Source organism: Vidua macroura, chromosome 3, assembly GCF_024509145.1.
Source record: "Vidua macroura isolate BioBank_ID:100142 chromosome 3, ASM2450914v1, whole genome shotgun sequence".
Lineage (NCBI taxonomy): Eukaryota > Metazoa > Chordata > Aves > Passeriformes > Viduidae > Vidua > Vidua macroura.
Window position 1 is genome coordinate 31,536,625 of NC_071573.1, and position 288,358 is coordinate 31,824,982.

Here is a 288,358-nt window from a genome sequence, read left to right on the forward strand (position 1 = left end):
GACAACCACACACACACTCTCTCTCACAAAAAAAAAAAAAAAAAAAACAAACAAACAAAAAAAAACAACAAAAAAACAAACAAAAAAACCAACACCAAAACAAAAAAAAACACCAAAACAAAACAAAACAAAACACAAAAAAAAAAAAACAAAAAAAACAAAAAAAAAAAAAAAAACACCAACAAAAAAAGCACCAGTCCAGTTTGGCCAACTTCCAGGTCTTCCTTCAAAGGGTTTCCCCACTCTCACGGTGGGACACAAAGTGTTTCTCGTGACATGTGGTAATGCTGTTATTGCTGATATTCGTACATACATAAAGGTAGAGAAGATGTTTGAAAAATATTTGTTAAAAGTTTGCTGGTTTTCTTTTTTAAATATAAAGAGTGAAAGCTTCATCAAAGTATTTCCTTCTAATTTAAGGGAACTTCCCCAGCAGAAAGGAGTTCTGTACAGACAGTGCAATATGTTCTCCATCCACACACAGGAAAGGTTTTCCACCCACTCCCCCAAACTGCTCTCATTCCCAAGAGGCAAGAACTGTGCTTCTGGTAAGGTTTTCATGAGCTCTGGTAAGTGTAATTTAAGCAAACATTTTTATTACCTATGTGTAAATATCCTTCTGTAAGCAAAACTGCCATTCCTGTTCCTGTATCATATTTCCACTACAGCCTTGTAGGTCAAACTTACATTTATTTCCTGTGCAGTAACACTTTATGGATACAGCCTAATTTGGATTGGTTTTGACTTCTAATAGAGGCTGTGGGGGAAAATACAATATCCTACAGGCAAATTCAGTGTTAATTCTATATTTTTACAGCTGAAATTAAGTTTATTTTTAGAGTAGCAGAAGAGAAGAAAAAATGCCCAGGCAGACTAAAAGAAGCACCACACATGAGCTTGTAACACAGCCCACAAACACAGGTACAAGAGGAACTTCAGCAAACTCACACCTGTACTAAATAAGGACAATCAATGTAATTTTTATCAGACATTCCCATGAAATGGAAAAAAAAATGCAATACTTAGTTTTAAGCAAAACCTTTATTTTAGCTCATGGGCTTGTTTGTATTAAAAACAGTTACTTCAAAATCAAATTCACATAAAATTGAGCATGTAAATGAAGTTGCCATTGGTCAGGATCAGATTCTGAAAGACAAGGGCTCTGAATGACATTTGAACAACCTTGGGTGGCAACAGATAAAACTGGGAACAGCAGCAGGAGCAGCTCCTGCTTCACAGACTGAGGAATCAAAGTGCCCCCTTCCTTCAGCAGATTTTAAAACACCAGCTGCACACCAGGGCCGTTTAATGATTTCTCCATTTCCCATAAATTCACTCAGCAAGGATTGAAACCAACAATATCCCAGTTTAATCTGCTGCTTCACAGGAGTGAATTCTCTCGAGTCTTGTTAGAGGCACTGCTATTTTCTGCCAGCAATCAAAGTACTTGTCTTAAAACAATTTCCTTACAACACCAACAATCAAGCTACATTATATACACTTCAATTGTACAATTATCTTTAAAAAATGCCCGTGTACAAAATAGGTTATTTAAAAAAAAAAAATCACATGCTAGATTTCAATTACATCAACATTTTAAAATAACTGAAAAAATTGATAAATAACATTCCAATTTATTAGGAACACTCCTGCAAGCAAGTGCAGAAGTATCTGTACTTTATTTAATATTCTAATAAGCTTTTTAGGGCAATTTGTGCTATAAACCTCATGTACAAAGTGTGCGAAAAGCTCTTACTTGTGACAACAGAATAAAAGCTAATTAATTAAGCAAGAGTATTTCAGTAAAATTATTCTACTTATGAAGTAAATAGCACATGGGCATATCATTTACAGCCAGTTAGACCAAGAACACAGCTAGTGACCAGAGCACATTAGTGAAAAAGTCAAATATATACAAAAATATATTAGAAAGTGGTTGAGTTTAACCACAGGCTCATGTAAAAAAATGTTGTTTTAAATAGCAATAGCAAAAAAATAGCTATTTCTCTATCTGCAACAGTACAAAAGGCAACACCTACATATGAGGTAGCAATGCCAAATTAAAAACAAAAAGAAACCAAAAAAACAACTTTGGATTGAGGAGCATTTCCTATATTTTCATAGCATATCTGTCAATACAAATATTTAAATGAACACGTCAATTGTTTCAAGAATTAACTACATTAATTTACAAAACCCTTTAATCAATTAACTTTTTAAAAATTACTGGAAATTGGTTTAGTTATTGATTTCTCCTGTTTATAAAAAAGCTGTTGCATTTTTCAAACCCAAACACTGTACAGCAAAAACGTGGAGGCTTTATTATACACACTTGGTAAACACTATAGTACATTAAGACTTAATTTACAAAGATCAGAAGGAGCCAACTGTGGTCATTTTATCCTTTTGTGCCTAACAGGCAGACACTACACACTTTTTACCCCATGTTCAATTCTAGAGGCAAGCTGAGGGTTCACTACTCCCTTCCACAGCCACAGAAAGTGTTTGAAGTGTTTCATCTCCCTCCAGGAGTGTGAGCCACAAGCATGGCTTCCATCTCCAGGGCCAGGGGCACTGCCAGGCAGCGGCTCAGAGCTGCCCCTGGGCATTCCTGGAACTGCCTCAACAATGTGGGGTGGGAGAAGGGAACAGCCGTGCCCCTTCTCCCAGTTCCACGTCTTTATCCTCCTGTAGGTGCAGGGCAGGAGGGGCCAGCTGAGCCTCTCTGACCAAAAAAAATGCCATCAATGAAAAGCCAGGAGGGGAACAACCATGCAGAGCTGTGCCAGCTCTGGCTGTGGGGCTGCAGGCCCCTCATATGGGTCATATTCTCTGCTTCCAGCTCTACTGACTAAAAAGACCCTGCTGCTCTTCCAATTCAGGCAACTAAATTGGACATCTGAAGTTAGATGGTATGAGTAACACCAAAAAATGAACTGGATGGAATTTCAGCATTTATTGTATTAAGAAAATAATATACTTTACATCACAGTGCTTAATTAAATGCAATAAAAAATGTAAACTCAGAATTCTAGATAATTTAGCTTGAAAAATTAGGGCTCGAAGAGTTTTAAAAATTCACAATTTTTTTAAAAATTGAAGTCACAGACAGTCAGTTCACATAACTCACATCTTGAAGTCTACTTGTAACACCTTTGTCGCACTCCAACGTTTGGTCGGGTTTTGTTTGTTTTGTTTTCTTTAAAAGCCTAAATAACAAATGACCAAGTGCAAAGGTAAGAGGTATCTTTTTCTCTGCAAGGAATCTATCTGTAGTAGTAATTTGCCCATCAGGCCTCTGGAGTGCTCTAGTAGATGTAGGGGAATATGCGGTATGGGACGCGCTGGCAATACCTCTCCCAGGCCAAGCCATACTTCTGCTTACAGTGGTGTTCATCACGAGCCTCTCGATGGACAAGCAAGCAGATGAAATAGATGACGTAGAAATAGGGTAAAATATGGTTAAAACCTGCAAAGGGAGAAAGTTCACTTAGATACAGGATAAAAATCTAGAGGTGGTAGCTATTAATATGTTCAAAGCTGGTGACACACACTTGTTCAAGGCTGAAGCATTTCATACTAAAGCATTGAATATGCGACAGTGCAACACATGCAAATAGCAAAAGCACACCACTTGACTTGTGCATGAAAAGAACTGGAAAGGACACAGAAATGTGAGACTGCAGCCCAAAAAGCAAACTGTATTCTGGGCTGCATCAGGAGGACTGTGGCAGGAGGTTCTGATTCTAACCCACTACTCTACTCTGCTCTCCTGAGACCCCACCTGAGTGTTGTGTCCACCTCTGGGGTCCCAGTACAAGGAACACAAACTAACAAACACTTTGAAAGATAATTTCATTGTGTCTGATGACCTTTCTTTTAAATATCTTTCACTTCAAGTTATCCCTGTTTGTGGTGGCCCTTGTCTCCAAGCAAACTCACACTTTTGGGGAACTTCAGCTGCAAACACACTCACTACCCTAAAAAAATTAAAGAACAGCTAATTAGCAAGTAAGTCCCATCATTATTGAATGTCAAAGTGTCAGAAAGATGAGTAAAATCTTTAGTATATATCAAATCTGCAGCAAGTTAGAAAGGGTAACATGGAAGTAAAAATGTGTTGCATTATGACATAGAAATCTGCCATTCAATAGGGTTTACTATCTCAAATAATTACCACTTGGCATTTCAAACCCAGACAGATGCAAAACAAAAGCATTTTTGCTAAAATCCACTTTAGTCTCAGAAACTCACCACAGGGTAGGGACCATGCCAGAGCCATGATGATGTCACCGAGGTAATTCGGGTGACGAACAAAACCCCACCAACCCGTGACAAGAAGCCCTTTTCCAGTTGCAGTGGGTATAAATTTCAGATCTGGGAACAGAGTATTGTGGTCAGTGCAGTGACTGAAATATGTACTTAAATACTATAAAGAGACATTGAATAAAATCCTAGCCAATGGAATAAAAAATGTACTCACTGGCCAATTTGGGATCTGCTGGATTCCGCCGGAAATTGTTCTTCTGAGAATTTGCACTACGGAATATGTAATATCCAATACCTAAAAATAAACATGATGTACTTTGCACCTTCAGTATTTTCCAGTATTCTCAGCTTCAACAAAAGGACTCACATGCACTTTGCCACACTTATTGCATCAAAGTCTATTCCCCAGAGATTCAACTGGTAGTTTCTGGTTCTCAGAGTTCTAACAAGACAGAAATGCCACTGGAAATCTGCATTCCATATGCTCCTTCTTGTTACTGAGTAACTTTGAAGAGATTCTGAAGAACCTTTATTTTCACATCTACTTTTACATCTCTGAGTTTTTTTAATGTAAGACTGAGTTTGAAATTCACATACGGTGATGTGCTGCACTTTGTATGATTACAGCTCTATTTTGCAGCCTAGCACTTTGTTACAGCACCTACTCCATGAACTGACAACTCATTTACAAGATCATGATAATAAAAGAACCAGGCAATGAATTACCTGGGTTTGAAATTCATATCCCCCATAATTTTCACACAGCAGCTTAAACTTGCTTTTCCCAAAGTTGCATTGAAAAAAGATGATCACGACATACTTTGAATAAAGATATGATTTTTAAAAAATAGAAACCCAAGAAAAAACATTAGGTGAAGATGAAAAAATTATTTCGTTTTTCAGTATTGCACATATTAAGTTGCATGTCTTCTCATTTTTCCAATTCTTTGTCATGTCTACAAAATACAAGTGGGTTTTTCTGGGTTTCCTAGTCAGATAACAGGGACAACCAGGCTATGTTGGTGCAAATTTAAGGTTGCCTAAAGATGAGATCTTTTCTCAAAGCACTGAGCTTTGATGAAAAAAGGTGTTTTCTACTGACATGAGTTTGCAACTATGGTCATCAGGGAAGGAGATGCAAATAGTTACTTTTTCCTGAGGTTCAGTAGAGTGTAGCCAACAAGGTACTGACTTTTTTTTTTTTTTAATGAGTTGCTCAAATTGACTTAAAAAGTCATCTATTAAATTCAAAATATGTTAGGTCACTTTTTCAACTCCAGACAGCACCTACCTAGAACTGCCTCTCAACGGAACAATCAGGGGTTCAGAGCCTCACCTATCCTTCATTTGCTAAAATAAGATTTTATTATATTCTTTGTATTTCACAGTAGCCAGACAATGACTGCTGCATCTGAGCTAAAGCTTCACCTCCCATCTCTTAAGAAACATAATCAGAACTACGTTGTAACCAAGAGGAACATTTACATTTGCTGTAACTTACAGTTCAGAACAGTAATTGCAGCAGCAACAGGCCAAGTAATTGTGGTGGGATGACCCACTAAGTAGAAGGCCTGCAGGCTGTAGACAAATGGAACCCACACCAGATCTCCAAACGCCAGCATGAATCCAAATCCATCATGGGTAATATCCATTGTAGTCAAAACAGCTTCCTAGAAACAAGGAGGAAGGAATTTTAGCATTTCCAAAGCCTCCTTCTCTTAACAGTGTAATTAGAAATGGAAACACTTGAAGGGGATTGGCACTGACCTCATTCCAAAGAGCATCCACCACATAGAGAAGCTGGAAGCTGTTCACAAGAATCATGGACAGGGATGGCACACTGAGATTGTGGATCTTCATCTCAGCCAAGAGCATTGCCAAGTTTATAACAACCTAGGTTAGAAACAATTCTCTTTAAAAATTTACTTCTAAAATAAAGTGCTATTTTCTATTACATTACAGGACATTTTAACATAGGTATTTTTGACTAACATTTAAGTTAAAAAAAAATAAACTATTTCACAAGTCAGTTTGCAACTAACAACATTTTTGAAGCTGTATAACCTCAACATATGAATACTTTAAAATAGGTTTTCATTTGCCACAAAACAAAGAAACAAGAAATTTCCTTCAAGTGAATAAAAATGGTCATTTAAAAACTAGCAATGTGGAATTGTTCTTCAGTACAATATTTATAACTATTTATACAGTATTTATAAATATATATCCTTAATATCAATTATAGGTGTGTGTGTGTAAAAAAAAAAACTTCTATGTAATATTTAAGCAAATAAAATAACTCAGATTACTGACTCACCCAGCCAATTAATCCTGGACGCAACTCACAGAAGTATTTGAGGTCAAAACTACCAATACGAGGATTTAATTCATGTCCAGTAAAAAAATCATAAATAAAATACCCTGCAGATAAGACACAACCTCTGTTAGCAATACTCTTGCTTTTATCTGCCACTACACTCCTCCCCATAAACAAAATCCCACTTTCCACTAATGTTCTCTCATTACAAATTTTTAAAAGCCTTCAGACTGGCAAAAAAAAAAAGTGCAAAATACAAAACAAAATCTACATAATTTGTATTTTAAGATGCCCTAATATTTTATTGATTAGGAGGATTAACCACTTTAGAAGTTCTCCCTGACACTTGTTCTTTATTTTCAGCCATATCTTGAAGCTCACATCACAGTATCTATGAACATAATCCTATCGTGATCATATGGCATTAATTAATTTTACATTTTCTCCTATTTAATTGCTTTTGTCTGGGAAAAATAATTCCCTTTGGCTGTGACAATTACCCATAAATCAAAAATGTGCACAAGAAAGAAAATACCATGCCGACTTCATGATATCTGCGACCGTTTGCCAAAAAAAAAAACAAAAAAAACCCAAAAAACCACAACACCTTCGCAGAGCAAAAAGTCACAGTATTATAATAACCAGCCCCAAATCTAGCCTTTAATTATAGCAAACAACTGGAAAGAAATTATCCAGAATGTTCTAACTCACCAGAATTTCCACCTGGTGCTAGCTCTTCCTCAGGTGCTTTCAGGGATCGAATGTACAGATAAATGCTCAGTGCCAAAGAAAAAGCTGCAGCTGACACTGCAAACTGCATGAGGTGATCATACAAATAATGAAGCTCAAATTGAAAGTACAATAAAACTCCAATAACTGCAGCAGTCAAAATAAAAGCATAAAACCCTAAAGGATGTAGAAGAAAGACATATTAGTCAAAATTAAGAAAACCCCAATTTATCATTTTAGTAGGACCTACCTAATCCAATCTTTCTGCACTTTTACTTCTTCCAATACTCGTCCATATCCAGTAACATCTTGGACATCCCATGGTTCAAACCTCTGGGGCACAGCAATATAACTAAGAGACTCTAAGCCCTGAAACTGCGCTCACCAAAAGGACAGGAGGCAGGAACACTGAATACTTCACAATTTTTTTATGCCATAGCATCCAATTTCAGATTTTGGTGGAAAAATGGACACTGACACTACTAATAGATAATGAGATTAGGTCACAAAGTCTTATCTGTGGGACAGCTGAGACAACCATCTTCTCATCTTTGAATTATCTTTATATATACCTTGATACAGACAGCAGTAAATAAAGTATTAAAATTACTTATAAAGTCAAAACTTGAACACAAGAACTTTTGCATACATTGAGAGTATAATTTCATGCAGAATGGATTGATGCCTGCCACCGTGCCTACTCTTGAAGCTCCCTGGGTTTGCCTGCCCAGCAGAGGCACGGTCAGCTGCAGGGGACACTCCCCTGTTTCCCGAGAACATTCGGGGAGCAGCTAAGACAGAGCGCTGCGCTGTCTACCTTGTATGGAGGAGAGGCAGCGTCCGAGGAGGTAATGAGGGAGTCGACGCAAGGCCTCAAGGCCAGGGAAAAAGTCTCAGATCTAATCCGAGTTCCGAATGCCACTGTATGCCCCCGAGGCTTTCGCAACAGCTCAAAATAGGGGTGGGGCGGTAACCAGGGGGAAGGGACGCTCACCACCCAATGGAGGGATTCGGGGGAGTGGAAGGCAGAAGGACAGACAGACACATAAACCAATGGGGGAAGTTTAAGGGAGGGACCCCTGGTCCTCATCCACTCACTCAATGCCCAAGGTGGAAGATTCTGGGAGAGTGGGATGAGGAGTGATGGACAGGGTACCAGGGAGGGGACAGGGGAATGACTGAGCACTTTCAGGGAGATTGGCATTGAGGGAAAAACCGGAACGCTCGGGGTGGAACCACTGGGAGAAAATGGGGGGTGAAGGGGCAAACCATTACAGAACTGTTACAGAGATATAAAAACACAATACAACAGATGCCCAAACAGGAGCAGGCAGGTCACTGCTGCCCTCAGCTAAGGACTTTCTATGGATCCCTTCACAGGGTCACAGGGGGTGAGGTCAGAAGGAACCTCCAGAGATCATCTGGTCTAGTTCAGATGGAACCTCCTGTACTTCACTTTGTGCCCAGTGCCTCCTTGTGCTTACCTTTCCTCAGGAAGGCTTTTAAATTTGGTTTTAAAATTAGCCTTCGAAGCACCAAGACAATGCCTTTTTTTTTTTGATAATCCAAATTATGTAGCTTATTTCCTCCCTTTATCAGAATGCAGAAAGAATTGTAGCACTATGGAATGACTATAGACAAAAGTCCAAAACCAAGACAGGCATGAGACAGCCTCAACGAGACTCACTTTTGCAGGATGTAATTTCCCTTGTTTGTTACTTACAGCCCTATTCCAGCTTTAAAATGGTGTATCTTACCAGACTATGACAAAATTCAGCTTTTTAATGTAGTCTTTGGATTCCACTACCACCCCTATACAGTGTCACGTCTTGCTCCTGGGCCACTTAGCTCCTGGTGACTGCTAACCACCTTTCTCCAATAAAAGGCTCATCCTATTTTATCCAAGATTTACAACAGATACGCACTCTGGTCAAATCACATCTTTCAACATTTGTATTTTATGGTGCTAAGCATGCAAATCACACAATGGAACCAGTTTAGGAATAACTGCAACATGCTTACCATTTATCCGGTACTGCAGTTTCCTGCCACTGGAAAGAGGCAGGCCTTCTACAACCTAAGAAGAATAAAATATAAATGCTCAACAAAGTATTTTCTGTGCGCCCTTCAAGGGAGGAAAACCAAGCTCAACTCTGTCAGAAAGACATTCAGTCAAAGCAACCAGCTGGACACACTCAAACCTGAAGCTCATGCATTGTTCTGAAAAACACACTCTGGATAGCAAATGAAAAATATTAGCAGTTTTAAATAAAAACATTTTTAAAAATAAACCTCTTCCTAACCAGCTTCAAGAAAGCAGAACTTCTCCAATCACTGTGAACATGTACAGCAATAAAATATGACTGATCTACTTCAGAGTGTCCTTTCAGAATCTGACACTAACCTTCAAGTCACAAGAGAGGAAAGGAGAGCCTCTTTGCCTGATATACATACATATGGCTAGATTCCTGTAAATGAGGATTGCATTCCAAAGTGCTGGATATCCATAAGAAACTGAGTATCGAAATAGTTTGTGAAATTAGAAGTCAGATATCTAAAATTCTTCTAGAATTCTATCAAGGAAAGTTTATCCGCACTTTGATCTGAATGCCTATAAAAGGTCTTCAGCCCTCTCTACTGAAAGGCTCTGAAATGCAAAAATTCTTAACCAACTGTGCTGTTTTAAGCTTACAGAAATATGCAGCAGCTATATTCCAGTTTATTATGAAAAACTCATTAAACTGCTTTCAAACTCACTACATTTAGAACATACCCCACCTTTCAGCCTAATACAATTTAGCTGCCCACAGAGACCCAATTGCTCCCAACAGCCTACCTTTCCAATTGGCAGGAAGTAAAACGCAGCTTGAAGGAAAAACCACAGAAGAAAGACACCAAACACCCTCCCATCCCAAAGACTCTCAAGTGCTGGCAGAGGAGGGAAGTTCAGAAGACTCGGATCATCTTGTTTGCACGTCAACAGCAAGTAGAATACAGTAGCAGGCAGGAGAAATATCAGCATGAAGGTCCCTGTAAACAGACATCATGGCATGTTAGAAGGTAAGTACAGAAAATAAAAAAAAACACTTTCAATCTCACTAAAAAAGGTCAGTATTAAGTAACAAAGAAGAGGATCTCATTATTTTCTCCCGAACAAGACAGCAATTTCGTAGTCATGTAACAGGACACTGAGACATTCTTCTCACTCCCATACAAGGTCATCTACCATGGGATCACACTCATTGCATCATGTCAAAAATAACCCAAAAACTGTCTAAAAAATACTTTACTGTCAAGTTTCAAGCACCTAAGTTTTGAAAAGATAAAAGCTTTGCTGGTTATTCTCATTTAATCTAGAAATATTTAAATCTCACTGTGGCAAGGGATGGCACAAGATCTTTGCTGTATTGCACATATGAACCAAATGCAGTAACAGTTCTTTGGCACCAAATCAAGCGAAACGCAACAATTTTACTCTGAATTCTGCAGCCAAGGCCCAAAAAGCAGTTCTTGACACAAGAGTATGGTGAATAAGTAAAAACCCACAAAATAGTACTAATTCTCAACTATTAAGACAATTTGCACACACATACCAATTCTTCCCCCAAACTCCAGCTCCTTTGTTTTTGTTGGTACTTTCTCAATTGGTTTTACAGCCACAAAAGTCTTTTTCTCTGAATAGATATCTTCTTTTTTCTTCTCATCTTTCCTCGAACGCAAACTGTACTGCTCAAGCACATGCTTGATTTCCAGGTCTGGTTTTAACTTTTGCTGTGAATGAATAAAAATAACTTACTAAAAAGTCTCCCAGTGATTTTACTTTATTTTAGTCCAATATTTTGTATTTCAGAGGACATTACTCACTGTAAAACACCAATATACAATTATTTATTCATATAAAGAGACTGCTAAAACCAGGCACTGTAACCTATTAGGCCATGATTACAGATCAGCAGCACTTCCAGTACAGATCATCCATTGCCACCCTCCCCCTTTCCCTTCTGCCATATGCCTGGGCACTAGATACCAATCAGGACTAAAGCAAAAAAAATCGCTTTCTCTGTAGCAAACTTAACCTCTAAGTTTTATGTTGCCTTCTATTTCTGCTTGATTATTGTATTGCCCTATTCTAGGAATCTCTGAGAGAGCCAAGCTAGGAATGTGACAAAAAGCTAAGAGCAAATCCTGTGTTCCTACCTCCAAGATGATGCAGGATGTGGCATTTTTTTCTGTACTTTCAGGTTCACCATTGTACCTTTTGGTGTTATTCTCACTCGGTTTCTGGTCAAAACAAGAAACACAGTTTAAGCTTTCAGTGTCCTATATATGGCACTGTTCTGCAGAACTGAAAGTTTGGTTTTCCATAAAATACCTTTGAAGAAATAAATTCTCCCATAAAAATTCTTCTTGTGAGTCTAGCTTACACAGCTCTGGGAAGACATGACTCATATGTTTTAGTTCAACTAAGTTTTGTTGAAGAGAACCCGGTCTTTCCAGTCTTACAAGAGGCAACAGATCAATCCTACTCCTCAGACAGAAGCCAGGACAAAACCACCAAAGACTTTTTAACCTTTTATCCTAAAAGGTTAAAAGTACAAAAAGTAAACAGTATCTGCTGGCTAAAAAACTACTTAAAACCAGATTGTGATCCACGGGCACTGGATGACACAGCTCAAAGGAGCTCACTGCAAAACAAACCCTACAACTGTTTCAGTGCCTAAGAGGAGCAATTTACTAAACCTATCCAGCTAGTTTATATTAATCTTGTTTAGTTTAGCTGAAACCTAACTGAACCCTGTTTGTTTTCAACAGATCAGCAGAATGCATTTCCAGTTCCAGGGACTGTGTCGTAGGCAAGTGAGAAGCCATCTCAAGGGCACAAGAGGCAGAAGAAGTGCTGTTTGTCTTTTCATAGAGAAACATCACCTCTACTCCTCTTCACTTAAAGATCACCAGAACCATTTTTAGCACTCAATCTTCACAAAAATGCTAAGAACAAACCTAATAAATTTCAGCTGGCCACCAGATATTGGTAAACTTAGAAATCCATACAGGTTAGTTTTTAAGATAAAACCAGTTTTTCAATATTATCCATCAGCAAGGCCATACTTAAATATTCCATACTGCGTGTTTTCCACTACTATTGCCAACAACTGTATATGCTAACAGAACTCATTTTATTTCAAATCCTTATACCTACGGGCTACGTACAAATGAACATATATAAAAGTAAGGTAACTTCCTTTGCTCCATTTCACAAGTGGAAGCACGTGGCTAACAATGACTTTAATATTAAATATTAAAAAAATTGTGTTTGTTTGGATTCTGAGAAGTTCGCAGTATCACCAAATTAAAGCAGAACTTTATAACCTTCGTTTACCTCTCAAGAATTTCCTCAAACTTTGCAAGCTAGAAACCCAATTTCTAAAGAAAAAAAAGGCAGCTCTGAGATGTACTTTTGCTGGTAATTATGCTGTCCAAGGGAACAGGAACTGCAGCTGATTTTTACAACGATAAACCCAGTCTGCATAAAACCAATCTTTCACAAATAGCAAGAGTTTCTTTTAATAAAAATCCAACAAATCCACACACAAAACACCAACAAACCAAACTAATACCGGTAGAGCTAAGCTGGTCTCCTGAATGGTTTTCTTTTTGTCGTCTTTGTGCTCCCTGCTTTGGGAAGCAGAACGACGTCTGCCCTTTGCTGGCCGGCCAGGAGACCGAGAGCGAGAGCGAGATCTGCTGCTACTTCTTCTGGAGGGAGAACTGGAAGAAGACTGGCTCTTCCTGTGCTTGAACGATGACTGCGACTAAAAGAAAAATGGAAAGAAAGCAAAATCTTAGCTATGTCCCAGAGAACAATTTTAGGAACATGGGGGGGGGGGTTGTGATGAGGACTCTGGTATACACTTCTATAGATCTGTCTCATATTTCCTCTACTGATGCTCTACAGAGGCTGTTAAGAAAGAGCAACTGCAGAATATTCATTTTGCTGGCAATTTCCAAACAAGCCTGTTCCAAGTTCAACTGCTGCTGGCAATTCCTGTTGAAGCTACAGAAATCAGGCTATGGATGTAAGCCACCAAAATGAGCACCATGCTGTAAGCTATTAATGCATTTCACATGGCAAGGTTCATCTTCTGTGTGAGGCAACACAAAGCAAATCAACACTAAAAAAGCCCAAGTCAGCCTAATAATTTCATTGTATCTGCTAAGTAATTTCATAAACAGTTTACTCCGCGAAAGCACTGTTTGATTTCTCTGAAGTCTACGATGCTGATTTCCCTATGTAAAATTTCCACAATGCAACTTTTCTAATGCATAAATGTTTCATGACAAAGAAAGACATTTTCCCAGCTTGAGTCTGCTAACCTGCATACAGAAGTAAAAAGTCAGAAAGTTGTGCAACACTGAAAACAGTTGCCTACCTCAAGGCAGAAACATTTTGGTCCCAAAAGAGAAGGCCAGTTACTGGGCATGGACACTGCCACCAACAAGTGACACTATAGTTCACATAAAGACATACAAGCTGGCTTTGAACCTATGCAGCTTTCAGAACAGGCCATAGAAATGAACTACAGTGAACATTCAGACAGGGTTTTCTCCTCCTGCATTATTCATTTTCAACTGAAACTTCTATGAAGTTTTAAAGGCCTTTATTAGTAACAAAAAATAAAATAATAATGATATGTAAAGAGGAAGGAATGTGCTTATATGACATGAACCTTTCTCAAGGGCTTGTAATTGTCACAAATACAGCAAAATACCTCATGAAGCCTTTAAGGACCTGAACTAATAAAAGCCATTTGCAGATTTTTAAGTAGGTGCTTGAAGGGCGTGCACTGCTTATATTTACAGTGACATTTAAATGCATCTTCCCATTTTTTATCAAACTTTCTTATTTAGAGATGGAAAACCATCAAATTAGTATCAACCCATTGATTACTACCTTTGTAAGGCAGCCAAACCAGTTTTTTTAAGAAAAATCATGCGACAGAATTCCTGAAGGATCAGACTTGGTTTTCCTCAAAAATATTACATTTTTTTACATAAATAAAACAACCGTGATGCTTCAAAGATGAGGTCATTCTGAGCTTCTGCTTGAGGTGTCACACAGGAAGAAACTTTTACTTAGCACCAATTCCTTGAAGACACAGTTAACAAAAACTTGCAAAATAACTACCCAGTCATAAGCTGAAGTACTGATAATTAAATGCATGCGTACTCACCCTTATATCACTTTCCTTCAGTGCAAGTTCAGTTCCATCTTTGTACTTGACAGTATAAAGATGAGCAACATCATCATAACGGGTCACTTGTACTTCGTAGTACAGGACGCTTCCCGGCCAACGGCCCATCACCACCTCGCCATCAGCAAACTTCCGGCTTGGCATTTTCCAAACAGAATCCTTAGAAAATAAATCAAGTCAGCCCACATGACAGCTAAGCATTAGGCTTCATTTTCCCCTATTCTCCTTCTGTATCATGGAACTGAAAAGGGGACATTTACAACAAGTCCCCACTTTAAATAGGGAAAAGGCTGGGTGAAAAGAAAGCAGTGATCTCTTTTCCAAATCAACAGCTGATCGAATAAATAGTCTTAAAATAGAGAGAAGATTGAAGTTGCACATTCTGGAAAAGCATTTAGATGTATTAGTCTAGTACTGAACTATGATATACAATCTCCATCATCAAGCAAAGCACGTCTTTGACCAAAATTACATAATGAAGCTCATCTTATCTAGAGGGAAATGCAAATTACATGGTACTGAAGCGTCCTCTAACCCTTGTTTCCTGTGGTTCTACAGAAATTACAGAAGTGATGATTTCTAAACATTAAACATCACCAATCTCTTCAAACCTTACAGCCACATTACAGTCTTCAATTTATTATTCCAAACACTCAACAGTTAGGAAACTTCAGAATTTAAGCTCCTGTCTGGGTTCAATATTTTTCTTTTCCACCTTTTCAGCACAAGGGCATAATGCTTTTTCCAGGGCATTATGCCTTTTCCAGTTAATGCCCTGGAAACATCAGAGCAATCACACAGCAACCTGAAAAACTAAATTCTATCCCTCATCTGCATCACCAGGATTTTATTTGATATTACCAAAATGTGGTGTAAGTGACTACTACCCTTGGTTCACTCCACCACATACTGGGAACAACCACAACTACAACTTAGAGGAAGTTGTTTTTAAGTGTAAAGTCCTCTTGAACTGTTTGTATAGTGCTTTGTGTTATGTCACTGTCTTTTGAAAACAGATATCCCAAGCAGAATATACTTTTAATCTCAATGTATCAAGTGAGACTACTTTAAAAGTCTAAGGTACAATATACACTAACATAACTAAGGTACAATATACACTAACATTTGTAGTACAACCAACACAGGAACTCAGAGGGGATGGCAGGGACAGGGAAAAGACACAAACGACAAAAAGTTGGTGTCAAAGCATTTCATTTTAACTTGTTTGCTTTATAAATTTGATAAGTGAAACCACACAAACCAAGGTAAATACAAGTCTTTAACTAGTTAATCATTACATAGTAACTAAACTGCAGTGAAAAGATCCTTGGGGGGAAAACTACTGTTAATATTAAATCACAGACCTTCATCACACATTGGAGGATGGTGCTCAGTGTGGTTTTACAATCAACATTCATTCTAGCATTTTCTGATATTGCTGCTGCTGTTAGATTTCATACTTGTGTAGCTGTCCACGTCAAAAAAAAAAAAAACAGCAGAATTCCCTCATATGGATTTTATTACTAATACTCCAAACTGCTTCAGACCAGAAACATCTGGCCATCTCCTTTGCTGCATATTTGAAGGAGAAAAAGAAAGTTTTATAATTTGGTTTCACTGACACTTGCCAGTCAGAAAAATTATGAATTCTAGTCTGTGCTTGTTAGGCACGTGCTATTCCAGCTCTTCTGCCTTCTAACTCATGTTTCTTGTCCCAGGTTCTTGCTTCTGTCCAATTCTTTCTGAACTCTCACTCCTCCAACTGTCTTTTATCCCAGTCAGCTTAAGCCCTTCAAATTCACAGCCCTGTTTCTTATGACTTATATATTTTCATTTCAAATTTTCCATTCTCTCCTGACCCTCCATCTTGGAGTCTTTGTGGATTTTCTGCCTTTTCTACCCTTGCTTACCAAACCAGTCCCGGTTCCTCTTCGCCACCTCTGCCTAAATCGGATCTCAATCCCCATTTCTGTCTCCTTGCCCAGTTTCTCACCCACAAGGCAGTTCTTTAGGAGATCCAGGTCTACTACTGCTCTTTGCCAGCCTCTTGCAGCCACAGCTTCTTCCCGCTCTTCCTTAAATAGTCAGAACACGGAGCTCCCGAGTGCACTCAGAGCTGTCCCCAGATGTCATACCCTGATCCATGACTTCACTTCCCCTCTGCTTGCTGCACTTCCTACACCCCAGCCAACTCTTTCTGCTCCTGACCTGCAGCATCTCAGGCATCAGCTGCAAACCTGGAGCCTGAACAGGATAAGGCTGGCCCATCCTCACACAAAGTTGTAAAAAGCAGGATTTTGGAGGGTAAATCCTTTCCAAAAAGGGTAACATTTTTTCATGAAGTTGTTACTGAGGACACGTACACTGTTTTTTCCAATTTATAGCAACCACTTCAGAATTTAGATACAATTTCATAGGGATAATAAAGTGCAATTCTCTGCCAGATTTCAAAATCCATCAGTTTTGTATGCAAACACAAAGTCCAAAGAAAAAGTAATGTGATTATTTAATTCTTGTGAAAGGCAGAAGGACCTTCCCTTCATCCAATCTTGTTCTCAAAAGCTGAAGTTACTTTTAAAAAATTGAAAGATGTGGTTGAAAGACCTGTAGCTAAATCCATGTCGTGTAATTCAACCTCAGGTAGATACCAATATGAGATTTCAAAATAACAAATAAACAAGTGGAAATATCTTCTGACTCAAAAGTAATGAACAATCTTATTAATGAGAAAATTTATGTATTTTTCCATTCTTTTCCTTAAATATTACAGTTTAATAATAAGCTCAAACATTAAACATTAAAATAAGTAAATGTACCTTCTTACCCTATCAAAAATCATCAACTTGTTCTGCACCCCAGTGCCTCCTGTGAGGGAGGTTTGCAACCCTCATTCCTTATATCCCACTTCAAAAAGCTGCACCTTTTAAAGGCAGCCTTCATCTGCTCAGATAACAAACACAATTACCAGCATCGAGAAAAGACAGGAAGTCTTTCCAAAAAAATTCTGTTTAGAGATTATATTTTTAATTTACTGCTCTTTCAAGCTCTACACACCCCTGATAATTTTGATGGTATCAGCTGGCATCAGCCTAATAGTCCCAGTAGCTCTGCAGAAACGTTTGAATTCCCAGGGCTTCAAGACATAAATCCAAAGAAAATTATCTCATACAATGAACCCTGCACTGTACAGACACCTGACTGCAAGTTTAGTCACTTACTCAGGAGATTAAATTTGTGTTTTCTGAAACATTACTATTTTTCTTTAGGAATCTAGAGTCGAAGAGAAAGGCTCAAAAGGACTTTGTATCCTGTACCAAGCCAAGCCAATTAATGCCAATCTCCCTGGAGCTTGAAAGTTGGTAAAGAATAAAAGTTTCTGCTGACTCAGACATGAATGAAATAATTAAAAAGAAACTTGGTTGAGAAACGTATTGCCCCATGCATGCATTTCTGGTCTTCCTAATGACTCACTAGATATGTGGGAAGATATTTCAGTGTGGAGAAATTGATGACAGTTACCTTGTAGCCACAGAGATCACACCCCATCAGTAGAAGTTGGGTACACAGTTTTAAGAATAAATAAACACTCAACAATCTTTCCCTCTTGGAAGAGCAAAGCTCCCACACACTCAGTGATTCCATTTACTAATTCTGACATGTCACCACTGTTAGATAACGTTCTGGATGTCTGATGAGAGAGCCATTTGAATGCAAAAAGAAATGCAGGAAAATAAAGAAAACGCTGACAGTCAAGGCTAACAATACACGGAAAGTTACTACTGAATTCACCAAAGAGAGCTGTGGAAGACCTTTTCAGCAACACCACTATTCTCTCCACATTTCTAGCTGTGCACATTCAGAACAGTGGAAGCACCTATTCCTATCCAAGCCAACTTAACTTCACCACTAAAAAAACAAGCACCAAGAAGCCTCGAGGCAAAAACAACAACCCATCAACCTTCGGGCTGGGAGTAGAGGATCTTCCCTTCTAAGACGCTTTCTACCGGAAACCCCGCGAAAGGAGGGGACGCGGCAGGAACCAGATCTCCGCAGGGGGGGCCCGAGAGCGGCGGGGCGGTGTTGACAGGAAGGGCCCCACGTGCCGGCGGAGGCCCGGCCCCTCGGGCCCGCCCCGCCCGCGGCCCGGGCCTGGCGCGGGGCCTCCGCCGCGGGGGAAGGGAGGGGCCGCACCGCCCCTCGGCGGCCTACTCCCGCTCGGAGCCCGGCGCGGCGGAGCCGAACAAAGCGGGGGCGGCTCGGCCCCGCCACCTCCGGTGCCCCGAGAGAAGGGCCCGCGCCGCCCGTCCGCCGGGAGCGAGGCCCGAGCGCGGCCGCAGCGATCGGCCGGAGCGCTTCCCGCCCGGAAAGCCGCCAAGGAAAAGCTAGGGGGTGGGGGGAGGGGAGGTGGCAGTACCCGGGCCCGTACGCGCCGCCATTCCCGTTACCTGGAGCCCGCCCGCGCCGGGCCGGGCCGGGCCGGAGGCGGTTCCGCGGAGCGGCGGGAGCGGGGCCCGAGCGCGCGCCGCTCTCCGCTGAGGGGAACAACCGCCCCGCCGAGCGACGGTTACGGCCGCGCGCACGGCCCCGCCCCCTCTCCCGCCCGCCAAGCGCGCCCATTGGCCGGGACGCGCCGTTTGAATCGTGGGGTGGCCGCGCGCCATTGGCTGCACGGCAGATGGCGCGGTCCGCCCTCCCCGCCCCGGGGCGCGCGCCCCGCCCCGCCCCCGCGTGAGGGGATGGGGGGAAAGGGGCGCGCTTGCCCCCCCCCCCCCCCCTCCCCGCTCCTCACGGGGAATGATGGCGGGAGGGGAGGGAGAGCGGGGCGGAAAGGTCGCTGTCGTGGTGATGGGGGCAGGCTCAGACCGCCTGCGCCACCCAGGCCCCGCCGCCCGCGTAAACAAAACGGAGGGTTTTGTTTACGGAGCACTCGCGGCGCCGGAGGCGGCGAGATCGCGAGTACTCCTACCCTGTCCGAACAACAGCCTGTGTTCCTTCCAAGCCTGCACCTCCAGCACTCAACAATGACAAAATGTGGTAGAAAATGCAGAAAACAACATCCCCTCTCTCTCAAAAAAGAAAAATTTAAAAGGCCTTAAAGGCGGAGGTGGCGAGGCAGCGACTGCTCCTACACTGACGGAGCAACCGGCTGTGCTCCCTCCAGCCCTGCACCTCAAGCACGCGACAAAGCCAAAATATGGTAAAAATACGGTAATAAAAGTGCGGTAAAAAAAACACCCACTCTCTCCAAAAGGAAAATAAAAAAGGGGCTACAAAACAGCAGTGTGCAATGTAGTTCGAGGTGGTTTTGGGGCAACTTTTCCAGAAAGGCCATTCGAGTTCCTGGTCAGATTTTGAAATCAGGAAGTCTAAGCAATACTTGAGCAGGCAGAAACAAAATGTGTTGTGAAAAAGTTAACAAATCGTCCTTAACATTGCGGTTTAGTGTTCAAATTAGTTGTTTCCAGTGCTGGGATCTTAAAAGTGGTGAAGTGTTAAGAGTGAAATACCGAGTGTTTGTGTCCACACAACTTTTATGGACCTCCCAAATTTTCTAAATTTGGCTAACAAGTGATGCTCTGTCCTAATAAATCTTCCTAAATGAAGGGAAATTCCCTAAAGACAAGACCACCATTGTCCTGTACAGAAAACTGCCAGTGCCGTGCAGACACAGCAAAATCTTAGATAAAAAAAAGAACCCTGAAACAACAGCAACATCATGAAATAAAAAATGGGAAGAAATCCCAGACCAAAAAAACATAGCCAAAAAGAACTGACATAAACAGGCCCCACAGTACTCATGAGCTTAACTTGTCTGAGACACAATTGTTATATTTGGGGGGTTGTTTTTGCTGTTGCTGGTTTGTTTGTTTATTTCTATTGGGGTTTAAGTTTCTAGCTATGATTTTTGAATTAAGAGTATGTCAAGCTTTTTTGCTCTAAGTGATTGCAGGAAATGGGAATTCCTGAGTGAATTATAAAAAATGGATATATTTTACTATTCATGCTGCTTATCTTATCCTTGATTTTTTTTAATTTTCTCAAGCAATTCTTTTTAAATTCCGTTTGTATCTCCCCTATTTTTGTACCACAGAGGTCCAGTTTAGTTTGTCAAGCATTCATTGCATTTTTCACTACATGATGCAGTAAAAGATGTTTACAGGAGTTTAAAAGTTACTCAGTCAAACCAGAGCCACATGTAAGCATAAATTGTAATAAATGCAGTCAGAATAAATTTGGTTTTTAGTTGTGTTAAGGCATTCAACTTTACCTAAGAGACATTTGATAATATACTACAGAAAAGAGTGCAAGTGAAGCTTGATTTCTGGCTTCAGATAATGAATATTTTGGTTTTAGGTAACATTTCTACTTTATTTACTATTACAGAGTTCACAACTGTAATGTTAAGAACTGTTTTCAGCAGTTCAGTCTAAATTACAGCAGATATTACTTGGAATGAGCCTGCTTCATTTTTGTTGGCAGGAGAGGCCTACAATTAATATGTTTAAATATGAAGGGTTTCAGTTGAAGTCTCCTTTAGAGAATAAACTTGCCTTCAGAGAAATGGTTTGGGTTTGGGATTGTATACTCAACTTGGATGAGAAAGCTCTTGGGCCACTACAGACTGTTTATTTCAATTCTGCCAGTGATAATTGCGATACACTTGAGAGATTATTTCAGAAATATTTATGGGACAACCATAGAATGGGACAAATGTGAAATCCAATCAGCATCACCACCACCAAAATGATCTGCTGCAAGTCAGGTCTGAAATTTGCCAAGATCTAATAAAGCATCCTAATCCCACAATGTAAAACTAAGAAAATAATTTCCTAGGCTTTCATTTTAATGAAAATCCCAGAATCATCAAGGTTGGAAGAGATCTTCAATGTCCCTTAGTCCGGCCATCACTCCAGCACCACCATAATCACCTGTAACCCCTAAAAAGTTGCAAAAACCTAAAGCTGCCAACACGAGAAGGTTGAGAAACATTCTGATAAATGGCTTTAGCAGAGGCTACTGGGGTGGGTGGGGTAATAAGCTTCTGTTTCCTGATTAGGCCTTTGCTAAGAAAACACCCATAAGACTCAATAGCGTGGTGGGTTTTATAGTCTGTTAAACAACCCGTGTATTCATATATATTGATCTATGTATATATATGTGTGTGTGTATGTTCTATGTGTATATGCCATATATACAAATTCATATGTATATATATATATATATATATATATATATATATATGTATCATTTCTCCTTCTGTCTAGTATCATATTGAAAATATATCTACTTTTTGCAAGAGTGGAGGAAAATTCCTGGCTGGCAGCTGTGTTCCTGATATGAAGCCAAGCACTTACCTGCTGCAGCCAAGCTGGTGATGAAGATCACATGCACTGTGTCACATCACAAAACATAACTGGAAGGGAAGGCAGACTGAATTCTGCAAGTGGACAAAACCCATCTCCTCTCTGCTTCTCAAATGCTGAAAAGCTGATGATCCACTTCTTAAAGGTATTGTGAGGGTGCTCAGGCATTTTGGGGATTTCCATTAGTATATGTAATTTCCTTCCTATTTTTTTCAGTGGTAGAATGCTTCTTATTTAAGGAGCAGGAGATCTGGGATTAGCCTCTGAATGTTACCTAACTAAATCAATAAAGGTTTTGTTTGCACAGACCTCAATAAGGCAGGGATTCCACCCTTGACCATGGAAAAAGTTTCTCATTATATATTCATTTATGATGTAGTGAATTGGAACTACAACCCACCTATAAAGGAGCAGCCTGCTAACAAACACTGCTGCTCTGGGCAAATTAAGTTGAACACTTGCATTCTGGGAAGTTGTGAAAAATGTTTATCTTTACAAACAGCTTTAAAAAAATACTCAAGGCTATCAACCATGCTGGGCTAAGCAATAAGAAGAGGGACACAGATACATGCAAACTGACTCCAGTTCTCTAAACAGGAGAAGGAGAAAAAAAGCACATTGAAACGCTGATCTCCACAACAGTGCAACAAATTTCCTTTCTGTATTGTATGTGAATTTATAAAGAAGACTCATTATTGACTGAGGGAAGTTGATGCAATTCTCCAAGAAATGGGTCTTGAGATAAGAGTTTTGGGTACTGTGTCTTCTACTGGGCTGCTTACCTTGCCATTTTTGCAGCACGGCTGTTAAATTACTCCAGCAGAAAGCCCTCGGGACAGTCAAGTTTCTGAAGGCTTATGGAAAACACAGACTACAGGATTTCCAAGCACTGGTAATACAGACCCATTTCTACGTAGCAAAGTTATGTCCTTGAAAGAGTTGTAAATGTTTAAACAGAAAGTGGCTTTCATTCTAGAGAAAGAGAGAAAACTTAAAGTTTAAATGGCTTATTCTGAATAAAAGTAAAGCCATGTTCATCCCCTGGGTACTCGCTGCCTCAGAAGCGGTTTCCCAGAAGTCTTCTGGCTTTTAAACCTGTATTCTTAGTCTTCAGAAAGAGGTTACAGAGCAGAGTGACTTCTGCAGGGATCTCCACAGGATGGGAGGGACAGAACTTACCTTTTCCTGGTTCCCGTGTGACAACCTGCCCTGCATGAAGGGAGAAACTTGGCCTCAATCCCCACTTCTGGCACATTAGCTATGTTACATCCCTAAACATGAAGGCACTCTGGTACCTGAGGAAAAAGAAACAAATGAAACATGTGGCAAATGCAAAACAGACAGAGCCCAAAGGCTTTGAAATGTCAACACAAACAAGTACACATGTATATATGTGCATGTGTATGTGTATATAATACACATTAATATATATGATATAGATAAAGAATGAAAACAACATCGACTTTCCAGCCTTATTTTTGCAAGCAATGCATGATTTTTATGCTCATGGCTGTCACTGTACGCAATTTCCTCCAGTAAGAGGAAACTAACATTTCTAATTTATTTATTTGCAAGACAGGCTGAAGAGGCTGCTGGTCCAGGGTGGACAGGCATTGGAGCCATGGGACACAGCCAGGCAGGGATCAGCAGTGAGGCTGCTGACTGGGCCAGTGGCAAATGAGACCCTGCATCAAGGCACAGTATTGCACCCACCTCCAGTTTTCTAAATTGTGTTAAAAATTCACTGCAATATGGGGGAATACTTAAGGAAAATAACTAGGGTAAATTTGGACACATATTTGTAACAAATATGTATAACACTGGGATATGTAAAATAGATGATAATTCTTACCAGGGTACAGACACCAAAGATATGATTTTATTTAACATGGCATTCATATTCTGTTTCTTGTATTTGGTGCTACTGCTACCCTCCCACCTCTCATCTTATTCTAGAAAAAAAAAAAATCTAATTACTCCAAACATGCAGGCCTAAACCAGAAGTGATAAATGAAGTAATCAGCTCGATGCATCTAGAAAAAACTATGAGCTCACATATTTTGTTTTAGGAGCTGGTATCACTGCATATCTACTCTCAATAAAATTTACTTCTTCTCTGATTAAACCTGCTCAACTAGTCCTGTTTATAATTTTTAAAACACAGTAATTTAAATATTAATTAACTCTTTGAACTTAAACATCTATATTTCTAATAACATGTTAAGAAATATATTCATGTACTTAATGTATTCACTGCGGTTTATGAAGATGCAGGGTTTAAACTGATTCAGATGTGGTGTTTACTTTTTAGAAGAGATTTCTAAAAACCAAACTAGCATACGTGCATCAAGTTCAGCATTTCCAGAAGTATTGGTAATAAGTGTTAGAGAAGGGCTTCAATATATGTGTGATCTTTGTTCATTGTTTAACATTTAAAATCCTTGTTTCAAAAAATGTTCACATAGATTTAGTTCTGGTAGAAGCAATTTCAGTAAATCAATCAAGATGCTTCAGGGCAGAATTTACATCTACAAGCCTACACCTCCCTCATCTCCACAAATCTCTCTTATGTTCCTACATTTTACAGTCTGTATGCTCTGGCCATGGCTTTGTATGTGGACCATTTATAGCACAACGACAAATTTGTGTCCAGGTTCTTGGTGAAGCACTGAGCATCCAACAGCTGGAACAGAATTGCTGAAAGACGCTGTCAATGTGAAAAGTTCCTGTGAGCCAGGACCTGGAGACAGATAAGCAGCAAAGACAGATACTTCGGAGTCTTCTCTTTTTCTCTCTCCCCCATTTCTCTCCAGTGTTCCCATTTACCCAGGACAAGCTCAGCCCAAAACATGAGTTATGGCAAGCAGAGCCTAATGGCAGACCTCTCATTTAATTAAAGGAGAAAGGATAGTTAGGAAGATTCCTAACCTAAACTATACTAAAAACCAAATTCATAATGAATTCTGGTACTAGGCAGACTGCCAGTTTTCAGACACTTCTATGCTTAATTTTAACTGCAGAGCCATCCCTGATATTATTGCAATAGTTGTCTGTTCCCACCATGAATACCTCTGAATACCTCTTTTTGAGTTTCACAAACCAGTCACAGGCCTTCCCAAGGGTCAGTGTTCTGGAAAAAAAAAAAGTGACTTGGATATAAAAAAAAAAAAAAAAAATTAAAAAATTCTGTTAGGACCCATTCCCACACAATGTTTGTTTGTTCAGCACACAAAAGGAAACTGCACTTTGTTCTCCAAGAAAGCTGGCTGTGTGCAGACATCGTTACACTGACTGAGAGTCCCAGTAGGGCAATTCAGATGGCTCACAGGATATTTTTCCCAATCTGTGCAAAGCTGACCAGTCCACCAGTCCCAGAAAGCTTTGATGAGGTTTTGAGGCCAAAATGAGACCACTGTGCACATACCTCATCTGGCATTTTCACGAGCAGTAGGTGGCAGGATGCTGGTTTAAGATTCAGTGTTGTTAAATACAGTGTTAAAAGCAAAAAGCAAAACCTTAGGTACCTGATACTGAACTGTATGAAATTGTTTCCCCCTGTGAGGTAGGATGGTCACACTGCTGGAGCAAGCCCTTATTTTGCTAGCCAGAAATGCACCTCAGTGATAACCTGACCTAAGCACACTCCCCTGCACAAAAACAAAGACACTTCCTGTTTGCATTTATGCCAACAGGCAACGTGACTCACTCCCTTCACTTTTAAATTGTGCTTTCCCTTCAAAATGGCTCTGGCTGACCTGGTGTGGATGGATCCCTCCTGCTGCAACAGCCACGCCCATGGTGGTGCCCAAGTCCACCTGCTGGAACACCCGTGGATCTTAACTGTGCATAACATTGTGCTGCACCGGAGTTATTTACCCTTTTTCTCACTTGTTTCATGAAGAAAAATCCACTGTTGTGTGGCTCAGAGGTTATTGCTGTAAAGCACTGGCGTTTACTTGTCTTACACGGCCCTGGTGAAGGCACATGGCAGGAGGGCCTCGTGGTGCAAAGGCGATTGGGCAAGCAGGGCTGAAAACCGCACTGCAATTGAAAAGTCACCTGGCTCACTTAGTTACTTCTCTGCTCCCTTCCTCTCTGCTATATATAATGACATTTCTCAGAGCACATTTCCCCCAGTTACAACCTCTGCCGGCATTGCACCAGCCATGGGTGAAGCTGTGGTGGCTGCAAAGCTGTTTCCTGGACTGCCTGAGTTCAGGCTCTGTGGAGGTGCAGCAGCCACTCCATCTTCACCTGCCACTTTGGCACTGAGACACTACATGAGCTTTCACCTGACGGAGGGAGAAAAAGATACAATCCAGGCAGAATTATGGAGCAGCTCCTGATGGCCAAAAAAGCCAGGGCTGCTAAAGAGAAATCAGGAGATCATCACTGCATCCTCAAGCTTTGCTTCAAAGCTGGGGTTTTACAGCATTTTCGAGTCTGAAGGAGTTGGGGGGAGGGGGGCGGGGGCATGTTCTGTGTCACTTGGATTGAAAATACGTTTTTCAGAAGCACCATAATATTCAGACCACTAAAACCAGTTTGTAGATAGCTACTGATCCAGCATCTCTTACAGTTCCCCCTTTCCCCTGCAGCACTCACTTCAAAATGGTCTATTTCATAGATTAACAAAATCTGGGGAGGCTTCTCCCATTCCTTCAAAGGAAAACCTCAGGGAGAGTCCTTTCTGTAAATCCTTTCTTGCCTACATATTTACATTTCAGTGAAGGAACTGTGCAGGTCACCCAAACTGCAAATTTGGCCTGTGATGCTGCTGCTCTGCTGTTCACTTGAATCCCAGTTTTGCTTTCAAGTTCAAAATTAAATGATTTTCTCTTCCTGCACACAGCAGCCAAACGCTCCGTGAGCCTTCTGAGACGCTGCACGTTTCCTTCGCTGGGAGAGGGGAATTTCCTCTTTTCAAAGCATCAAATCCCTCTCCACACCACAGTCTATATCTGGTTACTGTATACGACCTCCCAGAAAACTGAAAAAAATGTGAAATACGACTTGTTTGGCCACTTTGTATGTATTCAGTTGCTTTGCCCATTAATTGTACTAGTCTAAACTTTCCTTTCCTTGCAGAGGTGGGGATAAGGACTTAAAATCACCACTTTTAAGACCAAATGGAGCCCAGTTTCTGCTTTGCTTCATGCTTCCCAGGTGTCCATAAGTCAGCACCAAAAATTTCCACTGACTTCCCTTTGCAAAATGAGAGCTCTGCTAGTCTTTAGTGACTTATGCCTACTCATCCTCTTTCTTCTGCCTTATTTTTATTAGCATGGTAGAGCTGTTATGGCTTTGCCATAGCTTTTCATGTGCAGTGTCACAGCTCCCAAGGGGCAAGGGAGAAATGGAGTCATTCACTGGAGAGAAGTTGTCTGTAACTCAATAGTTTAAACAAATCAGAGCTTACAGGCTTATGAACATGCAAGAAACTGATTATAAATGCATAAGAAATCTGTAACTGCACATTTATCTCATTATATAGACTATATATTGTAAATAATCCACAATATATTACTGCTGTAGAATTCATAACTACACCGTTATACAGAATTACATGATTTATAATATAAAACTCCCATGTGTTATGTATATATGTGGGTGTGTGCAATACAAACACTTTATAAATTTTATAATACAAAATTTATATGGTAAAGATAGCTTATGAGCCTTCTCTGAAATTCCTGAAAGTACTTTCTACTTGAAAACTGCTCAGCCCTCTTAACATCTAGTTTATAGTTTCAGCACATTCAATGTGTAAGAAGTTGCCTGTAAGTGTTTCCAGAAGCCATGTGTTTGAGCCTTATTGTTTTCTTTCTCAGACAGGAAAAGTATTGTATCCCTGGCATCCTGAGCAGCTGCTCCAGGGAGGGGTGGATACAGTCAAGATACAGTCTTTAGCCATGCTGCCCTGTCACAGCAATTTCTTCTAAGCTCCTGCAAATTATTCCATTTGAGAACATGGCACAGTGCAAATGTGAAACAAAACATGAAAAGAAAGGAGGTAAAAAAAAGAAAAAAAAATGAGAAAGGAAAAAAGAAAGAAAAAAGTAAGAAAAGAGAATGGAAAAAAAAGCACTTCAAGCTTCTCATTTTAATCTATTCGGTTTCTTTCATTACTTGTTTGCATATTTCTTCCCACCTCTCATTTTCCCATTACAAAGCAGCCAAACTTGCTGAACATATCCACTAGCAGCACAGGAGCAGAGCTGAGCTTTGATGTTGTGCTCTGGATATGTATAGCTTCATGTGAGGAGCAAAACAAACCCTCAGCCATTCCTGCTCCCTAAATTTCATGCTCAGGGTGTGAGTGCTGGGCTGCATGGCACAGCAGGGGCACAGGGAGGGAAGAAGGAGCACTGTGCCCTTCCCAGAGCAGCATTATTGCAGTGACACCACAACCATACAGACCAGTTTCCAACCTGAAGCATTAAGGGCCTTAGATTTGGGACCATTCTCACAAATTAGAGATTTTAATTTTTTTTTTTTTCAAATGCAGGCTGTTACCTCTCAGTAGAAATAGCTTTTAGAGACGTTGTCAAAGAAACCACAGACACCAAAATCATGATGAGTTGCCTCTGGTCTTCACCTTGTGGTCTCAAGGGGTGGTTTCCTGCAAGACCATACAGATGGGGGGAAAATTGGACAAGGCAGAGTGGAGAAACTCTATAATGAATTAGACATCTTTTGCACAAAACACAGCTACTTTATTTACAGCTGTGGTACCCTTGCAGTCTAGTCTATGCAGTCTAATCTAGGCTGCATTTGCTCTCTGATACACAGAACAAAATAATTTTAAAATAGCAGGGGTAAAATTAACAAATACACAGATCAATTAGGAAGAATCTGGTTTTGGTGAAAGAATAAGATCTCCACCTAAATTGGTGGAAGCTGGAGTACTGTGCTGGTAAGAAACATGGGAGCATTATCCATATCTGACAAGCCATTGAGGCTGTGGGCTACCCCATGCCTCACTGGTATTACTATAATTCCATGTTCCTTTGGAATACATATTTCAGCTGCTGTAGTTTGTGTGTGATTGTCACTGGGCAGATCCCAACAGCCCCCTCACCTGCCTACTTTATGTGCCTACACTGAGGGCCTGCCTTGGTGACTTGGTGACATTGGCTGCTGCAGGCTGGCAGCTTGTTTTAGGGATGAACTGCCCATGCAATGCTCACAGCATGGAAGGAAAAGGCACACACAAGTTATTCTGGTTTCTTCCCTCTCCTTCATTCAAAGTCGCGCCTCTCAGCTGTCCCCTGCAGGACCAGGTTGTTACAGGGTTTTTGGCTCTGAGCTGGCACTCACTGGGGTTTACAGGAGGATCCATCTTCCTGCTGCCACAGCCAGCTCTTCCTCTCCTGTGCTTTCTGAGGCCCCTTGGAAAAGCTTTCACTGAGACAGAAGAAAGAAGTGCAGCTCTTATACCACAGTTTACTTGTCCTGATAGCTGGACAGCCCCAGGAATTGTTGGGACCTAAAAAAAAAAAAAAAAAAAAAAAAAAAAAAAAAAAAAAAAAAAAAGTTTTGTTTCACTAGCTTGATAAATTAGTTTTTTCCAGGAAACAAAGTTTCCTCTACATTTTATCTACTGAAATTGTAGCAGCAAATTCCATCTGGAACAGCTTAGGTGGCTGTTGCAACTCTCCCTTCTAAGAGCTTTCATTATTACTAAAGCTTGTAGGGGATATTTATCACTGAATAAAACCACCCACTTCAGTGATTGCAGAACCAGAATTGGGTGACTTTATGACGTGATTTCTGAACCTGCATCTACTTCTCTCTCAATATATGTATTTCTTTTATCTCTTCTTTGAGGAAGCCATCTGAAAGCCACCTAAATTGCAACTTGAGGCAGACAAAGGTAAACCTATTTTCCCACATTCTACCTGAAAAATAGGATTTATTTGTTGTGTACATCTAACAAGCTGATGACACAGCACTGGTATGAGTTGAGAAATGTTGCCCTGTGCCAGTGCTATTAATATATTATTAACTGAAGGACACCTCTCAGTATTAAAATGGCCACACAGTTTGCTCTTTTCAAGTGCCCACCTGGGGAATAGAGATATTCTCCAAGTGCTTTTGTGTCCAACACCAACACTCTGCAACAGCCTCCAGGCCCCACAAAGCAGCAGGTTGGCCAAGGCTGTGCAAGTGAGTTCCCTTCACTCTTGGATTTACTCCCCTCATTAAAAATCCATCTGAATCAGCAGTTCACATGTGTGTGCATGAAGCCAGCCTGTAAAGATCAGGGCTGTGGGCAGCCCTCTCTGATGGAGGACCACACAGTACCGAGAGAGCTCAAAGTAAATTACACTTTTCTCAGCAGAGCCCACGTCCACAGCAACCTCACACACAAAACCAGAGAGAATAACACTCTCAGAGCATGAGAGACCATTTACCAGACCTTGCCTTGCATGTTGGAGCACGAAGCATGAACATGTGGTTTCTGGCTTGACAGACTGCAATTAGACCAGGGGAAAGTCAAGCAATCAGTGCAGGCTGCAACCTCTCACACTTGGTGTGTGTTAAACACATCGCAATTATCGTGCTAATTATCTGTGAGGAAAACTGCTGCAAGGCGTCCAGCCCTGCCTTCTCCTGGGAAGGGGAGAAAGTACTTGCTAGATACAAGGTATTCTCACAGAGTTCAACTTTTTTTCCTGTTTTCAGTGGAAGTCACTGCTTCGTAGAGGTAGGACGGAACAAAAGGCTTGAATTTCTTCATTTTCCTCTGTTTTCCTCAATCACTGGCAGATCACCGAGGGCTCATTGGCTGAGAATGGCAGCACTTCCTTGCAAAGCAGTTTGACCTGGCTGCCACCAAGGCATGGCCTGGGGTACACTCCCTACAGTGGTTCCAATACACCCCTGGGCTCGAGTCCAAAGCCAGGAGCCTGTGAGAGAATGTGTGTGTGTGTGGTGTGTTTGGGAGCCAGGGCTTGTGCTGTCTTCCCCAGCACACAGCTGTGACCTCGTCCTGGCCTGCTTTAGATGTTGTTCTTGGGCTTATGCCCCGCTTAGCCAAGCAAAACCGAGTCCGATTTATGAGGTGTTGGTCTTTAACAGGCTTTGAAAAAAAAAATACCAAGGCTGAGACACTTCTCATCCCTACTCCTTCTCCCTTCCCACCCTTGTTTGTGGGAAATAACTTATAGTATAAAATCTTGCCCTGATGCTTCTTCCATGGTCTGTTCCTTCCCCACCTGTACTTGATGCTGCTTAGAGGCCTCCAAGAGCAAAGCCTGCATTTGCTGTGCCACAACACTGCTGTGTTATTTACTATATTGTAAACATGGTTTTAATGACCTGGAACGCAGGAATATTTCTCTACCACCTTACAAGAGTCATTTCAGTCTGTGGAGATAAAAGGTACCAGTTTTTATCTGGGATTTCAGCATTGTGAGGTTCACAGTTTGCTCATAGGCTAATGCACACGTGAAGATGCTGAGCAGCACAAAAAGAATTGGTCTTGTGCTTCCTGGATCCACCCTCAGTTTCCACATAGTGCCGAAAGCAGGGAAGGCTGCTTTGGCTGACAAATTGGAGAAACTTAGTGAGCACGCTCTTTGATCAGGAAACAGCATCCAGGTCAGAACAGCATGCTTTGAACAAGCAGATGAATTTTTATCTGGAAAGAGTGCATGAAAACACTTTGATGACCCAGAGGGAACAGATCTCAGCAGAAGCTGTGGGTGCCACACAAATCAAAAGGTACAGCATAAACACACAAGAACCTGCTCCTTTTGAAAGCCCAGGAGACTCCAAGGGAATCAGTTGTTGTGAACCCGATGCAAAGCCCCGCCGGCACCATCGCTGCCCCCACAAGGAGCTCCCGACACCGCTGTGACCTACATTGCTCTTCCCAGCCGTGCTCCAGCTCCCAGCGCGTTCTGCTGGGTGAGCGCGCAGCACCGACAGCCAACACAGCATCATTAGTGGCTCTGGCAGCCCACGGAGCAATAATTGCAGGCATTATGAGGCAGCCACAGCGATGACAGGCTCAGAGGACAGTGCCATAATCAAGGGAATGTATAGATAAGAACAATAATAGCATACAGGAACTCGGAGGAGCATAACAAGAGGGTTATTGAAATGTGCTTCGAGGAGTAGAAAGATCAACTCAGATAGGAGGGAATCAAACTGGCATTTATTTTAATTTGAGTTCAATCTCAGCTATAAGCTGTACATTCAGGGCTAGCTCCAATTCAGACTACCAACAGACACACACCTCACTGCTTCACGTATGGAATTGAGCTAGATCACTTCATACCTCAGCTGCACTAGAAATATTTTAAAATGTGGATTTATACAAAGTTCTGAAAATATTCAAGAGTAAATTTTTCTCTAGAAGGTTTTTGTGTTGCTAGGCAAAAATGCAGGAATCATTCTGATTAAACCTTAGACTCAGGGGAGAGAATCATGATTTAAATTTTGATTATTGAAATGTATATTTTGTAAGAGATTTTTAAAGCATTGACAGTATTCAGAAAATCAAAAGTTTTAACATACAGGAAGCTACACATGCAAAAGCAGTAACATCCCTTTAATATTATACCTGTGGCCTCATCAGCTGCACTTGGTAGCAACTTGTGCATATTTTGATTTTAGGGTGAGATACAGCATTTTACGCTAAGCCCCAAAGCTTGCCAGGTTTTATTGTATCCCATTTACAGTGGGATACTTCTAGACAAACATGCAGCAGAGCAGCATCACTTCTAGAAGAACCTGCCTTAGAAAAAAGGAACAGAGACTAGTTCCTGTGATTTTCTGGATGCAGGTACACCTCTAGTATGGTCATTTACTGCTTACTTTCCTCCCCTTCCCCAAAATAAACAGCACGCACGTCAATGTCACGTATTCAAATTTATATAATTCGAATAACCAGGGCAGGACCTTCCCAGAAACAGTACCCAAAGCACAGCTAACCTGAGGTACTGGCACCAGCTGTACCTCCAGGACTCCCCATCCATTTCTCCCCCTGGGTTGCCGGGCTGCGGGAATTCTGAGCCTCTTCCCCAGCACTCGGATTAGTAAGGAGGGCTTTACTACTGAAAAGCCAAAGAGACGGCGAGTATGGAAACCGCGGCAGAGGTTCAGCGAGAGTTCAGGGCGGAAGTTTGCAGGAGGGGCCGGGCAGAAGCGGCTCAGCCCCGCTCGGCGGGAAATGAGCTCGGGGCCGCTGTGCCGAGCGGCCGCGCACGCCCGGCCCCGCGGCGGAGCTTCCAACTCCATTCGGCCCTTGCTGGCCCCCGGGACAAGCTGGTGGCACCTGAGAGGTGTGGAGCAAGCGGCCAGGGGCTTTGCTCGGGTTTTTATTGGATTGTTTTGGTGCTGTGGCCGATGACAGCGCCGGTCCCTGCGCCTCCGATGGTTTCCTGTGCGCTGCCGCAGCCCGCTGCTTTCGCTCTGGTCGTGCTCACCCTGCAGCGAGGGGCTTTCCAAACAAAAGCACGTTTCAGTAATCTGTCGGGAATCAGCCTCCCAGATGGCAGGGCAAGAGTTTTTAAAAACGAATATATTGGATTATTTAGGTCAGCGTTAAGCTGCTTTATGCCTTTTGTTCTTCTGTTCCCGAACAGATCCTGTTGTAGTGTTCCCAAAGTGTAATATACTGTATCAGAGCATCGGTCCTGTTGAGTTGCCTTAATGAAAACCTCAGACATTGCTCAGACAAAAATTGCTCTCTATTAAAATAATCGGAGTTGTGCTGGGTTTATGCTGTTGCACCTCTGAAACATAACACCAAAAACAATTTGGTTTGCAGAGCACAGTAGGCTTCATAAAGGTCCAGCAGTGCTTTGCTGTGTCATTTCTCTCTTGTTTCTTGCTATAGAGGATAAGTTACATGTACAAATGACTCTTGAAACTCTGCAGAAAAAAAGGTAAATGGTATTGTTATGCAGTACAGCAGTAGGTTCATCTAGCTAATTTTGTGTTTCGCTATATAATTATAAAACATAGGTAGATATCTTCTATAGAGATCTGAAACGCTGAACCCAAAGAGCATTTGTGCAGGTCTACTATGCCAAGTGAAATTTTTCCCAGGGGAAAAATGTATTATTTCAGATTATTGCTTCCCTTCCCCCCCACCTATTTTTGTAATTATGTATATACTACTATAATAATTACTCATTATTTAAAGTACATTTAATGCCGTTTTAGATAAAATATGCAGCTTGAAACCAAACATATAATTTGGGTCTTCAAAGACAGCAGTACCAGACTGCTACTTTGAATTATACAGTAAAATGAGCTACAATGATTTTTAAGTTTTTATTACAATTGTTTCTCATTTACCGGTGATTTTGCACGTGAAGAGGTGTGTTAACCAAACTGAATGCAGCAAATGCATCTTTTTACATCATCTGGAGAACAGTGAGTCCCTTCTGCTTTAAAAGCAGTCGGTGTGCTCTTTCACATGACGTGTGAGATTCAGTTGACTCCATATCTTTTCTAGTGGGGAGCCTTGGGGGTGAATAAAGCAATAATAACTTCTTTAGTTCAAATCACTGAATATTTGTCTCTGAAGTGACTTCTTTCAGCACTTAAAACAAGGTCTGTCCCTAGTGGTGAAGGACAACTCCCTAAGCTTGCACGGTGTTTGATGGGTTTTCACAGCAATCTCAATTCGAGTGTGATTTGCATGGCATCCGTTCTCTCTTCCACGCATCTGCGTCAGCGACTCAAGGTGACCTCAGAGGGGCTGCACACATCTGGATGGATGCCAGGGAAACACTCACACAGCTGCAGACGTGCTCAGGACCCTTCAGTCCCTTCTCTTGCTCACATTGCTCTTGTCCTGGGACATATTCCCTCCTTGGACAGTATCCCAGTGAGAAACATTGAAATTAACCAGCCTGACTAGGGAAACACATCTGCCATTTTTCATTTATGACAGACATCAAGGAAAAGTGACTTCGGCTGGGCTGAGATGTTCTAGGATTGACATTGATTCAAGGAAAGCAAATCCGTAAAGTAAATAAGAATCAGTGGGTTTTGTTCCATGGTATTTAAAGCAAAGAATCAAACTCGTAAAGTGGATTGCAGGGAAATTCCAGCTGGAACAAACCCAGGCCTCATCTAACTTTCCTCTCAAAACAAGGTCAGCTGTAGGGTCAGGCCTGCTCCCTCAGAGCTTTAACTGTCCTTGATATAGCATTTTAAATAGGTCAGCAGAACATTCCTTAGTGCCTGTACTAACACCCAGCAGTCCCACCCTGCATCACATCACTGCAAACGCTGCAGTTGTTAACCTTGCCAGCAGATGCCACTGCAGGAAATCTGTTATGAAATAGACAAAACAGTCAAGATTAGGACTTCTTGTTACTTGGTACATCACGGTACCTACCCCACAGCTTTCCACAATTGCTTACATCCAAAGCTGGCGATTGGAAAAAAAACACCTGTATCACTGTCCCCCCTCTTGGGGAACTGAGTTCTCTTGGGGTTGGTGCAGAAACCACAGCATGGCAAAGAGTGAAGGTACAGCAGAAAGACTGGACATGACAGATGCTGGTCACTGCATTCAACCCCCTCTGGCAGATGCCAGGTGGACAATGAGGGACACGACAGAAACCTCGAGAAACAGCCACACTTGGAGCATCCTGCCTACAGTTTGTGCTGCCCGAATCCTCGGAGACCTGCTGGTGCTCAGGCAGCCTGAAGTATCACAGAACCATGGAATAAGCTGAGCTGGAAGGCATCCATCAGGATCACTGAGTCCAGGTCCTGGTCCAGCCCAGGACATCCCAAGAATCCCACCCTGTCTCTCAGCTCCTTCCATAAGGAAGGGGCTAGGAAAGGGCTTGGGTTTTTTGTTAGTTTCTTTCTGAAGTTTCACTGTGAACTGTTGGTTCTTGATACAAGAAACCTGGCCAGGCACATGTATGGAAATCTAGCAATCAGCAGGCACCAGCAGCCACTTCTGGGGAAGATCAGGCTCCACCTCTGCTGGAGCATTTTCCTGCTGAAGCTCTGTCTTTGGCCATCCTGACACTGCTCAGAGCAGGAAAGAGCAGTGCTGTTGCCAGTAAACTGTCCAGACAATGCACATCTGTCCCTGAAGAGGTTGTGGGAAAGTGGTGGAAGAACCCATCTGCTTTTCTTGGCCTACATTCGCTGGAGACAGACACTCAGTGACAGGAGCAGCCCAGCTGCTGGAACACTCCTGCCTGCTGCCAGCTCAGCAGCCTGAGAAGCCTTGATAAGGCTTAAAACACCATGTGGGGCTTGGCAGTGGTGGCCTGTGACTTATCCAGGCAGCAGCTCACTCCAGCAGCCAGGCAGGAATCACCACACCCCAGCCTCCCCCAGCTGCAGCAGCACCTTGGCTTTGTTTTTAAATGTAACTCGTGGGTGCAGAGGCAGTGGGGGGAGATCAGGTGTGGTGGGTCATGTGCTGTAATAAAGGCTGGTTGACATGGAGGTGGACCTGCAAATTGCAGAGCAATGACTGAGGGATCACTGCTTCTGAGGAGAGAGGTGGTGAGCACAGGAAGATGAGAAAACCCACCTTAAAATGGGGAATAGGAACAAGACAGACCCTTAAACAACGAGGTGTCCACAGAGTTCCTGGACATCCTCTGGACTGAGGGAGCCTACCAGCTTCTGAAAGCTGTGGAGAAGGACGTGGGAGAGAAGCACTCACTTCCCAGCAGAAGATTCTACCCCAGGCTCCTGGATTTTTCAGAAGGGAATTTCTTTGCAGGTGCATCCACAGGAGTCCACTCCTTGTGTAATGAGCCTCTTCTCCTTCATAATCTCACTGATCTCAAGTTAAATTATTAAAACCTCCTTACAATAGCACCCAGACCACCCACTGCCAGCACAGCAGTCAGGGAACTGGAACAAATCCCTTGACATCAAAAAAGAGTCCAAAGGCTCTTCTTGAGCAAATAAGGTCCCTTATTGTCAAGCTACAGTCTGAGAGGGATGGAGCCTTCATCCTCTGGAGATGCTGTTTCTCCCCAGTGCTTTGTCTAGGCTGGGCAGTTTAGAGTTGGAGACCTAACCAAGCAAGGAAAGCTCTGAGATGGTGCAAGTCCCTCCTGGAGCTGTAGGTTTCCTTTAGGGCTACCAGCATGGCCCTAGGCATCTATAGCTCGTGACTTCTTCATGTTCCCAAGATGCTTTCTTCCAGTCACAGGAAAAGAGGATGGCCCCTCTCCCTCAGCACCACTCCTGAGTTACTCCTCCATCTCTCCATGGTCAGAGCAGACTTTTAGGCAGATGAAGATGGCATCTGTCCTGCAGCAAGGTGTAACCCCCCAGCACACCCCACTGCATAGCAGCACCAACATTCACCCAACGAATAATATTTCCTGTCAGCAACAACTCTCACTTTACCAACTCCCCAAAGCCTTTTTGCCCTACCAGCTCAAACTCCGCTTGCCATGGGATGGTACCACCTGTACATCTCTATTCTGAATACATGGGTAGGGTTAGGAGCTCACAAAACAATTTTCTGCTAACTTTTAATTAACTGTGTGTTTGTGGCACACAAAGATGTTGCCTCGTGGCAGGAAATAACTCAAACCACAGAAACATTTCCTTTTCTTTCTTTTTCTCTTGAAATTTTAGCAGCAGGTTTTGGGGTCAGCCCCTCAGAAATGTAGAAGTATCACTCTCAGGTTTGTGCTAGAAGGTAAAATGCATATTTTTTACTGGGTGATTTGAAAGATGGTTATTTTTGCTCTTCAGAAAATTCTACCTGCATGTAACAGCAACAGCTGAGGTCAAGAGCCACTCAGTCACTGGAGTAAAACAAAAGAAACAGAGGAATCACTTAATAAAGTCCCTTAGAAGAATGAATGCACTTGAGCAAAACCATCACTAAAGTGCATCAACTGTGTATTTGGCAGAACTGAGGCAGCAGATGCAGCTTTTTCTTTCCCCCCCCCCAACAACTATTGGTGTTTGATGGTGTTCTACCATCGTTCTTTTGGAACATGACACAGTATCTGTGCATGCTCAGTATAAATTTTGGTCCACAGGCAAAGCAGACTAAACACACAGAGTACATCTGGCTGCCCACAGACACAGAGTACTCTCATTTGCATCTTTTTTTTTTTGCACTTGAAAGAAGTGGAAATTGTGGAAATTGTGGGCTTAAGTAAGAGTTCAGATTTATGGATGAAAATACTATCAAGAATTAAATTGCTTTGCTAGACTAAGAAAATAACAGATGCTGATGCAAGGAGTGTAAATACTACAAGTTTCTTGTGATATTCCCTATGTGGTTTGCTGGGAATATTTAACCTGAGTATGGAAAATTCCTTTTAAATTGTAGTCCTCACACAAGCAAAGCTTTGGTTTTGAGTGAGAACAAAAGAATCAGATTATCTAATCAAAATCTCTCTATTGCCACAATCTACTTTCTGTTCTTGCATGGATTTTCTTTGGACAAATGTTTCTGTGGAGAAATGTGGATATGGATGGATCATGCAGGGAAACTCCACTCATTTCCACTCTTTTCTATGAAAAGCACACCATAAGACAGAGAGGCTGGGAAGCTACAGTGATATTAATAATTTCTTGTAAGAAAAAGAAAAAAAAAGAATGACATTTTCCTTATTCCTGTCTTGGTCCAATACTGTCAGTGATCCTTTTGTCTCTGTATCCCACACAGACTGCCATCTCATCAATCCCATTATATCCTGAGATCTTGGAAAGATCTTTATCAGTTTTTCATTTTAAACAGAATCTTGTGTGTTTGGGAACAGGGATCATGCACAGAACATTTTCTCCTAATGGGCCCATTGTATTTTTCCTGAAGCTGGTAGAGTGTAATCACACACACATTACAATTTATTCCTTGGTTCCCACAGACCTTATTTTTCTTCTTCATCAGCTCCAGCTATTTTACACCTTTCCCATGACACAGCACAATACTGGGCATTGCATCTAGAGGGGAACCACCCTGCCATTTACTGCTGCCTTTGCTGGGGGATTTCCCAGCAACAATTAACTTCTCAATACACAATCGTCTGAACAACACTCCAGCCTGAGCATTCCTGAGGAGTATTCTGTAGGATTTTATTTTTAAATTGTATCTTTGGTACTGAAGTACTTGGGTGTTTGTGCTGCTGTGCCCTGAGGTTTGCCAGGTATTTTTCCTGCTTGTCCAATGGCAAAGAACATTATGCCAAGCAGCACAGTCCACATCACCTGCCCCCTCCCCTCCATAGCTCCAGACAGATTATTTTGCTATTCATTCCGGCATCATTGTTTTTGGAAAACAACTGAAGAAGATCCCGTTGTGGTGGGAAGAGAATGAGCACACCACTAACACAGGATTGCTTGTAAAGCCCCAGTAAACTCTCAGGGAGGAACAGGTCTTCTGGAGCCTAAACCTAATTACTCATGGCCAATAACCCAAATCACCTTGGCCAAGTGTCATGGTTTAACCTCAGCAGTCAACCAAGAACACACAGCTGCTTCCTCATTCATCCCCTTGTGGGATGAGGAGGAGAATCAGGAAAAAAAATGTAAAAACCCCAAACTCACGGGCTGATATAAGAAAAATTTAATAATTGACAGTACTACTACTACTAATGGGGAGAGAAATAAACCCCAAGGGAAACAAGGGAGGCACAACACAGCTCAGCCTCTGCCATGAGCTGACAAAAACCTTCTCAACAGGAAAGTGAGAGGATGATGAGGGAGAAGATTTAGGAAGCCTGGAGGAAAAACATGGATCTATATCCATGTGTCTACCTTTAAAGATGAATTTAAGGTTTAAAAAGACCATGAACAGTCTGAACAGTCACCCCCTGCCTCTTCTGAAGCTGTTTTAAGACTAAAATCACCTTGGAGATTGTTTTCCAGATTTGGAAGGAAACAGTTCCATTAACAGTTCAGTGATGCTTCAGCTGCTCCAAAGGGTATTTTCAAGAGGAAGAACTGAAATTAACTGGAACATGAAACCTATATGAAGTTCACAAAATAGAAAAAGACTGTTTCTAAGTCACAGTTTGCAATACAGAATCTCAGTCTGGCTGTGATGCATCTGTGCAGCACTTCAGTGAAATTATCCTCTGGGAGCATTAGCCTTGGCAAACGACACTAAAAATCCCCTTTGAGAAAAGTTTGTAATAGGAGCATTTTTATTTTCATTCCCTTGAAAGCAGACCTGTAGCCTTTATAAAAAATTCTAGTGAGGACCCTCTCCCTAAAATGGAGTCTCCCTCACCTGTTGTAAATTCAGTGCTACTGAATTCAGTGGCAGAGCTCCAAATTCCCTCAAGGCCTGCAACAGCTGCATCCCCCTGCAATGCCAGCTCCAAACTGCCCTAGCTGGAGATGCCATCCAGCTCCTTGCTCAAAATGGAGCCCTGACTTGTCAGTAATTGCTGTTTATTTATCCAGTATCTCTACCTCAGCTATTCCAGCTATTCAGCAGATTACCAGTAAAAATTAAAAAAAAAAAAGGTGACATTTCCTGCAATTCACGTTATATTTTATTTGCTTAAAATATTTTTCATAGATGCATAAAAATGCTGGGCAGTATTTACTAGATTGTAGTAACAACAAGACAATTACATCTGATGGCTGGGAACATTTCAGACTAAAAAAGGCCAAACTAGTATTGACTTCAGAGAAGCTGAGAATACTCAGGGCTTGAACATGTGCGAAGTTTTTCTTCCTGATAGCTGAGAGTTACACAGGGAAACTTCATGATTTGGAACCAGCAAACCAAGCACAAACCCTTTTGCCTTTAGAGTAACATAGAAAGTAAATTTGGTCTTTTTATTGACTTATTTGTTCTAAAGATTGCAGGCTGACACTGAGGAAGAGCAATGACTTCATGGCCATGAAGGTGTCCTTCAGCAGATACATAAAATGTAATTATTGCACAGTGAAAAAGCCCAGATTTCCTGGTGGTGCTCAGGGCTTCAGGGCCAGGCTGTGCTGGATCCTGCAGTGCTCAGCCCCCAAGCTATGCCCCTGCCAGGCTCTGCCTCCAGCCCTGAACTCATCTCCCTTTATGCTAGTCAAGTATGTAAAAGGCATCACTATGGTTATGTAGTTCACCTCTAATGAAAAAATAAAGGCATAAAAGTGAAAAGTTAATGCAGTGAGAAATTGCAGTAATTTTGAAGTGCTCGTTCCCCTTCTCTTATTCCCCTCTGGCTTTCCTCACACACAATGCTTGGGAACACACAAAACTCAGATGCCCAAATCAACATTAATTGTTTTGACCATGCTAAGTGGGCCGCCATATTTGAAGCCTGTTGCAACTCTATTCCTTCATTTTCAAGGAAGGAATTTGTATTTTTGGCTGTCAGAACCCCTCTCTTCTGGAGTCCTCTCATTTGCCTACCACTGCTGTGGACTTGTGACTTCTCTGCCTATTTACCCTGAGGGTGCAGTACCCCAATTCCATCCCTAAGATAACCAATAAATTGCAGAACTGCCACGTTTTCAGCTTGCAAGTTCTTTTGTAAAAGTCCTCAAAGAGTGCTTTTATTTTATTTTATTTTATTTTTTTAAAGTGATTTATTTAAAGAGTATGTGAAAGCTGTCACTGGTATGCAGTGTGCTCCTCTTCCTTGTACTTTGAGATCTGTGTGGCCTTGTGAGGATTTGGTGTAAGTTTGCCACCACAGCTTCACAAAAGTTCTCCTGACTCCAGAGTATCTGAGAAGAGCTTTTAAATCTCTGAAGGATTTTGTTTCCCCCCATGGAACAGAACCCAAGCAAAATTTAAGGCCTCACTCAGCAATGCTGCCTCCAAAAATGTCTCGAGCACACACTGAGCTGCCAGGTGAGGGAGATACCCCAATCTCTAGCTTTGGTATCACTTCCTCAACACAGTAGTAACAGGCTTTAGGGTGAAAACAAAAGAAAAAAGGTGACAAGCAGTGGATTTCCTTTCTCTGCTGGCCTCCTGATCACAGACAAAACCTGAACCTGTGCATCCACGGCTGACCGCACTCTCCCTCTGGGGACACAGCACGCATTAGGCACTGCCCCTCCCACGTCCCTGAACTTCCAGTGACCAACAGGACTGAACTCCTCAGCTTCCCACTGCTCCTGGGTATGGTGGTCACCTCCTCCTCACTTCATAGTCACAGAACAGCCAATCTCAGTTTTCTGTGTGCCAAACTCCTACTTCAGGTCACTTTTGTGAGGTGGAACACATAAACTGGCTCTGTGACTGAGACATTCACTCCCACAACAAGAAGGAAAGTAAAAGTAGGCTATAAAAAGGTTCTCACCTCTGAGAATCCAAACACTGGCTGCATTTCTGTCTTCACTCACCTCTGAACACAGGCAAGGATTTTTCACTTACCCCATAAACTCCTTGATGAACCAACTCCATCAGCACTGGACTCCTTGGCCCCCTCTCAGCTTCCTACGCAGCAGTGGGAACCTGTGGGATTGAGAGCCAAGCAGAGCTTTTCTCATTAGTGGAGCAAAGATTACTGAGCTCATTTTTGATGCTCACCTTTGAAGCAGAATTGGCCTGGCACTGGCAGAAAGAAAAATTTCAGCCTAAAAGCCATGGAAAATTCTGTTTCTCAACTTCTCCAACCACAAGGCTTCCTGGCAGTGACAGACACCCCTAAATCCAGTCAGGAGCATTTATGAGTGTCTGCAGCCCCCTTTTCCTCAGGGGGGCTTTTTGGGCTGGTTCTGCAGCATCACAGGGCTTACTGAGCTATGTGGGGTCTAACGGGTTTCACAATAACAGGACTGGGGAAAAAAAGGTCAAGTAGCAGAAAGTTTACCTTCAGCACAGAGGGTTTTTTTTTTTTAACTTCCTAGCCCTAGTGATGGGCAAGCAGCCTTCAGACTGCCCAGAAAGCCACCCCTCCTGACTATCTCAATTTGTGGATTCCATCAGCATCCAGAGTAGGTTTAAAAGCAGTTTGTGTTTTCAAGCCTCCTGCAGCCCCGTTCATGCCAGCAGCATCCTTCCCTGCAGGCAGCCTGAACACTTCCAGAATCCCCTACACTTTCTCTTTCTGTACCCACTTCCTCACTACTTTTTTTTTTTCCCTCTGCCTGTGTCAGCAGGACAATTCCCAGAGACTCTGCAAGGAAAAGCAGTTCAACACACTTACAGCACATTAGCACAGACAACTTTATTGCTGAGTTGATGTTGTTCAGGGAATAGCTGGGGACTTAAGTGGTTCCAGCTGGCTGGTGATAAAAAGTTACATTAAAGATGGTAAACATCAGATGATGATGGGAGATCCCTTCCAACCCTACTGTGCTCGAGCAGCTGAGGAAGAGACCTGCAGTCACAAAGAGAAGTGAAAATGCCACACAGGTGACAGCTCTAAAACAGGCTGAGAAAGGAGAAGGTGGTGCCCATCACTGCAATGATGGCAAAATTATGCATCTCAGAGAAGATGTCAGCTTGCAGCTGCCACAGCCAGAGCAGCAGCACAGCTCAGCTGCAGCAGCTGCTCAACATCATCTCCGTGGAACAGTTTATCAGTGGGACATGAGAGTAATACCCACTAAGATCCAGGACACTGAGCTGTACAACATATATGTCAGAAAACACAGTTCTATAATGACAGAGTTCAACTGGGATCCAGTTATAAAAGGGAGGCAATTTCCAAAGATCCTTGACTTTCAGCATCACCGTGACAATCAACTACCCAAGGAAGGCCCTGCGCAATGAAGATGCTGATTACCAGGTATCCTGCAGACTGTAAGGTTTGCCTGAGTTTTTCCAACATCCAGAACCACCCCTCCTCTGCCATATCTCAGAAAATTACATCAACTTTCATTGCACGTTTTTAATTAAGATTATAAACCTAGACTGACTTGAATGTATCTCCTGACATATCAATTTCAACATTCTCAGGTGACCATTTCCACAGTGTTCAAATAAATATTAACTCCTGGTAGGCCCTCAAAGAGGCGGACTTAAAAACATGTTCTTCTGAATGTGCAAATACATGTTGTGACAGTATTGATTTAATATACTACTCCTCTCTCCCTTAAGACTCCTAGGTAGTATGTAAAAGAAGTCTCATTTCCCAAAACCATCCCTTAAGACAAACAATTTAAGTGATCTTTAGCGTATTCTTCAAGAACTTTGAAGTGGCCCCAGTTCCTCCAAAACCACCGACTTCTCCCTTTTTACCTACTCTCCATCACCTCCTGCCCAGCAACAGCCTACAGAATCAAGAAAATTTTACAGCTTCAAAAGGAATTGTTAAGTCTTTGGTAAAAAGCCCATTTGGGGAAAATTCTTCTTGCTTCCCATCTTGTGGACCTACTGAAAACTGAGGGAATCTTCTTGATTTTGCATTTTCTTTGTATGACTAGATGTAAAAGACGTTGGCAAGTAATATTCAGTATTGGAACGGAGCCCAGTTAAACATTTTAAGAAGAGCCCATGACAATCCCCACTTTGATCAACCACAGACCATCTCCCTACCTTTTAATACAGACCTATAAAAAGTAGATACCTTCCATCTTTTGACACTGATGGACTGAGTTGGCGACACTTTTAGGATATTTAAATCAGAAATGTTTACATTTGGTGCCTAAGCACTGCCCCAAGAACAGCAAACCATTTCAGAATCTAGTGATAATTTTATTAAAAAAACTCCAAACCTTTATAACTCATTAAGGTTGGTGCCAAACTTATGACTGGGACCAAGGTTTGCCAAACAACAGCAGCAGCAAAGTACAGCTTCAGGATGTCAAGTAAAGGACATTTGAACAGCTCTGCTCAGTATTCTGCTGTAAGATAAATTGAGGAAACTGTCCTTAATGCACAGAAACCTCTAATGATCTGCCATGGTAGGTTTGCTTTATTACCAGTATTGAAAATAAGTCATGAACATAAAGAGAGAAAGTCAGACTGCATTATTTCCCCCCCCACCAAGTCTTTCCTTCTCCCTCCATGTTCTCTATGGATACAGAGACCAAAGTGTGTATATACCATGTGAGAATGTAAATCACATCATACATTTGAAATTAATTTTAATTTATGTACAGCAGTCACCATTCATGAATGTACACAGTCCCTGCAGTTACATTCTTTATAAGGTTAAGTCTTCACTGTTCTCTACTGGATCTTCTGAAGGAGAAACAGAAAGGAGAAGTGGAATCAAGGAGCAAGGAATGATCACAGTCATTAAAAATCTGGGGACTTTGAGTAGTAAATCTCAGAGAGTCTTCTATGAGGTTCCAGAAATAAATGGTGGCAACGTGTATATATTGCAATTTTATTTCATTCGCTCAAACAAAACGTTAGCATGTAAGAAATTTAAAATGACACAATATGATAAAAATAGCAGAGAATGAACTGAGAAACTAAAAAGAAGGTAAACCTAAATGCATGAAAAGTCAACATTCATTAGTGAACAGCTTCAGTCTTTGATTGACACTTGGTAACTTTAAAACGAACTGGAAATCATTATGACTGTCTGAAGAGATTTCAGCACCAGCACTAAGGGTTTTACATTCAGTTGGTTTGCGGTTGACTCGGTAGCCACTTGTCTATAGTGCAGGTTTATCACAGGTCAGATCACAGTGTTGAGGAAAGCAACGCCCTCCTGGCATTAGGAAGGATCCCTTAAACTGCCCTCAGCTTAAGACATCCATTGTACAAAAGCACAGAACCACCACAATATGGTTTTTAAAGAACTTAGTCACCAGTAAGCAAAATAATTGTAGCTTCTGCAGTTCATTTTCAATACTGAAATCTCTGGAAATGGTGCAACTGTCAGTAGGTCAGGAAATGTCTACAGTAATCTTTAATTCAATCTGATTTCCTGGAAAGAACCAGTTCTGCAGGTTGGGATTACAGAAAGTATGTATGTAGAAGCAGCACAAAAAGACAACATCTGTTCCTTTTTCTTTTAAACAGAAATCATGTTAATTGTAGACCAAGGCACAAAACGTTTAGTGCATAAGCCAGTTCCTTGCACAATCTAGAAGTTCAGCCTTTAATTTTGGACCACTTATAGCCATCCATGCTATTCCACTATGTAACTCCTGAACCCTCCTAGAAACGAATCAAACGTGATTTCTGACAAGGGTAAACATCCTTACTGCTCAAAAAGTCTGTGTAAAACAAAAAGCTACATCAACAAAGACGAAAATGCCTCCTCTTGTTTTGAGAAAAACAGTACTTGACAAGCTTATTATGGATTTTTTCTTTTTAATGCCTTCAATAAATGCATGCAGAAAGGTGATGTTGTTTCTCCTCTTTATTAAAAAAAAATTAATAAATCGAGTTAGGAAATTATTTCCACTGTCGTCTTCCCTTAGAATCTGAACCTATAAGATCAGGCAACATTTGAATGGGAAAAAGATTTCCTACTGAAGCCTTTCTGAAGCTGTCAAGCGCTGTTTTGCTTTGGTGTTCAGCACTCCAGACAGTCTGCTATTGAAAGCATCTGTGCCACGAATGGAGCTGCCTGTACTTGTAAGCAAATTTCTCCACGAGCTGTAAGTAAACTTTTCCTCTGGATCAGCACAGATTCCAAAGCAAACATGGCTTAGAAAAATGGACAGTGCAAAGGAAAAGGGAAGATTTTGATGCATATTCTTTTTCCAAAGCACTACAAAGCCAATTTGTAGAATTTCTATTCCACTGAACTTTACCACATTAAAACACAAAATTAAAACAAATAAAAAATTTACACTCATAAGATTGAAAACCCTGGGAAAGAGAGAGATATCACCTCCCCTAAAACTCTTTCTGAAATTGTTGAGCAAAACCAATAGCATATCATTACTATTTTTCAGGGTTTGTCTCATGTGGAGCTGTGGGGGTTATCTGTTGGTTTTGAGTTCTTTTGGAAAGGAGGGTGGCAGATAAATTAGGAGGAGAAGGGGCCATTTACTGTGACCTGATCGTTCTCAGGTAACTACTGCTGTTCTGTTTCATTAAACAATAAAAAAAAAAAAGGAGTCTCAGAAAAGAGTGAAGCAGAGGGTCATGGTGAAAAGGTGAAGGACAACGCACTTACACAGGGGCATCCTCAGCAAATCAGATGCCTACAACATTTTTTCTCTCACTGAGAAACGAGTTCGGTTCACCTGGGAGTTTCAGAACCATTACTGGAAGTTATTACTGAATTTCAAATAGAAAACTGAAAAAAGATACAAAAGGATCAAGTACCTGGTTCCATTAACATGGTTACTGATAAAAGTCATGTTTTCCTCATTATTACACATGCATGTAAGATGAAGAAAAAGTGTAGAAAGTAATAAAAATGTGTTACCTTCCCCCTCCCTCTTCCCACATCTTCCTGGGCATAAATTAAGCCTTACAAATGAAAAGGCTACTCTGTGACATGCAATTTTTCTTTTAATTAAAAAGCTGGCTGTGTTGTGTTACATTACAAAATGTCCACATGCATAAATCTAAAAAAAGCCCCAAAATCTACTGTAAATCTACAACATACTAATGATTTACATTTGACTGCTGATTCGCTTTATGTCGAAGTCTTAGATTTGGTAAAGCATCGTAACAATGTAGGAAGGCATCTACATCTTTAAACTCTGGACTGTATTTGCTTTTTTTTTTTTAAATTTTCCTAGAAAATTGCATGAAGGCTAACTAGAGAGGCTTCCTATCATAAAATTCCAAAATCTTGATATGTCATCACCGTCTAGGTCACCCTTACTTACAAATATTGCCCTTTAAAAGCACGCGTCTCTAATTGTTCCTTGTCTTGTGAACTGAACTTCTACACATCTGATCTTTTAAATTACTCATGGAAATACCAGATATGATAGGAAGACAAACCTGAGATACATTTGAAGTACAACAGTGTAACTTGCTAACTCCTTCATTAAATAAAGAAAACCTCTCTGAAAAGCCTTCCCAAGCTTTTCCCTGTTTTTTTTTTTGTCTTAACAACAAATTCTGAAACATGTGCAATTTTATCTCGACATGAGTAGACTTCAAAGCACTGTGATCTTGTCTGATAGATGTAGGAATTTCTGCATAATCATTACAGTAACTTTAAGAGTCTTTTCCACCCTGCTGTAAAGGTCAGAAAAAAGCTGCAAAGTAGGAGGGGAATAGCATTATCACCAGAGTGATGTGTCTGAAGCTTTTCAGAATAGGTTGTTTCTCCCTCCTTCCAAGTGTCTGTCTGTCTGTCTCCGTTTTCTTCTAACAGCTCACAAAACGTAGTCAGTTTTATATCAAGTTAAAGAGTCACATCGGCTTAGTACGAGTCTTTCTATGCAGTATTGGACTTGCTGAGTTCCTGCCTGATAGCTGCAGAGAGACAGAGACAGAGTTAGCAAATCAAATAAAGTATTCTTTACTGGGCAGGAAGCTGGAGCACACAACTGACCCCCCAGAGCAGGCTCACCCTGCTCTCACAACATGAAGAACCAACACCTAAGGCAGCCCCATGTGGCTTCAGACAAGTGGCATTATCAACCAGGCACTACACTTTTTCTTCCTGTAAAATTTATGTTCAAATCTTAATTTTTAGTTCCCACCTCCAGCAAGGCTGTGGGAATCACCACCATTGGAATTTTCAAGGAGTGTTAAGTATGGGCTCATTTATTTTAATTTTTTTTATTTAAGAGCAGCCTCAGGGCCCTGTTTAAAGGTCTAAAAGGCCGTGGTACAACACAGCACAAACAAAATATAGGGAAAAGCACTACATTCTCCTTAGCCCCAAACCAGCCAGTTCTTTCTACAACATCAGTTGATGACATTCAATATTTTATTAGCAGTTGTATTAGATTAATATGACTTTTTTCCTCCCCACACTTTGTTTTGGTACATTCCACAAAGCCAAAAAGAATAAAAGGCCCACCAAGGTAGTAAATCATACACAGTTTTGCATAATTCCTGGCAAAGGCAAACCTTCAGGATTATGTTTTCTCAATTATTTCCCTGAAGTACAGAATATTACATAGGAAAATAGCTTCCGTTAAAATAAAAATGAAAACTGTGAGACTTCTTTTCTTTGACTCTTATGTTACAGATCAAAGAGGTAACTGAAAGCTGGAAGCACATTTCTCTTCTGAATATTACTAGCTTTGAAATACATACCTCAGCAGCTTTGGATTATTTAAAAATAACCCACCTACCACCACATGATACTAAGGATAACTTCAAATCACTCAAATACAGCATCACTTCAACCACTCTTAAAAGACACATTGGTGTCAATGTTCTACTAAAACAAAACCCCCAGGAGAGAAATCCCTGAAGCACATCAATTGGAACAGGTCTGGCACCAGTGGTTTGCCACTAGACAAAGAACAAAGCTACTTGTACCAATAAATCACTCTCAGTCTACCAATACACTGTATTTACATTTTAAAGCACCTGCAGCTACTCTAAAACTAAGCAGCAGCAGTGAACAGAGCAATACTTACCATCAATGAGCTCTTCCTTTAATTTTGTTAACTCCTTCCTCATTTCATCTAAAATGTCCTAAAATGTGGCAGAGCATAAATAACAGATTAGCAAACAGATTTGTTTTGCCACCTGTAAATTTCTGTGGAAAGAAATCCAGAATTCTCTCCCACTACAATCCTTCCCATTAATCCTTAACTCTGTGAGAAGCATAACCCACCCCTCAGCTTCCAAGTTAATCCTCAAAACCTAAGGCATCCCTAGAAGATTACTAGTGCAGTTATAATGCAGAAAAAACAGTCCCTGGAAGTGCCACAAGTGGACCTCTGTAGAATTTATGAGGAGAAGGGATAAGAATGAGAAAGCTTTGCTACAAGTGAAATGGGATGTGGAATGCAAAGAAAGGAGCTCACTAAACACCACAAGCCAAGGAAGTATTCCAAGGGGAAAAAAAACAAAATTTAATTAAGGTATCAAGGTCCCAGTGGAATATGATGGAATGAAGATAACAGAGTGAAGTGCTGTCCCTGCTTGCTGTTTTTTCCATCCTTTCCTCCAAGCTCCTCCAGAACCACTCACCAGGCCAGAAGCCACTCTAGAACTACCTGTTGAGCCAGGACCCAATCCAGAACCAACCAAAACTGATCCATAACCCAACCTAAAGCCAACCACTATGTGGGGACATGGTCTAGAAGCAACTAAAAGTTGCTACCAAAGTTAAAGTGGCTCTAGAATTACCCACCAAGCTTCAGCCTGCACCAGAATCTCCCTCCCCACTTGGGGATGGAGCCATTGACTCAAACACCACTTGGAGATCCTTCACCTTCAACTCCACAACTCCCACAGGATTCCTCTGCCCTTGAACTGGAGAGCTGCACAAAAGACAGCATCCCTGGATGCTCTTCCCCACTGAACTTGTGTCCACAGGTCCTCACATCTGATATTAAAATTTGTTCTGCTAGAGCTGCCCCAAGTTGCTTGTTTGGATGCCGAGAAGAGAAGGAAAGGTTTTCCAGGCAAACTGATTTCCCAGTTCCGTCTATAATGTCAACACCATCCTGTGTGTGCTGCCTAGTGCAAAAGCAGGAACTTTGTGAGAAGTTAATGGGGTTGTCTAAGCCTCCATCCTACAGCTGCAGCTCCTAAGAATACTGACACGTGCCTGGGCAAAAATAAAGACTAGTAATTGCTAAATCATTAACTTTGCAACTGGCTAACAAACCAGTTAAAAATTGGTGTTGGACAGCTGCAAGTCCTTATATCCAAGTTCCACAGCAATCTTTTTTAAGCATGCTTTTTTAAAGCATTATCCACATACCTGCTTCAATCTGTCATAATCTAGACCTTCTGACTGTACTCCGTTGGCACTGGGCTGTCCCGTTGGTGTAGATTTTGGTCTGCAGCACAAAAACACATCCATGAATTACTGGTTGCTCATTATTACAGGATACATAGGACTCGCCCATCAAAATTGCTGACATTTGTCTAACAAAAATAGAGTAAAAAATCAGAATGAAAACCAAAAAATGCTGGGAGTGGGAGGATGGGAAAAATCAAGCAGACCCAAAATACCACACAGAATAGAAAGCAACACCCAAGAATGTTTTCCACACACTGGAAATATTATTTACCATAAGAGTTATTAGTTCAAAACTAGAACTTTCAAAGCAACAGACAGATTTCACTGTCAGTGGTTTCTGATTTCTTCATAATGGGCACGAAAAGCTGAATGCCTTCAAATGTCAAGTACTTTCCTTTTTAAACTGCTTGCTCATTCAAAAGAGGGTCTCCCAAGGAAGCACTCCCACTGACTAATGACTGCATGTTGATGCTGACTGTATGAATGCTGAGCCATCACCCTGGGGGATTTTCAAAGGTTGACAGACCCAAGCAATGTTATCCAACCTCAATTATCCCATCAGTTGCTTTTTAAAGCTACTGAGAGCAAACACTTTAACAGCAGCAAGATTTATCAGGAGATACTTGAGAGGAAGTTCTAATGTTTTGGACTACGTCATGTTTGATATTTGCTTATGAAATACTCTCTTAGATGTCAAAAATTTGCTTACCCAGATGACCTTGCATTTTTAACACAGATTCCAAAAGAAGGGGGTTTCCTGCCTTTCCACTTCTCTTTCCTGATCCCCTCTTTCATTCAAGGGGTAATTCAGGTTCATGGACTTACTAGAGCTGTGAGCAGAGACAGAGCCTGGATGTCCACAGTAGGAATACCAAAAGAGTTCTCCCAAGAGGGAGGAATGTTCTGCTGTTCTTAAATACATTTTACATCTTGGCTAGCATTCTCCCTCCCTTACCTCTAAAACTTCAAGCCAGAAAGAAGCTGTTGATAAAATTCCTGACAATTCATCTTAAGGGGTTTCCCTGATGTTTAGAATTATCACAGTATGCTAATTTTAAGGAAGGGCAGAGTATACAGTAGACTAAGCTGGGTCCTATTTCACTGCCCTTGTATGTGGCATCTCTGGACAAAGTAGCATGGCCTACACTCAGTGTGTCTCTTCAAAATTCCTACATAGGAGAAATTCATTTAGCACTGCATTTTTCTGCATTTGTTACATGAGGGTGCAGACTGATTTACTGCAACGCAGGTGGACAGGAATGAAAAAAAGACTTTATTTCTTCGTTTGTTTTACAAAACCACTACCTTGAGCTTTCATGCATCTTCCCTTACAAGACAGGAATTCATCCCTAAGGAAATTATCCTATTCTGCTGGTTTTGTTCAATACGAGCTGAATGAACCTCACACTAGATTGTCTTGTTGTCTTTTACAACCTGACAGGACTATGTTCTGACTTGCTAACTGAAGAAGAACAAAGTGTGACTCTGACAGAAAAGGGTGCACACATCAAAATTCTGGTCTGATACTTCTTCTTCCCTTGGGATCACAAACCTCAATTGTCACAGCTGTAAAGGCTTAAGTCCACACGGTTTAAGTGTAAGTTCCCAGAGAGAAATTGCTGATTACTATTCTTGAAACACACCAAAATTAAACACACAACCCACCAAGTAAGGCAGAAGATGGAATATTAAATAATGTGACAGTGAAAGAAGCTGGAAAATAGAATTCACCTTGCAACCACCAGAGAACCTACTGTGTGCACTAATGCTATGAAGGCAAACCACAGTTTAGGATCTTTTAGAGAACTCTTTACATGTTACAGTGCTTAGTTCAGTATGGAAGAACTCCTTGCTCAAAAGCATCCATCAGCTGAGATCTTTGGCCATCACTGTTTCATCTGGCACGTGGTATTTAAAGAGTTACTTGCAGTTTACACCTGAAATTGTGAGCCCTGACCTACTCCAGGCAAAACAGCTGAGTTTTTCAGATAGTTCATATATAGTTTCTGATAATTTCCATTGACTATAGTTTTGTTCCCATACACTATGGCATGACAGCATTTATCCAACATAACTGAAAAAAATTCTCTTAAATGCAGCTCCTGGAAATTGCTAACAGGCACCTAGTGCCTGCCTTAATGGAAGAACCCAACCAATAGTACATTTTAGTATTTTTTTTAATTACTTATGAGTTTAATGTATTAATAAGATGACTTCAAAGGAAACCTCTACACAAAGTGACTGTTTCTTTTTCTTCATATCTTTAGAACAAAAAGTCAGTTTTACCCACCACAACTATCTACTGCTTCTATCTGTTAAAAATCTCTACAGGAAAGCTTCTTTATGAACGCTGCCCATCAATCTTGACAATGTGCTCCCTTTTTGCTTTCCAAAATGCAAGACATTCTTATTTCAAACACTGAAATGCCACAATTAGCAAAATAGATAATTTCTAATCTCAGGAAAATCTAGCTGTGTTCCTCCCCAAAGTATGCTTTTTTTTTTTTTTCCTTTTTCAGCCTGAATGCAGTTGAAATTTAGGAAAGCATTAGCTACTGAAATTTAGTGAATAAAAACGTCCCAGCCATTTGATCCCAACGTGGCTCAAGAGCTCTCCCGTGTGGTTCTTCATAGCATTGCCTAACAGGACAGTGAGGCAAGCCTGACAGTCCCTAACACACCTTCAATCAAGCATGCAAAGGAAAGATCTTATTCATGCCAACATGCACAATACACCACCGAAGATAAGTAGCTAAAAGGGGAACTTTTCATACAAAAAGATTAAGTAATCACCACAACGAGTGCCTTCATGAAAAGCAAAGCTGGAATTTGACTCAGTAATTCTGAGGGGCTCTGGAAGACATTTACCTCTGGAAAGCTCTTCAAGCCTAAAGAGTTTCAGTGTCAGTACTTTATGACCACTAGAGAGTGAAACTTAAATTTCCAGCAGAAAATATACATCATATTAACTAACTTGTAAATATATTCCAAGAAACATTAATTTATGTTTAAAAAGTCTTTAATCAAAAAGCAGATGTGAAAACACACCTAGAAAATGAATTCCTGTTCCTTTGTATCTCAACTTACAGTTTTGAAAACCTGCTTATTAAAACAGTGCAAATGGTCCACTAAATCCTGGCATATTCAAGAGGAATTTGTACCTTTGCAGGTGGAGACTGACAGAAAACCAGTATTTTTATGAATTTTTTTATGAATTCATACCTGGTTCTTAAACCATCTCAATTTGCCTTTGACACCATCTGCTTTTAACCAGTGCAAAAGTGGGCTCAACTGGACAAACAAAATGTGGAGGAGGAACGTGGAGGTGCATGTGGTGATTACCAACCCGTGTAGAAAAAGTTCAACCCTGAACTGGTCAAAGGGGTTATTAGGAAGTCTCAAACCCCAACAGGATGATACCTGTTTAGTGAATCATAGAACCTGTTTTCAGAAGCAAGCAGATTTTTCCATGGAGATTCCCGTCTATTAGGGGGAGAAACACTACCTTTAAAAGCTATAATAGGTCTTAATTTTGTTCAGTTTTAGCACCTTAAACACCATGGGTTTTCAGTAGATTCAGGAGTTCTACTTGCATGTTTCAGGAAATATTAAAAGTCCACAGCTTAAGTCTTTTCTGTTTGCTCCAAGAAGAAAAGGCCTGATTTTAGACAGGACACTAATTTGCTTTAAAATACTTATAACATTCACTCTGAATAACAACAATTTCATCCTCTACCTCTGTGGAAGCTCTGAAGAGAAAATTTTGCTGACTTGCCAGTTTCTTAAGTGTGCTTTGCTTAATCCCTGTAAGTGACTCATATCCTCCCTGCAGAGGTCAGGAGTAGCTCTCCAGCCCTTCCAGGTGAAAGAAATTCCCTTCTGACAGACACAGGGTTAGTGTTTCAAACTGCAGCTCCCCTTCACTAAACAAAGCTACTTTAGCAAGCTGCTTGCTGAGAGAGACTTGGCAAGTTGGCAAATGTAGACACTTAAGAAAAATACAAGGATATTCAAGAGACTTCTAACAGCTTCTCTTTCTATGAAATTTTCCTCTTCCTAGCAGAGCAAGCCGTCAACACTGACTAGAAAACTGCATCAGTAGGCCTAAAGTATGTGCTATGGCACCTTCCAGCAGGTTATGACAGCACTGGAAAAGAATATTGACATTAAATAAACACAAAATTCTTATTTTGGAAGTACTTTTAGAGTATATGCCCAGGGAAGCTCACATCAAGTTAAATTCTATCCGCATTTTCCACTGGATGAATGAAGACAAAAGCTTGATGGAGTGCCCCAATAAATCTAAGAGAAATCTCAAAAATTCTCTGTACTCCTCTAGGTCAGAAAATATTTTTAAACAGACCTCAGCAACCTCTGAATTTCACCAGCTGGAAAAAGATCAGAGAAACTGGAAGCATGAAACAGTTTATGAAAACCTACTGCTGTAGGGGCAGGTAGAATCAAGACTTCAGAACATTCCAGACTCCCCAAAAGTCACATATTGAGAGTTGCCCTACTTATAAATCCCTTTACCCCATGGATAAGCAATTTGAGCAAAGTATCTACAGCCAAAGGGCCGGGTCAGCAACTGTCTTCCACAATATGAACTCTAAAATGCTCTTTAGGATTTCTTACAGCAATTATTTCTGTGACAAGTTCCCCCTCAACGCCACGTTTTGAAGCAGATCAAGGTATCAGCACCAGAGACCTTGGTCAAAGCAGGTCAGACCTACTGATGAGGAGGGGGAAGAGGGCAGGGCAAAGCCAAGGCCAAAGGTGATGCACTATTTTGTTACACTGACAGTGTAGCAGAGAGAATGTCACCACCAATGGCACCTGCTTCCTGACAAAAAAAAAAAAAAAAAAAAATGCAAGCAGAACCAAGGCTGCAGACACCTCAAACTCCTGGATTTATTCTAAAAGAGACAAAGATACTGAGAGTGTTTAGTGTTGCATTTTAGAACTGAGGACCTCAAGGGCAACTTCAACTACCAGTGAGGCCTCTCAGAGAACAATTGTTTTTAATACTTTGATCACCCAGTCTTCTACAGCTATTTCCAACAGCCAAATTTTAACGGGAATTCAGGAAATTTCAAACACAGCATTCCCAAGCTGAACATATTCTATTGTTTTCTCTCAAGAAATTCAGGTGACTTCCTCAGATTATCAGGGGTCAGAACCCTTTAACTTTTGTGTACACAATACACAGGAATTCTAAATGAACCACAAGCCTTCTGCTTAAAGTAAATGACAATTAAATATATCTCAAAAAAATTGCTAAAGCAGCCATTTCACTTACTGAAAACGCCTACCAAAACACTCCCTGCCTACCAAAGTTCCAGCTGACAAGTTACCGAAGATTGGTTGATGCACTGAGGGATGTAAAACACTTCTACACTTCTTTAGGATGGACTTTCTTAGATTGGTATGAGAGCTACTGAAAATTGTCACAGAATCAAATCTTATCAAGGTGGCTTAAATATCCACAAAGGCATTCTGTGAGTAGCAAAGAAATAGAAAGAACACCTATTCTCTAAATTTACTACTGAATACGTGAACTGCAGCACTGAATTTGGTTTCACCTTATAGGAAATTTCACACTTCAAATAAAGAACTAAACATTGCTGTAGGCAAATATACACCTTATTAATTCAGGTTATACACCAGCAATTGTTAAAAGGAACTTTTTTGGGTACAACTTTTGTTTTTACTGTCAATAATTTCTTTTATTAGCATTCGCCAAAAGTAACTCTTCATTCCTACTTAAAACTGCTAAAAGCAGTTTCACAGCAGCAATTTTAAACCCATAAAGATGACCTTTACTATTCTAGTCCAGTATCTTCAGCAGCATGTGCAACAAGAACAAATGGAAGGAAAAGACAACTGGAACAAAAGGGGAGTACCTGGAAATAACAGGTGACTTGCTTCCATTCACTGTATTTGTCCTTTCCCAAGGCTTTCTTGTTAGTTCTGGAAAACAGAGTGAGGAGATTAAAAACTGTCTTTTTCTATCCACTGTGTAATTTGTGTGAGGAAACTTCAAGCACCTAGCAACTCAAGTCAGCTGCTTGGTATTTTGCTCTTTTTACTCCATTGCTTTAGCTCTTTCACATTAAGCTACATCTTGCATTCATCTGTGAATGCATCAAGTGAGAGCATCTTAAAATCTCACTGGTCTCCCAGACACTGTAAATGCCATTTGAGTCTTAATCCAGCTGGGAGAAGGTCTGCCTATACTTTATAGGCATTGGATTTATTTATAAGTATTTATAGGTACTGGATTGCTTCAGTTGTGAAACATGGAATTCTGTAACCAGTCAGCTGCAAATACTTGAGGAATAGATTTCTAAGCTAAAGGAGTTTTCCTAAACCCTTAATGATAGAAAATTAATTCAGTGTCAGTTTCAGTGACGTGCCAGCAGATACAACCTGACACAACCAGAATATCTTGCAGCAATGAGAAAGAAGGTGGTTCATTCCTTACAATCTGCACAAGTTAAAACTGCCTTTCTATAGTGTGGATTGTTATTACTTGCTATGATTACTTACTCAGGACTTCAGTGTGCCAGTGATCTTATCAGTCTTCAGATTTGGAGTTTGTCTGCTCTGCTCCCTTTCTTTCATATTGCTTAGCTCTGCTAAACTACGTAAGCAGAGAGGCAGAAAGGCCCTTTCAGAATCTCTTATTGACCACAAAATTCCCTGGGATGCAGCTAGATACTGAGAATATCTAAATTGCAGAAGTCTGCCAGCATAGTCTGTAACACAGCCAAGTACAGGCTACTTATGCTAGTAATAAGCCTTAAACTTAATTTTATACACCAGTCTTCAGGACTTGTCCTGCCATAGGAGTTATTTTAGCTATAGCTGCAAAATTGAGAAACTTCTGCTACGGCTGCAGTTTGCTCAAGGATGCCAAACATTCCTCTTAAAACACTTTAAAGACCTGTTCCAGTGATGAGGCTCAGCAGTACCAGAGCATCTCACAGCAAGAAACAAAGAAAATTTCTCAGCCAGAAGGGAATGGTCAATTTCTGAATGCATTTGACATTTTTAACAGATTAGGTGAGGCTTCTTATCACCATCAATTAAAGGAACCACTTCCACTGGTTTTAATTTCCTTCTTTTTGGGCCTATATTATCAGAAGTGTTCCAAAAGCAGTCATTTTCCCAAGGCTAATGTCCTTTCTGTCTAACAGAATGAAGCAGACTCTCTTAAAAGAAGAGGGAAAAAAGGGTGTGTGTGTGTGAAAACCTTGATTTGTGTGATGCCATTTGTTTCCTTACAGTCTGACTTCTCTAGATGAGTGCCTGTATCTCAGTACTAAGTTTGCCAGTTGTTTCCATCTGGACACACAACTCCTAGCACTCCTTTTTATTCCCCAGCCAGGTGTCACCTGGGTTTTGTTCACAATACAGCAGTGGTTTTCAATATTAAGGCCTGCACATCATCAAGTGGTTGAATCATTTAGAGAAGTGTACACATGGGCAAGCAATCAGCAGAGGAAGCTGGAGCAGACTGAATACTGGTGTATTCACGATCCAGTTACTTCCTTTCTGCTTCCACTGTCTTTTGGGATGACAGACTGCAGTGTTATATGGCACGGCCTCCCTCTTCTGCAGGTATGTACTGAGAGGTGGCCAGGGAAACTGAGGGTGCAACATGTTACTACTCAAGGTCAGGAAAAGAAACTCTTGAGTGTCTCTTGAGAGACAATAATTTACAGTATGAATACATATGCATGCTGGCAATACCTCTTGGCCGACTGCAGAATGTGTAAGTCTCCCTTACTCACTGCAGCAGAGGTGTTGGCTATGCAGCTCCAAACAATGCCTCTTCAGCAGAGGGATCACAGATAAAGAATTTCAACACTCTGCATTTATATTCTTTATTCACTTATGTTCTATTTATCCATCATCTTCCAAACCAGGACCCATTCTACAGCAAAACCCCAGGCTGCAATCATGGGAGGAGAGGCAGGCCCCAAAATTCAGCAGAGCTGACCAAGATTTCTCACTAGATTTTAGCATTACAGAGTCCCAGAGTTCACTAACCTGAGCTACTTACCAGGTGTGCTTGTTGAAGAAACCTTGGAAGATGAAGACTCTGATTCTTCCTGATTAAAAGGGAGAAGAGAAGGAATAGGGGAAGAGGAGAGAGGGAGAAAAAAAACCTCTTTATAATCTGTTAGATTCACAAGAGGCAATCTCATCTGTTTAAATAATTCAGTTTTTATATATATATCTTAAATTGTTCTGCTCAAGTGTATATAGAAAATGGGCAAGCACTTCACAGAGTAGTGGTTGTACATGTGTATATTTATATAGTAAAGTATAAATAATCTCTTGTACACCACTGGAATCTTTCTGATAATCCTTGTATTGAGTAATGTGAATTAGATAAAATTTCTCAACTCACAGCTTTATCTTCTTTCTGCTCTGGTTCTGTTGATCCCTTTTCAGCAATTCTTCTCCTGTAAGCAGAGACAAAAGTTACCAAGCTCATCATGGCTTTAAGATGGAAGAATGTTGATTACTGCAATTAAAGACTTATACAGCCTCATGAAAATTAGTGTTTTAAGAAGTGCTTTCAAAACACCTTCAAAGGCAAAGCCCTCCTGCCAAAGCAACTGTGCAATTTGAAGACTGTATGCTCTCCCCTACGGCTGCACAAAGGCTTACACAGAAGTACTGGATTACACTCAAATAAAAACGGCTATTCATGAAACATGATCAGCTTCCCAAAGCAACCATGAGCTGCTGTCTATCTGATCCTGAGCCAGCTGCAAGCAGGCACCCCAAATCCCACCTGTGTGATGACTAAGCAGCTGGAGCAGAGCAGGAACAGCTCCTCACCTCCTGGCCAGCAGGGCGCTCATTTCTTCCATCAACCCACTGCCTCCCAAAGGAAGGGGTCCATTTCCACGGCCACCGTCTGTTTTGGATGAAGCAGAGCCTCCTCCTCCTCCACTCGAACTGGAGGAGTCTTCACCCTTCAGAGCACACAAAAAGACAGCAGATGTGCCAACAGAATGAGAGCTGACTTCATGAAACCAGCAAAGTTCACATGCAAGAAAGACACAACTGCGTAAAGAACGGCATGGGCTGGCGGCACATCCCGTAATGCTTTTTTCTTAATGAATTAAGCCTACCCCAAATGCCTCGATACTGCTGTTAACCTTGAACAGAGGTTAGAAGCGGGGACAGGAATTGGAAAAAGAAACCAGGGTTGTATTTACCCGTGAGACTTTCCTAAGTTTGGCTCCAGCAAGTGCAGCTGCTAGTCCAGTTAGAGGGCGATTATCTTCGGACACGAATCCTGCTGAAAATCCAGAGGCTGGGAGGGGGGGAGCAGGAGGTGGCAGGGGAACGGGAGGGACTTGGCTGGGCAGCGGAGGAGGCGGTGGTGGCGGTGGTGGCGGCCCCGAAGGTGGGAGTGGAGGAGGTGGTGGAGGGCCAGGAGGAGGTGGGGCTGCTACTGAAGACTGAGCTGGGCCAGGGGGCAGGGGAGGTGGAGGAGGTGGTGCAGGTGGTCCTTGGACAACACCTAGGGTCAGAGAGAAAACAAACAGACGACATTAAGGATTTAGAAAACAAAGGTCTTACTTCCATTGAAATGGTGGCTCTTTTGCTCAGTGTATGAGACATTAAAACGGTAAGATACTGGGCAAGAAAACACTGAATTTCATCAGGAGAGAAGCATTCTTTTCCAATGTACTAAAAATATTACACAGTATGCTGTGAGAGATCAGACAGCTCCAGAGACATTTACATGAAACCCCTCCAGTCAGGTTCTGTGCTGCAACCAAGAACAACTTTACACCAGGAAACAGGCAGAGAGTCAAGTCAGGCACGAGCATCGTAGCAGGAGGAACAATGGGGTGTGCTCACATGGTGCTAAACAATATCTCACTGCATTAACAAGCACTAACACATCACCCAAACATGTGAAACCTTGAACTGTTTGAGTGCCAATGCTAATTTCTAAGCTGTATGTAGATCTTTCCTTTAAAATAACTCCAGCAATCAACTTTTATTATTTAATACAAACACTAATTAGTGGGTTAGAAGAATGATGTATTTCAAGCTGATGGGAAGAAGCTCTTCTATTTTTTATCTATCATTCTTTTACTTCTTTAAATTCACATTGTTATCCAAATAGAATGTGTACTTTGAAGAAAGAATATTCTCTGCACCTCTACAGATCCTACCTCTGTCTCACCAAAACCGCCATAAGGCAGGAAAAATACTGCACAACTACCTTAATCTCTAAAGGCAGGAATTTCACATACGAGTCTTCCTGGTTTCCTACTCTGCTAACCACTGCAGAAATTCAAACACCTGTTAAACCCTCTTGGCATCACTCACTGTCCAAGTGCACACTTTTATTCCTTACTAGAAGTGAGGCCATTCATTCTTTTTCCACTCCATCCCAAAGCAGCTCAGACCTTCATTTCAGTCAGGAGGATATAAACAGGGCTGCTTAACCCCCAGAAGCCCCTCTGCCCACACCTTTAGAGTACTGCAGAGTTCTGTACAAAGACCTACATCTATTAAAGCAACCCAAATCTGTTAAATCAATATAAAAGCAGGATTCAGGTTAACAAAGACATGTATTACCATGTAAAATGCATTTCTATCATATTGGTGGTGTGTTCATTAAGGCTATCACCTGTTTAATCAAACTTTTTGTCCAAAGTCTTCTTAGCTACACTGGCAAAATACTGCAGAAAGACCTGTCTCTCTCTATCTAAATACACACATATAGATGTATGTGCCCACAGCAATGTATCAAAATACAACCGCTGTCCAGAAAGAAATGCTGCAGGTGTCACATATTACTTTCTAAATTTGAATTATTCCTCACTGAAGGTCATTTACATGTCCAAAGCCACACATATGCTCTTCTATGCTGGCTGCCATTAGGAAACTAATGATCCTGCCTGGTAACATCACTTCCCAAATAAACCAACAATGAAGGGTTTACCAAGCAAGAATTCGACCAACTTTGTTCTCAACAGGTGAGTTCTTAAGAAATTAGAATTTTCCTCATGACAGGCCACAGAACATGGGCTCCTAGGCACAGGGCTCTTCCATTTCCCTTACCCCAGCTGTGTTTGGCTGTGGCATTAGGATCACTGCAGGTTCGGAAGCACTGTGTTAATGCCTGGGGGCAGTCAGGGGCTCTGACACCCGCGGGCTCCGCCCTGCTTAGCGCATTAGTAGCAATAACAGAAAGCCTTACCCTGCTGGGTCGGAGCTTCAACCGGCTGAGAGGCTGCCTGCAAGACTGGCTCAGAAGCAGAGGAGTCTCCCAGCACAGAGTTTAGAGAGTTCTCAACAGAGGCAGGGGTAGCTGCAGAGGGAGAAGGGAGAACACTAGGCTTGGATGAGGGAGTCGAGGCATTCGGGGAGTTGGGAGAAGGAGAAGCTTGAGCTCCAGAGAGTGACAGAGGCGGAAAGGAAGGCAGTGGGGGGGGAGGAGGTGGCGGAGGCGGCGTTGGACCTGAGGTAGAAGGTGAAGGAACCGGATAAGCCAGGTTTTCAGGAAGCCCGTTAGGAGCCGTGGGAGACGTGGACATTTGGGTCACCGGGTTGGAAGCCGACACCGGGAGGACGGGTCTCGGGCCAGCGGCTTTGCCTGGTGGGCTGCTTATCATTACTGGAGGAGACGGGGGCAGGGGGGCGAAACTGGGCGCGGCCCAGGCCGCGGGCTTGGTGCTGGGAGGCAAAGTCGCCGCGGCACTGACGGGAGAGGGGGGCCGAGAACTTTTGTTCAGCGGACGAGGAACCGTAGCGTAATGGGGGAGAACGGGGTGGAAAGCTGAGCCTAAGGATGTAGCAAAACGTGATGCAGAGTGCCTTAGAGGCGGTGTAGGGGGAGTGGAAGTCGGTGGTGCAGAAGTCACTACAGCGTACTCCGGTGTGGCCTCTGCCATTGGCGCTGAGACTGCTTTTGCATATGATGGAGGCGGTGCTGAAGGAGGCTGGCAACTGGAGTATTCAGGAAGTGGAGTGCTATACGGGGAGTTGTCGAAAGATGGAGCTGGACAGAAGATGGAAAGCAGCAGCAAAGGCAGGATAAAAAAAGGAGAAAGAGAAAAAGGGAGCTAATGAAGCAACAAAACCAGCATTCAAACAAAATGTAAAAATGTAGACTACAGTTAGTACCAGAGGATTAGGCACAAGTGAAAATACTGTTAGGAAAGTTTTACATATTATCAACAGCTGCTCTTAAATTTTACCAACTCTTTTTGTGCCAACATTTGAATTTACAAGTACATTCTAGAGAAAGTTTTCTCAAATCCCATCTGTGAGATGGGTTAGATATAGGGTTGAGCAATCAGTCTTTTACCAGCTTTTATCTTCTTGTTTGGTTGCAAACTGCAAGCAAATGTAGTGATCTTAACATTTGTTTCAACTCCACTAATAAAACCCTTACCATAGGCAGCAAGTGTCATCTCTCTATTCCCCAGAAAAAGCTCCATAGTGAATATTGAAAGTACTGGGAATAAAACTACCAATAAATTCCTCTGCTCTAAAATGACTGACATAGTATTCCTTGACTTTCACCATAAGCTGACTTAAGTAAATTGAGTTTGAGACTGAAGAACAACCAAGCACTTGACTGATGTTCCATTATATTACCAAAATGAGAAAGCTTTCAGTTATCACTGGATACATTTCCACAGGCAGTGCATTATCTTATCTACAAATACATACAACACATTTCACTGAAAGGTTACTACAATGATAGATTAAGCAAGACTTCAGACTGAAAAGCATTTCTCACACTATTACTTTGCCTTATATAGGAACATACCTTCTATGTTAACACACTCAACCTTTTACCTTTTAGGGTTTTTTTCCCAACTTATGTAATGACAGTACATTTGTTGAATAGAGCAAACCATGATAAGGTATTTAGAAAGTTTAACTCATCACACTTTAAGCAGTGTTGGAGGTGCCCAAAATGATTCAAGTTCTTCCACACAACCAGAGAGTATGGGCAACGGAGTGAGCAAATAATGCAAAAAAAAATTATTTCAGAATTAATGGAAAATTATGACAGGAAAGTCAAATATCTTGGACTTCTTGCCATAAAAAAGGGAAGGAATTCCAGCAAAACAAAGCCTGAAATACTGACTGTTGCTACACAGCTGTACTCACTGCCATTTGCTGGTTCTCTCACACTCCATCACCCAAACACATAAAGACTAGTCTGGTGGTAGAACACGCTCGGGTTTTGAAATTCTTACCAGCATTTGAAATTCTTCTCTCTCTTTCCCATTCCAACTGTTCCCTTTCCAACTGTTCTTGCCGTTCTCTTTCTTGCCTCTCCCGTTCAAGTCGTTCCAGTCTCTCCCGGTCCTGCCTCTCCTTCTCTTGTCTCTCCCTTTCCAGGCGCTCTTGCCGTTCCCTTTCTTGCCGTTCTCTCTCCAGCTGCTCCTGCTCTAGGCGCTCTCTTTCCAGTCTTTCCCTTTCTAGCCTCTCTCTCTCCAGCCTCTCCCGTTCCATTCGTTCACGATCCAGCCTCTCCCGTTCCAGCTCCTTCTGCCTCTGTTGCTCTTGCAACTGTCTACAATGGTGAGAAAAGGAAAAAGACTAAGCTGCAAAGTGAAAACCAAAAACATCAAGCAACTGTTAAAAGGACAAGGAGATAAACTATTCAACAATCCTGGCAGGAGCGAGAACAAAAGCACAGCATTTGTACCTATGTGGAAGTCTTAATCCTTACGTGCCACTTTTCTGAGCTGGATAATAGTTTTATTATATTTACAGTAAAAAGAATCACATATCCGATTTCCTCTTAACTAATTGAACATTCTGAGAGACAGACTTCAAGAAGTAAGAATAGAAAGCTGATGCTGCTAATTTACTAACTGATACAATCTTCCCAGTTTGGGATATGGAGTTACATTTGTTCTTTGCATGGTATTTTATACTCAAAGCAGTGAATAGAAGTACAGTGAAATAGCAGTACACAAATACTCATTAAAAAAGAAACACCACCAAATAAATTATGGGTTTTGGATCAACTAGTCAGGTAGAATTTATCCATATTTTACAGAAGCATCAAAATGCCCACATGTCCATCCACACTTGCATCTTAACACACACACACAGCTGAACTGGCAACAACACAAGAACACCCTGAAGGCACAGGAAAAATGGACATGGTCAAAAAAATCCAGGGTGCAGCAGCCAAGGAAACACTGCAGGGAACTGGCAGCGTTTCCAGCTCATGGGAGGCTTTGCAAAGCAAAGCAGAGAGGGGGAAGACATGAAGAGGAGGAAAACAAGTAAAAGCCAGGCAGTGGAAATATCCTAGGGGTAAGAAGAAACCTTGCAGAATTTCTTGCCAAAGCTACTGGGTTGGCCAAAAGAACTTTCTGAAAAAAAAAAATGCAGTGGGAATACCACCTTTCTGATCCTTTCATCTCAACTTGTTCTATATTTTCTCTAGGGTCTTTTAGGGGTTTTTAAAATATGTATCTTCCTAGTTTGTTAAAATACAGCTTCTTGGTTTTCAAAGCTTTTTCATCTCTTGGGGATAACTCAGGGATGAAACAAAAATTAGGTGGTTCCTCCTCCCAGCTGTGGCCAGTATGTTCCTGTCAGTACATAACACTGAAAATGTTGCTAGTTGTTTTTCTCTATTTGAATTCTTGTTTCCAAACAAACAAACAAACAAAAATCATAACAGTTAGAAAAAAAATCTTGTCTACAAAGCACAGAGCCATTTTTTCTCCCATGCTTCAGATGCAAACTGATGACAGCTTCTCAACAAACACAAAGCACAGCCAGCGCTTAACTATAAAGCAGAGAGGAAACCTGAATTCTGACACCTCAAGCTACCAGATGTGTGTTTTCTACACTATGCCACTGGGCAATTTAATTTGGACAGTCATTGGCAATATTATGCTGTATATGCAGAGTCATAAGGACTGAATTCTGAAAAGGAAGGGAACTTCAGCTGTTTCAGTCCTTTTCATGCCCAGAAAAAAACAGCATAACTGCAAACTCCAGCCCATGAACTACTGTTATTGAAGTCCATCTGGTTTTCAGACCAATGTTTTTCCTTTACAAACAAATAAAAAAAATTGAAATTTCATAATTTCTATAACCAAATAAGTTCCAGTTATGCACAACAAAAGGACTTTTTTCACTACTTAATTCACTACTCATCAGAAGCAAAATCCAGTTCTGCTCTTTTACCACTTCTTCCCTCAGCCATAAAACAAAGCTGTAAGAGCAATCACTATGAAACCAGAGCTGCAACCCAGCTTGTTAAATGACTGATTTTTAGCCTCTGAAGTCCACTAAAATGTCAGGTGATTGACCCATACATATTTGGAACCAGTACAGGAGTTCTATAAATGTTAAGAGAATATAATACAAACCACAGAAATTTAAGCTCCAAGAGGTATTAAAAATATTTTTAACATTATATTTTTGCTTTTCTGTACAAAACTAATTTTACTATGTGCTCTTTTTTCCCCTCACACAAAACCTATTATTAGAGGAAAACAGGGTTTTCGTCAAGGCTAACTTCCACTTGGTCATGTTAAAATTCTTTTTTTTTTTTTTCATAAAGGAGAGGTGGATGCACATGTTTCTATCTAAAAGACTGTTCAGAGCAGAAGACAACACTGACAGACTCCAAAGCAGCTTTGTTTATTTTCGTCATTCTTTTGCATTTGTTTGCCAGAAATGAGCATATTCTACCTAGAAATGTACACTCTGTTCATCCTAAACTGAAATGTAGATATGGCATTTGAGATCATAAACATTTCACATTATATTTAGTTTATAATACTGGAAGGTATCAATTTCCTGGGTTTAACAACACATCAAGCAACTGCCAGAAAATTTCTTTTGCTGAAGTTCTTAATTTCTTTACAGAAATAGAAACTCAATATAGGTCACTCCTCACACAAGGGCAGCATTGCCAAGGCTGTTTTGCAACAAGCCATACCAAGAGCTCTGCCATTTCATATTTCCATGAGCAACCTGGAAAGGAAACAGTGAGGGGCTCATCATAAAAGCTCCTTAATAATATTTAGTTATTTAGGGTAGCAAGGATGATGGCTGATTATGAAGAATTACTGATGTATCTTCTAATTCCAACTAACCTGGGAATAAAATTGGCAAATAAAACTCAACTGAAGTGAAGCAGGGCAGAGAGAGGGAAATACTTGCTAAATTAATTTACAAAGTGCTGGACTTTGGATTGCCTATGCACCCAGGAGTGAGATATTAGGGTTACAACAGGCAGTTCTACAACAACATCCATTCATTGATGTATCCTGTTCAAAAACCTCAACCAGATGCTACACATGAAGAAAGGATTATGGAGCAGTACAGAAATAGCACCATCCTGCCTCACAATCCCTGCATCCCTGCTCCCACCTCAAAACAGAGAGAAGAGCAGAACTGAAAAGACTCAAAGAGCAGCAGAAAACTGTTATCAAATGTACCCAACACCTTCCATTTAATAATAATTTAGAAAGCTGCAATTCTGAGAAAGACAACTGGAGCTGTATGAAATCCTGAGTGATGTGGACACCCCTTCACAACAGCTGGGAGGAAACAGTTGATACAAATAATGAGAGCAAAGCTCAAAAGAAAAGAGCACCCCGGCACATCAGGCAGATGAGCAATGGAACTCCTTGCCAGAATGATTCAAAAAAAGAGCAGGAAAAAGCCCATGGGAAAAAAAACCCAAACCAACAACCATGGGAAATAATTTAGATAACAGAAATTCCATCATGCAGAAGCTGTTGAACCAAGGGATGCCCAGAGGATGGGAGAGCAGCAGAGGGAAGCATTCCAGGTGTTCAGCCTGGCCCAGAAGGGTTTGTGTCATAACAAAATGCATCTAAGTGTTTAAACTTAGTCTGAAGCAAAAATTATTTCAATCAGCAATGAACACTATCAAATTATATTGGCTAAATAAGATGCAGATGAAAGACAGTGAAATAAACACTTTTATCCACACAGGACCTGAATAACAAAATACTCATTATTTAGTAAATATTGAGTAAGGTAGTATTTAACTTGGTTTTTGTTTTTTGTAAAAGAATCCCCATTTTCCATTTCTTCAGAAAATAAAAGGAATGAACTCAGATTTTCTTTTTGCCAGGAACATTTAAGCACTTTGCTTTCAATGCAAATACTCTACCAAGAGAGGGCAGCAAAATACCTTGCAAGCATATCTTATGCATATGAGATATATACACCATTGCTGAGAATAATTTCTCATTATATGTCACTGGATTATATATCCCTTTGTCAACAAAGAAAAAAAAAAGCCAAAACAACAAGCAAACAAAAAAAAATCCCCAACCAAAAAAACCCATACCCACACAACTCACTAATTTTCTACTGTCATTTTAACAATTTTAATAAAACTTTTGAAAAGCAAACCAAAAGGTGCACAGGTCAGAAGATCAGTATGCCAGTAATGTAATCAAGTTGCTTTAACACAACTTAATAAGCAAGGAATAATTCCATAAACTACACACTAGATCTTAGCAAGTGTTACAGTTGTAGCTAAAAAAGACTAAAAGTCCATTTGATTATTAAAAAAAAAAAATTTGCATTAAATCCCTCTGGTTTTGTTTAGCTACCATTCGATAGTATAATTTTATTTTTAAATTTTGTCAGAGAGCAAAATTCTATTAGACAAAAGCATTAGTAGATTAAGGAGAGTCATCACACATCAGTTAAAGTACATCTGAATGTCAAGACTGGTAGTCCAAGAACCCTGTGAAAGCAATACCTGAAAATCCTTCCGTCTTAGAAAGCACATTTGGCCACCAGGACAACTTTTGAAGACGCTAAAGAGATACTCAAAATGCCCCAGAAAGCTGTCTTGTAATGAAATGCTTGTTATGCAAAGACAACATGATAATTCTATTTCAGAAGTGTGACTTATTAAATCTAAGAGCTAGTTTACATGAAATAGCTGAGCCTGCTGTAAAACTGTACATGTCAGTCACACACAGGTACTGTTACTCATGTTTAGATTCAGAGTCAACTTCAGAATCTCAGAATAGCTGCTAGCTTTATCACAGTGATTATTCATGACACTTTCTTTGTAGATTTTAATTAGCTTCATGTCAAAAGCATTTTGGGCAATTTCACTTTGGGGTGTTTTGGGGGAGGCTCTTGGTTATTTTTTTGGTGGTGTTGTTTTTAAATTAGTTTACTTTAACATTGCACCAGTTTTTAAAATTATGTCCCCTCTTGCCCTTATACTTTTGTTCAGTTAAGGAGATATTGGGAGATACTGTGTGAGGATAAAGAAAGAATCATATTTACAGTACTAACTTGTGACTTAATATGAGCATTGATCCTGCAGTTCTTTGGGCAACCAAGCAGCAGGAGCATGACTACATTCTTGAAATAACACATGGAGAAAAAAAAAATGCAATGAGCAGAATTAAGCACACACTGTTGCATCCCTGCTGAAAAAAATCTCCCCACATTCTGTGATGGTGACAGTGTTTAGAATGTCTTCTACACAACAACTGCAGAACAGAATTGCAGTTAATTTATTTACCCAGGTACACACAAAGCCTTCCTGGCTTGCTCTTGATCATAAAAAGGAATAACAATTAAGCAGTCCTGCTGTCTCAGCTCCTGTTATTGTATGAAATGAGCCAAGACCACATGCACACTGAGATCACTTTCCATTTAGCAAGTAGCACCATTTCATTCAAAACCCAGTGTGTGTGATGGGTAACTAGGAAGCTGTCTCAGATTAATACTATCCATTATTTTTTGATCTGTATTGGGGAGGGGGAAGGGAACAGGTGGGTTTTTTAACTTCTGTTCCTGAAGGTGAATGAGTGCGAGATCCTCTGGGCCTTCTGCTGAAGACCTCAACATAGTAAATCAAAAGAATGGAGCCCTCATTGCTTAAAATATGGCCATTACCATACAGGTTGAAGAAAAGACAAAGATCTCACCTAGATTAAGAAACTTCAGTGTTTACTGGTAAAGCAATATTCTATTTCAGAGCAGACTTAATAGCCAGAGAGAATCTGTCCTTTCCTGGGACACTTTTCACATCTAAGCCTCCATATCTTTGTCACCTGCAGCAGAGTTACTGTATTTGTGGAAAGACTCCTTCCACCAGAGCAAGGATGCTTTGAAACATGAAGAAACTCCAATTGTGTCAAAACCCAGAGCTTCTGTCACAAGGCCACCAAGAGAAAAAAAACCTATGAGTAACAAATCCAGAGGTGAAACAGTTTGCAAAAGCAAAGACCTGCCTGCTCTGGCAGGTCACCTTGTTTCCTCAAGTGGAAGCTGTGCTGTACATTCACATAAATCTTCAGGATTCTAACACTAGCTTGCTTTGCTCTTGGCTGTAAGATCAAGCCATTACATTTTTTCCTAAAAAGATGATAGGAAACTGCACTGAGGAGCCCATATATCAACCTGAATAACAGAGTTCAGCCACGAACCTGGAAGGCTTCTTGTCACAAAGCCAGATACATTAAAAACAGAGGTATTTCCATGAACAGTACAAAGGCATCTTTGTATCACATCCAAATTCAGGAGGCACTGAGCTGACATTCCAAGATGAACAGAAACTTGTTTGAAGTATTTAATTTTAAAACTCACTGTAGAAAACAAAGATCCAAGACAAAGCCTGCAGAAAACAAAATATCTTGAGGAACAGACCTGACTGAAGTAATTGCTGCATTGAATGAAGAGGTCAGCTGCAGGCAGATAATTCACAATATTTGACAGCTGTTAGTTGTCATTTATGAACACAGCAATTTCATATTTCATTCTTTCTTGGCAGAAAAACCGTGTGCCAAAGCAGGGCATCAAATCACTCAAAGATCAATATGAATGCTATCCCTGTTTTGTCTGCCTAAAGATACAAAAACAAGGCAAATGAGGGAGAAAGAATAAATTCAATATGTGTATTCAAAGAAGACATCAAAAACCATCACTTGAGTTATTAAAAAACAACATGGAGTTAAAAACATACAATTGAGGGGAGATTTTCTGTGTTGCACATGGTGGTTTTTGTGCTTTTTTTGAAAAATAGTTTCTTGCTTGTGCTGTTACTTTTTCTAAAATGGCAAAGTGTGTCAGAAGAGAGACATAAGGATGACACCCAGAAGGCAGCATGAAGGTTGCCAGACTATTGCTGGCTTCAAATATTGCAGTAATATTCTGCACTTATTGTTTAGAAAGTTATCATTAAGACATTCAGCATAAGAAACCAAATGTGGTTCTAAGAAAGTACTCAACAGTGTATGCATCTTTCTTTCTGTGCTTGACTAGGGTTTTTTTTTTTTTTTAAGTTTTAAAAACAAGAAAACTAGGAATAACTACTATGCTAAAGTTCTAAAAGTAAATGTATCGCATCAGCTACGATTAAAGCTGGGCTCATCAATCCAAACCAACTGAGTTGTTCAACGTGGAGCCTCAGTGCACCCAAGCTTTTGGGGATGTCCTGAGCTCTTCTAACCCTGCCGCCAACTGCAGAGCAACAAACAAGACAGCAATGTTTTGAGTTTTATTCTCAAATGCTGTTAGCCCCAGCATGTGGGCACAGATAGCATTATCTAATCCAACAGTCACTACTTACTAGAATACATCTCACATGATGGTTCTCCTCCTCCCACCACTGAGTCACCGCAGCAAACAGAGCAGCTGGCTGCAGACAGGCTACACAATGTCTGCCTGAGCCACAGGCAGCAGCACCAGATGCAGGCTGACCTCAGCTCCATCTGAAGCATGATGTCCTCTACCTTGTGCTCACCAGGAACTGCATGTGCTCTCCGGACATCCACAGAAGTGGATACAGGCACAGCCAACCTACTTTATCCCTGTTCAAACTATTAATATTAAAAAAAAGTTCTTTGACATGTGATTTTGAACTTAGCTCCTAGACTTTTAATAGTTTAATCCTCTGATCATCTTCTGCACAAATTCAAGAAAGTGTGTCTGTTATGGCCCTTCAAATTTGCAAGAATTTATCTGAGTAATCAAAATGAAGTACCAGCATTAAACTTGCTCTTCCATCTTTAATATTAAATATTTATTCACCACTCCAAAATTCAGCATTTACCACAGAGCTCACTCTCCTCTATGGTCATGCAAACCTACTGAATATTTACAGTATCTCAGTGCCTACACATTATGTACCATGGAATGAACACACACCACCCCCCAAATTTCATAATTCATGTACAAAGAGAAAAATACATCCACGTCTTGGAAATCTGCAATCTGTATTGACATCAAACACAGGCAGCCTCCGCAGAGACTGAGAATCTTCATAAATAAAAAGTACAGGATGCACCAATAACAGCAGCTCAGCAGAAGTGATCAATATTTAACCTTTTTGCATCTTCCTAAGCAAGCTCAGCTGCAAAAACTTCACTTTGCATTATCTAAACTAAACTCCTGCTCTAAAACTCTTAGCAAGTCAGCTTTATTTTCTGCCAAGTGCTTGACAGTCAGGACAGTTTCTACCTGAGCATAATGCACATGGTGTCAGAGAAACCCAGAGAAGACTTAGTCAGCTGGGTACAATGAGCAAGACACAGGGACTCAGAAGATCTGCCAAGTCCGACTATTAAAGGCCAGAGGTTTGTGAGGTGAGTTTATGTATATGCTCTGGAATCAACAACTTCTGCCACTCTGAACTGTGCTCTGGACCTTTGGTTCTTTCAGCAGCACTGAGAGGTGAGACTGGTTCAAATTATAGCTTATATCAAACACTTTACACAAGGTGAAATTATGAAGGCATGTAATTAACTACATGTATCATGATTTTGAAACACTGCACAAATCTAGGTCCTTACAGCTATTTCCAGTGTTCAGGCAGCTTTCTCTTGATCAGTCACCATTGCATGTAACACTTCCAACGTCTGTTTCATTTTCCCTGTACACTAATGTGGTCTACAGGTTGGTCGTTTTCCCCTCTAAAAACAGGACACCTACTATGAACTCTCATTCTATTCTGATCATCAAAATCTGCAATATCATCCAACTCCTCCTGTTCTCCTTCATTCTCACGTATCTCAACTCACATCAGCAACAAGGACTTGCTTTGTTCAGCAAAACACCAAAATACATTTGATTGCTACAGGTCCCATTGGTGCACTGATGCCTGTTATTGTGCTCCTCACACTTCCACAGCAATCCTCCTCTCTTCCACATTAACTGAAAATTCCCTCTTGGTATCTGTCAAACGCTTTACCAAAGCCCAGGAACAGCCTTTCTGCTTTTGCAAAGAAAATACTGTCTGAGTCCAGTTTACTGTCCAATGTTTTATCTGTTACCAAAGTCAAACTAACAGGCTTTAACTTCCTTGATCAAAAGGGATTTAATGTTTAAGAAGAAGCTTTTATGTTATAAGCTAAAAATGTATTAGCTGGAAGTAATGAGAAGTAGGTTTTATCAGTCAAGCAAAAATTAGTAGCCAGCCACTATGATAAAGACATAAAGAGACAACTAGAAACTTGAGGAATTCTAACAGACTAAGGGATCAAATGATACTCTTGGATCAAACCTCATTAAGCCTAATTTTCCTCATCTCCATCTTTTCAATATATTATCTCAAACTAACAGAACATGAGCTTTCCTGGCAGAAGCTAGATCACAGAAAGACACCTGTACTCATGGAATTAAAAAAAAAAAAATCTCAGCAGTAGAAGAGCTTACTTTCATTGGCAACTCCCTCTCAGTAGTGTATTCCAGTGAGTACAACTGGAACACAATTTCATAAAAGGGAACCACAATAACCAAAAATCTGGAAAAATGTAGAAAAACTTTCAACTCCAATTTCATGCTCTGCATTAAACAGAAAAAAAGCTCACAGAACTGAAAGATTTCAAAGCAATTCTACTGATGTCATCAGAATACTTCTTAATGGAAGAGTGGTCTTCTCAGTCTTCTGAATAGATCAGTATTAGCAGCACCTACAATTATGCTGTAACCACACAGCACCCATTACACCTACCCATAAAGCCAGGTAAGTCTCTGAAAACTTTACTACAAATGGAAAGAAAATGAGACAGGCTAAAAAAGAATTTAAAAAAAAGGGGGGAAAGTCCCTTTTGATTCCATCTAAACCATGTCTATGCACAGCTACAAACCATACAATCATATGAGTGGATTCTACTGACCTCTCAAACCCTAAAGCAAAAAGCCATCAACTCCATCATATTCATGTATATCTCAGATTAGAGCTGTGTGCTCAGTTATAATCTAATCAATCCATAAGCCTTTTAAAGAAATCCTACTTCCTTGAAAGAAGCTGGTGGATAAATGGCACGATTTCAGAAGCAAAGTAAAGCTGGAAGCTGTACATCTGGCCACTAACTAGGGAAAAGTTACAGGCTGTGGGAAATCAGTAGAAACAAGGTTACTAGGGACACACAGCCATGGGCAAACTTTTATTCCTTTAAACTACAATAGCTACATTGATACTGAATTGCAGGATTTTTTCTCTTAGCATTTCTACATATGTCTTTAAAACAGCTCAGGAGTATGTAATAATTACTAATTTACAAGGGGGAAAATATTTTACCGTAGTTAAAAAATAAGATTAGCCAAATTCAGAAAAAAATTGTTTTAATCTATAAAATAAAAATCTTGCCTTCGAGTCTCTTAATAAATAAGAAACTTCAGTAAATAAGAAACATTTGAAAGTCTCTGAACTTGCACTACAACTAAGAATCCTTCCACAAGACGTTACAAAAATCACACCATATCAATACTAAATTCTAGCACAGGCACACACCCTGTGTTTTCATTAACAGAATCATCACAAACCAAACTAAACCTACATACACATAAAGTATTTAATAATTACAATCCCTCCTAATATTCTGCTGTTGCATTTTACCAACTTGTAATGTTTTCGAGTACTTACGAAAGAATTCGGTCAAGTTTTGGTCCATGCCGTCCCTGAAGGACAGTAGGGGGCTTGTACACCCTCATCATTCCTTACTATCTGTACAGTTCCTCTGTTCCTGGAACTCCTGGTCTCTTTATTTATGAAGCAGTGACCATTTTGAAGTTATTTATAAACATTAACTCATTAAATTCCCAAGTGTCATATTAGATACCAACTCAGTGACTCATATTCCTGACAATGTATTTACCACGGCTGGGAGAGAAGGTAAATTTACATGCACGAGTAGCACACACAGGCACGCCATGAACTAATCTTGTATTTTAAAATAGTCTTTGGCATTAGGTAACTCTACAGTTATTAACAAATATGCATGTCAACTGAAGCTGGCTCATTATCAATCAGTGGAATTTATAAACACTGCCTGGCCACCATTCTAACAAAATGAAAAACAACCCCCTGAATAAAATATCCCTTCAGTTTTGAGGATCAAAAATGGAAGCTGGAGTGTTTTAAAGCTTGCTATTACTGTACTGAAGTGAGTGCAAATTAAGGCAAACTACAGCTAGCTTCAAGTACTCCCTGAGAAGGAAAGCATCCGCCATGTGTGAAGGTTTCTTAAAAGACAGTAACAAAGTTACCAATTCACCAGAAAAAATTACTTCATTACACCTCATGTGTAATCTTGGCCTCATAAAAACCTCAGCATTTCAGATAGCACCTCTGGCCCTAGCAGCCTTAGAAACTGTATCACTGCCCAGTAAGCAATACAAATATTCAAGTACAAAGCTCTGCAGCAAAATAAACAAAGTAGTTTTGCCCAAAATGTAAGGGCATCTAAAACCTTTCTAAAATAGAGAAAAATCTCTGAGCCAAAATAATGTACTTCTGCTGGCAATGAACTAATTTCACTCTTCAATTCCCAATTTTCCCAAGATTCCTGAACAGTGGTTATGAAAGCAAAGGAAAACATCAGATCCGTTGAAGAGCTCTCTTTGTTATGCCAATCTTCACTGGTCAGTCCTTTGGCAAAATACTTCTGAAGAAATGTTTCTATTTCTGCCTAGGAAAACCCTGAAGCTCCAAGCCACATAATTTAACTTTGAAATTAGTCCTTCTCTGAGCAGAGGGTTAGACTAGACCTCCACAGGGTCCCTTTAATTTTCATGCAAGCAGATATTTTTCTCCAGCTTAGAATAATTTAAAAAACATTTTCCTGCACTTAACACAGGAGTCAGTTACACACTACTAAATCTAGGCACACCTAAGAGGAGGGATAGGAGTGCAGAACTCAAAGACAACTATTATCAAGCCACACTTTAAAGAAAACCCCCACCCAACAGACACACATTCCACAAGCCATAGACTTGGCAAAGCCTTTCTCCTGATCCATCACAAACCCCATGTTCCTTCCCACGCAGTAACATTTATTCCCATTTCTTGCATTCCCTGTAGTCTTGCTGCTCCCCACAGGATTCAAGTCTGCCCACACTGCTTTTACCCTTTATTGAGATTGGAAATGTCACTTGGAGATATGTTAAAAGTAATATATACTTAAACCTGTTCTCAACTATTTACTACTCTCTACATTATGGTAGTAACTCTTGTTCTTAGAGTCTGAAAGCTGCAAGATAGTTACTACAGAAGAGAAGTTCTAGCTTAGAGTTAATTGAACTTTATTATAGCCACATAGTTACAGGAGTAATGAGACTGAAGAAGCATTTGTGAAATGTTTTAACAAAATTACATGTTCTTCTTAAGCTTAATGACACAACAGCAATAGTCCTTCCACAGACAATCTGTCTAGCAGCATGAGTAAACACTCATTCCAGTTCTCCATCCTTGTTTCAGGGAAAAACAAAACAAACCCAGAACCAGACTTCAAAGAGGACACTGCATTAAATGGAAACAAGTCGAGCACACTGATCAAAAAAGCCAAGCCATAAGAATGTCATCTGATAGGATGTCCTTCACATACCAAAAATTTCAAGAGACTTTCAGAGGTCTTAATATAGGGCAGCACTTTTTTCTGAGGAGATGCCACTCTATAATGCTTCTCTCAAAAGTATTTCAGCATTATAAATTTCAGATAATGCAGCTTTATAAAGGAACATACAGCAAATAGAAATACTAAAAGCCACTAATGTAGGACAGAAAAAAAATTCAAAAGAAAAAAGGCTTTTAAAAAGTCTGTCAAAAGAAGTGACATAAAAGACTTTTATCATGACAGCAAACTTGCACATAAACACCTCAAACAGACAAATTTGTAATGAGCTTCTTGCTATTTGTTTTTAAACAAGGTAACTGTCAGATAAAGTGATTCCTGCTCAGATTTAGGAAGACACAGAAGAAAAGAGACAGACAAGTATGATGCCAATTTTGATGCCAACCCTTTGTTCATCATATATAGCTTGTTTATCAAATGAATTATTCCTAAATTGGCAATCTGGTTCTGCTCACCTTTTCATAAACATACTAAATGCTGAATAGCAAAATAGAAAAAACTTCCGTGCTAATTAGACCCAACATGTTTAAGCATTCTTCCAGTTACCACAAAAAGCTATTAGGTGCATTTACACCATCAGTCTGGACCACCTCCCATTTATTCAAGGCTCCCGTTCCCTGTATCTGTCCTGCATGTGACCAAAATCACTCCCAGCATCCCTTCAGGAAGGGAACAGCTAATCTCCTGGGAGTATTTCGATGGTAAAATAATCCAGGATTGCAGCACAGGCAGTGTGCTTGGGACAGCCCAAGGTCTTACTGTTTTCACTTAGCCCAGTGTGACAGCACTGTCCTACAAGCCTTTGCCATGTCATACACCCATAACCCAGACACTCACCCCACAGCACCACCCCATATTGCCACGAAACAGAAGTAGGAATATGGCAACCACAGGGTTTGTAGAAATTGGGCATTTCATTAATACACAATGATTATTATATGGAATGGGGAAAAACTCCGTATGTTCAAAATGCTTGGGTCTGAAAAAATATCCCACGGGGATAGAAATTGAATGGAACAGCTTGGCTTGGAGGAAGCACCACCTGGCCAGGGGAACACAGACCAGTCAAAAAGGACAGTACAGGTATAACCAGCACTGATCCAGCTGAAAATTAAACTGTTAAAGGCTCAATCAATTTATACACTAAAAGCAGAAAATTAGGGTGTTTTTTCTAAAGAATACATCGTAAAGGCAAACAAGATTTCCAATAGAATGTTCTGATCCAGTACATCCACATTCAGGACAAAAACCCTGTCATTCATGATGACTCAGTTCTCTGCTTCTAAAACTTCCTTCCTCACTTGCTGCTTTTTTTCAGTGTCAAAAACTGAACACACAACAGTCACTGGAAAAATTAATTAGCCTGGCTGAAAATGACAACAGTGAAATCTCCCAAAGCTTCTCCTCTGATCTTCAACTCTTTCCTGGCATGCCAATTCCAATTGCATTGTTTGAATGGGTGGAGAGCACGAACAAGGGATACAGCAACAAAGTTTTTATAGAGTAGCACTAATGAAAACTGTGCACATACAAATGCTGCCCTCATGGAGGAGAGCAATTCAAAGTCCTTGACATTTATTTTCTCCTCATTAGGAGTTATCACTTCCTTGAGCTGAACAGCTGTCCACTTTTAATACCATACCTTCTCTGGATTTCCATTTCTTCTTGTGATGGACCATTTTGTACTTGAGAGGGAAGCTGTGAATTCTGTCGAGGCAATGTAGGACCTAAGAACAAAGATCACAAATTAATGGTTTGAATTTTTACTATGCAAAAAAAACCACAAAAAAAGGCCAGCCATCACACAACACTTTAAGAACTGCTCACTTCTGCTTTTTAAGCCAAACAAGCTTAACAACATAATGCAGCAAATAAAAACTGCAACCTCACGCGTGTACAATGCTACCTCACACATTTGCAGAATGAGTTCATTTCACATGGATGGAAAGGTCTCACAGAAATGCAAAACAAACTTTCTATATGATGGAATTTGCCAAAAGCTTTGAAAAGCACTCCAAGTCTGATTTTTTCTTAAAACAATGAACAAATACTCTTGGAGGAGCAGGAAAGGCTCAAAGATTAAAACACTCACCTAAATAGAACACTGGAAAAGGGGGAGAAAACAGAAAAAGGAAAAAAAAACAAAAGAACAGGAGAAAAACCATCAGAACCATACCACCACATTGAGAGAAGGAAGATAAAGCATGTTTCTACAGGTCACACCAAAATTTTCTCAGATTTCAGGTCATCAACTTGGATCAAAGACCTTTTTTGCATAGATAAGTATTGTGTCCAAAGGAATGGGGGCATGTAACAGATGTCCAAACTGTGAATTCTGCTAAGCACAAGAGATGCAAAATGAAAGGTCATGCAAAATCATCTTCAGTCTTTACTGATGGGAAATTTTGAACCATACAGCTTCCAAGTAATTGTCTATGTGAGATCTGTATTCTAGAAACAAAAAGAGCTTTACCATTTTAATCACAAATGTATTTACAGGACAAAACTGTGTAAAAAGAAGTGAAGAACAACAAAATGTAGAATGGAATACAGGAGACCATGAATGCATTGCTGCTGTCAGGCAGTAATACAGGATATTATTTAGACTACAGCTATGCTCAAGATTATGGAATTTATAAGAAACAAGAATTAAAATCAATTAAAATGTCAAGTTTTGAAAATGTCCAAAAGCAAAGCAGTGATTTCCAACTGATATTCCACCAAACTAGTTAGTTATGGAGTTGTAATGAGATCTTCCCCATCTCAAATATCAAAATGCAAATTTTTTTCCTATCTGAATTTGTCAAAGTCAACCAAACCCATAAAAAGACCATGTGTGATACACAGACACATCAAGGACAGGCAATTTGCTTGAGACACAGCAAACAAGTGCCTTGCTTAAAAGCCCTACAAAAATGTTCATTTCCTCAGAATGCCACAGTACTGTGTCCACTGTGATATTTAATCATGAAAATTATAAAAGTGTACACTATCTATGTACTCTACAATTACAAAAAGCAATGGTACTTAATTGTAGAGGATGAAAGCAGGCAGTGTACAACAGAGGTGGTGTCTTCCTTAGTTATTCTTTCAGCAAGCATTAGGCCCTTACACCTAATGGCTTGATGTTGCTTGGGATGCACTATTCTTGCTTGAACTCTCTCCAAGAGACACCTCCAGGTATCAAACCTATTGTTTTTTAAATGCAAAAAATTTAATTATTAATTTATCATTGCAGTCAAATGATCATTAAGTAGAAACATCTGCAAACATGGCTCATCTGGAAAACTTTTCTGCTTTAGAACTTCCCTAAGACACACGTCCTCCTCCTCTCCTCTCCTCTCCCCTGTGCGACAGGTGGAAAGCTTTAATGCCCATTAAGCCATGACTGCAGCTCCCAGGCAGCTGGGCTATTTGCTGCCTGCACCAGGCTGCAGCCTTTCATGGCCTCTCACAAGCAGACACAATCCAGCAGCAGTTAAAGGCGCTATAAACACCAGCACTGCTGTTTGCCATGCTCAACAGGACACTTGCAGTAAGTCAAGGCTCACAGCTTGAGCTGCAAACTGCAAGCAACACTTTAAGTATCAGATATGTGATGAAATTCCCATCCTTTTCCTCAGAATGAAACACACCGACCTGAAAATTAATAACAAATAACAGAAATAAAAAGAAATGGTCACGATGTGTCCATATACCAACCAGAACTGTTTTGTACTGAAAATGCAGTAGAAATGAAAATTTCAAGCTTCCACCAATTTAATCTTTAAAAGTATTTAACAGGTTTTTGTTTGAAGAAGGTATTATCATGCTGCAGTAGCTGGATGCAGATCACCACTCTCCAACCTTTCTACCTTAGTCCTTCCTTAGCCAACACCTCCAGAAAGTAAACACCAAGCTTCATCTGCACTGGCTATTCCAACACACCTAGCTATGAGGAAACCTGTTCTTGTAGCCTCAAACTCTGTTCCAGAGCACTGTCCTTCAGAAAACCACATTATCCATCAATCCTGCACAGGGCAAACATGAGTGAGCCAACCCAGCTTTAGTTTGGGCAGCCTACTCCAGTGATGGGCTTGTTCCATAGACATGCACACAGGAGACAGAACAAAATCATCTGCTGGCAATGAACCTGGTGGTTCCAGTACTTCTTACACATTTTTGTCTTAAGGAAATGCAACCTGAGGATACCAAAGGCTTTCAAGAAAGGAAAGTTCAGCTCCCAAGTGATCCCTCCTGTTTTCTCATGAAATTTCCCTCTGCAGCCACCCTGCTAATGAACACTAGAAAGTTAAAGGTACATGCCAGGTGGAAAAGCATATTTTATCCTAGAAGGTTTATTACAGCAAGCCAAGACTACCACTTTATTGCTAAAATACAACTGCCTGGGTAGCAGGACAGGTGGTATATTAAATAAACAGGAACTAGCTAATAAAAACCTCTCTTAGAGGTTTTTGAACACTTTAAGATACCTCAGAAACATCAACCCCCACGAGAAATATTCAGATACTGCCTAGAAAAGAACTCTGATCCTCCTACAGGATCACTTTATCTTCAGAAGCCAATATAAGCCAAGAGAGAGATGAGACTGAATGGTCTATTCATTCTGAGTTTTAAAGAAAACCTAACATCTCTCTTTTTCTAAAAAAGCACAGATGGTGCACTCTGCAGCACATTCTGACAGACAGAGGATATAACTTCATACTAATTCATTCAGCAGCCATTCCAGTTTCAGTGCTTTCTGTTTTTCAGCTTATTCTCACCTTTGCATCACCCTTCCTCTATGACAGTTCAGGCAACTGAGTGGTGAGAGATGGACTGGCAATCTAAAGCCTGCATTAAGCATTTCCACCAGCTAGATGACAGCCAGACCTGGTTCTTCATGCAGTCACACAGACAGTTATGGTAGCATCAACATCAGACATCAGAACATCAACATCAGACTGCTGAGGACTGCTTGAACCAAATCTAGCATCCCCAACATCACCCTTTTAAACCACAACCAGAGTTAGTTTTTCAAACTCCTTATTTTTTTTTAGCTTTAATCAACTGGTTACCTTGTATTTCTATTCAAAAGCCAAACCAATTTGAGTTGCACAACCCTATGAAAGCCTAACTGGCAAGCTGGGGAAGGAAACACATGGTTTGTCCTCTCTCAATGCCTTTTGCTCCTCTGTTGCTTCACTCTTTCAGTTACCTCGTCTGTTCTGGAGTGTCACACCACACCCTATCCCACTTCTTTTAATGCCAGCTGCATTGTATGTTATCAGTGTTGACACTGGCTGATATTGAAAATATCACATTCCTAGAGCCCTAAAAAACCCCAAGCATCAGCTGTTCAAGATTGGCACAACACATGTCCTGCAAGTTATACAGTCAGCTACAGTGTGTATTTTCATTTGGCTGGACAGGCTTACTTGGGAGCTGATAGCACAAGGATGGATGAAATGGGGTTTGGAGGGACTAGTGGCAGCCAGATCTGTGAAATCTTCCTCAGAACCTCACATGCCCTAATTCAAGAAGGCGAAAACACACAGAAAACTTCACTCCTGCAGTTACTGTACTTCAGAGTACAACAGTAAAAGATAAGCCCTAATTTTTGAATATAGCTATTAAAGCTGGTCAACTATCACATGTAAGAATTTTAGTTTGAGGTAAAAATCTCCATTTTCTCCCCAGAAAAAAAGTTTATATAAACAACTCAGTAACTAAGAAATTCCACTCCTTCACTTCTCAGTTTGTTAGTGCCAAAAATAAGCAGTGTTCCAATTATACAGTCTGATATCCAAATCAAAGTGTGACTTGTCTTTTAGAAGTCTTTTCAAAGGCTGAAAGTGGACAGCAGATTTATTTATACATATATATGATATAAACATAAGTGAACTAGCTAATTATAATCTTTAGAAAATATTTTCTTTAAGGACAGTTTGAATACTCCTACTAGGCAAAGCCCACACCCCAGGCAAGCGTTCAAAGCTACAGCCAAAAAGATGTATTTTTATTAGGGTATAGAAGAACTTATTTAAAAAAAAAAAAAAGTGTGTTTTACTAAATGGTTAAAGGTTTTCTGAAGGAATGGAAAACAGGCTTTTCAGAGATGTGTGCAGGAAGCAATAAGAACAACAGCTATGGTATCCCTCTTTGATGTGTCTCCAGCTCCTTCCCCCATTCAGAGCCTGTCCTGCTCTAGGCCATGCCAGAACAAAGTCTGGGTTGATTTGCTAACCAGCCTTGAGCAGGAAAAAAACCCCACGTCACTCCTTGAGCCCTGGACGTGTGTTATGGGTTTATATGCAAGACCATGATGTCCAAAAATGAGGGCATTAAACTAGTGGCAAAATTTTCTCTAGTACTTCTGTTTGGATTAATAATCTCCCAGCCAAGGCTTCCCTTCCCGTCAAACACCTACTTCCTCACTCACAGCTACCTTCAGCTGAGTTAATTCACTCATCACTCCAAATTTGAAACTAAACACTTTCCACTTCAATCCACAAGCTCTTTTAACTTGATCAAGGCAATAAAAGGCAACAAGAACAACAAAAGTATTCATTAAAACACACATGAATTTAAGTAGAGGTAAGCATCCTATCAGTGCCAGCAGAACCCCTATCAGTGCCAGCAGTGCCTTGGAAACCAGGCACTGATAACCTGGGAGCCAGGCTTGGCTCAGCACCACTGCGCTGGGGGACCTCAGCAGCTCCCAGTGTCCCTCTGCCATCCTTTCATGCTTGAGGACACAGCTTCACCAGCAGGGAGCTACAGCATCACAAACTGAAAGGAGCGAGTACTGAAGTTAAATATATCAATACCATCTACTGTGGGATTTTTATAGCTCCCCCTCCACCCTTAGCTGTGTCAAAATTTGTTTAAATAGCAATGGTACAGGTGATGACTGTCACTACTGGTGTATAATACTACAGAAATGAGCCTAAGCAAGATATATTTCACAACTATCTTCATGACTTTTATGAAAACACCCGGCTCCCAAAAGGCAGATTTAATCTATCTACAACTTCTACTGATAATATTTTTAAAGACAACACTATAAACCTTCAACTGTAAAATATGCTGACATTGCTCTATGTTTATTAAACGAAACTTTATCCATAAATTAATGTACTTCTATTTTTATTTGCCATGCATTTTAGACCAGCTACCAGATTTTAATTAAATTCCTCAGATTGTTCACCTATAATTTAATGCTTTCACATGATACACCACTAATTCTGAAGAACCAAAAAAAAAAAAATTTAGAAACACCATATGGGCAGCCCTTAAAAGTTTGTGTAACTCTGAAAAGTTAACAGCCCTCCCTTCACTTCCAAACACCACAATTAAAACTGATGATGCTTTCAATAATCTTATGTGCAATTACCACAAAGAGGTAGAACTTCCTGTAGGGTCAACATTTTGGCACATATATCAGGATTACCTAATCAGTATTAGTTATTATACAAAACTAATAACAAGGTAAAAAATTATTTAATCAATCCCACATTTAAAAGTAAGGGAAAAATCTTGCTAGCAAGACCAGAGATATTATCCAACTTTTGACAACACAGGTAATAAAAATACCACCATGTTACTCCTGTTCTGACAGGGAGTGCTGACAGCCTGTTCCAGAGGCTTGCTAAGAGTACAGGTATAGCATCATTACTTCACTGCTGTAGAATTTTTATTCTCCCAAAACAAGTTTTAGCATGACATGAGCCAAAACAGTACAAAGAAAAGCACCCCCCAAGCTCCACATACACTTTTCTCATTTCAGTCTTCTGTAGTCTCTCTATATATTCCAATTAGGCAACCCCAATTTTTGTTTCAGTTTGCATTTCCCAAAGATATTAAATTATTCAATCCATTATTTGAATGCATTCCCCTATCAGCAAGGATCTAATTATCTATCTCTGCTGGAAGAGAAAGGACTGCACATTAATGTACAGCTGTGAATAAAGATTTGCTTATTTAATAACTGGACAACCTAACTTCTAGAGTTACTCATTCAAGAGGAATTCAAAAAACTTGAACCACAGGGGCTTTTTCCCCTCCAAGACCAGAAGAATAAAATAATGAGACCTTGGAAAGAAAAAAACCCTTCTGTTTCTTTTTCTTCCTCCCCATTTTCCTAATTTAAACTGTGATCTAAGGCAATACTAGAACAGATGCAATGAAGCCCTTTATGACCTTGCCTTTATATCCGGAACATTCCAAAATCTTTTCAAGAACCAATATATAACTGCTACAGATTAGCACAAAAAGGATCACAAATCTTACATCTATGTAATGTTATCAGAAATAATTAAAACAGATTTATTTACTGTTGTGACATCCTTCCTTCAGTTCTTCTGCCGCTTTCATCTTCTGCAACAAACAACTCCGAGGACCCTTCCCAGATGCAGATTACACATCTACAAAGCCCACACTTAGTTTCCTATTCTCTTAGCAAGGCTTTCCTGAGGTTGAAGACAGATGCCACACAAAGCAACACCGATTCCAGCTGAACTGGAAGGTGCTTTTTGCAGCAAAACTGAGATTCCTTTGTTCCTCCCAACACAAGCTTCCCTTACGTGACCTTATTCCTTCAAAGAAATAATCTATTGTCTCACACATCAGAGAATTCTCAGCTGTCTGATTTCCCTTCATTGAAGCTTTTCTCTCATTCCAGAGCCATACGATTGCAACAATGAGCCTACTTAATGCAGATATGAAAATTTCCTTTGTAATGCAATGCAAAACCTTTGCAGCGAGCTGTCATCTGCAGACAAGACAATTACTGAATATCTGAACATGCTGCACACAGCCTTAGAGCCAGAAATCCTCTTCATTTGACCTCTTAAACTTGATGATATGCACTTGTCATTTGATAAAGGTGTCACTTTTGACCACATGAAACAGTTCTTTAATGTAACCAATAGTAAGTCTGTCAAAATTTTCCAAAATGAGGGCCAGAAAAAAACCTTGGTTCACTTTTAATGTATTTCTGAAACAGTGTAGGGCAGGAATCTGCAGTATTTAATTCTTTAAAATTCTGGGACAAAATGCAGTCCTGTGCTGTCCTACTCTTCTGGATTTGCAGGTTGCCTACTAGCTGCCCAACTAGCCAGCAGGAAAACAGGGTTTGCTAATGCAATCATTCAAACCAGAACGGAGCTAAAACACTTTGACATTTATTAAAATAAACAGAGTTCAACCATTTGAGAAGTTAGCACGTTCATTTGATCAGTCCTATAACACAGGGGGAGGATAAAATCCTAAATCTGCAGAGCATTTGCAGCAGTTTCACTGGTAAGGCAGCCATTGCTTCCGAGTCCTTTGAGACAAACCTGCACTGTTTGTTTAGCAGAAAGCTGCCACTTGCAGTAAAGCTTTTACTCTTAACCTCAGAGATTTTCACTCTGCATTCTGAAATCATCAGAAGGACAAAAAGCCCATCCCTGTGAGCTCAGCAGTGCCTTGACTCCAGCAGATCCACTAGAGGGAGATCCTAAATTAAACAACCTCCAATTCTGCCAGCAGAACAGCTGAGGATGCCAACTAAAAGATAAATGACATTTTTCAAATATATGCAAGAGAAGGAGACCATGATTAAATTTTATTTTAAAAAGAGCGAGAGAGCCATACCCAACAGCTGACTTGCAAACCAAAAGGATGTACACAACTTAATCTTTAATATCCCTCAGAAGTCATTAGATTTCTGTGAACCCTTGCATAAAATTTAAAATTCATCTACAGCTTTATGAATTTCTGAATAGTATGCTCAGCTAACATTAAAATTGCTTTCCTTTTATGAATAAAATACAACATAAAATAAGCAAGCTAATAAAAGAAATTGCCAAAATGAGAAAGCACAGCAGAAAATAAGGATACTGCAAGAATCTAACCTTAACTAGAATAAAAGGGAAGCTATCCATGTAGGGTTTCTTTATTTTTATTTGAGTTGGAGGTTCTATATACCATTTTGGATACACTAGGAAACACAGCAAGTTGTCAACTCCAAGTACAGATTTTTGGTGCAGTATCATCAAAATACCAATGAGGACAGCGTGGGTTAGAAATTTTTAAAACTCAAGCAGATACATTGAAAGAAACAAAATTAACCATATATAATGTATTGATCATCATATATCAGTGTAAGTTTATTTTATGACACATACCCTCCCAACACCTTTTCAGAAAAAGTTATTTGTTTATAAAAGACAGGCAGTTGCAATCAATTTCCTACAATGAAGAGTTAATATTAGAGCCTCAGAGCCAGTGACCTGTCTAAGTAAATATTCACTTATTTCAGAGATGCTGGGGGGCAACCCAACACGAAGGATGCATTTCTAACTGCACTTTTAGGAAATTATACCAACTACAGAGAAACAAAATTCACTGAAATTTGAGCAAGGAGCACAATTAGTTTGTTTCTAGCCACTTAGCAGCCTATTTCCATTATTGAAGCAGCATGTTCAGAAAGATACTTGATCTTTTTTACTTCTTACACTGAAACAGGTCAGAAAAATTAAGTAATAACTAGATCAGACAGTGACAAACTTTCCAGTTGATAAAACTTAGGAACACTTGTTGACAGTACTCTTAACACAGAAACATTATGAACATTTATCTTTAAACATTGTCTGGAAGTGATATGAGGCTGAGAGAGCAATTCTGTGTGCCTTATTAGGAATTTTTTTTAAAAGCAGCAGTGCAAAACTGCTCATCAGCTAAAACAATGCTGACAATGTTATGGTTTGGTTTTATTTCATCTTGATGGAAGCTAGAGCACCTATCTGTCTGTGACACAGGTGACAGCTAATCTTAAACCACCATAGCCGTCGGCTGACAGGAGCCAGGGAAAAACAATTATCTCCAGTGCTCACCATTAGCTTGTGATGCAGCTAATTAATGCATTTTGACTTGTGCCTGCTGCCACCAAATTAAATTCACAAGAAGGAGAAACAAAGTGACAATGGTGTAATTCACAAAAACTTAAAGGTTAAATGCAGTCACTTTCAAACATAGTTACAAACCTTAATTCGTGTCCGTCTCAGAATTGTTGAGAACAAACCAGAGGACAACAGCACTGTAGTCAGCAACCAGGCTGTGGTAAGTCATATACAGTTATGAAATTTTACAGTAATAAAATTTTAGTTTTATCCAAGTCTTTACCAACTGAAGTGGCATCTCTATTTATTAATAAAGTTTCTACTACTGGACAATAGAACAGTGCAGCAGCCCACAAACACCTTGCATAAAGTAGCAAGAGAACAAATCATTAGACAAATTACAAGCCACAAAATCAAAAAAGGACACACTGTCTAACAAAAAAAAAAAGAGCAATGCTATGCCTGCCTATGTAATTTCAGCCTCTCTAGCAGCTCAGGCTTAGTGTTATGAGGAGTTAAACTGAACTATGAAGATATGTATATGCATATATACACACTGAAACACATAACAAATTCTTCAAGTACAGGTAATGGGAAAGAACTTGAACTCCTCAAATCTGTGGTAATAACCATCAATCAGGCCTTTTCATCAAAAGAGTACAAATCAACACTTCATGTGTTCCCAAATGTTGGTTGGGAGACAGGTGATGAACAGTCAGAATGCATGAAAAGTTTACACCCGAGTAACCCTCAGGGAAAGCAGAACTGAGGGATTGAGAAAACACCCAGCTGAGAGGTAGGAGACTGGGAATCACAACTGGGTTATTTTAGCAGGCAAAAAAATCTCCTAACTCTAGCTACCATTTCTATTTTGGCCTCCTATGTTGTGTAACAATGTAAGCACTGCAGAATGTATCATCCACAGCCAAGACAAATTAGTTTCAAAAGGTAAGTCTGGAAAGGACTACCAGGAAAAAAAAAAAAAAAAAAACCAACAACTTGATTAAACCACCTTTTTTGCTGTAGTTGAGACAGCCCTAGTATAGTTATCTACAGCCTCTCTTCTACACAAGAGAAAGAAAACTGGCACACAAGTATTATCTCTTGTTACACAGGCAATCTTTAAAGTTTAATGAGGACAAAAGAATTCTATTTGGTTACAAGAACACAAAAGACTCTTAGTCTTTTAAAAGAAACTCCCTCTGTGTGTGTCACAGTGTTTTACTGATCAATTTGCTGTAGAGCCTACCTAGAATATGTTACAGATATCAGCAGAAGATTGAAAGCCAGGAATTTTTCCACAACTGTTTTAAAGCCTATGTCACCCTGATCTTCAAACAAATGGAATTCCAGACCTGGTGTCTAAATCATATGTGCTCATCTGAATGTTAACCCTGGATTCAAGGTCTCTGAGCTAGAAAAGTCTGATGGTAAAAACTGCCAGAGAAGATTACCTGAATTCCAAAGTTTAGAGGAAAAAAACCTGCACAAATTTATAATAAATCTGTAACCAGTGAGAAGCAAAAATACTAACACACAATAGGAACCTGGATGTCTCTAGAAATCCTGAAAAGTATCCTCCTTACAAGGTACATGCTTCTTGGGTAGGTCTTTTTGTTTTGCTTCCTTAAAAAAAGGCAAAGCCAGCAGTTTCTGTATCTAATATACAAACATGAAAATTGATTTACTTGCTAGGAAGTGCAATTACAGAGATGTCAGTTGAGTTGAGCAGCACTGTTAAGAAGCAGTAATTAGTCAGACAAAACATCCAAATAATTAAAGCACCTAGAGGCTTATTTATGATTAGAAACAAGACTTATAGACCTTATGCATAAACATTTGAATTTTTCTGTATTTGAACAATCTTAGGGGAAAAAAATAGTGAAGAGACACTTACCAGCTTCCTGTGAATTTAATACTTCTAAGGCATGCATCATGGCACTTGCGAAGACGTTGGCATCTTCTTTGCTGCCAAAATTCAGACCATACACCTGTCTAGCATCACGCCACTGGTGGAAGGTCTGTGTAGCCTGATTGTACTTCAGCCCTTTTGGAATGGCACAATTTATTACCACCTATAATCATTAAAAAAAAATTACTTGTGTTTAAAATTGCTGTTCCATCAGAAGTTTCAGCTTTGTGTAGATTTCATTCCTCCACCACACAAGTTAATTCATGACCCATAATCTGTGAAACACAATGCTGAAAGCACATAACCATTTCAATTTTCATTCCAACACTGTCTGCAATCAGTGATGGGAATACACAAGGAGACTAATGAGATATTTTGTATCAACTTTTGTAGTTTAAGTGTTTTCACTTCAAAAGATGCAGCCATGTTTCATAACAGCAATGTAGTAACATCAACAGCTCTGACTTCCAGCAGCAGACTACTTAATGTGAAATATGCATCTGAAATTCAGAAACTCATTTTCCCATGAATTTCACAGGGTGTTTGTTAGGATTCTTTTTTAACCAAGTTATCACCTTCTCCCTGTGGCTGCTGCACCCCTTGGCTTGCAGGGCTTTCAGCAGCAGTTTACTGGATTTGTACTGTGCATCACAGAGTATCATTTTGCAAGATTGTTGTGGCTCACACAAAAGATGAAAATTTGAGCTATTAGGGCAACCATTTACTACAAGCCTTCCACTAAGAGGATCCCATTGCACCTGGATAACTATATCCTCTCACCTTTTTCTGCTGAATAATGGGACAAAAAAAACCCAGATTTGCTCTCAGATGAATGCACAGAGACCGTTTATTACCTGGAGTAAATATTTAGTAACAAATCACACAGGAGATTACCAGTTTAGGCTTCTGGTGTGTAATAAATGACCAAGAACAAACCAAAAGAATTCTATGAAATGCTGGGAGGGAGGAAAACAAATATAAGAAGCTATCCTCAAACAAAAGATTAGGTTTTAACCCCATCCCAAATATCACATGACAGAGCACATTTACAGACAGAGTGCTAATTTGCCATTTAATCATGATCCACTAATTTCATCAAGGAAATTAAGATCCTTGATGCTCCCTTCTCACTCTTTTAAAGTGGTACATGATCAGCATTACCAAATATCAGAAGTTTTTTTTTGAGCAAAATGACCTGGGGAAATGAGACATCACTTATCCAAGATTTCATGAGGTAGGAAGAGCTAAAAGAGCCGCTGGTGTCTACACAGGCTGCAGCTCACAGTGTAGAGTGGGGGAGAGAAGCTTTCAGGTTGCCACTTTGCCTTAAAAAGAACCAGATGACTTCTGTGTACACCACTAGCTTGTATAAATAGATATCTGTAGGAAGGAATGGCAAAAGGACTATTGCCTTGGGGGTATGCAAAGTGCTTAGTTCACAGGGAAAAAGCAATAAAAGTTCTGCTACTTCAGTTAAAAAATGCGATTTACTTTTCATTCGTCCTGTAACTTTGCTGAAGACTTCATATTCTGAATTTTCAGAGATTTCCTCACCTGATGATCCTGAATCTTCCTGCCCACTACTCTGAATGTGTTGTTGCCTGTGTGATGATATATGTGAACTCTGCTGAATCCAGTTGATCCACCAGCTGGTACCCATTTCTTATTGGCATCGTCGTAGACCATTACAGCAGCTCGTGCTTGGCAGATACTCTGTTCACTGTTAATATACAAAGTGGAGGAGAAAATAAAAAATAAAATTACTTGTGGCAAAGCATCATCTTTCTGGTTAAGTTCTTTTTTTTTTTTTTTTTTTTTTTTTTTTTTTTTTTTTTTTTTTTTTTAATTTAAAATGGTAAAGCAATAGTCCTGGTAACTTGCTGAAACTCCACCTTTCTGAATACAAAACCACCAGGACTTTGATATTTTGCTTATATGCATTCATTCTGAAAAGCTGTGGTCCAGACAGACAGGCCTAACAATTAATAAAAGATATAAGAAGGTATTCATGTCTTCTTTTTGCACTTTTTCCCCTTACAATTTTGTCCCCCCTCCTTTTCCTCACCACCAGCCATGAATTTTCATTAAATGCCATAACCATATACAAAGCTTTCTGCAAAGACCAAAGAATCTGGAGTTGCACTAGCTTCTACTACAATCTACACTTCCCAGTGGAAATTACTTCCACGAGAAATGAGGATTGGAAGGCCCTTGCACCTTTTAACATATAGAGAAGAAAACAAACACAGAGAATGAAGTCCAGCACAAAAATTTCACCAGCTCATAAATTAAGCACATTTTGATTTTGACGCATTTTACAATTGACACCCAGACGTAACATTTTCTCCCTATGAAATGGTTCTACTGATCACCAAAAAATGCAAATTCATCAGGAGATTGCTATCAGTAGCTAATCCTGATTATGCCAGTCATCTGGAAACGGAGCTACAGCCTGAAGTTAAAAAGGAGCCTATCATGAATGTCATCATATAAGAAACACATGAAATCAGATCATACCAGAAACAGACTTATTTATTAGGAGAGGAAAGGGTGATGCCATGCAGATTGTCTTTGGGAATAATGTCCAGATGCAGACAGAAAACAAAAATAGAAAGGAATGATTTCTTATCAGTAAGTCAGATTCTGTGAACATAGCACTCCAGCACACCCAACATTATAGAAAGCACATGATGCCTGGCTTGCAAGGAATGTGGCCTGCCATTTGGAAAACTGAGAAGGCTGAAGAGACATGCATCCTTCATAGGAAAGTAAAGGAGCATTTCTTCATATTTGATGAAAGAGGGAAAGGATGCCTCCCCCACCCATCTGTCTTGTGGGTTTTTTGTGATTTTTATTGGCTGGTTGGTTTGGGAAGGGGTGTGTGTGTTTGTTGTTTTTGGTTTTTTTCCAAAGACCATGTTGAATTTTCCAGTATCGTATTCACATCTCCCAATACAAGGACATTCTGAAGTACATCCAGCTGTTTTGTTAACTTTCAACAATGACATTTTTGAGAAAACAGAATCAATTCCTCTCACACTTTCCATGGCATTCTAACAATTATAGAAGTGCTCAATACTGGGATGCTCTTTAGGGCTCATGGAGAAGAGAGAATACTGAGATCATGTCTCTCATGCACATGGGAGATTCATGATCAAATGAGGAAATAGGTTCTTAATTTTAAAAATGCACATGTTCTAACCCCATCACCTATTCAACAATTAGATCAGAATGGGATTACAACCTCTAATTAGACCACCCTTTTTCTAGTTCAATTTAGGGATATTAAAGTAATAAGATATATATAACTAAAGTGCTTCTTTTCTAAGCATAGTTTATAGTTTAGACTGGAAGGACCACATCTGAACCAGGAAGATTAAATGCAAAGAAAATAAATTTTGGTACAGCTTTTAAACATTTCACAGACCCATTAAATATATACCACAGATGAAATATGGTTCACTCACTTAAGAGGACATTGCAAGAACCTACTGGATTTCTTTATTTTTAGATATTTTTGGCACACATTTTAAAGTTCAAACCTAGAAACATTCTGTACCTTTCACAAAGCACATGACAAACAGTAGTGTTTTTTCTAAAATGCCTGACACTAAACTTGGGAAACTTCTGAACCCGTAATAAATTTTTGCTATATTTCAATTTGGATCAATCGCAGGCATGATAAACCATAGGTGACAGGCCTAGATACTGATTTGGAAGTAGAGCCATGTGGTTCACAGAGTTCTTGCCAAAAATTAACTTCTACTCAGTCATGTGCCAGACAGATGAAAAAAAAAGATTCTATTAAAAATTGAGACTATGATTCTAAGCTAATATGTTCCAATTACAACAAAGGTAGAACCAGAGAGTGACTGAGTAATGGTACAGTGAGCAGGAGACTTAACAGGATAGACCATCAAGTATGAGGTGCTCTTATTCAGCCTACGTTTATAAAACTTTTTACATTATTTTATTTAACATACAAAAAGAAAATAGAAGAAAAACTTATTCATTTTAGAACTATTCAGTATTCAAGTGGCACTCTTCACAAGTGCAAATAAGATGACCTTGAATTGAATTTCTAGCTTTTCTTTAACAACTGCTAAACTATTTTTAGTTCCACTTCTCAGGCCATGTCTTATAACTGGAAGTATTAACCAAGTCTAGGTCTCAACTACTTCATGTTCCATTTAAAATAAAACAATTTTCATAACAGGGAATTAGTCTTATTCATATAAAAATTGAGATGATTCACAAACTTTTAAAAATGACAAATACAAACAATTTCCAGCTGACCTTTTCAATCACTACATAATAAACCTTCTGCCTTCATTTCATACAAATCCTGTAACTAAAATTTCAGTGTTCCAAGTGTGTAATTTTCATATCCAGGTATCAATTTGAAGGTGACATACTCCCCTTCTGCCAACAGTTCCCCCCACACAGCACTTTGTTTATGAGACTGCAAGAGTAAGATGGAAAAATTAAAGAAAGAAAAGATCCCTATCAGAAAGAAATTAAACCATCACAGGATGCTAGCCTATTTCCAGGGTTCAATAAATATCAGGTGAAAGGGTGATTTATTCAATTACTCTCTCTTAGTAATAAGTTCTCTAAAATGAAGAAAAAAAGAGACATGGAGGCATGAGCTTTAGTGAAAAGAATCCTTAGTTCTGCTCTTCAATGGCCATTTGATATTTTAGCATCTGAATACAGTATATTGTATATTATAATTAGACACCATAAAGCATTTTAAAATGAAAAAAAAAGCATACTAGAAATCCATTAACTTTAATGGGCTACACTAAATCAAAAATCCACACTGTGAGCTCATGGCTATCTTTGACAGGTCTAATGAAAAATACAGTTTAGGTTTTTTTCTGAAGATCCACCTTTTTCTAGGAAAATTCTGACTTTAGCATACACGCTGTTACTAGGACCTGAACCAGTCTCTTGTATTCTACAAATACATATGAACTTCAGTGCAAAAGAACAAGAGCCAAGTGAATCAGAATGGTATCATTTATTGTATTTCTTGCTTTTCACGCTTACGACACTTCCCTGCTGTACTTGTATTAGGATACAGTTCTTCACCCATCTCAGTATATACACATGAGCTCTTCACAGTCCCCAGGGTTTGCTGTAACATGTGTGTCCCTTACGTGACCTGTGCTAGCATGGCTTCCTTCATTCACTGCACCAGAATCACTTTGGTCTGATCACAAATGCAGATTTTTTACATACTACCTTACACTGGTAGCAAATAAATAAATTGTCGGCAGTTACGTTGCAAGAGAAAAGAAAAAGGGTCTTCATCTCTTTGCCATGTCATTAGGCCTTCAAAAGCATCCTACTGGGTTTACTTGCCTATCTACAAATTTTCCTCTTCCTGGTGGGGTGTAATGGTTCCAGAAACCATTAGACTTGGATTAGCCTGCACCTTTTCAATATGTGAGTTGATGAGGGGATGTGGGAGATTGAGCATCTCCAGCTTCACATGCTACTGCCAAAATGCACAGCTGCTCCAGGAACTGATTACTAGATTATTAGGGCAGTGCATTGGGGAACTACAGTGAAATATTAACAAAGAAAAACTGAGAAATCATATGTTCCCAAGTAAACTTACTAAACTAAGTATACGAAATTATTTGCAGAAAACAGAAAATTCATATGAGGGAACATTCATGCAAAAAAGTGCTTACCAAACCTTAGGAGACAAAGTGTACAAAGCTCTCTTCCCAAAATGTAAAGCTTGACAAATAGCTGGATAAATATATGTTAGGAGGAGTTATTCTCCAGACAAAGATGTAAGGCTCTGATTGTTAAAGCCAGCCATTATTCTGGGTAAGTCCACCTACAGCAATACCATATAAAGCCAATGACAGGGTGGCTGGTTTTTATTTGGGGTGGAAGAGTGGGGGGAGGTCTGGCACTCAAAAGGCTCACACAAAAAACCACAGTAGTAATGAATCATAAGTATAAGATTATTCTTTTGGGAGAATATACTTTCCTCCTCCAGTGATGAGATCATACAAAAAGCTCAAAAACCATAGCAAAGTGAACCCTAGCAGACATCATTCTTTTGCCCAGATGGAATGTGTTCATTCTTTCACATCCCAAGTTCTTAAGCTCAATGCACAGTGACACCAATCCAGTCTGCTGACCTAAGCCTTATTTTTTTTTCCCCTCTCCACAAGAAGTGGATGCTTGGTTTTCCTTTCTCAAGAACTAAAAAGGATAAACATACTTCAAGGATCAAACTCATATGAAACACAGCACAATTGCAGCCACAGAAAAGATCATTTAAACATACTAACAAAGCAAGGAAAAGCTGTGATAGCTCTGATGCTCAAGCTTTGGTATTTTTGTCAGTAATGTAACAATGAGGGTTTTGAAAAATTATATCCCATTACCACTGCTTCTGGTGATTCAGGTTGGATTTTTTTCCTGCTATGTTCTCAATTTACAGAGACATAACAACATGTTCTTAAAATGTGCAGTCTTTGCGGGGCAGAAGGAATGGAAAGAGACACTGATTCATCAAACGCCTGTTTAGGATTTTCAAACCATGTGGCACAAAGCTAGAAAGAAACTCCAAACATTTCCAATTCTAACATCTTAAAAATACACATTTTTGAAAAGCAGCTAAATGCTGGTCTAGATATAAAGTTCTATATCTTAGTGGTGGTGTATTGCAAAGTAATTTTTCCTGCTTGTTCCTAAACGCCAACTGGCACATGACAGTGAAAATGTGTGCTCTCTATTTTGCTGTTAGAAAGTTAAAACCAACCACCCAAAACCAAAGCAAATCCCACATATACTGCACCAATACTTTCTATTAACTAAATCAGACACTGTAGACGAAGTTGCCATGTATTCTAAGTTGCTCATCTGGCTTAACAGTTAAGCTACTTTTTAGCATCTTGAAGTTAACACAGAAATATTTCCTATGCCCTCAAATATGCTCCAGACTGAACTCAATTACATAGCTTAATATTTATTTTTTGGGAGTAGGGGAAAGGGCTTGGCTTTGTTGACAGGGGTGATGTGAGTGAGGAGAGGGGAAGAACTTTGGGTTACTTTAGGTTTTAACTCATAATCAGCTTACTTTAATTTTATTCATTTCTTGAACTTTAGCACTTCAGCTAGAAGGACATCTCAGAGGAGGCTGAGTATAAAAATTACCACCTCCTCCCACCAACAAAGATCCACACCATCAACAGGACATCATGGAAAAATATAAACCTTTAGGGCTCTGCAGAGGTAAACACAGCAGTTCAATAAGTTAAGTTTCTCTAACTCATCCTCAGCTGAAAAGGAAGAATCTCAACTTTCCCTGCATTACTAAAAGCCAGTTAAACATGCTGCTGGCAAGGGAACATCACATGCTTGGTACAGCAGAAGGAACTAAGTTGTGCTGTGCACTTGTACCCAACTTCAAATGATGCAGCTTGCCCACTCCAACACTTCATCCAGGACAGAATTTACTTGCTATTTAGGTTTTAAAATAAGACTCATTTAGGAGCAGCTGATTCATCTGACCTGTTTCCATGCAGATTCTTCTTCAGACACTACAACCCCCCTACAGGACAAGAGTCCTTGTTGATTCCTTCCAGCAGATCCAATTCAAACAAGAGTGCCTGTTGGAACAGGTGGTGAGTGCAGAGGGAGAAATCCCAGACTGCTTCACTAACAGCTCTCCTGTACTTGCCTGTGCCTAGAAAACTTTTGATTGATAACTGAGAGATTCATTCATCTCTCCCACTTTTCCGTCTCTGATAACCGAGAGATTCATTCATCTCTCCCACTTTTTCTTCTCATGAATTACTCAGAATACAGATTAGCTGCAACATCAGAAACCAGCAGAAAATCCTGCATGGAAAGTCCCAACAAGAAATAAAACTAGTACTGCTGAGAAGCAAGCAGGGGAAACTGAATCATTGGGATTAATAGTTGGCAAAGGAAAGGTGCTTTGCTTTTGGCACAGGGTTCTGCAACACTCCAGAGTTTCAGTTGGTACACAGTTTGCTGAGGACAAACTTTCCTTGTTCAATGAGCACCTTCCACTGAAATAAAATTGGTTTTCATCTTGTGCATAAAAGCATTTAACATATAATTTAGGAGAAGTCTGCTCTCGGAGCCAGAAAATTCTCATAAATTTCTCTTGTTGCTATAAATCTGTTCCTTGATGATTCAGGCAGAAAAAGAAATATTATTTAGAACAGCAGGTTGATGTCAAGTGAAAGCCTACTTTTTACAAAGAATTCCCAAATTAAAACACAAAGAAATTTTCTTTACCCAAACGTTTCACATATTCATGTATTTCATGTTTCATGCAACGGACAAAGCAATTTTGTGTTGGCAATTCAATATTGTCTCCAGGTTTGTCATATGTTGGTTCACATAAAAATTCACCTATTCCCTCAAAGGAAAGCAGAAATATCTAGGAGAGAATACAACAAGTCAAACCAATAAACACTCACTCTACAGAGACAAACCTTAAAAACCCCAGAAGTATTAATAGGAATTAAGAACAACAGACTGAAAAACATGGATTTTTGAATAGCATGAAACTAGTATTAACAATGGCTAACTGTATACGCAATAATGTAATGTAGTATTAATAAAATATAAAGATGTGACTCATTTTATCTACCCTTAAATTCACAAATACTCTCTGCAGTCCATCCAAAGATGATATTAAGATACTTCACTTCTCAACTCTCAAATCAAATAGACTGTGTAGTTACCCAAAACCAGATACCAGTTTTTTTAGGGAAACAGACACTAAAATCCTTTCATACACAAACACTGGGGTGTTTTTTAGGGATGCTTTTTCAGCAGATAGAAGGAATGACCATTTGCTGTCTTGTTCCTTTAAAAAGTATAGAATTCTGAACTTTCATCATCCATCATTCTAAGCTTAAGACAGAAGAACATGGATATGCTAGAATTTTATTCACAGATTTGGTCTTTGCCTTGTATGCAAACTTAGTGGTAACCTCATGGAAATACGTTATTAGAAGCCTTCATTATTTTAGCTTGGAGGTAAGATTTTCAGTGAAACAACCTGCAAGATACAAGAGCAACATTTTCCCACTGTCTTCCACTATCTTCTAGATCTTTTCATCCCACAGAGAATCATGAAGGTTTTTTTTTTTCCAATAAATGTTTCCAACAGATGTTTTGAAAAAAAATCAGGACTACAGAGAGGCCAACGATTTCATTATAACATATTTACACTGACAGGGGAAATCTTTCTAGCCATTATTTTTATACTGGTAAAATAAAGTCCTGCATTTAGACTCCACAGAACCATGAAATAAGATAATTCAGTTTATGCTTGCTCCACACACTCATCCATATCCTTGTTTTCTTTTATCCTCTTACACCGAGGGGTTCCCTTAGACATGGCATTTTTGGTAATTTATCCTGATTTCTTCCTGAAAATATTACATTGTTATAATCAAATCCATTTTTCCACTGATTTTTCAAACATATTTCTTCAGGGCATTTACCATTTTGCTTACACTACAAGGCTGTTCAGAATCCATGCAGTAAGTGAAGCAGATTCAACACTGTGGCATCACAAGCCAAAGGTTTTGCCACAGTAAAGGCTAATTCTGTCTGGGTAGTGATTTTACTCAACAGTACAACAGAAGCAGAAGCCTCCTACCATGATCTTTCACCTATCTCAAGACAGATTTTTATTAAAAATCAATATCTTGGTTTGTCTCTGTTGTCAAAGCTAATGGAAAAAAATCTCTAGAGCAAAATCTGGGAATGAAGCAATCTGCAAGCACCAAGGTACCCTGCAATTGAACAAAGCTACCAACCATAAAATCAGTATCTTTACTGAATAGGAACAATCATGATGGATTGAAAAGTTCAAAGCTTTTAACCTGAAGGCTTTAAAAAGCCAGGACCAAAAGCTAGCCAGACATATTAGTTCTTCCCTACAAACAGTCTATTTTTCAAGAGTTTGTTGCCTTCTTTGCTGCAGTTCCATGAATCTGAGCCCAACATACTGTGGAAAGCCTTTTTAAGCAGGCATGAAAAACAACATCTCCAACAACTAGACTGACAGCTGATGACTTCCTGTGAAAAACCACTTAACATACATACGTTTCCTATGTTCTATACATATTTTAACAAAAAGTGACCTCCTTCTGTGTTATTTCCTAAGCTTTCGACACGTGGTACAAATCACAGCTTTCAGAGCCCAGATTCCCCAGGCAAGCTGAGTTCCCGAACGTGCTGCAACAGAATCCATCATTACATTACCAGCACCACAGATAATGTAACTCATTTTACTGTCAGATAACCAATGGCCAGCTCCTCCTGGAACAGCAAGAGAGCAGTGTTTTTACATCACCTATTTAATACAAGGGCAGCCTCTGATGTAGAGAGCTGTGTAAAGGGAAGGTGGCTAATCTTTGAGTGACACATTCTAGCCCCAGTGTTAACATATGAACATGCAATTCGTGGTTCATTACAAGAAAGATTCATTACAAGAAGGAATTGTCTTCTTAAAGCTTTCAGCCAGAAAAAAAAAAAACAAAACAAAAAAAAAAAAAAAAAAAAAAAAAAAAAAAAAAACCACCACAACACCACCGTATTTTCTTAATTTAGCACTTGTTTTTAAACAGCAGGTTAACATTGACATGAATGTAGGGCAGGTTGGATGGGGCTCTGAGCAATCTGATCTAGTGGGAAGTGTCTGTGTCTGGCACAGGGGTGATCTTTAATGTCCCTTCCAACCCAAGCCTTCTATGGTTTTACAGATTAAGCATGAAAATGTCAGCAGCAAAGTACCAGAAAAGGCTACATATAAATGCCTTGTTCTCAAAACCAAGTTTCATACCAACTATGGTATGAAACCATAGTTTCCAGGTCTGCTTGAGTATTGCATTAGAGGGAAATAAAGTTAGGGGCTCCAGTTTGATGAAGTGGAGAGTCCATCCAACTGAACAGCATGCACCCAACACAGGTGAAGGTACCTTGTGGTGATATGACCATGAGGCCACTCTGACAGCTCTACAGGGTGATCAAGAGAAGTCCCTGACAGCCTGAAAAAGACGAATGCCATGACCATCCTCCATCAGAACAAGAACCAAGGTTTGGGGAGCCAGAGGCTCAGAGGGTTGCAGGGAGCAGTTTGACCTGGTAAGCTGTTACTAGAGCATTTACTAGAGCATTTCTCAGGGGGATCAATACCACTACGATGCTGTTTAATGCACTTGTTGATCACCAGGAAAATGGGATGTAATGAAACTTCAGCAAGTCTGTGGATGCATTTCTGTAAATTGGGATAGACTGGTATGCTGGACAGCAGAGCTGCTGTTCAGAGGTGTCTCAGCAGACTGGAGAAATCAGGTAACAGAAACCTCAAGAAATCTGGAGGCAAGGGCTAAAATTTGCACCTAGGACAAAATAACCTCAATGATGCAAAAAGTGATTGTTCCCTTCTATTCAGACTACATCTGGCACATTGTGCCCAATTTTGGGCTCCCCAGTGGAAGGAACAACTTTGACAAATTGGAGCTAATCAAAGAGAAAACCATTAACGGGCCTAGAGGAAAAGATGCACCGGGAGTGGCTTCACAGCTGTGCTTGTTCAGTCTCCAGCTAAGGCAGGAACATAATGGCCACTCTCAACTACTCAACAGGGTACAAGAGTCACAATCTTCTCAGAAGTGCACTACAGAAAGGTGGGAAATCATCAAAAAGTGCAGAAAAGGAGCTTTTAACCAGGCAAGGAGAAGTTGCACCAAGAAATCAGTGAAATACTGGGAGAGGATGCCCAGGAGCTGAGGAATCTCCATCCTTTGAGATTTCAAAATTCATCCCAGCCAAGGTGATGAGAGCAGATGAAGCCCAAGAACTCCCACCTTAACTAAGACAGTCTGTGGCTCTAGAAGAAATAAAATTCTTTGAGAACACCCCACTGAACTGCAGATATATAAGTACCTTATTTATGACAATTTCTGCCTTAGCACCTCATTTTATTGGAATGCTTTTCCCAAAAATAACAACATGCATTTCACACTCGAAGTTTCAAGCAGCCTCTCCTTCTGTAGCCTTTAAATGAAGATCTTAGAGACTGCTGGTAGTTCTAATATTCGAAGTGTAAGAGTCAGAGGTTTAAATAAACAACATAGTATTTATATCACTGATGTGTACTACCAAATAAATGTCTGAATATTTAATAATAAGCAATAAGCCTCATTGCTTTCACACTCTCCTCCCAACAAAACACATAAGATTGATTCATGAATTTTTGACATCTCTTAGCAAGTCTGTACGACAAAATACTTCAACTATAAACACAGCTCTTGACAACCATGTCCTCATTTCCGAGGGCACAAGGATAAAGCAAAGTTCTGGGCCTTATTCAAGCAGCTTGAAACAAGGGAATCCTTAAGCAACCCAAGACCTGTCACAGTGTAGTAAGCAAACACCGATGTGTAAAAATTACCCCAGTTACAACAGCTTCCTTCTACAAGAAAATCTAATGAGCATTCTTATATTGTGCATTCAGTAGACATTCATGATAATGTGTAAAATAAAGGAATACTAAATTTCCACTTAAACGCCTCTCTACAGTAGAGCTCTGCTCTCCTCTTTGAGCACAGGTTTCCACATACAAATTTCACAAATCAAGGAGGGCTTATCATCATCAAGTTGACACAATCTGGAAGCATTCTGCTTTCACTTCTGTTATGGGTTATTTGCATTTGCCATTGAATGCAGTCTAAGTTATCACCTATATCGAAATATGAATTCAATTTTCATGCCAAACTACTGCATTTACTCATGGAACAACACATTTTTCTTGTAGTCTCCTCTTCTTTGATCCAAATTACTTTTTGGCAAGGCTAAGTCAGTCTTATTCAAATAACTCTGATTTCTTTCCCACATCATTTTATCTCTCAATATCACTTTTTAAACAACTATTTTTTCACTCCTCCTATACTCTACATATTAGTAATATCCTTCCTGAAGTGGCTGCTCACACAGCTACTTCAGCTCTTCTTCCAAGTCTGATTGCAAGTCAGTCAAGATTTTAACTTGAAGAAATTCCTAATTCCAACTCATACATCACCCCCCAACTTCCTCCCTTCTTCCAGCAATACTTGCTAATACACTTCCCTCAAGGTGCTAAGGTTTGTCATTAAAACCTAGTCCCTCGGGTATAATCTTAATTGCATATACTCTTTTATTAAATGCAGCTTAAATTAACCTATAATCATTCAGACCTGTGATCAGTTTTTCCTCTGAATATCCTTCATACAGTGCTATTTCACAACTAACAGTAAAAAATTCTGCACTTCCTAAAGTCTGAATCTTGATTTCATCAGTTAATGACTTTGATAACAAGGTGGTAAAGGTAATATGATTTTAAAATTCTACCACTATTTATACATTTATTTATAAATTAAATCCTTTTTCTGGAGCTGGCAGAGGGATTCAGAGGAATCTGTCCTGTCAGGTATGTGCTGCTGTAATTCTAACAGAAGGGACAGGTCACACTAATTGTTAATTGTACAAGCAAAAGGCTTGAAGTGCTCTACTCTTCCTCTCCAGACTAGCAGGCAAAGAACAGCACAAGAAGAAATAGGAAAATCAATGTTAGAATTCATTGCAAAAGTATTTTGAGACTCAGTGACCCACTTTTAACTTTGAACACCAACAGACGACTGCAGTAACTAATTCAATCTAGTTAATAATTAACATTTACATTTGTGCATTCATTACATCTAACGTTCTGTCCTAGAAAATCGGATGATCTAGATGCACCATGAAACACTGAGTAGAAGCTGTTTGATTTTCCCACAATGTCAGCTATTTCAAGCATCTCTTGCAATAAAAATTAAGCAGAGGGAGTGCAGTGGCAGTAAGCACACAGCCCTTGAACAGAAGTGTATCAACACAGATGTGTGCTTGAAACACTTGTTTGGAGGGGTTTAACCCACACAGAGCAGCCAGCACAAATGGACATTTGCACCATCATTTCAATGAGTAAAAACAAAAACTATTTTTCAACATCTCTCACCTCTCTCAAATAGGTCTGTATGAAAATTCTAGCAAAATGGCTACACAGTGAAAAAGAAGAAAGAGCAGTCTCACTCCAGAGCAGACAACAGCCGCATAGAAAAAAATACTAAATCATTATGCAAGGTCATAAAAATTACTATATTGATCAACATCTTTATCATGAGTTACACACTGGTTTTTCTTCTAGAGAGCAGCTCTTTCAGTATTTCAAACCTCTTGGCAAAGTAATTATTGTTTCAGACTGCAATACTTTGTTTCCCCCATTTTTGGATACTTTGCTTGTTAGCTTCTTAAATGTTGTCACTGAGATCTGCCTTCACACCAGAAAAACAGTTACCAAGTTAAACAGTGAGAAACTGTGTTTGCCTTGCTTTCCTGGTCCCAATTCCTAAGCAGTTCAGCTGTCTCTCCAGTTGTTCCCTTTGCTTTGCAAATGCTCGTGTTTAGAGACAAAACCTCAATTTTAAGACTCGAAAGGCAACTCTCTTTCACATTTACTTTAATCTTAAATGTGTGTCCCAGCTGGAAACAGGACAATATGCTAATCTATGCTAAACAGTAGGACCTATAGTAACAGGCACATATCCATGTTCTGTTCCATTAAAATACCACCTACCTCTGCCCCCAAGTTTTAGAACAAATTGCATCACATCTACTGGTGACAGCAAAAGGAGATTTTATTTCCCAAGGGGCCTTTCATTTTAAACTTTCCCAGACATGACAAATCACACTTTCAAGTATATCTGCATGAACAAATACAAATAATTATTCAACAAATCCAAAACTTCTGCACGTGAATTTCTATCTGTACTTGGCCACAAGACTTGACTCCAGAACAGCCAAAATTTGATTAAAACATCACTCAGAAGAAAAGTCTACAGATTTTTATGTTTTCGTATATTATGTTGTACACATAATACATTATTTTACAAAAAATTCCACTGTGCAAGTCCTTTATACCCAATGGTATTACCAGGTCGGGAAGTCCCTTAAAGTTCTGATTTTTTTTTTTTTTCTTTAGGGCAAGGACAAAAGTGGTTACTGGCTTCCTTTACTAGAAAAACAGGAAAATGAAGTTTTCAAAATAGCAATTAGATCCAAAAAAACCCTGATCTAGCAAGAGTACATTTATTACATTACTATCAAAACTGGAAGATATGTTTAGACATTTTCTTCTAATATTAGTTAGAATTGGATGTCAGCTATTCTATTTCCTCCTTTTCAGGGAGCATAACTGACTACACCTTATCTCACCCTGAGAGCCCAGTATTCAAACTGAAAAGACTATTACTTTGTACTTAATTTTACTGCTTATCTTTTCTTACCCAAGTTTATTCAGTGAATCATTACATACAAGGAAGTAATTCTCATTAAACTGAAATTAGCAGTTCAATCTAGAAAGTAGGAATACAAACAGCCCCAACAGAACAGCAGCTCTAGCCAGTTAAGGCTTTTACTCTGTAGTTTTAAGTGTTGAAAATACATCAGAGGACTAAAACGGTAGAGGTCTATACTAACCCCTATACATTCCAAATAAATTTTAAAAATAAAAAATAAAATAAAAAAAAGACTTGCAAACTCCAACTGGGAAAAGAGTATTTAAAAGCAAAGTTATATATTCACTGATTATTTGCACCAATAAATAATTTAGAGGAGAAACTACAATGCAAAGGTGAGCTGAAGAACAATTTTGCTCACACTAGAAAATCAAGACTCCTTATCAGCATATCCATTGTTTAGGTTTGTGCTAGCTGCAAGTGCCAGAAAGCTTTATCTGAGCAGGGATTTTCACTGGTTCAGCTAATCCAGCAGTAATTATCGGAAAATGCTCTTTTAACGCATAAAGGCAGCACAATCCAGCTGGCATCCCAGGGGCCTCTCCCATTGTACAAGATGGCTGTTGCTGGGCTCCAAATGGAACGTGCCTTTCATTACTCTAGATCAACACTCCAACAATTGTGTTATCTTCCCTCTCCAGCTACAGCTTCGTTTTGGAAACCACCTTCTGCAGGCAGCCTTGCCTCGTTTTAACCAGTATTTTAGGATGTTACTGTCTCTCATACTCATTTCAGTGCTAAGATAACTTAAGATTTATGTCAGAGAACATTTGACTGCTATTTACAGTCCTTACTCCTAGGCTGGGTTTTTCCAGTGTCACGCACTCTTTCAACAGCTACACTCGGAGGTTTAATCTTTAAACCACACAGGGAGTGTTCTGCAGCTTCCCTCTTCACAGAAGCTCTGGGAATCCTACTCTTTAACCAGGGCCTTCAGGTCTGCTTGCAAACAAGGACTTTTGAGGCAGTTTGGGTGGGGCTTTTCTGGTTTGGATTTGCTTGTTTTGGGTTTTTCTAGTGTGTTGATGGGCGGATTTTTGTTCTTTAACTCTAGAATATTTCCATGCTGTAGCATACACATCAGTTTGATAACACCAGCTACCCACTTAACAAGATTTAGCTCTCTTCAGTTGTTACCTGCCTCACAAAAGCCCTCTTTTAGGGAAATGATACACAAGACAAGGGGATTAACACCAAGCAGCATTTTCAGACTAGGTATGCATTCACATTCCAGAATACATTATGTGATCAGCTGCTAACCTGAGGTAAGCAAACAGACTGTGCTACCAACCCTAAATAGGTATTTTGCAGGGAGACAGAGAGAAAAGAAAAGTTTTATTAGCAGCTTTATGCCATATGTGGTCGTGTGTTAAAAACACAGCACAATTAGCTGGTCCCTGATATAGTCTAATCCAGTTTTCATTTCCGCATATCCAATTGTCCAAATTCATTTCTTAAAAAGCAGTTAATGAAATGTAATGATAAAATTTGGTTAATGTAATGTGACACAAAGTCAACAGAACTCAGTTTACACATCTCCCTGCATAAAATGAACAGGTAATGTTCCAGAAAACACTAACAACCTTTACATAGGCTGCAAAAAATTACATACTTTCAACTTTTTTTCCACTGTGACCTTTTTCCTCCCCTACCTCAGCATATTAGTTGTGGGGGTTGTTTTGTTTATAGAGTTTATCTTTATAAACAAAAAGGTAAACTGCTTGTTCTCCCTCCTCCCATGCACAAAGAACAGCATTCACTGCCTCTATGAAGGACCTAAGGGCTGTGAGTCATTTGTTTTGGAAAAAAGCTCCCAAAGGCTATCAAGCAAGACTGTTGAGATAAAGCCTTTCAAGACTTACATCAGGGTTTCCCAGACACTACGTGTACCAGTAAGTGCAGACTAATCACATTTTGTCAGACTGCACACTGCTTCTGAACCCATCTACCAGCACAGCAGCGAGGCCAATGCAACCATGAACTATTAGAAGCACATGCTACCCCATGTAAGAGCTCTTCTGCTTCTGCATCCTCATGCAAGTTGCTTCAGAAGCAAAAGCTTCGGGGCTTTTTACAAAACTGAGACAAATAGGAAGCAAAACCAAGCAGGGGGGACTCGAGTTCCTATTGCCAGCAAGAGTGAACAAAGCAGAAAGCTGCAGAAAGGCTGCTCCAGGCCGAAGGAGGAAAGAAGCCCCTGCAAACTGGTCAGCCACCCCACCAGCACAATGCTCTGAATTAGCCAAATTCTGGTTTGGTTTAGAAACTTTTATTCCAGGCATCTAAGGCTGCCAGCAACCTAGGCAGTCTAATCAAATCCAGGCCTTGTTAGAAGCAGTAGTTTGGATGTCAGTAGCTGTTTCCCTTATGGTTCTGTGTCAGACCTACAGCAGCATTTGCACTCAAAGCAGGACAGAGGTTATTTAAATCTAGCTATGGCAACACATCTCCTTCCACCAGCTGGGACATCAGGCAGTGTTTTTTAACAGCTAATATCTGTTAAATTAAGTGGATACACACAGATGTCCACAGGAGCAAGACTTCTCAAAAAAATTACCCAAAACCAACACAAAAGCAGGCATTTAGAAGAAAATATTCAAATGAAAAAATACAATAACAAGCACCAGCATGCAGTCTTACCTCTTCCTGCCTAACAATGGTCAGAAAAGTAGCCAACACATTACAAGGGAGCATTCAAAGCAAATTGGAAAGTCTGGGAACAGACCAAATACTAGCCACAATTCCTCAAAAAACACAGCATACAGTGGGACCCACCATGAGCACCTGTGTTTCCTTCACCTCAACAGCTAAAGAAACAATTAGAAAAGCCTTCAAAGAGGTAAAGCAGTACGCTGAAACACCTAAAAATACTGCTGCATCACATAAAGACATTCAGTTTATGGAACAGCCTCATGAAAAAACATGCATGTCTTTTATAGTGCAGTGTAAGCCCATAGGGAACACTTTTAAACAATTTTTTTAAGATAAATAATTATACTAAGTACAGATGTATCAAACAATTTCTTCACCTTCATTGAGTAACCAATATTCACACTGCAAGATCTAGTGCTGTTAAAAAAAGGCTTGGCCAAAACAATCCAAATAGTATTATTACTGCCAAGAGCAGAGACTTCCTGTTGAGAGGCAAATCCACCTCCAAGTATAAAAACATACTCATAAAAACTAAGATTCCCAGTTACCTGTGAATGTAAGATTTACCACTGTATAACCTTTTCTGTGACAAATCCATTGATGAGTAGCTTGTCATGAAATGGTGTATGTGGAGCGAAAATAAAAGCTATAACTATTAGTGGTCATTTGGGAACTGCTTGTAACAATGTGGCTCAGGTAATGTGGGCACATACAAGACTACAGGGAAAGTACCACCTTCCTACCAGGAAGGACAAAAGATCACACAGAAGTGACAGGCACTGCCTTTCATCATTAGCCAACTTATTTAGGGCAGGGGGGAAGCACTGCATGCTAAGTATATGGTATTGACATCTAGCCATGTAATGTAAAATCTAAAGCATAAGGAAAAAATAACTTCAATTTGCTTTCTACAAACATGAACACAAAGTAGCACACTTTGGACTACAGCAGACATACAATTTGGGAAACACTTGGCAAGGCAGAAGTGCATCCAAAAAAGACACAGGAGTTACAAGGTTACAAAATAAGAGAGTAAAGCATTCCACACAGAGGAAAAAAACCTGAGGATGTACTACTAACATCCTCTATAAACAAGAATAACAGGAAAATTCCTCTACCAGTAACAGCAGTGAAATACTAGAACAGACTATGAAGAAATACCGTGAAATCTCACGGAAGAGTCTGAAGAAGTTATACATGTCAAGATAGGTTTATTGGATTCTTTCTTTTCAAGCTGCTATTTTTGGAGCGTCCCTGTGCACAGGCAGCCCTTGACCTCGCAGCCAGCAGAGCACACCTGCAGGCAGAAGGTGCCAGCACCCCTTTCAGACACCGCTGCAGGGAGGGATTGACCCCATCACATGAAACCCCCCAGGCAGTGATGCAATTCCACAGGTATCCATCGCGGGTGAACTCTGGCACAGGAGAGACCAGCACTGGCAGAACAAGGTCAGGATCAGCAGCAGAGTTACAAAATGTATTGCAGCACTTAGGTGCTGGTTTTATCGCTCCCAGGGCAGCAGGAGGCTGTCTCAGAAGGCACAGAGTAAAAATCAATCAGCCAAATGTATCCGGCTCAGATGTTCCCAGACCTGGAGCATGGCTCTGCTCCTATGTCTGAGAAACACCCAAGAAGCATGCATAACTTTATTAGGATCCAAAGCTACAGCTCAACTAATTTGCAATTATGGCACCAGCTGGTGGCCCAAAGCACCGTGCTGTGTCATTTGAGCCTCTCAATATCTATGGCAGTAAAAAAACCCCGATGCCTATAGTATCCCAACTTCCTTTAACATTCCAGAGACAAAGTTACATGCGGGAAATAACTGAGCAAGGATCTAAACACTCACTTATCATAGTTTAGGAAATGAGAAGTATTCCCTGAATTGAGACGATCTCATCAACATAAGCAAGACACAGCTCAGCAGTGTTCTTACTGTTTTTTCTAACACTTCTCCAAGTGATTTTTATTTTGACTTATCTGCCCAGGATAAACAGTCCCTCAAATGCAGCACTGTCTAGAAACGATCCTGGTAAATTATGAGCAGGCATCTGATTAATTCAGAGTCCCAGGATAACAGATTACAGAATAAGCTCTTCATGGCTACAGCAGAACGTTCTGCCTCCTTACACGTGCAACTTCACAACATACAAAGACTTTCAGGTTGCTGACAAAGGAACAAACAACCCCTTTCCACCAAAAAAAGAGAGCAGTGCTTGCATAATGATGATTCTAACTCAGTGTTTCCCACACACTGGCAGAGACACTGAGACACTAAATTGCCTGTTTTCAAGCTCAAAAAGCAGCATTTATCCTAAATATTTCAGACAAGGTACAAGAGACACATATTCCAAGTTTCAAATATTACACATGGCAGCACATGCAGAGAGAATTTTTTGGGCAGGGAGGAAGAAACAAAACAGAAGTTCTTCCTTTACCATAGGAGGCATTTACTATTCTGAGAACCAGAAACCTGGTCCTCATAAATGATGAGGGACTGTGAAAAGTAAGGCTGTACCATCAACATCAAGTGTTACCTGTTTTTATCATTTCTGGAACCCATTAACCTTTAGCAATAATATTCCTTAAAATGAAACCAATAAATCCCTAAATAAAACCAAATTAATCCCTAAACAGACTAGAAACAGACTCCTGGTTACAGTTCCCAACAATTTTTAATATAGTAAAATCATAATTTTGTTTTTAGTGTATTTAGTATTTAAGTTTCAGTGGTTTCAATTATTAAGGTGCCTGGAGCAACTCATTCCACGTGGTTACTCAAACGGTATTTGTTCCAGCTGATAAGAATATGCAAATTTTTTGGTCAAAGAGTCTGGATCTTTATCTGCTTCTTTTAAAAATTCTGGATTACAGATGGTTTTAACAAAGTCCTGAGCATGTACAGCTTCTCTTCATGTATTGTGCTCTGTCAGCTTTGCTGTCTGGAGCTTCTCCCCTCTGAGGAAAGGCTGAGGGAGCTGGGCCTCTTCAGCCCTGAGAAGAGACAATGCAGAGGGGACCTCATCAATGTCTCTCAGTACGTGAGGGAGGGTGCCAGGAGGAAGGATCCAGGCTCCTCTCAGTGATGCCAGGCAATAGGTCAAGAGGGAATGGGCAGAAACCAATGCACAGGAAGTTTCACCTGAATATGAGAAAAGACTTTTCACAAAAACTGTGCAGTGCCCAAGCACTGGAACAGGTTGTCCAGAGAGGTTGTGACATCTCCCTCACTGGGGACATACAAGAACCATCTGGACACAATCCTGTGCCCTGTGCTCTGGGATGACCCTGCTTGACCAGGGAGGTTGGACCAGACGACCCAGTGCAGTCCCTTCCAACCTGACCCATGCTGTGAAAACATTCTGTGGCACCAAGGCTATTCTAGAAACCCAAGGATGTTAGGCACCACAAACATCTGCAAGTGCCTGATAATTCCAGCTATGGCAATTTGTGTCCGTTCACCACCTCCAGACATGCATTAGCTTCTCAGATGCTGCAGTCCACGTTTAAGCCTAATTTAACTTCCATTATCAACCACTTCAGATGTTTATCCTCCAGCTGCCACTACTTCTGCCAGAGCATTAAGTGACAACAAATGGCCAAGCAGTCAATCTTACCAATGTCCCTGAGAAACTTGGTATCAGTTGTCCTGTGTAATTCTAGCATCTGGATAAATTCTAACATCTTGGGACAACTCTGATAATTAGATTCAAACAACTGACCACTGAAGGCTGAACAGCTATTAAAACACTCTTCCCAAAAAGACGGCTTGAGAATTTTGGGCTTGTGGTATTTGGTGTTGGTTCTGAAATCAGCTTTTGCTCTCCAAGGGTCCAGCCCCTATGAGTGGTCTTTCATGCCAGGTGCATAAATACATATAAAGGATGAAGAGGAGATGTTGAACCTTCTCTCTTACTTTTTGTAACAGATTGGTCTGAATCTGTCTGCAAAAAAAAAAAAAAAAAAAAAACAGAGAAGAAAATGGTGTAGGAAAGTTTGCACAAATGTTCTCTGTGCTAGAATTAGGTCGGTGCTATCCATGCTCCCCTCTCATATACAGTGACATTTTTAGAAATACTGGCTAACGGAAGCTTAGAATTAAAACTTGCACGTATCAGCAAATTTGTATTTTTCAAAGTCTTGGCTTCAGCATATATGGAGAGGTTATATATTTAACAAGCTGAATTAAAAAAAAAACCTGTCAGACAGTACACAAGATCTGTTTGCAGAATGACTGCACAAATTCCTGCTCTGTGCATGCCATTTGACTCAAAGTGCAATCCCAAAGACAACAGGTCTCTGTTTTTCACATACCAATTGTTGGCTTGAATCAGTGAATTCATTGTCTGAGTCTGCATGACCACAGCCATAATGTAATTTAAATAAAGTTCTCATTCCCCAAACTTTTGCAAGTATTTTGAATACTTTTTGGTATCATAACATCACTTATTATTTTAAAGCAGTCTCCAGACTTGAAAATTATATAACTTAGTGAGGAAACAAAAAACACCCTACAAAGCCTGTTTAAAAGAGCTTTCCATCAAGTCCTATACCTTAAAAGACTTGCACTTAGTTTCTGACGGTTCTTTAGGACCAGAAGGCAAAGCATTGACTTCTCCCACATTTCAGGTGGTGCCTGCTGAAACAGTGGCTCATTGCAGAACCTGCCAGGGCCTCTCCTGGCAGCCAGGTAAGCACCAGGGTGTGGCACAGCAGCCAGGACAAAAAGCTCCCTCCAGATCCTTCTCCAGCTGATAACAAGCCTGCTGGATGCTTACAAAGGAGAACTGCAATACACCAGCCCTTTCTCTGAAGAGAAAGCCACAGCATTGAAATCATACATCCTGTAGTATTAAGTACTGTATTCTAAGCTTAATTTACTTGATGCAGCCTAGATTTAACTCACCCAAAACCTCTATGCTTACATTTAACTAACAATCCCATGCCATCATTTTGATTTTCATTGGAAAAAATCTTTATTCCTGCTTAACACTCTTTGTTCAGTTCCTTTGTTGCACACACGGTATAGAATCTCAACAGCCACAAATGCTGTTCTTTGCAAAATTTATGCTGCAACGACAGGCAGAATCAAGCCTACCCTTCATCAACATTCAGTTCTGGGTCCTCCAGTGATAAAACTTAAACCAAGTTATAATAGCAAATACCTCTAGACAACATTTCATTATCAATTTGCTGTCACTACAATTTGAGTAGGAATCCAAATTTATTGCAGTGTTTTTGGATTTTAATCTAGGTTATGGTATTATCCACCTATAAAAACAATTAGCAGGAAACAAAAATCATTTATTAAAAGGCCCCAAACAAATAGTGAACACCTTTTCAGTCAAGAGTTCCATTTCCCAGGACAAAAAATGGAAGCATGTGAAAAAAAGTTATGTTTAAAACACCTAAGTACACTCTGATTTTTGCAGCTAGCCATCAGCAACAATACTGCAGAGAAACAAAACAGCCAAATACAAAGTTGGGCCTCTTAATTGGATCAGAGAAGTAATGAATTAAGTTCACAACTTCTTTTAAAGGAAACACAAGGCAGAGGTTTTCTGTATCAAAAAGAGTTATCCACCTTAAAATGGGAGCTCAGTGGAAGTTATTTGTAAAGGCAACTCACTGTGGTCAGCAAATCTCCTCACTAGGTGTTACCCTACTGTAATTCTAAGAGACAGGACAAGTAAGGCCTTTCCTGCATCATTCACTGTTCCATTTTACAACCCAAAAGAACCTAATTTGGCCTAAATTTAAATTACATAACCTCCGTTTCTTTCAATGGGAGCTTTACAACCGTAAATAAAGACAGTTTTTGGTCCTGACATGGAAACATAATTGAATTTTGAATTAAGTAGAACACGAGCACATTTTCTTATACACAGCTACATTCTCTCTTTACAGCCAGCATCTAACAGGCAAAAAAATAAGAATTCTGCTGTAACTACCTGCACCTTCTGAGTGTACACTACCTGGGAAGGTTTTAAACAACATTTCAGATTCCCCAGAACAAATCAGGAACTCATCAGTTTCTTGCTGGTACTTCAACACTAGATTGTTAACCTCTTCAATATCTAAAGCCCACAAAATGTCCACCTTCCATCTATAAGGAATTACTCCTACTCCTGTTTATGACAACCCAGGATATAAGAGAAATCAAGCCCAAAACCTTCATTAGTGTCAGATTAAGATTTAAAACATCCAGAAATGGTATGAGAAGATTCCTGGAGTAATCCTAACACTCACAATACACAAACTATGCCAATCCACAAATATAAGCAGTATGAATGCAATGGCCAGCATACAACTTAAAAGAGGAGTAAATGCAAGCATTTCACTAGACTTTAACCATATCACAGATGCTGGGGTTTTCCCAGTCAATATATTCCTTACACTGAGAAACTCAAGTGTCAAGCAAAACCCTTCTATCAAAGTCACAGTATATAGAGTGATGCCACCATAACTATCTTCTGAGCTCACCATGCTTCAGTTTTACAACTCTCATATCAAGGAGATAAAGGGAAGGCAGGTTAAAGAACCAACCGATACTACTACACCATAAAAATCTACTGACTTTTCTCCTGGCATACAAGGGTCCTGTGAATTTAAAGTTTAAGGTCTTGGAACTCACATTTTTTAGAACATTACAGGTTCTAAGCTTAAAAATTTAATATTCCTATGTGTCACAGGATTTCTATTCAGTTTTCTGTGCTTTGCTCTAAACACAGCTACCTAGGGACAGCTAAAAAAAGAAATAGGGGGGGGAAGGAAAAAGAAAAACAAGCAAAACTGACCTGTAATCTGAGTAATAAACCAGGTACAGCAGCAGGACAGTGACCCGATGCCAAGAGATGCAAGGAAAGCCCTGTTCTTGCTCAGTGTAAATCAGACTCAGGAGCTCTGCAAGTTTCAGGCTCTTCCCTCCAGCCATAAAAATTACGCAACATGCACTGCCTCTGTGCTAGACACACAAAGAACACTTTTATAGAAACGGTGCCATAAAAATATTACAGACTGCTAGAGCAATCACCGAAGTAACCTGTCAAAAAATTGTCAAAATGTTTAGAAAGATCTTCCCTTACTAGTGCAGACCTTTATTTGCTATAGCAATAAATTGGAAGGTGCTGTTTGGATTCTTTGAACTTCTTCATCTGCATATCCACTTAATCCACACTGAGGAAAATTAACAATGCCCTTTTGGTCTAAGGGTAGCACAAGCAACACGATTGCTCCTCCTTTTCATTTTACTTGCAAAGAAATATATTCACTGCACTGTACTGCATACCATAAACCAGGCTGCTTAAAAGAAGCAGAACTCACAATGACAGGGCAAAGGGAAGTAGCTGCAAATCTGGACTTCTGATTTGACTTCACCTAAATAAATCCCTACCACCCCAAAGGTTAAGAAGTTACATACAAAGGTAATGAATTTCTGGACTTTGTTGCTACAGGAAGTTATGGAGAGAGATAAGATCAGCAAGCTACAAAGGAATTTAGAGGAATTCATGGGTAACAGGTTCTTAAAAAAAAAAATAAAAGGAATCCATAGGCATGTTCCAAAACACCTCAAAACAGACAATGGATTCTAGGGTGCTGGCAGAGGGAAAGGAAAAGAGATCCCTACGGGGCTGCTGGCAATTTCTTCCAAACAGCTTCTCTTATTGCTCCTCTCCAGGACAGTGTATGGGACTACAATGAGCAGCGGTCTGCCCCAGCAGGGCACTTCCCCAATTTCAATGCTACTTTAATATCAAAATCTCTGTATTTCACACAAAACCTAAGTCCTTCCATAGGCAGGAATCATGGAACGCTGGTATCTGTCTTGTTTAAATTACACATCCTGTTTTCTTTGTCTTGTTATCAAGGCAGTTAAATCTAAGATAGGAAGCAAAGTCTTTTAGATAAAAAGTCATTTTCTATTGTTTTAGGTAGTCAGAAGGAAGTCCCAGTTTAAATAAACAGCCGCTCTGCCCAGGGATCACCACTGGGGAAATGCTGGCAAGTTTTCTTTTTTAATCTGACATTAATTTTAGATGTAACAGCTTTCAAACCTATTTGCATTATTTCATAAGTAATCTACTGCTACACTACTTTTGATATATTTTTATCTAATATTTCATAACGAACCAATCAACCTAAATCCAGTCCCTACAAGCCCTGTTTTCTGGTTATCAGGTAACTCCAGAAAAGCATTGCTCCATGCCCCTCTAAGAGCAGTCTGTCAGATAGAAGGAATTCAGAAAGCACAATGCAGAGTAAGACTGAATTTGAGACAACTAACAGATCTGTGAGCTCTGTGAAGAAACTGTGAGGAATTCAACATCCAAATTTTATGCTGAAGTGAATATAAAAGAAAAAAGAGATGATGATCTCAGCTGCAAAGGAGCATGTGTATGTGTGCTAGTGAGGCTGGTGTGTTTACAGGCAAGATGCGACAATGTTGCCCTCATTACTATCACACACACAGTGTTTAATCTCTGTGGTAAGGAATTATCCAGGAAAAGCGCTTAGACTTCCAAGAGACACTAAACCCAACAGGAAAGCTGAACACAGTGAACTTTACAGGCTTGCAGAGAGACACTGCCTGCAGTCCTCTGAAGAATTTTAAAGCAATCCCAGCTACCTAAGTTATGATCTCCCACATCTCAGCTCCCCCACGGCTACTAAAAGGATGGGAAGTTTGCCAATCCTATCACCTTTAACTACTCAAGACTGATACAGCAGTGTCTGGCCAGACCTGCTGCAGTGTCAAAAGAGAAAAACAACTCCAGCTCTTGCTTCAGCTGGAGAGCTAACAATAGATGCAGTGCATTCCACTGATCAAACAGAGCTGCAAATAATCCCAGCATTTTTTGCCATGGTCACACGGAGTACACAGGCTGTCACTGAAGTTCTCCCCAAACTGGGAAAATACTGGGGGAAGTCTTGGAGCTTCTGTAGCCCGCAGCCACTTTTTTAAATGGCTTTTTATGCTATTGTCTCTGAAGATGAACAAATGGATTCAGAAGTGGTTTGAGCTGACCAAGCCTTGCCTAAACCATAAAGATATTCTAAAGCTAGGAAACAAAAATTCTCACTTTTAGACAATAACCTGTTTTGCAAACAAGGCATATAAAAGATTTTTTAAAATGCAAACTAAATTTAGGATTGATATTTCAGTTGTAGTTTGTCCAGTTAGTCCAAATCAGAGAAAAAAAAAAAAAAAAAAACCCTAGAGATCACTAGAGGAATAAAATGTTTTTAAAATTGTTTTAATTAACATTAGAAAAATTGTTCCACTAACTTCAAAGTTTTGAGGAAAATAATAGCAAAAAAGCAAATAACAGTATCAGATGAAAATTCTGCTTCTAATTTCTACAAAGCTTGCAATGAAATATAATTTTAGCAAGTGCTAGACATCACTCATCAGCGCTTAGTGAAGCTTAGACAAAGCAGTGATCGGGTAAGCCTTCATAACAACATTTATTTTGACCAAGCATAATTAAATTCCAAATCCTTGAGCTAAGTTATTGGAAAAACACAGAAAACAAGGAGGATGGCTACATGCATTACACAAGCTTGTAAAACACCACTACCAATCAAGTCCTCTTCATCCTATTACATTTTTTGGTATTAGCTCCACAATTGTTGGGCTACAGAGATGGCCCTGTGGATGTTCTCCTGCTCATCCCATCAACAGGTATCTGTAACCCTACAGTAATCACCTGGAAAGCATCCTTGGCAGAAAGCTGACAGAAAGACACTCACTGCCAAGTGAACATTTGTTTCTTTAAGAATGCCACTGAGAGAGGATTAAAATGCAAGCATCTGTTCCAAGTTTTCACTTGTGCCTTTGCTGGCCCCTTTGGTTAGGATTGGATGTGCAGCCGGGAGCAAAAGGCAGCACTTGTTTTTGAAAGGCACGTGATGCTCCTGAGAGGAAAAATGGCCACTTATCTCACACCTCTGGATTTTACTTAGAACAGTAAGTTAAGCTCTCTCTGCACATGGAATTTGCTGGATAAAAAGCTTGGGCACTCTCCCCACTCCTCTGCTGATGTCTTTTTCCACACTGTCTATGAAGCTTTTCAAACCTAACATCCAATAGGGGGACAATCAGCATGAAGTTACTCACTTAAGCCTAAAGATACTCAGCAGTGTACAGCAGAGGAAAGGGATTCCATGGAAAGACCATGACTACAAATAGTAGCCTGTTGCAACACAAAAGGAAAGCAAAATGCAAAGGTTCTCACGTTTTCAAGCTGTTTTGCAGACATAAGTAGTTATACTGTCACGTTCTAATAAAAATTCAAATAGTTTCAAATAGAAGTAAATAATCCATGATTACCAGTTTAAAAGCTTATCCCCTAAGTGTACCAAGTAGCTACACAGAAAATTAGTATTTGATAACCCAGTCTGGCAGTATTTCCAACACTTTCAGACAATTATGAAACATAAATAAGCTGTGCATAAAGGAGACAAACCACCTGTCTCTTCAACTAGTATTTTTGCTAGGTGCAGAAGCCAGGAGCACTGCTAATTGCATCTCACCAAAACTATCTCTCATGGTACAAAGCTTCTTCAAACAGAGATTTATTTGCAAGTAAAACATTTTGTTTTAAAAAGTAATTATACTTATAAGCTTTATACTGTAGAAGATCAAATCACCCTCTAATGCATTAGACTTCCTTAAAGGTTTCTAAACTATGTAGATTTCTTTTATGACAATATACCTCATTCTCATACCTCATGGAATTTCTGCTGGAAGTCAGAGCAAATTTAAGATTCTGCTAAAATCTACTGCAGCAAACAACAGCCTGGGCCAGACTGAAAGGATTTTAATCAGGTGCCTGCAACACACTGGTACCACGGTAAGGGAACAAAATCTGAATGAAGCACAGTGCAGTTGTGTAACTACAGCAAGAAGAATTTATGGTAAAAAGAGGGTTATTCCTGCAAAACCAACCTCCTCCCCTCTTTCAGGCTATCATCAGTAGGTTGTAGCCAAACATTTTACCCCAAAAACTGGTCCACCCTGCTTGGATCCCAGGAGGGTAATCCTTCACAAAGCGATCCCACTCTCATTTTTTACACTTTAGTCTTTTCTCTGCAGTACTATCAGTGATACCAACAACAGATTGCTCCACGCTGCTTTTTACAAAGCTCATGTTCTCAACTGTGCAAAAATTTGCAAGCTTCAACCACAGCTGATGACTTTTTTTGTATATTCTGTGTCTGCATTTACTATGAACCTTCTCCCCATGAGAAAAACCTGAATGTCATAGCTACAAACCTCAGTTTTCACGAGACTGCAGTTGTTTGCCTTACCCTGAACAGATACAATTCCAAGCTGTGAAACTCAGCAACATTTTCCACAAAACTACTATATTTCAGCTGGTGTTCACAACCTCAGCCCATGGAGGGATGTCAGTCAGGTTTGCAGAAGCCCGTGGCCCAGTGTTACACCCAGAGCAGATGTGAGGCTTTGAATGGGGAAGGAAGCAGGCTGTCACGTCTATAAAGAGCCTATGCTTACCTTCAATCACAAGAAAAACACCAGCACAAACTACTAGTAAAAACTGCTAAAAGATAACAATTGCATCTTCAATGACACTTATGAACTAATGATGCCAAATAAGTCTAATTTCCTCCAGGTCTTCTGGAGTCCTACACTCATTACCACAGAGGGCAGATGCTGTCAAATGACTTTGTTCTTCACAGCATTCACAGGGCATTTTTGTAAGAGATGTATACACAAAATTACTGTAAGGAGAGCAGAAAGGAGATTTGAAAACCTTATTCAGACACCAGATGCTACACTCAGAAAATATATCAAGTGCAGCAGAACCATAAAGAGATGGAAGAATATTCTTGCTATCAGAGAGGACAGGAGCCCAGAAGAAGATGCAAGCAGGGTAAGACTTCTGACTACTATTGGCATATTGGAAGAGTGACAGAAAAAAAACAAGTTCAGGTCTACGTTTAGACACATTCCAGTGAACAGATGCAAATCAGGACATGACAGACTGGACAATGATCAGCCTTAGCTTCCAAAGGAGGTGGACCAAGTGGAGAGAAACAACTGGCAGGAGGTCTTAAAAACAGACCACAATGAGAGATTAATGAAATTGGTGAGTTCAATCTTCAAAAGACTCAAGAGAAACACAAAGCCTCACATACACTAGAGTAGCTTCAGAGAGAATAAGCTGGTCTGTACTATCCATGGTTAGTGAGTATGGAAGCATTAATACACAGAAGGAAGATTTAAATAATGTAGTGAGACAAAACCTCCAAGGAGAATTCAGAATGGGAAAAAGTTTCACAATAGAGGTGATACCATCTCAGATTAAAGATACATTTAAATGACGTGCCCAAACTGCAACCTACAGACCAGAGCCCACAAGAAAAATCTGTCTGCCCGGATGGTCTCTGGCATCATTTTTCTCTGCAGCCTCCAAAAATTTAGGCAGAGAACGTGTACAGTTATTCCGAAAAGCTGTTCCTTGCTGCTGAGGGTACCACAACACCTCCTTCCTTAATAACTAGGCCTACACCTGCCATGTAGCCAAAACTCACAAAAGTGACCCATCTCATAATTTATTGTAGACCATTATTTACTGTAGACCATTTATTGCACTTCCAATTATCTAAAAAGAGTCACTGAAGTGGACTGTCCCAGTCAGGTGAACATTATCCATCTTTTATCTGTATGGTAAAGGGGAGATCAACTCAGTCCAATCTGAAGCACTTTCAGAGAAAGCCACCAGGTCTAACCTACACAAAGCACTAGGACAATGAAAAAAGTGTTCCACTCCTGTCCTAAAAGTTGATGGATAACTATTGAAGGATGTTAGCTTGGCTGAAGTTAGCAATTCTGATGAAGTACAGTACAAGGAGACCACAGATCCCTGGAGTTTGGGTTGCTGGCAAGCACACCTTTTTGTGATCATGGTTTGTTTCCTCCATGTGCATGCTCTACTAACAGGACAAGAACTACCAAGAGTTACGGTGATTTTAGGGAGCACATGCAGTGACAATCTAGCTGTTCCAAATCTATGTGCCTTTCAAATATCATGGCACATTATATTTGGCCTATTATTTCAATTTTTAAAGAACATGAAAAATTACACTGTATTCTGGTTTAAAAATGAACTCCAAAGTTAATAAAAGTACATGAGTTAAGAGCACCGCAAAGTTCTGATTGCTTATATATGAAGGAAGGAGTGACTTGGAGTTGTAAAACCATTAAAAAGTCTTAGTTACATACTTACTCCTCTCACCCCTCCCACCTTTTTTCTCAGACTGCCTCTGACTTTGGATAGATGAACTGAGGAGTAAACGAACAGCTAGTAGGTTTCTTCATTATTCAATGTGTAGTGACGTTTTTTGCACATTAATCAAAACTTGTTCTGAATACCAAATTCAGAAGTTATTCACAGTTTAAGCACAGTGTCATAAAATATAGCATTTGAGAGCTTCAAACTTGAGCACAGCTTCCTTTTAAGAAATTAGCAAAAATTGGAAAGTAAAGGAGAAACAGAGGGGACGTTGTTTCCTCCACGGGAGAGCTGAAGCACAACAACTGGTACACCCAGTTTTCTGATGTTGCTCATTTAATCAAATATTATCTAGGAGCCTTTGTCTTCAGTGGCCATCTAAGATTCTCTCTGCTTTGAAGGACTAAGGTAGATGCTGAATAATTTAATGTTTTGACAGATCAGGCCCAAAGTCTTAAGTTAGTCAGTAAGAAAACAGGCTGGGACACAGCTAATGAACACCCCTGACAACTCTCAAACAGCACCAAAGGACAGAAATTCTTTGAAAAATAAGAAGCAGTCAATGCTTGCAGAAAACACTGAGCTGAGTCCATGAAATCATCTTACCTTCAAGCAATTCCCTATCTCATTCATTAGAGACTTTCCAACCTCTGCAACAGAGAAAGACAAACTAAACAAAGACAAAACAAAGCAGGCTTCAAACCACCATCTATTTCTATATGCAAACAAGAGTCCAGGCTCTATTGTAGGGGAGGAAAAAATAGCATAAAATCATTCACATGCTCCAACATCCTTTTTGAGATAATTCTGCATCTGGTGTATAGATACAGGTATTAATTAATGACCAAGGACTAGCAGGGTAGTGTCACTGCTCACATATATCAAAGACTGTATTGATTTCTTTTCAACAGCCAAACAGAACCTTGGACTACTGGTATCAAACCTAAAAGATATGCCCCCAACTTAATTTCAGTTTGAGGAGAAAGATGATGGATATGAAAAGCTGACTGCTTTGTTGTAGCCCTTTTTATAGCAGCATAGCACCTGAACCTAAATTTTAAATGCTCTTTGTTCTACAATCAGAGTTATTCCCACAAGAGTGTTTCCAGAACATCCACTTTCTACTCTGAGTTCCTTTAAGATTTACCTAAGTAGCCTACCAGCACACTACTTAAAACTTACAGCTCAAATTTCCCACTTTCCTGGGTATATTCTAGAACTTCTCCATCTACACACTAAAATAAATTCATTTCATTATAGTTACAGATGAAAATGTTATCTTCACAATTAAATTTCATTCTGCCTCCTTTCTCAAGTGGAGACATTTTTACAAATTCCTACTGTTTCCTGTGCCAAAAGATAGAACTAAAACAAGCCACCATAGCACTGAGAGTCACAAGCAGTTTTCTCTTTCTCATCAAACAGTTGTGCAACAGAAGCAGAGATCCCTCTTCCCAAAACAGAAAGCAAAAAGGCCCCAAGCATCCCTGTCCATGTATTTAAATCATTTCTGTGACAGAGCTCAGGTTTGATCTCACCAAATGCCATAAGAATTTTTTAGGTTGCATCAGGTTCTCTTTGTGTACACAAAGGTTTTTTATTGGGCCTGCTTGAGAACAGGCACACAACTCCCTGACACTGAGGTCTGAATTAAGCATCAGACTACGAGAAAGGCATTTGTGTTACCAAAGGCTGCTTGCTCAATGATGCTTTATAGATTAGAGACACCCCCTTGGCAAAACAAGCAAGAGAACAGTACTGAGAGGTGTTTTGAATCTTTTCCTAGCTTTACTTCAACTCTTTCTTTTGGTTTCTGCTTTATGAAGAAGCCACACAAATACATTTACTATAGTATTTTTTAAAATAAAAAGCTGCTTTCAAATCTGCTTCAGATATAAAGAGATGTTAGACAGTTCTAAGAGCAAGAAAGTGACAGTATTTGACCTGATAATTTAAATACCTATCTTAATTTCAGCTTAGATTTTGTAAATTGTCTTTCAAATCCCACATGAAAATTCAGAAAACTGACTAAAATAAGATGATTACATAGCATAAACATCACACCACCTGAGACACAATGCATACATTACAAAACCTCAGTACTACAAATCCTCAGCTTTTAGGTTTCTGTATTTCAGACATGTATATTGCTTGACAGACTTTGAAGCAAAGATCAAATTAACATCCTCCTAGATTTCCAATATTTCTTTTGCCTTGTTTTTCACCACAGAAGACTAACTAGATTATAAAATAATGCCTTACCAGATGTTGTCATTTGTCCATTACTTAATTACTGGTTCCAGAGCCATAGAGGGTAATTTTCCCAAACACGCTCTAAACATTTATTCCAGAATCCATTGAGAGCAAATGTACAGAATTCAGATGCTGAGACTGGTTGGGTTTAGCACTGGGGGGAATGGGGAGGTAGGCAGAGAAGGTATGAACATATTCAAATATTAACATTAAATCTAATAATTAAAATTTAAGCAGATATTTTGGTTTAAAGATTCACATAGTGCCATCTGCATCACATATAAAGACTATCAAAATTCACAGCCCAATATTTTTCCCATATAACAAATTTCTCCCTTTTGAAGTGTTAACACGTTGCTTGGCAATGCCATCCCACCATGGGGAAGATAACAGATAACCACCACCCCTTTTTGTCTGCTTGGAAGCCTGATTATGTTGCACAGGTGTCCCATCCATCCGAAAACAAAGAGAGGCTCTGCAAGTGCACTGACGTCAGGCAGCTCCAGCAACCCCAGAATAGCAGCTCAAATACATACTTCATACTCCAGTGCTACAGGAAGCCAGAACCATACCCTCCTGCTAAAGTATAAAACGAACGGGCAGAGATATGTGCTGGGAATACCAATTTAATATATCCTGTACTAAGTGACATTCTGTTTGTTGCATAGCAACAGGAATCTACTGCAGAAAAACAATATGGAACTTTTTTTTTTTTTACTTGCCAAGCTACAATTAACCCCAGTGTTCCTGAGAAACAGAACATCCACAGAATAAACATTACCTTTGTCACCAGTCCACCAAAGATGCTATCTCCAGCATTTACTCAATGCGACATTAAAACGATTCTGTGCATTTAAGTGGCTGGAGGGTACGGTGCTGCTAAGAGAAAATTCCATGCTGCAGTGCATATGGCCAACAACATTTTAATTCTTTAGTAATGACCAATAAAAAGTCCTTAGATGCACAAAACTTCCATTCTTAAGCATGAAATGCTTTCCTTGTTTTACAATATTTCTGTCATACTATGTAAAAAAAAATTAAGGCACTCAAATTTTGAAAGAAAAGTCTATGGTTTTATTTCTAAATGGTTTTGCTTTGTTTTGTTTGGGGGATTGGTTTTGTCCTACAAAACAATAAAAATGAGCACCTACCCAAACTACTTTGAATTTAAAATGAGTTTATCTTCAGATTTCATAACAATGTATGTACATTTAAACTCTGTGCCTCTTCATGGGAAAGTTTTTTGTAAGACAGTATGAATTGCACAAGATTTCCCCATGTTCCCAAAAGAACAAGAAAATTACAATCACTCAAGTGACTGGGAAATCAATACATCATAAATTATATAAAAATATGTACCAGCAAATTGGAGAGAATCCTTTCTCAGCTTTTTGTTTCTTTGCTAGTTCTTTCTTAAACACCCTCCCCATTCCAAGACAAGACCAGGCTAAACTCCCTGAGAGTTACAACCAAAATACCTGATGAGTGGGTTTTGGGGTGAGTCTAAGCACAAGACATACTCAAGGACCAGGAGGTTAGTTCAGTTCAGGAGGGAAAAAAGTGAGATTTCAAATACATGGTTTCAAAATCTGGTGAATGCTGAGACTGGTACTACACAATCCACCAAACCTGCAAGCATTCCTCACAGTTACATGAACAGTCTTCATATCAAGGTTTTCTTTTTATTGTTGGAGCAGGGAGCACTGCAAGAGGAGAGGTCACTTGCTTTGCATCCAGAAGGAAGAAAAGAAGGCATGGAAATTCAAGGCAAGATATCCAGTGTACTCAGAATTGGCTTAACTGTACACTCCTCTATCCTGTGGTAACTGGGGATTTCAACAGGGAAAAAATAAAATCCTACTATTAAGTATTATTAAGCATTAGTCATGTCTAAAGATGCAAGCCTTGCAATGCAATCTACTATTTGCATCTTACAGATTTACAACACAAAAGTCACACTAGCGACCAAGTTCATGTCTTCACAAAAATAACATGAGACGGGCTCCTTAAAAAAGGCATTCCAAGCATCCTTTTCCCCCCAGTGATTTCCAGTAGTCAGATGCTTCAAAGGAAAATATATCTTTATGCTCTACATGGAAACAGTGACATTTGAAAAGTATTTTCACATGTTTACTTTCTGACATTGCTCTCTGCAATGCAATCTCCACTTCCTTTATTCAGACATCATCTTTGTAGAGTAACACAAAAACAAATAGCAATTTAAATAGATCCTACAGCTGCTAATGTGTTTTCAAGCACCCAATTCCTTAATCTCTGAAATAAGAATTACACCAAATATTGCTACGAGGCCACACATCAAAACTAAGCTGCCTATGAAAAAATAAACCACACAGTAACATTTACCTGTATCTGCAATGTGCCTGCAACAATCCGCACAGTACAAAATCTCCACATGGTGTCTCCAAATAATTGAGCAACCTTCTGAGGAACTCAGCCCTTGGATTTGTACAATTGCCCATGTCCTGTTCCCCACCACTGCAGCAGGTGATCTAATAAAAGATATTGCCTCTCCTTATAAAACCTTTGTCATGTTTATAAGCTTAGCGCAACACAGCTACAGCAACAGCATTCATAACCTGCAAGACAACCTTTGTGTTTGTCATATTGCCATCCATTTGTGGATTTAGCTATTGTTGGAAGCTATGTTCCTGTGACAATTACAGGAGCACAGACCTGTTCTATCAATGACTAAGAAAGGTACACAAAATAGAAGGAATACCCTTTGGTTTTAAAGCCACCTTTTTATTATGCCAAGGAAGAATCCTGAAGCCACCCTATTCCCCCAAACTTTATAAACAGACTAGTCAAAGATACTGCCAGAATACAAAATCAAGTCACTGAGTGCAGCAGTCCAGATTTCTTTACCTCACAACTTAGAAGCAAGGTCAGAAGTAAAGTGCAGCAGTAATCATTCTGAGGATAATTCATACATGATGCAGTTAACACAGCTGATCACCAAACCAAAGGCTGCTGGACTCATCACAGCACTGTGGAAACTAGAACAATGGTTCCACCACAATCCTTCAGATTGCAGCATGAGACCCTTAAGATGCAAAATCTATTTGACTGACTTCTTTTATGTGTTTAGTGCTTTGGTATTCTTCCTCAATCTGAAAGTAAAAATTTTCATCCAAAAGCCACTACTGCATTTCCACTCAGTAGCTAAAAACCCAAGGAAACCATTGAAATGGTACCAAACCTCATTCTCAATTACTCTCCAAAACACCTAACACTGAAGAAGTAGCTGAAGTACAGCTGAACAACTTGTGCTTAAGTTCAAACACTTACTACTCCAGTGCTCTAATCATTCATCTCCTCATCCTCCTACTCATGATTAGACACAGGTTCCCTGATTTTCCAAATGGACCTCTCACCTCAGCCTTCTCTTGGTCAGAACACCATTGAACTGGAAAGGTCTTTCATGTCCTCCCTCAGACCTCAAAGAGCAGGCTCTAACCAAGGGGGAAAAAGCAGTGACTACTAGAGACAGAACTACTGTCTCCAGGCTCAGCTTCCAACCTGATGGTTCATATGAGACAAGGAAAGAAGTCCTGTGTTCCAAACTTGTTTGTTTCATATACATACATCAGACACTTCCTGCACCATCCTCCTGTTCTACTCACACTAATGCGATTCAACTAAGTAGATCGGCGTATAACAATAAATTGAAATATAATATAATCTGACTATATTCAGAGATTTCTACCAAAGCAGAAGTATTCTGAAGTAGGAAAAAAAGTACCTCTAAACATAATAAAAAAAAAAAAAAAATCAGCATTTCTGCTAGAATAGTACATAATGAAAACCAAACCATATCTGCTCTTAAGTAGCACATTCAGTGAATGAACTTACATATACAATGGTAAACTTCAATACTGATCATTTTCCTAGCGCTGTCATTCACTATTTTGATTCATTATCTCTGCCAAAAATAGGCTCATTTGGATTAGGTTTCACTATCTGGTCAGTCTGGCCACACCATCTATTTCAGACAATAGGTAACCATGTTTATTCTGAAGTTGTAAAGTCCATTTACCTTCATCCACAGTAGCCAATTGCAGATTTCTAAAAACAGGCTTTGCAAATGCATTCAAGAACACAATACAAGTTTTCTAGGAAAACTTCAGTGTGTACAGTTTTAAATACAAATCAAACAGGTTTTTTAAAAAAAAAAAAAAGATCAGTTTTATTAAACTTAGGCAGGGCACTCTTAAAAAAGAGCCAGCATTGTTTAATGAACTAGGCTTGCCAAACGGATCATACATTTTCCTCAAATACCAACAAGAGTTCAACACAGGAGATATAATAAAAGGTGTACACATCACAGTGCACTGTTTATAGAAGACTCTTTTATAGAAGCTTTTAAAAGAAAGCAAAGGGCAATGAGATTTCTATAGAACAGGAAAATACAGGGAGAAAACAAGTTTTCAAAATGAGTAGCAGTGTATGGTGTTCATTGTAATGCATTATTGACATGAAAAACATACACTAGCTAGAAAAGGAAAATTCTTGCTCATCTGGAGCTGGAAGCTTAGAGACTGAAAAACACCACATATTCAACATAAGTTATCTGAAGAACTAGTGAATTTAGGCAGCAATACTACCAGGTTCAATGCCCAAATTTACTTAGAGCATATGCTTAAGTCACATTTGCAAAGCCAACCAGAAAGCTGAAAGGAACCTTAAACTACCAACCACCTCTTTCTACCAATGCCAGTAAAAATATGACAAATGCAGCAGTATTGAAAGTTTTGTTGGAAATACATGAACTACAACAGAGTCTTAAATCATCTTTCCATTTAGTACTTCCATTTTCAATCCCATATGATAGGAAAAAAATGCAACTTAATGGAAATCTCCACAAAATATAAACTTCTAGCAGAAATGACCACTTATGAAGACATAGTGGTCTATACAGGAATATATTGGAATAGATATACTGGATATATCTATTATATATGCAGTATATAATAGATATATCCAGTATATAATATATCTATTATATACTGGATTTATAATAGATATATCCAGGTATATCCAGTATATACTGGATGTACTGGAATAGAAAAGTGTTCACCACTAGCCAAATGAGACCACAATAAAACTCCACCTTAACTACATGGCCTTCAAAGCATTTCAGTTTAAAAGCTACTTTCACTGTATGGTAACCAGAAATAAACTGACAGCAGTCAGTTAAACTACATTTTAGGAAACTGCTTTAAGGACATACATAGAAATTTATTTCCTCTAAAAAAAATGTAAATATTTCTTTTCTTGCTATAAAACTGCAACTAATACATAATATAGGTCTTAGCTATACCAATGATTACTCTTGCTCTTTGACCATTCTGCTTAATTCCAGGTTGTAAAAGTTCTCCTGTTTTTAACTAGGTGGCAAGTACAGCGAACAACAACCTCGCCTTACCTTCTGTATGGAATTTGCAGCAAGTATAGATTGCTTTGTAATCCAGTTCAGGAAACAGAAATTTCAAATTTGTGAAGAAAAGACAATGAAAAGAACAATTTCAAACAAATCCCTTCCAATTTGTTTGTGCTGCAAACCAAAAATTTAGTTATTTCTGTCAGCACACCAGTCCAGCAAAATGGCATTTTTATATCACCCTCTGGAGTGCCATCAGTTTCCACTTCTTTCACCCATACTTCACCTGGTGTCAGCACCTTTCTTTACCACAATTTAAAAAAACAAAAAAGAAAAAAGACACAACACCAACTCACACACTTAGCAAAGAAGCAGACCAGTTTTGGACTAAACTGAAATTGTTTTTACTATTTTTCTTTTACATAAAACAGCTTTGCCTGGAGAATTTTCAATATGTAAAACTAAGAGCAGATTTTTTTTTTTTGGCCTGAATATTGTGTTTTCTTTTAATGAGCCTTGCCTAAAGATTATGCATAGAGACAAGAGAGTTGTACTTCAATTCCTCACATTAACTTATGCACTGATTCCCAAAACATGTGCTTGTTACAAGCAGTTCAGCTGGAAAGACTAATCCGAAGCGGATTGACATATCATCTCACATCCCACTGAGCAGTCCTGTTTTCTCCACCAGGCTGTCACCAGCATTTGGGCAGGAGACCCAGAAAGATGTCACATCACTTCCCCAGCAGCAGTTCCATAAGCCTCCCATAAGTGCCCACAGAACCATAACATTAGGAGCAGCACACACCACCAGAGGCTGGTAAGCACAACACTCACATTCTCCTCTGGAACACTTTTAACATTAGTCATGGAACAGCTACAGTGAAGGAGACTTGTCATACATGATAGCAGGGGAGAGGTTTGGCAATTAGGAGAACAATTCATTAGGAGTATTTGAAGTAAAATTCAACATTTTCCTCTTTAACCAGTATTGCTACGGAGCATTTGCAAATCAGACTCAATTACTTAGATATACATTTTCGTATCTCATGCTAGAAAATTTGAAAGGCAAAATAAGGCGGTGCAGCTATTTCTAAAATGGGAAAAAGTTCCTGTATGTTATTCAAACAAAAAAAAGCTCCATACAAACTATGCTCTTCTCCAGGTTTGCGAGAATCCATGGCAAGTTAGGACAGGAGAGCACAGCAGGGACACAACAGTGGCTCCTCACCTGGCAGGTTTAAATACAGGCAGGTAAAAAGCAGCTTCACTCCCACATTAATCCCAAGGGAGATTCTAACAGCCCAAGAACACAAAATAGTTGTATTGAATTTCCAAGTACTGGGAGGGCAAGGGTGGGGTGAAAGAGCGAGGAAGGCACCAACAAACATCACAGCTGACAGTTCAGCAAGGCTGATGTGACTTCAGTCTCTGCTACATTTAATTTGAGCTATGACTAAAAGTCAAGTTTTTTTGAATCTAACACAAAAAGCACTTATCTTCTGCTCTCTCTCACCACTACAGCACTCTTAAAACCTAAACATGCCTGGATGTTTAAAGAGCTGGCACGTGGATTTCTCCACTGCTGAGTGGAAGCAGGCATGAACTGTCAAAAGCAATTCTAGATGAAAGGTCAAAGTAAAGAAGGGAATAATATCTGTTTCACAAAATACATTTGCTCTCTCCAGTAATGAAAGCAAATGATTCTATCCAGTGGTTCAATAACCTACTTCTAGAATAGTTCCACATGAGCTGCCCTGGCATGGCAAGAAGCAGCCCTCATTACAAAGTATTTCCAATCACATGCCTAAGGCAGCGCCGAGAGACGTCACTTAGGGCAAAGCATCCACTGAAACAGGTGCTGGGAGAAAAATGTTTCTGCTTTTTATGGAAGTGGAGAAAAAAGGCTTTTAGGCTAGAGTGGCCCGAAGGAGGATGCCAACTAACTCGCTCTTGTTTTCTGACCTCCAACAGCAAACATGAAACCCTGAACCAGAGTCAAGAAAAAACTTGTACGTGCCCTTCCAGAGAGCATTCCTGAATTATACACACTCCCAGACTGTTTCTAATTTTTAGAGGCTGACAACATAATTGCTAAGATGGTCATAAATAGCTTTGTCTAAAAAAAATCAGATTCTCATTCCTGCACTCTCCATTCACGGGGCAAATTTTTAAAGATTTATACTTTTACTATCAAAATAATTCACTAAACTATCCAGAGGCCTTGCGGGCAAAACAGCTGTCAGATCCCGTATCAGGTGGGCAGAAACAGCCTGTCCAAAAATTACTTGCAACTGTCACAAATAAAGTACAAGCTAAAGACCACACTTCTATCAGACAGATGACTCAGTCCATCTGTTAGTATACTTAAGAACAAGGAAAGTAACCTGAATTCTTGTATCCACCTGAAAAAAAAAAACCTGCCCACACCACCAATTTTTCTCTTGAGATACAAGCAATTTTAGGAACTGTATTGCTTGCAGTTATGCATATCCAGTCTAATTTAACTGCCTGCTTGCACTTCCAACATTTTGTCAAATATTTCTCAACTAAATTAAGCTTCCTATTTCAAATACACCATTCGGGCAAGTATTAAAACTAAAGGCACAATTCCAAAGAGTTACCTTACGTATCCAAGAATAACTTAATGTCACCATCAAATTGATGGCCTTACTGCTGTGCTATTTCACCACCTTAAATAACTGCAGTTATTGCAGCAGACTGAATTGTACTATTGTCACTAATAATGCTCTTGTATACCCACTTTGGTGGAAACCCCAGGAAATGCGTGTGGGTTCCTTCAAGCATTCCTAGTCCTAATGAAGGTTCATGTTTTGTTACTTGTGCTGTGGGCTTTCACTCAGCAAACAGTGAGTATGGTACTCATTTTCTTAGCACAACACTTAAAATATAATGAAGGCTTACCAACCCAGGCATAAAATATGCTGACTTTTAAATAATAATGTGAAGTGCATTCTGTAGCAACATATTTGAGCAGAAAAGCTGCTGATTTTAAGTAAATAGAAATTTCACTGTGGTTAGAGAACACAAATTTAGTTACCTTTTTAGCTTGAAAACACAAGCGAGAATACAACATGACTTTTCAGAAAAGGCAAAATCTATAGTAATTTAGCTGTCTGTCCTATCTAAACATGGAATGAAATTCACATATATATGATATCCATAGTAGCCCATCATAAACACAAATTATTATACTGGGCTCTGGAAATACTTGAATTTAAAATTTCTTAAAAATACTGTTTCTTTCCCACTTCTTGGGAACTTGGGTAATGAAACCCGACTAAGCAGTCTGCTTTCTGACCAGCACACTAATGAAAAACAATTCTTTCCCACACAAAGAAATGGATGTAGCAATACCAAGAGAAGGCTGTACAGTTTGATTTTTAAAAAGTCGATATCTTGTAAAGCTCATTTATTTTTATTGGGGTTAACACTCAAAATGAGCCTGATATAAAAAAAATTAAAAATGAAGGTAATTCAGTTAACCTTCACTGTGGAACCCCAGCTCTAGCAGCACAGTTGTGTTTGTCAGCTTCCGTAATACAGACTTCAACATATGCTACAATAAAAGTCTGTTCACAGACGTTCTTCCCATCAAATACCTTCTTCCCGTACAAATACGATGGGAAGTCATGCTGTTACTAGAACAGGGGCACCAAACTCTGCTGTTATCTGCATCTTCCCCCCACCACGTTCCAGTCAGCTGGTGAATGGAAACTTCACTGAAGATGTCCATTCCTGGATACCTATTATATTATAAGTGCTTTCAGGAAACTGGATTAGGGGCAGCACTTCTGTCAGCTAACCAGAGTACAAAGAGAGCAACAGGTGTCCGTGGGAATCAGCTGTTTACCTAGGGCAGGAGACACAGATACACACAGCCCTATTCAAGCTGGCTCCTGAACCAAGTAACTTCATCCTTAGGCTAGACCATTTAACTGGGATATTTAATATTCAGAGTTTCTCCGCAACCTAAAACCCCTAACAGATGTTATTCAAATAGCATATCATTTCAATTTGAATACAAAGCAGACTACTGCAAGAATTAATTCTTGTGTAGTGTCAGTGTTTGTGTCTTACAGAACTGCTGATTATTTTAACATTCAAAGATGCTCTTCACAAGGATGCTTAGCATTGTCTGACAGAAGGAAAACCAGTTTGGTCTTTGGTAACTGACCAGCTAATCACCCAGACAAGACACAAGATCTTAAAACAAAATCATCAGTATTAGTTCAGGCTCATGATGGCTGAAGAATAGTCAAACCACAGGAGAGAAAGTGAGGATGCTTCTCCCCCCCACCCTGCCCCAGTTCATCTATTTATTTTTTTTTTATTCTTTGGAGCAACAACTGCATACTTACCTGCCCAATAGCAGCGACAGAATGCAGTTTACTCATTCCACGAGACCATCAATATTGTGCCAAAAGTATATTTTTAGTATGAACTGCTAAGATTTAACAGCACCTGCAAACATAGGAGCTGTATATGAAATGCTGGTTGCTTGTCCCATCTACCCTGTCACTCCTCACCCATCAGACCTTGCCTTGACCAGCAAATGCACATTAAAAGTCATTGCCTGAACAAAATACAGCATGAAGATATTGTTTAAACATGTTTCAGAAATATACCATCAACCATAGTCTAAACAAGTCCAAAGAGAGAGCACGCAGTGAAAGCTTGCCATTGTACTGGAGTCGGACCAATTAAACAAAACTGAGTGAATTTAATAGTGCCTCTATAGAGAGAAAATACTTCTTTAACCACATCATTTTTTTAGCCTGTATAGTTTAATTGGTACAGCTTGTTTTTTTTTTTTTTCCAGAGGGCTGGAACCAAGGGTTCTGGAAGTCAGTTTCCTTTGAAACACCCCATGACTACTCAGCAGAGCAACCCTCCAAATCACAACTGCATCTCCCCTTGCCAGCTTGATGCTCTACAGGCACGAGCGGGTAGAAAGCTTCAAGGCCAGTAATATATTCATTTACCTACATTTACTCGCTGCTGCAAGTCAACTATTCAAACACCTAAATAAGCAACCTAAGGGTAGGTTCATCCTAGACACTTTCCTGTTGTGCTGGTTAAGAGAAATACTTGTGCTCCCTCCAAGCTGGCAGAGGTCCTAGCACACATACAGTTACACCAGTGAACAGTGAGCAGTCTTGCTGCTATAGCTCACTTCACTCAGCATCACCCCCACAATCCAAACACTATTTGCCAGTACAAAACCCAAATTTACATGGGGCTTCCCAAGGTATTTATGCCAAGCCTTGCTCGATTAGCAGCATTCATTGTGCTAAAGGCTGTCAAGATAATTAAAAAGAACACCTCTGCTTAGGTGTAGGTTTTCCAAGCTGTAACTTTTCATTTGCAGGGTATCTGACTTCTACATGAGCAACATGAATAACTGAAAATAAATTATCACAAGACAAAACAAAGCTTAAAATAACATAGGACATAAATACCTACAGTTAACAAAGAAAACTAGAGGGAAATACAGGAACACAATTCTAAACAAAACAGCAGAGAGATTGTTCCCATGCTTCCCGCTGCTACGCTAACCTTTCCATTGAAGGTGCACTGAAAGAGGGAATCCTCACAGTACAAAAAATTTTATTAGGATTTTCCTGCAATTGACAAGGAATTCTAATCGCTCATCAGTTTTATGCAACAGAGGAATTTGCCGACTTTGCTCACGCAAATCTTGCCGGACCTCTACTCCAAAGGACCTCACGACTTACAGTCTTGTCTTTAAGACAAAGAAGGTTCATATCCAACTGCAAGGGAGACAATAACTTCCAGGCGAAAAAAAAAAAAAAAAGGAAGGCATGAGTAACTCGTTTCCCCAGCTGTCTGAGTGAGGGGCAGGCCTGCAGGGAGCACGGCGTCCCCGGGCAGCCAGACCAGCGCTCGGCCACCGAGCCGCATTTCTCACCGGGTCCTGCACCAATCCAGAAAGGAGATTATGGAAGCAGAACAGGCGCTAAAGGAGAGCTGGGGGGAGGATGGCGGGGGGAAGGGGGGGACGGGCCGGGGAGGCAGAAAATCGCCTCCAAATGAATGAGCCGGCAGGGAGCGGGAGTTCCCGGCGGGAAGGCGGCAGGCACCCACCTCCCTCCCTGCCGCCCCCAGCCGCGGCCACCTCTGTGTTTACATCCCAAACCTCCAAACGCGACACTTTCCCGGCTGCCGAGAGGGGGATCCCCCCTCCCTCCTTCCCCCCCGGCGCCTCTTTATTGATTACCGAGGGAAAAGCCCAGCTGCTGCTGCAATGCAACACGCGCCGGGTAAGGCGGAGGGAAAGGGGGGGAAAAAAATCACCACCGGCAGAGAAAGAAAGGAGACGGACTCCCGGGGCTCACGCCGTGCCCGGCCCGGGGGAGGCGCCGGAGCGGAGCCGCCCCCCGCCCCGGACTCGGGCCCCGCCGCCGCCCCCCGACCGCAACTTCGCCGCCGCCGCGGGGGGACGGGGACGGCGGGCCGCCCTTCCCCCGTCGCCACTAACAATGGGCCCTTCCCCCACCGCGGGGCTCCCCTCGGCCCGGCCCCCTCCCCCGCCGCCGGCCGATCCCCCCGGCTCCCATTCCCGTTCCCGTTCCCGGCTGTCCCCGTCCGAACCGGGGGGCGCGGAGCATCGCCCCCCACTCCGCGCCCGCCGCCCGCTCCGGAGCCGGCCGCTCACCTCATGGTGCTGCCCGCGGTCGGGGAGCCGCTCCCGCTGCCTCGCTCGCTGCGCTGTCTCCCCCGCCCCGCCCCGCTGCTCGCCGCGTCCCCGCAGAGCGAGACCCCCGGAGAGCGAGACCCCCGCCCGGCAGCGCCGCCCGCCCGCCCGCTCCGCCGCTCCCTCCGCCGCCGGGCCGGGCCAGACCACCGCGGGGAGCCGGGGGTGGGAGGGGACGAGAGAGGTGGGGGAAAGGGGCGGGGAGGAGCGAACCACCGCGCGGGAAGGGCGGGGGGAAAGGAGAAAGAGGAGAACGAGAACGGGCGGGCGGGGGGAGCGCGGGGGCGGCCGGAGACACCGGCGGGGCCGCGGGAGCGGCGACGGCCGGGGGTGCGGGAGCGGCGGGCGGGAGGAGAGAGAGAGGGAGGGAGGAAGGGGCGGGCGGCGGAGGAGGAGGCCGCGCCCACCGCCGCGCTGTGCCCGGGCGGCTCGCTGGGGCTCGGCGGCCCCGGCGCGGGGTGGTGGGGGTGGAGGGACGGGGCGGCCGCAGGTGAAGCGGCGGCTCCTCGGGAGAATCGTCCGCCTGCGGCAGCGTCTTCCCCGGGCCTCGGGAGTCGCCCCGGAGCGGAGGGGCGGGATGGGCTCCCCCGGAGAGCCGCGTCCTGGCCGGCGGAGCCCGGCGCCTCCCGGCGTGTGAATACCTCCGCCCGTCCGCTGACCCTTCCCCACTCGGCCCCACGCTGCTTGCACCGGGCTCTGTCCGGCCGGGAGTCCTCGCCCGGTGCGGCGGTGCCGGGGCGGGAGGGAACACGGAGCCCCCGAGCCCCCCTGCCCGAGTTGGGCAGGTACCGACAGGCGACAGCACTGCGGGCAGTGGCCCCTCGGTGCCCCGGGAAGCCAGTGGCCTGAGCCTTTTGCAGGAATACAGGAATGTTATTTCTGCATCTTTCGGTAGCCCCGCGCCTGTCCTAAATGCAGATTTGCGTTCTGCTTTCGGTACCTGCAGCGGACCCAGCACACTCTACAAGTAACTTTAACCCAGCTCGTGTTCGGCTCCTTTCTGTCAGCTAGCGAGTGAATACCCGTTCTCTTCCGTCTCGGTTAAAAGAAGCAATGAGCAAGTGTCTTCGCAATTCCCAATGCTGTTAAGCCATCTTGGTGCTTTTGCACCTCCAATTTCATTTTTCCCTAATGAATACCAGTGCTCGCTAGGGTCTAGTAGTAAAAATATACATGAGAAACAAATGTGTAAACATCTTCTTTATAAGTGTCTAGACACCTACATATAAAAAATTAAGAATTTTTAAAATATATATGTATTTCTGATGTAGGTTCCACACATGTAAGGGGATTTTACCATGAATCTCAGCTATTTGACACCACTTCTTCCTTGATCAGTGAGGCAGAGTCACTCTCTGTCAATTAATAGTGTCAGTAGCACTAATCAATGAAAAAAAAAATGGCCAGTTATTAGAAAACACTAACTTGGAAACAAGGACAGGCTCTGAAACTGAAGCTAATGAAGAATAGTTTAGTAAGAAAACATGTTTTTACTGGCATGGGGATGATGTCAATGAAAATGTTGCAGTAAAGGTGAATCACAAAATGCAGATGAGTAATCAGAAGAAAAGCGACATCATGATCTTAAAAATTGCGTACCTTTGTTAACAATGTAAAGACAGTCTGAAAAGGGACACAATTGAATCTGGTAAATAAAATTACCTTAATTGCTTTCAGCAAATGCTGAGGACTCTAATGACTGGCAGTGGACCTCAGTTCTTAAGGCATAATGAATTTTCTAAGATCTGGGCTTCCTATCATCAGAACATCCTCCAAATAAAAGGTTTGGAAAGAAAGCCACTCTGGCAGTGAAAAGGCTCTTGAAGGCAGCCAAGCAGAAATGTTAAAATCTGTATCTATATAGATACATCTAAGATGTATGTTTAATGGGCTTCAGCAGGTACATCAGTAGAAGGAATGGCAGAGACAGAAGAAGAAGGATTTTGTTCAAAGACACAAGTTATTCTATAACAGAAAAAATCAGGATCATAATGTGACTGTCCTGATGCAACTGTCTGGTCTTATTAGTCAAACCTAAAAGAATTTTGACTGTGACAGGTATATAAAAACCACTGAAAGTATGCCTGGGCTCCAGGTCTGCGTGAGAGGGAATGAAAATAGCCAGGAGCTTTTACTCCTGCAAAATAACTATTATCGCTATTTGTGTTATATTACAAGGTGTTCTTCAGCCAAATCAGATACGGTCATAGCTGGATTTCTCAAGACCTACTCAGTGGTACAATAGAATTTGTAAAAATGCCAGAAGAATCATTTTGCATGCTGGCATCGCAGATGTCACCAAGTGCAAAGTCATTTTGGATGCTAGCTTAGTCAAAAATCCCATTGAATTAATCTGTAACAAAATACTAAATGTGCAGTAACTCATATTAGCAGCTACATGAGAAGGAGAGGAGCCAAAATCATATAGGGCAGAAATCAAATTATAAACGTTGAACGCCTCTTTCTTTCCAGGTCAATTTAGTGAGATTATTGTCAAGAAATTAAAGTAGTCTAGCAGAAGAAGGAGTTAGTGTTGTGTACATGTTTATGGTACTGAATAATGCATTGAGAAATCTGCCTGCTCTCGTAGCAGACCGTGTGCTCCCAAGCCGTAATAGCTTGGTGTGTCCTGTGTCCAAGTTGCTCGGTGTGACTCTACTGTCACATTTCTCACTGACAGGATCCTCCAGCAGCACAGCATGGGTGTCAATGCCCTCTGCATCCTCTCCCACTGCTCTCCCTTCTTCTGGCAATGACAAAACTGAAGTGGCAGAAAGCCTTCTTAGCTGGTGGTGTCACACTAATAACCTGTGGCCTGTGACAACCTACAAGGCAGAGCCACGTAATGGTTCTTTTAATCAGTGTCCAAGGATTGTTTTCATGCCCTTCCTCCTCTGGATCCAAGCAGCTCAGAATACCCCAAAACGACTTTGCATTCTTCCCTCCTGCATTTTCTGCTGCTCAGCTGCAAGTGAGGACTGGAATTCAGGTGCTTCTAAAAGCTAAGCCAGCTCAGGTTGAGCAGTACAGTGTGCCTGCTCTCCCAACAAACTGAGTAGTGAAGGCTTTCTGAATGCTACAGAAATGGCTCACCCATGCATAAACCAGAAGAGGATGTGTTCCTGTTTCATATCAGCCAAATGCAAGAGGCTTGGCAGGCGATTCCCAAGTAAACCTAGCGGATCCCATCGCATCTCATCAGTCTGGATCACCCTTAATACACGGTCAGGAGGAGGATGCATGATGTTCTAATGTTCTGGAGACATTCAGGGAATTCAAAAGCTTCAAAAAGCAGAGTAATTCTTTCTCTCACAGTGAGATTTCCCCTGTCTTCTCTGAAATAATTTCCCACTTTCCAGTCTTTGTTTCTTTAGAAAAGAGAAAATAGCTAAAATCTTCATATGTCTTACAAAAGTCAGTGTCCTAGTACAGCAGCTCATATGCAATATTACTTTGGCCTTCTTCAATGACTGTAAATAACAGAATGCAGGATACAGTGAAAGAAGTTTCTAGAACGGGAAAGTGTGGGGTTTTTTTCTGGTGGTTTTGGCTTTTTGAGGGTTATTGTTCTTTTCACTTAATACATCCAGAGTTTGGTTTTTGAATATATAAGAAAAGATACTTTATTTCACTTGTTTGGATTATTTTCTATAGAACTAGTATAGAAAGAAAGCACAATTTGCTATATAATAGAAGTTGAGAGAGTTGCAACAACAAAGCATGAGCTTTCTCTCTAGAGATAGTGAAGGGCTTTCCAAAAATGGTGGACTAAAAGAAAATAGCTCTGACAGTGTGCTTCTGGTAGCATTGAAGATTATCAAAACAGAAGTGAATTAAGTAATTGAATGTATTATTCTCATCAGTGATTAAGTTAATCTAATTTATAAATATATCTTTTGCTCTGGACCAGACACAGAGCTGATGCCTGAACCAATTCTGTGAGGTCATGGTTAGTTGAACAAAATGAAGATCCAACTATTACATAGATAGTTAAAGTATACTGGCTAGTATAATTCTTCCTGTCCTCTTCTTGCTTTCCCTCAACCCCAAGTCATTTTCAATTTCAGGTTGCCATGAGTCAGCTGACTGCTGAACTGTTGCATAGCAGACCATTAAAGGAAATGCTTTCAACTTAAAAGCTCCTTAGTTTTGTTTTATTTATGAAATTACACAGTTTTTCCTAACTGCCTTCTGTGGAAGGGGGAGTAAACTATCTCTAAAATTCTCTAGGAATGCTAAAATAAACAATTATTGGCATGACTCAGCAAATAACAACAACGATAGCCAAGAAGGTCTTTTCTTAAAGGAATAATATTTTTATTCTGTTGTAAAAAAGGCAAAACAACATCGCCAGCAAAGGAAGCAAATCTTTTGCTATCAAACACAGCCCTTTGACTCCCAGAGGTGAAACTTGGTATTCCTACCAGCATACCCTGCTCCTTGTTGTACAAGTAAACAACTCCTAGATCTTCCATCAGGCACCTCCAAAGAGGACTGAAAACAGCAGCTGAAGCTTTCCACTGTGCTTCTTTCCACCAAGGTTCCACCAAGGTTCCTAAAAGTGCCCCCCACACTGTCAAACAGCATCAGCACATCAAACCACAAGCCTCTGTAGATGTGAGTGGGGAGTATGTGTCTTGCAGGCTGTTCCCAGTAGACTCAAATACTTAAGTGAAAATTCCTTGTATAAAAAGGGATTGTTTTTCCCCCCCAGGTTTACCATGAAAAGAATTTGTATTGTGCTGCAGGCTATTCAGTGAGGGTTGAAGTCTTTTTTTGTGTAAGTACTGTCTACCAAGTGTAAATCGATGTGTTGTATACTTAGTGTAAAAATGCTTTTCTGACACTCAGATAAATTATGATTGTTGTTTTGACTCTAGTCTTTCATTTGCCTCCACTCAGCTGCTGACTTTTGTGGTTTCTGAGATGAAATGTTGATTTAGGACCGGTGGAATTGACCAATCTCATCTCTTCCTTTACATCTAATTTTATACTCTTATCCCATAATAGTCTTATTTGCCACCACTCTGCATTCTTCTTATGCATTACCAATAAAATGTATTCATTATGTCCTTCTCTCTCCCTTGCTAATGTCTTAGAACAAATTGTACTCTGCTGCTTTATCTTTTGCTGGAGCAAAGTCAAGGCACAAAGCTGGCCCAGGATTTGGTTAAGATTGTTTTGAGCCATCTTTTCTTACAACTCTAGATGAGTTATTCTCTGAGGTACTCAATCACAGCCAAGGATTCGGGCCATTATTAATTAGTTATTATTAATAATTGTTAAGTGCCTACAGTGCTCTTGTAACATAAAAAAGGGCAGGCTTCTTGCCCAGAAGAGCTATGTATGGGATGTCTACACTGCAGTCTCCCATGTCTATGCCAGCTTTAAAATACTCTGGTATTACTTATCTTACTTACTCTACCTCAAAATGCACTGAGCTCTGCAAGCAGCTTCTATAACCCCAGCTGAGGTTTGACTTCACCAGAGCACATTCACTGCACTGTACCCCTTCATCCTGTTTGAGATTAGGGAGGCAGATGCCAAAGGAAATGGTGTAGCCTTTCAGTTGGAAGCCTGTACTGAATTTCACCTGAAATTTTACTCAGGTTATTTTACTCAGACTCTGTTGCAGACACGTTCTGCATTTTGTCCATCTTTCTCCTTCCTTCTATTTTAGATGAATGACAACATACTTACTATTGCTGGTAAGTTTTCATTCACTACAAAGTTGGAATAACTTACGCTGGAAGTACTGTCCCAGTTATAGATGAATGATAACGCTTTTACTATAGCTGGTTAGTTTCCATTGACTGCAAAGTCGGAATAACTTGCAGTAAAAATAATGTCCTGATTATAGATGAATTACAACACTTTTGCTATTGTGAGTGAGCACCTGTGGATTGCAAAGCTGTTAGTAACCTACAATACAAATACTGTTCCAAAAAAGGTTGCAGCTTAGTCAGATGATAACCTTTTTAGTCCTTTTCCAGCACTGCAGATTCTGCTTTCTGGCAATAGCTATAGCCAGTTCCATAATTTGGATTTCAAATTTAGTAAGTGATAAATCATGCATGAGACCCAAAATATACAAAGCAGCAGTTGCAAAAAATATTCTTCCTCAGTATTTTAGACAGAACATCACAATTTTTTTTTGCCAAAAGAATTAATGTTTCTATAAAAAGACATGTGAAGAAATGAGCTCTTAAGAGATTACAACGCTAACACATGCCATTATTATTACTATAACTAGCTAGAAACTATTTCAGAATGTAGATATAGTCTATAAAATCAATGAGAAGGAATTTCTTGCAACTGGCCCTAAGTCACACTTCCAGGACTAGGGATCTGTATCTTAGCCATAATCACTCTCTCTGCTGAGTATTTATTTATTCTCCACTTCCTCTGTTAGTTCAGCTCCCATGTGTCACAAATACAACCACATAAACAGTGATGGATTTTCTCCAGCTCTTTCCACCCTCAGACAGCACAGAACCACCTCATACCCTATTTCCTGTGTCACAGGTTTATTTCTAAACAACTCATCCTGAGTGTTTGACACTGACTGGTGTGCTGCAGTCAGGAATTCAGCTACTACGGTCAACTGACTGCCACTCATTAAAGAATACCACTCATTAAAATGTACTGCTGGAGACTCTGCATTCAAATCCTTGCTGAATGCTGGGCTTTCTTACTGGTTAATAAGAAAGGATTCATCTTCTGGAGCATGTAAATAACTAGAGGTAGGAAAAGACCAATAAAAATTCCCCACCAGGCTTTTTTCAGAGTTTTCAAAAAACAACCTACTATCTGGAATACATTTTACTGTCAGAAGTTCTTCTTTGTAAAACTTCCCTTGTTTCTCTTAGGCTTACTGTGTCTAGATAAATTCTATCTTCCCTGTTTTTTCTCTTCTAAATAGCTGTAAATTTTATCACAGACTTCTTCAGACATCAACTATCCCAAAAATATCAACTGCTCTCTGTCACTAAACAAAATTTTTCATTGTTCCCATCATTCAGTTTTTCAAAAGCTTCCACTTACATTTTGTGGTTTTGTTCTAAGCTTCCTCCCATGTCTCTAGTCCTGGAAACAAAGCTAATATCTTTATTCAAGGTACGAACAACTACTCTTTGCTTCTGAACATGGGAACAGAAATCATATTTCAAGAGACTGTTTCCATTAGAGTTGTTGTCAGTCTTAAAGATTCTGTGGCTTTATAATAAAGGACAGGTAGCACCAACTGGAGACAGAATGATTTGTAACCCTAAGAGATGCTCAGACAATCATTTTATTTAATTGTCATGACTGGTTGAACATTTCTAACCTTACAATTGTGAATAGAGGTTGCTTTGTGCAGGGAAATGACTCTTCTAACAATGATCCATTCATTCTGCTGTGACTACACCAGTGGGTGAAGGGGAAATGCAATGTTTTAAATTATTATTATTATTAAAACAACTGTACTAGGGTATTGGCACAACTGCAAAGAAATAAAACCCTTCCATTGCTTACCTGTTCATGGTTTAGAATCATCCTAAACTGGTAGCAGCCATAACCATTAGCATCTGATAGGGTTGGTATATCATAAAATCACCAGTAAAACCCTCCAAGAGCTCCAGAACAAAATCAAATAGAAAAAGGAAGCCTACAGAGGGTGGAAGCAGGAACAGGGAGCCTGGGAGGAATATAGACAGAATTGTAGCCAGGGGTCAGATTATGAAAGCCAAAACCCTGATGGAATTAAACCTGGCCAGGGACATCAAAGAGAACAAAAAAGGTTTATATAGGTACATTGATGATAAAAGAAAAACCAAGGAAAATGTGGACCATCTTCTGAAGGAAATGGAAGACCTGGTTACCCCGTGGGACATGGAGAAGGGTGAGGTCTCAATGACATTTTGCCTCCATTTTCACCAGCAGGGGCTCCAGCCACACCAGCCAAGTCACAGAAGGCAAAGGCGGTGACTGGGGGAATGAAGAACCACACAGTGTAAGGGAAGAACAGGTACCAGAGCATCTAAGGAATGTGAGGTGTACAAATCCATGGAACCTGATGAGATGCATCCATGTGTCCTGAGGGCACCAGTGGATGAAGTGGCTAAGCCACTATCCATTGTATTTGAGAAATTGTGGCAGTCTGGTGAAGTTGGCAGTTGGTGGATAAGGAATTGGCTGGATGGTCACTCTGCAAGAGCTGTGGTCAGCAGCTCAATGTCCAAGTGGAAACCAGTGATGAGTGGTGCTCCTCAGGGGATTGATGCTGTCTAACACCTCCATCAGTGACAGGGACCGTGGATAGAGTGCACCCTCAGCACGTTTGCTGGGGACACGAGCTGAGTGGTGCTGTCAACATGCTGGAGGGAAGGGACGCCACAGGGACCTTGACAGGATTGGGCCAGCCCATGTGAACCTTATGAAACTCAACAAGGCCAAGTGTACGGTCCTGCACCTGGATCTTGGCATCCATCCCTGGAAGTGTTCAAGGACAGTTTAGGTGGGCCTTTGAACGACCTGCTGTAGTGGAAGGTGCCCCTGCCTAAGGCACAGGGTTGGAACTAGATGGTATTTAAGGTCTCTTCCAACCCAAACCATCCTAGGATTCTGTGATTCTACAAATATGAGCTAATGTGTTGGTAAAAACATGTTCAGATAAAAATGCTAGGAAGATAAGATGCCCATCTCTTTCCACAAGAAGTGATGGATAAGGTGAAAAATGCACAACTTTTCAAGGTTGCCAGCCTGTCCCTAAAACCCAGCAGCAAGGGCAATCCTTGTGTGCTCCTTTGGAGCAATGACTGAGAAAAAGAGCAGGAAGTGAAATGGGGCTTCAGCAAGAAGGTGGTGAGGTTACAGTGCTAAAAAATTTATAAAACCCTGTATGAATTCATCAGTATTTGTCCTGGGAAAAGAACACATCATTGATCTACAAAGGCAAAGAATGAATTTTTTAAAAGGAATTACCATATAATCATGTTTCATAGACATTACTCTAAACATAACAACATTACTCTAAACCGAATCCAGAGAAAATATAATACCAAAGTCAGTCTGCCATTGTAGAGGTGGGCTTTGCATTTATCAGTTTAATTTTGGCTTTAAAACCAAAGGAGGACAGTTACTTACTCTGATAAAGCTGCTATGCATTGCCCTTCCATCTCTTAACCTCATCAGAAAAACTCAAAAGGAGTTTTAAAACAGACACATTACAAGATTCATTTGACAAAAACCATCATCAACTTCACATTCTTCTCCATAACATGGAACAGTTGGAGTGTCCCGAGGACAGCTGAAAGCAGATATGTGCCTCCTGTCCCACCAAAGCACAGGGATTCCTGCCTCATAACGGTCCTGTGGGGTTGACCACGCTTGTGGTAACTCAGAGCAGGCTGGAAGGTACTCCTCTCCTTTCCCAGGCTTTGCTTGGAAAGGGAGAGGAGTTAGGTAAAGCTCAGAAGATGAACTAGCCCAGGGAATTACAGGGGGATTTCATGCATGAATCAGATCATGTTAGGTCAAAGCACACCACAAGAAGCAATGCCTTTGAACCTGAACAAAATGGGACTAAAAGCATTGCTTTGGAATCCTGGTCTGTGACTTGTACAGAAATGTAGGAAATTTCACCCCAGTAAACAAATTCTGGTTGCATTCATATGTTAACTAAGAAAGAGGTGCTCTTGCCTCCACTTACATTCAAATCACTGAGAAAGCCCAAAGCTGTTGATTTTTTTGGGAAGATCACCCTGGTATAGGCTGCAGGAAGGTCTTGGACAGAGGAGTCCCTGTTGAGCACAGCTAAATCCATGAGCTTTCTCTACAAAGCTCTTCATTTGTAGCATTTTCAGGCAATTTTTGGAATGGATCTTCTAAGTCACAGAAATAATCAAGTTACCCTCATTATCACTGCATAACAGACTCACCCAGGACAGCAATGCTGGTTCATGTGCTACACAAGTACCTGAGCATGTTCTCTCTTTGTGAGTTAACCTTTAACATAAATCAGCTGAGACTCCGACCCACATAAACTGTGACCTTACAACAGGGCATTTCTTCTTCCCTTCAGTTTCAAACACAGCAGCTCATCTTTTCATTTACATGAAGATCGTTTACATCAATTACATCTAAATTTTACGCTATAATTAAGATCCCTTTGCACCAAAAAAAGTGGTTCGAAATGCATTAATTAATAACATTAAATAAGAACACAAGAGACTGCCTTGAATTTTTTGTTCCTCATCTAAGAATTCTGTGAAGCCAGCTGCAATTCACAAAATTGCTCAGCTTCAGAAGTATTTCTCCCTCAAATTCTTAGACCTTTTGGACATCTTACTGGTTTCTATGAGGGCTCTCAAGCAGCTAAAAATGTGTTTCTCTTCCTATATCCTGCTATGTGTACCTTTGCCTAGTCCTTCACAACAGGTTTTCCTCAAAAGCTGAGAATTTTCCATAGCTGATGTTTTACCTGCAAAGTTCTGCAGACAGACTCCTGAGATGCTGACCTCACTTGTTTAATGATTTCTCTTCAGCTATTGTATTCTTACAGCAACAGTACCAAGGAGTTCTGGCTGGTTGTAAGAACCAGGAAAAGGCTTGTCCAAGTGTATTCAGGGGACTTAAATGTAACAGCAGAGACAATCATGTTAATCCACAAAGCAATTTTAAAAATTCACCCTAAGCATCCAAGATTTTATCTTCATTGTCTCTTCTCCTTTATTCTCTAAAGAAAAATTTTGTTTAATGTTAAATTCATTATTATGGCTGTGACAGATGGGTATAGAAACTCTGGAGTAATTGCAGAAGGGGGGTCATTAGTAGGGAAACACAGAAATGTTTAGTTGGAAACAGTGATCTTCCATAATCCATCAAAATGCCAAGATTGCTGAATATGCACTTCAAAAGGCAGATTCTTTGCTGCTATTTCACTTTACAATGGGTTTGTCCAAATGGGAGTATTGTGCAGAATTCTGTTTTGCTGGTTTCTGGTGTCTTTAGCACAGTGGAAATAAATTATGAAGAATCCCCATGCATTTGCAAAGCTTACTGGGAATCTTTGTGCAAGAAAAGGGAAAGGTTGGAAGCTATGACCACGTGAAACACAAATCATAGTCCATGTTCAGAATACCTGGCTGGCAACACCCAAAAGGATGGAGAGATGGATCTGCTAATGCCATATATCATGCTCCCTCTGCACTGCCTGTTTAGCTCCTCTGGGATGGAAGAAAAGATAATGGCAGCCTTTGGCTTCATGCCTGTCATTGCCATGACACTTCCATACGTTCCCTTCAGCACTGTGTACGTCTCCCTTTACCTCTCAGCAGCAGCAGCATCAGTTACTCAACAGGAAACGTCTCGAAGTAAGCCTTTCATTTGAGGAGTCTGCCAAAATGAAAACACTTTTAGAAAGAGAAAACTGATCTGCTAAACAGAAATAAATCTGAAATTAACTGAAATCAATATCACATGTTTCCCCCCCTATGTCCCCACCCAAGTCTCTGGATGTTGGGAACCTTAAGCTCCATTCTAAAACTAGACTCACAGTCTTAAAACTGACCTCAGACTCAAACTTTGGTGGAGTGGCTTGAGATTATATGTTCTCTACTTAGATATAAATGCACAGCTTTAGATCTCCTGTACTGACAAGCTCTTTCCTAGAAACAAAATCTTATGATTTTCCATTCAATTAGATTGTGTATTTTAATTAATTCTCTAGTCTTTCTCTGGAAGCAAATCATCAAATAGAAGAGATATCTGTACTGTTCTAATTGACTTAAATAGAAATAATGAATGTACAACCTTTGGGTTGATTGGACACCTGAATTATTTCTCACTGAGAAAAATAATACATCTATCCACAAGCAAATTTTCGGAAGAGAAGGTGTGATAATTTCATCAAAAAAGCATTAAGGTAAAAAAGTGGGCTAGAATTACACACATTTACTGAGTGGAGCCTCTACTCCATCCATTGTTAGGGCTTCACTTTGAAGACTGAAGTGAAACAGCAACAGTTTATTTCTCTCTGAGATTTCCATAATAGAGGAGAAAGGAAGATCTGCTCCATGTATTTAGCTATAGACTATCTAGGAATTCTTCTGAGTAAAATACACCAGGATTTGCAGTTGCCACCTTTATTCCCTCTGACAGAAATAATTCCATTGAAATATTTTTTCCAGACGTATTGGGTTTGCATTTTATTAAAAAGGATAAAGCTGTTGTTATAGCTAGAAAGAAAGAAGCCTTTCCAAAAAAGAGTACCTTGAACCAATTTTTACAGAATACAGTCTATTTATCTCACAAAATTAAACTCTTGTACTTGGAATTTCATATACAAAACACAAACCTCAGGAACAATTCCCATAAGGATCCATTTAACAGGCTTCATTATGTGGAAAGGGTATAAAGCAACCAAAAACCTAAAATGGCTGCTCGGCATTATATTGTTCTGTGGCTGCAAGCATGATTTACAACTATGCATTTTCTGCCCTTGTTTCTTTAGCTTAGTGCTGAATTATAAATTAACAACTGGATCCTGGCATTCTTCTAGTTCAAAAAGAAAATTCACCTGTTTGAGGGACACTTTTTTAACATATTCAGTCAATGAATTCTTTACAAGGAAATGCTTTATTTGAAGAAAAAAGACCCCAACCCCTTTCTGTTTTGCTCTTAAACAAAGAGTAAAGACAGCTATATGTAAAACCAGGCCAAACAGCTCCATGTCAGCTTGTTTGATGCAGTTCAAGTAACTGTGGATAACCAATTCACAGAAAAAGTGAACTGGTTTGCCCTGGCTTGATTTGAATTTAGATGTGCAATAAATTTGTCCACTGATATAGGTATTTGACAACACATGTAGTCTGCAAAATCCCTTTCAGTCTGCCTGACAACATGAATCTTTTTGTCTGCTCAACACTTGTGATCCATATCTGTTATTAAATAATGTACACAAATACTGCAACAAACGAATCATAAATAATTACTGAGCGTTTTTTTTAATAGATGATGCAAGTCCCCGCCTCAGGGGCTTGCTGTCTACCTCAAAAATGGGCTAAAAAGATGGAAAATTATACACAACACCAGAAATTAGGAGGGGTCTGGCACTGCTTGGAACTAAAGGCTTGACAGAAGACATTGGAGGAAGAGAAGACAGAAGTGTGAAGTTCAAAGCCAAGAGCACAGTAACACCAAAAAGCCATCCAAGTTTTACTTTCATACTGGGTGTGATCTCAAGACCTGCTGGAGGGAGAATCACCAGGTAGCCAGTCCTTGCTGTATTTCGAGCTCTGTCCCAGCTAGACCTGAATGTTTGTCATTAAACAGATGCATATCTAGGAAGGTGTGACCAATCTAAGGGATGCAGTTGTGCTTAGTGTTTGCAGGCCCCCAGCTGGGCCCTTGTGCCTTTCCAAAAGCCTCAGCATGGGGCTGTGAGCGGCTCTGTGGGGCATTCCCAGGGGTTTCGGCAGACTGGTGGAGACGACTGTCCGGGCACTTTGCATCCTCTGACCACAGCCACTAAAATAGCTCTTGAGCTGTCAACCACAGCCCTGGGGAACAGGGAAGGTTCTTCAGCTCTCTGCTTGTATTACAGGCCTGGATTAGGCTGATTTAGCCTTTTTTTTTTTTTTTTTTTTTTTTGTAAATAACGCATCAGGATCTGCCAACAATATTCCTCCCATTTTATCTGATCTCATAAGAATTAGTTTTAGTAAGAACTGGTTTTCCCTGAAAGAAAGCTATTCTCTAAAAAAAGCTTTGTACACTTAAGACATATGGGACAGAAGGAAGTCTGCATCTTGCATTACTTTTTTCTTTCAGTCACCAGAAAAATCCTGAAATTGTCCTTTTTAGCAAAGAGAAAAGATAAATGGGTTCATTCTGAATCAAAAATAATAGATATGTCTTGTGCCATTCTTGACAACCTTTTCTGAAGTCTCATTAGCTCACAGAACATGTGCACAACTCCCACCTCTGAGAAATTTACACAGGTGTAATTCCACCAAAATAACAGTTGAATAGCTGTAGTAGAATGAGAGCTATTTTTGTCACTTCTCTCACAAAAATTAATTGAAATAGATACTTTACAGAGGTAGCAGCAGCCAGTCCGCCTTTCTGACAAGCTTACATGCACTGGAGACATTGCTTGGGGTCTCTGTATTTTGGTGCACAGACTTAGTGAATGGCATGCATGTTATGCTTACTAAGCTACTTTGGATAAACATGGAAAAAATCTAGTGGTGTAGTTGTCACAGACCAAAATGTGCTATGTGATTTGAAGGGAGATTCCTTTGCTGTGTGTCATTTACCTTTTATACATTGCTGCTGAGCAGTATTTCATAACCATTCATTCTTTGGATGCCCACACTGACATTGTTATATACATACAGGCAGAAGAAAATGGGAACTGTGCACTCTTCCTCTACGTCACATTATAGTCCACAAACAGCTTTATTGCTCTTTACCATGTTTGGGAACAAAGGCAAAGGGATGACGTATGTGTATGTCTCACAGTAGAGCAATTTCCTTCTCACACTTGGAAAACAGAGCTCCTCTCTTTTACATATGGTTTCTGTACACATGCATAGCCTTGGGACATCAGGATCAGAGGAGAAAAACCTCTCATGTTTCATATGTAAATCAGTGACAGCCCTGGTCATGTGCTAAATGATAAATAAGCTGGCATGGTGGAGTCAGCAAAAAACTTTAATACTTTAATTTTTAACATCATTTCTCAAGCCATGATCCTGCAAGTCATACGGATTTTTGAGTAGGTTGGGCCCTGTCATGAATTAACTGTTGGCATAACTGATACAACAGCAAACAGCTTCCTAGATAATGAACTTCTTTGGGAAAAGAACTGCTTGTGTCTCTCTGCACAAGACCACCTCGCTGATTCCTGCCTTTCCTGGCACACCTGGAGTGCACTCACTGTGCTTCAGTCACTGTGAATTCCTTGAATCCACTGACACTGTGGGGAGAGAATTATGATATTTAGGATACCACAGGAATTGAAGTTAATATGGGATCTGTTTTTCCCTCCTGTCCCCCGTGGCACTCTGAAACCACCCTGTGATGCCTCTGTGTCTCAATTTCTGCCTTCATGGTGATAATTTTCCCATCCCAGGAAGTCTGAGAGCCTGTAAATGTGTTTAATGTGAACTGAGGTCGTCGGTTGCAGTTTTCAAAGCAGATGTAGCTATTTTGTAAAGGAGGTTGTGACATTATGGATAATAAAGATAAGGCTTCCCATAGCTGAGGTTTTTACACTCTCAATTTAATTCACTGTTTTCTTGCTGAATTGCAATATTCCAACATTAGCAAGTACTAATGATGACAGCTGAAAATTACACTGTGGGGTATCCAACTCATCTCAATACTTTGGAATAAAACTAGCCCAACTAACCCAAGCAAGAATGAAGGATACTGTGTTGCCTTACAAACATTCACATACTTTCCTGTAGTAATCCTAGGCCATCCTTACCCTGAAGGAGGGACAGATCACAAATGCTGATATCAAGGAGGCAACTTTTGCTGATCCTATCATAAGCCTCTCAGTTAGCCCAAATCTCTGCCAATTGCTTTCCAGTCATTCAGTAAAGAACGGGCAGGCTTGGATTAAACTTGTGCGCTGTGACAGAGAGCAGGGTGGAAATGCAGGGGGAGCAGCCCTGTGACAAGATATTTGGGTTACCTGGAGTACCACAGAGCTTAGAAGCAAGGGAGCCTAGGATGAGGTCTAGAAGAAGGAGCTCCTGGCAGCTAGAATATCGCCATGGTGGGGACTAAAACCTGAAGCTGAAAGGAGACTGAGAAACAGGGATGGAGACAATGAGATGTAAGGCTAAAAGGGCTAAGTTGGAAATGTAAGAAGGAAAAGCTAGAGTAACTAGGAGTTGAACACTTCAGAGTTGTTTTAAGAGATGTGCCCAGATGGGTTCGTCCCAGAATGTGGAATAGAACCCAAAATTTCTGACTTGCATATTTTTGTATTTTTCCTACTGAGATCTACTAAATAAAAATGGATGCCTTTTCTCCTTGCAGCCTGCACAGGGATGATACATTTCTGCACAGTGAGAGTTGTCCATGAGCCTCTGCTTCAATCTGTGGATCTGGAATTCCTTTCAATGAAACAAATAGAACTGAATGTAGTAATATGTGAAAGGAAATCAACTTTCCTTCCTTAAAAAGCTAAGAAATTCTTCGATAGGCATGTGTTTGTGTATATATATGCACACACACATAGTGTGAAGGGAACTTGTAATGTCACTGCCTTCAGAAAGCAGGAAGTACAAGAATACAACAATTGGAGCTCAACCATTGCTCATCTGCTCTGAGCACTTCCATTTTTATCCAGCCTATTTCTTACACCTCGTGCAGAGGTTCCTCCAAGTCCTCCAGTGCTCCACAGTTACTTCAGCCTTTTATTCTTGGGAAGTGTTTGGGTTGTGGTAGTCCCTAAGTCAGAGATCCAGTCTGTTCATGGACTACTTCACAATCTAAAGAATCTGGACTGTAATTCCATAGCTGGAACTTTTCACTGCAGTGCTCAAATAGAATTCAACCAACCCCCAGCTTATCTCGCTGTTCTTCCTACTCTTCTTCCTTTTATTTGTTCTTTGCTTCTTGGGCTTTTTATTTTTTTTCACACTTTTTTCAACAAAAAATGAAAGCATTCTATATTTCTTCATCACTCTTTTCCTTTCCACCTCTTCTGTTTCTGTGCTTCTTTTCCACAATTAGCTCTTTTTTTCCCCCTTCATTTTTATTTCCCTCTCCTGTCACAAGGAATGAAGCTTGAGCCTGGATCTTGCATTATCTTAATAATTATTTGAACCTGTATTACATCTTTAGACCACCACTGTAGTCACAAGAGTTAAAACATCTATTTTTTTTAAATTTTTTTTTCCTATAAAAACTGATCCTAGGCAGCCTTCCAATTATGATATCAGTCTTGTAACGTTTGCCTGAATTTGCTGACATCCTGAAGGAATGATCTCAAGAGGTGTATTCTCCTGGCTGAAAGGGCCAGCAATGACACATCAGTCAGTCGTTGGCCTGCCCACAGCTGATTATTTCGGGGGTTGGAATGGTGCAGGTGGAGAGAATGGAGCCCCCCAAGAGGAAAGATCTGGAAACAGCTGGAATAAAGATGTGCAGGAAGGATGAGGGGTTAGGAAAAGAAAATCTAAGGAGAAAAAGGAGGAGCTTAAGAGCCCAGAGGTAGAAGCAGCAGTAGCCTAGAGCAGAGATTTCCTGAGTGTGATGGAGAACAGGAGAATAAGAACTGATTAACTTCCAGTTGTAACATAATTTTAATCCATGAAAAAGCCTCCTGGTGGTATCAGTATGAGAGCCAGTGATAACTGGGGAGATTATAATGAAACACCATAGCCTGCTTTCTTTTCTCTTCAGCTCTGCTCTATCATCTTCCTTATCCATCCATATTTTCTCTGCCTAGACCTGTCCAGCTCCTACAGGAGTTAACAAGAGCTTTGCCATCAACTCCAGGAGGAGCACAGTTGTGAATTATTGTAAATTGAGGCCAGCCATGGCAACAGACTCACAGAAGGGCCAGTTCCACATCAGGAAACAGAGGATGTTTCACTGACAGTGCTAATGCACTGTCAAGCAATAAAACTTCTGGTTTCTGGCATATTTTGGAGCAATATGACAAAAAATTGCAGAATCCACAATAATATCCTACCCGCAGTTTTCTACTGACCCTAATTACAGTTCTGTTGCTCAAGCTATATAATTTGATTTTCAACAGCACACCAAAAAGGCAGGAGCTCAGCGGTTCCCAGAGCGATTGCACAGTTTGCTGGACAAATGTGTTTTGCTTCTGGTCAGGACTTAGGTGAATAATTAATTAGGAAGTTAGATGTCCAAACATGTCTGCAGTAGGTCTACAGAGCAAGAACAGTTAGTTAGGGCTGGCATGCCTGGATGCCACTCCAAATGTTGAAAGTTGCTGGTAGCTCTTTTCTCTAATGGCAGGTGGTAGATCCAGTGGAGGCCACAGTGTTCTTGCACTTTCATTCCAAGTGTAATTTTCATGTTTTCAGAGATAACCAAAGGACTAAGAACCACTGGTGCGGTGGCACTTAGCTCTCATGTATATGACACCAAAAATATCTGCTGGAAAAGGAAGATATCATTTTACTCACCATGTGTATCTTGTTTGGACCTTAAAGCATTTTGCCTTTCTCTTATTTCCATACAGGTACATTTTTGTTTATTTTGCCATTGAAACCCCTAATCTTTTTTTTTGTCTGTTGTTGTTGTACACCACAAGCTGACTCTACCAGATGAGCATTGCTGTGGTTCAGTCAAGAGCTGCCACCCTCAGCTAACCTGTCCTTCTGAAGAAGGCTTCCACTTGATGCAGCAGGAAGTCTTTGCTTCCACCCCTGCAGAGACATCAGTGCAAACCCAGTCAAAAATCCAGCAAAGGTGAATATAAGTACACAATCAGGTTTTCCATGAGCAAACTGAGGTGTGACAGCTCATTACACCCAAGGTTACCTGGGTGGCAATGACCTCCAGCCAAGCAGCAGGTGGGAAGCCAAGGCAGCCTCTTCTGTAGCGCTGCAGCAAAATTCACCAGAGCTCATCTCTCAACATGGAGTAATGTTCTTGGCATCAGTGGGAATCAGGCTTCCTCTGACTGAAGTGAAAAGTAGTAAGGGACATGATTTTAGATTGTTACTGATTCTGTTTCACTTTCAAAGGCAGCAAGATTAAAATTTGACTTCCAATAATGTGTATATTACAGCTAACTAATTCCCATCAGTGCTTTCCCTAAGATCAGAAGCAAAGTTGTCACTAAAATACATTTTTTCAATTCCAAGCCAGTCATATAAGTACACTGACTAAGATGAATCAGTTCCATGGTGCTCTCATTCTGTGTTTAATAATAAAATAAAACCAAAAATTACTAATGAAATCCCAAATCCTGCAGGATATTGGAAATTGCAGACTATTGTCTGAGCGTGCACTCTGACCCCAGCTTATGTTTGTCTGCTGAAACACAGTAAGCACATATGATATTACAGAGCAAATAAAACACACAATTAAGCCAACACATTCAGGCAGATAAAACTAATGAAAGGTTAACTCTTCTCAAAAAGAATGTGCTCAGTAGAAGACAATCTCTTGAAGCATGTGGAATGTCTTAATATAATACATTTCCATGCTTAGATTTTCAAAACTGCAAAATACAGACATTTATAGATACGTGTCTCAAATGTAAAATAATCTTTTGGGAAGGAGTAGACAGTATCTGTTTCTGAGACACTGAAGTGGAATAGTGTTCATTGTATATGCATTTGCTCAAGCAGTGGAATTTTGCATGGCTAAACTTCACTTCATCAGAAGTATATCAGTTTAAATTAGCTCAAAATCCAACTCAACATTCATTTTTGGATCACAGTCTTCAGAGGAACTAATTTATCAGGATGCCTAAATCCAGATGCACTACAAATAAGCTAGGAAAGACAAATAAGCCTCTTGGCATAAAACAAATGAGCCAGGGGGAAAAAGAAATACGAAAAAAGCAACAGCTTAGGGAAAGTAAGAAAAAACCTGTCAGTGGGAAGAATGCACAGTTTCAGATTCCAGACGCTACTCCACTTGGATTTCCTCACGTTCTACCTTCTCTCCAGCTCTTCCGTTTTTATTTTTATTCTTTTTCCTTTTTTTACCATTGCCTTCTAGACCCCCTTCCCTGCTCACACCCATCAGCTCTTCAGTTTTGCATTTGCATTCATTTTTAAACATACCTTATTTGGCACTCCATTTGGAGTGCCTGAATGAGAACAGTTTGGAAGGACCAAAATGCTTTGGGCATGGTCTGAGCAATGTTAGCTGCCTGGGTATGCTTTGAGCTCCCAACAAATACAAAAGAAATCACCCCAAGAATAGGATCTCAAAATGAAAGGCAGTTAATAGCAGACCCTTGTCACTCTTCTGCCAGGTGTATTGGTTTGCTGACAGTGGAGCTGTGAAGACTTTGTAGAAGAAGAAAGTTTATATAAGAGGAAAAAGTGAAGGAAAATTGAAATGTTTGTATGATATCAGTCCTGTCAAGAAACAGTGGCCAAGTGTTAGAATAACTACCCTTTGAGAAATTGGGGATTAAACTGGCCAGAGACCAGGCCTCCTTAGCTGGGGAGCAGCCCAACAGAGAGAAATCCTTAATCCTGCATAAACTTTCCGCTGATGGTGGCTAATTAACCTGGTACTTGGTTAAAAATTTAACATATTTATCAGGTCTGACTCAGTTCTTATTCATCACATTTAAGAACACAAGAGTGTCTCATTTCCATCCATGTTCATGTAGTCTGTCTTGTACAGAGAGGTAAATGAACTTAGAGGAGTCAGATCTCAGATCATGCAGAAGAAAGCGTTTTATCAGGTAGCCCTGAGTGTAAGACAGTCAGTGTCACATATATTACCATTATACACTGTATTTAATTTTGCTCCTTTTGTTTCCCATCAGACTCTCTAGAGGCCTTCGCTTGTATTCATTCACTCTCTCAAACGTCTTCCCAGATGCTCAAATCCCACTTCTGTTATTGCAGTTTCTTTTAAATTTGTCTGGATGCCTTGTGCAGAGTCAGGACTTTACTGTTCCTTAGCTCAGCATTCTCCTGGCTAGACTCCAGGTCAGGTAATTATATCCAGAGCTCTCTCAGACTTCCCTCTCTAACTGCCTTTGGAGAAGTTATTCTTCCTTTTCTTTTGCAAGCTGCTTTATAACATTGCAGATCCTGGGAACTGATGTGATGTGCATTTTGGAGAGGCTGCGCATTATGCATTAGGGGTGAACCAACACCTTCCGCAGCGGGACTGAAAGTACTGACACAGCTTCCTTTCTTTTTCATTTCAATGCTATTTTAAGTGGGCAGTTGTCACACCAAGCAGAAGCTGAAGGACAAAAATTTGGTCCAGATGAATCTGTTGTTGCTATTTGGATGTGGAGACTTCACCCTCTAATTTCCTATTCTGAATCTAGCCTGGATTTGTTCAATAGCTGCTCAGTGGCTTATGTCACTTGAGCTGGTTGTCACAAGATGCTCACAAAAATAGATTCCTCACTTATTGGGAGAAATATCAATACAGAGGCTAAAGAGAGAGCAAGTACTGCTAGACGTAATGCTGCTAGATCAACCAGGAGGCAATTTACAAAGCAGAAGCAGTAGAAAACTTAATCTTGCAATGCCTCTGTTCAATACAGCAGTTCTCTCTTTCTTATACTTATCCAGTGCTAGGCCAAAGACAGTTCAGGGTACCCTTTCCAATGAAAAGGATTCATATAGAATCACCAGGAGTCTAAAACATTAAGAGAGAAAAAATATTTTCCTTCTTAACTAAGAAGCGTGAACCATCTGGTTAGGCAAATTTCAGAAAGGAAAAGAGATACATAGTAAAAAAAAAAACAAAATAAAGAATTTTAATTGATCTCCTTACTAGACACTGCTCATTTCCTGCAGGATATGGGTATGAGAACTGGCTGCAAGTACTTATGCAAGCTCATGTAACTCCTCTATGCAGTGCAGTTCTTCCAAGGCAAAGAAAAGGATCTTCACACATCAAAGACGTAAACTCTGATCAATTCCACTCCCTCACCTTGGAGGAATTTGAGTTGTTGCTATCAGCAGAATTTTAAGCTGTTCCCTAGTCTGGGCAGAACTGCTGCACTCAGAAAAATCTTGGGAAGACAAATGATTCAGGAGAGGTCAATCTGTGCTCAGGAGAAGCTTAAGAAATGCTTTCCTAATCTAAACTTGAAGGTTTTACTTTCACCATGGGCCATCTCTCAGGGGAGGATCATCAGAGAGCAGCCTCATCTAAGTGGCCTCACTTGGAATGGAGAGTGGCCCAAATTAGCTCCAGAGGACCCTCCATGCCCGCTCTGCACCCACAGGGAAATCCTTCACACCATAGAAATTCCTACCAAGGAAAAATAATAAAAGAAGCATCCATCAGATGAAAAAGTAATATAGACTATATTCAATATATTTTTGTTTTATTTTCCTCCCAAATCTACAAGTTTTAAAAGCTGCCAGGTCCAGCTCAGCTTTCATGTTAAAAAATACAATTTATACCCAGTGAGGCCATGACTGAACTTGGATCACTTGCTGAATTGGGTTCTCCAGAGAAGTCACAACCATCACAGCCTTCACGTGACGATGTCCAGCCAGCTGAGATGGTTTCTGCACTTGTCCCAGAAGTGAATAGAGGGGAAGAGAAGGAGCAGGGTCTGTAGGAGTGTACATCTGGAAGTTTAACTTGACCCTGCTGCAGAGTTAAGTTAGCACAGTCTCTGTGCAGTTTTGATGGCAGGACTTGGCCAGTGCAAAAACAGCTGGCACCAGGTTCACCTTCCTCCCCCTCTGCTAAACAGCCCTTTCATGCAAAAAGAAATTGACCCCACTGTACTCAGTAACATTTTTTTTCCTCCCTCCCCTGCAGTTCAGGAGGTAAGTGAGCAGTCATAAAACCATATTTAAAGTGCTGTTGACTGCTTTAGAACTTGGGCAGTAAAGGAAATAAAGTAAGCACATAAGCATGTAGCCCTTGCACTGTTAAACATGGCATCTAGTGCTGGGGATAACTAAAAGCATGGTTGACTAAGGAACTAAATAAAACTGGAAGGCACTACTGTATGATTTATATCACATGGGTTTTTCTGTAATTTTTGTAAATGGAAACCAGGATTAGGTGCAGGACATGTTTGCACAAGACAACAGGAACAAACATCTTTTAGGATTCTTACTGCAATCAAAGCACTGGGGACAAGGAAAGAGTGAAAGTATACAAACATACTTGAGCATTGGAATTTTTATGAAGGAGAAATATTCACTCTATAATGGTATCCATGTAGAATGGATGCTGTTGGCTTACATTGTACCAGATGATTGATGATGGTGAAACATAAATAGCTAATGAGCAATGTAATCTGTATTATTTCATGCTTCTTTATTTTCAAGAGGTGATACAAGAATAAACCAAATTCTACAGCTTCATAAACTTCAGCATCTGTTTCTTTTTTCTGTTTGAAAACCTCAACATCAAGCAGGTTTTCGGACCTTCAAGCAGGCAAGTAAAAATTGCTTCCTCATGTCCAACCCAGGATTTTCTTATTAGTCATTATGAGGAAAGATGTCTAATGTAAGAATAGCAACAGTTTAATCTTCCACAGAACCCAAATATTTCAAATACATTGCTAATATTACCAGGTGAATTTGCATTGAACAGTGATATGGATTTTATCAAAGAGAAGAAAAGCACTGCTTCTCTTTATGGAAGCTATGCATCAAATTTTCAAGAGTGCTGCCTGTTTTATTAGCTGCAGGGTCTTTACACACAGGGCAAGCTCACCATGGTATAATCCTCACCTTATTTTAGTCCTTTAGTAAAAGAGCCTCAGACTGCTCCTGCACGTTTCTACAAATGCAGTTACAATCTCCTGCTCCCAAAATTCATTAGGGCAGCTATGTATTTTCCTAAAGAAAATGTTGTCAGAGAAACTAAAGGAATGCTTGAACTACTACTTTACCAGAAGGTCCTTTCTGGTTGTATGATTGCAAATGTTTGTAGATTAGTGAAACTGTTTTGAGTCTTAAAAAAGAATGTGGAAATAACCATTAGCAAGCCAGAGGTGTCTGTGAAGATCATAGAGGATATATTGAGGGATATTAAGAGAGTGCTGCGATTCAGCTGGGAAAGATCAAAGAGAGCCAGATAACAGCCAGGGGACATCAGAGTACCATGAAAGTTGCTGAGGAGGTAGGAAAAGCCTGTGTAGTGCTATGGGACATAAGGGAAGCTGAATAAGATATGTATGTCAAGAAACATCCCAGGGTGATAGAGAAAACCAGAGGACACATCCTCATGGCAGAGTTGTCTGAGAAGGCCTTGCAGTGGTGCGAGATGCAAGCCTCAGGATGATGAGGAAAACCAGAGAAGGTTGAGAATTGCTGGGGACACAAGTCAGCTACCAGGAAGGAATGTTACTGAATGCAATCACATCTAGAAGGGCTACAACTGCTGGGTAGAGCAGTTTGTTTGAAATAACAAATTCAGAATGTCCCTATTTTAAGGTGAATAACACATGATACTGGACATCAGAGACCAATAAAATCAAATGAAGAACAATTAGAAATAAGCCAAGGAAAACACATCATATCACAAAATAGAAAAAAAAAATCATTGCTAGAGAGCATAAGGGAGAATCTGGAAAATGCTTTCAGCAAAAAGCTCCTCAGCCTTAGGAATCTTCTTGGAGCAGCTGCTAAGCCTGAAGAAGGCTATAGCATGTTAGGGAATGAGAGAGCAACCGTAAGGTGCCAGAAACAGTGAAGCAGATTGTGAGCTGAATGACAAATGTGTAAGTTGCTGGTTGCTATAAGGGGCCGCAGTGTCAGGAAATGTTGGAGCCTGCTGTACTGCTTCTGGAGGCATCCAGGAAGGATGCAAGTTGAAAGAACACTATATAGGTTAAATAGCATCAAGAAACGCCAGAGAAGACCATGAACACCTTTAAGCCTGTTCAGCAGAGGGATCCAGACTAAGGATGTGAATTATTGGAGTGGCCACATAGAAACCAAGGCAATGCTGTGGTCTCTCAAGGGCCCAATATACCAGGAAAAATCTTGAGAAAGAATGCAGATTGCCAGGGGGACTGAAGAATCCTGCATATAAACTAGGGACAACTGAAAGCTGTGAGATGGCCAGGAAGCACAGGGTAAGGTCACAGACTTAACTCAGATGTCTGGTTTCACCGTTTGACTAACAGAAGAAAGATGTGACCCAAGATAATCCTGCATGCTTCTCTTTCAGAGCAGAACAGAAACCCTTTCAGTACTGTCTTAAAGCAATGAATGTTTCCTGCTGAACAACCATACAAGGCCATGTATGGAAAATAGCTATCTATCCTATGTCATTGTATGTGTTTAAACTGGGCCTTGGAAACCACACGAGACCAGGAGAGGAAAATAATCTCTTTGGGACAAGGGAAAATCTTAAAGGACTAAGTTGTGTTAGGTCTGTGTGCTGGTGCAAGGAGCCCTTCTGCCCTCCTCAGCACAGGTACAAGCAGGTAAATATCCCCAGTTTTTATCATGAGTTTATAAAATACTGAGAGAGAGAAAAGCAGCATGGAAAATATGTTTTATTCATGCATTCATCTAACTCCAGAGCACTGGTCCTAAATAGAGTAACATGGCCAATGTATTTATAATTCACGGTGCCAACTGGCTCTGGAGCAATGCCTTGCTGGAGCCTGGGCAGAGCGAGGCCCTCAGCCCCCATCTGGCAACCCAGTTTTACAGAGGAGACACTCTGTTTGAAACCTACTCCTTGCTGCACATCTTCCCTAGGGAATGCCAGGCACCGGGACTTGAGCAGCACAGCTCCTCCCTCCCTCTAGCACAGCTCAGCCCCAGGAGAGCCACTCTGCAGCCTGAGTTTGGATGGGGAGGTGCAAGGAGAAAGAAGACAAAGAGTTATTTTTTGTCAGATCTGCTGTGGAAGGCTGAAAACAGCCAGGTTTCCAGCCTTTTTCCTTTGTTTGCTTTAGGTCTCTCAGTTTCTATATCAGGCTCTGGTTCAGCTTCCATTAGCACTTCCTCATCAACATCGCTAACAATGCTTTCCTCACTGAGGGTATCACTAGGATTATACTTATTGCCAGAATCCTCTGGCACAAAATCACTGTCTGAGTCAGAGCAGAGAAATAATTAACCCTCATGATACTTCTCTGAAGAATGAACAGAATACCTAATAAGATTTATGGGACATCAAACTGATGCTGCTCCTAGGAAGAAAAGCATCTGCTTGCTGAAGTTGTCATCACCACCGAGGAGTGAGAAGGTTCCTGAGTGGACACAGGAAACATTCTCACCTCACCTTAAGGCAACCTGCATTCCCTTAATTGAGTTAGTTACCTTACATGTCCAAACAGCAAACCACCTGTTTACTGCTCTGGCCCTGGATTAGATCATGGGCTCATTTCCTTAAAAAAAATCTATCAGAGTCAATGGATTCTCAGCTTCTGTGAAACGGGCCAGGCTTGAGGAAAGCAGGGCAAGACTATCTTACCTGAAATTACCAGCATTTGATTTGCAAATGGCCTTCAAATACTCCTGATCATATTCTTGTTATGTAAGATTAGATTTACCATTTAACCTACAATTCCAGAACTGAAATAGAACAGTTGAAAAATTTCCCCCACATATGGAGAAGAGTGTTGCTCCACAAAAGAGAAATAAGCACCAAAATATATACAAATTTGCAGGCTTTTGCTGTTTTCAACTCTAGAGGCAAGAGTCTTCATTCCCTCCAAAAAGTAATCAGTCACTTCAGTGGCAGACATTTGCAAGTAAAACTAATTAACTTTCTAGGTCCAGAAGGACCCCCTCCCAAAAGCTGGTAATGTGTCTCAGTGGGGTAGAAAAAGGATAGTACAGTCCTAGCTGGCTAGGAGGGATCTCTAGAGAAGTACATATGATACAGATTTCTGTCTGAAAAAAAAACAGTAGTCTGCTAAGATCTGGAAGCCTCAAAATCCTTTCACTTCTGCTGGGAATTAAGTTCAAAGCAGCTGCATGTAAATGTTGCATAGCAAATGCTACACTGGCAAATCTTTCTCATGATTCTTGTTTTTAAATCAACAAAAATAAACTATATGGAAGAGGAACTTGCTTTAGGGCAGCCAGTTTTACCCTGTTTTACACTAAAAGTGAAAACAACCTTAAGAAAAAAAAGGAAAATATTTGAAATATGTATGAGCAACTGCACTGCCCTGCCTCATCTCTTTGTGCTGCATAAAGGGGACACAAATTGACTGAATCTTTTATACAGAGAGATCTGGCCAGAGATTCATCAGAAAGCATGCAGCTACCATTCCCAGTTCCTGCCCCTCTCAGCCAGGAGTGGGTAAGAGGCAGGGAGACAAAGCAGGAGGATCAGTAGCAGACTGGGAATTGCCTGAAGGCTCGTCATCTTTCTCCAGGCCCTAGAACAGTGAGAGCAGTGAGTATTTCCTCCTCATTCACATCCCTTGCGTAAGTGTTTCTGGTATCTGTGCGACCTCTATACTTCTGCCTCATCTAAAAGAAAGGGGAACTTTGTCAGTAATTCCTGAAGGAGGAATCACTTCAACCTTTGACTTACTTACTACTCATTTAAAAAAATGAGATCAGTAAAAGTTGCTAATGGAGAGAGAAAAACATCTCAGCACAAATGCAACGGTTAGGGCACATTGTAAATCTTGTTAGGAGCTATCCCTTCAACACGAAATTACAGCCATGGCATGGAATTCATGCAGATATTCTCCCTGCCCCCACTCCTAAACACCACCTAAGTCTCCTTTCATATTTTTAATCTAATCCAAATCTTTTGAAAACACTAACCTTAGAGATTTGAGGTTAAAATTCCTCTGAAGACCCAAGCCAACTAAAGAGCCAGGTAAATCCTTGCAGCCTCCATGACAAGGGTCTTAACAGCAGCAGTAAGTTGGATGTAAGGAAGCCCTTCCCGGCAGCACTGATCCCAGCTCTTGTGTATGCTTTATGTAGGTCTGTGAGCCCAGTACTACACAAGCTCTGGATCAGACACCTCTTAGAAGAAGCTGCCATACTGCAGACATCCAAGGAATGTGTGTGCTTGCAGTTGTTCCAGGAACTGGCAACACAAATGTCAAGTATCCATTTTGATGCTAATTTGACCACAATTTGGACCTCCACCCTTACCAGCTTGACCAAGGACAAAGACTTGAACAGGGGATCTTGAGGAGCTTGCGGGGTCTTTACTCTGCTGTGCATTCTTGGCCACAGTTGCTCGGCACAAAGTTCTGCTGCTGTATATCTGGGAAGGGATAAATGGGGGAACAGCTCCTCTGCTGCAGCTTCCCAGGCTGTGCTAGCCAGGCTGCCCAGCAGGTCCATGTGCTGGAGTCCTCCTCTGCCTGCAGCCCAGGGGATGGGAGAAGCTGCTGATTCAGATCCACTCCCCCTGCTCAGCCCATCCTACTTCTTGTGCAAATTACCACCTCTTGAGATCTGCCTGCAGAGTAGACTCGTGTGGACACCCCCTCAGCTACTTTGGTCAACTTGGGCCAGACTTAAATGGATTAAGTAGGAGGTTTTTGCTAGCCCAGTTTGATTGAAGTGGGTTATGGGGTACTTACACATGCATTTCAGCAAACGCATCCTGAGAGGGCATTAATTCCTGGGAAAAGGCAATGAACAAGTAGCAGAGATTACCAGCTCTTGTACTCGCACAGCTAAATCAAGAGTCCACTCAAATGAGGCTGTGCGGATTCAGGGACAGGCATGAATTTTCTTTGCAAACAAAGTAAGTAACAATAGTAGTGAAAGCTACTATTTCCCACCAGCTGCAGGTTGCTGCTCTCACAACAGCACAGGGGGAAGGGGAAGCCTTTTACTCTCACTTGAGCAAGAACTTGGCAGGGTTCACCTGCCAGGAAAGTTCAGGCCTTAGCATTACAGCTGCTCCCTTTCTGTAGGCTGAACTGAGGAGGAGGCAATTTCCATCTGATCCAGGCTCAGACATGTAGCTCAGAATCAGAAGTCAACTTAAGTTACAAAATTCTGAAAGCCCTTCCACCCCAGCTGCAGTTACACAGCTCCAGAGGATTTGGGAAGGTATCACTGTAAGCATCTAATCTCTCTTGCCTCTTCTGGTGCTTTGTACCGAATTACGTCAGCCACAGCAGCATGAACAGCACAGGTAAACCAGCCTTAAGTCATGCCTATCAAATAAAATGCTTTGCTGCTTAAAGATTAATGTAAGAAATCAATGTGCTTGCAGCGTGTGCCAGCAGATGATCTAAGCCCATCTTAAGCAGGCTCAGAAACTTCACGTAATGGTGATACAAAATCTATGAGCAGTTAATGCTAAGAGTGTCTGTCTGCTTCCAGAGTGCTTCAAATGCTGGTTCATGAGCTGGCTACCAGATGTGCTGCTCTTTTCCCTGAAGGCCATCACGAGGACTGCTATTTCATTCTCAAATCTCAACAGCCAGTGTGGTGACAGCAGAGAGGCTGCTGTCTGACATATGTCTCCTGCATGACAGCACATCCATTTGAATACGTTGTCATGCTGAAGGAACTGAAGTGACCACTTAACAGGAAGGGATGAATCTCTCCAGCTATCAAAACTGAGCAGCTTAACAAGAACACTGTCAGAACAGTGTCCAAAAATGAAAGGGCAGTTTCTGTTCAGGATAGCATATGGCCATAGGCAGGGGTGACTCTCTTGCCAGAGTAATGGGTGTTGCCATCCCCACACATACGCTCCCTAACAAAGTGAGATTAGACCATATTAAATGACATTGTCTTTTCTGATGTTAAAGCAAATTAGGAAACAATGCTGCCTTGGGCAAGGTCATTGCTCAAGTGTCTGGCAAGTGTAGATCACGGTGTGTCCTGATCAGGTCTATGTTTGGAGTGTGCTCCTTTCACAGGAGCAGGGGCACTGGGGAAAAGGCATAGTGACAGGCATCCAGGTTTTACACTGCCCTGAAGCTGTGACTTGGCTGTGACAGGCACCAGGACAGGGCCTGGAATGCTGCTGCCCACATACAGCCTCAACTGCCATGAACTGTCTTTTAACCACAAAGTGTCATCAATATTTAATTATCCTGTTAGGACAATATGAGCCTGAATCACTCTAAGGTGCTTGTGTCCAAAAGAATAGAAAACTGGCATTCATGTAATTAACTGCGTATGGCTCAACCTGGCAAAACCTTCAGCCAAGCTGCGTAAAACATAAAACCCCTAAAAAGGAGCCGCGTGCTTTGTGCTCCTTCAGGAACTGTGGAGTGAAACCTGTGGCTCAGACTGGCGTGTTATAACCCATCCAGGAGCACAAACTGCTTCTCACTACAGGCTCGGTTCTCATGGGCAGAGAGACTCAGAAGCCAGTGAGAAGTCAAGACCTCGGATCTCAGTGTATTCAAGATTTATCTGCATCCCTATGCACATAAATGCCCTTTCAAAGGAAAAAATAGCCCCGTGTGATTAAAGTCTGCATCAGTACAAATCCCAGGCTGGTTTAGACCATACACACACAAGAATGGAATGTATAATCACAATGCTTGGGATTCTCCTTAACTTTGCTAAGGGCTGGGTTGAAGCTATTTTGAAAGAAGCAACTATATCTCCTTTAAGCATTCTTGGCAGTAATAATTGCCTTGTAACTAACTCCTCATTAGCACTCTCTCAGACCTGAATTACTGCGCTGACTTTATGTTGCTCCCGGTCCAAGAACAGGATTATCATCCCGGCACCAAAGTCTGCTCTTTATTATACTGTTACAGATACAAAAAAAAAAAAAAAAAAAAAAATCCAATGAAATAAATGGAATGACTCTGGATTTAGAGCAGCATAACTGAGATCAGTTTGTCCCATTGTTTCCCATATAATCCACAATTCAGCATGATAAAGCACGGTGTTCTATACAAAGCTTCTTTTAGCTGGGAAGACCAGCTTGTTTTACCCACCAGTAGTACGTCATGGTGACAGGTAACTATTTTCATGAATTTAATACTCTTATCTGAATTCCTTATCCAGGAGAGAAAAATAGTTTTGCAAAAAAAAAAAAAAAAAAAAAAAAAGGCACTTGCTTTAGATAAGCATTAATGTGAAGAACAGGAAACCAAATGTCTGACCCTGAGTGATGCTAAGCAGCTGCAACTTCAACTTCCATGAACTTTGCAGGAGTTGTAAGATCTCCATGGACGATATTTTAAGATCTAATGCAATGCTTTCTCTACTATTTTATTTCAGTTTGTCATTAATGTAAAGGAAGACACTAGATAAAACACCAGAAGAAATCACCAAGTACAATCCAGATGCCTGAACAGAACTTTACGAAGCAGAACTTGCAGTGGCAACGCATGTAGGAGCTTGATCAAAGAGAGATAATTAATCATGTACATACAGGTTGGATGAGGGGAAAAGGCCTGAGGAAAACCCACATGAAAAGTCTTCATCACACAAGTACTTACATTATTGCTTCATAGCTTTTTATGGCCTTAAATCCAAGCAAAAAAAGACATTATCTAAGGTGGTCTAGGGAATACAGCAAGGATATACAGAGACAGACTGAGAAAAGGGTAAATGAGGTTTTACAGCATTCCAGATTTCATTTGCAAGTGATGGAATGGGCCGTTAAGACCGTTGGAATGATTTCTTGCATGGCAGAAAGCAGAAACTCAAGAAAAGAAAGCAAGATAAGTATGTATGTTTTAGCAGAATTCTTACTAACTACTAAATTATTATTGGCTGCATACCAAACACTCCACACAGTGATAAACAACTGTTCATTTTATTTCACTAAACAAAAAGCCCATTGAAGGATTTCTACTATTACTGCACTCACTGGAACTCACTTGAAAAATACAGTTTTGGACATACATCAAATACAACTTACAGCTGAATAGCTGCAGTGGCCTGACTTACTTTCCAAACATGTCAAGAAAATGTTCTGTTCTCCAGGCAAAAGGAGAACAACAGAGCGCAGCAGTGCACTAACTACAGGTATCAGACATTCCCTGGGGCTCAGAAATACCTTCTCTTCTTAATTGTGGAGAGTTCAGCCACTGGCCCTGCTTTCGGGGGAACTGGGGGCAGGGGTGGTTTCATATACAGCCCCTCATTTATGGTGGCAATCCAGCAAAAGCAGTAGGAATTCCCATATTCTGTCTTGCCACCAAAGACGGTACATTTTCAACAGCTGTGGCAGCACAACAGTACATAAGGCCACACATTAAACTAGAAAACCAAATTCATCTCAGTAAAAAAAGTGTTACTAAAAACGGTGCTGCTTTTAATCCCAGCATTGGTTCGATCTCCAGTGCAGAGTCACAAACAGCTGTGGCAGCACAGCGTGGGGCCATAGGTGGTGGTGGCAGGGGTGACAAAATCCTTAATATCTGCAGTCAGGAACAGGCTACGCAGAGTTGTGTACCAGGCTGTACAGAACTGTCATTGTGACACATCCCATTTCCCTCAGAGGCAAGGCCAGTTATGAAATCCCTCTCTCTGTTCTTTGCCCTGGCTGCTGCAGTTTGTCACTTCCAAAATTGTGCCTACAGAACAGTTTTAGAAGCTGCATCCTAAAATGGATCGTGGAAATCATCTAGGTTATGGAAAAACAAATACTACAATGGGTTTGTTTTCTGATCTTGCTCTGTTGCATTAGCTCAACTGCAGGGCTAACGACTGGGCATTGGCAAGCTCCTGAACCACTTCAGTGTCAAAGAAGACACAAAATATCCTGAACATTTGAGTCAAAACTAAAATCCTCTCTAAAAGGCTATGACTGGACAGCCCAAAACTGAGGCTCTTTCAGAAGGTGCACCCGTGTCCCACATGAAAACCTGAACCCAAATTTGGTGAACAATGGTTCTACAAAATGTGTGTTACAGGGTTTGTGCTCCCCACACTGTCCCTCTCCACATGTTTACATCCCCTACATGTCTGTACAACACTACCAAATGCAATTCCTACTCTGCTGTTATAACTAACTACCCAAACCCAAGGAGAGTAGAGAAGCATTCTGTCCAGGTTAGGTTCTGTGTTTGGGACGATTGCTTTAGGCTATGTCCATATATCTATCACCTGATAATCTGTTGATTCTCAGCATCTCTGAAAGACAACTCTTGTAGATCTGAAGCTGGGTTCTTGGACACATCAACACCTAAATCCTGTGAGCAGTTCTGGAAAGAAAGAAAGAAAAAATCCTTAAATCTTTCCACCTTCCATAGCCCCCACTCATTGGTGCAAAGCCCTCTACCAGAATTGTTTAGACCACATAACACCCACAAGTCACAATTTATGAAGTTTGTCAGTCTAATCATTGTAGACTTTTTCAGAGTAGATCCCCACAGTAACAATTATTTTCTGCTTTACTGACTCAGGGAATTTCATTCTAGTTTTTCTCCCCTTACTTCCTACCCTTTAATTTCTATGCCACATTTCTTCATTCTCTCTTGCACATATTGTGCCTTTTCTGGCCAAAAAAAGCCTGCAGCTATAGTATTTCCCCATGTAGCTAGTGGAGACTGCAACAGCCTGCATAATTTGTCCCCTCAAATGCAGATCTGCCCTAAACCTTCCAGTTCATTTGTTTGGCCATGCTGGTGAGTTTCGAGTTGTTCAGTAAAACTTGGAGCTGTGAATCATCATCAGGAGCTTTCGGGTTTTCGGTGAATCCCTGTGAAACAAAGAATAGAGACTGCACATTACGTGCTTATTGTCACTGCAGCAGTTGCACAAGCTGTGTGACATGAGCAGAGCTCAGTTCTGTGTCTGGCTACAAGCTTTGTTCTATAAAGGCATAAAAATAATTGCAGGCAATGGGACTTTAAAACATAACAGGAGAAATTGCAGATCTTTTTTTTCCTCCCTCATTTCCTTTTTGAAGGGAATTTTAAGTCAGCTTTATGTAAAAGATTTACACACACACACGACTGAAAAGCAGAGCTCTCCAACATTTCATAATTTTATTCTCTGCCATTCAGCCTCTTCCCCAGAGAGCAGCTTTAGTTTAGCAATGCCTCAGCACCCCTCAGCAAGGCAGACCAGAGGAGGCAGCGAGGGGCTCCCACACATCCTTTTTGTTCCACACGAAGCCAAACACCAGCTTCACGCTTTCCAGCCTGGGAAAACCTGGGAATTGCTCCAGCTGGGAGGGCCGGCCGAGCAAACAGAACACCTCAGGTGCAGGGCCTGGGCCCTGCCCTCACCTCCCGCCGGACCCCCAAGCTCCCCGCTGGCCCACTCGCCTTCCCAGCGTCCCTCGTGGCCTCAGGGCGTGAAGTTATCGCGGAGACAGCCCGTACCTGGCCTGCCAGAGCCCCGCAGGTGCCGGCCCTGGGCGGCTGGGCGCTCCGCCGGTGGCGGGGCTCGAACCCGTTACCCGCCGGCCCCCCCGCCCGGGCCGCCGCCGGGCGCCTCTCCCTGCGCGGCGGGCGGGGAGCGCCTGCCGCCATCCCGCCGCGCCTCCAGGGGTCGCTGTAGTGGGAGCGCGGGCCCGCGGCCCCGGGAGCCCGGAGTTACGCGCCCCGCGATTGGGCGGCGCTGTCCCGCGGGCCAATGGCAGGCGCCGTCTCAGCCGCACGCAGGCCCGCCCCCCTCCGGCGCCATCTTGCCGCGGCCGCGGGGAGCCGAGCGGGCCCGGCCATGCCGCACTTCCAGGCCTGGGAGGAGTTCACCCGCGCCGCCGAGAAGCTCTACCTCGCCGACCCCATGAAGGTGGGACAGCCAGGGCCGGGAGGGGAGGATGCGCGGCCCGGCTGCGGGAGCGGCGATCTGGAGGCGGCTCCAGCTGCGCGCAGCTCGGCGGGGGCGGCGGGCGGTGTCGGGCTGGGGGGAGTTCGCTGGTGACTGCATGGGGGAGGCAAGAATCGCAGAATCGATCAGGTTGGAAAAGACCTCCGAGATCGTCGAGTTCAATCTATGACGGAATCAGCCATATTAAGTAGACCATAGATAGTCCTAAGTGCCACGTCTGCTTATTTTTTGAACACTTCCAGGGATGGTGACTCCACCACCTCCCTGGGCAACCCTTTCCAATGTCTAATCACCTTTTCTATGAAAAAAATTTCTTCTAATGTCCAGAATCTCCCCTAGCAGAGCTTAGGCCTGTGTGGAGGTTGCATGGGAAAAGAGGCCAACCCCTACCCGGCTAGACCTTCCTGTCAGGGTGTTGTAGAGAGCCATAAGGTCACTCCCGAGCCTCCTCCAGGCTGACCACCCCCAGCTCCACTGCCCTGCTCTGCACTCTCTCCAGCACCTCCGTGCGCTTCTTGAAGTGACAGGCCCAGAACTGGACGCAGCACTTGGAAGTGTGCTCTCGCCAGTGTCGAGTACAGGGGAAAAGAACCTGCGAGGAAGGGGATTACTCGTTGGTGTTGCAGCTGACCATCCTCTTCTATGGAACGGGAGGAAGCTCTCATTTGTAACCCCAGCAGCATCCCTAGGGAACAGTGTTTCAGGTGGTGTTATTGGCAGCTGGGATGAACCTCAAGAACTGAACTTCAAAGACATTGAGCTCATTCACGATATACCTGTGTGTTGGAAACCGAAGTTAAGAGTTCTGCTGGAGTATCAATAATTAGTTTATTTTATGAGTTTATAGTATTTAAGACCGGTATTATTTGAATTTGTCCTTTCATTAGCTCTTACGTTGCATTGTTGCTTGCAGTGAAGTTTCAGACTGAAAGGTGTTTGCATCCTAAAGAACAATTCCTCAAGGACTTAACTTCTCAGTTTATGACTGTTTCTTGTTTCTGGTCACTTTTTTTGGGAATGTGGTTTATGCAAATATTAAAATTAACCTGTCTTCAGAAAAAGCATTATAGTTTGCCTAAAAAGCAGCACAGAAATTGATGTGAAACTTACACCTGAGAAAACTTCACTAAAAAAGGCCTAGTGTTCTTCACCAAAAATAGGGGAACTGGAGAAACCTTCAGAAGATTAAATTAATATCTGATTATTTAAAGCAGATTAGCTTTGCCTTTTAATTAGCACAGAGACACCATACGTAGTTGCTGCTGATAATAAAATTGCCCAGTTTTGCCTTCCTAGGCTCTGTGACATTCAATTAAATGAAGGAAGGGATGTCACTGCAGCAGGGAGTTGCTCTTCCCCTTTCCTTGAAGGGCCTCCAAAGGCAATCTCTTCCCATCCATGGCAGTAAATTTGTCTAGTTAGAGAGGGGTTTATATAGGCCCTGTTGTCATAACACAAGTACCCTCCTGTAAATTTGGCAGAGAATTAGCCCCAGCAATTTCATAATTGGGCTTGCTGGGAAGCTGAAGGAAGAACAAGAGCTGTGGGAGATGGGTGTGTGTTCTCCAGCCAGGTACTGAGTGGTCTTGCCTTTTGCAGGAGCACGTTATTGATACACTGAGTGTGTACCTGCTGCCTGTGGCAGCCTCTCTTGTGCTTTTGGGGCTGCTCAGCAGGGAGATGTGCTGTCACACTGCTGCTGTGGTCAGAAGGTGGCAGTTTGTTAAACAAAAAGGGTCAATCTGTGATGAGATCCACTCTGGAACAGGAGTTTCAAGATGTATTTGTAGCGAAGGAGGTTGTTGACCATTAGCACAAATCACTGTACAATAAAAACTCTTTGCAGTGTGAGTTCAGAATGCTCTCAAAGGCCACCTTGCTTTGTTTCTAGTTACTGACTTTAGCTGAGGCTGCAAACTGCTCAGGAGGAATCATTTAATGCTCAGCCACCGAGGACGTGGATTTTTATCAGTGTGGCTTTGAGAACTTTGGTGATATGAGGGTCCAGAGGGACTGGATGGGTTAGAGCTCAGGGCAGGTGACTGCAGGAGTAGCTGTGATAACAGTTCAGGTGCCATAGAAGAAAAAGTGGTGATGTTGAGCCTTCCCCACTGAGCTGATCCCTTTCAAGCCTTCATGTAGAGCTACCCTTTTTTGAAGTGTTTCAAGCCTACAAACACAGGCTTCCAGTTGGTTTTTCTGGGGTGTGATACACAGCGAGGGGGTGTCTCGTCTCGACATGACTCTCATGGTTTGTCCTGCCTGTCTCCAAGGTCTTTGCAACTGTTGTTGCTGTATTTGCAGGGTTTTTGAACATGCCCAGTGTTGACCTTGCTGATGCTGCTAGGAAACCAGACTGCAGTGTAAGGCAGGGAAATGTGGTGGGTCAACTTCACACCACCTTGGCTGTGGGATTACAGCTCCCACAGAGCTGAGGACTGCCACAGAGGTGCTGAAAACATGGTGCAGCACATAATTATGATTAAGGGTAGTCTGAATGTGGGCAGATTCCCTTCAATATATTCTGAGAATTGTTAGCTGTAAGTGCTAATTCGTAAAATGTTTGTCATTTCAGGTGCGTGTTGTCCTCAAATACCGACATTGTGATGGGAACCTCTGTATCAAAGTAACAGATGATGTGGCTGTAAGTACAGAGCACGTTCCCCTTTCAGAGCTTCTTGTACCACTCACAGATTTGTGTTTTGCTGTCAGTCAGCTTGGGAGTTCTTGGACACTGCCTTGAGAGTGCCTGACAGTTTTCTAAAAACTTGTACTCAGCCTTCCCTGTTGCTGTGTCTGTGATTGGCCAGGGGCATTTTCAAACAGGTGTTTACTAGTGTGAGTGTGGTCCTTTTTACCTGCTCAGAGTGGTGAAAACTTCCAGCCATGGGTGAAGTTCCTTCTTTGTGCTTATGAGACTGAGTGACAGCGACGTTACAGCTAAGGAGTTTGTTTTTCTGCAGTCAAGGGTATTCTGGTATTCTCCAGTCCAGACACAATATTCTACCCTACTCTTGTCTTCGCACTTGGAAAAGAGTCAAATTTCTTCTTTCCAGGAAAAGTAGTCTGGCATTGGAATTTCAAGTGCCTGGAATGGATGTGAAACTCCAGTAAAGGCACTTCTTGAAGGGGCAATAGGGCTTAACATGGGTGAGGCGTTGATTGTAGGGCAGTGATAAAGGGGAATTTAAGGGTAATTTTGTTGAAATCTCCCATAGGGGAAGTTGGAATCAGGTGATTCACAAACGTGAACTCTTCCAGTGTATAGGCTGCTGTACCTGCTTTCAGTCACAGAAAGATGTTACACCACGTGGGAGAAAATGGGGACTGGTTTCAGGGTTTTGGTTGGATTCTTTTAGTGTTTGGGGCATTTTGTTTTGTTTGTTTGGGTGTATGCTGTGTTCCCTGTTTAGGACTGTCTTAGAAAAACAGGTTTTACTTGGCGTAGGGGATCCCCTTCAATGGGAATTGAATTTTAAGAATTTTGTGTCCCTGGCAGTGTAACATTAAGGACTGTGAAAGGCAAAATAAACTTGCTTTCAGAATATAAAGAATTGGAAAGTAACTTCAGGTTTAAAATCTGTTTCTATCTTTAGACAACACAAAAAAAGGACAGCTTTAAAACCCAAGTTTTAACAGCTTTTTGGAGCTAGAAGAAGCTAGGATAAATTATGAGTTTTCCTGTTTTCAATATGGGAGGCATGAGCATTAAGGAGAAGCGTAAAAGCAAACACAGATATGTCTGTGCTTTGAACCAGGGTAGATGTGTTGGTACTGCCTCCTGGTAACTAATGAACATTTCAGTGCTTTCCATGTTCTGTGTGTTCCAAGCACAAATGCATAGCAGCTACAAACAAGATAAAACCAGTTGAAGTGAAATCTGATATCAGGAACTTTGCCTTGCAGTGTTTGCTGTACAGAACAGACCAGGCACAAGATGTGAAGAAGATCGAGAAATTCCACAGTCAGCTCATGCGACTCATGGTGGCCAAGGAATCCCGCAGTGCTGCCATGGAAACAGACTGAAGGGCTGCGAATCAAACCAGTGCTCCGGTCGTATTTCACTGCAAGGAGATCTTTTGGATTTGAACAAAAAACTGGGGCAGGAGATGCTTTTACGTACTGAAGTGGACTGATGGCAAGTCTGAAGCATTTTCACCCCTCAGACTCCACTTTGGAAATCTAGGAAAATAAGTGCTTTCAATTGAAAGCTTATATTTATTTTTGGGTATTAAGCAACTATTCTTACATGTAGGTATGCTAAGAAGACAAGTAAATATTTTAAGTCTACAATATGTTAATGCAAATTTGAGGCCACAGGCATACTTCTGGAAAGTTACTGTAAAATTTCATACAGATTTCATTGTGTTCATACCTTATGCTGGTGTATTCTCAAAATGAGAGGGTTTATTAATCTAATACTGTAGCATGGTGACTGGGTCTAATAAATACTTACATACATTATATACATCTGTTGGGTTTAGAATAACAGATGTTTTCTGAACTGAAATGTTAAAATTGCCAATTTGTATTACCACTGTCACTGGCAGCACTCTAGCTTTTGGTATTGCTCTCAGTCGTAAGATGTGCAACATTATCCATAATGCAGTTTGTAGAACTCTTACATTGGCTAAGTGATTAAACTTCTGTATTTTAAAAATTAAAATAGAACTTAATTTGAATATTCCTAGAGATCTGTGAGAAACTGGGAGGGTTTTTTTCTGCTTGTGCAAATACTATTACTAAAAAACAGTCAGTGGCTTTTTTACATACTTGAACTATTTTGTACTAGCAGGGGTTTGTTTTCCATCCTTGGTTAAGGCATAGTTGAAGTATATCAGCAAGACAAATTCTAGAAGCTCTTGCCTATTATGTTAATAGAAAATATCCAACTGAACACTATCCAGATTCTTTATTCTAGCAGCTTGTTAACTGCATTTTCAAATGTTACATGTGGCAGGTGGATGTCAGCCAAGTGAATAAATGGATGAAAACAGTTTAATAAATACTTAAATACCACTGTCACAAATAGACCAGTGCTCCTGTAGCTTAGATGTGATTCTCAGCGTAACCTCTGGTAGGCTGATGGAAGCTTTAATTGTGTCTTGTAAAAAAGCTTTTTGTTTGAAAACCCAGTAGCTAAAATTGATACTTTCTTTGACTAGGTCTTGCATACTTGAACACAGATGAACATTTTAATGTAATTAGGCTATTGGTATAACTAGGTGCTTACAGAACTGATTTTTTTAGGTTAAACCAAGCCACAGAAGTAAACAGGACCATACTTGTAGTGGCATTTATATATAACAAAACAATCTGTTTAGGTAGCTACCTGCTGTCAGTTACGTAAAAATAATGGAGCTACTGGGAAGCAGTGGACTTCCCACATTTGCCAAAAGCTTGGAAAAAAACCCCACCAGGCTTGAATATTGCATTAGAGTACCTTTTCAGTTGAACACAGAATGTTGCACGTTGTCGGAAAATACTACAGCACTAAATTCCTGGTGACTGCTCGAAATTCTAGTCTGCAACAGTGACTGGTATGTGTGTAACAGTTTTGTATTGGCTTTTGAAATATAAATAAAACCAGAGAGAAGGCTGGACTCAGTTCATTGTTGAACTTTCATGAGATACTGTAATACTGAAATTTTTCTTTGGTGCTCAAAATAACTTTCCTAATATTTGCAATATAGTAGTAGAGAGACTGGGTGTACCAAGTGGCTGAAAGGCTTCAGCTTTATACTCAGTAGGTTTTAGAGGAGGAGCAATTACAGCACTGTATATTAGAGGAGCAGTTTCCAGGCAAAACAGGCAAGGTAATACATTTCTACTTTTCTAAATTCAGAAATTATTTCCCTAAGACCCTGGGGAAATACTATTGCTACCTTTATAAGAGTTATATGTTGTTAAGCTTGTTCTCCATATACTCAGAAAAAAAAAATAGAGTGGCTCTGTGCAGTCAGAATGCAAAAGAAAATATTACAAAGCTGTTGCTTAAGAAAATTAAGCAACATTTGAAACTTGTTTAGAAAAATATAGGTGCTTTATAACTTTGTCCTGGAATTTTCAGCCATTTCCATACTGTGTTCATGGGGCAGTAGAGAAGCTCTGAATTCCAAGTTCTGTTTCTTTCATGCCTATATTCTTGCTGAGAGTATGTGTCCTTATGTACACTGATCACTTCCCTAATAAACATCCACTGAGTTGGTCCATTATGTTGCCAGCTACGTGAGTGTGTCCTCTGGTTTGTGATTAAAAATTAGTTTATTGTGGCTGCTGCAGCAAAGGGGTGCTCACAGTACCTGAATCTCTGCATTGGGCAGCCCAGCTTGCCAGAGACTGCTGCTCTCCAGCCAGGAGCTGGTGCCAGTTACAGGCTGCAATCAGGCAGGAGCTCATGGGCAGCCTGTGCAGTGACAGACAGGTGACCTTTGCAGAAGTGGAATGATTGAAAAAAATAGGATGCTTTTCCCTGCTACAGCTAATTTTGTTGCTGCCTGTTAGTTACTTTCAGTAATTGTTCTGTTTGGTGAGAGTAGTTTAATAAAATGATAGGGGCCTTCTTATTGTTCAAGAACTTGAGTTAGTTTACCCATGGAATTTATTCTGTTTCTCTGGGGTTCTCACCTGCTGGGTTCCGAGTGTCTTGATGTCAATTCTTTGTGCAAGGCACTTAGGCTCTCTCGTATATGCAGCTACTTATATGCAACCACTACTGTTTCCAATTTTAGAGGTTTGAACCCTGAGCTGCTCCATATGTAATCCATTGTGGAAGCATATTCTGGAGTGCAGGAAGATTTTAAAATTATCTGTAGAAGTGAGAAGTGAGAAGTTTGTTCACAAGTCTTTGTTTTAGAGAGCCTTATGAAAGAGGCCTTCCTATTAAAGTCCTGACTAAACTTCTAGGAGTGACAGGTTTATTCTGGGAAACTGGATGCTTTGGTGCTGGAGTCTGTCAAAATGGGAAATGGAGCCAAAGCCAAGCAGGTACTTTTAAAAATGTTTTAACTTGTCAAAAGAATTATGATTCATCTCAGTAAGTTTCTTCACGCAGTATAAAAGTGGGTAATACTCAGCATTTTGCTGGAACAAATGTGAGGAGACTTTTCTGTCAGTAGGACTGGGATGATCACTTGTTACTGTAGGCTGATTTTAAAGGATTAAGTCATTTTAGATGTTCTTAGGTGTCTATCCTGCTATAGGTAGGATAAATCCCCTCACTTTGATCACCTGGAAGAAGGATGCAAACATGTTACCTTACCCACCTGTGCTTTCTCACTTCTGACTTGGGGGAGCAGGACCCTCTCACAGGAATTACACTGTAACCACCTCTTAAATGAAGTTTGGATCTAAAGTGGAAGCACATAGAGACTTAGTGTTTTGGTTTTTTTTCCGTAAACTTACCTAGGCTGCAGATTATGCACAAGTCCAGATCTTTGAAGATTCTGTGAGCATTAGTGGGTGTCCTTGGGGAGTAGGAGCTTAGTTGAAAACTGGTATTCTTTGTACAGTGCTGTGTGCTGAGGGACCTTCCAATTGACTGAAGCAAAGCTGTTTTGATCAAATAAATCCAAGGAGTCCTTTTGTCGGATAACTGTCTTAAAGGATCTTCACTTTTTTTTTTTTTTTTTTTTTTTAGGAGAAACTAGTCTATGAAGAACTACATCTAATTCCTTGCTTATGTTAATAGTAATTTGCTTTTCAAGACATGGAGGTGTCTATTCTGAAATGCTGATACTACTTTAAGGGTAGATGCTATGTGACTCAACACAACTTTTGTCTATAAAGATATTATCTGTTGAAAAGAGCTTTGAGAGTTCAAGGACTGGTATTTAAATACAAGCAATGGTTGAATTGTCTTTGTTGCTGGGGATGACATAAAAACATGCCTTTTATCTCTTCATTACTTTCACATAAGCAGATCTTTAGTCTAAGTAGACTCTTCAGGCTGGCTTTCAGATAAACCTCCCCACCCTGATGCTGGGCTGAAATGTTTGAGTCACTACAGACTGGAGACAGATGTGGGCTTTTTAGTCTGTAGAAATGTTATTTTTGAGATGACAATGATGCTAAATGTATTTTAGCAGCAGATTAGTTACTCAGCAGAATGCAAAGCATGGTAGTTTGTTCACCCCTGCTTATTATGCAAGCCTGTGTGTGTGCCCAGTACCGGCTCCACCAGAATAAGTGCTCCTGGGAGAAGGTGGGCCTAAACTGGACCATGTAACACTGAAGTCTGTGGGAACTAAGCAAATAAAAATATGGTCATGGCATGATAGCAGAGTTAACTCCCTTCCTGCAAGTCTAGGCCCATGTTGTTGAACATAATCTTTGTTTCTGGTGAAGGTAAGTCCTTATGTTCTTATACTGTGCCAAGGTAGCTGTAGGGGTGTGTTCTTGGAGTCCTGTGATGGGAAAGCAATTACCTTCTGCTGTTCTAAAAGCATCTTAAGCCCTGAGTGCCATCTCTGAGTGTTCTTGTGTGGAAGTGCCTGGTCTTCTAGCAGGAGCCAGTGTGCTCGACCCATGATGACTCCTCAAACAGACAGTTCCTGGGTGTTGTGAATATTTGGATTACAAAACCAAGAGTACAGAGTTTCTCTTAAACTGTAATGCTAGTATTTATGAAAGTGTTTTCCATTTAAATCAAGACCAGCTCTGAGGATACTTTGCTTTGTTTAACAAGTTTTGGTTTTGTGCTCACATTCTTTTGCCGCCTTTTTGGTGGCGATTCTTAGTAATTTTTTTAGAACTTAAAACATCAGTCATACCGAGAGGTCTGGGATAGATTGATTTTTTTAAAATTTCCTTTGAAGCTGTGTGTGCATATTGGGTTCTTTTTCTGTCTAGAAGAAGACATGTTCTTCTGTTCATGAAAGGACTGGTCTGCATTGTCCTGCCTTTACTGAGAACCTTCCTGAGCTACAGGCGTAATCTTGTTTACAGCAAGATTCCAAAGACTGGTTCCTTGGAGAGGGGACTGAGTTTTCCGACACCTCCTGAATGGCTGTGCTGGCTGCTAGTGAGCAAATGAGAGTTCGGGCAGCTGAAATATGCATTTTAACTGGGTTGCTCATGCATGTAAATACAGCCACCTCCACTGCAGCTCTGCTATCATTGTGTGGCTGGGAGATGAAAGGCTCGCCTCGGGGCGCTGACAAATGAGCTCTGGCAAACTGAGTGCGGCTCAAAATGTTACTTTGCAAAGGCATCTGCTCCGGTAAGGAGTCAGCAAGGCAAGGGGATGAACTAATGCCTCAGACACGTCCGTATGAAATTCGGTGTCTTGCTTTAAAGTGTCTTAAAAGATGGCTTTTAAATTTGGGGGCAGGAGGGAAGCTGACCTTTCAGTGAACGACAGTTCCGGGGTGTTGTTTTTTTTTTAAACACATTTTCTGCGGCAGTGCTCCCATAGAGCTGAGGTCAGGAACCAAAGGAATAAACAAATTTCATCAGGGATTGTTGGTTTGTGCCCAGAGGCGAACCTTCTGTGCTTGGTCACACAGCAGAGCTGGGTGACACGTGAGTAAAACCCTGCAGATAAGCAGCCGTGGTTTTAGCAGAGCCAACTGCTGCTTTGCAAACAGCTCCTGACCCTCCACAGATGTTGATCGTGCCATGAATGTGCAGGCTGGGATTCCACAGCAGCCTTGGTCCATAGAGCAGCTGGCTGCTGATCCCCCTTGCCTCTAGCACCGGTTCCAGTGGGTCTCTGAGCCTCAGCTGAGCTGTTCCCATTCACCAGTGCATTAGAAAACCCCTGCATGTTCTGGAGAGCTGCCGGTGTGGTGCTCCACCTGCTTAGTGTGCTGAGATGGCTTCACAAAAAGTCAGCTGAGCGCTACAGGGAGTGAAATGGCAGGGTTGGGAGCTCCCCAAAGGAGTGAGGAGAACGATGGGAGTGAAAGAACCAGTTAGATTGGCTTGGGTTGCCATGGAACCACAGCCTAAAAAACTCTTATCTTGGAATTTCTCTGACTTGCTTGTAAAAATCTCCTGTCTGTCGCTTTATATACCTTGTAATGTGCATGCTACACAATATTTACCTAAAACCTGGCTATGTCTGAATTCGTTTCTGCATTGTTCTAGTTCCTATGGACGATACAGAAAGGGTGGAACCAAAACCTGTAAATTATATTCTTCCTAGAAGCCTGTAACACTCTGGTAGTCTCTCAGAGTAGCCAGACCTGAACATATGGTACAAGGTGTAAATTATACCATGGACTTATAAAACTGTGTTGTAATTCCTGACATGCTTGAAGAGCCAATGTTGGGGCAGGGATTTAAGCAGGGATCACCATGTTAAAGGCTTACTCCAGCAGTAATGGTTCAGTGAGCTGTAGCTGCTCCAAACTAATAAATTCTTAAGATGCCTCCAGAATGTATCCAGGGGCCAACCCTTGAAACACAAATACTGAAACACTTCCTGGACACGATTTTGCTGGTGGTGGGAATGGACTATTTTGATTTTGCAGAAAAGAGTTTTCTTTCCTCTTTTTTTTTTTTTTACTCTTGTATTAAGCTTCTGTCTTTTCTGACTCTTCAGTCCCTTCTTTTTAATTTGTTTTAAACTTATTCTTTCTCTTCAGATCTTTCATGCTTCCCTTATTTTCTTCTTTACAGGTGATCATAGTGATGTTATAATTGGCTTAGGGGAAGAGGATTGTTATACAGTTACCTTCTACTTGTGGGTGTTGGTAAAGGATTTTGTTCTCAAAGTTGAGCTTCACTAGAGGGACATTGTCACACTTGGGAAGAACACGTGTGTAGGTGTCACTGAAACATTAATATTAAACTGCTTGGCCACCTTCCTCAGCCAATAATAGTATAAGAAAATAATTTTACTGGATATGAACAAATTACATTTGGACTTCAGCAAATAAAAAGATCCTTCAGCTCATACTTTGTGCTGGAATATCTACATAGATTGTAGCAATTAATTTACTTTCCTATAGTGCAAATTGCAATCTTCTTGGCATTATTTTATTTGGCTGATGACTGTCTGCCAGTCTACAATTTGTAAAAGATGAGATATCAGCAATTCTCCATAATAATATTGATCAATACCTGTCTTACAATATAAAGAGTGATTTTTAAAGATAAAAACCATTGTTTTAGCTGTTGTCAGTTTCTCTGACCTTATATGAATCTTTGTTTGAACTCTCTGCAGTTGCCCTCCCACCAGTACCATGGCCACATCCTCTCCTTAATTTCTGTAATAAACTCCAGCTGCTTTGAAGGTGGATATTGTGTGTATTGCTCCTCTACCTCAGCCCGATGCTAAAGCAAAAATTACAGACCATGGAGTTGCTAATGTTTTCCATTTGTCTTACTTAGAATCACAGAATATCTCAAGCTGGAAGGAATCCCCAGGAATCATCAATTCCAACTCCCTGCTCCTCACAGGACTACCTAAAGCTAAACCATATGATTAAGAGCATTGTGCAGATGCTCCTTGAAATCTGACAGGCTGGATGCTATGAGCATTTCCCTGTAGCCTGGTCCAGTGACTGACCACTCTGTGCAGAACCTTTTCTTAATGTCTAATCTGAATTTCCTCTGATGCAGCTTCATCCCATTGTCTTGTGTCTTGCTGCTGATCACCAGAGAAAGGAGATCAGCACCTCCTCTGTGAGGAAGCTGCTGGGCTGTAATGAGCTCACCCCTCAGACTTCTCCAAACAAACCAAGTGACCCCAGCTGCTCCTACCGAGTCTTCCCGCTGAGGCCTTTCACTAGGCTGGTCACCCTCCTCTGAACACATTTTAATTGTTTATTGTCCTTCTTAGGTTGTGGTACCCAAAACTGCAAACAGGACTTGAGGTGAGGCTGCATCAGCAGGGAGCAGAATTGGGCAGTCACCTCCCTGGTGATTCTGTGCCTGATGCACCTCAGGGCATGGTTGGCCTTTTGCCTTTAGTGCTGTTTGCATCTCTGTGTTGTCCTCTGCTAGGCTGTGGGAGTTGTATGTTTTCACAAGAAACAGCCAAACCAGTTCCAGTTAGGAGGGGTCCATGTGAAGCACTAAACCTTCTTTTATCTTCCTCTGCCCCATGTCTGTTTGAGGTACCACTTTGCTTATTGCTCTTTGCTGCTGCTACTGCTGTAAGGAATCATGGAATTGCTTAAGTTGGGAAAGAGCCTCTGAGGTCATCAAATCCAACTATTAACCCAGCACTGCCAACCTCACCTCTAAACTGTGTCTCCTAAGGGTTCATTGCTGCTAGAGCACAGAGGAAAACTACTGATAAGTGAATTGTCAATTTAAGGAAGTGGACATCCCCAGGAAAATGTCCATGCCACAGGAATATCTCCACAACAGGGACTTTGAACTACCCTGTCCACGTCAAAAAAGGAAGGACTGGGAGGCCGTCAGTGGTAACAGGGCTTTCCTGGATGACGGAGCACACCTGTTTTCAGAACATGGGACAGCCTGGATAAAGTATGGCACTACCTCTTCAGCAAATTACAGAGGCTGGAGTTACTAACTAGAGATGGGAATCGGCATCCTTGTAACAAAGAGAGGACAGAAAAAAAAGCGAGTTTTCATTAGTTAAAATAGTCAAATAGAGTATTGTGCTGGCTTTGGCTGGGATAATTTTCTTTACAGTGGCTGGTGTGGGGCTATAGTTTGGATTTGTGCTGATAACAGAGATGTTTTTGTTACTGTTTGGCAGTGCTTGCACACATCAAGGACTTTTCTGCTCCTCATGCCACCCAGCAGTGAGCGGGCTGGGGGTGCACAAGGAGTTGGGAGGGGACAGAGCCAGGACAGCTGATCCCCACTGGCCAAAGGGACATTCCACACCACAGGGCATTGTGTTCAGCAGATAAAGCTGGGGAAAGAAGGAGGAAGGGGGGATGTTTGGAATTACTGATTTCCCCAGTAACTGCTATGTGTGATGGAGCCTCTCTTCCCAGGAGATGGCTGAACACCTGCCTGCCCATGTGAAACAGGGAATTAATTCCTTGTTTTGATTTTCTTTCATGTGCATCTTTTGCTTTACCTCTTAAAGTGTCTTTATTTCTATCCATGAGTTTTCTGACTTCTCTGATTCTCACCCCGATCCTGCTGGTGGGGGAGTGATTGAGTGAGTGGCTGTGTGGTACTTGGCTGCCAGTTGGGGTTAAACAGTGCCAGGTGTCTGTGTGGTAGCTGTAATAAAGGGTTATGACCCTGGCACACATACAGTTGCATTTTTAACTTTCGTCCTGTAGAAGTTATGTTTACTATGAAATTCAGCATAGTCTTATTTGTATGTAAGTGAAATCCATGTAGTCCTACAGAAGAAAGATGGACTGCTGTTAATGCTTTTGGTGTCTCAAGAAAAATAGTACAGAGCAGTTTGTGAAGATAGATGCCCCAAAAGGGGTAGAACTCAGCCAGCACATTTGGTGTGGAAGAAGAAAATGGCAACAAAAAGACAAAATTTACTTACAGACCCGTTTAGGGGCATGTTGCTTTAAAGAAGACTAGGTTTTAATTTAGGTACTATTGCTGCTGATAACAAAAGAGAGTGAGAGCTGCACCAAAGGCTCTCGGAAAAGGACTGCTTGAGCAGACTGTGATGATTGGGCTGAAGAGGTTGAAAGATGTGAAAGGAATTGTTATCTGTGATCACAGGTCTGTCTGTTGAGACCCCAACAATCCAAACAGGAGCTGAGATGGTGTGGAGGTGATGAAAAAAAGAAGATTGGATCTTAGGAGTGAAGTAATAGGTGAAAACTGAGATTGAATAGAAAAAAAACTCAGAGATGAAGAGTTTAATGTTTGCTTGTTATGTTTTTCCCGGTGGGATGAGTTGCTACAACTTGACCTTCTGGGGCTTGTTTAGATCTCTCTGCCCAAGTTTGGAAGACAGGCCTGGGAGAACACAGCTTCAGGGAACAAGCAGCCCTGTCAGATGCATTTTCGGCGTTTTCCTTCTGTTGGGCACAGTCTGTGTTTCTCTCGAGTTCTGCTACCGCGCAGCGAGCGCTGTGAGCCGGGCTGGAAGTGCGCAGGTGGCAGCGCACAGCGGCTGCCCGGCCGTGCCCGAACTCTGCAGGGCAGCTGCCAGGCGGCGTTCGCAGCCCGGGACGCTGCGGGAGCCCCGGGGACAAACCTGGGCGGGGGTTGCGGGGACAAACCTGCGCGATCCTGCGCCGCTCCGGAGCCTCTGTCCCCGGCCCCGGGCACAACTACATCTCCCGGCGGGCTGCGGAGCGGGGGCAGGGCTCGGGAGGCTCGGGGAGCGCGGTGCCCGCTCCGGCCCGGCAGGTGAGAGCGAGCGGCGGGGCGCGGCGCCGGGATGGGGCGGCCGCGGTGCGGTGGGACGGGCTCGGCTTGGGATGTTCCCAGGCGGGATGCGAGCGGTGCCCCGGCGGGGAGAGGAGCTTCGGCTTCCCATGCAATAAAGGAAAGCGCTTTTCCAAGCCATTCCGTGTGTCCAAGCCCGCGGGCGCTGCGCCGAAGGTCCGTAAATGCCAGGAATTTAAAGAGCGCGCGGTGCTCCTCAGCTACTGCTCCACGGATTCCTAACAATGGGAATTGTTCAAGTGTGAATAACGCACTGGGTCCGCTGGGGACTTTTTGTTGAATTCGGGAACAGGAAGGCCCTAATCTGCATTCCCGGTAGGGGAGCGTATGTGGCATTCCCAACAGCTGGAGCCAGGGGTGCTTTTCCAGGGTAAGGTCCCTGATAAGCGGGACTTACCAGTGCTTATGGAAACAACAATTTTATTTAGCGTTCCTCAGGAATGTGGCCAGGTTTCCCTGTTTAGTTAAAGTAAGTGGCTTTAACTATTGGCATGTAAATGGTTTCGGTTTGGTTTATTTGCTCATTTCTAAATGGGGATATGAAATAGAAGTTTTCTTTATTTATGGATAATTTTGTCATTTATTTATGGATAATTTTGCCAGTTTTGAAGATGGTTTGATTGAGTACTTTATGCATAATTCCCTTTGTTGAACAAGCATTTTAGGCATGAAAAGAAAACCTTGTAAGTTTAATGCCCATATTTTGTTGCATAACTGAGCAATCTGCAAAGGCTAAGCAAATTATGTACTCTGCTCAAGCTGGGTTTAGTTTGTCAGAATTCAGTTGGGATTTTGATTGCCCAGGAGTTAAAACATACCATTTTCAAATGCATTGCTTACTTTTCCAATCCTATTGAATTAGGCTGCTTTCTCTTCCCTTTTTTTCCTAGCCTAGCTTTATCTAAAGTAAGAGAAATTGCCTAGTAATTTTAGGTGAACATACAAGATAGAATCAGTCTTATAAGCCAGTGTCTCAGAGGAGTTTCTCAGAGAGCCACAAAAGCAGGGTTCATATTTTGATTGGCACTACTCTTTGGAGATGCTGTGCTTCTCCCCTGAAGCGGATATTACTTTTGTTTGAAGTAAGCTAAAGCTGAGGCTTGAGTGCACAGATTGCTAATGCTTACTGAAAATTGGTGGAAGATAGTCCCCAAAAGCAATTAAGTAGATTTGAAAATCAATCCACAGTTGAAGTTGTCCAAGGACAGGGATTAGATCTTTGTCAGAACTGAAGCCTTTGTGGGGAAAGTCCTGGCACAGTGGCAAGTTCACGGCTCTTTGTTCTACATCTTTTCCAGTCTGAATTCATTTCCAGCCAAAATATTAAAAAAAAATTGTTCAAACTTGTCTGTGATTTGCTAAACTCTGCTGGCTTGTTAATTTCCCAGAGTTTGTTATTTTATTTTGTGTCATCATAGCATTGAAGTAAATAATTTGAAATAGAGCATGGTTGGTAATAACTAGTGCAGTCAGAATCCACATGCAATTTGTCTGTATGAATTGCCCAAAATAGGCTTTCGATTAGTGGGTGTTTTAAAAGGCTTTTTTTTCCCCTGTTGATTTACTGTACTTTAAGTATTTGGTTATTCTGTAGGGCAATGCCATTCCTTTCAGCCTGTTTGTTTATCCAGGGTTTCAACAAAGCTTTCAGACCTACCCAGGATTTTTAGGCATCAAATGCAATCTTGTAAGCACTGTGAAACAAGCTCAGGCTCCTTAGTGGAAGGACCAATTTGTTCTGAGTAATTACAACAGGTAAATGAAACTGTTAGGGGTAATAATTCTGGAATGGTAATACTCCTAGAAATTCTTGTTGCTTCAGTAATAGTTTGTCAAGTAATTTGTCAGTGGAGAAGTGGCAAAGCTGAGCTGGGGGTGGTAGGTGAAGTACAGCTTAAAGATCTAGGCAAAGTAAATCAATTATCTTACATGTTCCTACGCACATTTCTTGCATTATATTTGGAGTATTCAAATTCTGTGGCTGGATGTGCAGAGGGAAAGCCTTACCTTTGTGGTAGAGTGTGCACTATTTCATTGAGCCTGCAAGAGTATTTTCTTCATGCCATGCATAATCCCAGAACCAGGGCAGTCTTTTTTAAAGTGCAAGTTCCAAATGTGGCAAATAGAAGTCTAATTACTGTGTCAGTCCCTGAAGAAAAGTCACATGGAAAGTAGAGCATCTTGCTTCTCTCTGAAGAGCTTTGGTCTGCTTGTAATTAATGTTGAAAATACTTTTTTCCCTTCTGAATACTTCTGTTGAAAAAGTCCTGGATTCTTCCTCTGCACACATTATTTTTAATTAAAAGCATCATTGTGTGTGTAAATGGGTATTTATATAAATAGTATAGCACAAAACATCTTCTTCTAAAGTGGCATTTGCGTTAGAATCTTGGTCATGCTAGACATGGCAGGATGGCTGACAGTGATTTGAATATACCCTGGGGTTTATGGTTGATTCTTTTAAGCAGCATTATGAGTTTTTATATCTATTTAAGCACGTTGTTATTGATTAAATACTTTCTGATTGGCAGGGCTGGGAATATTTTTGAGAATATTGAATTGTGGTAGCCATGCTTTGTAAATTCTCTCTGATAGTGCATTTGCCAGAATGAAGAAATGATTGATCATGTTTATGGAGGGATCCTGCTGGATTAAAGAACAGGAGCTGTTTGCTAGGTTTCCTCTCTGAAAAGTGAGCTGTCACTTAACATTCCTCCAGCTTTTATTTTGAAACATTTCTGCAGGAGATTATTAGGTGTAATCCATGGGACAAGAAAGAGCTCAGCAAACTTTTGGGATTTGTTGTTGTTTCTGTCTCAAGCAATTCTCCTCACATTTATTGCACCCAGCAGTTGAATTTTGTTCATCTTGTGAATTCTGTAGTTAGGACACACAACTCTTGCTCTCCGTGTTTGTTCTGTATCTGCAGCCTGGGTGGGCTTTGCTGTCTGATAGAAGACAAGTCTTCCTCTCAGTTAAAACACCCTTGTATGATGAATCAAAACCCAAGCTCTGTTGGAGGACCAAGCCCTCTTGGGTGCTTCATAAGGAGTGTTAATTGCTCTCATCTAGTGGGTACAGGTAGTGCACTTTTCTAGATGAAGGCCATGAATGCAAAGAGAACTTAAATATTGTTATTAAGGGAGAGATAAAGTAGCAAAAATTGTTCTTGTTACATGTTTACTCTGGCACATCCTTTTGGTGTTGCAATTATTTGACAGAAAATGATGGTTACCATCTGTTCCCCTCCTCTGGCATCATTCAAAGTTCCTTTCCCTGTTGGGAATGAAGTCTTCAAAGAGAGACAACAAGTTTTGATCTCTTCCTGTTTCCATAGTCACATTTAATATTCTTTTCTCCCTTTACACTTACAGCTCTAGGCAAAATGAATTGATTCTCTTATATATTATTTTGCACAGTTCTTGCATTATACTTGGAGTATTCAGGTTTTGTGGCCAGGGAGTCTGGTGTCCTAGAAAAAGAAGGAAATCTGAAATAATAGATGAAGTAAGGAGTCTCTCATAGAGGTCAAAGGGAGTCAGACATCATCGAGGAAGGAGGAATGGTGGCATTATGGAAAAGGGAAGAAATGTGGAAAAGTTTGACATCACAGAGGATTGAGGTCATCTCACACTGAGGAAGGAGAAATTCTCACACACAGGGAAGAGTGAGAAATTCTCACACACAGGAAGGTGCTCATGAAGGAAGGAGAGAGTCTGGCATCAATGAGGAAGGAGTCTGGCATCACAGAGGTACGATGGATTTTGACATCTCAGAGGTAAGAGGGAGTGTGGCATCACAGATGGAAAAGGGAAAGAAGGGAGGAAGGGAAGGAGTCTGTTATCATAAAGGTGAGAGGGAATCTGCCATCATAGAGGAAGGAGAGAGTGTTGCACAAAGGTAAGAGTGAGTCTGGCATCAGGAAGGAAGAAGAGAGTGTCATCATTGAGGAAGGAAGAGAGGGGTCTGACATCACAGAGTTGGACATCATAGAAGTAAGAGGGAATGTGGCATCCTGTAGGAAGGAGGGAGTCTGGTGTCAAAGATTAAGGAGAGAGTCTGACATCACAGAGGAAAGAAATAATCCAATGTCATAGAAAAAAGCAGGAAATCTTCACTAATGGAGGATGGGGTTTCATCCCAAAGGTAAGAGGGAGACTGATGTGACAGAGGTAAGAGGAAGTCTGGCATCACAGAAGATGGAGGTCATCTTGCATCACAGAGAAAGGAGGGAGTTTGGCATCACGGAGGTTAGATCGGGAGTCTCACATCATGGGGGAAGGAGCATATTCTCATTCATGCTGCCCTTACTACTTAGTCGTGATCCTAATTTAAATTCACAATGTGCACCTCATCTGTCTTGCAGTTTGCCAGAAAATTCCTCTGGCAGTCTTTATATTCATCATTTCTATCTCCACACCTTCTTTTAACTGAAGGATTGTCATGTACTTTGTTCTTACCTCAAACTGCTTGCACTCTTTTTTTTTCCCCTCTAAAGCACCACATATACATAAATTCTGCATGTTTTATTAATTAAAGGTTTCAGTAACATAGTTTTCTAACAGTGCTAATACAAAAAGCTTGTAAATCTGCTAGCTGAAAAGATCTTTCCCTCCCTGATTCTGTGGAAGAATCTTAAGAGACAGACTAATGGAAGATCCTGCAGTAAATAGAAGGGAACATGCTGTGATGTACCACCAAGCAGTTTGAGATGAAAACAAATCTTATCTGGAGATCAGAGCAGGCAAAACATTGGCAATATCACCATGACAAGGAAGGAGGGTAACCTTTTACTCTTCACTGCTGGAGGATTTGGTGAAGCTAAAATTAGAGCCCAAATTTGCCTTAAGGCCTGAGGAACAATTACCTTGATCTCATTTCCTTATCTGTAATATCTCACTCTTTTGGTTCATTTCCACCTCCTCAGAAGATGCAGATGCTGGCACAGGATGAGGAGGTGAACCTCATTATTGCTAGAAACTCTAGTGGAAGGCAAAACAGAACCATGTGCTGTTCATAATTTCTTTTCAGGCACTAGGAATGAAATGTTAAAGTAAAGCTCAAGATCTTGTTTGGACTCTCTTGGACTGTGTCACTTAGTTGGCTGGATAGTGGCTAAGAATTGTTTAAAAAACTTGTTACTGGCATGGTATCCTTCCCTCTTTTAACCAGATGGGATTTGAGAGAGCTTTCAGCTGTGTTCACCCTCCATTGTATGCCAGGCTGTTGTCACTTCTCTGCACCTGTGTAAAAAACCTGCTCTTGGGATTTGAGGGTCATTAAATAGAATAAAGGCTGGATGGGATAAATAGGATAAAATCTTTGCATGATCTCACCTTAATGCATTATTATGGTAGTTTGAACAGTTCTTCCACCCTTAATTATCATGACTGAACAGTGCTGATTTAGGAGTCCTTTCGTGGCTTTTCTGTCTGCAGAGTCTTAAACAGAAATTATTGCAGATGGAGAGTGCATCTCCTTTCTCCTGAATCATGCACGCAGTCATTAGATCACATTAATGGGCATCACACAGATTCCAAGCTGGATTCAGTAAGTTTGTGTTTATGTAGCCCAAAGGCTTTTTTTTTAGACTCTTGAAAGAGAGTGGGTTTGTTCAAACATAATAGAAGCAAAATAAGGAAAATTGAGATAAACAAATCATGTTTGTAAGCAGCACGGAATAATGTGAAGTGCATGGCTTTGAAAGAACAAGTAATGTTGCATAGATATGTGTTCTTGTAAACTGAGTTTCTTCCTCTTAAGAAAGTGGTATGCAGTATTTTAAATAATGATTGGGATATGAGCTTTGACTGGCCAGTGGTTACATACATTCTGCCCCTGGCTGAGGCAAAGTGGATAACAGTGAACTTAGTCCCGTACTACTTTTCTTTTATGCTTAGTTAGACTTGGGTCTCAGCGCACTTTCAGAGTTAACAACTGATTGTAATTGTAGGAAAAATGAGGTGGGAATGTGTTGTGTAAGGTGCTCAACCGCTCCTCTGGAGTAACATGCCTCGAAGGACAGGTGCTGTAAGTGCAAGCTCTGGGTGATGCAGAGGGGCACCCCCAGAGCCTAAACTGGCCCTGTTGCTTGATCCTGTTGTCCAAGGGACAAAGCAGGTGAAGAGCTGTGCGGGAGCAGTGCCCCAGTGCCATAGGTGTGGGGTGTTCCTCAGCAGGGAATCCCCAACCCTGATTGGGAGCAGTGTGCCCCACTCCTGGGGGAGGCCTGAGAGAGTGTGGTTTCACTACTTTGGGGACGTGACCTCACTCCTTGCTTGCAGCCTTCTAATTAAGTTCCTTCTGCACTGGTTAATTTCTGATTGTGAACAGTCTAGGGGAAAAAAAAAAGTAAAGTAGGATGATATCATCTCTTCCTGCTGTTTTGGAGATAGCATTGTGTGACACCTCCCTGTGGCAATAAAAAATGTAAATGCTAAATTTCTTATCGAGACAAGCCAGAAACTCTGTTGGATTTGTATTTCCTGTCTTTGATTTGCTTTCCTGCATAGGATGCTTTATTTCATCCAATGCCTGCCTCTCCTCCTCCCCTACAATGTTAATACATCATTTCATGCTCACCTGGGAGATGTTATCACTTATAGGCAAAGCAATTTCTGCGTTGCTAAGCTATTTTCTAGCTGTGCCATGTCTTAGTCTCTTTTAGGCTGTGGCAGTGCTCAGGGACTCTGTTACAGATGCCATGAGTTTTTGAAATCCTTCAGTGGGGTTGTTTTTCCTTCAGGTCTCTTGGGAAGAGTAACCTGCAATTGCTGCTCTTTGGGCAAACCGGTGTGTAAACAAAGGTGCAGCAGCAGAGAGGTGCTTTTTTTGGTAAAGCCTGATGTGGACTTTATGTAAGGGAACAAAAATAAACAGAAAAATCACTTAAATTGAGCTGTTATTTCTCCTGCAGGGTAATTATTAATCAATAAACCTTGTATCTCTCAGAGTGTGCCAAGTGCTCTGAGCTCCCTCGCAGTGTGCTGGTAAACCATTTTCAGAGAGAAAATGTTATTAACCCTAAACCATGATTAGCTCTGAAAGCAGCAGAGTCTCACAACTCTTGCTTCAGCCATGCAGCAGCAGTTTTGCACTGGCAGGGTTTGGTAGCACCCTCAAGCTGTGGGTGTTGTGCATCATTCGTTGCATCTGGGTGGTGTTTGGGCTAGAAGGCATTTCCAGCATTAAGTTGAAGGTCTGCACAGTTGTTTATTTCTCCAAAAACATGTTTCAGAAGGATTCTAATGCTGCAAGGCTAAGATGGATAGTTGCTCGTAGAAGGAGAGGGGGATTTTACCATGAAGCTGTTTCATAGATGACCTCTCTGAAAATGAAGAGCACTGTTCCCTGGGGCATCTCTTCCTGTGTATTGATGAAGACAAAGCAAGAGACAGGACATAGCTTTTATGTAAATAATAATTGCTCTGTTCCTGTGGACCCCTTAGCTCTGATGTTAATGCACAGATAGGGGACAAATCAAAATGCAGAAAGGTGTTGAAAACCAGGAATGTTTCCAGTAGGGAGCTGTAAGACAGCTCCAGCAGGGAGCTGTAAGGAAGTTTTGGGGTTTTCTTGCAACCGTATTTCATGAGATGTGCTTGGCCTTCTTCAAGAGGAGCTTGGTTTTGGGCTGTTTACTGGGCCATTGCATTTCAACATTTCTGTTTGAAAACATGTTTTTAAAGCAGCAAACCAAAAGCATTCCTCCTTGAAGTCCTTAGGATAAAAGTACTGTCTAAGATATTTAAGTGTTGTCTGTAAACAATATCCACCCTGGGGTACAGCAAAGTCTAAGGACCAAGACCTTCTCAGGTCTTGCCTTCTGTCACATAAAAAGAGGAAAAAGCCAAACCAAAACATGAATTCCCTTTGAAGCACTCGTTTATGAAGGCAAAGTGCCAGTGCGGTTGTATCAAGAGACTTCAGAAAATAAAACCACCGGCATTTTGTTGTTGACATCTCTGAAAACTGAGGGTAGAAAAGTGTTATTATACCTGTTTGTCCTTCCACATTCAACAAGTGTTGAACAAGTGTTAAGGAGCTGATAACTTCCATTTCACCACAGATCCCAGCGGTGATTAGTGGAGGAAATTCAGGTGCAGATGTGTTACAACTGAGGCTGCTTTGTGCTGCTCAAACAACACACTAGAGTTCCAGAGAAGCAGCTTGAATAGTGAACTTGGGAAATCACTGCTCTGAGTGGCCTCCTCTGGGCCCAGGCTGGAGCTGCTGGTAGGAACATGCTGCATCCCAGCAGCTCATCCCTCACAAAACAATCCCCTTGGGTGAGCTGGTGCGAGTTACAATACTGCTGATGCACTTGGTCCTTCCCTTCCCAGGCACTCACAGAAAAATGTGACACACTTGGAGCTCTGGAGCCCGTGTCCATTATCATCAGGAATTTTATAGGCACTTTCAAGGGAACTGGGAGACCCTGAATACAGAGAGTCTCTCTGTTAGCAAAAAATAGCCCAACCAATATCAAAGGTGGCTTCTTCCAAGTCAGGATGACATCTCATGCAAATCAGTTTGTCACTAACCCCAACTGCAGTGGAAATCAGGATTCTTGTAAGACCTGAAGCTAGTTTTGGCACTTACTACTGGATTGTAAACAAGCTCATCCTCAAATCTGTTTGGAATTCACTGCAAAAAGGTGTGTCTGTTCACACAGCGAGTTCTTTCCACACTCAGTCCAGGGTGAATGCAAAATATACACATTTGCACTCAACCCCTCCCCAGGACTTGTGATGTAAAAATTCTGCTTTCTGAAGCATCCTTGAGAGGAGATGGTGGGGAGCAGAAAAGGTTCTGTAGCTCTGGGTGTGCACATGAGGACATGAGGGTTTCTGGCCGAGGTTCAGTTCTGGGCAGAGCAGCTCCGTGTTGGGTGCTGTGCCCCTGTCTCTGTGCTGGCAGGGGCCGTGGTGCTGATGCAGCAGGAGCCACGCAAAGAGAGCTCTGGTTTTGGAGGTGGCCCAGCCTGAACAACGGGGCTGGCGCTGACAGCAGCACTTCTGTTTGCTGGGGGGCTCTGTAAACAGATCAGACTTGGCCAAGAGTTGGGATTTTTCTGTGTGGTGTTTACACAGTTACGGTGGTGACCCTTTCTAGTCCAGACATGGCCCAAGTTGTGGTGTGATTTAGGGGAAGCTGCTGTTTTTCTCCATGAAGGCTTAGGAGTAGAAATGTTATAAAATGCTGTGGTAGGTATCATTTCTATGTAAATGCTCTGAGATTTCTAGAAGCCCCACCAGTTGTGCTTTGCACAGTAAAATTTAATTGTGCTCAGGATGCTCCTAAACTGCATTGGTTTGTGTGCTGAGGCAAGCTGAAATTGGATAAACTTTTTAGTTCTGGGGTGAATTATGGCTTGGGTGTTGTAAAGGTGGGAAAAGAATGTTGTCTCGTGCTCCAGATAACATTGTGAAGAAAAACAAGTGGCAGAAATTATGGAAACACCAGTGAAACAAATAAACAAATCAAGTTTTTCCACTGCCTATCATTCCCAATAGCTCCAACCTCTTCAGGCACTTTCAAGGCTGTAGCACTTGCATGTGTAAAAAATAGAATTTTTTTTTCCTTTTTTTTCTTTTAGCTTGTTCAATCTGCACAGTGCCTGGACAAATGTTCAATCTGCACAGATGTTTTATGGGTGCTTATCTTATGTGTTTATTTATTTATTGTCAGCCATTAGAAAATCAAACTCAAGAAGTTGACTAAAACCTGTCCTGTCACATAAAGGCACTTAAACAATTCCATTCAGTTTCATTCCTGCTCTAATCCTGTGAATTCCCGTTAACTTGTGCTAAAATTCCTGGTTTGATCCAGGAGTAAATTTGGTGCATTCTGATGACTCTTTGAGCCATTCCAGAGCATCAAATTACTCTACAGCAGCAAAACCAACAAAACCTTCTGGCTCTAGAGAGAATGAAGATGTTCTGGGTCATAAACAATCCTTGCCCTACAGAAGTTTTGAAATACTTGATGTCTTAGTAATTCCCCAGCAAATGAGTGTTTGAAGCATTACATTCTTTAAAATTATGCATTAAAATTATGACAGTACTGTTCCCCAAACCACCTTACTAACATTTCTTACACTTAAAGGCATGCTTGAAAATATTAATTATTAAAGACAAGTGTAAGTGTTTTTTCTACTTGCAGCACGAAACAGCCCAAATATATTCAATATGGTTTTCTTTCTTTTTTTTTCTTGTTTTTTTTTTTTTTTTTTTTTTTTTTTTTTTTTTTTGTGGGTTTTTTTGTGGTTGTTTTTTTTGTGGTTTTTTTTGTTTGTTTTGTTTTGTTTTTGTTTTGTTTTTTGTTTTTTGTTGTTATTGAGGTGTTCTGTTTGACTGAAGCACAGCAGCCCTGCAGCTGGGTTATGCAGATGGGCTGTGAAATCAGGTTGCTCTGCACCTTGACAGAATTTTGTCATTTGGCAATGTGATCACATTTTAGAGCATGGGCTTTTGTTTTCTCTTTAAAGCAATTCACAGGCAGAAGGAAAGGGAAGGTCTGACTGCCCTTTACACTGCTGTTCAAGGGTTGTGCAAATATATCCCTGCTCCACTTCCTGGCTGACTGGGAGGTACAAGGTGGCTGCCCTCACGCTGTTCATTTTTTATTCTGTATATATATTCTGTCTTGCTTTTCTTTCCCTCTGAATCTACAGCAGTAGACTTGTAAGCTTTGCTGAAGAGATGCTCTGCACTGGGATTTGTGGGGAATCTAGAAGTTCAGATGAAGAGAAAGCATTAAATGTGAATTTTATAATTGTAATTATTATGTTATATTTACATTATGATGACTATTTATTTGCCACATTGTCTCTTTAACTTACTTTGAGCTCTGTTTTTATCATGTGTCTTTTATTTAAAACAATTCTTCCTCATTTGGATAAGTTGAAACATTCTAGTTCAGAAATTTCACAGAAATATCGCTATCACGTGAGTGCCAGAACATCCTGTAGCTGGAATCCTGTCTGAAAAGCAAAAAGTCTTCACAAAGACTGTGTCTCTCTGGGCTGACTGAGCTCACCAGAGTTCCGTTCTTCTCTTGCAGGCATTATGCTGCTCGAGGTGTTCCTGGTCCTGGGGACACTCCTCATCTACTTCTTATTTTCCAAGAAGAATGACGAGACACTGCCCTTCAAAGATGGGTGGTGGGGCAGAGGACAAAAGCCTGAGACTAAAGAAGACTCAAGTATTCGGCCTTTTAAGGTGGAGACTGCAGAGGAAGAGCTGAGTGTAAGCAAATCTCTGGGCTGGGGGGAGGGAAGGAAGAAATGGCCAAACAGATGCAGAACGTGTTTGGAAGTAATTTTTAAATTGAACCAACAAAGTGCCAGTGATGTCCAGGTGTTGGGGGAAGGGATTTTTCATTCCTTCAGAAAATAGGTATGAATAGGCAGATGTCCCTGTATAATTTTGTTCTCAGCTAGTTCTTGCATGATTGCTGGTAAATAAATCTACTTTGCAAAGCCTAATAAACATAAAAATCATATTACAGATTACTCAACTCTGTTTTTCTGTTTGTGCATTTTCCTCAGTTTGTGTAGACCAGAATAAGAACAATGTCTTTTTTCCCCCCCTTTCTTTCAGAAGCAATTACAAATACCTCATTTTCTTGACTGCTTTATGTTTGCAGCTGTGTTGGATGCTGATTCTTCTGTAATTAATAGTCTACTTTGGTCAACACTAAATTACTGTGGTAATTACAGTAAACACATACGTTGCAGAATTTGTTGGATAGAAAGATTTTGATTGTGTGTGTTTAAGCCAGGGATTGAACGATTTCATAGATCTTTGTGGAGTCATGGTTCAAACAATACTCATGGGATTGCTCATATTATTAATTTATAATAGATTCCTAATTTCTCAGCAAAGCCTGGGTTTTTTAACACTTTGCTTACCCTTCTTAGTAATATCAAGGGACATTGGTCTCCATTTTGTTTTCCCCTTACACTGCAGGCACTAAGATGGATAATTTCTAACTTAAAAATGATTGAGCCGGATTAGATTTCCAGACCTACCTTTCAGCTACTCTGTGGTTCTGTTTGCAGTAGGAAGGGGCTCTTAACTCAGTCCTTCCCTGCGGAGGGACTTTGGAGTGATCTTGCAGTGTCACCAGCATCCCCTATAGCCCTGAAGTGCAGTGGGAAGGTGACTGTCATTGTTATTCCAGACTGGCAAATTTCAATTTCAGTCTGGTTTCACCAACTTTCTGTCTATGCAAAATCCTTCTTAATGTTTCCTGGTGAAGATCTCCCACCTCTGGGTTTGGGAAAGAAAGGAAAAGGTTTGGGCCAGATCCATGCATTGACTGTGAGGGAAGTACCCTGGAAAGGCAGCAAGACTTACCCCTTGAATCCACAGCAGCGCCAGCAGGACATCTTGCCCTCTGTGGTTCTCAGCCTGGCAGACAGATTAGGCAGCCCGGCAGAACAAAGGCTGGGAACAACTGTGAGTGGAAGAGGAAGGAAGCCACCTGCAGGAGGAAAAGAAAGGGAACAGCTGACGGAGCATCAGCAAAAGGCACCGGGGTCTAATTAGAGATGTTATTTCTATTGTTCTCGTTCCCCGTGGGAATAACTAGAAACCACACACAACCCAAGACAGCAGACACAAGTGTTTTTAATGTCTCTTCTCTCTCTTTCTCTGTAGGATTTATTCAGGAGACTTGACCAGGCTCGATTCACTGAGCCACTGGAGAACAGTTGCTTCCATTATGGAACTAACTCGGTGCATCTCAGGAAGGTTGTGTCCTACTGGAAAAACCAGTTCAATTGGAAGAAACAAGTTGAAGTCCTCAACAAGTACCCACAATTCAAAACAAAGATTCAAGGTGTGCTGCTTTTCCCCTTAAAATATAACCAGCAATAGATAAATTTGTCTGCAAAGGAACTTGGTAGGAACAAGGCTCTGGTTGTGTCACAGGGCCTTCCCTCCCTGGCTGGATCGTTGGCATCACTGCTGAAGGAGCAGGGAACTCCTTGGTTGTAACTGAAGCCTTTAGGACAAGGAATGACAAATGGAATTCCCTGTGCATGAGCAGGCTGTCAGCTGGTGTTAACAGGAGCCAAGCACGAGTGTTTGGAAGCAGAAGTGGATCTTAAGATGTACACATGTTCCCTGCCTTGCATGCAGTCATGCAAAAATTCCCACAGATGTCTCCTCATGCTCCGTGGAGCTGCCCAGCTGCCGCTGTCACGGTGAAGCCATCAGCCTGGCAGCCCTCCTCAGCTGGCCAGGCTGGCCCTGCCTGGCAGGGCAGGTGTGCTCTGCTGCACCTCTTGAGGCATCCCCAGGCCTAGGAGTGCACAATGCCTCTGCCCTGGGGTTGATGTGCTGCCAGGTGTGAGGGAATCGTTTCTCTTCATTCATTCTTTCCAAACAGTTCATTCAGCCAAGGTCTGCTGGTGCTGGAACTTGGTCAGACTGGGCTTTTTAAAATACCTGATTTAGGGCGGTGCTTGGGTCCAGTTGTAGGTCTAGAGCACAGCAGGCAATTGTCTCACATGATGGCAAAATTTAACCTTAACAGGATATTTTGTTCTGTTTTTACTTGCACCCATGATTGTGTGTTATTTCAAAAGGTGCACTTTGCCATAGTATTTTAAATGGATTTGGGACAATAAATGGTGTTACATAGTGGTTAGAGCTTAAAGCACTTATTTAAATGATGGTTAGTGCTGAAAAGATAAAACCAGAAAGTCTTCCCTTAAAAAAGAAGAAAAAAGCACGATCTGAGACAAGAAAGGGAGAAGCAGCTAAGGACAATGCACTATGTATAGGAATGGGAAGGGAAATTTCTGAGTTGGGAAAGATTACAGAGAGGAGATATGAAAAGACAAGGTCAAACATGCTGTGTATCAGATTCCTGCTTTCTGTCATCACTTGAAAGCCTTTCAGAGAATGCAGAGAAGTGTCAAGGATGGGGAAATCTCAAGTAAGTGAAAGACGGTGGCATTGCTGGTGAAGTGGAGTTGATGTGAGTAAAACATGCTTAAATACATCAAGAAATGAGGCATTCAGACTCTGATGGGAACAAATTCCTGTTTCCTGGAAAATAAATCCCTGAGTTAGGTTGAGGAAGAGCAGCTCACCTGAAGCAGGCAGTGCAATGCTCTGTGAAGCTTTCCTGCTGGAAAGAGTCAAAATGGAAACCACATTGCAGATTTTACCTTTCACTAAACAAGCAGGAGACTGGTACTAGAACATAGGTTTCTGTTTTGGTTTACTCACTTAAAGAGATACTGAAAGCTTTTAACAAATGGTAGGAAACAACTACAAAAATGAACACTTTAACACTCCTTTAGCAAGGCATAAAATCCTCAATTTGGCATGATTGGTTTATCAGCAGTTAAGATGTGTGACCTGATTACAGGAGGCTTCCACAGACAGAGAATATTTAGTGAAGGCTTTTAAAATTCCTTTCATGCAGCATTTAGAGTCAGTGGCTGGGGACAGAAACCAGACATGTTCAAATGAAAAGTAAGGCATGCACAAAATGAGGAAAGTGATTCATGCCCCCAAACAAACAGCTGGATATCGTGATGGATTCCCTATCTCTTGGTGCCTTCAAACTGCAGTTGTAGGCCTTTCAGGAAGAAAAATCTCTGGCTGACTGAAGCCTATCCTTTGCCATGTAGCAACATTTGGGTAAAATTTAAGGGTACTTGGGCTAAATGATGTAATTGTCTCTGCCTTTAAGCTGTGTGAGTCACTGTGTTACCATTGGTAGATTGCTTCACTTCTATGTCTTAATTTGCCAATTTATTTTAAAACAGAAATAGCCAACCTAATTTGGCTGCTGTGATGCTTAATTGCCCATTATGAAGTACTTTAAGGTCCTTAGATAAACGTATCCAGAGAGGTGCAGTGTGTTTGCACGCTCACCAAAAAAAAGGACTGGAAAAAATCTTTATTCGTAATCTGTTCTGTGATTAGTTTCAGTGTCATGGTAAATTTGGGCATGCTAATTAATGATTTTATTTTTACAGGCATTGATATCCATTTTGTTCATGTAAAGCCTCCTCATTTGCCTGAAGGCAAGGCTGCAAAGCCACTATTAATGGTTCATGGTTGGCCTGGCTCATTCTACGAGTTTTACAAAATTATCCCTCTCCTGACGGATCCTGCAAGTCACGGGCTCGGTGATGAGCACATTTTTGAAGTTATTTGCCCATCTATCCCTGGTTATGGTTTCTCAGAAGCACCCCACAAAAAAGGTATGACACAGGAGAAGAAACTGAACCCTCACAAGCCCAATCTCACAGTGAGGCAGCCTCTGTTAGCAGAACAGCAACTCCTGTTACACACTTTTTGTTTTCCCAGTGAGGAAACAGAGACCCTGTGTGTCGAGTGGGACAACGGAGATAAGGGGATGACTTCGGGTGACATCACTGGCTAGTTTCTGGAGCAGTGTGTAGATAATTTAAAAGGACCATAAAAAGCAATGAAGTGACAACTCAAGAGTTATAATTGTGTCCATGAATTGTCTGTGAGTGAGCAGGCAGGGTAAATTTAATTTATTACTGTTCCTTTTTGGTGTTTTGCATCCATATTCGACAGCATTGTACAGGTAGGTGAGAAGGAAGAGTTGAAACAAAGCAGTTCATGTATTCACATAGCAGATTGTAGCCAAATACCTGCTTGCTCAGCTTATGCTCTGAGTTATACAATCACAAACTGCAGCAAATTGAGGCAAGGTAGTGTTTAAAGTGATACTTAGTTTACTATTTAATTGCATGTGCAGATGTGGAGAAGGTTGGGTTTGTTTTTCTCTGCTTCCTTGGTTATGATTTCTGTGGTCAGCATTCAGAGCAGTGGAGAGGTCTGCAACAAAGGCTGGAGTTTGTCCTCCTCATGGTTTCTGCTTGCTCTTTGTGCTTGGATGCTGAGCAAGGGCTTGCATACAGTCAGGCATGGAGAAAGGGACTCGTAGCCTTTGAGGAACTTGAACGTTGCCTTGATGTGGAGAATCAGTGCTGCAGGGTCAGAAGTGTGGGTGGAATTAATGCAACAAAAGTGTTCTTTTAATGCAGACTTCAATTCTGTGAGTGCTGCTTCTGTATTTTATGAACTGATGCTCAGACTGGGATTCAATGAGTTCTACACCCAGGGTGGTGACTGTGGATGGCTCATCTGCACCAACCTGGCCCAGATAGCTCCCAGGTGAGTACCCCCTTGGTGCAGCTGTTTACTCTGTGAATAGTTATTTCCTGTGCACTTGGGAGTTCCTGCCCAAGTACTCGCAGTGTAGGTTCTCTCTTTGGTGCTCAGTGTTAAACAAAGTCCTAAAATTACATACCTTAGTTTTTATTAAATGTTTTTTCTTTCAAACAGTTGTGCAGTAGTTTTGTAGTGGCCTCGCTGAGGCCTGGAGTGGGACAAGTAAAGGAAAAAAAAGGAGGATTTTTGGCTTAGTGCCCTGGAATGTGTGCTGATTACTGACAGTTGTCCCTTTTCATGTTGACTTTTCATTTTTGTGTGAAAAGCTGCACTACAAAGGGCAGCTGAGGTAATGATGTAATTAACAGCCTGGAATTCAAGTATGTCCATTTCTGTTAATAACATTTTAAATGTTACAGGTCACAGCACCAAGCCTGGCAGAGTTCAAGAAGCGTTTGGGCAACGCTCTCAGGCACATGGTGTGATTTTTGGGGCTGTCCTGTGAAGGGCCAGGAGTTGGACTTTGATGATCCTTGTGGGTCCCTTCCAACTCAGGATATTCTGTGATTCTAAATACAACAACTTTGAGCTTTTGTTAAGTTCATGTTAACTTGTGGGGTTTTTTTGTCTTTAGCCATGTGAAAGGTCTCCATTTAAACATGGTCTTAGTTTCGAAGCTGGGACTCTCTCACCTGCTCTCTGTCCTGCTGGGCCGGTACTTCCCAGGGCTCTTTGGATTCCAGGATGAAGATGTCAGGAGGATGTTCCCCTTCTTGAAGAAATGGCTTTACAAGATCTTGTCTGAGTTTGGCTACGCTCACATACAGACTACAAAACCGGATACTGTTGGTAAAACAAACAAACAAAAAACAACCCTAAAAAATAACCTTTTTGGAGTTCAGGATACCTAAGTCTCTTCACTTTAGTTGTACTTTCATAGAAACAAAATGTACTGCTTAAAATATGCAGAAAATAGTTGTTTTTTTTTTTTTTTTTTGCAGTGTATCTGCACATCCAAACTGAGCATGCTCCAAGTGCCACTGACCTCATTTTCCAGTTTTCATAAATAAAATAGATAGTTTAATATTTTTCCACTTCTGCTATCACTGGGGACTGTAATTCCATTTCAAATGCAGCTCTGCTGAGAGCACAAGATAATTTCTTCTCCAAGAATAGATCATATTCAAGTAATGTAAACTACAAGAAGCTTTTAGCTGTCTCAGCACACAATAGTAGCTTATTTATTATAGCAATAAGTAATACCTGAAAAGTAAAATCAAATTCCACTTTCACTCATTGTTCTGAATCACTTGCAGACTTTCAAGGAAAAAAATTGTAGCTATGATGTTCTTTCTACATGAGCTAGACACTCAGATGGTTTAACTGCTTTAAGTATCTGAGTATTAAATGTTTCTATTTTAAAAACATCTTTTGTGACTGAATTGGACAACTGAGTCAAGAGTACTGACTACATTTTAGTTTGGTGCAGCAGCAATTCGCTGATGGATTTTATTAAAAATATAGCTAAGGGAAATATTTCTTAATGGTTTTCCATAAGCTTACCTACAGAGGCAGGTATGTTCTTAAAATGTGTAGGCAAAAGGATAATTGTATGGATTTAAAATAATTTTGCTTCTGTCAAGTTTTTGTTTCTAAAAATTGCCAGTCTTCTGTGCTTTAGGAAAGAGAGGGAAGCTGATATCTGAAAGATGCCTAAGCCATGCTCCTTCTCAATCAGAATTCTGGCTGATTATTGTCCTTACCAGTCATGTGTCAGCTGTCAGAGCAGACTGGGAACCAGCAGCCAGTTCATGCTTTGGAGACTGGAGCATTTCTGCAGTTCTCCAAAGGACAAAGAAGAGAGAAGCAGAGTAGTGGCAGGTTCCTGAAAGGAGAAAAACACTCTGAAGAAATTTCTGACAGAAATGGCTGCGTTCCAAGTGCTCTGAGGACCAGTGTCAGTTTTTCTCTATGTAAACAGATGCACTCTACTCACAATGAGTAGATGAGAACAGGCTATTGCTTGTTATGTCCAGCACATCAGTAAAGTGCTCAACAGAACTTTTTCAAACACTTGCAATTTCAGTTATCAATACTAGTTGCTTAATAATTGAAACCCCACTGTCATGTTTAAATAGCAATTACTGATGAAATTGTGCCAGCTGCAGTGTTAGGCACCTTCCTGGAGGGCTGGGTTGCATGGATGGAACTTCAAATACGTTGCTGTTCCTTGGGAATAGCTTTTTCTCATGTTTTACTGAGAAGCTGGGACAGTTTACAGTCCCTGTATTTCACAGCACTAGGATGTGTGATCAAAGTTCCAAGTGCAGGTGTGTTCTTTCTGTCCAAGAAAAGCAAACGATAAACTCTTTATGAAGGCTTGTTCTACATGAAGGCAGTTTGCTATTGCTAATTCAGAAGATGGACCATTTAGCAGAGCCTTGCTGTTCCTTAATGACTTTCTAATAATCCTTAAAATGTTTTTGCTGTTAGATAATGCTGCAAATCCTCCTGGTCATGTGTAGGCATGTGGGGTTTGGCTCTGTAATGCTGTTTAATACATGACAACTTCCAGATTAATGGAAGCAAACCCTCCTTGGCACATAAAGCTTAATCTTATTAGCTTACCAGAAAAAAAGAAAAGCCAGCAGAAATCCAATACTGTTACATCAGTTCAAAAAATGTTCAGTGTGAGCTAATATAGAGTCTGCTTGTTTGCAGATACTTCCAGTTTATGATTTGGCATGAAATGGCTCCAACTCAATGTACTGTTGTATTTATTTAAGAAAGCAGCTGATGGAACAGCTTTGTAAAGTTACATCCCCTATATTATAACAGGCAGCTTCTCTAACACTCTGAGTTCTGTAGTTAGATATCAGTTACAGTTAAATTTTCCTCCTCCTTTACAGGTTGTGGTTTGAATGACTCTCCTGTGGGACTGGCTGCATACATCTTGGAGAAGTTTTCTTCATGGACTGATATGGAATTCCAGAATCTAGAGGACGGAGGATTAGAGAGGTAAGCCCTTTCTCTCCTGCCATTTTGGATGAGGTGACTAAGCCCAGAGTCACAGCTGAAGAGGTTTGTCTGAAGTGGTAACCTCACACCTCAGGGAGCCTTTAGTGACCACAGTTGGTGTAGGGCTGCACTCCAGCACACAGAGGGGCAAACAGGCCATGAAGGCTGATGGATTCCCTTCCCACTTCCATCTCCTAGAATAGAAATACACCCTGCAACTCCTGGATATTAAAAACTGATTCATGGGGAAGAATCTCATTAGGAGTCAAAATCCAAAATTTTAACCCACATTAAGATGCTGGCAACTCACGATTTATTGTAATACTAACAATTAACTCTCTGTGAATTGGCTTTGGATTGATTGTTACAGCTTTATCTACCTGCCATTTGCATTGTTTAGTGTGCAGCAGAAATCAGAGCTGAAATCCCCTTTGAGAACTACCTGGCAGGAATGGAGAGAGGGGGCATGCCATGGAAAGGCCCAGCTGCAGCAGATTTGCATGGAATGTTTGCCCTGCATACAGCTAATAATTTTATATGAAACATGCACTGTTTACAGCACATGTTGGTGTGTGAGGGCTCTGTTGAGGGCTCACAGTAGCATTTCAGATTATCATTAATAAATGGCACAAGCTGTTGCATGTGCTGTTCTGCTCCCACCCTCCCAGTCTTTGGACAGGAGAGACAGCCATTCTGGAGCATAAGGTGCTTGTTGGAATCTGCCTTCTGTGTAGGAGTTAAAATGTGACTTCCCAGTTTGTGTCTGAAAGCCTTTAGCATCCTTAATTGGTCACTGGCAGACAGAGGGGGAGGAATAACTTCACCTCTCCACTCTTAACCACTATTTATTTCCTGTAATTATTTTTTTCCCTTACAACCAAACCAAAGTCAAGTCCCTGCTAAAATGATGCAAATCAGTTTTCAGTTCTAATTAAACAATCTCTTGGGCTTGCCTCTTCAGGAAGTTCAGCCTGGATGATCTGCTCACCAATATCATGATCTACTGGGTGTCAGGCTGCATTATCTCCTCCATGCGTTTCTACAAAGAAAACCTGCAGAAGGGGATAGGCGCACAGAAACATGACAAGTAAGTGTGGCTTCTTCTCTTTAAATATTTTGCTCTGATCTTAATTTTATAGTCACATGCCTTATAGATTCCTGAATGCTGAGGAAAAACACTGCTCTCTCACAGTATTCTTCTGCAAGACAGACCAGGTAGTTGATGTACTGTGCTGTGCTTGGAAAACACGGTGCTTAGGTAGGAATCCTGAGCCATCAGTGAGGAGATCTGACTAGAGGCACTGCTTGAGGGCCTCCCATTCATGGTGTATCCATGTACTTCCCGATTTTATTTCAGTTACTGTATCAGTCTGTGACTGAGTCACCCAGTCAGTTTTGTTTAGTTGAGTTGGTTGTAGTTTTAGTACTTTTCTGGACACACTTTGCCTGTTTCTGCAAAAAGTTGCTTCCTTTGGAAGTGTGCCTGCTGCTGCTCAGACTCTTCAGACAGCAGCTTGGTTGCATGTACTTGTGTCAGCCTGAGTATGAGTGAAAGCTTAAACCTGCCCCGAGGTAATTGCAGCTACAGCTTAGTGCCATGGTATTTATTTAGCTGTAAAATGATGCTCCCAAGAAGCTGACTCAGTTCCTGAAGCCGTTGTGGCTATGCTGTGGGCAGTATCTTGCTCTGGTTCTGCCTGCATGAGATCATGAGATGAGCTGTGTGAGCTTCTAAGTGCCTAGAGGACAGAGTCTCAGAGTCCTGTGTAAAGTTCTGACCTCAGCCTTCCAGTGGCTACGTGCCCAACACTTTTTGTATCTATATTTTAAACTTCTGACAATGCAGCTTATGTGTATGGGATATTCAAACCTAGAAAATGTGGCTCTTAAAACAAGCACAGATCATTCACACCCCTCAAATCCAGTTGCTTCCTTACACTTCCTAATGTGAAGAATATTTCGTAGTGTGCATTTGTGCCAGTTAAAAGCAAGAGCTATTTTACAAGGTATAGTCTCACATATAGAAATGTTGCTTCTGAACTAGTGTAGATTATTAGTATTCCTCTCTTCTCTCCCCCTATGAAGTAATTATTCTCCTGCCTACCCTCCAGTTGTCCTGCCAGGCTTAGCATATTTGAGTGGTTATCTTCTCTCTAAATCTCTCTCCAGCTCTTATCAAATTGTGTGCTTGCCCATCAATTTGAGCCCTGTGTGCAACAAGAGGAAATTTGCTGCCCACCATCTCCTAGGGGCTTCTGAGCCTCATGCCCTGGATCATCTGCAAAATTGCCTTAATATCACTGTATGCAAAACAAAAAAAAAAAAAAAAAAAAAAGAGTTTTTTTTTTCCTCAGGAATCAGAGTGATATCTGCAGTTTTAGGATCTGGAAGTCAAATTTTTAATGCCTAACAAGAGTGTACCCAACTGTTCAGAAACATTTCCTTGGGACTTTGGATTTGTTGCAGATGTAAGTGTTTGGAAGATTACAGTGATTCTCTCTCCTCTCTCAGGCTCACAGTACAGGTACCCACTGGCATTGCTGCCTTCCCTAATGAAATCCTGCACATACCCCAGGCTTGGGCCAGGAAGAAATACACCAACATCGTCTCCTTCCACTTCATGCCTCAAGGTGGCCACTTCGCAGCTTTTGAGGAACCTGAACTTCTTGCTAAAGATATTCTGCAATTTGTTGACAAAGTAGAGAAAGAGCAACTCTGGAAAAAGAAAGGGGAATAACTTCCCTAAGAAACAGCAGGGTAATTACTTTTAGCTTAGCACATGTACAGGGCTTACTAAGTCTGCTACTGTAATCCATGTAATTAGATCTTATTGTTGACCAGATGTGAGCAAGGACAGAAAGAAAAATGCAGTGTATCTGCATGAGATACTGCCATGGGGACCAACAGATTTTGGGCTGGGTTATTTTTTGTTCAGCTAGGCTCGGAAAGTAGCATGAAGAATACTTGAGTATCTCCAGAAACATGTTCTGTAGTATTCTTGACTCTTGCTTTGAGATTGAAAAATAGACCTCACAACTACTAACATACCTAGTAACAGTTAAATTGTTATGAAAGCCTTTTTTTTTTCATGGCAGCAGTAAAATTTGAATTGCTGTGAGTATGAAGTTCCTCACATAAAAGAGCAGGGAGCAGCCTGGCAGACCTAACTTGAAAGAGTGCATCAATGAATCAGCATTGATGATCTACAGTATCTTTAAACTGCCTTCTGCTGGCTGCCTTTCTCTTCAAGCCTGGGCTCTAAAGCAGCTTCCTGGCTGTGAAGAAGCTGGACTGCCCTGTGCCAGGCTCCTGGGATATGTGAGGAGCAGCTGAAAGACACAGGTGCCTGTAGCTCAGTCCAGGAGGTGGGGCTGGGTAGAGTAACTACAGCCTCAGCTACCTCTGCACTGAATTTGTACTCTCAAATCATAGCCCTACGTAGGCTCAACACACTGTGGCTTTGCACTGCTTTGGCAGAGTATTGTAAATACCTCTTACCAAAGAATAAAAATACTATTAATTCAAAATTAAAAGTGCATTAAATTTTTAATAACTCCTGTGTGATTCTTTTAATTATTTTAACAACTGATATTTTGCTTGGTACCAGCTAGGAGAATCATCGGCTCAGAACCTCTCAATTCTGTATTCCATCTGTCACAGAGGTCAGAATGAAGGCAAACTACTCAAAGAAAATTGAAGGGCTGTATGGCTTCACCAGCTCCTGTCCCTAGTGTGTGCAGCTGAGCTTCAAACAGGTCTTAAACCATCTCCAGATGACTGATTTTTGTGTGGTTTTGTTCTCCAGACACTTCTGATGTCCTTCTCTACTTCTGAAAGCACAGGGAAATACAATCTATCAATAATACTTGCATGGATTAGTATTATTTCACAATATTAATTGAAATGGAAGCTAAGACCAGCAGCTCAACAGATCCAAGCTCCATCCCACAAGGGTTTAGATTCAAGCATACCACACAGTTTGTTTCACAGGAGGCAAGAGGACTCTCCTGCTGGGCACATCCAAATCCTAGTGCTGAAAGCCACCACCAACCCTGACAAAAAAATCATTGGGGCAGATGGGCTGCAGAGAAGCCTGGCTCAGTTTTCTGAGCAGAGGTGAGACCTCTTGCTTCCTTTCCTCTGCCTGCTGCACCTGGATGCCAGTAGAGTAACACAGAGGAGCTCTTAGGTCTCCCTGCTAGATTTGATCATCAAGCTGTTCTTCAGTTAAGACAGCTACTTGCTTTTGGAATAGTAGTGAGCACTAATTCCATGCTTACTTGTAAATGCTTTCATTCAGTCAAAATTTGTCTTCACATTTGCAAAATGTTGTGTGATGCAGGCCAATCTGTTTTGCACACTCAGGAAGAAAACACAGAGTCATTCCCTTTTAAATAGGCTCTCCGTGGAGAAGACCCTCCCCAAACTTGTTTCAGGAGCAGTATGGTGAAAGAGGGTTCCTTATTCAGGAGGAATTGGCTCACCTCTGACAAGAACAGCTGCTACAGGCACCACTGCACACCCTCCTGCACAAGCCTGTCCTTGGCCTGCTCTGCACACCAGGTAAGTGATCTTCAGGGTTTGATAACCTGCTGTCTGAGAGAGAGACAAATAAGGACCTAAAAGTTCTAGATTTTAGGAGCTTAAAAATTATAATTAGCAGAGTTTGTTCTGAATTTTGATGTAACACTTCTCAAACCTTAAGCCCACAGCTATCAGCAGCTGTTACTCATCACCTACTTACTTAGGGTTAGATAAAAATGCAGTGAAATACTATGACAAAGTGAAAAAGTATGACATTAGCTATACAGTAGCTGTAAAACCTGCCCTCAGTTCCTCTTCCCTTTTCAAAATAACCCTCTGGTTTTAGCAAAACACAGCAAATCCCACCGCCTCTAGTGCAAGGTTTAACACTAATGAACTGTCTGTGAGCCAGTGGTAGCATCTCCATCTCATCCTCAAGTGAGCAACTCCCCCAGGAGCCTGAAATCTGGATTTGACAAGCACCTTGAGAGAATCAAGATTCACTTCTGATACTCTCTGGTACTGGCTACAGGCAATTGCTTGGTACAGATAACCAGAAATAGTTTGAACATTTCTGTTAGCAAATAACTGCACATCAGACTATTGCAATAATAATAAGCAGTACAAAAGGAGTCCCTGCTCTGTTACAATTGTTCTTATTGGCCAGCTGAGGACCTGCCATTCAGCCAGGGAATTTTCTCTAAAAAGGTCAAGTGTGATGCTCTTGGGCTGGCTGAGCTGTTTCTTGGCAATAAGGCTCTGAAAGAATAGCTACATCCTTCAGCATAACACAGAATATGGTGACACTTTGATGCTCAAAACATTATGTTTTGCTCCAGGACCATTTCTTAGTGACGCTTTAATTTCTGGCCCAAAGTTGCTCCAAAGTCTCTGCTCAAAGAAACTGCTGTCCTAAAAGCCCTGCCACATTAAGTTGCTCCAAAACAAGCATTTATCCCATGCTGAAACCAGAAGCAGCTGACCCAAACCCTGCTTTTTAATTATCCAGTTATAGCTCATTAAGAGTCTCGATAAGGGGTTTGGAACCATGGAGATGCCACTGAAAATAAACAACTTGTACTCTTCCTACCCAGCTGAAGTGCTTTGGAAAGCGTCTGTTTCTGGTATGGAAAAAGACAACAAGTAAGGTCATAATCTTCTCATACAGTTCCAGATAAACAAACTCCCACTACAACCAAATTTGACTTCTGATTTTTAAACTGCAAACTGAAAAATCCAAGTCACCATATGCAGCCTTTGGACATCTTACACAACAAGACAGGACTTCATATACATTAAACAAAAATGTCAGGCATTACCCAGATCATGAATGGAAAAAAAATATTAATAGAAATCACCCTTTCATAAGAGAAAGGAAGTGAAACCATCATTTAATGAAAAATAGGATGTGTTAAGCCTAACATCAGAGTTAGCTCTAGATCCATGAAGGGTACCAGTCATCACCACTGAGTCAGCTGCAATTGCTCAGGGGCAGGACTGAGGTTCAAGGCAGTCAATCAAACGCACAATTCTGTTTTACAGCAAGTGCAATACATAATACGCACTAAATGAAGATACATTTTTGTCTGAAAGAGGAGTGGAAAGCTCCTCCTGGATGCTGTGCAAAGAGACAAGGAATAAATCCATATTGACTTCAGTGTAGCTTATTTTAAAACACTGAGAAATGATGCTGCTTGTTTTACTTGCTGTAATAGCACTTCAAGGAACATAAGTCACACTAAAACTGTCTTGCTCAGGATTAGTTTTCTTTCATGGGAGAAATACCCTGTGCAGTGCCAGACAGCCCTGATGGTGTTATGCCACTGCTGCTAGAAGAATTAGCCCCATTACAATTGTCAGCTGTCTTCTGGAGAACAGATATTTATAAACAGGTCTGTGCTGAGTGGTAACAGCTCCTTCCCCTGGCTAGGTGTGGTCCAAACCTCAGGCTTCCAAATACCTTCCTGACTGGGTTTGAAGATGCTGAGGATGATCGTGCCCTCCCCGTGTTCAATAATTGAATGTCTGTGGTTTTGAGGATATGATGAACAATAAAAGATTGAAATGATGAGTTTCATCACCTTCTTAAATGAAAGATAATCCTTGCAGCAGTTGTTCAAACCACTGCAGGTGATCAGAGGGAGTGCAGCACAGGGAAGAGGTGAGCAGAAACACGAAGGGACAAACTCCAGTCAAGCACCAAGTCAAAGAACCAACAATTATTAGCTTTTTTTCAGCCAAGCCTGCTTTGTTGGGTGGTTCTATGTGCAAACACATTTGTACCTCATGAGTTCTAGGAATTCTTGTAAAGGCTTCAGGAAGCTAAAGTCCAGCCCTGCATTTGTGTCTCAGTGGAAGTTTTTTTATCACCCCAAGTCTTTTGTGGCTCATAAAAGCTTTTTGCAGTCATCAGAAGGCAATTCTTAATATTTCAGAGCAACCCGAGTCAGAGGTTTTAAGCAATATCTCACACAAACTGAGCAGAAGAATCCACTGCAGAACACAGATTATGTCATTCTCCTAATTTCTCCACTCTTTTTTCTTTTTGAAAATAAGTAATTTAAATGATTCCTCTTAAAGGTGCTCAACTGATTTATTTCTTAATTTTTGCCCTCTTCTTCCCAGGAGATTCTGATTCCTCATCTTAAAAGGGAAGTAATTCTTCCTAGTTTAGGAACATTTTTGAAGTTACAGATTTAAAATATAAAAGAACAAGAAAACCCTACTTCAGTCTCTAAATCTAGAATCCTAACATAAGGAATTTCAATGCCTGCAACCAAATCATGGTACTTAGCAATTCTTTAAATCACTTGTTTTTTCCATTTTCATCTGTGGGGAGAGCTGCTGGTTTTATTTCTCTGTCTATGCAGATGGAGGGGAAAAATACTGATAATTTGCCTTAGAGGGGAAAAAAAACTATTTAGAATTCCAAATAAGTTTTGACATGGAACATCTTCACTTGAAAGAAGCAACTTAGTGCTTTACATTTCAGGAGAGCTATAAAAAAACCAATCAGTCTGAAAATCCAAGCATAAACCAGCACCAAATATATGAAAGATTTTCATACAGAAGGAAGGCCAGCTGTGTACAAAAATACATGTCTTATATTTCCTCATCTCTCAGTCTTCCTCCTGTACTGCAACTTTTTTTTTTTTTTTTTAATTTCAATGAACATCTAAGAAGCACAACAGATAGATACCTTTCAAAATCAGCCCCTAACTTCTATCACAAACTTCCACCCTTTTGGGAGGTTCACAACCACACAGCAGCAATGATGAGACAGCAACAAAATCTGACTCCTGTTTTATTTAGGAGCATCTTATGACATACCATACGTTGGACTTTTAGAATTCTATCTTCAACATCACTTTTGAGAAGAGTGCTTTTATTAATTATTCACCAGCACTTAGTTAACCACTGAGTCTGGGAGCAGATACAAAAATTTCCCTCTCTCCTTCTTGGCTATTTACAGTCCCACCCATTTCCACTTGAAGTTGTATTGGCTGCAGCTGAGATGCTCCATTCTAACCAACAGGATGTGGGATACAGAGCAAATGCCATGACTTCACCCAAGAACCAAAAAATTATAGGGAAGAATGTTCCATTATAATGACCCAATCTTCAGTCTCTCCACTTTTAGTTGTTTCCTTTCTGTTTTTATCCTTCAGACAGCTGTCCTCAGAAAGAAAAAAAAAACAACTTCTGTACTTCTGAAATATCTGAAACAGGCACTTGCAGCTGTTACAGACAGGTGACAAGCAGAGTCCTTCAAGAAGTCTTGTCTAGATATGACAGAGAAGGAATTTGCAAGACCACTTTCAGATAAGGCATGTAACCATGGCCATCATTTGGAATTAAGTGTGCATTTCCTTATATTGTTGCAGGTTTGAGACAGTAAAGGATGTCTTTTCTTTGTAGTCAATAGACTTGGGATAAAGCTCCCCTCTCCCCAAATCTTCTGACTCTCACCTCACTTTTGCTAGAAACCAGGTGAAAACTCTGGGGTCTGTTGCTTCTGGGACAAGCCCACCTTCTTGAAGAGAAAGCTTCCAAAAGCAAAAGGCTTCCAAACACTCATAACCAGATTATCTGTAGAACACACACAAGAAAGCTTCAGTTGTGCTGCCAGCATGTGTGGGCAAGCAGAGCTGGGAACTGGACCTCTGTAAAAAGACAGAAAGAACATGGCCTACTGCTACACTGGAGCACTTGGAAACTTAGCCAGCACAAAGATCTGCTTTTGGCTCAGGATATGGGAAAAGCCCAGAGGAAAACAAAGCATGAACGTGTGCACCTCATGCAAATGAGAAATTGCAATAATTTGGGTGTTGAGGATGTGTTGTAAGAGGGCTGGAGGTGAGCCAGATGGGCCTGGCACACAGAATCCTGGCACAGAGCTCTGTATATGCAAGCAAGCCAAGGTTTCTGAGCCTCAGCAAACCATGTAGCATTTTCCTCACTCTGGAAGAAATTCATCTGCCCTGAAGTCTTTGCAGAAGTGTACCCTGATGTACAGTATCAAATGAGCTCCATTCTTCAAAGTGTCAGAGGCTGCCCCCTCAGCTGTGCCACAGAGAATCCCATCACACACCATGCTCTGGGGCTTCCTCCTGTGGAGGGAGAGTGTCACCTTGTCCGGGATTCCTGCCCCCAGGAGCGCTGCTGGAGGCAGCTGCTGCAATGTCGGGAAGGACTCAGTGTGGGGGAGGCGCTGCTCCAACTGAGCAATGCAAGGCAAGCAGCAGGCGCTGGATCCCAACAAATATGGGAGCTTCTGGGAGCCACAGTCAGCAACTCCAGCTGGGCCATTTGCTTAGGCTGCCTGCCAAAAGGTTTATAAAAAGAACAGTAAAGAATGTGCCATGGCTTTAAATACGAATTTCAAATACAGTGCAGCCAATATCCACATTTGTTGAGGCTTCCATCCCTCAGCTTTTCTCTAAGGCTCAGTCAGGAATGCAGGGAGTTTCTCCTGCTGATCTAATTTTATCCCCTCGCAGATATCCACCAGCATGAAGGAATGAAGTAGAGCCAGGGCAGTTTCCTACTTACTTCCAGCTCTCAGAAAGGGACCCAAAAGATAATAGTGAAGCAAGCAAAACACAGCAAAGATGCTAAACCAGCCTATAATTTGTGTGTTGCTGGTGTTGCTGTACACAGCTCTTGTGATAATTTACTAATAGGTGATGTCAGCCTTTTCTCCAACTGGTGCCTGTCCTAATACCATAGACGTATCTATGAGTTTAACTGCAACAGAGCACAGTGGCAAACAGGAATGGCTGCTACACAGTAAGTGAAATAAGTACGGGTGACTTCCCCATCAGACACATGAACTGGTTCCTCAAATGCCAACAATGACTTTTTAGCAAGATGTAACTTTCCATTATGTCAGAGGTTTTCCATATTCTATATCTGAAGCACCTTAGCATGACTGGAGGTGGGTTTATTCAAGTTCACAGGAGAGATGGCCCTGCCTGTGCTGAACTTGTGCCAGCCACAAGCAGTGTCACCACCAAGGTTCAGCAACCTCCCAGGTACAAAAAGAAAATCAAATCATTAAAGGAGTTTTTGTCCTCAATATGACACATAGAACCTCACAGTGAGTATCAAAAGTCATCTGTTCAAAAAAGTGAAGTATATCACAGAGCATAAAACCCTCACAGCACCAGCACAGTAAACAGGTCAAGTGTAGTAGCTGAATGATTTATTTGTTTCTTCAATAAGCACACTCAAAAGCATCCACTGCTGCTGCAGACACCTGGATGAGATGGGGTAGTACAGGTAGAAACGAGTCAGAACAATCACAGGCTTCTGATCTAATTAACACAATAAGCTGCCTCCTCCTCGTGACCTTGTGTCTGTATGAGAGACTCACAGATAATTAAAAAAATTGGAGTCTGTTGGGGGTTTTTCCTTCTTGGTTTGAACACCAGCTAGGAATGGCAGTGTGTGCACAAGGTACACACCACCTCCTAATGCCATGATTGCTAAAAATCAAAATGCACACACACGCACACACGAACCCCTGACTAAACTGCACCACACAAGTGAGAACATAAAACAGACTGACAAATTCATGCCCCCCTCAGTAGACAAGGCTCCTCACCTGCCTTTTAAGAACCAGGAGGTGCATCTTCAGCTAACAAGATGGGTTTGTAATCAGAGGGCTCAGAGCTCCACAGGGTCCTTCTTGCAGCAGGCAGGTCTCACGCTCAGCACTTGTCCGAGTGCTGTTCTTGGGAAGCTGGAGGCAGCCCTGCAAGACACTGAATATCTGCACACATTTATGGCACAAAATCTCCTTCAATCTCAAGATGTTGCTGTTTTACAGACATGCTAGAAAAGGTCAAATTCAGGAAATAACAGTTTAACAACAAGCAAAGAAACAGAGGGCCAAAAGCTTCTCGTACCCATAGGTCACCAAGATTCATCCCCTAGAGAGATCCAAAAATACTCAAATTCCTCATGGGACATACTGTCATTCTAAGGCTTGTGGCAGTGCTCTTATGAAGAGTTCATGACCACACTGTGAGGCAGCCAGCAAAAGGACTGTTACAACACACAGAGAAAAGAATAAATAAATCAAGACAGCCTGAAATTTTTCTAAACTCAGTGTTTTATTGCTCCATGATTATTAGTTACACTTTGACACATTGCACTGCGGAATAGATTAGCACCGACTACGTAATTTAAAAACTTAGTATCTTACAACTCATATAATTGGCACTACAGAGAAAACCCAGAGATGTCATCTTACCCAAGACTAAAAGAGATAAAATGTTTACATCCTTTATTGTTGGCAGGTGAGCTTTCATTGTGGAAGGCCCTTAAAAATAGTGAACAGAAACTAACAACCTAAATGCCCTCCAAAAATATATAAAAACAGTATAAGATAAGTCACTCCCTTCTTTACACCAGTCTTTTTGCTTTGGTACTTTTAGTACCCAAGTGCACAGTAATTCCCTCATCTCTTTCAAGGAAAAAAAGTAACATGATCAAAACTATGCTGACTACTTTGGGTGAAAAGAGGAGAGACTCCCACACACCATTCTCAGCACCCACACAAACAGCGTTTTCATCAAAAGTGGCATTGTCTCAGGATTTAACACATCCCAAGAGGTTTATAAATAACAAATGTTGGGGTTTTTTAAAAAGGGAAGAATTATTTTGAATAAATAAATGACAGCTCTAATAGCTGCACTGGCTTTGGTGACCACTTATCTATATGCAGCATAAGTTATCTTCATAAGGCAAGTGATGAGCTAGCAAAAGTGAAGTCCCTGAGGATCAGCATCTCTGCCTTCAACTTATTTGTTTCACAGCGTGTGTAGACAGCCTGGAAAACAATCAGTCCCAAGGCATCTGCTTTTTCATCTCCCAGCACAGCTGCAGACCACACAATGAATTATTTCTGTACCTTTTCTGCAGGCAGGAATACATAAATAACACCGAATACTTAGGAGGAGGAGGCAGGGAATTAGTTCTGCTAAACCTGGGCCAAGTGCTCCACCTTGTGTTTGTGCTCACAACACAAGTCAGAGCGAAGCTCCCGAGGCCTGCCCCACACCTGCAGGTCCTGTGGTGTAGCTTCTGACTCCTTCTGCCTGGGAACAAGCGTTGTCCATGGTGCCATACGACTGCTGCTCCATGGGGGCCAGCACCGTCCTTTCGGTAGGATGAGGACGCAAAACCTGGGGGACGTACATCTGAAATCACAAGTGAAGGCTTTTAGCGGTCTCTCAAAGCACAGCGCTGGGATAACTCACCCAGGAGAAATTTCCCCCTTGTCACTCTTCTCAACATTCTTTTCCCATTCTTCACCTTACCACCTCAGGCCTTTTGCACCCTTCTGGAGGCTTCCTGGTGCAACACTCGCCTGCACTTCTTTACTGCGGCACCAAGACCTCAGTCCTACCTCCTTCTCAGTGACACAGCAAGCAAGACCCGCTACATGTCACAACATTCAGAATCAAAGCAGTGGCAACTGACTGCATTTGGCAGCTGTCCAAGATGTGAGGCTCTGTCTGGGGCAGGGCACAGAACACAGCACACAGAGCTGCTGGAAGCAATGTGTCTCAGCTACTCCTAAAACGGCAGCCGAAGGTACTTCTGGAACACCACCTGGGAGCATCAAGGAGCCCAGCTGCAGAACTCTCTGGTCCCACATGCACGTGGGAAATCCCACAGTCCATGCAGACTAATATGTGCTACACAAGCTCTTTGGTAACAGGGTGAGAAATTAGGTTTTTCTAGGAAACGTAAGGGAATATTAGTAACTCTCAGCTTCTTACAGAAGATGTTGGGACTGTTGGTACATCTGTGTCTTTTCCTCTTTCACCTTGTGTGTCTTCAATCTGTAACCAGCAATAGGTGGGGAAAGAAAGAGAGACAACATCAAACTGGTGAGTGAAAACAATACTCACAGATCATGAGCACCCAAAATCTGCACAGACAGATCTCAGTGAAGATCTGGCACTCTCTCCACCAGTCCTTCTACACAGAATCATAGAAATGTTTGGCTTAGAAGGGACCTTAGAGATAATCTAGCTCCAAGCCCCTGCCATGGGCAGGGACACTTTCCACTAGACCAGATTGCTCCAAGTTCCATCCACCCTGGCCTTGAACACTTTCAGGGATGGTAATCCACAACATCACTGAGCAACCTGTGCTAGTGCCTCAGCAACCTCACAGCAAAGAATTTCTCACTATTACCTAATCTAAAGCTACTGTCAATTTAAAGCCATTCCCCCTTGTCCTCTCACTACATGCTCTTGTAAGAAGTCTCTCTCTACCTTTTTTTGTAGGCTCCTTTCAGATACTAGAAGGCTGCAATTAGGTCAGCCCAAAGCCTTCTCTTCTCCAGGCTGAACACACCCAATACTCTCAGCCTGGCCTCATATCAGAGGTGCTCCATCCCTCTGGTCATCTTGGTTGTATTCTCTGGAGTCACTCCAAGAGGTCCATGCCCTTCCTTGTGCTGGGACCCCAAAGCTGGATGCAGCACTGCAGGTGGGGTCTCTCCAGAGCAGAGCAGAGGAGCAGAATCCCCTCCCTCAAACTGCTGGCCACACTGCTGGGGATGCAGCCCAGTATACTTTTTCCATACTGTTCTTTTCTCTCAAATTCAGCTCCTGCAGACACTGACTTTCCTCTCTGCAAAGCAGCCTACCTGTACTACAGGCCCTCTTCAGCCATCTTGCCATGAACAGACACTGCCAGCAGGAAGGCAGGGACAGCCCAGCAGGAATAGCTGGTGCTCCATCAGGCACACAGGTGGGTGCTGAAAGGTTAGGTATCCATCACTTACCCTATAATTCAGTGGGCTCAGGTACTTGAAACAGCCAAAACAAGTGTAAGCCAAGCAAATAACAATAGTGATGTTGACAACCAGCAAGGTAAACATGGTTGTAGGTGCTTTAAAACCTAGAAAAATATCCAGAAAATACAATATTAAAATGCATAGAAAGAATGCAGAAAAACCCAACAAAACCAAAAGAAACCTTTATTTATCCTTTTCATTTTCAGAAGCCTCATGGTTTTTTTTTTTCCTTAGAGGAGTGGGCAACCCACTTCCAGCCACAAACAGGAGAATGTCATTATACACTAAGTTCTCCCTAGAGAACTTTTCCTAGAGACCAAGAAATGTTGCTGTAATGCTTAAATGATAGACAAGACTCAAAATGATTTTTCTCCTCCATCATTCATCCATGCTGGACCCACTTCTTAAATATTTTCAATAATGATCTATGAAATATAATATTAATTACATTGATTAATTATGATGATGGCACCAAATTGGATGGTTTGCCATCAGCTCAAAGGGATGGAGGTAGGGGGAGAGGAGAATCAAAATGGTCTTGGTAGATAAAACCACCCCAACTGCTTTAAAGGATCAAAACAAACAAACAAACAAACAAACAGAAAACCACAACAGCAAGATAAAACTATGTAGAAAACAGCATAAGTAAATACCATTTGGAAAGAAAAATAAAATGTAGATATGAGGGATAACAATAGCACTGCAGCATACAACTGCTGGAAAGCAGTCAATAGTGGGATGGTATCAAAGAACATGGTGAAAAAAAGTCAAGTCTCTGGCACCTATACAAAATAATTCAGTGCTACTAAGCCTTCAGCTGGGTAGCCTTGTCTACAATAAAATATAGACAGAATTGGGAAGAATACAAGGAAAAAGATCAAGAGAAGGAACAGTAACTATGAACTAGACTGACAGGTAAGTTTTAGTTCAGAGAGTGCAATGAACCATAGGAAAAGACATGGTTGCCTAGCATGGAAAAAGTATTAAAGACTACAGTGACTTTTTTCCAGATTCACTAGGGAAATATTCTAAAGAAATTAATCTCATTTTGCAGTAAAGATGACTTGAATAGAATACTAGGAAAAAGTAAACATCACTGCAAGCCCTAGCTGTTTCCAAGCTTCTTCAGACAAAAGAGGCAACACCAACTCTGACATTTTTTGGTAACCCCAGCATATACAGTGGCACAGAATAGACAAGTTTTACACTTTAGCAGGTTATAGAAGCCCTGCACAGGTCTGGTCACAAGGGGAAAACCACCACACACATGCAAAAAACAAAACCAAAAAAGCTCTACAAACGCATCATTATTCAAACCAAAAAAGGAAGTGAAAAAAACCTCCCTAGGGGTATTCTGGAATGTCCTTCAGAGGAGGTTGTTTTTATAAGCACAGGTTGCAGAATTATTTACGAGATGGTGAGGAGTGCCTACACCAAAGCCAATGTATGGTATAAACCACAAGGTAAACAGCAGAGATTAGGGAAGGAAAAGTCTCCGAGTGCAGTTTTCCCTGCACTGCATCCTCAGAACTGCCTGCCAACAGCTCTGGAGAACATGGGATTCAAGTGACTGTCCCAGGAGATGGGGCTTGAACTGCAGATAGGACCTCACCTCCTCTGTGGTGAGAGGCCCAGGGGTGTAGGATGGATGGGTGGGTTGTTGAGTGGGTGGATGGATGGATGGCAGGCATAAGAGTTGAGAAAGAATATAGGCACTGAGAAGGAAAAAATGAGTACAGCCTCTCACCTTCTATGTGCAGTCAGGTGTTTTTTGATCCTGACTGAGAACTGGGGGAGAGGTCTTTTCAGCCTTACATTAATATATGAGGAGTGAGAAACCAGAGTATTGTCACTGGACTCTGCAACCAGACTGAAACACCCATATCAAGCCAGCCACACAAGTCAATGACCAAGCAATCAAGCTTTACACCATAAACTGATCTATTTTGCAGATAAGGAAATAGAGCTCTCTTATCCTTCCTTCTTTCTTTTTGGCACAAGAAACAGCAATGAAATCAATGGCAATGAAATCAAAGTATCAAATTCCTACCTCTCAGACTGCCCTGTGCACTGACAAACCACTGAACAACATCCTGTAAACAGGATCCTCTACACTGACCAAGCCAAACATGGTAATCCAGCCTGTGTTTTCCATTATTAAGGTCCCTGAGAAATTATGGTTTTACCATGCAGAACTAGAAAACATTATAATAAGATTTATTTTTTACTTCACCAGGATTTCCTTACTAACAATTAAAGGGATGCATCAGATGCTGAGTGCTTGGAGTTGATTTATCTAAAGCATGCTCTAGAAATTATCCTGTTAATTTAGAGGACCCAGATTTGTTGGTCTTCCTGGTTGCAAAAGCAGCTCTCAAAACAAGGGAAAAAACAAGCTCTCAAACATACAAGTAATGCAGGAACATCTATTCAAATCCAAGGACAGCCTGAAGCAATAGTTCCAAGTGCCTCTTGCATCCGCAGGGAGCTTTCCCTATAGCTTTACCTCTCCCTAAAGTGAGATGACAGCCTGCCAACAATACCTTTCTGACTGCTGGTATGCTAAAAAACACAATGCAGATGCAATCATTTGTCATGAAGGCACAATACAGACAGCTATCAGGAGCTTCCTTCCAAAGAAGGGGAACCCAACCCTTCCAGCATCACTGACATCCTCATTCCATGCCAAATGCTTTCTCCTGTATCATGGATAAAAACCCATGAGCTGTTGTCTACCTTTTTCTGACATCAAAACTGTTGGTATAGCACAGCCAATACTATCAATGCCAGGTATTTGCAAAACACAGAATATCCCTATTTTAAAGATAAATTACATATAAAACATGAGGTTTTAAACCACAATGTGGGGAAGAGGGTCACCATCTCACTGCAGTCTTCCATGTAAAATTTGATGGATGATGTAGAACACATGAGGACTAGCATTAGCCAACATTTTAGCATTTTTTCCTAAGTGATGGCTGTACAGCCAAGGCAGCAGCCAACTCACCCAGGTAAATTAAACTTATGCCCAGGCTGCACAAATGCAGGTAGTGAAGCCAGTGATCATCTTACTATAAAGAGCTAATTCTGAATAGATTTTTGTTCTATGTAATGATTTTTACTGTCTATCACTTCACAGCCCAACTGACCAATTCCAGGTATACTGATTTAAGGAATACATAATCTCCTGTGAAATGAAGGAACATGGAGCTCCATGCTAAGAGTTTAATACAGCAGCCATCTCCTTTCAAAGGCTCTTGTGCAAATGTTGTGTAGTTCAGGGCCACAGGCAACCACCATGACTCCCCCTTTAGGGAAGGAAAAAGAAAAGTCCACAAAGCTTATGAAACTTCACATCTAATTCAGGGATGCTGGCAAGAAAGCTGGGAGCAGCTTCCAGGTGGAGACAGGTAACACGTACCCAGCCTCACAAATGAGTAAAAATAGAGCCAGAAAAGGCAGAGGATGGGAGCTGCCAGGGCCTGATTGACAGCTGCAAAGTGCATTTTCTTCTCCAGCTTGGCAGGGAGATAGGCGTAGTAGAGGTTGTGACGGTCCACCATGTGCTTCAGGAGGATGTAGATCAAACCTGGCAGGGAAAACAGGAGAGCCAAGCAGAGGCTGTCAGAGGTTTGATAAAAAGCAGCAACTCTTTGAGGAGATCTGCACTAACCTAGTGAGTGGATGTAGCCCAGGCACGAGGAGGGTACAGCTGCAAGACAGCACCTGCTCCTAAAGCTTAGGAGCTTAGCTTGTTGCATCTCCATCCCTCCCCTCTCCACACACTTCTCTGTGGTGCCTCTTGTGCTCCCAGGGAGAGCCCAGAGCTCCTTGCAGGTGCTGGCACATGAGGTCAAGCCAGTAGGGAAGACTTCCCAACTCCCCTTCCACTGTTGCTGGTAAGGAAGGCATGACAGTGGCTTCACATCTCTCTTTCAGCCATCACCAGATTCATGACTAGATTTCAAGTCAGCTATTCCTTATCCAAACAAACAGCCAGCAACTGCTGTGGCAGCTATGAATTGCAACAGCTCTGGGATTCAGTGGCACATTCAGATATTTACAACTGCATACAAAATGGAATCTAAGTAAATATCAATTACATTGTTACATAAAAATTGGCCACATTCTCCCAATAATAAGATTGTTGATTAAACCAGTTCTGAACAATATCTAATTTAGATAATTATCTCATATCCAGCTTTGGATTAGAAAATGAAAATACCAACTATATAAAATTATTTAGTACTACTTATGTCTGATCTAAACCCCTCACCATCAAAGCCGGTACACTCAAATTTGAGAAATAAAATAAACATCTAATAGACATTAAATGTACTTTCAACATTTAAAGGTAGCACAAGAGCTAAGTAATTAATCATCTCTTTCACTGTTCTTCCACAAGAAGGGAAGGAAACTTGCATTCAAGTCCTAAGGATTATCAGCATTTGAATGGGAATAAGAATGCAGAGCTGAGCTTTCCAAACTTCCCACATGCCCCATCTCACTCCCACAGTGCTCCCTGGAAAACTTACCAAAAGGGACAATGATGGGACATGTGATGCTGTAGGCCATGATGACAGTGAACACACACAGCATCCAGGCATACATTGCTCCAAATTCATATTCAAATGCCTGTTGCTAAGAACAAAAACAAAACACCCAAAACTCTCAAGTCATCCATCAATGTGTCAAGAGTTAATAATAGATTCCCTAAAGCAACAATTCACCTTATCTTACTCGCTCCCCCTGAGAGATCAGTTATTTCCCTAAGAGGCAGAAATGATGTAAACAGATGAAGTATTTTGTGTTTTTATTACCTGGACATACAGAAAAGATGCTGTTTCTTTCCTAGCCTTAAAGTTATTTCTCAGGGAATCTGCATATACAAGAAGCAGCTCCTTAAAAATCACAAGGCAGAAAGTAATTGTGCCAGACTCAGAACCTTCACCTCACTGTGGTAGCTACATACAGGCTTAAGTTCCCATTGCAACACCTGGAATGTCAAGCTATAGGATGACACTTCACCTGGAAGTGAGAGTCCACCTCTTGAAAAGGAATATAGGCAAAAATATATATTTTGCTAGGTTTAAAGCAAGTTCATTTTAAAGAAAGTTGTGCACACCTGATGGCTGACAGAAGACACTAACTCTAGACAGGTTTGAATAAAAAAACCCTGAAGTTCAGACTATAAGATAAAATCAGAACTATTCTGTAAAATTAAAATCATAAAACTCTGACTTAGAGCTACAAAGAGATTGATACCTGAAGCTCAGAGCTTGGCTTTTGATTTTTGACCATCTCTGACTGGAATAAATCCCTCCCTGTTATCTGTGCTGTGAATGAAGGGAAAATGAAGCTGTTGTGGACAAGCGAAACAAAGGCTAAAAAAAAAATACCGTCAAGAGATGATAGTTAATAGTATGAAGGATGGGTGCTCCCACTGTTTCTGACAAGGATCAGTCATTGAAATGCCTCCAATACCTGTTTGATGTTTTTCCTCTCTGCTGTGGACTTGGCCATGATCATGCGTATGGTGTACAGGATGAGGCCCGGCAGGCGCAGCAGCTCCATCCCATTGCCCACGAAAGCTGAGGCAATCACGTAGTTCACAAAGAAGGCTCCCTGGTCAGGCAGAAAGACACATCTGCCAGGAAAGACACCAGATACTGACTAGGAGGAAGGCAAGCAAACACTGGAGGTATACAATGCATCCCTATTGCCTTTGGAAATCTCTTACCATAAGAATAAGCACTATGTATGTTAGGAAGTGGCCAGAAGAACTTCTGATAATCTTGTTGTAGAAGAATACTGCACAGCTACAAATGCAGCCAGGGTAGTATGTAAGAGCCTGGCTGAGTGGCAGCTCAGGTGAGGAATAAACTGTTCACAAAAAGGTGCAACAGCCTTATGGGTGGCTGACAGCAGACAAGAGCATCATCTGATGTCTGCAACAGCAACCTGACACAAGATGAGATAAGACTGCAATAGAATAATCATCTCTCCTAATTTAGTAACTCCTAACTGTCTTCCTGTTACTGATTTTGAAACTGCATTTGGAAATCTATGTCCTAATAATTGTATTCTATTCTTTCCTCCAGGCACAGGAGCTTAAAATAACCAATATCTACAGATTTGCAATGTAATGTGTGTAAAAACATACATTTTTCTTAAAATCAAGATTCACTGGATTACAAAAAGAACTGCTGTAGCTCTTTGGTCTCACTGTAATCCTTGAGAAGATCCCCTGTCAATGATAGGCAACAATCCTCATCCAATTCCAATATCTTATAATCTTTTCTGTGAAGAAATTCTTTCTAATGTCCAATCTTATTGTCTCCTCCACTTATTCAGAAGCTCAACATTATCCCAAAGTAGCAACCCTGAGCAAATTTTAATAAACCACTAACCAAGGACAGCAAAAAGCAAAACAAAACAAAACAAAAAACCAAAAAAACCCACAAACCAAAAAAAAAAAACCCACCAAAAACTTAAGTCCTAAATATTTCTTTACAAAGGAATAGCAAAGAGAGAATATTATTTAGCTAATACTTACTCCAGCCTAACTGCAGAATCAGATGATTCTCTGTCAAACAGCCAGCGGAAAAAAAAATCAAGGCTGAAAGAAAGATGGTGAATGTAATTCAGTCTCACACACCTTAAGTACTGTCTAAAAATGCTTCTCTTTTTAAGCAGCTTAAGTCAAGATAGTGCATAGCAAGAATTTAATCAAATAATCTAAAACACTACTTCAATTTATCACAGTTACTGATATCTAGAATAAGAAAAAAGGTACAAGATTAAACACAACAAAAACATCTACTTCATATTAAAGTTTTATTACTCATTTTTAGCAATTATTATACAGATAGGACAAATACATGTCATCCAGGGTAACAGTCAAAAACTGTAAAGATGGGAAAGAAGGACAACTCCAACTGAAGTATAAGACACAGTCAGAAAACTTGGTTCTCAGTTATAATGGTGAGTATGGGCAATTTTTAATTAGCCATTGATCTTATAAGGTCTTCAATATCTTTGTTAAAAGAAAAGCCAGGCTTTAGAAACTTTTAAGGGCTCTAAGGATCCCAGATGTAAGATGAATATTGAAACCTAATGTGCAATGATAACATAACCACACACACTGAAGGGAGTGGGGGTACATTGACTATACCTCACAACTTGAAAACACAAGTAAGATGTCTCATTATAAAAATACTCGGCCATTATCTCATTAAACTATGATTCTTTACCTGGTTAGACCAAGGGAAGGCAGAATCAATACCATGAAGATCAAAAATATGTAGACTTTATGCATCATTATTCTGTTCTCTGCAGATCTATCAACATAAAAAGGCAGAGTGAGAAACTCATACAAAAAGCTGCCACATATGAAGGATCTTTCCTGGACAATGCCAGCACTTGTCAGACACCCAGCTTCCCCTACCATATCACATTGCTACCAGATAAAAACCAAACATCTTTGAGATATTCACCAATATGGACCAAGCAGACTTTCAGTATCTTCTTCAGCAACAAAAACATTGCTGAATGTTAATCCAGCCTCTGGATGAGCACCACTACAGGTCTGCACCACACACACAGGGATGTGCCACAAGCACAGCTGGTCTCTCACCCTAAGACACTCAATCGTGCAACAGCTTGTAAACAAACAACTCTTCAAGTGCCATGCCAGGAGGGATTAAGCAGTTCAGAAAAGGGCACCACTGCCAAGAAACCAGACACTTAGACAACCTCCCTGTCAGGTGCCAAGTCTTGGGGAACAACATGACACTACTAATGCTGTACCCCCACTACAGCAGCAGGAACATGGATCCAGTGACACCCTGTTGCCAGAAAAGGGCAGCACTATGAACACTTCAGACTCCTAGAGGTGGTATCTGATAGGGCTTTAAAACCACAAGGGTTTTATTACAGGAGCACTTGGGCACCGTGAGACCTATCAGTGTAACTACACTGAGGCTTGAAATCAGACCTGTGGACTCTAGTGACTTCAGAAAATTATTTTAACTGATTGAAAAGGTCTCAAAGTTCATGTGTGTAGCACAGGTACCAAAACAAAGTTGATGAAAAGCATACAGCTGTAACAAAGAAACAATAGACTCTAAACATGGTGTCTTAGAAAGGAATTGTGTAAAAATTCAAAAGGAAATCCACCAAATTTACCTTAGAATAAAAAAACAATGACTACAAGCTTTATGGATAAAGACTAAGTGACGTTGAGTGAAGATGGGATTGAAGTACCATGCTTTTATCTGTCTGTAGGTAAACAGGGCATCAAATCTGGTACTCCAAACCAAGCTGTGCTGAGTTCTCCAAGTTAGCAGCTCATTAGTGGGCTTGACATCTCTGGGGTGCACCAGCTCAATGATGCACCCAAGGTGAAAACCTTGCATCAACACATCTGCTGGGCCTTTGGCCCCATAAGTCTTCTCAGATCACCACTGATATCCAACAGGTCTGGGTGTAACTCCTGGTGCACAGCTCAGATCATTTTGTCATGCCAAGCTACAAAAAGATGGATGGCCTTTTTATAAGTTGTCAGCCTGGAGGGGATCCAAACCACATGGCCTATCTTCCCAGAGAGCAAGTTTATTATGGGATTACAGGCACTTCCCATGCTCCTGTTGAAGCTACAACTCCTGAGCCTTCTCATACAATTTTTTTTCTGATTAAACACAAAGAGAAGTGAGGTGGGGAGCAGGGGAAAGCATAAACAAATCATGTGGTCATATTAGATTTGCTGTGGGGGTTAAAAATTACCTAAACCCTAAAGTGTGGTTATAACACTAGAAAGAGACAAGAACAGGAAGTTCCCTGCTACGAGAGGTGTGTGGATTTGAGAGCTCTGTGAAAGATCAGCACTTTCATTTATCTTAGTAGCTCAGCTGATGAGGTGAAAACAGAGGAAAAGGTTGCTTACTTTGTCCAGTGGGACTCCAGCAAAGTTGAGTAATAGACAATTGTTGGTAGCAAAGCTGAAAAGGACCAGAGCAAGAGCGTTGGGAAAAACTGACTGATGACAGGATTCTAGTGGGGAGAAAATAAGGATGAGTATTAAAACCACTTTAATGCAGTTGTGGTGGAACAGAGATGCTAATATTTTGCTATTTGTAAATTATAGGAGGATGAACTGGAGAAATTATATTCAGATAGTCTTAAACTGAGTAATGAGTGCTTAGCACTGGCATGCAAGACAAAAAACCAAAGTGAGACTGGGAATTAAATTCCATGAGAGTGCAGTCTCACAAGTAGTTTTTATGAAGCTTACACTAGCTTGGGAAAATACTTAAAAATAACAGCTTGCAAGTTGCTTTAGCTGCAGTCAAACTAGGATCAGATATATATGCTTTGAACCCTATAAGCAAAATAAAAAAACATTTTACCTCAGAGTTAAAAATCTGAATTTCCCCCTTCTTATCATAAAAATCAAAATACAAATTGGATTTGAAATTCCATTTTTTGCAAAGATTTTTTGATTACAACATTTAGAATTCTTTAAGTTTGGACTGCAAATTTTTACCAGAAATACATAAACATGTTATAATAATATAAAGTCTCAGATAAAAATTACTTCAGACTATTATCCAGGAACAAAAGAGAGCTAAAGACCTGATTCTGGACTTATGCTTTTAATCAGCAGCTACATAAAACAGTCCTGAGAATTTCAACTGAAGGTAAGACAATGAAACCCTATCAATTTACCAAAATTTTGGTTTGATCCACAGCTATATCCAAACAAATGGCAATACTCACATTAAGGTAGTGAATAGGTTTAGTGACATTGAACTTGTCCATGGTTGAGATGATTATGGAAGGAGTAGTAAGAAAAAACAGCACAATAAAAAGAAGCAAATTAATGCAAGCCCATCTAAACCACCATTTCAATCCATGCACTGAAAGATTTTTCCTGCAGAAAGAAGTAAAAATAAAAAAAGATATTAAAACAAGCAGCAAGAATTTGCTGTTAAAAAAAGATATATACACTATCTGTCAAGTAACAGGTGCCACTGTTTTTTCTAAACTGAGCTTTCAAAGTTATATAACAAAGCACTACTCAAGTTCCAGTTGCTACTAGAAATAGAGAGAACTGTGCAACCTCTCTTGAATGATACCATAAATTGTGTTTGCAGAAGAACATATCTATTCTTTCATTACACAAACATAATGTCTAATCTAGTTAAGGTCTGGGATGAAACACTGCCATTGTTCAATAATACAGAAGTACTAAACAGAAATGAAACGAAGAGACAGAGCTGGAAGACACAGAGAATTTCTGCAAGGAGAATACCTATCAGAGGCAGAATCTACCAAAAAAAGTGATTTGAAATAAAATTTCAATTTTGGAAACACTGCATCCCTTCCTGCCATATTAAAACAGCAACTATAGATTTTAAATAAGTAAAGTTCTTAAATATTATTTGAGATGGTTGCCAAAAGGACTGGAATTATTTAAATGCCAGACAAAGCCAAATATTCAGAACAAGCAAAACAGAGATACAGAGGCTCAGTAACATCCCTGATTATGACAAGTCTTTTTGTGAACTTGGCATATCCCTGTGGTCCCTCTTCTTCAAGGTGGGGGGTGAGAAAAGAAAAAGAACAGGAAGAAGACAGACCAGAGTTTATAGAGTGGACTCTGTAAAGTTACACTCATCACATGGCAACTCAGAAAAATATATACATATTTTGAGGATGCTCAGCACTAAAACCAACTTGCTTCCCTCAGATCTCAACAGTAGATATGTACTAGCCTCAAAAAATGGAAAGACTGAGGGACAGCTATAAACAGGATTAAGTTTTTTTAAAATTTTGGGGTGGAAAAACTCTAGACCATTACCCCAGGTAATGTCCACAGACCCCAAGGTCAATGAAGAACACAGTAATGAAAATAAAGAGGCAGATCAGCCACATTCCAACAATACAAAAAGCTTTAGTTCAGGGTTAAAGAAAAACACACTCATCCCAGTTTGTCCTGTGCCCATTCCAAATCTACATTATCACCAACAAATGGATGTAAGACAGGAATCTTACCAACAAATATTCTCAGGATAAGGAGCATATGTAACCTTCCAGTTGGATACACACAGCTCCCTACTGTAGGGTGATGGCTGGGGCTCTCCTTTACACTTAATGCTCTGACATTTGCAGGCATTGAAGTCCTTAAGGATGCTGTAAGCAAGAAGAAGAAGATTTTTCCAATTTTTTACACCTGAAAATGCTAAATATGCAACAAGAAAGTCTGGGAATAGTGATAAAGGTTTTTGGTTTTTTAAAGATTTGAATAACCTGTGATCAAGATAGAGTTTAAACAACAATGTAACATATTATGCATTAATGACCATTATTTAAACAGTGACTATCACAGGCCTGAGATCTGTTTTGTTGGAAATAAAAAGCAGTCTTGGTTTAAACTATTTACTGCTTCTATCAACATGAGCAACTCCAATGAATCATATTAAAAAAAAATTAAAAATCAAAGCCTGAGAGCATTGGACAAAAAGAAAAGACAAACAGTTTGATAAACACATCTTTACATAATACAGCTGTTTTCAAATCAAAGTAGACTAATGAAGTGAGACTGCAGACTAATCCTTTACACTAGTATCAAAACCAGCCAATTTTGCCTTGAGTACAAATTATCAGAAGAATTTTTAGCATGCTGGTATTCTCACAATTCAAAATATTAGCCTCTTTCACCTACCCCTAAAATAATCACAGTGCTCAATTCTATCTTCCAATATTATGAGTTGACTGACACTCAAAATATTTAAGAAAAATTTAAACATGCCCAGAATAAATGCTTTCAAAGATCTCTCAAAGGACAGCAGAAGAAGGGCAAGGCACACATTCAGAAACTATTTTATTACAGTAGCATAGAAACAATATATATTATATTTAAATGTGGAGACTCCAAAATCTGTGAACATGCTTGTTTCTCAGTTGTGTCCTTAACATAAAGAAGACAGAGAACCACACACACAAACACCAAACAAACAAACATAACCCTCAACCCCCCAGGCCTTTTCCTTACCAGAATTCAAGCAGTGATGTCAGATTGCCAGCATCTTGCAGCAGCAAGTATTTAAGACAGTTGATTATTCTTTGATAGTTTATTTTTAAAAATACATACAAAGCAAGTTTTAGCCATCATTAAAAACCTTCTACCACCACCTGAGCCCCCAGAACCTCACTTCTGGAGTCCTGTTTCTCTCATCCTATTTCAGGGCTCTGCAGAGCAGAGCATCCTAAGGGCACCAAATAACTTTCTCATTTGATGGGAGCCTCAGTTTCACACATAATTTAATCTAATTTCCCAGGGAATGGAGTCCACGACATTAATTCCAAGCTAAACAAACTAAAATATTTTCAGGTCTTAATCAGAACATTTGCTCAAGGAGGGACTATCCCATCAAAGTTGTACACAACACATCAGTAGATAGCAGTGCTTATTTCTTCTTTCATTTTTACATCTCAAAATGTTATTTCATTACAAAATTAGTGATTCACACAATCACTACTCAGTGAAAGAGTAGCAAGCAAAACTTTCTCCAATTCTTGCAAGAAATTCCACATCCTGGACTTCCTTGAAAAATGACCTCAAAAACTGTCTTTCTAACATGACTTGAATGCCAAAATAATGCAGACAATTTAAACTACAGAGGCTAAGAACAGGAAAAAGCATGATGTTTTATGCTGCAATACAAATATTATTCTGCTTCCCTTTACCCACTTTGTGTTAGCAAAAGATGTTTACAAAGTGCCAACGGAACATGAGAGGCTACACACATTTTTCTCTGCAAATGACTGAATAAAAGCACAACTTCTACTATTAGGTCTAAACATATATCTATAACAACAGGTAAGAGATATACAAAATATGTGTATCTATCACATGTGGCCAGGTCTTGACCCTACCCTGCTGAGATGACTTATCTGGCAGTGTAATTTGTACCCACTCTGATAGTTTGGTAATTGGACCATTTGCATAGTAGGAAATGGAGTTGTCAGTAACCCAAATTCAAGAACCAATTAGTCTGGCCTCCTGTAAACTTACCCTGACGGACTGGATCCCACACAGAAGAGAAAGGCTCTTTATCCCATTAAATGTCCCAAGCCCTTTAGTCCCTAAGATAATTTCTTCATTCAAAGCATACAGGCTAAAACACATTTATGGAAAACCTTACCAGAAAGCAAAGCAGAGCAAATCCACAGAATGGTGAAAAAGAAGAAAGGAAGAACCAACATAAGCAAACAAGGGACACAAACAAGAGATCAGTTGTACTATTTTAGTAAAAAGAGAACAAACAAGACAATGGACAAAACTTACTAGGTTGCCATGGATTTCTCTTGAAATGTTACAAAGGCCATTCCCAATGGGTTATTATGAACAGCTTGTTCCTCTTTTGAATATTCTTCCTCAAGTTCATTTCTAACTTTGGTGTAATAATCTACTGCATCCTCCTGTGGGGAAATTGATGGCTGTTACATGCAAGTACCAGATAGCCAATATCCTCAATAACACACAGCTTACACAAACCATAGTCACCCTTCCTCATGCCACTCCCACAAATTACAAATCACGTCACAAGGCAAAGACAAACAGGAAGTACTTCAGTTTGTGCACTAAGATTACATTTCAAAAGTTTCAGGGAATTCCTTTTCTATGCAACATGAGAACATGGCAGGTAAGTTATGAACGAATAAAGAATTTTCTGAAGGTAAATGAGACATGACACAAATACTATTTTCTACTCCTCTAATAACGTACCTAGCTATAACTGGAAAAGAACAGAATCTCTTACCCTTTCACATCCTCTTATTTCACAGCAGCAGAACTGACCACATGGCTTAGGGTTGATTTGGACCCTCTTGCCATACTTCTGATGCAGGTGTTCATAGTAAATCAGGCTTTTTTCTGCCTGTTTTCTGCACAGAAAAATACATCCATAATATTTTGCAAAAACAGTATCAACATCAATCTTAAAAAGATTATAATCCCTGAGAGGAAAAAAATATGCCAAGGACTGATAGCAAATTAATCAGTCACCAAAGATATTTACATGCAGTTTATTTTGGTTATTTATATAGTTTATTTGAAAGTCTGTGATATCATTATATAGCCTACACTTGTAGTGAGGTTCCAGGAAAAAGAACAACCCAATGTTATTCTTGAGAGACCAGAAGATAATACTTGTCTCTCCTGTGATCAGCACCTCTGGCCAAAGAAGCAGGGTTAACAGAGTTATTAATTCAATAGTTCAGTTTTTCACTTGGCACTGCCTGTCTATAAATAAGTACATCCATACATAAATAATCAGCAAGCCAAAACTTAACTTAGGCAACAGACAACATATCACACCAACAAGAGATGGGCTGAACCCCATAACCCTTTTAAAACACAGCTGAATCTAACTGAAGTCCAGACCAGAACTTGAAGAGCAGAATCCATCTTTAGGATGCACCAGGTTAGTACTGCTGGTACACGTTGATTAAGGACTAGCAAAACATTCATAGAATTATGCTAAACTTGTGTAGGTTACAAAAACAAGTACCTTTTTTTGAAAAGTTTAATAAGCTTGGCTACATCATAACACAGCTGGACCTCCAGCACAGTGCAAGTTGGGTAGGCATCCCTGAAAGGAAGCAGCACGTGAGAACAGTAAGAACAAAGTACAATGAAGAAACTGGTTCAAAGAGCAGCACTGGTATCTTAACTGACAGCTCATCACTCATTTAAGTTCTGAATGAGGTATCAGAGAGCAGAGACTTCCACAGAGAGTTGTTGGAAGTTACTTAACATGAGATGCATAGCTTTATTCCAAGTAAAAGTTGTGTGGGGGCATGAGTGGAAAGTGTGGATACACAGACACTTTCTTAAATTCTAAGATCAGCCAACTTAATTGAAATATCTTTTCTGAATTTTAAACAGTGCAAAATTCAAAAAACTTATCTGCTCGGGCAGGGAAAACTACCAGGACAATTTTACATCTTCTACTCCTAAACAAAGATGGAAAGAAACTTTTTACCAGGGCATGTAGTGACAGGATAAGGGAGAACGACTTCAAACAAAAAGAGAATAGGTTTAGATTAGATATTAGGAGGAACTTCTTTACTGTGAGGGTAGTGAGGCCCTGAAACAGGTGGCCCAGAGAAGCTGTGGATGCCCCATACGTGGAAGTGTTCAGGGTCATACTGAATGGGGCTCTGAGCACCCTGGTCTAGTGGGAGGTGTCCCTGCCCACGGCAGGGAATTGGAACTTGATGATCTTTAAGGTCCCTTCCAACCCAAACCATTCTATGACTGTAACATTATTCCTCAAGGATGGAACTTACGTGAAATGGTTTTGTACTCTTTCTTCACTTGCATTTTTTGGAAGACCAGTTATGAACAATGTGCACTTAACCTAGGAAAGAAAATGCAAGTTACCTTTTGATAAAATACATTACAAAAGAGAAAACAAGAATATAAAGAAGGCCAAGACACAGCACAATTAGTTGTTTATTAGAGCAGGAATAAAGGTAGGTAATTCTGATTTTGGTGGAAGCTCATCTATTTAAAACAGCACCTTCTACATTGGCAATAGGTTACAGCAAAATTTCACAAATCCCTCTCTAATTCCCTTCTCTCCATCCATTTTCAAAATTCACTCAGTAGAACATTCCTTTCAGTCAATTCCTTCACATTTATGTCAGATTCTAGCATGCAGGAGGCACCTTAGCAATTTGCTTTTTTAGTATTATCCATTGGCAAATACACTTTTTTCACTCCAATACAGAAACTTACTATGTTTTCTTCTTTATATGTGACATACTTCATGTGATGTCGCATGAAGACAACAGTCAGAATCAGGTAAACAACAGCAAAAACTGTGTGCAGCCAAAGAAGATTATTGCTGTCAGATAAAACATTAGGAATATGAGAAACAGGAAGAAATAATTGCCCAGTTGATACAAGCAGCCATCAAAATGATAATCAGATCAAAACCTCTCACTGAACACAAAACAAGAATAAAGGCAGTTACTGGTAATCAGTCACACCTATGCAGATGCCTTGGACAGCCAACAGGATTATTTGCTTCTCATAAAATTCTATGGGTCATGGAGCTAAAAGGAAAACAGATACTCTATGTCATGGACAAATATAGGCAGTGTTTGGCTTTCACTTTCTCATTCAGATGACCTATAGCACATATGATGCTATTTGCCAAAATGTTTGTTGTATACTTTATTACTTACTGTGCCGAATACAAAATTAAACTCTCCTTGAACACAATCCTTACTCAAATTGAAAACAGCCTCATATAAGGAGTAAATTCTGCTTTTCTGATAGCTCCTTCTACAAAGCGTATAGACATTTTGTTCTGCAAACAGCTCTTCAGTTTTGTGAAGAGCATTAATAATTGCAATTAAACTAAAATACAGAAACTTATTTTACAGATTAAAAAAGTTCAACAAAGTAAAAAAATCCCCATTAGTTACTTGGTTTCATAACATGGTTAAACAAAATAGAGAGTCTACTGGACATAGCGTCAGGGATGGATGTGGATTGATCAAGAATAAATCAGATTTGTACAGCTTTGTCCTTCAACTATTTTACAGACTTTTTAAAACACATAGAAGTAATTTGAATTGAAATCTCAGATGGGAGACATATGCACACATATAAATCTAATGTAAGGGAATTTGCATCATCCCAGCTGCACATTCCAGTAAAGCTATCAGCTTTACATTCCTTCTGAAGCATTGTTTCCTTTAATGGGAAATTTCTGAAAATAATATGTGTGCAGTCATTAGCCAAGGGAAACATGTGGCGTAAGAAGTGAGAGCTGAGAGGCCAGAAGCCCAGTCTCAGGATTTCTTATCAGCACTGCAAGTGCACAGCCTGAAGCAGAACATATCCCAGTTTCAGTTGACAGACAGGGATTAAGTTATTCCAACCCCATGAGCCATGCTGCAAGTATCAATTCTTGTGTTTAGAGACCATGGTAGGAAATAGACATCATGCAAGACTTACTCACCTGGTTTGTAAATTTACTATAGTTGTTCTTCCAAAACTATAGGGATCTTTATCTAAGAAGAACAAGAGCAAGTAGGAAAATTAACTGGTGCAACACTTACTGTCAGAAAGTCATCTTTTATTCTATTTTTTTAAGAAGTTGATATATTTCTTTTTAATGCTGAGCAAGTTCATTGAAAAAAAGATTTAGAATCATAATCAATGCTGGTTTATTCTGTCCTGTGTTGTAAAGTTGGAAAAGACACCCACAGATTTTACCACATTCATGTCATCAAGAAAAACAGTGGAGTGTTTTGAAGATCTAGATCTTTGAAGCAGTTCTCTTTCTCCCTCCAATCTCCCTTCATGTCCATTAACAATATTGCTTAGGGATTGAACATATTTCCTTCACATTTTTCTTTCATCTTAACTGAGTTCTTATCTCAGGCTTTTAAGCTGCATTAATTCAGTACTGACAACCCTTGGTAAGGTCAAAAATGGATTTACATGACATTATTTCTCTAGACTGTCAAGTATTAAAAAAATTATAATGCAAGTGAGGGAAAATTGAGCAAATGATCACAAAGGAAAAGGAGTTTAGTGTATCTAGAAAGTTAAACAATCCTTCTAGCCCAGACTGTTAAACCACATTGCAAGTCATCACAACTGAAAAAACTGCAAATGTACAAATCAGCTTACAGTGGAAGAGGAGGAAGAAGGGGAGAGAAACTAAAGCTTTGTATTTCCTAGACTCAAAAAGTTTAATCCAGAAAAACAGAAGATATAATGTTCTGCATTAATAAAAAGCTGATATTAATATGAACAGAGAATTGCCAAGAAAGAGCTTATAAAAGGGAGGTCAGAGATGGAAGTTCCAAAGGTAAACAATACAAAAAGGAAAAAGTTCAATGTATCCTATTATAGACAAGAGCTATGTCACAAGGGTCTTAAAAACCATGAACAATACTTTAAACATGACCTTGATGAGAGTGATACAAAGCCAGGTATGAAATGGGATTGTAAGGGCTCACAATCAAAAACAGAAGAATGTATAAGCAGGGTTTAACAGACATCACACTCAAAGAACTCAGGTTCCCCACCAGCAAACTGAATGGCAGACTAGATTATCGTACTTGTAGGTGCCACACTGGAAGAAATAATCAGGATTGGACTGCAAATTATCTAGTCAGTATTTACAAAGTCTCTGCAAGATTTGTCCAATTTTGAGACACAAACCAAGACATAAAGGAACAATGGGAGACAGTGTAGCTAGATTAAAACAAAAATTCAAGGCATGGCTGATGATTTTATAATCAGCCAAGAGGAAAACATTTCTCATTAAAGACCAAATTAACTGGTTTGTTTACGAGAAAGAGGAAAAAGCAGATAAAAAATGTTTATAATTCTCCAGCAGCTACAAGGATTTTGTAAAGAGGAAAAGAATAATCTATTATCTCCAGTGACAGATAAAAAAATTATTTTAAATTAATTGAAGCAAAAGAGATTCAGACTGGATACTAGAAAGACTTCTCAGCTGTGAAGATGTTTTCCATTGACAATCACCAGTAAAAACCATAACGACGAACACCACTGAAGAGGGCATGGGTAAAGTTAATCCTGCCTTGAGCCTTTTTAAGCCTTGTCATCTAAGTCTGCAGGAGGTCTGCAATTTTGTTTCTGACAACTGTTTAAAGAGGCCCCCTACAATCACACAAATTTCACATCAGACTGAGGGGGTGTGTTGGGTTTGTACAGCCAGGTATAGGTAACAGGGGGCTTGAGGGGTGGATTCTGTGAGAAGCTGCCAGAAGCTTTCCCCATGTCCAAAAGAGCCAATTCCAGCCAGCTCCAGGACAGACCCACTGCTGGCCAAGGCCAAGCCGATTAGGAATGATAGTAACATCTCCATGATAACATATTTCAGAAGGAGAAAAAAAGTTATTGTACATAACTAACTGCGACAGAGAAGAGCAGAGTGAGAATGTGTGAGAAGAATAACTCTGCAGACACCAAGGTCAGTGCAGAAGGAAGGGCAGGTGGTGCTTCAGGCACCAGAGCTGACATTCCGCTGCAGCCCATGGTGGAGAACTGTGGGGATGTAGAGATCCACCTGCAGCCCATGGAGAAGACCCACACTGGAGAACGTGGATGCCTGAGAGGAGGCTGTAATCCTGTGGGAGGCCTGTGCTGGAGGAGGGTCCTGGCAGAGATCTGTAGACCCACGGAGAGAGAAGCCCATGCTGAAGTAGGTTTCCTGGTGGGACTTGTGACCCTGTGGGGGACCCATGCTGTGCATGAAGAGTGTAGAAGAGTGACTTATGGTGCAGTAGTTTGTGAAGATAGCATCCAGCCAGAGTCAACTCACTACAGTGGTTAAAACACCACCTTATAAACCTTACCAAAATAAAATTTTAAAAAATCTAAAGAGTTTTTACTGTTATATAAAATAAAAATTTGTTCTAAGAATACAAAAAAATAAATTCTTACCAAGCAGATCACCTGACAGATTGACAGGCAATATCACACACACAGACAAAATGCTGATGGCAATCAGCAAGCAGATGATGTGACGCTGGAAGGCAAGGTAATGGATGGCATCTTCACCACACCTCTCGTGAATCTCATCATCACTGCATCAGACAGAAAAGCACATTGTCAGATTACTTAGTCTTCTTGGGAGGGGTTTATGAACACACATTAAATTCTCAGTCTACTCAGTGACATCCCCATTCCCATCAGTCTTATTGGCTCTCAAAATGGCTGTGTTCTTTCACGTGTAAATTTAGGTTCCAAAAGTGTAATTTACTTGTGCAATACTACTATATACAAAACTTAACACTAGGGAATTTAAGATTGAAACAATAATCTGAAAGGCAAATATGAGTCCAAATTCTTTTGTACTAGAAGAAGACAAAGTCTCTTGCTGTGACCTCCTGCTTTATGCCAGTCACAAGCCTAGCTCTCCAAATTTAAGATTAATGACAGTATTCACTCATCTCCATAAAGGCTCCCTGTGAGGCAAATTACAACAGAACCACCTTGCTCTTATGACACCCAGCTAACAGGAAATATAAAAGGCTTTGGAATGAACTCTCACCACCTCTCCACTGTCAGCAGATTAGATCATTAGATCTAGGAGAATTTGAAAAAGGAAGGAACTGAACTAGCAAAAATGGAGGACAGGCTTAACCCCCACCCCTTTCACATTTCAGTGTATCCAAGCTAGAAATTGATTTTTAAAGCCATGATCTACTAAGCCCCAAGAGACATAAAAAACACACATCACATGTCTAACATTCCGTTTCTGGGAAACACTGGGATGGACTTCCCCTAGTTAGGCAATTCCAGCCCCAACTAAACCACCAGTTCTCCACAGAAACCCTTGCAGGGAAATCCCTCTGCCTGCCTGGGGCCCTACTGGCTTCAAACAGGGGAACACCCACGAGGTACTCTTTGAAGAGTAAAATCCTAGAGTATAATTATTAGCTCTGAATCCATATAAATGCTATAGATTCACTCAGATTCATACACTGTCCCAAGATGAGGAAGTCCCTGGGCTGCTAGCAGGACAACTGTATCCTGAAAAAGTATTCCCATAAGTTGACCTCGTTTTCACTTCCTTTTTTCAACCAACCAGAGGCACCTATATCAGTGCTTGTATTAAAACTCTATCTACTCAAATGAGAAAATAACCCCCAAAATTTTGGAATGAAAACCACCTTTCTAAATTAAAAAAGATCAAAGCAAACCACAGCTCACTATTTCTGTTTCCTATACTTACTGCATCCGAAAAGCAGCAGTAATCCAAGAACAAAACCCCTATAAATTAAAAAAAAAAAAAGTTTTAGGAGCTGACATACAAAAAATAGAGTCTAATCATCCAATTAAGACAAGTCTTTCTATTAAGACAAACTCTTAGCTAAAAAAACTGGTAGCTTATTGCTCTGAAATACAAGGGTCTAACACAAGTTAATCAGTAAAATGCTTGTTAAAAATACTGCTGTGATTACATTAAAAGAAAGGCTTCTTATACAGGTTTACAAATCCCCCAATGAAACTGGATAGCAGAATTCACATCTCACTGAGCATCCCACTACAGTTCAAAAAAACCCTTCTCTCTCAAAAGGGCGCTTTCAAGTGAACATTATCCACCTAAATAGACACATGTTACTCAACAGCTAAAGTTGCTTTAGGGTTTTAAAAAGATTAAGTAAAGTACACAAATAGGAGAGCAATCCTGATCAAACAATAGTATGCTTTTGATGCTCATGCAAATAATTAATTGCAAGGCTAGATATTAAGTTGATGCATGTATATATAAAATGTTGAAAACTTAGGATGCCACCACTAGACAACTCTTGCATGACTCATTCTGAAGTTGCAACACAAAATTATAGAGGTGTACCAATTCCACAAATTCAGAAAAACCATGGAGGGAGACAGTTAAAAGTTTGGCCAAAATATTACCCTCCACTCCAAACCAATTTGATTATTAAGAGTGCATAACACTATTATTAGCCTCACACTTGCATCCAGTTTGCTCAACACTGTGAGTAAAACAATGTACTGTAAAGAGCAACTAGGTATTATTTGCAATGTGAGCACAGTATAGCTTTTTGAACTGTTATCCCAATACAAATTATCTACTAGGTTTTTTTGGGTTTTTTTTTTTTTCAGTCTCCCCTCCCCCTTGGAAACACAAACATATAGTCCCCTCTCTAATTTAAAAAAAAAAAAAAAAAAAAAAAACCAAAAAAACAACCAGACTTTGAAATAATGACACAAGACACTGGTTTTATGACATGGCAATAGTTTGTTAGGAAACAGAGATTATGCATGGTTCTATAAAAACACAGTTAACAATGCATTATTAATTTTTGCATGGAAATGAACTTCCAGCTTAATGATGGTTCATTGAACAATATGGAATGGCAAATTACAGCAGATTCCATTCAGAAAGTATTATCAGAACTCTAGAATACTTACCTTATCATATTCAAGATCTTCAGGTATTGATGATGATGTTGACAACCGGTTATATCTTGATTCACTAAAACACATTAAATGATGCTTTTAAGTATCATTAACAACAGATGATGGATCTCTATGGAATTATTTCAACAATTCTGACTAAGGGATGTAGTACAAACACACTTTTTCACTTATGAAAGCTGTGGTTTTCACCCTGTAGCACATGCCTGACTACAGTAACTTGTGTGTGTCTCATGTTGAACAGAGAGGACATGAGAGCTCCCAACATAAGAGCACATAAGTGAACTTGAAAGAAAATAACATTTTATCAGGATATTAAAACCACACTGATGTAACAGAATGCAATACAGGTTTGGGAGCCTACAGATTTGCAAGCTGTCTTCCTGTTTGGATATTCCTCACTACAAGACATCACTTCTTTTTCCTCCATCGTACAGCCACTGCCCACAATTTCTCTTCACAACTAAATCCTTGCAAAGCCACCTCCTCACACAAACAATCCTGTAGCAAGGCTAGAAACATTAGAAACTCTGTAGCCCTCAAAAAGTAGCAGAGTGCCTGTTTTCAGTTTGTTGCTAAAAAGAAATGTTGCAATGGTAATTACAGGAGGACACCTGTTAGAATTGGAGTGTGTTCCTAGGTGTCTCTGTAATTTTGGCCAGCAGGCTCAGCTCTCAGTCCAGCAGGACAAAAACGCAGGCTCCTGGGTGTCTGACTGCTCCAGCCTGTTGGTCCCATGCCTCCACAGCCCAGTACCAGAGTACCTCCATGACTACTGCCTCAGCCAGCTGGATTAAAGACTTCTCAGTTATTGCCTGTTTTATTTTACATCTATCTTTCACAACTGTCCATAGATGACACCTAAAAACAGGGTTCGAGTTCTTTCCTGTTGCTCAGTTGTGAATTTACCACAACTTGATTGCACCAGGAAGAGGCTCACTGTTAAAGTTTCCCCACTGTGCACATAGACAGCTTAGATTTTAAATGTCCCAACACATCATCCTACATTAAAAAAAAAAATAAAAAGCTCATTTGAAATATTACTAAAAATCAGTGAACAATTTCAGAAACCTGCAACAGTAAGTTGTTATTTATGAACCCTTGGGAGATTTTGTGGCACAGGCTGTGCAGGGAGCTCTGGGAATACACTGGGCTTGAGCCAAGATAAACAAAATGGTTAATATCCCTCTGTACAGAAGCACACTGCAAACATCAGTGTGCAGAATGTCAGCAGACAAGCAGCCTATTTCCTTACCTCCACTTCCTTAACTCACAGCTGGAGGATGAAATCCATGGCAATGGAAACACAGGACTTATGGCTGAAACCATGGACAGTAACTCTCTGAGGGGGATGTACTTCACACAAAGCAGTGGGAGGGCATTTTTAACAAACATGTGCAAGTGATTACAAGCATATCTAATTGATATAAATGCACCTAATATAAGCCACATTCAGTGTACTTTCCTCCCCACTCCCCAAATGGTTTCAACAAGCCAGTCTGATTACATATCTTTTTTACCTTTCAACTTCTGACACCAGTGCAACACGACCATAGTCCCAGAATCTCTTTCTTATAATGGAAAACAGTAATATTAAAATCTAGAAAATAAAAAAGAAGATATTAAAGTATTTATTTTTCCCATTTCAAAATAATCATTCTTAGGTGTGTAAGAACTGACAAAAAATGCTGTCCTAGTTCCAAAATCAATTATCATATGCCAGCCAACTCAGTGATGGCCATGCTACAGACTAGCCTGTCTGAGACCAAAGCTACCTATCTCTGATCTCTGCAATGTATTTTTAATCTGCCCCTCGTATTTTCCCTTTTTGAAAGAGACAAAGAAAACAAGCAAAAAGCTTCATCACTGGGTATTTCATAGATTCATTTCTTTTTTTTTTTTTTTTTTTTTAACAAGTTGCTCTACAGAAAGCAATGAAGTAACAAGGCCTGTTTGCCATGCATATGTAGCATACACCCTCACCTTCTGGTTCCTCCTCCATCCCATACCTGTTTGGCTGGAAAGTGGTGTTAGTGATGCAACTTACTGGGATTAAATACTGACTGGCCAGCCAGGATACATGTTCAGATTATCTCTGTGTCAAGATTACACAGCTCATTTCTACATTTCACAATTAATATAACCTTCTTATGAGTGCCTTCCTCCTAATAGGGAGGATTAATTTAGATCTTCCTCCTTCATCTGGTCATTAAACTTGCTGCAAGCATGAAAGTTCTCTAGATTCTTCACAATTTTGGTTGAAATTGGCTACAGTATTCTCCAGTTATCAGGCAGGACTGCCAGATAAAAATGGGAAGACAATGAAATATATAAACCTCACTTCCTTTGGAGGCCAGCCTAGAAATAACACATCAGAAACCCATCAACAGTTACTAAAAGGATATGCAGTAAAAATGTCATGAAAATAAGAATACAGGAGTTGATACATAATTTTCAGTACTTGTTACTTGAAGAAGAGAGGAACCTTCTGCCTAACCCTGCTTGAGTGCAAAGTTCAACAGCAAGGAATTCAAAAGCAGACTCAGTGTCTTAAAATTGAGCCACAGCTTAAAAAAAAAAAAAAGGCAAACACTTCAACTAAATCTTATTCAATGCTGTGACATTGGTCACACAGAGCTGTAAATATTGTACATCCTCAGAAAATAGATTTATGGTACTACACCAAAAACATACATACATACACCAAATCAACAACAAAGAATGCCACTATACAGCTTTGAGGAATATCCTCTACATTCCTACAGAATGACCAGCTCAGACCACAGATATTTTAGGTTTCTTTACAGCAGATTTCTAGAACTCAGAAACTGTTACCTCTTTAGTCTATTTTACTACCACAGACCCTCTTCTCAGGCCAATTTGCAGGTCTGCAGCCCTGTTTCTGGTGGCTGAAGGCCACCTAGGCCAAGCTTACAAAAATAACCACAAGTTTAAGTGCAGTTTCAGGCCTGTCCTGGAGCCCCCAGATAGCAACAAATTATATTCCACCTTTTCTCAGGACTGAGCTGGTCAGTACATTATTTCATCTTCATCTACAGCTTCAGGGAATCTAATTTTAAAAAGTCGGTTTTTCAAAAGGCAATACAATATGCAAAATCTGCCATTTCACAAATGAGTTAGTAATGGGGTCCCCTTCCTGAAAACCTACCCAGTAGGTAAACCCAAATGTTTTTGCAGTTAAGATAAAACATGAAAATTTGAGCTACAACTACAAAATTCACTGACCCCAGAAAGAGGTCCTGTAAAACTGCACTCTCCCTACATCTACACATCTAACACTGTAGACCAGTGACACCACCATCCCATCTGTATGCAAACATTTATCAAGACTTGAAAAGCGCTTTGGTGTTCCCAGGATGGCCTCAACTCATTTCTTACTCTGAACATTCTCAGAAACCAAATTCCAACCCGATAAATATGAGAATTTGGAACAATCTCACTTTTGAGAAGGCCAGAAGTACTTTCAATACAAGAAATAGAAAACTGGGCTTACAAAAAAGAAGGTTACGTCAAGCAGCAGGACAGTTGGGATTCCACCAAAAGTTACTCCTTGGAGCACTGTGCTGCCCTGGGCAGTGCTGTAGCAGTAAGTCTCATTTGTTCTGTTGAAAGGTGCACTCCTGTTCCCAAAGAAGCCTAGATGAGAATGTCCAAACCCCAGAAAATAGAAAGGGTTCATTTTGTCTATCCCTTCAAAAGACAAAAAAAAAAAAAAAAAAAAAAAAGGAAAAGAAAAGGTGAAACCAACTTGTGAAAAGCTTGGTTGGTATTTGTGAGATATACTAATATTACTAATATCACAAGTATAAAAAGTGCAGGAAGATGCAACCAGAAAACTATTTTGGAAAAGAAAGTGCTGCCTTTGACAATCTCTTCCCTTCACATGAGAAATGTTTTGCAACAATTGGCAGGTTCAGCTACCAGCAATGCCCAGACAAGAATTCCAGACATCTAGTGAACCACATTCTCTACAGAGATCTGAAGATAACTGCAGAAGATCCCTCCCCCAAAAAAATTTCCCTATCATTGAATCTATAACATCTAACTACATATTCCAGCCTGGACTGTGATTCTAGGAATCACACAGGGCATTACATATTCCAATAACAGCAGTCTGAAAATTTTGTTCCTAGTTGATGAGCACGTGTGAACACACCAGCTTGTGAACTTCATATTTAAATGTCAAAACCTTGAGATCATTAACAAATTTACCACTAATTCCACAGAAAAGAACCACTACACAAATACACATGTTGCTTTCTGTTCTTGGAATATCAGGTTACCTTCCTTTTTCAAAGTAATTCAAATGAAAGGCCAGCATAGCAGTTATCTTATGTCACAAACAAGAAAGAAAAACGAGTATTTCTCAGAGAACAGACATCTACCTCATTTTAGTCAACTGACCTGACCAGATAATGTAGTACCATACAAGAATGTACGAGATTTGGCTATTGATAGAAAGTTCTTTTTATCAGTATAGGCAATTGCTCGTTTATTTTGGGGCTTTCCACTTCAAACATTTCCTTTCTTGGATCTTATTTACTTGCTGATTCCCAAGTACTGCTTCATGCAGAACACACTTCTGGCTGATAAATTGACAAAGAAACCATTGCCCGAAAAAAACTCAATCCTTCAAAAGCAAATATTCTAGGTCCTCATCACACAGATCCAGGGACACTACATTCAGGATGTTGTGCCTCTAAGAGGAATGCACGTCTCTGACGACAGCACTATTCTGGATGCTGAAAATGAAACAAACAAACAAAAATTACAAATAACTAAATATTCTCCTTTTGAACAGCGGGAAAACAGCATGGAGTACACTCCTCCCAAAACACCATCTGCTAAGTGTTGGGCAGCGCGACACGCTGAGGAAGAAATTTTGTCTCAGCTGATGTGTTTCATCACAGCGGAAAAAAAAAAAAATAGAGAGAAAGAAAAAGAAAAAAAAAAAAAAAAACCAACAACGCCCAAAAAAAGTTGTGCCGTGATTCTCTATCCTTGCTTTCCACGGACAGAAATTTAGTGCTGACGGAAAAGAACGCATTTTTGAAGAGCCTTCAGGAATCTCCAGCACAAGCCTGCACGCTAAACTCTAAGCAACACACTGGAGTTTATCAGACACTGCTTCCAAATCTCGAAAGCTGCTCTTTTTAAACAAGCCAGCTGCCAGGCAGATAAAGGGCAGGGGAAGACCTCCCACGGGTGGGGCTGCGCCGCAGGAACCCAGGGAGCCCCGGACGGGCTCCAGAAACGGGAGCGGCTCCCGTGTGGCGCTGGGAGCCCCCTGCGCTCCCGGCTCCGGCAGGGACGTGGAGCCGCGGCGGGCGGGACGGCTTCCCCAGGAGCACATTGGAAAGCGCCAGGCGCATGGAGCGGGTCCCTCCGCTCCAGAGCAGGGTGGGCTGGCTGAGCTTCCCGCGGGGAGGGGACGCTGCTCCCGGCGCTGCCCGCCCCGACCCCGCTGCGGGGGTCCCGCTGAGGAGGGGCCGCGCTCGCCTCGCCCACTCCCCTCCCCGCCGGCCCGCACGGCGCCGCTCCCGCCCTCCCTTACCTGCGCCGGGGCGGCCTCTCCTACCCCCGCCCTTCCCTCCTCTGCCTTTCCCTTCCCTGCCCCGTCACCTCACGGGCGGTCCCGGGGCCCGGCCCGGCCCCGCAGTTACGGGCGCCGGCAACAAGTCCCGGGCCCCGCGCATGCGCGCACGGCCCGCTGTCAGCGCTCCCCCACAGGCCACTCCGGCTGGGAAAGGGCCGCCCCCGCCGGGAGAGGGCCGCTCCGAACGGGACAGGGCCACTCCGGCCGGGACAGGGCCGCCCCCGCGCCTCCCTCAGGGAGCGGACCCTCAAATCACCGAGGGAAAGCTGCTGCTTCTGCCCAGCCTGGGGAGGAGAAGGTTCCGGGCAGACCTTATAGCGCCCACCAGTGTCTAAAAGCAGAACCGAGCAGAGCGTTTTATAGCACAGGAAAAAAACCGATCCTGGAGAAATGTGAGATGTGATTTCCATAGAGACTTCACCATTTCAGGTCTGGTGAAGTGGGCAAGCACGCAGGTGGAAGTGGGGCAGGCCATACACTGAGATCACAGAATCATGGAATACATGGTTTGGAAGGGACCTGAAATATCATCTATTTCCAGCCCCCACCACGGGCAGGAACACCTTCCACAAGAGCAGGTTGTTCAGAGCTCCATCCAGCCTGCTCTTGAACACTTCCGGGGATGGGACATCCGCAGCTTCCCTGGGAAACCTCTGCCAGTGCCTCACCACCCTCAGAGTGAAGAAATTTTTCCTGTTATCTAATCTAAACCTAGTCTCTTTCATTTGAATCCATTACCCCTTGTCCTATCGCTACATGCCCTTGCAAAATTCCTTCTATGCCTGTGTAGAAAGTCCCTCTCCAACCCTTGTGTAGCCCCCTTCAGGTACTGGAAGGTGCTCTAAGATCTCCCAGGAGCTTTTCTCTCCTCCAGGCTGAATAATCCCATCTCTCTCAGCCTGTCTTAAGTAGCTCTAAGATCTCCCAGGAGCTTTTCTCTCCTCCAGGCTGAATAATCCCATCTCTCTCAGCCTGTCTTAAGTAGCAGAGGTGCTCCAGCCCTTTGAGCATCTTCATGGTCTCCTCTGGACTTACTCCAACATCTTGGAGGCCCACATCTTTCTTGTTCTGGGGGCCCAGAGCCAGACTCAGCACTCCGGGTGGGGTCTCATGAGGGCAGAGTAGAGGGGAGAAACATCTTCATTAATCTGCTGGCTAAACCTCGTTTGACAGGTAGCTCTGAAATAAATTAACAAATTAATGGTAGTAGTATGAACCTTCCATGAAATATGCATAGCCCCTTGTCTCCACACACAACTCACATGTTGGGAATTGGAAAAAGCTCCAAGACCTAGGGAGTTTAGGTTAATGAGTCTATGATAGAGCTGGGATGAGACCAATTCCCAGATATCCACAAGGACATCCTATCCTTTAAGGAGTTCATTGCTTCCAGACAACAGGCCAGAAACACTGTACAGCAGGTCCCTGCTGTCCACCTCTTCTCTACCCTTTATTTTAGTGTTCCCTCACAAACATTTGATACCCAGCATTGCCAACCCTCCTCATCCTCCTGTGCCTTCATCCTTTGCCCCTGACTGGCATGACTGACCTCAATGAGCAGCAGGCATATGAGGAAGAAGAAGATTATGGTAATGATGAAAATGTGCCTGTTCAGAGGGAACCAGGGACCACTTGTTTTCAAAGGTTTGCACCCCTACCTGAAGCAGCAGTGATGTCTTAGAACAACAACCCACTCTAAAACCAATCAAAAATAATTAGGGCATTGCAAGGTTCAGTCTGATGTTACATTGATCAAAACCTTGGTTATCTGCTGACTTTTATGTTTAAAAGGAATTCCTGTCCCAGCTGCCAAGAAGCCTCTATCTGCTCCATCTGACAGTCCTGATCCTGCCTCTCCATCTTTAACTCCTTGCATTCCCATGTATTCAGACTCCATGGATTACTTAGGGTCCTGCATGCATAGCTGCTGTCCTGCTCCCTGCCACTTTATTCATCCACAATTGTTTTACTCTGCCAAATCCTTGTTTCACTTTCCAGGAGTGCCTGCTCAGTGGAGAGCAGCATCTGGCTGTACGTGTGCTATCTGCCTTCTCCCACAAGAAGGGCAAAGTCCTGGTTATCTGCAGTCACTGAGAGACATTTCAAGACAGAATTTCATCACTTACCTAGAAGATGCATTGTAGATAATCTGTGATTTTAAATTGGCTGTAACAATTATGCTAGTTAGAAAATTACATTAAAGTTCTCAGCTCAGAGTGGTTCAGATTCACTGCTGGAATAAAGAAATCTCACTGTTGTTGAAGGATGTTAGTTTTACTTTTAAACACTCCCTCTCCTCTCTAGGGCTGTGTTGGTGGGAAAGTTGTTTGGCATGAGTGTCGTAGAGTTATTGTTCCATCCTGTCTTTTCTGGAACAACTTTTCCTGTGGACAACTTATTTCAAAACAGGATTTCACAGTGGAATAATTATTACCACTTTCTTTTAAATGAAGTAGATGTACCATGTAGGTGAAATCTCAGTGTATGCTTGCAGCTCTTGCACTTCTAGGACCAAAATCTGCTTGGGTGATTTCCTAACCTGTTCATACTCTTGATTCTTGCCAGGTTTTTCAAATTTAGGAAGGCTTTGCTTTGGTTAGATTATTTTACTCTGTAGTGTAAAATAGGTAATATTCAGTAATCTCAACATTGTAGTCTTGACATTCTTCAGTGTGATGACTTTTGCCTAGCTACAAAATAATTTTTCCCTCTCTCTCTGTCACAAGAATAACATCGAGCTTTTGTTGTTTGTTTTTGTTCTTCCTCTGTCTAGACAGGCTCTTTAGCTAAGTGGTGTGATTTTGTTTATCTCTAATTTCAACAGCAGAGTCACATTTCCCTCCTCCCTACCTCTTGTAAATAGGGTTTTGTTTACCACTGTCTGTTCTTTTGGTGACAAAAGCCACATACTGTCATTAGTTCACAAACGTTTAATTATGTTGCTAGAGCAGATGGAAAACCACCCTCAAGACCTAGGGAGCAGGTCAAGAGACTCTGAAATCCTTCCATCTTTCTTTTATTTTGCATCCTCCATATCCACTTCAACAGCTCTTTAGCACCAGGTTGAACAAGTGTGCAGGGTATTTACACTTCCACGAGTAACTCTTCCCTTACTTTATTAAATGACCTTATGGCTGGAGAATTCCCTTGTCACTTTAGTTTGATTTATCACAGCAGGATGTCCCTTGATGGGTGAACTCCCAACAGGACTTCAATAGTCTCTGGAGGTGAGTAGCAGGTGGCCTGAGCTTTGCCATGCGTGGCAGCTCTCGCCGTGGTTTCTTCTCTCTGAAGAAACCCATCAGCCCAGCTTGCAGTTCCCTACTTATCTGCCTATTCAAATATACCTTAATGGATTTAATTCAGGCTTCCAGCCTGGCAGCCCTTTGCTATCTTTTAATCTTTGCCTTCATCTGGCAACCTGTTTACGAGCCTCAATACACCACAGGACGCAGTGTGGGTGTTATGGGATTTTCCTTTGAAAGGTCTGAGCATTAAAATGTTTATAATATAAACAAACAAGTAGAAAAATCTAGACAGATACATGGGTTTAAATGTCATAATACAAATCAGCAAGCAGCAACTCTTGATTTTAATTGACAATTTACCTTTATTTTCTCTCTATTCTTTTTAATTTTGGCATGCTGCTTCTCATTCATAGGTAATATGTTGTCTTTGAAATTGCCTTGCATTAAAGTTGGAATGGATTTTTATGAATCAATAGAACAGATTATTATACAACGTATTTAACCAAATATATCTAGTGATATATGATAGAAATTTGCTTTTCTTTTCTTTTACATTTTATGTCAGATAGGAAATGGTGAATGTAGCATTGGTATTGATACTTGAGCATGATTCATTTTTCTTGTCATCTTCATCAAGTTATACTTGGATGAAAACTGGAATTTTATTAAAACACACAGGAAACTTCAATCTAAAATAGCAATGCTGAAAAGTATAGGAGGGAAAAGTAGGCTTATTGCAACATACTTTGCATAAACTTGATTTATGAAGTGGTGAATCCATGAGCTTCTTCATCACTCACCTCTGGGCAGGGTGAGGTTTTAAACCTTGTTTTTTTTTGAGTAGTTGCAGGTGTGGAGAATCCCTTGCTGATATATAGGATTGTTAGGTTTATTGTTAGCCTGTCACAATGCAACTACTGTTGGTGTGACACACTTCGGTACAAAACTAGGGCAAGGTGGCCTGCAATGTGGGTGACTTCATTGTTTCCTGAATGTACACATTATGTTAATGCTTATCCCTGCATGAACCGCATGGGTATGGAACCTGAAGGGACTTAATGCATAGGTGGCACAGCATTGACTATAATTAAGGCAGCTCCCTAAGAGAGAGAGGGAGATGGAGAAACCATCTGGCACAATCTGGTTTGTCCCACTGAAGAGGAGAACAGCTGGCCATGTGAGCCATTGGATTTATTGGGCACCAGGTGTGCTTGTTGCCAGTATGAAATTTCAAACCACTCTGAGCTTGTAAAGTTTTCCCATTCCCAGGTACAGTACACATTAGTTTTCCTGAACAACTCCAGTGTCCTCAAGAGCCTCTGTGCTCCACAGTGTCCTCACTGTACACAGTGATTCCTGTTGCAGCAGTACTGAGGTGAGCCCTGGACAGAATTTAGCATCCTTGCCTCAGGTTCTGCTTTCCCTGGAGCACAAAGATAAGTGGTTGGTTGTGCAGGAGCCACAAAACGCACTAGGAGATCTTGCAGTCTAAACCATTGGTGGGTCAATTCAGCTGGGTTTGCTGCAGCCTTGAATTGAGAGTAAATTTTTATGAATCAAGCTCTGAAATCCTGGTTTTAATCCAAATAGGTCAGAAGAGGAACACTAGTTTTTCCCTTTTATTTTTTTTTCTTTCGAAACACCACTCAGTTTGACAGCTTTGAAGAAACTGCTCATGGTTGATCTGCTGTATCCATGTTCTAGCTGCAGAGAGTCCAGTGAGATTCCCAGTTTTTAGACCTAAGAATCCTTTTCCAAGGCCTTGGCACAACACTTCCTATTTTACTGGCTTGATTTCCCTTAAAATGTCAGCATCAAACATGCTGCTTGATCATTTATAAATTTATAGATTAAATAGTTTTTTAAAGGACTTCTATAATGAGCAGTATATATATATATATATATATATATATATATATATATATATATATATATATATTTTTTTTTTTTTTTTTTTTTTTTTTTTTTTTTTTTTTTGTTGGGCAAGAATTCCCCCTTCCCACTTCTGGATTTACAGATGAAAAGAATTCAGTGTCCAAACTGTGAGGATTTCAAAGAGCTGGCAAGGTCTGAGTTACAATTTCCACAGCAGCAGCGACTTGGCTCCTTTGCAGACAGAGCAGGCGAGCACAGGGGGCCACTAATGACAGCAGGATGATCCTGGTGAGCCCAAGCAGGGGGTCAGGTGCCAGGGATGCAAGGGGCGAGTGGCTGGGGTGATTTGGTGTCAGGATGCAAAGTGGCTTAAGCAGGAAGATGTGAAGAGCTGTGGCCGTGGCAAACAGCCACGACCAAGGGCAGTGAGGCCTTTTCCAGCAAGGAACCCTCTGAAGCTGGGGGAGCATGGCTTTAGTAGAGCATGACTGGAAATGGTGGGGAGCAGCAGCATCCAGCCAGTTCCAAGTGCATGACTGCTGCCTGAGGCACACCACAGGCACATGGATCCTTGCTGTGTTCTTTCTGGCAGCTCCACTTTAGGGAAGCAGAGTTGCCTAAATCTGTCAATTTCTTAGTGTCTGATTACCTGTTGGACATGTTATCACCATACTTTCTGATTTTCCCATTCTTGTCCCTCCCTGTCCACTCTTTCCTTCCTCTTTTTGTAGTACTTTATTTCCTCACCCCATTCATCCTTTCTCATATTTCCTTTCCTGTGATTATTTTACTCTCTCTAAATCACTTTTCTTTCTGCTTCATCTTTCTCCTTTCAAATGTATGCAAAGGATATATAAAGATATTTCCTCACATCTCCCAGCTGGACTGGGCATGTTTGACATTGCCTCATGAGTGGGAGTGTGGCCTAATCTGTGTAAAAAGGGAAAGTAATGTAGTCACAGCAAGCTGAGCACCTTAAACACACAGGTGATCTATGGATCAATAAAGAACTTTCTTCCCTGTAACATGGCAAGAGAGACATGGCTTGTTTTACTGAGATACTTTAAGTACAGTAATCGTTAGAGTCTATTGCTGATTAAATTTGGTTGGTAGAAGCTGTGGTGCCTTTGAAAATCAGCTTATTTATTTTGGTGTCTAAATACGGACTTGAAAATTTTGGCCAAGGCAATTTGCTCAAGGTCATAATCCTGACTCAGGGACAGAACTGGGAAGAGAGCCCAGATGTTTTCAGCTCTCCTTTCCTACTGATATTATGTGCAGTTTCAGTAAAGCAGATGTTTATATTTAGATTCACTGAAGTAGATGTTTATATATTCAGGTTATATATCAGATAATGATAGAGTGAGTGGTCAGAATTAATGTGGGAGAAGTTAAGAGCAGGTCCTGTGAAGTGGTATGGTTTCTGGAATGAGATGAATTCCAGGATGGAAGAAAGGACCTGTTACATGGGAACACCTAGGCAAACTATTCCTGCCTTCACAAAGTGGTGTACCTTTTCTTTTACACCCTGTCTGGGTCAGTTCCTGGGGCTGTACAGGCACAGCTAAGAGAACAGGTGCTGCATGCAGAGCCCTGCCATGAGCAGACCTGAGATTTAGGGCCCTAAATTGCCAACTGCCTTGGGCAACAGTGAGCCAGGGTGATTGTCATTCCTTTGCACCATAATTCCTGTGAAGATTAGAAGAGTTTCATACATCAATGTAAGAACTTGAACTTACTATTCAAATTATCATAATAAGAGCATTTCTCAGTGGACAAGAAATTGTGTTAAGGAACCAATTCCCATCCACTTAGGAAACAAGACAACTGTGTTCTGTTATTGCTGTGGTTTCTAGATCAGTTTCAAGGCAACCCAAGCAATAGTATATTTTCACATCCTTTTATGAATCACAGCATTTTCTCATTTAGGACAGCAAGTGTTCAACAGTTTACCAGCCTGGGAACACGGTGAAGGCCAGAGGTAAGCTTTCCTACCACAAGAGACTGAAAACAAATCAAACAGTGAAGCTTTCAAGGAGTTTTAAGAGCCAATTTTCCAAGTCTGCTTCACATAATGATTTTCAGATTCTTCCTACCAGATTTGCAGAAATTGAACTTCCTTGAGAACATTGTTTTCTTGTAGTCTGCCTTAGAAGTTTTCCAACAAATCTGGTCAAAATCATCAAGCATTTAAAATTAATTCTCAGGTCATCTATGTCTCTGTTCAAATTGCAGTAATTATTTCTGGTTTTGCTGTCACAGGGTAAAATATTCCTTGCTCTGTTTTAGAATCAAAGCAGAGAAAAGGGAGTAAGAACCCAAGTTTTGCTCAATGAAAAATAGGCCCTAAATTCTTTCTTGTACCTTTGAAAAATCTTCTCCACATGTATGATTTGTCAAAAGATGCTGAGTTCTGCACTGGCAACTTAGCTAAAGCTAAGAGCCATGCTGCATAGATAAAATAAATTTTAGTCACCATATCTTTAGTTATTCAGCCTGGAAAGCTGACAGATGCCAGCTTCAAATGCATAGCATTTCCTGCAGAATCACATGTCAAAGCCAAAATTGATGTTCAGAAATGCATTTGGTTGCTATGTGGAAATGTTGGCCATTCCTGGATTAATGGTTTTGAATAAGCAAATGGTAAGGTAAGAAAAGGAAAAAAGAAAAAAAACAAACAACTGAAGTTTGTGTTTCACGCTTCAAGTGACCTGACCAAGTGTGGCTAAATTCCCTTTTAAAATCAAATGACCATGATGCATCTCCCATGGTGCTGCAGTATGAATGCTAAAAGGATTAAAACCAATCAGGTCACAGAGCTTTATTTTTTGCTCTTTTAGGGGCCGTGTTATATCCGAGACCTTATACTCCTTCTTTACATAGATATGAGTGCATGGCAGGAAATTATATAATTTCCTGTGCCATGAAGTAAAATACCCTTTTCTGTTCTGTTTTGGAGTCAAATACACAAAGAACAGTCATTTTTCAGTTCTTTTCTTCTGAATTCTTTTAAATTAAATAGTAATAACATTCAAAACTGTTAGAAATCAATACCATGACAATATAAATATTTAAGTGAAAACTGCTTGAGTAGGAGCAGTCTGTTCACACACCCTCCTTTCTGAACATTGCAGCATTATTTGAAAAAAAAAAAAGAAAATTAGGGGGCTATTTTGATATTTGTTCCTGTGCAATTCTCAAAGGTAGAACAAAATACTCTAGATAGAAGGGGAATGGAATGAAGAGGATAAATAATAAATCACCATTAACAGTAACCAGCTCACTAGATTTTAAAAATGAATTAATGATTTGACATTTTTTTAACAGATCTAAAATCTTTTAAAATGCATTTAAAATAATCTACAGGCCTTTAAAACCATTCTCTGAACAGGCATCAGCACTCTGAAGACAAAGAAAAGCTTCCTGCAAAAGTTCAGTGCAATGCTAACAGCCTCTTTCTGTTTAAAAAGAATGAACATCAAGCATCAGGATGAGGGACTATAGTCTGATCCAGATCATCATTTCCAAGATGGTTTTGCACCTCTTGAAACTCCCAGCTTCCTGGAAGCCTCTCAGACATGCTCTCCCTATATGGGCCCAGCTCACCCAGAGCTCAGATAGACAGGCCTGGTGCTGTTGCTGGGCCCATTCAGAATTCTACCTCACCATCCTTTTGATCATAACCCTAGTGTGCTGTTAACATCAAGGTCAAAAGCCATGTGCAAGTAATTATTTTTGAAACTGAATACATCTAAATTCCATGGTGTAAAACCCACTGACATGCAATAGCCCCAGAATCACTTCAGCAGCAGATGTTACAGATGGAAAACAACCACATGAGTAGTTTAGCTCATTTTCCTGTTGTTGCAGGTATCTTTTTGTCAATCAGTAGATTTGCTAAGGCACTGCCCAAGCTAATTTTTAATAGCTCAGTGAGGACTAGCAGAAGCCTCTGGGCAGCTGCTCCTCACTCTTTCTGATGTACCAGATTAGAGAAGTCTAAACTATCAATTCTGTCTTGTCATCTGTGTGTGTGTATTATCACTTAATTTTGCCTTCTACAATCTCTCATTGGATTTTGTAATTTTCTGTGCAAATAACAGGCCTTTATAGAGTTTTTTTGCACTCCACTAGCAAACGACTATTTTGCACAACAGCTCATCATTTTTAGCAGAAGTTGCTTTTTAGGTCTCACTCATCTTAGCCTTTCATCTTTATTTTTGGCCTGCAGAAAAAAAATATTTTCCAGCAAAGTTAGTAATGCAAATTATTCAACTTGCATTAACACATACTTCATAATCTTTCTGCCTTTACAGCTTCTCCTGGCAATAGAAATAAATTACAGCTGCTAGATTATAGTGTTATTCTTTCTCTATCTGAGTTGGGGAAAAATTATTCATTTTCTCTCTTTCTTAGCAAAAGAGGACAGTCTGTTCAGTGAAGCAAAACTTATTAGAGCTAAAATTAACTGCAGGAAATACAATCCATAATTAAGCCAGGTTACTTAGTGCCACAGATGCAGTATGAAGAGTATTCCAACTGTATTAGCATCACAGGAAAATGGGGACATCACTCAGTTTTTGGAATGCAAATTGCCACACAAACTTGGCCCAGAATCAGTAAAGGCTATGGGACATTGAATCTGCACATTAAGGCAGAAGAAATGTACTTTTAAAAAAAGCTGATAAACGTCTACACTGTAAATACAGTTGCAAGGAAAAAGCAGCATTTTAACTAGGCCAATAAATGGGTTCTGATTAGAAATTAAGTGGTGCTCCTACAGAATTCAGCTATTTCTCAGTAATTAGGACATTCCTTAATGAAGTGGACTGTGGTGTAAAGCAAGCAATTCGGGGCTGTATGCTTATTTATCTGATTCAACTTCATTAGCTAAATGTCAGTGTTTTTGCCAGCAGCCTATGCTGCAGCCATCAGAGCGGTGACGAGTCCTGCTTCTCCGGCTGCAAACAAGGAACAGACTGGGGCAGTGGGGAGGAGGCTGCTGAAGGCATAGAAAATGCTGTATTTAAACAGTTGTGTTTGCTTTTCTGTTAAAAAAAAAAAAAAAAAAAACAAAAAAAAACCAAAAAAAACCAAAACAAACAACTTGAAGATCTCCTTTCTGCCAGAACACTGGCACTTTGCAAATGCTGCCAACACAAACCCCTGTGAGCGAGCCAGCTGACATCAGCTGACCAAGGACCTGGGGGGACTTTGGACATTTTATCCATTCCTCCTCAGACAGACAGCCTTTTGTCCTGGCCATCTGACCAAAACAAGCTCATGAGTAAAAGCAGAAGCTGCCTATGGAAGATGTGTTTATGTCAGTGCAATCAGAGATACACAGCACCAGAAGAGAAGAGCCCAATAGGATGTGATCTTTCAGATATTTCCATTGGAGATGGCCAGTTCAGTCTGGTCTGTACTGGTGATGAGGAAAACCACTCTCATGTCCTTGCCTAGATTAAATGAGCTGGACAATTTCTGTATAGCTCATCATAGTTTGGATCACAGAAGTTGCTACTGCAACTGGCTCCTGGCAGAAGAGTAAGAACTAAGGACTAAGGCTGAGGTTGCAGCATCTTTGGAATGAGATCTGTGCACTCAGAGCAACCATAATTCATCTCAGACATGGGACATGAAGTTCTATTTCCCAGAGTCAAGTTAGCCAGAGCTCACAACACAGATCTAAAGTCCCTTTTATGACTTTATACCCAGTAGAAGGAGGAAGGGAATGCATAAGAGGCAGGTAAGTCAAGTGATACCTGATTGAGCACAAAGCCTTTTGTCACAAAAATTAACAAGGCCAAATTTTTGCAACAAATCCCAACCATCAGAAAGATCAACATAACTGCATTGAGTGGTTCTGCTGTTTTCAGTCTAGCTCTGGGAGACACCCAGATGTCTTGTGTTATCAGGCCTTACCTTCTGGAAACTTTTCCATGCCAGATACTCGCAGACCAAGCTGAGGCCTTGGGGAGCAAACTCTGGGGAGCTGTACTGGCCCACAGAAGTTGCCTTTCACATCACTCAAGCAAGGGCTGTTTTAATATGGGCCCAGCTGTAATACAAAAGGGTTATGTCCATGGCAACTGAAATCTTCAAAAGTTTAATATTCAGACCCTCAATACTGCAAATACATTTCAAACATTCTTGTTTCCCAGGATAATAGCGACATAATTAGAGCAAGCCTATTACATTTTCTCTTTGATCCCACTGGATTTACTTGCCAAAAGTCATTGCATGGATGTGCACAGCAAATGTCTTACAGAAGTGCTTGTAACAAAATTAAAAGCTCAAATATAGAGATTCTCTCTCCACTAAGTACTGGCTTTTATTAAAGCTGGGAGTTGCTCATACTTCACCCCTTGCAGCCTCTTTGAATCCTCTGTTTGACATTTCAAAAGTGCCATGCAGGTTCTAATACACATTACACAGAAAGAGCTATTATAAAATTCCTGACTTTTTCTTGTTTGCACGACAAAGGGGGAATGGCAAATCCTCCAACTGGACCAGATAATCACTCTCCTGTGAAAAGCCTCCAATATACATCCTCTGTTTTCTTCTTAGTTGAGCTTCAAGTGGGTTTGGTCAATAATTTTATTTTGGGCGTGAAGCCCATAAATCACCTTCCAATACACATTGGACAGTGGAGAGTCCTGGTGGATTTGGCATCAGCCACAGGAGAAATCACATCCGGATACAGGGAAGCTGGGTGCTGCTGGAGCAATCAGACATTTTAATTTCATGTTGTCGTGGTCTTTTGAAGAACACTCACTGCAGAGCAGGACCACTCTCTGGAGCAAAGACTAATTGATGGATAAATAATTATGGGATCATGTCGTCTGCCATAAGAGAGAGACCATTACAAATCCATGGACTGCAGTTTTATCCAGGTGACCATATAAACTTAACAAATTCCCTGCTGGAACTGAGCTGGCCAACATTTAGAGAGCCCAGGTGCAGAAAGCTTTGTCAGCCATCTGAAAATTGCCCAGGTGGTTTCCAAGCCTCTGACACAGCCCATTGTGTGACCAGCTCTTTTGCCCCAGCCTCATGGAATCAGTAATGTGCCATTTGGCTGGAGAGACAGTCCTGAGGGAAGAGCTGAGTGTATGGAGCTTTCCTAAAGGGATGAGGGGTCACAAAAGCTTCAGGAAAAAAACCTTCCCTTTTATTCGCAAACGCAGGAGTATTTGACATGAGCTGAACTTTAAGCTGACAAATGAAGTGGATATTTTTCACTGTTGTTTGTGTCCTGGGAATGGATGTATTTTGAAGTAATATACAAATGCATGTCTAAAATTCATCTCCGGAGAAAGATGCTACACAAAGTGCAGGATTAAAGAATGCACTGCCTTGGGTCATGCACAGGCTGTTACTTTGTAGTCTGTTCCATTTTAGTCTTAAAACTCAATTTAGCTAAATAAGGTGCCCTTTTAACATCTAGCAGAGGCTTTATCATGCTTAAGAAGACAAGTTTCTTAAAAGGTTGTAAAGACAAAGTGAGCAGTAACAGAAATGTTGAGTGGGGCTCTTTCAGACGGCTTTATTGCCTTCCCCTGAGTACAAAACAGGCTGCCTCACTCAGCTGACACTTGTTTTAATGAGGGATGAGCCACAACGGGGTGATTTTGTACAAGTTCATTACATCACATCCTCCAGCCAGACTGTCCTCAGGGCACACCATTCAGCCTGGGCATTGGGTGAAACTGCACCAATTTTAAATCATTTACAGAGGCATATAAAATCCAAAGGGTCTTGATGCTGAAGACATTTGTATGTAGGCTCAGGTATGTGCCTGCTGGAGAGGATGAGACTCTGCCCAAAATGCCATGCTCCTTCATGCTTTTATCAATCACATTTTATTTCTTCAATTCAGTTCTCCTGGGATTGGTGCCAAAAATAGATTTCCACATCTTATACCAGCAAAGGCCAGGGAAGAGAAGGGTGTAAGTTTCCAGTTTAAATGTTACAAGGTAAACATCCAACCTCCTCACCCCAGCCTTCAGATCAGCTTCACTCTCCAGAGTCAGTGCTCTATTGTGGATGTTAACAGCATTCAAAATACTGATATTCTTCATCTATGCTGGGGAATAGTGCAGTGGTTTGATCTGCCTTTACATAAAGCCCTCTTCTTCTAAGCATGAGTATTATGAAACCCACAGGAATCCATAAAGAGTGATGGGAGATGTTTTTCTAAAATGTCACACCCGTACATCTTCCACCTTCTGTGATTCAGAAGCAGAGTAAAACCCCATAAATCATTCAACTGCTGTGATTCACTGCCCTGATTCATACACTTGATACAAATATTCAGAGATCAAAGTGGAACCTAGCCCCCCCCCCCAAAGATTTAAATGATTTTTCAATGCTTGCCATAAAAATGGACTTCCAGCTAAACCTAAAGCTTCTCCTGATTGTTATTGGCAAGTTCTCTGCAGTAAAGATTGATGCTGTCTTTAGGAATTTTATGGTGTAGTACATAAAGCAATGTATTCTGCAGTTGTGCTTCCTCCCTAGCAAGGCTGAACAGGGGACACTGATTGCTCAGGGGGCTTCTGGGCAAATATTTACAGGGAATTAAAAAAGAAAAAAGGAAATTTCTTCCCCGTGATGGAATCTAGAAGCCCCCTAAACCTTCTTGTATTAACTTTGCAGTGGATGAAGGTGTTAAACTGGCATGTCTCTACCAACAGGGGAGTGATCCTTTTAAGTCCTTTGCTTCATCCCCACTTGTGAAATTTGTTGTGCCAGTGGGACGAGGCTGGCTATAAAACCCCAGCACCGGGGACCTCCATCCAGCTCGGGCAGCCTGCCAGCACATCTCTGCCGAAAGCAGCCCCAGGGAGATCCCCCCCTTATCCCTGCCGGGCCGGGAACTGCATCTCTGCCGGAGGAGGATGGACCTGAGGTGTGCCTGGATGCTCTGCGTGCTCTGCCTCATCCTCACGGTCCAAGCGTTTACCCAGGAGCGGTTCAAGGAGGTGGTGCTGAAGCAGCTGGGGCTGTCCGAGGTCCCTAAACTTCATACGAGAGACTTGGTGGACCTGGTTATCCCAGACCACGTCAAGAACAAGTACGTGTCCATGCTGAAGCGCCAGAGGGTGAAGCGCCGAGCTCTGCCGAGCCTGGCTGGCATCCTCAGGGGGACCCCGGGACACACAGGTAACGTTTCTGCTGCTGGGAGCATCCCGAGCATCCTGCTGCCGCCAGCGGGATCTGCCAGGGCTCTCCCGGCCGGCCGCAGGATGGGTAGAGGCAAACCCCCGAGGGAAAAGGGGAATGAGGGTCGGGTTTGGCTCCAGAGCTCAGCTGGGCAGAGGAGGTGCTTGCAACAGCATCGTAAAGAGCACCCTTTGCACCTGGAGAGGGAGTCCCGCAGTCCTTCCAAAGGACAAGATGCTGCTGGAGCTTGATAAAAGCCTTGGCACCCTGGGAACACTCTTGGCAGGTGGGGGGGGGGAAAAAGAAGTGCAGGGCATGTAGGTTTTTGGATGAAATCTACAGCAAGCCCTCTAATAGGAATCACACCCCCTTGGAGGATGTTTCACTCTCACTCATCTCTTTTTTGTTTAGGATGGGGTTTTTTTGGAAAAATTACCAAGGAGGAAAATAGCCATACAGATACAATAGTGGCTGTACAAGGGTACTTAGAGCTTATTGTGCTTTCAAAGGACAACAGAGGACAACACCCCGGGCAGCAAATGAAAATACTTTTTCATTCCAAGTGGTGCAGTTTCCTGCTTTCATGCCCAGCACTGGCACAGAGGTGCACACCTTTTGAGGTCTGCTCAATTTGGGGTCATATTATGCCAGAGATTTAGTTCTTCCTAAAGGCTACAGAAGCTCAGACATAGGAGAATAATCAGGGCATTTGCAAGACATTGCTTCAAGTATGCATTAGAAAAGGTGTGTTTAGTCACTGTCTCTGCCACAAGGGCTCCACTGGGAGCATGGAAGGAGTGTGTTGTGATGATAATTGTGCATGATACGTGGTAGCTTTTCTCAGCAGGGTAGCAGTGACAGGCCATCCTTTTTGCCCGCAACTGCACAGGTTTGACAGGGGAAGTCCTCTACTCAGACACAACCACACGCCAGAAGCTGATGTTTGACATGGAGGGCAGAATACCTAAAAACAGCGAAGTCACAATGGCTGAACTGAAACTCTTCAAAAAGCCTCTGGACAGAGCAAACCTGCCTCCCAAGCAGTCTCACAGGCCTGTCTCCAGCGCCAGAGTCAGCGTGTACTGGGTGCAGCAGCAACACGATGGTACCAACAGGACATCCCTGATAGATTCCAGGTAAGAAAGGGGCCTCTGCTGGAGTTCCAGAGTTTGGGTCCTCTGGAGTGCATTTGGGTATCATATGGTTTGTGCCTCAGCTCAGTCTGATGGGGTTTACATCTGTACAACCTTGTTATGTGGCCTCTAAACCCAGAATGAGCTTTTAAGAGCAGATATTACACTGAGATGCCAATATATGATGATTCTTTGAAATAATCTATGAAATTATGCCATGTACTGCTACATCTTCCTCTCTAAAATCCCCCACCTGGCTCAATTCTCTGTCACTAGTTCAAATGGGTTACTGGCTGCTGATATTCTTTCCACTGGCCATTTCATTAGGTGATTAAAACAAGTAAATTATGCAAAAAGCATCTGATTCTGTAATGGTGAGCTCTGTGGAAGTTTTGTGACTCTTGAATGTTGAATTAGACTAGACTAGACACTTATGGCCCTAATGCAGCTCAGACAGGAGCAGGTGGGACCCTGGTGTTTACCAAGCTGTCATCACCAACACTGAGGCTGCACGTGATCCTGCACCACCTAATTTTTTGTATGAGCATGTAGAGAAGGTTTTTTCTGACCCTTCAGAGTCTGTTAGATCTGCATGTTTCTTTTTGAGGTGGCAATTAACTGTGGGTTCTTGCCCAGAGCAAAAATGATCTTGTAATCAAGGCATGTGACAATCTACAGGAAGTAAATTATTCTGCTGCAATAACAGTGCTGCAAGCCCGGGATTTATCTGATGGGCTTTTCTAATGCCAAGCCCTTGTCATGCAGGCTGATTCCTATTCGTGAGTCGGGCTGGAAGAGCTTTGATGTGACCCAGGCCGTGCATTACTGGCTGCGAAACAAGAGGCGGGAGCCGATGTTCCTGGAGGTGTGGATCGAAGGGGAAAGGCTGGGCAGCTATGCCTCGGAGATAGCCAAAGCTGTGCACTTCACCTCGCAGGACCCCAAGGATAAAGCCCTCGGCAAACCTGAGCTGGTGCTTTACACCCTCAGTTTGGATGACTACGGGTATGTATGAAACCTAAATCTGTACTGTCTCTAGTGTAATATTATCCCTGAATTATTGGGGGGACAAACCCAGGGTAGGCAGCTCTTACCAGCTTTTAATAGCTGTGAATGGAGTAGTTAGAAAACTACTGCTGAATCTCACCTCTCCTCTTCCCATATCTGTTGTCTGAATATTCAAACAAACCCTGAGCAGGGCCCAGGTTTCATGTCTCAGAGCCCACCTGTGCTATTAGCAGCAGGGATGATTCCTCCCGCTTCCCAGTTTCCAGTTATAGCACCCATTCCTGTTTCTCCCTTGGTGTCCAGGAGCCCTGGGGACTGCAGGGAGGAGGCGGTGATGGGGAAATCCACCTGCTGCCGGCAGAAGCACTACATCAGCTTCCGCGAGCTGCCGTGGGCGCAGCACTGGATCCTGGAGCCGGCGGGGTTCCAGGCGTACCGCTGCTCCGGGAGCTGCCTGCAGCCGCCCCGCACCCTGCGCCTCCCCGGCTCCGGGCAGCGCTCCTGCGCCGTGGCGGGGAGCTCCGCGCTGCCCATCATCTACCTCGTCAAGAGGGGCAACCACACCGAGATTGAGGCAGCCGAGTTCCCCAACATGATTGTGGAGAGGTGCAGCTGCATCACGGACGGCGCAGCACTGGTGTGACGAGTGGGTGGCCTGGAGTGTCATCCATTCCCTGCAGTCCTGCCAAGAGCCACCCTGGCCCCCAGCCCCGGGGCCAGGGATGAAGGTCCTGGGGGGTTCCGACCTGCAAGGGCCAGCAGCACTGGGGCCCTGCTGCCCTGCAGAGAGAGTGCACTTGGGGGCACTGTCCGTGTAGATGGGCCCAGAGGAGTGTGCATTTCACGTATGTGAGGGGTACCTTAGGAGCCTAGTGCTTCTCAGGGCCTCCTTGATGCCAGCTGAATTTCACTGAGTTTATTTCATCCCCCACCCTGGAGTACTACAAACAGCTCCAGGCAAAACAAGAGTGCCTATCACCAGGTGAAGAACAAATTCGTGGGCTCAGCTTTTCATTCTTAGGCTGCTGGGTTTGGTCCTTGTCTGCCCAAGCCATGTTTATGGTGAGCTGGAGAGCAGAAGCACTTACATGTATATAAACTGTACACACACACATGCACACATGTACAGTGTGTATGAATAAATGTGTGTATTGTCTACATACTGGATAGCTACATATTGATTGCTTACATATATATACGTACATAAAATATTTCCTAGAGCTCAAAGGAGCATATTTATGTGCATATGTACTGCATGTACATATACATATCTACATGTACATAAAATATTATCTGAAACTCAAAGGCTTATATTTTTGGCCCCTAAACCACGGGCTTAACACAGTTTGAGGCAGAATTTAGAGTCTTGGAATCAACAGGAGCATTAGGACTTAGGTTTGCTTGTGTGAATAACAGTTTGTTTTTCTGATTCTGTATTGCAGTTATTTCAATTTAGGGATACTTTTCAAGTTGTGTGTGCTTTGAAAATCAAGGAAAAAATAAAATACAAGTATTGAAGTAGTCATGTGTTTCCTTTTATTTATTCTTAGATCTAAAAGTGGAGGGGAAAAGGTCTGTCATGCTTCTGTGAGTATCCAGTGCCCAGCTCCTATAAACATACACACAGTAACAGCTCTTCTCAGCTACCTGCGTGATTTTATTTGCTCCCCCAGGGGCTGGGCTGAATCAGCAGGCAGAGCAGAGCCTACACCGCCAGCGCTTCATCCTGAACTGCTGCGGAGTTTAAGCCAACAGTTTCTTAAAAAGAAAACCTAGAACCTTACCTGCCAGCAGGAGGTGACACTCTCCTCGTGAGCCGCAGCGGTGACAGAGCCTGCAAGGGTGAGCTGGAGCTGTAGTGCAGGAAGGGATGAGCTGCCTCCCATCCCCTTCCTGCCCAGGTGAAACATTTTAACCCTGACCCTTCCTGACATCTGACCAACACATTCCCTGGAGAAACGCTATGATCATATGGTTTAATCCCTCTGTGAACTGTTCTGAGCTGCTGACCACGGTGTCACCCATGCTAATGATTTCCACCTTCGTGTCAGACTTCTCAGTTCATAACCCACTGAGATGGCAGTGGCTCTGGGAATGAAGCATTTGCTGCTGACCATCTCTGTTGGACGGTGGGATGTGGTCCCTGAGGCTCCGGTTGAACCTGCTGCTGGTGCAAGGACTCTGAAATGTGTTTGTCTGGCTAGACAGGGTGACCATGGATGAGGGGAAAAGAGACCTGTTTGACTCTGCAGTGGCAATGTGTTATCCACCAGGAAGACGTGAGTGAGTGTTGCTACTACTCTGCAGGACTCCAGGTCTGAGGTCACCCAGGCATCTCTGCCATCACCTCATGGGTAGGCTGGCACTTCTGACTTGTGTAAACATCTGTGGCAAAAGAGCTTTAAGGGGAGGAAAAAAGGCAAAAGCACAGACTCGCCATTCACCAGCGCTGGGCTACAGCACCCTGGGTCGCTGGAGTCAGAACTGGATGAGCCGGCATGATCTCTGGCATTCCCTTCTCATGACTGTGTAGTATCTACCTTAATGGCATTGGTATTCAGCCCCAGGTCCTCTCCAGCCAGCTCGGGGCAGGGCACAGCCTGAAGGCCAGGAGCTCAACTATCACCACGAGGAACAAAGCCGATGATCCAGCCACACACTGAGCCGGGGAAGAAAGTGAGCTAGTTGCTGCCTGAGAATGAAGAGCATTAACCCTGGCTTCCCTCCAGCCTCCAGCACTTGGACTTCAGACATCATTAATCCTCCATCCCCGGGGAAATTCTGTGCAGTGCAATTTGGGGCAGGCTGTTGAGGGAAATGGGGAGCAAGAGCATCACAGGAGCCGCGGGGTGGACGAGGCTCCTCCCTCCACCAGGATCCTGTGCTGTGTCCGGCGCCCCTTGCGCCCCTTGCTTTGCACCTGGCTGCCTTTGCTCGGGTGTCCTGCGGACAGGAGGTACACAGAAGTGAGCGGTGGGTCTGTGAGCATGTGTGTGACGCCTGGAGGGCGGGGAGGGGAAGGCGGTGGCCAAGGAGACCTGGTGTTACTGTGGGGAGAACTGCGGGTATTGCAGGGTGCAAATCTCTGAGCGATAGAGCCGTGCCTGCCCTGCTGCCTGCATGGACACTTGGATTTATCGCTAGGGCAGCTGCACAGATGTTACAGCATCTCTGCTGGGGCTGGTTTTGAACTTACATTTGGATTGAAGCTCCCCACTTTTGGGGAGATAGGACACTACTCCTCTAAACTCCAGCTGGCTTTGCAATGAAATGTTGCAGACTCGGAGGCTGGGCTGGTATGGAGAAGGCTCCAGAGACTTCTACACTGCAAACTCCTGGGCAGAAGGCTGTGGATTAAATACTGCCACACCTGGGGCTTTTTCAGACATCAGCCCACGCTACAGATAATTGTTTCCCAGCCTGTCATCCTCAATCCAGGCTGCATTTGCTGTGACACCTTCTGTGTGCTACTTGCATGGGTACAACTTGTAATGCACACAAAGGCTGCCAAGCTGTCATGTTCTTCTTTCCGTCTGAGCAACACCATCGTCTCTGAGGAAAGGCAGAACATCTCACATACCTGGCAGCAGCGTGCTTCAACATTGTCATTGATGCTGTGCTGTAATACAATAAAAAGGAAGAGCAGTGCAGGAGTGTAATGAACCCCATATAGCCAGAAATGATTTAAAAAAATGGAAAGGTTGTTTGAGGCAAAGCCAGCGTTAAACCGTCAGGCATGCTCCTGCACTGCTGAAAGCCCAGAGCACGCAGGTGCTGCCCAAGGAGCAGGAGGTGTGTGCTCTTCACATGGAGGACTTCAAGAGCCCTGTTAGTCTCACACTCCAGGTTAGGTTCTTGTGTGAATGTTCGCGTGGCAGCTAAATCTTATCAGAAGCATGAGCTTATCGTGAGTGTCAGCTCTGGCTGGCCCTCATGGCAGCACTCACAGGGTGACCTTTAAGGGCCTGCAGTGGTTAATGAAGCTGGACATGGGGTCTGGAGCTGGTCCTATCAGTCTCAGGAAAGTTTTCCTTAAGAGAGGCTTGGCCATGCCAGCAGCACTTTCTCTCTCCATTATCTCTACACATTATCTCTGTTCTAGGAGAGAGAACAAAAGTTTCAAGTCACATTAAATGCTGCTGCTAGCTGGACTACATTACCCAGTGTGATCTTTCAATTATTTCATTTAAACCAAGGCTGCCATCCCATTTTCTTTCAAAATCTGTGAGAAGTTGCAGCTTTTCCTAGCTGGTGAGGCCTTATTTCCTCTCCCTCTCTTGTTTTTTCTCTTTTGCACTTCACAGACTCCTACTAAGGGTGTCTGACACTTTGCCTTTCAGGGCAGCCTTCTAATTGCGTGTGTAAGCGGAAAGTCGGATGCCCAATCCACATCCCAGCAAAGGTGATAATCAGGGAGCTCCTCTGGCTTTGGCTGGCAACAGCTGGAGTCTGGGAAAGGGGAACCGAGGGCAAACAGGGGTGGGGAGGTGATGGGAGTGGCAGGGAGTATGACAGAGATCCTGCAGGACTTTGATGTTTTTAGAGGACTTGGGCTCCTCTGTCCACTCATGGAGCAGGTGTAGGAGAGCAGTGTGAACAACGTCAGCACATTTCAGAATAAAACAGAATAAAGAGCTGATCATCACCGCCACCTCTGGCCTGTGCTCTGGACATGCTTGGGCACTCCAGAGCTGCTGGGGTGTCTTGGTTTCCTGTGGTAAAACCAACAGGTGCAGAGTGGCCAAGAAAGACTTTTTAACCATGGCAGGAGTTAATAGGTTATCTGGAGATGCTGGGCACTGGAAAGTTGTGTAAACAATCCACAGCCCTCAGTATTCTATTTTTTATAATTGTTAAATCAGGGTGGGTTTGTGTTTGTTTGTTTGGGGTCTTTTTCCAAGCTATTTATTAATTTTGTTTTAAAGTTTATCCTAAAGTTTATTTATGGGTTTTCTGTATACATTTTTCCTTCTGATTTTAGTTATGAAAAATCTGCCTCTTTGGAAGCCTGGGATGCCTGCATCCCCTTTGAAGGTCTGTTTTCTGTTTGCTGAAAATTAATGCAATCAGTAGTTCATAATCATTACTTCCCAGGTGACTGCCAACTTCCAGCCCAGTGATCAGTAGCCCTGTCACCCTTGGGAGGTGCCAGGTAGTTACTGGGTGCTGGGTACAGCACCACACTTGCAATAAGGTGCCATCTATAACCACCAAACCTCAGAGAATTGTTTAGGTTGGAAAAAACCTCCAGGATCATCGAGTCCAACCACTAACCCAGCACTGCCAAGCCCACCATGGCCCACAGGTACCTCCAGGGATGGTGATTGAAGCACCTCCATGGGCAGCCTGTTTGTGTTTTCACTGAGGTGTGTAATGTTTCCAGCAGATGTTTCACAAGCTGACTGGCTCCTTATAAACACTCTTCTTCTTTCCATACAGCCCAGACAGGTCTTTCAAGAGCTCCTTGCTCCTTTCTGCCCTGCAAGTTTTGTGCAAATTCCTGATTCCTTGTGCCAGGTTAGAGGCACCCAGCGAAGGCAGCAGGGAGAAGCAGGACAGGCAGCTCCTGCATTCAGGCCACCGGGACACTTTCCAAGCATGCACAGCTGCTGGCTCTAAACCCGGGACTAACTACCCTGGATTAGCCCAGCCTCCAGCAGAGCTGGAAAGCAGTGATGCCTGTCCAGCCCCTCCTTTACAGCTGGGTGAGGTCAGAGTTGTCACCTCCCTCCCTTTCAGGTGTCATTAGGCATGTTAATCTGCAAAGCCACCCTAATTGCTCCGCTATAACCAAAGTCAAGCCAACTGAGGTGGTGGTGCTAACAGGGGTGCAGGCATTACCATTTCCAAATAGATGTCTTGGAGAAAGCTTTAGGATTTAAAAATATTACCTTCACGAGAACAGACATCGCTACAAACCAACCTTTCAAATGCCAGCATTCTCCAAAAAGCAAAATGTTGGATAAGAATGAGTTGCGGGGGGATCAGAGGGATTGATTGTGACTGTTTGAGGAACAGGCAGAATGGTACAAAGGTGACCCGATGTCCCTGCTCCTCAGCAGCACCCGCGGGACTCGGGTCAGGTGCCCTGTGCAGAGGGACGAGGCTTTGCCAGCGCTGCTGGAGGCGGACCCTTCCTCCGCGTCAGTCCAGTGCCACCTACAGCAGCCAGAGCAGAAGCTGCAGCACCCGGCAAACCAATGGAAGCAATTCCAGCACGCTCCAGCAAAAGGCGTATTCATGTCAGTGAGTGGCCTTTGAGGAACGTGTTCATTAGCACCGTGCAGGTGAGAACAATGGAACGGAGCCTTTTGGTTGAAGGCTGGCAGCTGCTGTGTCTGCTGGTGGTGATATTTCTAAGCCTCCAGCAGTTTGTCCCCTCTATGACCTGTCCTGTTCCCTGCTGTTTAGTGTGTTAGATGTACTCATCTTTCTTTCCAGGGAAGAGATGGATCCGTACGAAGAGAGAAAAAGCCCTCCTTCAGGTTTGTGCCAGTGTTTTCACTCATTACTTTTTTTTCAGTCAGTAAGTCCAAAATGCCAGTGAAACACGAGGCAGTGCTTAGGTGTTTGAAATAAATGCATTTAAAATTACACTTCAGAAATGTGACTTCTGTAAGTCGCACCACTTGCTTTTTGGGGATAGCAATTCTGTAGGAGAATGAACCTTTTCTCCGGGAAGATATTCACAGTTTTGGTGCATTTACAACCAGAAACATCTTTGAAATCTAAAGCTACATAAATAGTCAGGAAAAGACAGACAGAGGCTGCAAACTGCACTATCGTCTGGCCCTGGACTAGAAAGATCACCTCTGTTTTGATGCCATTCTCTCCTACAGAAATAGCCCATATAACACTGGAACTGGGTTTATTTTTTTTTTTTTTTCCCCAACTGTTGACTTTTCTGGTTCTGATTTTGGTCCAAATTCTTAAAAAGCTTCAAGCACTTCACCTACTTGTTTCTCTTCCATTGAAGGATCAGTCCAAGTCCTGTTGTTACCCAGCTGTTTTCAAAAGGATATCCTTTGAGCATGTGAAAGTCCTGAACTGCCAGTGAGCACCCCTCTGGCTCTCCAGACACAATAATGCTCTAGGCTAATCCTTGGTGTGGGAAGATCCTAGAGCAAGTGCTTGTGCTTTTTTAACTCAGCAGGAGCTAAACAATTCCCATATAAACTTGCCAAATGTGGAGCTGGTTCAAGGTACAGCTGTTGCCCTCTAAGACAGATGCAGGGCATTTCTTTTAATTCTGGCACTACTGAAGATGCAGTTGGTCAATTGTGTTTGGTGCTACTGGTGGTTTAAAATATCCCAGCCCTTCTTCACCAACCAGTGTTTTTATCTCATCCTGCTTCTGTTGTGCCAGCACAAATTTGTTAGAGCCACATCAGAGAACTGATTTGGTTTAACAAGGAACCCGCAACACTAAAGGCAAGTAGGTGACACACAGGGTAGGCTTGGAAGTGGCTGCATCAGTACAACTGAAACAAGAGAGCAACCACAGTGAGGGGAAATAACTTGGGTAGGAGCTGTTGCCAGAACACACCACTACCATGGCCAATTCACTTTTGTCCCATACTCCTCATACTGGAGAGGAGCTTGAGTGTGCTCAAAGAGCTGAAGGCTCTCCTGTTCCACACACTGTCACTGCCTTTCAGAGAGCTGCTGACATCAAGGGTTTGCCACTCAGGCAGGGACTCAGATCTAACATCCCCACCCAACAGATTTACACCAGCAAAACTTCAACAAGCTAAGGTGACCTCCCAAGCACCCTGCATCCCAGTTTCCTAATGAAACATTCAGTAAACACACCCATTTCCTTTCCACACAGAGTCCACTTGTCCTGTCACAACCTCCATGAGATGTGATTTGCAGAGCCCCAGTGCTTCTCTTATCCCTCCAATACAATGTGGAACAGATCCCCAAGCACTGTGTCTATGAATGATGATATTCTTCCCACCTGTCCATCCTTTCCATAACTCCTTGGGATGCTAACAAAGCTTGTGGATGTGAGTTCAGAAGCTGAAAGGATACCAAGAGCTTTTATTTAATGACATCAAATACACATGCAAAAAAGGTAAATATTCCCAAATCTAACCAGAGGTTTTCCCTTTAGGGGGCTTTGCAAATAGGGATGGCTTAATCTGGTCTCTAGACAGACCTCTCACTGAAAAAAGCCTTGCTGCTCTTTCCTTCAAAGTGCCTCCACATTTCAGTCCCAAAGACATCAATCCCATCTTCAGCTTCTCTAAACCCAGGGCTTCCAGTTCAGCAGCAGAGTTGAATGCCAGCAGGTCTATTGGTTCTACCTCCTGAAAAGAGAAAAACATTTGAGAAAAACATTCAAGAAAAACAAGAGTTCAAGAAGCACTTGGACAATGTTCTCAGGCACATGGTATGATTCTTGGGGCTGTCCTGTGCAGGGCCAGGACCTGGACTTTGACTCTTGTGGGTCCCTTAGACCTCAGAAGATTCTATTATTATCCCAGGGAAGTTTAATACTCCCAAGGAAATGGAATGAAAAACATCAGTTTACTACCTTGCCCAGCAGTTCAGTAGCTTAATCTCAGCTTCCAGAGGCACAGCAAAGCTGACAGCCCTGTTTTAGCCTGATGCAGAATATAACCAGTATACTTCCAGCAGGAGCAGGAAGGAGGATAAAAGTTATTTCTAATACAGTTATGCTGTAATTAAAGAAACTGATTAAAAAGCATCTCTTTTTAGTAAGATTCACCCCCAAAAACAAGTTGTGAAGTTCACATCTCATCCTGCCACTAAAAATATGGATTAAAATTCCATCTTCAAAGGAAATTGGTATATTTGCAAATTGACTGAAGGTAGAAAGGACCCCTACAAATAGTCTGGTCCAATCCAGGGCCTTGTCTACAAAAACCCATGGAATAGACGGGATAATTCAAATGCTGGAATTTACTAACACACTATAAAGGACACAAGATCTAAGCCCATTTTGTTCAATATTTAAATGAACATACTGATCTTATAGTCTGTACCTAAGAGACTTCAGAGCAAGGAATAACAGCAGTGGGAAAGAGAGAACTCCCCTTAGGCACTCGGCAAAACAATTCTTGCCAGCAGAATCAGAACCTTTGTCCTGCTAAGCATACAAAAACCCAACTGGTTGCCTCATTATTCTCACCCTACTTCTAAAAAAAAAGTATTCATCAAGGACTACTATAAAAATATTTCCACCTGCAATAACAATCTGCCACAGCATTGGTGGAGTTTCCTGTTCTAGGAATAGAAAGTCTCACAAATACTGCGCAGAAGGTAAACAGTGAAGAATGGTAAACATCCTGTTTAAAACTTGCCAGCTCTAATAGTACAGTAGATGGCAAAGTTCTAATTGATCAGATTACATCCTTGGTCTTTTCCCCACTGAACTGTAATGAACTTTCACACATCAGAGTTCAGTTGTTGCCAGTGGCAGACTTTCCACGCAAGGTGAAAAAAGGCAGAAGATCCCAGTAACTCCCTAGCCTGACAAAAAGAGCTACACTTTGGTTTATTGCCAGAGTAAGCCCAGATTCATTACTCCCACAAATCTTTAACAGTAATATTATGCAAGGACCTATAAAGCAGAAGTATTGGCACCTTTTGCTACTAAGTATCAGTTGGGCATTCATCAATCCCGTGGGAAAAGCTACACTGCTGGAGCTTGTTTGCTTCTTCAGCTCTAAAAGCAGCTGAAGACACACCACATTTTGTACTGCTCCATACTTACTGTACTCTGTGACTGGTTTGTTTCCTTTGCCTTAGCAGGAACATTTTCTTGCTCTTCTTTCTGAGCTTGAGTCACTCCATTCTTTCCTTGGATGTCTCCCTTTAGGGGCTCTGTCATTTTGCTGTTTTCCTCAGACAGAATTTCAGCCTGCCCACTTGTGCACACCTCTCCTTGCAGATCTCTTCCAGGACCTTCTGGCTGCTCCAGTGGTTTCTCACTTGTACTGGTAGATGGACTGTCCTCTTTTGAAGCCACAGAGCTGCTTGAACACTCATCAGAATTTCCAACACTTCCATTAGCACTGCTGCCTGATGGACAACTTCTGTCAGATGCACAAGGGGAGTCATCCTTACTGTCATCCTCACAGCCTGAGCCTGTGGCCTCATCTAATCCCGGCCTGGCACAGGGAATATGTTACAAATTAACATACATCTATCTTAACTTTTTCTCTTTTAAATAATTTTTTATAATTGCCATATTTCTCTTTACAAAACCCATTTCAGAGAGATATAAGGACCTCCTCTAACAGCTATTTAGGTTAGTTTAGTTAATGGAAGAGCTATCAATATTGAAAAGGAGCCCAAAACAGGTATTACAGCATTCCCAACTTCTCTTCCATGTTACATTAGCTGAAAGATGCCAGGGGGAAAAAATAGTCTTTTTAAGTTCATTGTAAATATAATTTAATGTATGAAGAAAAGGACAATAGGAAGTAGTAGAATATAATCATTTAGAAGGGGTGGGGGGAAAAGTTTCTGTTTTTGCAAATGAAGCTTGTTTGCTCCATCTGGAACAGAATTATAGGAATGCAGAAATGTTTACTTTCAGTTCTTTGATTTACTCAGGTCAGTCTTTTTATTTCTATTTCAGGTTACATCTCAGACTAGACTCTGCTTACTTGTATGTATCTAATGATTCATCCTTTTTAAGGCTTAAGGCTGGAGTATAAAAACAAGGTATAACTCTTACCAAGGACATTTTCTTTTTTCAGACTTTGTTTCGCTCTTTCCAGGCTCACCTGGACGCTTCCGACTCTTGCCACTTTCTGATGACACTGCTTTGCTGGCAATAACCTGCAAGCCTTCAAAACAAATTTGAAAGCAGACGTCATCAGGACACAATTAACGTCTGTTGTAAATTTTACTTATCTTTTCACTTCTGATGCAATTTAAAACACTAATTGAAAGCATCACTATTGGTGATACAGACTCAAAGCTTGAACATAAACTGAGTAGCAGCAAAAGCTTTCCTACATGGATTTACTAGGGCACATAGTCAATTAAAATTGGATTCCTGAACTGAACTATCAGGTTCTTCATCCCATTCAAACTCAAGTCTCACTATCTAGCTGACAGCAAGAGAACAATACAGGGATAAACAAAGTAACTACAGAGACCAGGAAATGAAACAAGGTATTCCGCAGTTGGATCCAATGTCTAGTTCTTATGTAGAACCCCTTTACAATTTCACTGTGTAGTTCTTACATTTCAACTAGCAAAACCACCTTCACAGAATCTGGCTCTTATTACAGGGTGACCTAGCAAAGCAAGGTGAAGTATCACTTGTATTGTGTCATGCTGTTCAATGGAATTTAAATTTAAATTTAAGAAATTTACACTGAAATGGAAGATTTCATTCAACCAAAAGAAACCAATTCTTTTTTTAATTTTCCTGCTGGAGTGAGGCTAGAGAGACCCCGGCCAGGCTGCCATACCGATGCGCAGGGACTCCTCCTGGCGCTCGGCCATCTCGCGGTACTGCCGCTCGTACTCAGGGTCGGTGAACGTGTGCCGCGGCTCCGCCAGCTTCCGCTGCAGCCTCTCCAGCCGCCGCTGCTCCTTCTCCGCCTCCCGCTCCGCCTGCTTCTTCACCCACTCAGCCATCCTGCACGCGACACAAGCACCGCGTCAGCGCTCACGGCCTTCGCTGCAACACCCGCTCCTTGCCCTGCACTTACAGAACGCTCCCACCGCCTGCTAGGGTGGGAGGCAATGGGAAATGACAACAGCACCCAGCAGAACTGCTGAGGAAACAGACAGAGACTCTGCTGCAGAGAGGAGAGTAGGGTTTACTTTGAAAGCCAGAAACAGCAGTTAAGTTCATACATTCCCAAGACTGCAGTCTTGCAGCTTCAGAGAGAACTGTGAGAATTCCACATGAGGAATCCAAGAGGTGCAGAACAGTCTCTCAGACTCAGGCTGCAGTAAAAACACATCTATTTTTGCAATAATAGAATTACAGTCACGAAAGACCTGTTGGCTTCCAGTCCATATGCACTTAAGATTTCACTTTTGCTCTTTTTAGTACTCAAAACACCCATTTCATTGCTACAACAGGTTGTCATTTGATCTCTTTTGTTAACAGTGAGCTACAGGATCAGGTTATTTTACAATTTCAGCTTCTGAGAAGATGCCTTACGCTTTCTCGTGATTGACATCCCGCAGTCTCCTTCCACTGAGATCTCGACAAGCCTCTCTGTTTGTTGTCTTCTCAATCTGAGCACCAAGGGCTCGCAGCATCGACCCAAACCCTTCCAGAGGAAAAAAGTAATCAGGAATTAGCTAAACAGAAACATCTTGTCAATATAAGGAGTCCAGCTTAGGCTGAAATCTTTAGTTCTTTGGCTACTGAGATTTTGGTATTTATATGGGTTTTTTAAAAATAAGAGAAGATAAAGTCAATTAGGTCACATAGCACATTCAAATCACAGACTATTTGTACCTGAAATATTTGTCCTAAGTGACCACCGAATGAAACTTGGCAGCCTAAGATGATAGGTCCTTTTAACACAATTTCTAACTCTGAAGTCACTTTGGTGCATGCTACAGACTTCTACTAACAGAGATAAGCTGTAAAGTGATGTGAGGAATAAGTGGACTTCAGCTTCCCTGGTCAATCCTCAGCTTTGCACACTTTGGTTTTAGCTCACAGACTTTGTGTCAGTCATACACACAACGAGAGATCTGCCAATATCTGAGGACTCCTGTTATCAGTATAGACAATGGCATAACAGGAGTTTTTTAACCTAAGAATCCAATCACTAAGAAGCAGAAAAAACAACAAACCTCCTTTTCCACCACAAAGTCTTGGCTCCAGGCTATAAACAACTCCACTCTGCAACTCATCTTGATCGCTGGCCAGTCGCCCATTACACTTCACATATAAGCTTTCTTCTGGAATGTTCTGAAAACGCAGCAAAATTGAGTCAGGTCATTGAGCCAGAGAAAATGGAACATTCTGACAAAGAAAATCATTAAGCAGTCGTGTTTTCTTCCTTCTAGAGAGGAGCAAATAAAAAAACAAAACAAAACAAAACAAAACAAAAACCCCAAAAAAACCCAAAAAAAACCAAAAACAAAAAAACACACACACAAAAAAAAAAGGCAATCTGAAAAACATGAGCATTCTCTAATGGTGCTTGTTTTAATTCCCGGTTACCAAAGGACTGAACACAGTCTAAATCAGCTTGCAAACATGAATGGGGGAAAACTGTACTATGGGAAAAATTCAGAAACAACGTGTGATGACCTGACCATAACCTTCATTCCCTGTCATCCAGTGCCACTAGTGGGAAGGAGATAGAGCCCGGGAAAGAGGGAGGGGAGGAGGGAAGGTATTTTTAGGATTTCTTTTACCTCTCATAATCCTACCCTGATTTTGACTGGTAATAAATTAAGTTCATTTCCCCAAGCCAAGTCTGTTTTGTCCGTGATGGTGACTGCTGAGAGATCTCCCCGTCCTTATCCCGACCTTTGACCCATTCTGTTACATTTTCTCTCCCCTGTCCAGCTGAGAAGAGAAGGGAGATAGCGGCTTTGGGATGCGCCTGGAGTCCTGCCAGGGTCAACCTACCACAGTGTGTATGTATATATAAAAACACACACACATATACATATATATATATATATAACATAGATAAGAGGCTACAGGGCTCTCTTACAGCAAACCCTCCTGCTCAGCTAAGCGACGAAAGCGAGGTGCGCACAGGTGAGCATCGCGACCGCCCTTCCGTGGGTGTCGCAGCGGCCTCCCGGCGGGCAGAGGCCGCGGGCGGCCTGCGCAGCGCCGCCGACACCGGAAGCGCAGCGCCTCCCGAGGCCGGAGGGCCCCACAGCCAGCCCCGGCTCCCCGCTGCCCCGGCACTCACCAGCTCCCGGGCGCGGTCGCGGCGGAGGCAGAGCACGGAGCCGCCCCCGGGGGGCAGCGGCAGCAGCCGCGCCCGCGGCCCCAGCGGGTCCCGCACCCAAAGCGGGTCCGGCCCCGGCGCCGCCATCGCTCCGGCCCGCGCGGACACGTGACGCGGAAGAGGGCGGGGCCGCGGATAGATAGCCCCGCCCCCTCAGCCCCGCCCGGCGCCTCTCGGACGTTTTTGTCGCGTTTTACAGTTCGCGGTTCCTTATGTAAACGGTTCAAGGCGAATCCAAGGAGCCCCGCCGTTCCAATTCCCGGAATTCGTGCAGCCCGCCGGGTTGTGCAGCCTTTCCAGAGCCCGTCACGGGCGGAGTCGCGCGGAACGCGCACCGTGGCGCCCGCTGGCGGCGGCAGCGGGAGAGCGGGAAGGGAGCGCTCGTGCCCCCTCAGGGACCGAGGGCGCCGCGGGGGCACCGCCGAGCACCGCAAGTGTAAGAAATGCAGTAGAGATGGACAGCCCTGCATTGTCCGGCCAAACACGGCACAAATTTCACGCGAGGATTTGCAGGGCGAGGGAACCCGTCTCTGTGGATTCTTCTCCTTGTTTACTCCCACATGCGGTTTTGGGAGATGGGAACAGGCCCAGAACTCTGGTATCTGGGGGCAATGTGCCTGGCTCGGGGTGATCCCAGACATGAGGACAGACTGGGAGATAAATTCATTGGGAGCTGCCCTGCAGAGAAGGACTGGGGGTTCCTGTGGGTGGAAGGCTGGACAGGAGCCAGCAGTGTGTACTTCCAGTCCAGGAACCCCAACACATCTGAGGCTGCATCAGAAGAAGGACAGCTGGCAGGTCAAGGGAGGCGTTTTGCCCCCTTTCCTCTCATGACATCCCACCCGGAGGGCTGTGCCCGGCCTATCCTCAGCACAAGAAAGGCAGCCGGTTGGAGCGGATCCAGAGGAGGGCCAGGAAGATGCTCAGTGGAGCTGGAGCACCTCAGCTATGAGGACAGGCTGAGACAGCTGGGGTAGCTCAGCCTGGAGAAGAGCAGGCTCTTGGGAGGCCTCCTTACACCCTTACAGTACTTAAAAGAGGCTTATAGAAAAGATGCAGAGACAGATAGTGATTGGATAAGGGGGAATGGTTTTAAACTAACAAAGCAGAGATTTAGTTTAGATGTTAGGAAGGAGTTCTTTACACTAAGGGTGGTGAGGCACTGGCACAGGCTGCCCAGAGAAGCTGTGGCTGCCCCAGCCCTGGAAGTGTTCACGGCCTGGTTGGATGGGGCTCTGAGCAACCTGGTCTAGTGGGTGGTATCCCTGCCCATGGCAGGGGCTGGAACTAGATGATCTTTAAGATCCCTTCCAACTCAAGCCTTTCTATGATTCAATTACGTGGTCACATATAATGTGTTTAAATCAGAGTGAAAGTTGATCTGGAGCGGGAGTCCACAATCAGCTCTTCGTGACATGTGGTAACTACCTGTAAGCAGGAGACTGAATAATTAGTTAGGGAAAAAAAATCCCATCTCTACCTGTTCAGGAAAGTATGTGTACAGAGGTATGATGGTGATCCAGGCAGTGCAACCGTTGTACTCTTTGTTGGTTTCAGATCTCCTCCATGTCTTCATCTTCAATATAACCATCCACATAGAGGGTATTTGAAAGTAGGTTGCTCCCAGATGTCTCTGATGGGAATTGTTTCAAACGCTAGCAAAGATGTGGTTGGATTGCCCTGAGACCTGCAGTGTGATACATGTATCACTTTATCTCCAAATAACAGTGTTTCCTGCAGTGCCTTTTTGTTTAATAGCAGCATGGGCAAGGACTATTGCTCATGGTGTCATCTGCCCACTTCAGGTGTGTCCCCACCCGAGGTGGGAGCTTCCCTGCCAGGGTGGCACCTGGCACCCTGAAATCCCTGTTAGCAAGTGAGGCTCCTGTGCTGGAGCCTGCAGCTGAATTCAGCTCTTAAGCATGGTGCTGTTTCAGAAACATGCGGGTTGTGTCTGAGCTGCTTGGCTGTTCCTGAAATTTTGGTGATGTGGCTGTCCCACCCTTTCAGCCTGCTGGAGAACTGTGCTGCCTGGCCAGGCCTGTGCCAGCATGGATAAGTGGTTCTCATGCCTGGCTGTCTTAAACTGATGTGATAAAGAAGGAGGAAGCTGGGAAACAAAGAGGCAGAGAGGTGACTTGAAGTGGAGACTTCAAAATGTAAACAAATGAGTAATAACTTAATTAAGGGGATCTCCCGATGGGTTTGTCTTGGCCAACTCACAAATCAAACATCACCCACCATTTCTTACACTATAATTTTAGCTAAAATATTTTTGTAAAGGATTCTGACCCAGTCCAGACAGTCCCTTACTATCTTTATTTGCTACAATAAGTTGATATTTCTGATTTATGTGTCATGTTGACACAGTGGAGCCATTCAAACCCTATGTGTCTGTAGCCTGCAAAAGCTGTGGTTATTTTTTGCTGGATCAGGCCCAAATTCAGTTGACATTGTATTTTAAGTCATGTGGTAGTGCTTGTTTCATGCCATATCTGTGGCATGCTACCTGATGTTAAATTCCACCACATTTGGGGTATTTTTATTCATTTGCGGTGTCTGATTGAAATGTAATTGGTGAATGTGAGGTATGCATGTATACTTATGCAGATGAATAAGTATTTTCTTCTCATCTGTGGGATTTCACTTGCATTCTGAGGGCATGAATCATTTCCTCCTCTGAAACTCCTGTTCTTGGCATGGAGGGTGTGGAGCTTGCCAGTACAGGCCAAATAGGTGGAGTTGTCCAGGAAAGAGCTGGGCCACAGAACTGCCCTGTGGATGTTCTGGATCAATGTAATCCACAGGTTGTTTGAGCTGTGTCTTTTCTGAATGTTTCAGTCTACTCTTTTATCTCTGGGATTTTGTATCATCTCAGTGAAAATTGGACCTAAAAAGAGGCCCCTCTGCATCCTGAGAGATGTCCATCCATGACAGTGACCCGTCATTCCTAACTCTGACACCTGGATTCTGCCTGGAAGTTAGATCTGTGATACCCTGAAAGCAGGAGAGCTGACAGCACTGGAGTCATGCTGACATAGATCAGGCCCTTTGCAGGTCCTACATCACCACCTTACAGGTGGTTTTGGGCAACTAATGCCATTCTCTGTCCAGTGCTGGGTCTGTGGATGGGTGACTGAGTCTATGAGACTTGTCCAGATCCCTGCACATAGTCAGACTACAAGCAAGCAGCATTTAACAAGCAGAGGAGTGGTTTTTTCCCAGCTCAGCCCTACAGCAGACCCTGCTCTCAGGATTTATGCAACACCATTTAGCTGGTTCATGTCAGTGGGCGAGTGTTCCTGTGTCTCTTGTTCTTGATTATGCTTCTATTCCTAGAACTCATCAAAAGTCTATTGCCTTGCTCCTCACAGAAAAGTCTAAATAAGTCAAAAGGGCTGTTATTATAATTTCCCATTTGAAATGTATTTTATGAGAAGTGTTATTCTCTTTGTAATACAATGAACACTCTCTGATTCTGCAGTGGTGCTTTGGACTTAGTTAATAAATCATGCTTGCCACTTTTCATTTAGAAAGGATTTCACAGACATAATTAATTAAACCTGACAGTATCCTTGTGGGATAAGTAAGTACTGACTGTTTCAGTGGTGACACTCAGGCAAACTGGTTATTCTACCTTATCAAAGGATCAAGTCTAGAATTTAAAACTTTCTGCTATCTTAACATAATTTAGCAGATGAGGCCACCCATCTTTTTTGTATTTCATCCTGATATTCATATGTGATAGAAATAGCAGGTGGGGTTCTGTGGCCTGCAGGATGCAGTGTGGGAGACCAGGCTGTGATCTGCTTCAAATCTATTACTTGATTTGACATGGAACACAGATTTTTCAGTCTGTTTGGAACCATCAGACTGTCATAACACTGCTATTCATTCACTTGCTCATTCATTCACCCTCATTGTTTCCTCCAGTGTGTTCCATTTTAATGGTGGTATCAATGCTTCCCAGTGTTTTTTAACGGTCTGTCAAGACCAGGATCACATGATGCAAGACTGTAATGAGGAAAGGGTAAGTTACTTGCTGGCCCTTGTCTTCTAATCTACACCTGAAAGATGCTTGTGGGAGTGAAGAACACAAAACTAGTTGTTCAGTAGGAGCCCAGATTAGCAAGGATGGGTCAAGAGTTGTTCTGGTCAGAATTCAGTCTTTTTCACTTCTAAAAATGCTCCTAGACACAGGTAAGAGAAAGGATGGAAGACTTCACTAAAAGTATGAAACAGATGTGTATGTTCCTTTTAGGATATTCTAAGTGTGCAGAGATATTAACAAAGGTGAATTTTGTCCACTGAGGTCACTTCCAGAATTTGAAAACACATCCTTTTAAGAGTGGGGGTTTTTGTCTGCTATGCAGTCAGTCATGTACTGTCATAAATATATGGAACTGGATCATGTGGATCATCACTTTTACATTTTAATGGTATCCCAAAGGGTAAATTCCACATAATGTATTTGCAATTAAATGTGTTGCATGCTTTCATATTATTTTTATATGGAGGATAAGGACAAGATGAAAAGAAACCTGTGTGTGCATGTTCTTAGGACAGTAACTAAGAGGCTGTATGACATGAGGGAACACTTTTTACTTCAGACAATATGATACTGTTTGACATATCATACTGTTTGACAAAAATGTAATTAACTGTAATTAATCTAAGCTGATGTTTGCAAGAGCAGTTTCCTGCCAAATGTCAATAATCAGTTGCTTCAGTTTCTGTGTGGTCGGCACAATGGGAAGAGACAGTGTTAAGATACCTGATACTGGGATAGGAACAGATGGGGGAGAAATAGAAATGTTTACTTATACATTGTATGAATGCAATAGCTGCTGTTTAATATTCTTATTGTCTCACAGGGAATGCCTGTATTTCAATCTCCGAACAAGTCTGGGGCGAGTAGCTGGATTTTTTTATTCTTACAGCCCATAGTTGTTACTAGTGCAGATAATCAAGAGACAATCATGATTTTAAGGTAATTCTAACCCTAGTTTTACCCTCACATTGGTCCCTATGTTGTGCTTAACACCTTTGTCTCCATCCTATACAGGGATATTTAAACTGTGAGTTCTTTCAGGGGAGGAACATGCACTACTCTGCACATACATATGTGAAGAACTTGAGAAACCAAGATGCTTCTTTGTTTGGCCATAAATACCATCAGCACAGTCAGACCTGTTAGTGTTCTTAATAGCAATTTGAAATTTGGCAGCAATAGTTTGAAATGAATTGATTAATTAGACACCCAGGTAACATTGTAGAAGGTAACACTTTGGGTTCTAAGAATTCCTTAACCTTGTGTTTTCTCTGCTTTGCTAGTCTGAATGCCTAGATTTGGTCTGCTCTGGTTAATTTTAACCAAATACAGCTGGAGAGTGCTGAATGGGTCACTTGTAGTGAACAGTATATTTTATAGGAAAACAATACCAAAACCAGGTCTCTGCCTCTTTACTTTTGCTCTCCCTCTAATGAAGCTTTTAATTACAGCTTGCAGAGACACTGCAGAGACACTGCTTAATTACTAAATCTCTGTGTAGGGACTGGATTCTAGTTTCCTAATTATCACCTGTGTGTGTGACAACTTCATAAAAATCCAAAGCTAAGAGTAAGCATAAGGTATGAAATGTGTATATTATATGCAAGGTACATCTTTATTTTCTGTCAGACCCCTATACCTTAAAGTTTTTAAGAAACAGGAGAGAGTGAACGTTGTATGGCTTTGCAATGTGGACTTTTCATCTCATCATGACACTGTCTGCAATAATTAGACCAAAGTTACACTCTTCTTTAAATGATCAGCTGAAGGGAAAAAAAAAAAAAAAGAGCAAGTATCCTCATTTGTTTTTCAACTGAGATGAAAACTGATTTGGAAATGTTCCTTGCTAGAACTGAAGTTGCATTTCCAGTAATTGGGAGGAGCTCACAAATTATACTACCCCACCCATGTCTGCCTGCTTTCAGTTTACCTGAAGAGACTACAAAGAAACAGAAAGAGGAAAAGAGGACAGCAACAAAAGGGAAAGCACACAGGACAGGTGTGCTCTAAAAAGACAGAAATTTCAAGCAGAGTGGGAAAGCCCTCATTTTGGGCTATGTTCAGCAGAGATATCACGTGCTTGGGAGTCTGTGGCGTGGTGATGTTCATAAATCCTGTTTAAAGCAGATGGTGACACTGATCATTTGACCTTTGATCAAGTGTTAGGAGTCAGATCCTCAGCTAGTGTAAATTCTCAAAGGCCCACTGGCTTGAGGGAGAGATGCCCCAAGTTAAGGATCCAGTCTGTAGTGGAGAGAGGCCTCATTCTCTGGGTGCTGAGTTTGACGTGGTTGCCTTTTGACTGGATCATACAAGTCCCACTTATACTCAGATAACATTCTTGTAGTAGTAATATTCATTTTCTTGTGTAGAGAATGTTCTGCCAGCTTGCTGAAGACCTACAAATTAATAATAACACATTCACATTTGTATTTGTTTCTCTTAGGAAAAAACATACAAATATTGATTTAGGGAAAGTGTGTGGGGTTTTTTGTTGTTGTTCTATACCATAAGTTTGAGTTGGAGAATACTGACATTATAGGATTACAGACATGTGTAGCTTGTTGTTGATTTGATATTGGAATAATTTGCCATTTTCTTTACACAATATCTTTTTGCACCCATGCAATTGAAATTAAATTCTTAGTGTGATGTTCAGGGAATACCACTGGTTGGATTCCCCTCCAGTGTTTCTTCTAATCCTTTCCAAAACAGAGGTAATTATGTGTCATCTACGAGGAATTTGTAATACAGCTCACTATGCCCCTTGAGGATCTTTCTTAAGTCATATGTATGTGAGGCCTGGAAAAATCATGTCCTCACATGGTTATATTTCAATATTAGGAACATCATGATGATACAGCTGTGCCTTTGTTCCTTTGTGTTCCTGTCTGACTTGGGCTCTGGCCTAGAAGCGATGTCGTGTCAGAATATGCCAGATTGGTTGTTTCTCAAAGCAGGGCTATGAAGAAATTCTTGCCAGTGTGTGAAAGTTACAGTTGGAAAAGCTTGTTGATGATGGTTGTTTTGTTGTGGTTTTTTTTGGGGTTTTTTTGGGGTTTTTTTGTTTTTTTTTTTTTTTGTTTTTTTTTTCTCCCTCATGTTCTTTTGTATCAGGAAGTTACAGGAATAGTTTGTCAAGAGAAGCCTTCATGGCAATTGTACCCCCCACATCTGCAGACCTGGGCATGGCTCCAACCTGTGTTCACTCCTGGTTTGTGCAGGTGGCCCTTTGCCTGTAAAGGTTCTACAGGTGACCTTATGCTTCTCAGAACCAAGAACCTTAAATATTGCAGATGTGGCAGGACCAATCTTCCGGGCCCTCTGAGCCACATCCTAAAATTCAGGACTGCCAGACAGCCAGCTTGTCCCTCAGTGCACCACAGGAGAAGGGTGCTGTGTGCTTTTAACAGGGGGAAGTGACAGTGACTCCCAGGACTGCTCGCTGTTGGGGCTCAGGGCTAGGCCAAAGGGTGTAACTTCAAGATGGGATGAAATGTGTAATGTCAACTTCAGTAGCATCTGATAAATGACTCCTTCTTACAGTGGGTGTTTATCCTGCATAAGCACAGCCCCTCTGCTGAATGTGGGACACAGTGCCAACATGGAAACTGTGCCTGGAAGCCTTGTAGCCCAGGGGAAACAGGCTGGCAGCCTTTCCTGTGGTTCTTCGCTGCTGAGGTTTCAAGTGGTGCTGCTTCTCTTTCTCTGTCCTGAGATCCGTGCCCTGCGGTCCATGTTTAATCCACCTGATGTTCTCCACTTTAGTTGCCCAGGCTGTGGCTCGTATTTTAACATCACCTGTACACTGTAAGTTGTAGTGCCAAGACTTAGCATGCAGAAGTTTTAGTGAGTCCCCACAGAACGTAAGATTTGCCGGAATCATGCAATGTTAGCACATGCTAAATTTGTGCATTCTCAATTACCTTCTGTTGCTTATTTGTTTTGATGAGTTTGGAGTTGTTAGGGGATCAAGCTTGTGCCTGCAAATAGAACTGGCTGAGACTTTCTTTAGAATTCAAAACCAAAATATGAGATTTTGATGTTATCACCTGTCTGACTTTTGGTAAAACTCCCCAATCTCACTGTAAAAGGGAATTTTAAGAGGGAATTTTGCCAGCAACTGGCTAAGACATACAAGTCATATATGAGGAACTGGTGCTGCCTGACAAATCCTTCTCATCACCAATGATCCTTGGACTCCTTTAAGGCAGCTGGGCCCCATGAAAGCAGCTTTGTGGCACTCCCAAAGCAAGTGAGGCTTGACACGCACTGTTTGATCAGAAGGAACCACCTATTGCCACATCGTTCCTGTGCACCCTCACTTCCGGCCCCCTTCTCTGACACAAGAGACATGTGGTCAGAGCATGTTTGGGAGACAGGAACTTCTAATTCTGGCTCTGGCACTTTCTTCCTTGTGATGTGAAAGCAGCTCTCAGGGCACTTAAAAGGAGTTTTTAAAAAACAGCCTCTAATTAGGGTGCCCACACGTGGGTATGCAGACAGAGGCACCTCATTTTCAGAAGTGAATATCTGTGAATCCTTTTATTCTCAGCTGGAATTGTGGATACTGAACATTGAGTAGTCAGGGCAAATTGTTCTTCAGTAGGCTTGTGCATGAACTGTGTTGCAGAAGTTTCTGAGCATTAGGAAACTAATGAGAAGTGCTACTATAAAGTGCTGTTCTCAATAGCAACTGCATTTTCATACTGTGATGCCTTGTGAGATGTGAATTTGAGAAGAAGAGGAGGAGAAATTAAGAAAAATAATCTAAAAATATGGTACAGAAAAGTAGAGTCTACAGAGTATGTAACTTACAAAGAATGTTGGGAAAATAGGAAGCTTTCATTTCTTTGAAAACCCCCAAAGCTCTGTAGTCTCATAAGACTGAAAATAACTTCATGTTCTTTGCTGATGCTTTAAGATATAATGTCTGCTTCTCCATCTTCCCTCTCCCTTTTCTGCTCTCAGGAGACCACTTTCTCCAGAAGTGGGTTTTGAGATTTGGGAATACTTGCTAAGAAAGATGGGACATGTCAGAACATTTCTCAGCTGTCTTAGAGCCAGACCTCAGAACAGTATTTTCATTTTTGAGACCCTTCCTCAGCTGTGGCTCGAAGAAGCATCACAAATGAGGCTTATGAAGCATCAATGCCATTTCAAGACAGTTGTATGTTTTTATAAGGAACAAGCAGATTTATTTTGAAAGCAACCAGCCTACAGAATATTGTTCCAAATAAATTAAGATATAGGGTGTCATAACTGGTATTTTGGTCTGCTGTTAGCTGTTGGAGCCTGAGTACTTTGGTCTGTGCTGTTTGCATTGTACTAAAGAGTAGCTGAGTTTCATTCTGCCTGCTATCCCCAGGGCCCTCATGAAGAAGAGATTCATATCTCATGAGATTACCCCACTGAGCAAAGAAATGTAATAAATAATATTATCTTTTAGTTCTGTCAAGTATAGTAGCTCTCAGAGCCTTTCAAGGCGGTGTCAGCAGGGGCTGGAGCCTGCATCAGTGTGTGAAAAGGCATCCTTTACAAGAACAATACTGCAGAATGAAGCCAACTGGAGCCTAATGGGTGGTAGAAAAGAGTGAGCCTTCTTTTCCCCTCCCTAATGCAAGCCTGCAGGGGTTTATTTTCCAGCAGGTGTGAGCCTTGGAGCAAATCAGCCTGCTGGAATTCTTCTACAACAGGAGCTCCTAGGAAATCAGTGTACTTGTAGTAAGGATCTTATTTGGGAACCAATTAGAGCTTGTGTTGGATGTTTTTCTTTGGGAGTTTTAATGAACCCATAACACAGAAGTACTGGAAATAAAAGATTTTGCAGTAGTTTCTGTTAGAAAACCATGGGCTACCCAATTCCTTCCACAGTACAATACAATGCTTCAAAAGACAGCAAAGGTTGTTATCATAACTTAGTCATGTGTGAAGAGCCAGGAGAGCTAAAATCAGTTAAATAATTTTATTATGCTGTAACGTTGGGAAGAAATATTCCCCAGAACAATTGTTCTTCCCTGTTCTGCAGAAAATTCTGCAAAAACCCACTTGAAATGTGTCTGTCAATGCAAACTAACTCAGGCAGCTACTCAGCAGTAAATTTCAGATTCTTGCATTATCATTACAGAGGAAAAACTCCCTTTTCTTTTTACTTGTCCACCAATCCTTTCACCCAATGCCTTTAACATATTTCTATAATTAAATTTCATATCATATCTCTGAAATATGTTGTCACATTTGATCATACGTCATCTAAAAACATCACAGATACTCCTTGTCATAGCATACAATTTCCAGGCTTTGGCAGGGCTGTACAATAACCTCACAATTATGTGTTGTGCCCTATTCCCTATCGGGTGCTAGGACTTGGTTTCTGTTTCAGTTAACCCTTTAGTACACTCCAAACTGGCAGTATCGAAGAATAAAGCATAATACTGTCCTGAGAAATGGAAGAAGACTAGGCATAAGCTTAGAGAAATCAAAGTTGAAGTTCTCCTGACAAGGGGTTTCTGGTTAGGATTTTTTATAGTGCCAGTGTAATAGGAATACAGCTTTGTTTTGGCATGATATTGCAAGTCCTGTTTCCACCTTAAGATACTGAACTGTTGCATGCTAGTCTTTCAAAGCTGATAAGAAGAAATGAAGACTGTGTTTACAGCTACAATGCATTGTATGTACCTGGAACCGTTCTTAGCTCTGGATCAGGCAATTAAAGATCTTTTTAACTTCCAGTCTTCAAAAGGCAATGGAGATTTTTTTACTTTCTATTAGAAATTATACTAAAATACGAAGCATATCTAAAAGGCTATTATGAACAAACAAATAAGCAAACTAGATGGGAATAGGAATGGAGTTTCAGGATGTCATTATAGGGTGCTCATACAGGATTTTTATGACTCTTTCCACCAGAAGAAACTCACCAGACCACAGAAAAGAAAGAATTAGCGCTATTTTATGTAATGTTATTTACTCTTTCATGTTTTGTGGGACCTCATTAGAAGGATGAGAGATGAGTTCCAGCAGTGATGTGTGCTAATAATGGGCCATACAAATGAGATTATAATAAGAGAATCCTGGATGATACATAAGGAATTATAGCCAGGAGTCCCTATCTAAAAGCAGGCATATACGCAGTGAAACTAGGAGCTTGGTAAGTCTTTGTAGGAGAGGATCCTACAAGTGAAACTCACCAAGCCTAAAAATTTGTGGCAATCCAAAAAGAAAAGCAAAATCCAAAAGTCCTGAATCTTATTCTCTGAATTATTGTAGGCTTATTTTCATTCTTTTAGAACTTTGTCCTTGAAATACCTTTTGGGAAAAACTTTCCATTGAAACAGTGTTAATTACCAAAAAAGGTTTGGAGAAAAAAAAAACAGATTTACTGCATTTGGGTTATGAGACATTAGAAAAATGCAGTTTGTCTCCAAAGTAGGTTGTCCTGAATCCCCTGGCCATATGTGATGCTCAAAGTGTGAAAAGAAGTAACTTTGGACTTTGGATGTCAGGACTGATGATTTTGCATTTTAAAGTAGCTGTCTCTTTTAAGCTTTCCTGAAGAACCCATGAATTCCAATAATTTTTTTCTATTGCACATGTACACTTCCATTGTTATTTAAACAGGGAGACTTTCCTTTGGGTTCAGTTTTCAGGGATATACATTTTTTACAGGCGTAAATTAAAAACTATGAATCCTCCCCAGGAAACCCATGGAGCTTGAGAGTTGCTTAAAAGTAAACTCTTGCGGAAGAGTTTTCTTTGAACAGTTGGGCCATAATGTCTGATATATGTGAAGCATTTCACAGAACTGCAAAAGGCAAAAGACACTATTAAAAGACATGATAAAAGTGAGGAAAAAGCTGTGTCTACTGCTACTACACAACAACTTCTTATCTATGTTTCCAGTGGGTGCCAATCTCTAAAGATAGGTGTACTACACAGCTGCTAGTTCTGGCCAGTGTACTTTTGGTGTCTGCATTGTCAGGGAATATAAATATTCCAAAGAATAGAAAGGTGTCCCGTGTGATGGGCAACCCAGCATATCAAACAGCTATGCAGTACAATGGCTGCTGTTACTGTGTTGTAACTTCTGTGCTCTACAAACCCATGACATAGAAACCTTCAAAACAAATACTAATAGAAAGCTATTTACACAGAGGCAAGATGATTGTAACTTGTTTTGAGGTTTTTAGGTGACTTATACTTTCCTTAACAAGTGCCAATGATTGCCACCCCTGGTAACTTCCTAGGAAAAAACAGCAAATGTGTATTTTTGTCTTTTATGTAGATGATTATTTAGGAATATATTTAAGTGTGCACCAAATGTACTGTTAATGCTAAGTTAAGGCTACAAATATTTTAATTCTATCAAAATGCATTTTAAGAGAAAGATAGTTTTAAAGCTTGTGAGCATTTTGTACTGACATTTAATTTTAATTTCCAGGAGAAATTGTAAGTGCATAGCAGCCATAACAACAAACTGGGTGGCAGGCCTGCCAGGACTGGAGTGAGGATGAAGCAACACAGTCCAGTGTTTTTTAAAGATGGGATTGAAATTGGCTAGGAAAAGCTGTCCAGCCTGGGAGCTGCAGAAGGGAACACAGCAGGTATGGGACTGGGGCTGGCTGAAAAACTAGGGGAAGGTGGGAACTGTTTGGCATCAGAATCAAGAGGATGAAAGAGATAGGGAAAAAAAACCAAACAGAAAGAAGAGAAAAATGCAACTGTCTGAGCAAATACATTGAGTCAAAGAGGTGTGTAGGGAATATGAAATAAGGAAATGGCCACCAGGCTGGGAGCTGGGGCAGGGAATAGGTGAGAACTTGCAGATCTAGAGTGCAAAGGTTGGTTGGAGGTTCAACAAGTTAAAGAAGAGAGATGGATCTGATTGAGAACAGGAAGGGAGAACTGGGTCTGGGAGGAGAGGAAAGAAAGGAGGAGTCAGGTGAAGGCTGTAGATAAATAAAGGTAGTCTTTTATACTCCTTCCATCACCAAAATGTCAGAGTAGCTTTTAGATAAAACTAATAACAACCCTGGTTTTCCCTGGGTGGTAGGAGAGGACTTTTATCTGTTGACTAAGTAATTTGGATGTTTAGTTTGTGCTTTTGGGGGGATAGGAAAGAAATATTTCTTCTTTGATCAGAGACCCTTTGGAGTTTGGTGACAAATCGTGCCTGTCTTTTGTAGTGGGAAGCCTTTCTCAAATGATTCTGGAAGATTACCTGCAGTGTTGCTTGAAAACAACCATACTCTGATAATACTCTGGACTCCCTTTTTATTTCTTTTTTGGTCCAGTTAACCTCAAAAAAGGCAAACTTCATCTGCTCTGCTGTGTTTTGTTTGGCTTGTAATGTGTGCTGTTGCAAAGGGAAGCAGCTGCTGCAGTTGTTTGTAGATGTTCCTGCAGTCTCTGATGTCACTGGGGTTGATCTGGTAGCTCTCCCTCCAACTGGGCCAGTGCATTATGCTGGCATTGGAAGCTGACCAGGAGCTATTTGGAAAGGGCCAAAGCAACAGCATGTTAGTTTTGCTTGTTTTGTGTTTCATTTTGTTTGGTTTGGTTTTTTTTTTTTTTGGTTTGGTTTTTTTTGGGGTTTTGTTTTGTTTTGTTTTTTTTTTCTTTGTTTTTTTGTTTTTGTAACATTTTGAAACAGTGTTTT

At 41.3% G+C, this 288,358-nt stretch overlaps 8 protein-coding genes and 3 long non-coding RNA genes across 18 annotated transcripts in view; 6 read left to right on the top strand and 5 right to left on the bottom strand.

The window, feature by feature from the left end:
* Positions 1–3,217: 3,217 nt before the first annotated feature.
* LBR (lamin B receptor) lies at positions 3,218–16,008 on the bottom strand. Its single transcript, XM_053972358.1, has 14 exons — positions 15,933–16,008; positions 14,548–14,727; positions 12,934–13,128; positions 11,513–11,596; positions 10,909–11,086; positions 10,152–10,345; positions 9,338–9,392; positions 7,298–7,492; positions 6,587–6,690; positions 6,037–6,162; positions 5,771–5,939; positions 4,484–4,564; positions 4,255–4,377; positions 3,218–3,469 (listed from the first exon to the last, which is right to left on the bottom strand). Exons 1-14 carry the CDS (start codon positions 15,984–15,986, stop codon positions 3,309–3,311), a joined length of 1,899 nt encoding a protein of 632 aa, XP_053828333.1. The 5' UTR covers positions 15,987–16,008; the 3' UTR covers positions 3,218–3,308.
* A 3,389-nt stretch (positions 16,009–19,397) lies between these two features.
* LOC128804547 (uncharacterized) lies at positions 19,398–21,923 on the top strand. The gene is made up of 3 exons (XR_008436107.1): positions 19,398–19,765; positions 20,660–20,764; positions 21,834–21,923. It is a non-coding gene; the product is annotated as an uncharacterized LOC128804547 (long non-coding RNA).
* A 5-nt stretch (positions 21,924–21,928) lies between these two features.
* Positions 21,929–27,948, top strand: LOC128804546 (uncharacterized). Its single transcript, XR_008436106.1, has 3 exons — positions 21,929–22,077; positions 27,021–27,108; positions 27,768–27,948. It is a non-coding gene; the product is annotated as an uncharacterized LOC128804546 (long non-coding RNA).
* A 17,184-nt stretch (positions 27,949–45,132) lies between these two features.
* Positions 45,133–168,961, bottom strand: ENAH (ENAH actin regulator). Of its 7 annotated transcripts, none has more exons than XM_053973473.1 (18): positions 168,876–168,961; positions 167,653–167,750; positions 153,524–153,665; positions 153,353–153,408; positions 146,313–146,380; positions 90,859–91,024; positions 89,290–89,467; positions 78,170–78,254; positions 63,883–64,202; positions 61,869–61,979; positions 59,863–60,170; positions 59,480–59,616; positions 59,043–59,097; positions 58,692–58,740; positions 56,527–56,593; positions 50,582–50,660; positions 49,284–49,341; positions 45,133–48,162 (listed from the first exon to the last, which is right to left on the bottom strand). In XM_053973473.1, the coding sequence occupies exons 6-18, from the start codon at positions 90,988–90,990 to the stop codon at positions 48,125–48,127; spliced, it is 1,617 nt and encodes a 538-aa protein (XP_053829448.1). In that variant the 5' UTR covers positions 90,991–91,024; positions 146,313–146,380; positions 153,353–153,408; positions 153,524–153,665; positions 167,653–167,750; positions 168,876–168,961; the 3' UTR covers positions 45,133–48,124. The 7 variants fall into 7 exon arrangements, with proteins under 7 accessions (XP_053829448.1, XP_053829446.1, XP_053829447.1 ...); XM_053973471.1 differs by having other exon boundaries at positions 153,166–153,408; XM_053973472.1 differs by lacking the exon at positions 168,876–168,961 and adding an exon at positions 168,146–168,234 and having other exon boundaries at positions 153,166–153,408.
* A 208-nt stretch (positions 168,962–169,169) lies between these two features.
* SRP9 (signal recognition particle 9) lies at positions 169,170–175,553 on the top strand. The gene is made up of 3 exons (XM_053973907.1): positions 169,170–169,287; positions 171,902–171,970; positions 173,233–175,553. The coding sequence occupies exons 1-3, from the start codon at positions 169,216–169,218 to the stop codon at positions 173,350–173,352; spliced, it is 261 nt and encodes an 86-aa protein (XP_053829882.1). The 5' UTR covers positions 169,170–169,215; the 3' UTR covers positions 173,353–175,553.
* Positions 175,554–183,518: 7,965 nt separating this feature from the next.
* EPHX1 (epoxide hydrolase 1) lies at positions 183,519–206,374 on the top strand. The gene is made up of 9 exons (XM_053974551.1): positions 183,519–183,585; positions 194,689–194,873; positions 196,290–196,470; positions 198,629–198,856; positions 199,673–199,802; positions 200,434–200,648; positions 202,709–202,817; positions 203,779–203,904; positions 205,329–206,374. The coding sequence occupies exons 2-9, from the start codon at positions 194,694–194,696 to the stop codon at positions 205,552–205,554; spliced, it is 1,395 nt and encodes a 464-aa protein (XP_053830526.1). The 5' UTR covers positions 183,519–183,585; positions 194,689–194,693; the 3' UTR covers positions 205,555–206,374.
* Positions 206,375–213,939: 7,565 nt separating this feature from the next.
* Positions 213,940–244,377, bottom strand: TMEM63A (transmembrane protein 63A). Of its 2 annotated transcripts, none has more exons than XM_053974162.1 (24): positions 244,316–244,377; positions 243,098–243,435; positions 242,187–242,383; positions 240,193–240,272; positions 238,667–238,730; positions 237,462–237,499; positions 236,168–236,310; positions 233,703–233,754; positions 232,469–232,577; positions 232,018–232,088; positions 231,237–231,317; positions 230,487–230,610; positions 230,012–230,145; positions 227,716–227,853; positions 226,438–226,591; positions 225,605–225,711; positions 223,914–224,000; positions 223,217–223,279; positions 222,145–222,307; positions 221,196–221,301; positions 220,082–220,249; positions 216,649–216,764; positions 215,633–215,695; positions 213,940–215,047 (listed from the first exon to the last, which is right to left on the bottom strand). In XM_053974162.1, exons 3-24 carry the CDS (start codon positions 242,370–242,372, stop codon positions 214,877–214,879), a joined length of 2,418 nt encoding a protein of 805 aa, XP_053830137.1. In that variant the 5' UTR covers positions 242,373–242,383; positions 243,098–243,435; positions 244,316–244,377; the 3' UTR covers positions 213,940–214,876. The 2 variants fall into 2 exon arrangements, with proteins under 2 accessions (XP_053830137.1, XP_053830136.1); XM_053974161.1 differs by lacking the exon at positions 244,316–244,377 and adding an exon at positions 244,248–244,265.
* A 49-nt stretch (positions 244,378–244,426) lies between these two features.
* On the top strand, positions 244,427–254,402 carry LOC128805282 (uncharacterized). The gene is made up of 4 exons (XR_008436364.1): positions 244,427–244,718; positions 249,555–249,700; positions 251,342–251,393; positions 252,804–254,402. It is a non-coding gene; the product is annotated as an uncharacterized LOC128805282 (long non-coding RNA).
* A 3,182-nt stretch (positions 254,403–257,584) lies between these two features.
* Positions 257,585–262,208, top strand: LOC128805130 (left-right determination factor 2-like). Its single transcript, XM_053973632.1, has 4 exons — positions 257,585–258,580; positions 259,470–259,716; positions 260,479–260,718; positions 261,025–262,208. The coding sequence occupies exons 1-4, from the start codon at positions 258,316–258,318 to the stop codon at positions 261,362–261,364; spliced, it is 1,092 nt and encodes a 363-aa protein (XP_053829607.1). The 5' UTR covers positions 257,585–258,315; the 3' UTR covers positions 261,365–262,208.
* Positions 262,209–268,744: 6,536 nt separating this feature from the next.
* SDE2 (SDE2 telomere maintenance homolog) lies at positions 268,745–274,770 on the bottom strand. Its single transcript, XM_053974058.1, has 7 exons — positions 274,611–274,770; positions 273,529–273,646; positions 272,882–272,993; positions 272,178–272,347; positions 271,433–271,544; positions 270,464–270,860; positions 268,745–269,033 (listed from the first exon to the last, which is right to left on the bottom strand). Exons 1-7 carry the CDS (start codon positions 274,734–274,736, stop codon positions 268,815–268,817), a joined length of 1,254 nt encoding a protein of 417 aa, XP_053830033.1. The 5' UTR covers positions 274,737–274,770; the 3' UTR covers positions 268,745–268,814.
* A 12,289-nt stretch (positions 274,771–287,059) lies between these two features.
* The window catches only part of LOC128804932 (uncharacterized), a 4,567-nt gene continuing 3,268 nt past the window's right edge, over positions 287,060–288,358 (bottom strand). The window contains exon 3 of the mRNA XM_053973278.1: positions 287,060–288,189. Within this exon, the coding sequence (XP_053829253.1) occupies positions 288,000–288,189 (190 nt within the window). The 3' untranslated portion in view covers positions 287,060–287,999. The remainder of the gene's footprint in view (positions 288,190–288,358) is intronic.

What these genes read in the sequence shown, in the direction of transcription:
- LBR (XM_053972358.1), bottom strand. Translation starts at nt 15,986, where the DNA reads ATGAATGTTGATTGTAAAACCACACTGAGCACCATCCTCCAATGTGTG. An exon ending in TGGATGCTCTTTGGAATGAG is followed by an intron (nt 5,940 to 6,036) that starts GTCAGTGCCAAT and finishes CCTTGTTTCTAG; the next exon opens with GAAGCTGTTTTGACTACAAT. An exon ending in GGCATGGTCCCTACCCTGTG is followed by an intron (nt 3,470 to 4,254) that starts GTGAGTTTCTGA and finishes CTCCCTTTGCAG; the next exon opens with GTTTTAACCATATTTTACCC.
- ENAH (XM_053973476.1), bottom strand. An exon ending in TGAAGCTCCGACCCAGCAGG is followed by an intron (nt 60,171 to 61,868) that starts GTAAGGCTTTCT and finishes CTCTGACCCTAG; the next exon opens with GTGTTGTCCAAGGACCACCT. An exon ending in AAGTCACCTGTTATTTCCAG is followed by an intron (nt 54,107 to 56,526) that starts GTACTCCCCTTT and finishes TCCCCCTAATAG; the next exon opens with ACGGGAATCTCCATGGAAAA.
- SRP9 (XM_053973907.1), top strand. Translation starts at nt 169,216, where the DNA reads ATGCCGCACTTCCAGGCCTGGGAGGAGTTCACCCGCGCCGCCGAGAAG. An exon ending in ACCTCGCCGACCCCATGAAG is followed by an intron (nt 169,288 to 171,901) that starts GTGGGACAGCCA and finishes TTGTCATTTCAG; the next exon opens with GTGCGTGTTGTCCTCAAATA. An exon ending in AAGTAACAGATGATGTGGCT is followed by an intron (nt 171,971 to 173,232) that starts GTAAGTACAGAG and finishes TTTGCCTTGCAG; the next exon opens with TGTTTGCTGTACAGAACAGA.
- EPHX1 (XM_053974551.1), top strand. Translation starts at nt 194,694, where the DNA reads ATGCTGCTCGAGGTGTTCCTGGTCCTGGGGACACTCCTCATCTACTTC. An exon ending in ATTCAAAACAAAGATTCAAG is followed by an intron (nt 196,471 to 198,628) that starts GTGTGCTGCTTT and finishes TTATTTTTACAG; the next exon opens with GCATTGATATCCATTTTGTT. An exon ending in GAGGACGGAGGATTAGAGAG is followed by an intron (nt 202,818 to 203,778) that starts GTAAGCCCTTTC and finishes TTGCCTCTTCAG; the next exon opens with GAAGTTCAGCCTGGATGATC.
- TMEM63A (XM_053974162.1), bottom strand. Translation starts at nt 242,372, where the DNA reads ATGAACCCTTTCTATTTTCTGGGGTTTGGACATTCTCATCTAGGCTTC. An exon ending in ATAGTAAATTTACAAACCAG is followed by an intron (nt 232,578 to 233,702) that starts GTGAGTAAGTCT and finishes TTTATCTGACAG; the next exon opens with CAATAATCTTCTTTGGCTGC. An exon ending in ATTAAACTTTTCAAAAAAAG is followed by an intron (nt 230,611 to 231,236) that starts GTACTTGTTTTT and finishes TTTTCTGTGCAG; the next exon opens with AAAACAGGCAGAAAAAAGCC.
- LOC128805130 (XM_053973632.1), top strand. Translation starts at nt 258,316, where the DNA reads ATGGACCTGAGGTGTGCCTGGATGCTCTGCGTGCTCTGCCTCATCCTC. An exon ending in ACATCCCTGATAGATTCCAG is followed by an intron (nt 259,717 to 260,478) that starts GTAAGAAAGGGG and finishes CTTGTCATGCAG; the next exon opens with GCTGATTCCTATTCGTGAGT. An exon ending in CTCAGTTTGGATGACTACGG is followed by an intron (nt 260,719 to 261,024) that starts GTATGTATGAAA and finishes CTTGGTGTCCAG; the next exon opens with GAGCCCTGGGGACTGCAGGG.
- SDE2 (XM_053974058.1), bottom strand. Translation starts at nt 274,736, where the DNA reads ATGGCGGCGCCGGGGCCGGACCCGCTTTGGGTGCGGGACCCGCTGGGG. An exon ending in GCGACCGCGCCCGGGAGCTG is followed by an intron (nt 273,647 to 274,610) that starts GTGAGTGCCGGG and finishes CTGCGTTTTCAG; the next exon opens with AACATTCCAGAAGAAAGCTT. An exon ending in GAAAAAAGAAAATGTCCTTG is followed by an intron (nt 270,861 to 271,432) that starts GTAAGAGTTATA and finishes TCCCTGTGCCAG; the next exon opens with GCCGGGATTAGATGAGGCCA.